The sequence below is a fragment of the Patiria miniata genome, unplaced genomic scaffold (genome assembly GCF_015706575.1).
Source record: "Patiria miniata isolate m_02_andy unplaced genomic scaffold, ASM1570657v1 HiC_scaffold_8, whole genome shotgun sequence".
NCBI classification, from domain to species: Eukaryota; Metazoa; Echinodermata; class Asteroidea; order Valvatida; family Asterinidae; genus Patiria; species Patiria miniata.
This window is the reverse complement of record NW_024037075.1, coordinates 1587712-1791599: the sequence shown is the minus strand read 5'-3', so window position 1 is coordinate 1791599 and position 203888 is coordinate 1587712. Positions and strand designations below refer to the sequence as shown.

The 203888-nt window shown below is 41.0% G+C and overlaps 22 protein-coding genes across 25 annotated transcripts; 7 read left to right on the top strand and 15 right to left on the bottom strand.

Moving 5' to 3' along the window:
* Positions 1-2682: 2682 nt before the first annotated feature.
* On the bottom strand, positions 2683-4076 carry LOC119719816 (octopamine receptor 1-like). Its single transcript, XM_038189309.1, has one exon. The coding sequence runs from the start codon at positions 4067-4069 to the stop codon at positions 2951-2953; it is 1119 nt and encodes a 372-aa protein (XP_038045237.1). The 5' UTR covers positions 4070-4076; the 3' UTR covers positions 2683-2950.
* A 12081-nt stretch (positions 4077-16157) lies between these two features.
* Positions 16158-17222, top strand: LOC119719271 (melanopsin-A-like). Its single transcript, XM_038188655.1, has one exon. The coding sequence runs from the start codon at positions 16158-16160 to the stop codon at positions 17220-17222; it is 1065 nt and encodes a 354-aa protein (XP_038044583.1).
* Positions 17223-23611: 6389 nt separating this feature from the next.
* Positions 23612-24628, top strand: LOC119719641 (alpha-1B adrenergic receptor-like). Its single transcript, XM_038189141.1, has one exon. It carries the CDS (start codon positions 23612-23614, stop codon positions 24626-24628), a length of 1017 nt encoding a protein of 338 aa, XP_038045069.1.
* A 4637-nt stretch (positions 24629-29265) lies between these two features.
* LOC119719640 (melanopsin-A-like) lies at positions 29266-30315 on the bottom strand. The gene has a single exon (XM_038189140.1). The coding sequence runs from the start codon at positions 30313-30315 to the stop codon at positions 29266-29268; it is 1050 nt and encodes a 349-aa protein (XP_038045068.1).
* An 80-nt stretch (positions 30316-30395) lies between these two features.
* Positions 30396-32329, top strand: LOC119719639 (melanopsin-like). Its single transcript, XM_038189139.1, has 2 exons — positions 30396-30447; positions 31680-32329. Exons 1-2 carry the CDS (start codon positions 30396-30398, stop codon positions 32327-32329), a joined length of 702 nt encoding a protein of 233 aa, XP_038045067.1.
* A 6668-nt stretch (positions 32330-38997) lies between these two features.
* LOC119719638 (allatostatin-A receptor-like) lies at positions 38998-40047 on the bottom strand. The gene has a single exon (XM_038189138.1). It carries the CDS (start codon positions 40045-40047, stop codon positions 38998-39000), a length of 1050 nt encoding a protein of 349 aa, XP_038045066.1.
* Positions 40048-43362: 3315 nt separating this feature from the next.
* LOC119719637 (melanopsin-like) lies at positions 43363-44427 on the bottom strand. The gene has a single exon (XM_038189137.1). It carries the CDS (start codon positions 44425-44427, stop codon positions 43363-43365), a length of 1065 nt encoding a protein of 354 aa, XP_038045065.1.
* A 7215-nt stretch (positions 44428-51642) lies between these two features.
* On the bottom strand, positions 51643-53193 carry LOC119719636 (octopamine receptor Oamb-like). The gene has a single exon (XM_038189136.1). It carries the CDS (start codon positions 53191-53193, stop codon positions 52180-52182), a length of 1014 nt encoding a protein of 337 aa, XP_038045064.1. The 3' UTR covers positions 51643-52179.
* A 4893-nt stretch (positions 53194-58086) lies between these two features.
* LOC119719635 (protein trapped in endoderm-1-like) lies at positions 58087-59139 on the bottom strand. Its single transcript, XM_038189135.1, has one exon. The coding sequence runs from the start codon at positions 59137-59139 to the stop codon at positions 58087-58089; it is 1053 nt and encodes a 350-aa protein (XP_038045063.1).
* A 3162-nt stretch (positions 59140-62301) lies between these two features.
* Positions 62302-63588, bottom strand: LOC119719634 (allatostatin-A receptor-like). Its single transcript, XM_038189134.1, has 2 exons — positions 62821-63588; positions 62302-62703 (listed from the first exon to the last, which is right to left on the bottom strand). Exons 1-2 carry the CDS (start codon positions 63397-63399, stop codon positions 62302-62304), a joined length of 981 nt encoding a protein of 326 aa, XP_038045062.1. The 5' UTR covers positions 63400-63588.
* A 3029-nt stretch (positions 63589-66617) lies between these two features.
* On the bottom strand, positions 66618-67942 carry LOC119719200 (melanopsin-A-like). Its single transcript, XM_038188562.1, has one exon. It carries the CDS (start codon positions 67794-67796, stop codon positions 66735-66737), a length of 1062 nt encoding a protein of 353 aa, XP_038044490.1. The 5' UTR covers positions 67797-67942; the 3' UTR covers positions 66618-66734.
* Positions 67943-69358: 1416 nt separating this feature from the next.
* Positions 69359-70745, bottom strand: LOC119719633 (dopamine D2-like receptor). Its single transcript, XM_038189133.1, has one exon. It carries the CDS (start codon positions 70415-70417, stop codon positions 69359-69361), a length of 1059 nt encoding a protein of 352 aa, XP_038045061.1. The 5' UTR covers positions 70418-70745.
* Positions 70746-72433: 1688 nt separating this feature from the next.
* On the bottom strand, positions 72434-73674 carry LOC119719166 (octopamine receptor Oamb-like). Its single transcript, XM_038188507.1, has one exon. It carries the CDS (start codon positions 73541-73543, stop codon positions 72434-72436), a length of 1110 nt encoding a protein of 369 aa, XP_038044435.1. The 5' UTR covers positions 73544-73674.
* Positions 73675-80297: 6623 nt separating this feature from the next.
* LOC119719632 (alpha-1D adrenergic receptor-like) lies at positions 80298-81489 on the bottom strand. Its single transcript, XM_038189131.1, has one exon. It carries the CDS (start codon positions 81487-81489, stop codon positions 80407-80409), a length of 1083 nt encoding a protein of 360 aa, XP_038045059.1. The 3' UTR covers positions 80298-80406.
* Positions 81490-86694: 5205 nt separating this feature from the next.
* LOC119719066 (allatostatin-A receptor-like) lies at positions 86695-88091 on the bottom strand. Its single transcript, XM_038188370.1, has one exon. It carries the CDS (start codon positions 88062-88064, stop codon positions 86943-86945), a length of 1122 nt encoding a protein of 373 aa, XP_038044298.1. The 5' UTR covers positions 88065-88091; the 3' UTR covers positions 86695-86942.
* Positions 88092-94176: 6085 nt separating this feature from the next.
* Positions 94177-95241, top strand: LOC119719631 (5-hydroxytryptamine receptor 4-like). The gene has a single exon (XM_038189130.1). The coding sequence runs from the start codon at positions 94177-94179 to the stop codon at positions 95239-95241; it is 1065 nt and encodes a 354-aa protein (XP_038045058.1).
* A 4273-nt stretch (positions 95242-99514) lies between these two features.
* Positions 99515-103397, top strand: LOC119719167 (E3 ubiquitin-protein ligase MARCHF4-like). The gene is made up of 2 exons (XM_038188508.1): positions 99515-100577; positions 102886-103397. Exons 1-2 carry the CDS (start codon positions 99705-99707, stop codon positions 103378-103380), a joined length of 1368 nt encoding a protein of 455 aa, XP_038044436.1. The 5' UTR covers positions 99515-99704; the 3' UTR covers positions 103381-103397.
* A 1546-nt stretch (positions 103398-104943) lies between these two features.
* On the top strand, positions 104944-139750 carry LOC119719451 (golgin subfamily A member 4-like). 4 transcript variants are annotated; one of them, XM_038188909.1, is made up of 24 exons: positions 104944-105125; positions 107724-107822; positions 108356-108568; positions 109683-109949; positions 111995-112042; positions 113017-113073; positions 113918-114016; positions 114993-115106; positions 115323-115463; positions 116064-116295; positions 119699-119811; positions 119939-120067; positions 120162-120341; positions 120600-125479; positions 125701-125900; positions 126879-127009; positions 128207-128413; positions 128935-129036; positions 130391-130487; positions 131128-131204; positions 131866-131913; positions 132669-132761; positions 138573-138609; positions 139684-139700. In XM_038188909.1, the coding sequence occupies exons 1-23, from the start codon at positions 105039-105041 to the stop codon at positions 138576-138578; spliced, it is 7620 nt and encodes a 2539-aa protein (XP_038044837.1). In that variant the 5' UTR covers positions 104944-105038; the 3' UTR covers positions 138579-138609; positions 139684-139700. The 4 variants fall into 4 exon arrangements, with proteins under 4 accessions (XP_038044837.1, XP_038044835.1, XP_038044836.1 ...); XM_038188907.1 differs by lacking the exon at positions 138573-138609 and having other exon boundaries at positions 139684-139750; XM_038188908.1 differs by lacking the exon at positions 139684-139700 and having other exon boundaries at positions 138573-138888.
* Positions 139751-140897: 1147 nt separating this feature from the next.
* Positions 140898-177566, bottom strand: LOC119719453. Its single transcript, XM_038188913.1, has 4 exons — positions 177217-177566; positions 152801-152925; positions 146408-146688; positions 140898-141368 (listed from the first exon to the last, which is right to left on the bottom strand). The coding sequence occupies exons 1-3, from the start codon at positions 177376-177378 to the stop codon at positions 146523-146525; spliced, it is 453 nt and encodes a 150-aa protein (XP_038044841.1). The 5' UTR covers positions 177379-177566; the 3' UTR covers positions 140898-141368; positions 146408-146522.
* On the top strand, positions 168204-176220 carry LOC119719452 (neurogenic differentiation factor 2-like). Its single transcript, XM_038188912.1, has 2 exons — positions 168204-168418; positions 174477-176220. Exon 2 carries the CDS (start codon positions 174483-174485, stop codon positions 175659-175661), a length of 1179 nt encoding a protein of 392 aa, XP_038044840.1. The 5' UTR covers positions 168204-168418; positions 174477-174482; the 3' UTR covers positions 175662-176220.
* Positions 177567-179026: 1460 nt separating the features above from the next.
* Positions 179027-182916, bottom strand: LOC119719599 (G-protein coupled receptor 54-like). Its single transcript, XM_038189080.1, has 4 exons — positions 182655-182916; positions 182219-182436; positions 180809-180944; positions 179027-180030 (listed from the first exon to the last, which is right to left on the bottom strand). Exons 1-4 carry the CDS (start codon positions 182797-182799, stop codon positions 179351-179353), a joined length of 1179 nt encoding a protein of 392 aa, XP_038045008.1. The 5' UTR covers positions 182800-182916; the 3' UTR covers positions 179027-179350.
* A 3870-nt stretch (positions 182917-186786) lies between these two features.
* LOC119719087 (G-protein coupled receptor 54-like) lies at positions 186787-191546 on the bottom strand. Its single transcript, XM_038188403.1, has 4 exons — positions 191275-191546; positions 190463-190680; positions 189275-189410; positions 186787-189059 (listed from the first exon to the last, which is right to left on the bottom strand). Exons 1-4 carry the CDS (start codon positions 191429-191431, stop codon positions 188389-188391), a joined length of 1182 nt encoding a protein of 393 aa, XP_038044331.1. The 5' UTR covers positions 191432-191546; the 3' UTR covers positions 186787-188388.
* Positions 191547-203888: the final 12342 nt, after the last annotated feature.

Sequence of the window (203888 nt, the reverse complement as noted above, 5' to 3'; positions counted from 1 at the left end):
CAAGGCAGTAAGCCAATCAGCAAACCTCTCTCAGAAATGTTTTTCAATGAGCAAATTGGGGGCTAACTGTTTGACCCAAAACACCCAAACCAAACAGTGCTTTCCTGAAATGACATCACAGAAATAGCGCCATCACTTGTCCGGAAAAGCATGGGCAGTATTTGTGTTCTAAGAAATGCACTTTTCAATAAAACTAACCAAGAAGGGATGTCAAATAGTTTTCGTACACTTAAGAGGAGTAGAAAGTTGTACAAAAACCGTTCATCAGAAAATTCACCGCATGGACCCTCTTAGTCAAACAGGTATCAAACATAAACTCTTGTAATAGTATTCCTCGGTGTCATTTCATAAAAACAAACCACGGGAATCGACGTCAACCATTAGCTTTGGGGAAATTAGCTTTGGGGAAACATGTTTAAATGTCACAACGCAAACAAGGCCGCACAGCGTGCACATCGTTAATGAACTACGTGTTCAGCCATCGATTTAACAATAATGCTCTTGCAGTATGACATTTTTGGTGTTTTGTATTGTGTATAGTATTGCTGTACACGAACATCTAATGCGCATATATAAATTGCTTTCAGCTATTCCAACAAAATGGTACCCTAAGGAGACACTTAATGATAAATTATTTTACTTCGTGGAGACATTGGTCATGAGGGAGACAGTTTAGTGTCTCCCTAATGGTTTAACTTCCATTTCTAAAACAAATTTCATCGTCACAAATTAAATAAAACGATTCCTTCCCTCGAGAAAAGTACATTTAAAAAGTCTGGCGGAGGGAGTATTTACAAATGGGCCTATGACAAGGGTTTTTTGGTGCACAAGTTTATTGGAATGTCTCCCTTCTGTACCATTTTCGGTTGTTTCCAGATGGGCATGTACAAGTGCATTCATTTCCCCAGCTTTTTGATAATCATCTATCCGTTAAGCTGTAGTGAGTAATAAACTATTGAGACTTGTGATTAGCTACGATTCCACTACTATTGAGTGCTAAATTACAAATGTTTAAACACTGCTACTTTTCCTTATTACTGTTAAGAATCTTTAAAACAGCATCAAAATATTAAAACCTTTATAGCCTCCGAGTCACATGACATTTTTTCCTTCTTTCCCCCCCCCCCCCAATTCTTTTAGAAAAGGCAAACATATATTGTCAAAGTAATCGATCTGTATAAATTCCGTTTAAAAAAGATGTAATTAATAGATCGGCATTGAAGGGAAAAATGAGCCACTGAAAGGATCTTAAGTCTGCCACAGGCGAAAACAAGTTGTTTTAAAGAGCTATACTAAACAATATTAACGATCGACCAAATGTTTTTTTTTATTTGTCAAGTGCCACAGTGAATTTTATACGCTACATGTAAAACATACATTATAGGATCGTGACGGCTTGTTCTTTACAGTTTCATAAAAAATAACTCAGCCAATCAATTATTTTCCTTGACAATAACAACGACGATAGTTCCTCAAACGATTCCCATTGTGTTTTGATTGACTCGATTAATCCCGTGGTGATCCTTACAAAAATTGGATAGATTGTTCACGGTTGATCCCTACACGCGAGGTTGAATATAATACATGTAATAACCGTTCCGTTGATTGGAACGGTATCGTTAATCTGGCAACGCGAAAGTCTCAGTGGCAGTCCGTTTGTAAGGCAATGCCCTGCAGTAGCTACCGGAGTCACGTGAAATTGCAAACCCCGAAGCAATTTGTTAAAAATAAACGGTCAACCACGGTCATGGCTACTAGATAAGGGTTGTCCATTTTTCGAATAATTTAGTATTCGATTACTCGAAACTGCGTTTTATCGAATGTTCGGGACAGCCGAAGGCTATGTTGTTTTCCTCGGGAATTTGTAGAGTTATGATTAAGAAGCGATGATTACTTTTTTTGACGAAGATATCGGAATATTTGTGTTTGTTATTCCTGAAAACCTTTTATCACATATTCATAAATAACTAAGACAGTTTACCCATCCATCAGTATTGGTCGAGAGCCCGTCACGTGGCCGGTTTTAAACGGTTGATAAAGACACGGCTGGTTGGTCTTAAACACTTTTCCAGCGTCACATGGAATTTTGACTATGAAATCCGGTCCCAGCACTTTTTTTTGGTTGAACGTTCACCATCCTCACGTAGGCATGCTCAATACTACCAGTGAGTCAGTATTTCATAGCCCTAAATTCACACTACACCGGTACATCGGCACTGTGTGCCACATCACGCAGTACGCGCGACGCTCGCGTCAATCTCCATAGGCCATGTAAGGAGTTGTTTACCAGAGAGCCTTACAGTAGGGGTGTTTTGTTGATCGAAACCGTTGAAAATATAAATCTTTTGACTTGTTTTGATTTTTGCACCTAAAAGTTTTGATTTTTTTACCGAAAAGGTATTTTGAAAGGGAATAAATATTATGTGCTTGGTCAGTAGTAAACACAATGTTTAAACCGGTTGGAGTCTGAATGCTGATAATTACTAATTATCAGCATCCAGACTCCAACCGGTCTTAAACATACGTTTAGTGTTTAAAACCTCCGGAGCACACATTTATTCCCTTGGGGTCATTCTTACCTTATTAAATGTAACAATATCGCAACTGCAATGTGGATGTCCACTTTAAAATATATATCAAGTATTAACCACCTAACATGGAATCCTGTAATAATATCCACTACATCGAAGAACACTTTGATCTATCAAGTTTCTGGCTAAAGATTTTGTGTTTGACATTCTTGCAAGTTATAGAGCACAGCTTTAAAATCGACGTGCGTTAATAATGCAGAATACTCACTAAATGTGCTTGTGCGAGAGGTGAGCTATGGCTCAGTTCAATTTTGATCCATGAATATGTTAATGAGAAAATAGGACAGTTTAAAATACAGTAAATAGACCGCTTTTGGGTCCGCTTTTTCTATTGAAGGAGTCTATTTGGCGGCTGGTGTTCAGAGTTTCTGAGTGTCTTCTGTCGTGTAGCCTGGGTTCACTTGGGAGCTTGAGGGGACTGTTGATTTGTACCGCTGGCTGGACCCACCTCTGGGAATTTTGCGACACCTTATCATGTGCCCGAAAGCCTCTTTGAAATCTGGATGCGAGGTGGCGTAGATGAATGGGTTGACGCAGCTGTTTCCGAACAAGATCATACCTGCCCAGGGGGTAAGACGGTAGGTCCAGTCCGCGGAAACTATGATGGCCGTGAAGTAAGGCGTGAGGCAGAGGATGAACGCCAAGACGATGTACAACAGGTTTTTGGTAACGTCTAGTTGTCTCTTCCACAGCTTTCTTCTCATGGCGCGGTTGGCACCTCCGCCGCTGACTTTCTCCGAGATGGACGGAGCGTCAGCACGTGTCATCTTACGCGATGTCTTGAAGACGTAACAGAAGATGGACGCGTAGCAGACCACGATGACGGTCAGCTGAATCGGGTAGTAGAGCACCGTGATCAGCATGTTGTAGTAGAACGAGTATGGGTTGGACCTGTCCCAGGTACAGGTAGAGTAAAGCTTCTCGTAGCCCAGTTCACCGAAGTCTGTCAGGACAGGCGTCAGGGCAGAGCAGATCGGTATAGTCCAGCAGAAGATGACCATCAGGGCGAGCTTACGGGTGGTGTAAATGCGACGGGTGGTGAAGCGAGACTTGGTGATGCCCACCCAACGGTTGACGGCGATCAGAGCAAGGCTGTTGACACTGCCGCCGAAGGTAATGACGATGACGAATCCTGCCATGGCGCAGATCCATCTCGCGTTCGGTATTGGCCAGTCGTCACCACCCAGGATCGCCACAGCCTGCCACGGCATGAACAGACAAGTCACCATGTCGCAGATGGCTAGATTGACGACAAACACGTTGGTTGTCGTCCGAAGCTTCTTGGACAATGCAACAGCGACGACGACAAAACTGTTACCGACGGCGCCCAGGACGGCAGCGGTGAAAAACACGGACGATATAATTTGTCTCTCGAAGAAATATCGGTAGACGAGAATGTCATTCTCCGAACCTTCGTAGTAATCTGACGAGCTGTCCTCTCCTGAATTGGCCGGTGTACAGTTAGTGAAATTTTCCATTATGTGTGTGTGTTAGATTGAGGTTGATAAAGACAGATTCAATGCAATAAGTATTAAAAGCAAACATTCATTATGAGCAAACATCCATCATGAAGCATTCACAAAGAAGCAATTTTCTGAGGACTGACAGTCAAATCGTCAGTACAACTTGTTGGTCAGTTAAACAAAATCTGTTCCCGCACATCGGATCTCGAAAAGAGAAATCGTTTCCTTTTCCTTTCCGATTTGACTCGGGCGTTTCTTGTATTTTGAAGAAGTTCCTTGTCGACAATACCCCTTCTCTGGCTTTCCTTTTATTTTCTGCAGCTCCTCGCTCGACGAAGATGCATTTCGTTGAAGAGACGATTATAAGTACCACAAATATTTACATGTACCACCGTCTGATCAGTGAAGTATAGCTGCAACAAAATGATAGACATTCACTCGATGCAGCGTGATCTTAAACCTTGAACGTTAAAATCCTCCGTAAGTGTTAAGATTATATAGAAAGGAACTGCGGTGAAAAGATGCTATTCAAATCCTTTTCCGCTTGGACTTGTATCGATGCAATCTTCGCGTGTTGATGAGGAGCACCTCCACCTATTGATGGAGATCATCTGCAAAAATCCCCCAGAAGTGCTTCCTCTTATAAGATTCGTAAGCGATCTGGTCTGCGCACGATGGGCTTGTTGATTTGACGCAGACAGGCGAACGTAATGGGCGACCTTATGATATATTGACGTATCGCAGCACTTATTGCATGATTGTCTCCAAGGTGCTTCAGTGCGCATGCGTTGTAGGTTGCTGGAAGGAAAACTCGAAAATACCACAAATAACGTAGAAATTGCACTCACGGGAAGACTTTTTTACATAGCATGTATAGGTACTGCAAAGAGGCAATTCAGAGCAAGATGATAATGAGCATAGAATCGATACCGACTTCAGTGCCGATTGCGCGTCAACGCCTGTACATGTTGTCTACAAATCTTCACCCATTGGTGAAGATTTGATTAATTACACATGCAAGTCGGGTTTACTCAACTGAACTCATTGTTTATAAAGGTACATACGGCAACCTTGAAGAAGGGGAAGTTGGTATACTGGATTTTAAAGGGAGGTGTTTTCCCTAATAACTGATTGTGAGTAAATCCATTGCTTTGGAAAAATCATAATTTTGCTGAAATAATGCGGGAAAAACACTGGAAACATGGTAAAACTGTCTTTTGATCAGATGTGTGCATCACTAATCACAATCACATTTAAGTGACGGCAGCATTTCACAGAAACCGTGCTCCCGGGTTGGACTTCCTTTTGTTCCTTTTTTTCCCATCATTGACTCAAAAACTGAAGCACCTCTTCAATTGCAAACGTAACGGTGTCCGCGATTATGAAAAGGTGGGATCAGTGAAATAATTTACACTCTTACATCCGACCTTGTGGCGTGTCCTTAATTTCTCTCAATGACTTCCGTATTGATATAAGAGGCGCACTGATCAATATTGCCATCGTAACGGAGATTGGTTACCTAATAATCTATTTTCTGAGTATGGCGATCAAGTATCTGGGAGTATACCAAAAGTATCAAATTTCCCTTGAGTTAATTGCATATGACCCATAACAAGCACAGCAGCTTTGGATCGAGGCTATCAAGAATGAAACCATTTTGATTAAATTTAATCATGCAAATGTATTAGTAATGTTATCACAGCAAAAAAGTACCATAGGAGATATTTTCTAGAAAAATTATCATACAACGGAGAGACACTGGTCGTTATTGAAATATTTTAGAGTCTCCTTATGTTTTAAATACCATTTCTAGAACAACTTTTATTTTCGGAAGGTGGTTGAAAACGATTCCGTCGGTCGAGATTAGCTCAAGTTTGGGCAGTGGGAGTATTTTCAAATGAGGTTATGGGAAATTGTTCTATAATGTCCCCATGAGGTAGCCTTTTTGACAATGTCCCCCTAAGATACCACTTTTTTGGTAATTTCCAAAACTCATGTCAACAAACTTTTATAATTTTGTTTTGAAAGCACGACAACACTTGCCCAGGGACGTTGCTCTGATGAAACGTATCGGAAATTCAACCAAAAAAATTATGAGACATTAGCCATCAGCCTGTCTTTAAAAGCAAGTTTCTCACATCTTCGATATCTGAAACGATCATGCAATGTATTTTTAATACAATGCTTGGAAATACACATTTTTGTCCTATTTAACCTAATTTTCAAGTGGTGGTTCCTTTTAGTTTTTTTATTCTAATGTGAATTTTTTTTTTCAATGAGCAATTTTTTTGGGGTTCATAATTTGAGCACAAAACCCCTAAACTGAAGTGTCTTCTTGAAATGACATCACAGCAATAGCGTCCTCAGTTGTCCGGAAAAGCATGGAAAATGTTGAATGCTTAAAGCAAAGTGCTTTCAATTTAAGAGGAGGAGAACGCTGCACGGAATATGTTCCTCAGAAATACTCATTGCGTGGACCCTTTAATCGTCATTTTACGGTCAGGGATAATCGAGCAGGGAGTGTCCTCAATTTTTAATCACCTTTTGCATGCCCCAAGCAATAGGCAAGAGGATGTGAACCAAACCGTTACGATTACTTCTAGTTGCGGAAAACAGTTCTCGTAAAGATTAAATGTAAACATTAAAGTTGTAGACTGCACAGTGTGATGTACAGTGTGAAAAACCAGCAGAAAACCCAAACAGTGCCCCCTATATTATAATGAATTTCTGCAGGTAACGTTTTCCAAATCTAGGACATGAAAGCCCAATTAATAAGCCTTTCTTTTAGTGAAGGAATCATTCCAATCGCACATGTACTTTTCTAATTGTGGAATTTTGAACACAAACACTGTTTTTTTTAACCTTGTCGACGGATCCCATTGAGGTACGTGATATTTCAGTAAAAATGAAACCATGTCGTATCCTGAAAATACATCAGAGTTATCCCAAAAGTCTCCGGGGTGGCCAAGTAGAAGGCAGGGCAAGACTTTAAACTCTTGACATTGTAAAATATGATATTTTAACATTGGAATCAACATGTTTTGCCAGTTATCATGGTTATGAGAGTGTTCTGATGTATTTGTTTTGGTATATGAATAGTTTTCGTTTTGCTGAAATATCACCTATTACCTCTATTGTGATCCGTGGACAGGGTAAAAAAAAAACGATCTCTGTGTTCAAAACTCCATAACTGGAAAAGTACGTAAGCGATTTGGAATGATTCTTTCACTAACAGAAAGCTTATGAATGGGCTTTCATATCTTAAAGATATGAAAGCCCATTCATATCTTAGATCTGGAAAGCGCTACATACAGAACGTCTTGAAAAAAATTGGGGCACCATTTGAATTTCCCCTTTTTTACTCACCCTGTATTATGTCGTATACGAATTTACACTGCAGAGGAAAACAAATTGATTTCAGTACATGTACATGCATTCAGCCACACACAACGCTGTTCGTATATCATGCAAGGTTCAGAACCTCGTAAATTTAATCAGCTTTTTCTCCGGCAAGATTGAAATACCTGTTGAACAGATATATACAGGATCCGGTACTCGATTTAATTGACGACCTTCGCTGGGTATCAATTTAGACCCGTTTGTTTGCATTTCAAACAAAATCTTAAGGGATTGCGAACGCGCTCAGTAAACCTCCGCGGTGTCCGCGCTATATGACACAGCATCTTGCAGGGAGCGAGGCGAGACCAATTAATTAATTGCGTGCTGCGTTCAATCAGCGCTACAGCATGAATGTAAACTGTACGGCAATAACCTATTAATGAAATATTTTTACTGCATATTTACTGAGTTATTCATTATGTACATTCATTTTCAATAATCACTTCGACATATTGTCACGGGTCGTGAAAAAGGTTACAAAACCTATTTTAAAATCCATTATACCGTGCAATAGGTGAAGCAGTAAATATAAAAAGTAAATAAACCAATTCATTGTTGTTGTTATTGGTTATTTTTTGGTAGCATATGTATTCCAGGCTACTTTAAAATGTTTATAATTCGAATTCACCGTTTCTAATATTCAAATTCGTCCATGACCATTGATTTAGTGCTCTTCCAATGTTAAACATCGTCTTTTGTCAGACAAAAAAATTCAGTTCAAGCAAATTCAAACAATGAGCACACGTTTTCGCGCCGGAATATTGCATTTCGTCTCGTCTACGCCAAACCTTGTTATTCAGAAATAAAATTCGTTTAATTGATATTTATCAGACGAATTCGATCTCTGAATGATGCCATTCAGCAACAGCTTGGACGAACTTGATCTGTAATGACGAATATTCTAAACCTATTGACTAAAGAGTAAAGGACTAAAGATTAAAAAAAAATGGTAAATGAATGAATTGGTTTTCTTAAAGCATGTGACATTTTTCGTGGTCGAAGTTGATTGATAGAGCTGGTGAATTTGAATGGACAATGTTTTAAAATAGTCGGGCAAACCTATATTATATCTCGAGTATTGTGGTTTTTTCCCTTTTTTTATTAAGCTTTCTATGTAGAGGTTTCATGGTGCCACGTCATTAACCCCGACCGTGGGGTCCAATTTGGGTCACTCTATAAATTTGGGGTCCACTTTTTTCCCGTCCCTGTTACATCTGACATCTATGATTGTATAATTCTGACGCACTCCTTAATGCAGTCATCCTCCAAGAGTGATTATGAATAGCAAACTACCTACCCAACAAATAAACAATCATTTGAAGTCATTCTTAATGATGCTTGAATGGCAAATTACAAAGTACCAAGGTAACAGGGACGGGAAAAATGCCACACTTTGGACCCCAAATTTTTAGAAAGACCCATTTAGCAATGATTAACCAACTCCATAGTTCACATGGGGAGCATATACAGCCCAATCCATCCACTTCCAAAGACTTACATGGTTCACCACTTTAGAAATAATCTTTAGTTTGTTTCCCTTTATACTTAATATCTGAATATTCGATTATCCACCGAATATTCACGGAATATTCGAATGACCATTTTGCTAAATAGAATATCCGCAAAATGCGAGCCGTCCCAGGAAGATGACAGAAACATCCTTTTTTGTGGACACTTAATACACATGAATTCAGAGCTTCCGATAGGAAAAAGGCTTATATTAGGCCAAATGTGCTTCTTTTGAAATCAGTCAAATTTGAATTTAAGCCAGTCATCTTGAGAAAAAAAATAGATCGACACGAACTTGATATTCATAAAAACGTTTTTTCCTCGATGTAAATGTTCGAGCAGATCCATTTGATCAAATGTTTAAATAATTGATTACAAATGTATTCGAAAATGCACAACACTATTTTTAACTCATAAATTTTTCATCGCCTTTTTTAATGCCGTGATGATATGTTGTACATCGTTCATTGTTATAATTCTTTTTCATTCCGCCAACAAACGAAACAAGTGCAATTCCAAAATAATTATATATCATAATGTATACTAAAACTGACATTAAATATTCCAAACCGGTCAGGGTAAGCAAATGTTTACTTAAACACTGTTGCCTAAAGCCTGCCTATCCATGCTCGAAATGTCAACACAATATATATATATGATCGTTAACAATCAGCAGTATTTTATTATAATACGCATATCATTGCTTTATAGTGGCATTGAATTATTGAGATTAATAATTCATATTGTATAAGCGAAAGTAGCGCAATTTTGTTCTCTGTGAGCATTGTTTCTCCCTGTTGCCAAACAGAACATATCACGCTTGATTTAACCCATTCTTGCTCTAATTAATGGACCTCGATGATGTTTATTCAGGGTGTAAGACAAACAACATGTTTTGCAAATGAAAGCTCGCCTCCTTCCAAGTACCAATACTATAAAAAACGATTGATTTCAGTACCATCATGCATACAAGTCAAGTCATATATAACCTTACATCATACATCAACAAATGAAGTGGTGTTACGTCATTGATAATTGACGTATGACTAAGACAGCTACAATTGCGTTCATATGAGAGATGCATCTGGATCTAGGAATAATTGGGTGATTCGTAGTTCGTATTGTGTTCGTTGGTTTGTCATCTTTTTAATTATGAAGCCCTATATATTGTTTTCTATGGAACTGAAGTCTCTGGGGTTTCCCGTGTTTGAATTGTAGTTGTTTTGGTTCCATGTCCTTCTACAACAGCGCTTCGGGGCAATTGGCCCCGAAAGGTTTGGTTATTGTGCGAGTTCATTACGACTTAATATTAGTAATATTATTGTGTATAGACTTATTATAGATAGACTTAATGTTTTTAAAACGAGGTATGAGGATGACACCATGCGAAAGAAATGTCTGAAGTACTTTGTGGTGAATCTTTTGCTGATGTCTAAGACATAAAAGATACTATATATTACATACAGAGTGAGTCAGAATGATCTGGAACCAAATTAAAGTAAATATTTAAAATTTGGCAATTGTCAAGACAAGTGCAAATGAGATATATTAGGCCTATATAGGCGGTATCTGGTACATATTTGGTAAAAATTTCATGTATATCATTATACCATTTTGAAAATTTATTGAAATCGCGTGCTAATGTGACTGTATTGTTTGAAATGCAGCACGTCATTACGCGATTTCGATAAATTTGTTGATCCATGGCGGAACCGTGGTCAGAGTTAGCATGTGTTCTTTGGTAGCGCTTTTCTTCAAAATGGTACAGTGAATATACATTAAACTTTCATTAAATATGACCAAAATACCAGCCTAAAACATATTTCATTTTTATGTTTGATAATTGCTACAAATGTTCAATATTTTCCTTAATTTAGTTCCAAATCATTCTGCCTCACCCTGTATAATGCGGATACATGCTCGCAGGAAAATGCTGGTGAATTAAATATTAATGCTTCGTTTTTTCCTTTCTTCCTGTTCGCTTATTTATTTATTTTTTTACTAAACCTACCTAGTTGGATCTAACAATTTCCACATTAAATAGAGTCACATTGCCAATAGTTTGCCGGATTAAATACAAATTTTGTATAAACAAACAATTTTAATACTACATGTACTTATTGATGATGTTTTGAAAAGGTACGGGTAAAAGTCGATGCTGTCCTCTTAACACCTGAGATCGGTCCGGATGTTTGATTACAAAATCCAAATAACTCCAGCTGTTGAAACCGTCTACGTACTTGAAATGGGAAGCGATAGGTTTGATATGCAAACAAGTCGGCGAGACATAGCCCTGGCCAATTGACTGTAGCGTGCGTCGGTATACTACAAAAGCACAGGGTCTGATATACTGACATTTCGCTGTACTAATGCACACACTGATAGTCACGGACTAATCTATTATCTTGCATTTGGTGGGAAGGTTATTCCTACAGTGGCATTATGAATACGTAGTATTAACCTTTGTTATTTCCGAACAGCAATCAATCAATTAGAGAGTCATATAGAACATAGAATGCGAAAATTATACTGCACGTACCTTATATAATACAAAAACTGTAGTTCATTACCATTTCAGCGTGAGATCCAAATAGTGTTCAGTTTGGTATGGGTTCTCGTCACCCATGTTGTGATTGGGGGCCTTGTTTGCAACCCTTTTTTAAAACACAAATTTAGTATTAAGACAGAAGTAAAACTGCATTCGTGAATTAGATTTTCTTCCTCAACAAAGAATTGTAAAAGTTAATTACTGTTTACAGAAATAAAAGTTCTCAATGAGTTGAAGTCAAACCAACATAAATATTTCGGGTTTTTTCTCTTTCCACCTGTTACTCGACTTGTCCCCCGTTTCGATAAGACACCAGCCCGTCTCGTGATTATTCGCAACACGAGTTTCTTGCCAAATGGACTCTCAACCATTCAACCCTCAGAATCAATCATATCCATTTTGCCGATAAAGTGACCATCTAGGGAAACAGAGAGAGAGCGGTGTGTTTGAAAATAAAAAAAAAGACTTCCGCCAGAGAACCAGACTGATGTACTTGCTGCAGAGACTGTGAGAGTCCTTGAATCATGCTGCACTGCGCCTTAATTGCAACCTTCGAGGCACTCCATCATAATACACCTCACTCCAAGGGTTACCGAATTCAATGGACTGATGTCAGATTGGTTGCTGTTCCATTAACTAACTGCACTTCGAAAAACGCTCCTTGAAGTTTGAATGTTTTATTTTTAAGTGGGTGTGATTTTGCTTGAGTATATTGGCATCACTTGGCGTTTGCTCATTTTGAACACGAGGCCATGTTAGGGATTCCATCGCAAGGTCATCCCATGTCAGGTCACAAGTGAATTCACAAGTCCGGTCCTAAGTAGCAGGAGATGAACAGGAATGTCTTCGTCGCAGTTCATTTGAATCCTTGATTTTTAACTTGACATGTGATGACTGTACGACACCGTGTATAATGAGGTGCATTTCCATATAGGGAGTTTAAGTTCAGGGCTAAGATAAAAAGCCCCGTAGTCCAATTTAACTAAAAACCCATTATTCCTGTTTGATGCCCCCCTGACATTAGGCCGAGAACCGCACATGACACATGGAAGAAAGTGCGTATATTCCTTATAAATAATCGTTTCATGCAGGATGTTTCGGTTTGCGAGTAAAACATTAGTTATTGTCCCTTCTCATCTACATTACGTGTTTTTTGCGATTTGGATTATTATTCAATTATCTTGGTTGTAAGCACTGGTGAACCCATGGTGCCAACGGTGGCGATGACCCCCCCCCCCCCCCCCCCCGTCCCCAACTGAAATGACAACGTTGCGTATCCCAAGCCATTAGCTACACATCCGTTTTAGTTTTATATGTGATATTGCATCTGAATATGGCACACGATAATATGAAATTTATATACTTAATACCCTCCTTTTTTGAAGAAAAAAAAATACTCGAGCCCTCTTGGCCACCCGAAATTTGATTCAGGATCCACCCTTAGTCATAAGGCGCACAGCATTTCAAAGTTCTTCATACACCTCTTGTAAACATGCTCTCTAAAAATATCTTCCGCAGAAAAATAATAAGCACATCAGTTTGGACGGGAACGCGTGCATTGTAAGCGTGTTATCATGTTCTCCAGGGGCGGATCCAGGAATTTTTGCAGGAGGTCATCAGCAAAAAAATCTATGTAGACAGGTTTTGTCTCTGGACACTTGGTCTCCGAAAACTTCAATCAGGGCGCTGTTCAAATCCGACGAATATTAACTATATTACAGAATACTGTACAAATATCCCCAACCAATCTGGCTCTAACCGTATTTTTGTGCACAGGAAAACATTATAACCAGGATATATTTTTTTTGGGGGGGGGGTTCGCATTTTTTTAATGAATTTCTATAAAAAAAAGTTTTGACCCCCAACCCTGCCCCCCCCCCCCCCCGATCCGCGCCTGTTCTCCCATGGAGGAATAAATCCATGGTTCTCCCGATTGAAAGGAACTTGTTTTGATATGCGTGATTTTGCATGATTCTTGTGAGGATGCAACGGGCGTCGTAAATGCTATGTCGTGTGGAAGAACAAAAGCTTGTGCCTTACACGCGCAGGGCTGTTCTCGCTATATATCAGGACTCTTGAATACAGATCGATCAACATTGTCCTTGGCGTGTGCATGTGCAATCAAGCTGACCATATGATATCGACCTAATAACTGAGCAGTGTCTCCTTTGCCATTTCCAAAACCTAGCCCCGTCTCCGACCTCGGTTTTAGGCAAAAGTTCCACGATTTCACGCCCGAGACCATCCGAGACGTAGGGGAGTCGGGTTGGCGTAGCGGTGCTTTCCTCGCCTTCCACCGCTGTGGCCCTGGTTCGAATCCTGCCTGGGCCAATGTGGTTTGGGTTTTCTGTCCCTCTTTGATTCAGATGGTTTTCCCCAGAATGTTCTTCTAAGTTTTTCCTCCCAACTCTAAAAACTGAAAAAAAAAACCATTCATTGTCTCGTCTCTACATATTTCTTCAGGCTTGCGAGCTACAGTGCCTAGGGCACTTTTGAGGAATCTTGGTTTCATTACCACAAATAAATAATAAAAAACAATGACGACTATTGCTCATCACGAGTCTTTATAATGTAACATTAAAATAATCTTCAAGCGCAGGCCTTTTTTTGTAAGCGTTTGATTTACTTCAAGCGTAAATTGGTTCTTGTGTCAGAAGCGTAATCCAAAGCCGAAGAGAATCCACGATTTGGAAATTGGACCAGATTTATCGCGATTTGCATGGAAGACCCAACAGAGGGCGCTCACTGCAAATCGTTACTTTGTGGTGGGTGTGTTGTAATATCAGATTGGCAATGTCGTGTGAAATAATTATGATAATACTTCAATGGGGTAGCCAATTGATGGCGCACTTCGATGCCTCTCGGCTGCTCCATGGCCATCTCGGCCTGCCGGTGCCCAAGTCCGACTTCATGCACATAAACCCTTCATGCCCATATCGGCCACCACCGTCCAATATCCACAGTTTTGCATTTTCCTTGTATCGGTGTTGATGTCAAATTTTGGAGGAATTCATGCGATTGCAGTTTGTGTCTTCCACCCTTCTATGAGAATCCGACCATAGACGTAGGCATATAAGCTAAACTATGGTCCCTAACCAAGAGCGTCGTCAGGATTTGTCTCTTTATTTTATTTTAAAAAAAACCTAAAATCGTCATCGGGCATTACTGTCTGGCCTAAGCGTTTTTTTTCGGGGGCACAGATTAAAAACTTAAAATATTACTTTCGTCCCGTGCGCACGGGGGCGAAGGAAATCAGCAGGGCTCCGTTCCGCACCACACAAAAAATAACCGTGTGCTTCGGGGTACCAATCCACCCAAATTTCGGGCCGAATCGCGGTGCTGAATCGCGCCTGGCTTCGTTGTGGCCGAATCACGGGCTGATTCAGCCACTAGGAACCAGAGCCACAATGTAATCTTGTGGAGATCAATATTATACAATGTACCTTATATCATTATATGCCTAGCTTATGATGTTATAAAACAACAAGTAATATCGCAGACGTTTTTGTTAATTACATTTCGTGGTCGTCAAGAACAGAGCAGGCATTCAATTCCCAATTGAAGAAAAAAGGGACAAGAATCCTTTGGCAGTTTTATTCTTAAATTGTTGTAAAAAGAAACTTTGTTGTTAAACATTCATGCAATTTCATTGCGCAGTCTCGTAAACGGGAAACAAAGCCAACGGAAGACAATGACGCTGATCAATTAGGAGTGTCTTTTTTAATTACATCTACACAGGCTTTCGTTTTTTCTGTACATGAAATTTGACGAGGTGTTACGAAATGGCGGGGACATACATTGAAGGTGCGTAATGTCAACAATTTCCGCCGTTGGCCAACTCGACCGAGCAACTGTGATTGCTTTTACCATAATGGTATCATGAAACTGAATCCAAGTGTACGCATTGCCTGTTGGCATTTTCTCGATGAATGTCGACCGAATTGACCAAGAAATGTCTTCACGGTAATCAATCAATTACGAGCAGGGTACAAAAAGATGTCACTTAATAAAGATCTTCCTTGCTCTTCGTTCATTGAAATAGCACATGCGTAGTACCAAAAATAGCCACCATTACTAGCTGATTGGTCTCTCGGTCAAATTGCAATTTAACACCAATTTCATCGGTACTTTGCGATTACGTTCCGCCCTGAGTCTACCGTCCTGATCCCTAGCAATTACAGGGTACACTCTCTCAGGAACGACCCGTGTCTATAAAGGGAGTGCAACAGCAAATCCAGGTTGAAGTTTCCAGACGGCACTGCGACAGCTGCCTTTCATCATTAAACACGAGTTACTTACAGACGGTTTCACTCTGCAATATCTGGTAATCCTGGCGAATATTAAGTGAACCAGCGTCATTCGGCTATATTAAAGTCGTGCAGGTGGCAGGACCTGTGGAACGTGGGGAACACTGAATTCGAGGCAGGTGTTTTAGTGTAAAACAGAATCTTCTTTTGTCCCAGAAAAATTATACTGGAAGACGGTCAAGACTTCTTTTCCGAAGAGGATTGAAGTTTTCACCTCGTTAGAGGTTTGGTACGTTTTTAGATAAAACTTATCGTTCGACGAGTTGAAGTCTGGTTTGTGAAATGCAATTGATCTCATAACTCAACTGATTTTGGACTGAAAGGATACTCGACTCAAAGTATGTCTTCAACCTCGGCACAAGAGATTATGTATAAGAATGATACATCCGACTATGCTGAAGATATAGTTGTTTACGGATATTACTTTGAGAGACAAGTTATATGCGCAGTGCTCATCAGTGGTGGCATCTTCGGAACGATCGGCAACTGCTTCGTCGTCATGGCGGTGAGTTTGTCCAAAAAACTCCAGACAGCCACCAACGTCTTTGTGGTCAATCTGGCCGTTGCCGATGTTATGACATGTCTCATTACACCATGGCAGGCCGTAGCGATCCTGGGAGGGGATGAGTGGCCGATACCGAGGGCGCAATGGGTTTGCACCGTTATTGCCTTCGTAGTTGTTGTCACAATCGGTTGCAGCGTGAACAACCTGGCTCTGATCGCCGTCAACCGTTGGGTGGGCATCACTAAGTCTCGCTTCACCACCCGTCGCATCTACACCGCCCGTAAGCTCGCTTTGATGGTCATCTTCTCCTGGGCTATACCGATCTGCTGCGCCCTGACACCGGTCCTGACGGACCTTGGCGAGCTCGGCTACGAAACGCTTTACAAATCCTGCACCTGGGTTAGATCGAACCCGTACTCATTCTACTACAACATGTTGATCACGGCGATCTACTACCCTATTCAGTTGATTGTAATCATGATCAGCTATTCTTCAATCTTTTGCTATGTCCGAAGGACCTCGCGTAAGATGACACGCGCTGACGCCCCGTCCCTCTCGGGCAAAATCAGCGGTGGAGGAGGCAACCGCGCCATGAGGAGACAGCTGTGGAAGAGACAACTAGACGTCACCAAGAACCTGCTCTACATCGTCTTGGCGTTTCTCATCTGCCTCACGCCTTACTTTGTGTCCATTCTGTCCTCTGCGGCTTGGAGCTACCGTCTTGTTCCTTGGGGAGCCGTCATCTTGTTCTGCAATAGCTGCGCAAACCCTATCATTTACGCAACCTCTCACCCAGGTTTCAAGGAGGCTTTTGGACACATGATCAGGTGTCGGAAGATTCCTGTTGCCAATCCCAGTCAGCGAATAAGGTCAAGTAAGACAGGTGACACACGGGCATAGCGCATAACCCATATGCACAGGTACCGGTATGCAGTGGAAGGCAGGAATATTTGGCAGTCGTGTTTTCTGTCTGTAAATATTAACTGCATTGCAAAAACTGTTTGAGCAATTAACCTCTTGTTTGCTATCAGTTTGTATACATGGTGACAGGGTTCGAAATAAGCGATAGCCCGCTAGTCAAAACAGCGGAGGGTTAGTCAAACTATTCCTTAAGTAGCCCGGCTGGCGAGTCGAAAAAAATTATTGGGATACGGCAAAGATGGAAAAAACAGGAAGAAATAAATCATGAAATTCAGAAAGCAAACCTGTATCGATTTTTGTATAATTTTATCAGCTGTTTTACAGGGTTAAATTATCAGATCTGTTTATTAAAAACACTGACAAAATTGCCTCGGAATTGATGAGAAATTAGTTGGAAATGGGTAAAAATGCATTTTACTTAAGACATATTTGTTTGATAACGTCTGTGTTCATAATCGCGTACTTGTACTTGTGTGAGTTAGAAAATGATAACGACCCAAATATTTAACTACCTACGTCTGATGAGTTTTAGATTTATTCAGGCTCGTTTGGATCACGTTTAGATACAGTTCTTATCAACGGTCATTTTAGATTTGTATGTAAGTGATCGAGTTCCACGAGTCAACACGGAAGTTTCGGAAGTGAGAGGTCAATTTTTGGCACGATATTTCTCTTTCACGTTATGGCATTTTTCAGTTTCAATCAATTCACATGATCAGCTGTAGGAAGATGACACAAGGGCGTAACCCATAGGAACAGGTACGCGGTAAAAGGCAGGACTGTTAGTTGTTTTTTGTCTCTGCATCCTAAGTTTACTGAAAAAACTGTGTTAAGCAATTGAAAAACACTTTTCTTAACACTGTCTTGCTATCAGTTACATCTTTAGAGTACTGATGAGTGGTGTTGAGCGTAACATTTAGTTTCTGTAACAGCATGTATACTATTATTGGATTGCATCACGTTGATAAGAAATATTTAGATACCTTTTTGGAATCAAAAATATTGCAGCGACGTAGCTTTCGATGTCATCGCGACATCTTCATTCAGCGTAGTGACTTAAACCACTCCGGTCACATGACCACCTTTTGGGCGATCACAAACCAGCAGGTCATCGTAGATGGCGGGCAGGTCGTATCCGGTGTCTCTGTTAAGGAATGGCTTTTGTGTCCTGACATTTTCCAAGCTGATGGAGTGTTGGTGATCTTTGATGTGTTCACCGACCGCTGTTAAAGGGGCTAACTTCAGGTTGGAATGTTCACCAACACCCCATCAGCTTGAAAAATGTCTAAGTCATTACCAGGAGGACCAGTTCTGGAAAATGAAAATACGCGAAGCAATCGAAATCAGGACACAAAAACCATCCCGTAACAGAGACACCGGATACGACCCGCCCGCCGTCTACGATGACCTGCTGGTTTGTGAACGACCAAAAGGTGGTCACATGACCAAAGTGGTTTAAGTCACTACGCTGAACGAAGATGTCGCGATGACATCGAAAGCTACGTCGCTGCAATATTTTCGATTACAAAGAGGTATATTTCTTTTCTGTGTACGTGTTCTACAGAACTCCGAGGACAGACGCACAAAAGGAGAACAACAGCTCCTTTAAGTCCTCGGGCCGAGCGTAGGGTCTGTTGTTCAAAGCGGTCCTCTGTAGTAGGTTTGTGTGCTTAGTCCATGGGAGATTGTTATATTACAGGGACAAAGGGAAACACAAAGCATTGTCCTCGGGAGTATAGTACAACAACGTATGTATTTAATGATAGGGTAAAACAAAAACAAAATACATTGGAAAGCGTGATCCAGAGTTTTCCAGACCGGCGGAACTTTTTTGTTTTGACGTGCACGCCGTACCACGGAGGCTTGGCCAACTTTGCATACAGTAGCAAATTAAACAAGGTGTTTGAGATTATATAAATAAAGTGTATTTGATGAAACATTGTCATTAATGTATCAATTAAATTTTCTCTATATAGTTTAATTGTTGCGCTTTTTAGCATAGCGTTCGTTTTTTTAGTGGCTTATTAGATGTTGTAATTCAGGTGGTTTTTTTTGGTACGTGCGTTTTAGAAAATGATCGTTTCGTGTGACTATAATATATTGTGTATATGTGTGAATTGTACCGCATGCCTTTGGAGGGCTGTTGATTAAATAGGACATGCATTGCCCATGGGCTGAATGTTAATTGTATCAAGCATTATAATTAGAATAGACGTGGCACGTCGATAGTACAACGCACTTCAATGTTTGATCTCATTCCTGTGGAACTCAATACATGTATGTATCAACACCAATGACCTGTATCTTCAGGGTGTTCGAACCAGTTGAGCTCAAGGGCGGATCCAGGGGGGGGGGGGGGCAAAGGGGGCCATGGCGCCCCCCCCCCCCCAAAAAAAAACATGACACCGCAATAAAGGCAGGCAATGAGTACACCACCATCTTTTCCTCAAAAAAACATTGGTTAAAGTGGTCAGAAATTGCCTCAGATCGCACCACAGAGCATCTAGAATCCAAAAAAAAAATTCGGGGCCCTGAAGCGGGCCCCGAACCCCACGCCGTAATTGTTTCCCCCAAAAAATTGTGTTCTGGATCCGCCCTTGGTTGAGCTAGCCTTACTTATGCTGGGATGTTTGGGTTCATAAACCCTGCGTCAAAGCATACGAATAATAATCGTTAACATTATAGCGGTGTTTATATAGTTTCTCATTAGGGCGAGTATTGATCGATATAGTCAAGAGAGACGCAATTATTACACAGTGACAACAGGTGCCTCAAAGCTGTATCAACATATTTATCAACGTAGCTCGGTTTTATTTATAATCACGATTCCAAGTTGAAGCATAATTTCAAATACGTACGTAGTATACACCCATCAATTACAATTATTTATAATGTATTGTAAAAAGGTAAAAATAATGTCCAAACAGCATAGAGACATCAAAGATGCGCAGCCATTTTGTTCTTTCACCGCATTTAAGAATGTGTTTAATTATGTTGGTTATTCTCCCAAATTTTCAATAACAAAAAACCCAAGCATCAATACATTTACGGTCACATTGAGATTTAGCACAAGTGACGTGGAAGCAGATGGCAAGTTGAGATTTTGATCTGAGGAACTCAGTCACAGATTTAAGTACGCACTCAGTAAATCTGGGCAACCAGAAATAAGATTGAGCGTATGACAAGTTAGTAGGTCGATTCTGAGTAATGTATATTATCATGTTACTAATGTGTCACTCGTAGCCGAGAATATTCATATTGATATTAACGTGATCATGTGTGTTCAGTGTATTTTTTTTGTGCCGGAATTCGTGCATGTCTGGGGCAATCGTACAGGGTGAGCCCAAAAAAAGCGGAACCCCAAACCCAAAAAATATATTTCATATGTAAAAAATATATGTAGCACCAAAAATAATAATGACTGGAAAGCCAATTTCATAAGCTCCTTTTAGATGAAAAAAAAATACTGAAGTTACTCAATTCGTTTAAAGAATATCAACATTTAAACACAATGACCCTAAAACATGTCTCTTTTGATATCTCAAACTCCAAAAGCGTTTCCATTATGGGGTAGATAAAGTTCTGAAGAGTTCCTTTTGAGGTTTGTTGCTCTTTTGTGTTTTGTACCCCATAAGGAACCATTCAGATGTCCACACAAATGGTGAAGCCAGTGGTTGTTCGTTATTTACCAGTTACATGGGAAACAAATCTGTCTTGAAACGTAGCTTTGGTACCCAAATTTCTCGTTGAAAAATAATAGTCGATTTAGATGGATTGATGGTGAATGTGCGTTCGAAGAGGAATGGGATTAAAATGTCCGGCTTTGTTCATTGGATTAATTTCCTTATCAGATGCTGCACTTTTCCACTGAAATTTAACTGAGAATATTCAGTTGTAGTCGGATTTACTTGTCTTTAAGCTGCCAGTCTTAAATAACTGACGCAGAAAGTCAATTTTAGTTAAATCTTCAGAAGCGATGTCTTCTACTCAGAATACAGCCCTGTTTTGATTGATTCTCAGGATTAAGGTATCCTTTCTTATCGCCCATCCCACTCATCAATTTTCCCTTGAACTTAGCCAAGTAACCGTTATTCCCTAGTTTACGCTTTTCTGGTTATGCTAAATTGTTAATTATTCAATTTGTCAATTTGTCTCTTACTTCTACATTAATTTCTTGTTCCTTGCTTCATTGACATTTAGACCGTTTCTTTTGATTCGTCTTTCATGCTCATGATGTTATAGGTTTCCTCCATGTCCTTTGGTTGTTGTTGATTTATGATTAATGAATAAAAGACACGAATTGAAGATTAATGCAATAAACCACCCGTTAAATGTTTTATGGATTCATTTATAATATAACACGTAAAAACTGAATGGGAATATTTTTACGCGCGTGTTTACTGAAAAAAATAATAATTATGCCTTAAACAAGTGCAAAGGCGCGGTCACACTAGCTCTTTGAATGATATTTTGTGAGGAAAGTATCTGGATTATTTTGAAAAATCAATAATGACAGTGGTAAATTATATTTAAGAGGTGTCACGTGATTGCTTAGGCTTTTGAATAAAATTGCTTTGGGGAAAGCTTGCAGCTTTGCCTTGTTAGTATTCCGCAATTAATGCGCGGCAATTCATCTCCTTATTCAGGTTGTGTGTTTGTTACTTTTAGATCGACTTTTAGCGAAGGGGTTTGCAAGAAGAGCTATGGATACAAAGGTCCCTGGTTCGAATCAACGTCGTGGCTGCTCATTTTCATATACTATTTTCTGCTCTGAATTTATCTTTTAGATAATTTTATTGTAAGGGGAAAGAGAGAACGAGAATCTAAGTGCCTTGAGCAACCCATCTACGATAAAAAAAAATCGCCGGGGAGCGACCCCCGATCCCCCCCCCCCTTCCTACGGGCCCGCAGGCTCTGTCGTTTTGGACGGATATTGCAGTTTTTGCGAAATGTTAAAAATGAGGTGCACCGGTATCAAACAGATCACCTTGTCAGACAAATGTCTTATGAGATTTGTTGCATTTGGATGCTTTCGAAAACTGACCTTCAACCTCGTCAAGATTTCAGAGAGATCGACGTAGATTCTGCTTTGAAGAGATGAAGTGCGACCTCAGCGGTCAACAGTCACAACGAAGCATATTGCACAAATTAATAATCAGCGTGTTTGTCTAAAGTGATCAATATTTGGTCATAATTGCCTTTTCCTTCCTCCCATCCGAACGCTCAATATCACTGCCTAAGAAGAGTCAATTTTACCTGGTTGCTAAGGCAACTTCACCGATAAATCATTGGAAGTTTTTGTGCTGTCAACATTCTGACACGCAATTCAAACACGAGGCGAGACGGCAATTAAAGTCCAACGAAACACGGCTAAGTCATTTTGAATGTATGGGTAAGTATGGTGGGAAAACATGAAACAAGTGACCGCTGTTCAAAGAGGCACTGTAGTCTCGGTCGAAAGGGACCTAGTTAGTTGAGTCCTGTAGCACAGTGCGACCAGAGGTTTTTGATGATTTCTGATAACACCCTGGAAATTTAAGCGGCTGGAACTCATTTTAGGGGAACAGCAAAGCCATTTTTTCGTTTAGTGATACGGCAGAAATAGGAGCGTCCATGCGTGATATTATGGCAACCTTGAATTTCATTTGAAGTGCACTAATTGATCAGCAGACGATATCATTTAGTGGCATCCTATTGAACGTCAGCGCAGGTCGTGATTTCAGAAAGATTGGATGACTTTATAATTAAAAACCCGAACTGGTCGGCTGCATGTTTGCCTCAACTCGTACGTGCGCGGCCTACGGATCTGGTATATATCGCCCTTAATACGCTTCTTCAGGAACGACCGAAGTGGTTTTTAAGTGGGGCGGCCAAATGCCGTCTGTGTAATTTGTTTTTTTCTTTAACACCACGGTCACGTTTGTTGCGAAGCCAATATCGCAATAGGGTATTAGAGTTTTGTTCGTGTTTCGGAAACATTGGACGGACTTACTTGGCGATCGCTTAAGTTCCCCTGTGAATGTAATCTGGAGACCACTAGATACTTAGATCGCTCGCAAATCGTCGAGCAGCCAACCAACGGAATCTAAAGCTCTGTCTCTTCTCTGGTAGGATATTTAATTGACAGTCAGGCGTATCGCATGGTTTGCCATCTTGAGTTCTCGTCCAGATTGACTTGTTGAGTTTTCAGGTACATGTAACTGCTTTCCAGAAGCCAGTTAATTCTATATTGGACGGGTTTTATTATCTCACCACAAGACTAACTCACTACCAGGGAAACTCAATTTTTTGAAGAACCATCCGTCAAGATTAAGGGAAACTCTTATTGGTCTGTTTTCTGGATTGTTAACTGTGTCAACTAAGTCAACATGGCTGCAGATTCAACAAATTCGACAACCTTCGATAACACTGACGTATATTATAGCTACCTACAGCGCCAGATTATAGCCGGTGTCATCGGCCTCGTCTGCATACTCGGCATCGCGGGTAATACCTTGGTCATCCTAGCCGTAGCCCTATCCCGCAAACTTCGCCACACCACCAACTACTTCGTCTTGAACCTGAGCCTGGCCGACCTGCTGACGTGTCTGTTCCTGCCGATGGCTGTGGTGGCGTTGCTCAACGATGTCTGGCCGCTGCCTGATTTTTTGTGCATCGCGACAGGTGCGGTCTTCGTCACCTGTCTGACGTGCAGCGTCAACTGCCTCGCTTGTGTCGCGTTTAACCGTTACATCCTCATCACCAAACCCAAAACCCTGTACCGTCGGCTGTACACGCCTCGGAGGACCATCCTCGCCATCATCTTGGTCTGGTTTGTGCCTCTCTCTGTTGTTATCATCGCAGCCAGCACCAGGTACATCAAGCTGGGATTTGACTCTCAGTTCTCCTGCTGCGCCTGGGTGATCTCCGAGTCGGACCCCGGCTTCTACTTCGTGATGTTCTCCTCATGCTGCCCTCTCCAGTTCGCAGTCCTATCATGGAGTTACGGGAACATCTTCTACCACGTCCGCAAACACGCCAAAGCAGTTGCGCATATGGAGGGAACATCAGGAGAATCTGACACCACCGGAAGTAACGAAAGTCGAGGCAATCCTCCGATCCAGGCAGCACCGAGAAAACAGAGCAGTAAACTCCAAATAGAAGTGACCAAGAATTTGTTCTGTGTTGTCTGCGTATTTCTGATTTGCACAGCTCCATTTGGTATAAGTCTTATTCTCGGTAAGAATGGTCTGCGTCTTTACCCAATCGGGGCTGCTTTACTTTGCTGCAACAGCTGCGTTAACCCGATCATTTATGCGGCAAAACACCCGCAATTCAGACTGGTTTTCAAGTCCATACTCCTCTGCCGATTTTCTGACATTCCAGAGAGGGTACGCTTTTGTTGATTATCTTGATATCGAGTATTTGCATTATAATTCCTTTTCTTTCCGCTGTCATTTAACCATGTACATGTATATTTCCATAATGTTGTCCGCATTTTAACTGGGATTTATGGAAAGTGGTTTCCAACAAGTTCTCTGCAGCATGATGTAGCAAAAGATTAGTTCTATTTTTATTATTGAAAAAAAAATGCAATCACATCGAAGACTAAAAGTAGTTTCTTTGGTATTATAATGCAAAGGTGGGGCCTACTATATACCTTTCCAGAAGGTTGTGTTGAGTTTTGGCACCGTTATTGAACCATGGTTTGAGTCGCTGCGGAAATCAGCGTCTGTTTTCTTCTTTTGATGTATTATAGAGACCTAATTTTCAAAACAAAGTATGTGTGAATATAGCTTCATTATGATAATTACACTTCTTCATTGCATTGTTTTGTAACATTTGTTATATCATGGCCACTTGTCCAGTCTGCAAAAATAACTGAATACTTCATATACACTGCATTTCTTATAAATGAACCTCATATACACTGCACCGCATATAAAATGCGCGCGAGTGCACGCCTCTGTAGGGCTTGCCCACGCACTCGCGACAGAGAACTGCAACAGGTCAGTCTAATGTCTGGTATGAACGCTTGCAGTTTATATCAAAGGTTACACCGCAGTGGTTTAATTTATTCTCGCACAGTATTTTTTTGACTTAATGACACGATATTATAACAAAACATGTGTTGACTGCTGTGATGTTGGATATGTCGTTTTTTTTACCCCCGCGTAGTAAAAACAGCATATTCCCATCAGCAGTCACCGGGGGTTAAATGTTATCCCACATAGCACAATACAGGGTGAGTCAGAAAAAGCGAAACCCAAATGTCGGGACTTCTGTTTTAGTGAAGTTCTGCATGTAGCACTTCCAACATCTAGGATATATAAGCCCAATTCATAAGCCTTCTTTTAGTACAAGAATCATTCAAATCACTCATGTACTTTTGACGTTACGGAATTTTAAACTCAACCACCATTTTAAAGTTCTGTCCACGGATCACAATTACGGTGTGCGTTCTTTCAGCAAAACGAAACAATTCACACACATCCCTATGTGATTTGTATTTCGGTTTTGCTGAAAGCACACTCACCTTCTGTTGATCCGTGGACAGAACTGTAAAACGATGGTTGTGTTTAAAATTACGTACCTTCAAAAGTACAAGAGTGATTTGAATTATTCTTGTACTAAATTAAAGCTTATGAATTGGGCTTTCATATCCTAGATTTAGGAAGTGCAACATGCAGAACTTCACTAAAACAATGGTCCCGACATTTGGGTTTCGTGTTTTTTTTACTCACCCTGTATAGGTCTAGTATGCATTCGTTTGATAACATAAATTGTTAGTAGGACGCGCGAGAAAACAATGAATGCCAGAGCTCGACTGTTGAGGGAGCTGCAAAACATAAACGTGCACAAACACGTAATACAAAAAAAACCCTGCATAACCATTGGGTGTAATGCAAATGATTTATGACAGAATGACATGACTTGAACAAAAGGTGGCGCAATGCTTCCAGCGATATGGCTAGTCTTTTGTACCGTGAGTGTAGAATTATTACGTGGGAGTAAAGATGGCGCCATCTATAGTATTTCCGCAATATCGGAGTACTTTGTATAGGGAGGGTGATGCTCTGCAAATGGGTATTGTCATGGAAACCGTAGAAAACTCCTCATTATTGTTACCTATTGTTGAAAATGTCCTTCTGAAAGATCAAACCGATATTTCATGCTGGAATAATTTATGAGCATCGATATAAACGATTAACCGTTGAGCCAACTCGCTCCATGTTATGGCTGTATCATCCGATGCATGATATGAATAATGAAGGACGTTGAATCATTTACTAAACGCAGAAAATAAAAAATATATATAAAAAGTAAAATTTATCGTGTTTTTTTTTCAGAGCCACAGCTCATCAACATTTGTCGATTGTATGCCCTCAAATAAATCAGCCTGGATTCGCAACTTGTATACTTTAAGGATTCATTTGAAGATTCTATTAAATAGATCCCAGATTTATTACTTTTTTCAGCTTTGCTAAAAATGTTTGTTTTGTACGACAATTTCTCCCTAAGGCCCAAGCGTATTTATGTAAGGAGAAATAAGCAAGAGTATAATAGCTTAACCTAAATACCACAAGCACAGTTCAGTTCTAGTTAGTATAATTTTGCATTGACAACAGTGGGTTGTGCATTCAAAGAAACAGATGGCTCCTTAGTGTTTGTAATTCAACGTGTATATTTGTTTTAAATACAACTATTTAAACAATGCAGATTATCCTTTACATGATATTACTACAAATTTAACAATTTAGCAAAACGTTAACAAAGTCTAAATTGGATATACAATCACACTTGCTATCAGAACCTAAATTTGCAAAAAAAGTAAATGTTTTCCTGGCAAAAACAGGCTTCCAGCCAATTTGTCATGTTATGAACATTGCTTAAACAAATGAGTTTGCCGAACAATTTTTGCAGTGAATTATTTTGAAACTCAACTGCTCACTGACTTGTTTTCCAGCGCTTGGTGTCACGGCTGCAATACTAACTCCTACATTCTCATAAAATTGTCCGTACAGTTTTACAAACTCAAAAAAAATGCGCATTCAGCTTTTGTAAATTTATGCACTTTGAAAAACGTCAAAATCGTTGAACTGTCAGGTGACAAAAAAAAGGACGAAACGCATTACCTAGGATGCTTTAAGAATGCGCATTAACACATTTAATGCGACGTCATGTGACAGGATAGAATCATCATGACATCACTTCATTTGTTTGTCTATGTACATACCGAGTACCGTCCGAATCGGGCATATAGTCATGCAGGAATCGGCCTTTGTATAATTCACATTAACGTACGTCAATAACAAATGATGAAGTCATCAAAACATCACTTCAATTTTTAATTTTTGACACGTCATGCAGAAATCGGCCTTTGTATATTTCACATTTAACGTACGTCAAATAACAAATGATGAAGTCATTAAGACATCACTTCAATTTTTAATTTCTGACGCGTCCCTGTCTGTGTGCAGTTTAAACCGAATTGGAACATTAGTTCTTTAGAAATAATCTACTTTAATGTCACATCACTTGACGTGATGACGTAATCATTGCTTAACTTCAATTTCTATCTATAACACGACTACGTCTATGTACATACCAAGTTTCAACCCAGCCAGACATGTGGGTTCTTTGTTAGATATAGGACTTTTAAATGTATACCCATAAGATGTCGTCACATGACTCGTGATGACGTCGTCATGACGTCTATCTTTGCGGACCGTCTATTTACTGGGGTCTTTTCTTGTGGTAAGGTTGATGAACATCTAAATCAAAGTTAAATTTTAATGCCAGAAACATTTTGAACAAAGTCTGTGGGATATGTATAGAGCAAAAAGAAATAGAAGATGAAAGAAAATCAGAACCAAAACAAAGCTCTTCTGCTACTTGCGGAAAAACCAAAAAAAGTTGATGGATACCAGGAATAACGAATTCTTGTGTGCGCGACAGACTATTTACAAGTTGTTTTTTTACCACAAGACTTCCAGTATACTAAACAGGGTGAGAAAAAAAGAAAGGGGCCGAATTGGAAAAAAATGTTAAAAGAATATGTGACTCGCTCCATTTCATAAAGATAGCATAGGAATAAAGTACATGTTATTGACTAGTAACTGTGAAATTGATGTAATTTGCGTACTCTATTCCCATGTTATATTTATCTTTATAAACAAAGATCACACAATTCAGCTGTCCACCACTGATCCCTTACCGATGAATACATGTACCCATTAAATGCAGTGAAACATGGACGATTTCCCACCCCCAAGAATAAAAGAAAACTTGCAAGGGAAAACAGACAAATCTGGCACCAAAATTTCAGGGGGGGGGGGAAGGTTCACCTGTTCCTCATATTCAAAATATGATTTTCGTTTTTGAACATGCGTAACTTTTAAAACCATTAATCATTTTCAGTATTCCTTTTGTTCCCGATAACTGAAGGTACGTGCTCTTTTAAGACATGCTTCGTTGGTGTTTTAAATTTGATTGTTTTTGAGAAACAGAAAATGAATCCATGTCATTTTCTTCTTGACTCACCCTGCAGTGCTGCGGTCACCTTTAAGGCATACAGTAACGTTATTTTACATTTTTATCAATGTGTAAGCATAGAACAACAACAAGTACTTTGAATCTAGCTTTATTTACATTTACTCACCCCTAGTCTGAGTATCACCCGTTGTCGAACGGAGCCCCCTCTTATATATGTAAGCATCCGAATTTTACGATCCCTCGCGCCAGCCAATTGGAGTCGACATGACATTATTTTATTTTAAAATCTGGACTGAGCTGTTGATTGGTCAATTTGGATGCCATGTTTTTGTGATACAACAACGGGCATAGAGATCTTATTAACCCCGACGTTGTCTTTCAATACGGGTTACCGAAGGCCCGATATATAGAAGGCGCCCGTTGAATGGGCAGAATCTCGAGCTCAAGACGCAGTCTAGCTGCATAATTAATTGCCGAATCTGCTCACATATCATATAACCGTGCTGTGCAAGGGGATACTTTTTAGACTAGGCCCCACATACATAAGTCACATTCTGTTTTCTTCGTATTCAGGGCATTCCCGGTTGGAAGAGGTGCTGATGGTGTAAACTGTACTGGCTCTCAGACTTGGATCATTTTGAGGGATTGGCCGAAACCTTATCAGGTGCCTGATAACAACTTTGAAGACTGGGTGCGAGGTTGCGTAAATTATGGGGTTGATGCTGCTGTTGCTGTACAAAACGACGGCAAACCAGGGCACGAGCTTGTAGGTTGATTCCGAAGAGAGCATTAGTGAAACGGCTGCTGGCGTGAAGCAAAGAAGGAAGGCCAAAACGACGTAAAGCAAGTTCTTGGTGACGTTAAGTTGTCTCCTAGAGATTCGTTTTCTCGTCGCTCTGTTTCTTCCTGTGGCTGCCATCGTCTCTTGTGACGTCTTACGGACGTAGCAGAAAATGAAAATGTAACAGATAGTAATAGTAATTAGTTGTGTAAGGTAGTAGATTCCTGCGGTTAACAGACGATGGGTTCTGGTGTACGGATTTGATCGGACCCAAGTGCAGGATTTGGACAGCTTTTCGTAGCCCATTTCACCAAAGTCTGTCAGGACAGGCGTCAGGGCGCAGCCGAGCGGTATAGCCCAGGAGAAGATGACCATCAGGGCGAGCTTGCGGGCGGTGTAGATGCGACGGGTGGTGAAGCGAGACTTGGTGATGGCCACCCAACGGTTGATTGCGATCAGAGCTAGGTTGTTCATGCTGCATCCGATTGTGACCAAGATGACGAAGGCAGCAGCAGTACACACCCATGGTGCCCGCGGTATTAGCCACTCGTCCCCTCCCAGGACCGCAACAGCCTGCCAGGGCAGAAAGAGGCAGGTCAGTACGTCAGCGACGGCCAAATTGACGACGAAGACGTTTGTTACCGTCTGGAGTTTCTTGGATAAACCAACGGCGATGATGACTAAGCTGTTGCCAACTGTGCCAAGAATGACAACAGTGATTACAATTGCCACAAAAATCTGTCTCTCGTAGAAATGTTCAAAGACCAGAATTTCTGGTTCACCCTCAACCACTGGACTTGACGTTGTATTATTCATTTTAGTGTGACAGTTATCACAATGTCAAAAAGAATCCTTCTGAATAGTCATTGGGTTGCAAGTTCAATAGAGTTGTCGTTATGACACCATTCTCTGTCTCCGGTATCACTAACCAGCAGCGTGCAGTTCTGTGTACTGTACCGTATAGCGCAGTTTTCTCACATCACGATTCAAAAGCAATTATGGTAATGATGGTCATAATGGTATGACTTCAAACCGGGTCCAAATGAACATGATTCATACGCACTTTGTTGATGTGAGCCCTGTATAGCATTAATACCGTGAACTGTCAACTTTCTTGGTGACGTCAGGTTGTCTCTTTGATGTAACCGTTGATGTGTTTCCTTGTGTAGCGGCCATCGTCTTTTGTGACGTCTTATGGACGTAGCAGAAAATGGAAATGTATTTGATACGGATAGTTATTAGTTGTGTTGGGTTGTAGATTTTTGCTGTTAACAGACGGTGGTTTAATTGGCCCATCGGCATTTGCAAGTTAGCCACGCCCCTTAGACAACCCTATGGAGTTTTGTACGTTAACTTTTGTTTGTATCAGATTTTACGCGTTCCGCGTCCAATTGTCTATCATGTAATTGGACAATATTTCACAAGCTGCGTTGACGCGATTCTACCGCGATAGATTAGTTTTATTCTCCTTACTTTACGTTGTGGGATGGTCTGTTTAGGCCTGCACTTATGGTATTACAAATGATGGTCCACGCCAGTTTGTGTTCTAGTTTAATACATTTTTGTGCTATGATTGTGTTATCGTCGGACCCTTTGCCATTACACACCATCCTCTCAAGCTTGATGGAACATACAATTAGTTTAATTTCTTTTATAAAAAAACAGAAAAAAAACCAGTTACATGGGATCGCGGAGAAAGTAGCTCTTTTCAGATTATAATTTAATAGCTGCGTATTTTTAAACCTTTCCTAATTGCCGCCACTTGTCATTTGACTCACCCTGCAGTGCTGCGGTCACCTTTAAGGCATACAGTAACTAGTAGGGGGGCCAATGTGCAGATTTGGGTTCCCGTCGAAATTTCATGTTAATTTTTGGCAACCATTATAAATGTAATCTTATGAGTCCTGAGAACAAGAAAATTGATGTTGCCATTTTTTCCATTGACCTTTAGTGACCTTGACCTGAGGTCAAAGTTCATGGGTCATTTTCACCTAAAATTTGCCTTTCGGAAGGGTTTGCAAAGATTTCCCAGGCAATTGAGCACATATTGTATTTGGTTGAGAGTTTCTCCATAATAATAAATGTTATTATTAATGTATTTATGGGTTTTCCTGAAGAAAACATGGGAAAATGTCACTTTTGCCCGAAAAGGGCTGGGTTGTTTTGACCATCTCACGCAGATTCCACCCGTCGCATCTACACCGCCCGTAAGCTCACTCTGATGGTCATCTTCTCCTGGGCTATACCGCTCGTTTGCGCCCTGACGCCTGTCCTGACAGACTTTGGTGAAATGGGCTACGAAAAGCTGTTCAAATCCTGCACTTGGGTCCGATCAAATCCGTACACCAGAACCCATCGTATGTTAACTGCAGGAATCTACTACCTTACACAACTAATTACTATTACTATCTGTTACATTTCCATTTTCTGCTACGTCCGTAAGACGTCACAAGAGACGATGGCAGCCACAGGAAGAATCAGAGCAACGAGAAAACGAATCTCTAGGAGACAACTTAACGTCACCAAGAACTTGCTTCACGTCGTTTTGGCATTTCTTCTTTGCTTCACGCCAGCAGCCGTTTCACTAATGCTCTCTTCGGAATCCACCTACAAGCTCGTGCCCTGGTTTGCCGTCGTTTTGTACAGCAACAGCAGCGTCAATCCCATAATTTACGCAACCTCGCACCCAGACTTCAAAGTTGTTATCAGGCACCTGATAAGGTTTCGGCCAATCCCTCAAAGTGATCCAAGTCTGAGAGCCAGGACAGTTTACACCATCAGCACCTCTTCCAACCGGGAATGCCCTGAATACGAAGAAGACAGAATGTGACTTATGCATGTGGGGCCTAGTCTAAAGAGTATCCCCTTGCACAGCACGGTTATATGATATGTGAGCAGATTCGGCAATTAATTATGCAGCTAGACTGCGTCTTAAGCTCGAGATTCTGCCCATTTAACGGGCGCCTTCTATATATCGGGCCTTCAGTAACCCGTATTGAAAGCCAATGTCGGGGTTAATAAGATCTCTATGCCAGTTGTTGTATCACAAAAACATGGCATCCAAATTGACCAATCAACAGCTTAGTCCAGATTTAAAAAAAATAATGTCATGTCGACTCCAATTATCAGCTAGCGCGAGGGATCGTACAGTTCTGACGCTTACATATATAAGAGGGGGCTCCGTTGGACTACGTGTGATACTCAGAATAGGGGCGAGTAAATGTAAATAAAGCTAGATTCAAAGTACTTGTTATTTTTCTATGCTGACACATTGATAAAAATGTAAAATAACGTTTAGTGGGGGGCCAATGTACTTCCGTTGGCATGTCATGTTAATTTATGGCAACCATTATAAATGTAATCTTATGAGTCCTGAGAACAAGAAAATTGATGTTGCCATTTTTTCCATTGACCTTTAGTGACCTTGACCTGAGGTCAAAGTTCATGGGTCATTTTCACCTAAAATTTGCCTTTCGGAAGGGTTTGCGAAGATTTTCGAGGCAAGTGAGCACATATTGTATTTGGTTGAGAGTTTCTCCATAATAATAAATGTTATTATTAATGTATTTATGGGTTTTCCTGAAGAAAACATGGGAAAATGTCACTTTTGCCCGAAAAGGGCTGGGTTGTTTTGACCATCTCACGCAGATTCCGGCCCCTCCCCCATGACCTCGGCCATCGAGTGACGAAAAATTATGAAACTTGGTACATGCATAGAACAACATAACATGAACAAACCCAAGAAATTTCATGACTATGGGTTAAAGGGTTTTGGAATTACGGCTAATTAATTATTCATAAGCACGTATGGTAATTCAATTGTGTACACTACGTATATGGGGAAATTCAGTTTTGACGGAGGGTAGCGCCAAAAATATTTCGCTGCGCGGCAACCTGTGGTTCGAATTTTGTTTTTGGTATCAAAAGATGTGCAAGACTCGAGGCTAAAAAGTCAGGACAGCTCAGGCCGTGAAATAAATAATTTTTTTAAAGAGTATCGCGGAAAAAGTTGAAAGAGGGAAAATCCGCCCCCCCCCCCCTTTAGGGCCTAAATATGACCAACCCTTTAGTGCCTGGCATCTAAATATGAAATGTTGTAAAGTGTCCTCTGCAGTACCACACTCACACAGGGTGTTTGTCGGTTGAGGAAAATCCCCACTTCTTTTGGTTCGAGCCACTCCAGAGCGGAGGTGATTTAAGCACCTCCAGGTCTTCCATCCTGCATTGGATCCTGCAGGTAAGGCTTCTGCAGGCTTGATTGGCATCTCATGTAGTGGGGGAGACGCCACCAGTCTGGTCAACCCAGGAGGCACACACTTGGGTCTTAATAGCAGGGTTGATCGCTTTCAGGTGACTCACAGTGAAGCACTGCTGTGACTGGTCAAGAACATCGGTCAACGTCTTCCCTTGGGGGACCGTTCCTTTGAAGACGTACTCTACTCTGCCTTTGAATACTACAAAGAAACGATGGTTCTTCAATAGAACACCAATAAACTGGATAAGGGTCAGGTCTGATGTCATGTCCAGGATCTTCTGAAGGAGTCAGCAAGGGTTAACACTGTCAAAAGCAGCTGTAAGATCAACAAAGACAGCGCCGGTGATATATTTTTTTCTGATGGAAGCAGTCCTTAATGTACTGAGTGAGGTTTAGAAGCTGTCCCGTTGTAGATTTGCCGGGACGGAAGCCTGCCTGCCTGTTCCTGTATCAGTTGTTTCTCAATGAAGAGGCAAGAAGGTTGAGGAGGAAATATTCCAGCAACTTGAATGTGTGACTTTGGGACGATAAGTTTTGACATGCATTGGGTCTTTTCCGGGTTTTAGGAGGGCGATGACCTCCGACTTTTGCCACACTTTAGGTATTGTTTGTGTGGCGAGGCAGGTGTTGATGAGCTGGAGTAACCAATTTGAGGCGTTTGGTCCAAGATGTTTCAGTTCTTTGGTGAAAATGTTATCCAGTTTGGTTGATTTCCTGTTCTTTATTTATGCCAGTCGCAAGTTCATTAGCAGAGAAGGATTTGATGAAGCCAATAAGGTCGATGGCGGGGTCTTTCTGGCGGAGCTTGGCTTTCGGTCGCTTATCAGGAGAACGTGGCACTTTACCATTTAAATAGCAGTTGTTGTGGGCTATTTGGTTGGCGGTGATGTTACAATGCTGTTCACTTGGCTGAGCTTTTTTTTAATATTATACTCCAGGCTTGGAGGCCATATTGGCTTCTTGGCCATATTGGTGGTTACCACAAGGGTTTGCCACAAGCTTTGAAGCTGTTCTGATATGGCTGTTATTAATTCCTCCCCAGATGAGATGGTATCGACAGCAAGAGAGTCGTTTTCATACATGCGTCTCTATTTCCTGTAAAGTTCAGCACTACGGGATGCTGCTAGGCCTGGGATGTAATCAGTGCGGCAGCCCGTAGGGATGTTCTTGCACCACCACATCAACAAACCGGTGTCATAGTATTCAGGGGTTGGATCAATGTCAGCTAGATGGTGTTTGAGCTCATTGGTGAAGCCTTCACAGTTGGCCTTACTAAGTTGAAACAGCGGTGGAATGGAATTGTTGCAAAGAGACAGCAGCAGTCACTTTGATTCCAATAGGGCGATGTCGAGTCTTTGTAATGGGGTCAAGGACCATCTTGTTGCTAAGTGAGGCGATGTTGTGGCTCACAAGGGCTAGAGCAGGGTTGAAACTTTATCTCCAGCCGCCACTATGGAAAAACTTTGACAGTTTCGCATTGTGCATGCATGCAACTGTAAACTCAACAAAAAAGAGGAAATTCCTAAATTCAGAAGACTTTGTACAGTGATTTTAAATTTTGAATGGCAGAAATGAGAATGAAAAAAGAGGAAATCAGCTGATCCGAGGAAAAGTTGCATGCCTGATTGTGAATAAGGCTCAGTTGACTTGCTTCGGCCAGCGATTCAAAAGCGTCGACGTCTGTGCTGGAATGATAGCCAATGATGCTGCTGTGGCTATTAAATCGCCGATAATTATGCGTGGCTTGGGCTGTTTTGTGGATTGTGGCGGTGGCATTAGGATGGAAGACCTGGAGGTGCTTAAATCACCTCCGCTCTGGAGTGGCTCGCACCAAAAGCACCATGAAGAAGTGGGGATTTTCCTCAACCGACAAACACCCTGTGTGAATGCGGTACTGCAGAGGACACTTTACAACATTTCATATTAAGATGCCAGGCCCTAAAGGGTTGGTCATATTTTGGCCCTAAAAGGGGGCAGATTTCCCCCCCCCCCTTTCAACTTTTTCCGCAATACTCTTGAAAAGTTATTTATTTCGCGGCCTGAGCTGTCCTGACTTTTTAGCCTCGAGTCTTGCACATCTTTTGATACCAAAAACATAAAATTCGAAACACAGGTTGCCGCGCAGCGAAATATTTTCGGCGCTACCCTCCGTCAAAACTGAATTTCCCCATATACGTAGTGTACACATTTGAATTACCATATGTGCTTATGAATAATTAATTGGCCGTAATTCCAAAACCCTTTGACCCATAGTCATGAAATTTCTTGGGTTTGTTCATGTTAAGTTGTTCTATGCATGTACCAAGTTTCATAATTTTTCGTCACTCGATGGCCGAGGTCATGGGGGGGGGGCGGAATCTGCGTGAGATGGTCAAAACAACCCGGCCCTTTTCGGGCAAAAGTGACATTTTCCCATGTTTTCTTCAGGAAAACCCATAAATACATTAATAATAAAATTTATTATAACGGAGAAACTCTCAACCAAATACAATGTGTGCTCACTTGCCTGGAAAATCTTCGCAAACCCTTCCGAAAGGCAAATTTTAGGTGAAAATGACCCATGAACTTTGACCTCAGGTCAAGGTCACTAAAGGTCAATGGAAAAAATGGCAACATCAATTTTCTTGTTCTCAGGACTCATAAGATTACATTTATAATGGTTGCCATAAATTCACATGACATGCCAACGGAAGTACATTGGCCCCCCCACTAGCAGGTGAAAGTTGCGTTTTTTACATATTGCTGATACTTGATCGCTCATGGATAGATGGCAGTCGAGGATTACACCTAGATTTCTGCACTTGGAGGATGACTGAATTACAGTTTCACCAATGACGATGCGGTAATACTGTGAGTAATCGTTTTGGCTGACAAAGTGTGCAATTGAGAGTTTTTTGGTGGGGTATGCCTGAGATCAAAATCACTTGTGAAATGCGATCAAAACCTCGGTTTGCTCCATAATTATACTCCCCCGATCAGTCGGCACTATTTTGGAGCTATACGGCACTATTTTGGAGCTATTTTACGGCGGGAAAAAAGACTGTTAATAGTGATAGTAGAAACATTTATTCAATGTTGCCATTTCCACACAATAAAATGTTACAATGCCGTGTAAACATTATTATACAGAATAAAATGCAATGAATTATGTAATTGTGTATTTACGCTTACTTGAACAGAATGCTTGTAAAATGAGGATTTTGTTTTAAAATTAATATTTAATTATGGTTTTCCCAGTTACTTCAACAATTGTATAATATAGCATTCCTTGGAAAGATACTTTAATTTCGTTCCAGAACGTCGTTGGGCTCCATTGTTTATTCCGAATTCGAATGTAATTCCTATTATGTCTCCAGTGTAATTCGCAAATATAATATAAAGCATTCAGATTCGTCCACGTTTCGGGAAATTCGTCTAATGTGGAGATAGGTGTTGAATTAAAAAAACATGCTTTATTATTTTTTTAATTTGTTATTCGTAGTTTCGTTTCCTTTCGTTTCCTTTCGTACTTTCGTTTCGTTTCGTTTAGGTATATGTTCTGATACCTTTATATTTGCGGGCCGCGTTCCTGTACTTCTGTCAGAAGTCAGCACAGTTAATCAAAAGACATCGTCGGCAATGTTTTTTTTTAGTTTTTTTATTTTCGTCTTTAAATCTCTTCGTACATTTCTGTTCCTGAATATATTGTAGTAAATTTTGTAATAAATTGTGTGTAGGGCCTACCTATATTTCCTATGAATCAAGTAAAATTAATACAATAAATTAATGCAAAATTATATTGAGCATTATTTTCTCTCGCCCATTGTTGAAAGTCTCGAACGAGACGATGATGGATCCATAATTTTACCTGATTTCAGTGTTTCTTTTTTTCTCAAAGAGAGAAAATTTATTTTGTCTGACAAGTCTTGCTTTCTGGTAGTAGGCCCTACTTTCAAACCTGTGAAATCATTGGCTGTTCTTGACTAAACTAATCACTCTCGCAAAACACAGCATTGTTAATATTGTTTGTAAAAAATAATGAGGAAGTTTGAGGGGAACAAAAACAATGACTATACCGGTACATGTTTTTGAACATTTTGAAATAGGCCTATATACCTTTTGTCCGGAACAGCAATGTGTTTACAATCTATCCAGTTCCCTTTCCCACACAGTTCCTGAATAAATTAACCTCGAAAAAAATACACTTTTTTGTAAATTTCAGTTGCCAGTAGGCACTGAGAGCTATGGGTTTTTAGTATCTGCGCAAATTCACATTTTCAAGAACTTGTATTCTAATAAACTGTTATGTTGAGAAATTGACTCCTACTTTTTTCACTTTAGTCATGAAATTTCTTGGGTTTGTTCATGTTATGTTGTTCTATGCATGTACCAAGTTTCATAATTTTTCGTCACTCGATGGCCGAGGTCATGGGGGGGGGGCGGAATCTGCGTGAGATGGTCAAAACAACCCAGCCCTTTTCGGGCAAAAGTGACATTTTCCCATGTTTTCTTCAGGAAAACCCATAAATACATTAATAATAAAATTTATTATTATGGAGAAACTCTCAACCAAATACAATATGTGCTCACTTGCCTCGAAAATCTTCGCAAACCCTTCCGAAAGGCAAATTTTAGGTGAAAATGACCCATGAACTTTGACCTCAGGTCAAGGTCACTAAAGGTCAATGGAAAAAATGGCAACATCAATTTTCTTGTTCTCAGGACTCATAAGATTACATTTATAATGGTTGCCATAAATTAACATGACATGCCAACGGAAGTACATTGGCCCCCCACTAAACGTTATTTTACATTTTTATCAATGTGTCAGCATAGAAAAATAACAAGTACTTTGAATCTAGCTTTATTTACATTTACTCGCCCCTATTCTGAGTATCACACGTAGTCCAACGGAGCCCCCTCTTATATATGTAAGCGTCAGAACTGTACGATCCCTCGCGCTAGCTGATAATTGGAGTCGACATGACATTATTTTTTTTAAATCTGGACTAAGCTGTTGATTGGTCAATTTGGATGCCATGTTTTTGTGATACAACAACTGGCATAGAGATCTTATTAACCCCGACATTGGCTTTCAATACGGGTTACTGAAGGCCCGATATATAGAAGGCGCCCGTTAAATGGGCAGAATCTCGAGCTTAAGACGCAGTCTAGCTGCATAATTAATTGCCGAATCTGCTCACATATCATATAACCGTGCTGTGCAAGGGGATACTCTTTAGACTAGGCCCCACATGCATAAGTCACATTCTGTCTTCTTCGTATTCAGGGCATTCCCGGTTGGAAGGGGTGCTGATGGTGTAAACTGTCCTGGCTCTCAGACTTGGATCACTTTGAGGGATTGGCCGAAACCTTATCAGGTGCCTCATAACAACTTTGAAGTCTGGGTGCGAGGTTGCGTAAATTATGGGATTGACGCTGCTGTTGCTGTACAAAACGACGGCAAACCAGGGCACGAGCTTGTAGGTGGATTCCGAAGAGAGCATTAGTGAAACGGCTGCTGGCGTGAAGCAAAGAAGAAATGCCAAAACGACGTGAAGCAAGTTCTTAGTGACGTTAAGTTGTCTCCTAGAGATTCGTTTTCTCGTTGCTCTGATTCTTCCTGTGGCTGCCATCGTCTCTTGTGACGTCTTACGGACGTAGCAGAAAATGGAAATGTAACAGATAGTAATAGTAATTAGTTGTGTAAGGTAGTAGATTCCTGCAGTTAACATACGATGGGTTCTGGTGTACGGATTTGATCGGACCCAAGTGCAGAATTTGAACAGCTTTTCGTAGCCCATTTCACCAAAGTCTGTCAGGACAGGCGTCAGGGCGCAAACGAGCGGTATAGCCCAGGAGAAGATGACCATCAGAGTGAGCTTACGGGCGGTGTAGATGCGACGGGTGGTGGAGCGAGACTTGGTGATGCCCACCCAACGGTTGACGGCGATCAGAGCCAGGTTGTTCATGCTGCATCCGATTGTGACCAAAATGACGAAGGCAGCAGCAGTACACACCCATGGTGCCCGCGGTATGGGCCACTCGTCCCCTCCCAGGACCGCCACAGCCTGCCAGGGCAGAAAGAGGCAGGTCAGTACGTCTGCAACGGCCAAATTGACGACGAAGACGTTTGTGACCGTCTGGAGTTTCTTGGATAAACCAACGGCGATGATGACGAAGCTGTTACCAACTGTGCCAAGGATGACAACAGTGATGACAATTGCCACAAAAATCTGTCTCTCGTAGAAATGTTCAAAGACCAGAATTTCTGGTTCACTTTCTACCACTGGACTAGACGTTGTATTATTCATTTTAGTGTGAGGAACTAAATTAACTCACAAGTAAAAGTTGACAATGTCTTTACCAAGCGACAGTTATCATAATGTCAAAAAGAATCCTTCTGAATAGTCATTGGGTTGCAAGTTCAATAGAGTTGTCGTTATGGCACCATTCTCTGTCTCCGGTATCACTAACCAGCAGCGTGCAGTTCTGTGTACTGTACCGTATAGCGCAGTTTTCTCACACCACGATTCGAAAGAATTTATGGTAAATGATGGTCATAATGGTATGACTTCAAACCGGGTCCAAATGAACATGATTCATACGCACTTTGTTGACGTGCGCCCTGTATAGCATTAATACCGTGAGCTGCCAACTTTAATGTAATACAATTATTATGAAATATATACGGGTAACTTTATCTTAATAACTGGTTGACAAATATGTGAATGACCAATAGAATTTTTCATGAGAGACAATAATGGTCGTTTTGACTGATTTCAATCGAAAGTTGGCAATTGAAAAGTTGCGCGAAGCCAAGAATGAACGCCAATACGACGTACATCAATTTCTTGGTGACGTCAGGTTGTCTCTTTCATGTAACCGTTGATGTGTTTCCTTGTGTAGCGGCCATCGTCTTTGGTGACGTCTTATGGACGTAGCAGAAAATGGAAATGTATTTGACACTAATAGTTATTAGTTGTGTTGGGTTGTGGATTTTTGCTGTTAACAGACGGTGGTTCAATTGGCCCATCGCCAATTGCAAGTTAGCCACGCCCCTTAGAAAACCCTATGGAGTTTTGTACGTTAACTTTTGTTTGTATCAGATGTTGCGCGTTCCGCGTCCAGTTGTCTATCATGTAATTGGACAATATTTCACAAGCTGCGTTGATGCGATTCTACCGCGATAGGTTAATTTTCTTTCTCCTTACTTTACGTTGTGGGATGGTCTGTTTAGGCCTGCACTGATGGTATTACAACTGATGGTCCACGCCAGTTTGTGTTCTAGTTTAATACATTTTTGGGCTATGTTTGTGTCATCGTCGGAGCCTTTGCCATTACACACCATCCTCTGACGCTTGATGGAACATACCATTAGTTTAAGTTCTTTTATTAAAAAAAGAAAAAACAGTTACATGGGATCGCGGAGAAATTAGTTCTTTTCAGAGTATAATTTAAAAGCTGCGTATTTTTATACCTTTCCGAATCGCCGCCACTTGTCATTTGATGTGCGATAATTTAAACACAGTACATGCATACGCATTTTCCAAGCAAGCGTGAAGTATGGCTTCATTATGATAATTATATCACCTTTAAATTCCACATGACTCAGTGCAGGCTCAGTCTGTTTGTGCTGAAAAACATTTACTGTAGGGCATGCATGAAAATGATTAATAAAAGGACGGTTGAGGGCGCTACGAACAATTAATGAACTGCAGAAAACGTGACACAGCAGACTGTTAACCCGTTGGGTGTAATGCCAACGAAATGACTTGTACAATAGGTGGCGCTTTGCTACGAGCAATATCTCTAGTCTGTTGTACCGTGAGGGTAGAATTATCACGTGGGCGTATTGATTGCGGCATCTATAATTTTTCCCCCGGAATATTGGATTGCATGTATTTTGTACAGGCTATGTGGTATTCTGCTAACGGATTTTGTCATGGAAACCGTACAGAACTCCTCATTATGGTTACCTTTTGTTGAACATGTCCTCCTTAAAGATCAAACCGATATCCATGCTTGAATGTATTCATGAGCTTCGGCATCAATGTTGAACCGTTCAGCAAATTCGCTCGTTCATTATTGCTATATAAGCGGATGCAGGAATAATGAAAGACGTCTATAAATCTTTTTTTTTGTAATTCAGAGAACATATAAAACAAGAAAACTTTAAATGTGGTCTTTAGAGCGACAGCCCATCCCACCTTTTTCGGTTGTGTGACTTAGATCCGCAACGTGTATACTATCAGGATTAATTTGAAGATTATGTCATATAGATCCAAGATTTTGTTTTTCAGCTTTGTTGAAATGCTTTGTACTCTTTTGTCTCCAAGGCTTAAAAGTGTTTCTGTACGGAGAAGTGTGTATACAAGTGTGTATACATTTTGCATTGAGCACAATGGCTTCTTAACATATATTTTCCTATTTCTTAAAAAAAAAAGGCTCCTTAACACCACGTATGGCAACTTTGAGGTATACATTCAGAGAAACAGAGGGCTCTTTTGTGTTTGTAATTCAACGTGTACTTATATTATACACACATCCAAATAAGCAATGCAGATTGTCATGTACATGATATTACTACAAATTTGTTTAACAAATTAATAAAACGTTTAAGTCTAGGCTGGATACAACATCACACTTGCATTTCAGTGACAAGATCGGGGACTACTTTAATGGACGTGCTATCAGCTGAGAACAGAGATGTTCCAAGAACAAAAATATTTGCTTAAAAGTTTCATAGTATGTACATTGCTTGTTACCGATTCTCTGCTTAACACATGAGTTTACCGAGCATTACTTGCAGCGTATTTTATGAAATTGTACCAAACTGGTCATTGACCTATTTTCAGCGCTTGGTGTTACAATTGCTATATTAACTCCTACATTCTCATTATTTTTCCGCACAGTTTACAAACTCCTACAAAATGCACGGTCAGCTTTTGTAAATGTAACACACTTTGAAAAACGTCAAAATCGTTCAACTGTCGAGTGACATAAACGAGGGAAATGCACTACCCGGGAGGCATGGCAGTAATTATAAACTTCCATGAACTGATAACTTGGTAAACGATTGCTCGCTCAACTTGTCTGGACGTAAATCGTGAATGTTAATGATTGTGCCACAAATGTTAAAATTAGTGTCTGCCTTGCGAACTGTGTTGATAATTCTAAAGAATTTCAATAGAAACTAGAGGCCTGTGTGTCTGTCTGATGACAGCTCTTTTCCGCGGAGTTTCAATGAGCTTATGGTTATACTTCGAAAACAGTAACACGTGCATTTATGTAAAAAAAAAATTGCAAAGGCGTATTGGAAAGAATTGTGTTGTTTGTTCCATGTGAAAATCCATTACAAATCACATGATGACGTCATTGTGTGCACGTTAGACTATTTACAAGTTGTTGTTTTACCACGATAAGGGCAGTATACTATGATGCTGCGGTTCCCTTTAAGGCATACGTAACGCTATTTGTACAATTTTGTAAATATGTGAGCATAGAAAAGTACCAAATCCTTTGATTTTAGCTTTATAAGTGCTACCCAACCATTAAATCCTGTAACACTTACGCCCCTCTAACCCCCCCCCCAAAAAAAACCCACCAAAAGTAGGTCTATGGATTAATTACATGCTGTGGTCTTCGTTCTCTGGGCATTCCTGGTTAGTAGGGGTGCTAATGGCGTATACTGCTGCCCTGGCTCTCGGACTTGGATCACTTTGGGGTATTGTTCGACATCTTCGCCGACACATCAGGTGCCCGATGACCTCTTTGAAGTCTGGGTGCGAGGTTGCGTAAATGACGGGGTTGACGCTGCTGTTGCAGTACACCATGGCGACAGCCCAAGGCGCGAATTTGTAGATCCACTCGGCATCCGTTATTGTTAGGGCAACGAAACATGGCGTAAAGCAAAGAATGAACGCCAGGACGACGTACACCAAGTTCTTGGTGACGTCAAGTTGCCTTTTAGAGATCCTCATCCTCGTCGCTAGGTTTCCTCGTGTCGCCTCCATCGTCTCGTGTGACGTCTTACGGACGTAAAAGAAAATGGAAATGTAACTGATGGTGATCGTTATCAGCTGTGTTGGGTAGTAGATTCCTGCAATAAGCATACGGTAAGTATTAGTGTACGGATTTAATCTTACCCAGGAACATAGTTTGTACAGCTTTTCGTAGCCAAGTTCACCAAAGTCCGTTAAAACCGGCGTCAGGGCACAGCCGAGCGGTATAGCCCAGGAGAAGATGACCATCAGAGCGAGTTTACGGGCGGTGTAGATGCGACGGGTGGTGAAGCGAGACTTGGTGATGCCCACCCAACGGTTGACGGCGATCAGTGCTAGGTTGTTCAGGCTGCATCCGGTTGTGAAGACAGATATGAAGGAAGCAGCAGTGCAAACCCATCTCGCCCCAGATATTGGCCAGTCATCTCCTCCCAGGATCGCCACAGCCTGCCAGGGCAGGAAGAAGCAATTCAGTACGTCAGCGACGGCCAAATTGACCACAAAGACGTTGGTGGTCGTCCGGAGTTTCTTGGATAAAGCAACAGCGATGATGACTAAGCTGTTACCAACTGTGCCAAGAGTGACAACAGTGATGACAATTGCTGCAAAAATCTGTCTTTCGTAGAAAAGTTCAAAGACAAGAATTTTTGGTTCATTTTCTACCACTGGACTTGACGTTGTATTATTCATTTTAGTGTGACAGTTATCATAATGTCAAAAAGAATCCTTCTGAATAGACATTGGGTTGCAAGTTCAATAGAGTTGTCGTTATGGCACCATTCTCTGTCTTCGGTATCAATAACCAGCAGCGTGCAGTTCTGTGTACTTGTACCGTATAGCGCAGTTTTCTCACATCACGATTCAAAAGCAATTATGGTAATGATGGTCATAATGGTATGACTTCAAACCGGGTCCAAATGAACATGATTCATACGCACTTTGTTGATGTGCGCCCTATATAGCATTAATACCGTGAACTGTCAACTTAAATGTATTACAATTATTATAAAACATATACGGTTAATTTTATCTTAATAACTGGTTGACAAAATATGTGAATGACCAATAGAATTTTTCATGAGGGACAATAATGGTCGTTTTGACTGATTTCAATTGAAAGTTGGCAATTGAAAAGTTGCGTGAAGCCAAGAATGAACGCCAATACGACGTACATCAATTTCTTGGTGACGTCAGGTTGTCTCTTTCGTGTAACCGTTGATGTGTTTCCTTGTGTAGCGGCCATCGTCGTTTGTGACGTCTTATGGACGTAGCAGAAAATGGAAATTTATTTGATACTAATAGTTATTAGTTGTGTTGGGTTGTGGATTTTTGCTGTTAACAGACGGTGGTTCAATTGGCCAATCGACGTTTGCGAGTTAGCCACGCCCCTTAGACAACCGTATGGAGTTTTTTACGTTAACGTTTGTTTGTATCAGATTGTGCGCGTTCCGCGTCCAGTTGTCTATCATGTAATTGGACAATATTTCACAAGCTGCGTTGACGCGATTCTTCTGCGATAATTTTCTTTCTCCTTACTTTACGTTGTGGGATGGTCTGTTTAGGCCTGTACTGATGGTATTACAACTGATGGTCCACGCCAGTTTGTGTTCTAGTTTAAAACATTGTTGTGCTATGTTTGTGTCATCGTCGGAGCTTTTGCCATTACACACCATCCTCTGACGCTTGATGGAACATACCATTAGTTTAAGTTCTTTTATTAAAAAAAGAAAAAACAGTTACATGGGATCGCGGAGGAATTAGTTCTTTTCAGAGTATAATTTAAAAGCTGCGTGTTTTTATACCTTTCCGAATCGCCGCCACTTGTCATTTGATGTGCGATATTTTACACACAGTACATGCATACGCATTTTCCAAGCAAGCGTGAAGTATGGCTTCATTATGATAATTATATCACCTTTAAATTCCACATCACTCAGTGCAGGCTCAGTCTGTTTGTGTTTAAAAACATTTACTAGGGCATGCGTGAAAATGATAAATAAAAGGGCGGTTGAGGGCGCTACGAACAATTAATGAACTGCAGAAAACGTGACACAGCAGACTGTTAACCCGTTGGGTGTAATGCCAACGAAATGACTTGTACAATAGGTGGCGCTTTGCTACGAGCAATATCTCTAGTCTGTTGTACCTCGAGGGTAGAATTATCACGTGGGCGTATTGATCGCGGCATCTATAATTTTTCCCCCGGAATATTGGATTGCATGTATTTTGTACAGGCTATGTGGTATTCTGCTAACGGATTTTGTCATGGAAACCGTACAAAACTCCTAATTATGGTTACCTTTATTGAACATGTCCTCATTGAAGATCAAACCGATATCCATGCTTGAATGTATTCATGAGCTTCGGCATAAATGTTGAACCGTTCAGCGAATTCACTCATTCATTATGGCTGTATAAGCGGATGCATGAATAATGAAAGACGTCTATAAATCATTTTTTTTTTGTAATTCAGAGAACATGTAAAATAAGACAACTTTAAATGTGGTCTTTAGAGCGACAGCCCATCCCACCTTTTTCGGTTGTGTGACTTAGATCCGCAACGTGTATACTATCAGGATTAATTTGAAGATTATGTCATAGATCCAAGATTTTGTTTTTCAGCTTTGTTGAATTGCTTTGTACTCTTTTGTCTCTAAGGCTGAAAAGTGTTTCTGTACGGAGAAGTAGGCAAGAGTAAAATGGCTTAACCTAATTACCACAAACACATTCAGTTCTAGTGTGTATACATTTTGCATTGAGCACAGTGGCTTCGTAACACCATGCATGGCAACTTTGAGGTATACATTCAGAGAAACAGAGGTCTCTTTTGTGTTTGTAATTCAACGTGTATTTATATTGTATCCAAATAAGCAACGCAGATTGTCATGTACATGATATTACTACAAATTTGTTTAACAAATTAAGAAAACGTTTAAGTCTAGGCTGGATGCAACATCACACTTGCATTTCAGTGACAAGATCGGGGACTGCTTTAATGGACGTGCTATCAGCTGAGAACAGAAATGTTCCAAGAACAAAAATATTTGCTTAAAAGTTCAATATGTACATTGTTTGTTTTTGGTTCTCTGCTTAACACATGAGTTTACCGAGCATTACTTGCAGCGTATTTTATGAAATTGGACCAAACTGGTCATTGACCTATTTTCAGCGCTTTATTAACTGCTACATTCTCATTATTTTTCCGCACAGTTTACAAACTCCTACAAAATGCACGGTCAGCGTTTGTAAATGTAACACACTTTGAAAAACGTCAAAATCGTTCAACTGTCGAGTGACATAAACGAGGGAAATGCACTACCCGGGAGGCATGGCAGTAATTATAAACTTCCATGAACTGATAACTTGGTAAACGATTGCTCGCTCAACTTGTCTGGACGTAAATCGTGAATGTTAATGATTGTGCCACAAATGTTAAACAGTGATGACAATTGCTGCAAAAATCTGTCTTTTTGGTTCATTTTCTACCACTGGACATGAAGTATTATTCATTTTAGTGTGAGGAATTGAGTTAACTTATAAGCAAACGTTTTCAGTGTGTCTACACAAAACCACGCTCACTGTAATTTCAAGAACAATCCTTTCAAATAGATCGTGTTTTACAACATCATTGTCTGGTACAGTCCTTCTGCCGGTTTCATCAACTGGCACGCCGTTTGTGTGTACCCGTACCGTAGCTGTTTCCTGTCACAGCGATTCAAAAGCAATTGTGGTAACTATGGTTATAATGTGTGATTTAAGAGCGGGTCGAACTAAATAGGATTGAAAACGCGGTTTGTTAAATAGCGCCCTCTATTACATTAGTGAAGTCGTAATGCGATGTTTTAAGTTAATAATGTAATATGATTATTATCAAATATCTACGTGCAATTTTATCATAATAATGTGTTGGCAAATATGTGAATGGTTAACCCAATTGTCCATGAGGCATAATAATGGTAATTTAAACTTAATTCAATTGAAAACTTGACAACTCCACTTTTGTCCTTTTAAGACCAGTCACAGATAGACAAAAACAAGCATGGCTATGAGCTGTCTTAGGCCCAGGTTGAACGTCGTTAGATTTGTTTGATGTAAAAAATCGAAAAGTGATAACATCCCGTTTTATCGGTGTTTGTATTTCTGTTCGTAGGAGATTTTTTTCATTTCGCTCGTGCTGAGCGTTTCTAATTGTCTTTTAACAGGAAGACTTTTCGTTCTTGTCGGTAAAATGATTTAACGGCCGGCGAAAGAGGGCCCCATGATATGCGCCACAAAGTGAAAGATATAGTCCATCCTGTTCACCTGAAACAGCGCCCGCTGGTGTCGGATTATATTCAGCCCTCCCCTCCCCGGCCATTGTGATCTATGGGCAATATTATTGTCAAATCTTTAAACAAAGACAAATTAAGCAACACTTAATGATATTTATGGACGCCTGGTTATTCTGTTTAGTGCACCACAACCCAACAGGAGTTGTGAGCTGTTCCTAGCTCATATTAAGGAATTACAGTGAAACAAAGCGGAAAGCGGTATCCCATTTAAGTACAGGGTTACATAGTCTTGAAAATGCAAATCATAAGTACAATGGATAAAGCACTGAAGCCTGTACACCCAAGACATACGGAGAGACGTTTAATGCATCATTGATAGTTTTGCCTGCAACATGGCTGCAGCCATTTTGTGATTGACAGAATCAAATGTTGCCCGCCACCGCCCCACCGTCCAATCACAAAAGTTGTTACATTCAGCATCACCCGGGGGTAGGAGTTCTTAAAGAAGTTGTGGAATGCTCGAAGGCATTTCCGTCATTTTTCGGGTATATGTAGCCTAAGGTGTGATGAAATAAAAACGACTATTGTTTCTGTCATGAAATGAGTACAAAAGTTACTTTTGAGAGCTGTTTTTCAGGTCCAGTTTCGACCCGAACGTGCAACTGTGTAAAAGTCGTCGTTGCGGGCAGCAAACAAAACACAGTAAATCTTGACGTAATAAACAGGACTCGTGTATGCTACTGTGCATCGGGACATCGGGAAATGTCTTCGAGCATTCCACATCCTCTTTAAGCAGATATAAAGGTGGAGATTTATAACAAGTAGCAAAGTAGGGAGATGAAAAAATAAGGTAGATAAAGGTTAATTAATCAAGTTGCATTAAGTATGAGATTAAAGTGAATGATGGATAAAGGTGAACTAAAATATAATGAATACAACTAAAGACAATAATTAAATTAAACCGTTATGGTAGTTGACAAAGCATAACGTCAACACAGGTCTTTGACAATTAAAATTGTCATCCGATATTTTCGAACTATCGAGATGATGGTAAACTAAAGACACTTGACCAATCAACAGAGGGAAGTAATCTTATGAATCAGATTAAATGATATAATTAGTCCATGTATTAAAAAAGCTAAATCAAAAAATGTCATAACTGTAATTTATTAATATAGTAAATTTAAGTAGTACTTTAACAATTATAATTTAAAAACTGCGTCTGCTTATACCTTTTAGAATTGCCGCCACTTGTCATTTGATGTACGACATTGTACACACAATACATTCATTCACATTTTACAAGGAAGTGTTAATAGCTCATGATAATAATTATATCACACTTCCATTCCACATGACTCAGTGCAGGCTCAGTCTGTATTCGTTTAATAACACATTTTACTAGGGCACGCGACAAAATAATAAATCAGAGGACGGTTGAATGCGCTTCGAAATTAATAAAGTGCAAAAAAACGTGATTCAGGAGACTCTTAACCCAATGATGCACATTAATGACAGAGTCATACTGACTTGAACAAAAGGTGGCGCAATGCTTAGAGCAATATCTCTGGTCTGTTGTACCATGAGTGTAGAATGATCACGTGGGCGTATAGATCGCGCATCTGTAATATATCCGGAATATTGGATTACATGTATTTTGTTCAGGCTAATTAATATTCTGCAAACGGATATTTTCATGGAAACCGTAGAAAACTCCTCATTATAGTAACCTATTGTTGAACGTGTCCACCTAAACGATAGAACCGATATTTTACGCTTGGATTTATGAGCGTCGGCATAAATGTTGAACCGTTTAGCGAATTCGCTCATTCATATGGCTTTATAAGCGGATGCATGAATAATGAAAGACATTTGAAGCATTTTTGTTTTGTTTTATATACGTCATCTTTAGTGAGGGTAGCTCCGATCAGTGCAGGGCACTGCTTTCCATGGAGGCCCTCAATATGAGAAATATGAGACCCATTATGTAGCACCTTTAAGGGTTACAAGGTGATGCGGCACATATTGCAGCCACTGCCAGAAACACCGGGGCAAACCCCTTTCTCTTAGCGATAAGTGTTACTGGGGTCTTTTACGTGCATTACACAACACACGGGACCTACGGCTTTAATGGTTAAGTAATAATGGTTAAGTGCCTTGCTCAAGGGCACAAGTGTCCGGGCCCGGGCTCGAACCCACGCCACTGTTGCCTCTGAAACACCAGAGCATGAGTCCGGTGTTCTTAACCGCTAGGCCATGACACTCCAGTGGAGTGTAATTCAGATAACATATAATTCAGAGAACGTATACAATAAGATATTAAAATTTCTTTTAAGAGCGACAGCCTACCCCACCATTTAGATTGAATGACCTGGATCCGCAATTTGTATACTTGTAGGATTCATTTGAAGATTCTGTGATATTTATATTCAAGATTTTGGGTTTTCCGGTTTTTTTGAAATGTACTCTTTTGTCCCTAAGGCTGACATGTGTTTATGTACGGAGAAGTAAGCATGAGTATAATGGCTTAACCTAATTACCACAAACACATTCAGGTCTAGTGTGTATACATTTTGCGTTGAGCACAATGGCTTCGTAACGCCATGTATGGCAACTTTGAGGTATACATTCAAAAAAACAAAGGGCTCTTTTGTGTTTGTAACTCATGTGTATTTATATTTAAACACAACTTAGTAAGCAATGTAGATTGTCACGTACATGTTATTACTACAAATTTTACAAATTAAGAAAACGTTAACAAAGTCTTGGCTGGATTTAATAAACACACTCGCATATCAATTACAGGATCAGAGACCCCTTCAACATAATTTGAAAAGAAAAAAATATATTTCCCTTCGAAAAACAGGCTTCTGGTTAGTGCGATGTAACAAGATTAGTTGTTACCGATTCTTCGCTCATTTTCTTAACGCATGAATACCGAGCCACATTTGCAGTGTATTTTCGGAAATCGGACCGAACTACTTGTTTTCCAGCGCTGGGTGTTACACCTGCAGTTATACTAACTCCATTATACATTCTCACTACTTTTCCGTACAGTTTACAAACTCTTACAAAATTCGCAGTCAGCTTTTGTAAATGTAGGCCCTACGCACTTTAGAAAAGTCAAAATCGTTGAACTGTTTAAAAGTAACATGAAAGAGGGAAATGCATTACCCAGGAGCCGCTAGTAATTATAAATGTCGATGGACTGGTAGCTTGGTAAACGATTGCTCGCTTGAAGGGAATACAACATTTGCAAACATCAAAAAACAAGTCAGTGTAACAATAATATTTGTTATAAAATAATAACCCCCAATTTCTGAAAATTACAGCAAAAGCAAATGTTGTATATTACCTTTAACTTGTCTGAACGAAAACGTTATATTTAAGATCGTGCCACACAATTTAAAATTAATGTCTACCATGCAAACTGTACAATGTATAGATTCATTACACACAGACCATGCTCAATTGTACAAAAAATAATAATAATCAGGGCTTGTAATACCCAATGAAACATATTGTGCCTCGCCAATCATTACCAATAATACGACCATTCCCAATTATATTCATAAATTGCTCAGAATGGTAGCCTCCAAAGAGTGAAATATTACAGTAACACCGAACCCATTTAATCACTTGAATGCTCAAAACATAAACCCGAATGTATAGAGACTCCATTTACAAACAATAAAGAGTTCAATCCTGACGAAACGTGGCAGCACTCCAAGCACCCCATAATATGGCGGAACGGAACATGGCGTGAAGAGAATGAACGCCAAGACGATGAACAACAAGTTCTCTGTGACACCTAGTTGTCTCTGAGATATCCTCATACTCATATACTCATGTCGCTGTGTTTCCTCGAATTGCCTCCATCGTCTCTTGTGACGTGTTCCGGTCGTACAAGAAATGGAAAAGAATGAATTGATGGTAATAGTAATCACATGTACTGTGTAGTAGATTCCTGCAATTAACAGACTGATAGTTTCAGTGTACAGCTGAGAGGTATAGCCCATGAGAAGACTTTAAAAAAAGTACAGGGAAAAGACCGTGGTTACAACCGATTTTTTTTGTCATTGAAGGAATCCACTTGGCGGTTGGTGTTCAGAGTTTCTGGGTGTGTTTTCTGTCGTGTAGCCTTGGTTCACTTGAGAGCTACTGTTTATTTTTACTGCTGGCTTGATCTACTTCTGAGGCTTTTGCGACACCTTACCATGTGCCCGAAAGCCTCTTTGAAATCTGGATGCGAGGTTGCGTAGATGAAGGGGTTGACGCAGCTGTTGCAGAACAAAATGACACCAGCCCAGGGGGTAAGACGGTAGGTCCAATCCGCAGAGAAAATGATGGCCGTGAAGTAAGGCGTTAGGCAGAGGATGAACGCCATGACGATGTACAACAGGTTTTTGGTGACGTCTAGTTGTCTCTTCCACAGCTTTCTTCTCATGGCGCGGTTGGTACCTCCGCCGCTGACTTTCTCCGCGATGGACGGAGCGTCAGCGCGTGTCATCTTACGCGATGTCTTGAAGACGTAACAGAAGATGGACGCGTAGCAGACCATGATGACGGTCAGCTGCATCGGGTAGTAGATGGCTGCGATAAATATGTTGTAGTGGAACGAGTACGGGTTTGATCTGTCCCACGTGCAGCTGGAGTAAAGCTTCTCGTAGCCCAGTTCGCCTAAGTCTGTCAGGACAGGCGTTAGGGCGCAGCCGAGCGGTATAGCCCAGGAGAAGATGACCATCAGAGCGAGCTTACGGACGGTGTAGATGCGACAGGTGGTGAAGCGAGACTTGGTGATGCCCACCCAACGGTTGACGGCAATTAGAGCCAGGCTGTTGATGCTGCATCCGATTGTGACCAACACGACAAAGGAAGCAGCAGTGCAAATCCATGGTGCCCGCGGTATGGGCCACTCGTCCCCTTCCAGGACCGCAACAGCCTGCCAGGGCAGAAAGAGGCAGGTCAGTACGTCTGCAACGGCCAAATTGACGACGAAGACGTTGGTGGTCGTCCGGAGTTTCTTGGATAAACCAACAGCGATGATGACGAAGCTGTTACCAACTGTGCCAAGGATGACAACAGTGATGACAATTGCCACAACAATCTGTCTCTCGTAAAACTGTTCAAAGACACGAATTTCTGGTTCACTTTGTACCACTTGACTTGACGTTGTATTATTCATTTTAGTGTGAGGGAACTAAGTTGACAATGTCTTTACCAAGCGACAGTTATCATAATGTCAAAAAGAATCCTTCTGAATAGACATTGGGTTGCAAGTTCAAGAGTTGTTGTTATGACACCATTCTCTGTCTCCGGTATCAATAACCGGCGGCCTATAGTTCTGAGTACCCGTACCATATAGCGCAGTTTTCTCACACCACGATTCAAAAGCAATTATGGTAATGATGGTCATAATGGTGTGACTTTAAACCGGGTCCAAAATGAATATGATTCATACGCACTTTGTTGACGTGCGCCCTGTATAGCATTAATACCGTGAACTGTCAACTTTAATGTAATACAATTATTATGACATAAATACGGGTAACTTTAACTTAATAACTGGTTGACAAATATGTGAATGACCAATAGAATTTTTCATGAGAGACAATAATGGTTGTTTTGAATGATTTCAATTGAAAGTTGGCAATTGAAAAGTTGCGTGAAGCCAAGAATGAACGCCAATACGACGTACATCAATTTTTTTTGTGACGTCAGGTTGTTTCTTTCATGTAACCGTTGCTGTGTTTCCGTGTGTAGCGGCCATCGTCTCTGATGGACGTAGCAGAAAATGGAAATGTATTTCATACTGATAGTTATTAGTTGTGTTGGGTTGTAGATTCTTGCTGTTAACAGACGGTGGTTCTAGTGTATGGATTGGATCTTGGTCAGGTGCAGGATTTGTACAGCTTTTCTGCAATTTCTCCAGTTCACATTGATATCATGGAGTATTGGGAATCCTCTACCACGTCCCTAAACACGCCGAAGCAGTTGCGCGTATATGGAGGGAACATCAGGAGAATCAGACACTACCAAAGTAACGAAAGTCGAGGCAATCCTCCGATCAAGGCAGCACCTAAAAAACAAAACAGTAAACTGTTTTGTAACTTTTGTTATCGGCAATGCATTTCCATCCAGGATCGCCACAGCCTGCAAGGTCAAGAAAAAGCATGTGAGTACATCTGAAACGACCAAATTGACCACGAACACGTTGGTGGTGGTCTGAAGTTTCTTTGGTGAACCAACGGCGATGGTAACGAAGCTGTTACCAATTGTGCAAAAAATGGCCACTGACAGAAGGCAGTAACTAATTGGTGTGCTGACTAGCGCCCTCTTGTGATTTATATTAATCAAGGCCTTACTACCAGTCAGCATGTAGGGTGCCCTCAATCAGATCCTCAGTTTCCAGTCACATTTTAACCGAAAGTTCCGTTCCAGCATTTTCCAATCTAAAATTGACCCGTTTTCCAATTAAAACAAAACCACGATGACTAAAATTCCATCCCAAGCTATCCTTAAATCATGATTTTAAGTAGTAAGTATATTATTTCTGATTTTTGATGAGGACTTTTCTGCAGTGGTTTTGTAGCTGTTTTGATTACCCATTTGGAGTTCATTTTGTGTACAATTATAAATACATGTACATGTATATAGTGTAAGGGCCAGTTTTACCCACTCAGTATACGGTTAAAGTGCTATTGGTTATATTAAAGCCATATGCATTGCACTAGTGATTAAAGTGTTGAAGCTAGACACCCAATACGTTTGTTTCAGCTTATTGTTTATGTGATTATTGATACTTTTAGGACACGTAGGCCCATGACAATGTACATGTAGATGACACGATCTCTCTTATTCTTTATTATATGTAATTAGGACACAAGACACACATTTGTATGGGTCCACTAAGAATTACCATTTCTTTCTTTCATTATTTTATTCTTATTGAGAACCACGGGAAATCTCACGAGATAAACCGAACTGGCCGGAATAGCTGGCAGTGGTGCAATTGGTCCACTTTCATCCCACCGGTTTACATGATTCAATAAACATTCTGCTTGGCTTAAACCGTTTATCTGAACTCCCTCACGTCTTTTTCGGCGACAGTGATGAGAATTGCTACCACAATCTGGCTGCCATAACCATTGTCATCGACCTTCGAAAATGACGAAGAATTATTCATGTTAATATATCGTAATGCAAAAAAATTGTTGTCAGTGTTTCCTCACCAGGCAACTTAATGTCAAAAAGAATCTGCTGTTCTCAGAAAGTTTTGCTTCTGCAACATGCTACCGTACATAGATTTCAATTGTGCGGTTTGAGAACAAGACGCGTTGCCGTAATGATTCCGTTAGCTGGTAGCTCTGCCTCAGGTTTCAAGCTGCTCATCTACCTATTTTCCAGATCTTGGTGTTATAATTGCAATAAAATAACTCCCACACCGCAGGTATTTTCCCATACAATTTGCTTCTGCAAAAACACTAGTCACCTATTATCTTGTTTGGTATACCAGCAGAATTGCGTTAAGCTTTGTAAATTGAACACACGCACTTGAACAGTTTAAAAAAATTTAGCTGTCAAGTGACATAAACGAGGGAAATTAATTTTTCAGGGTGCGTGCAAGTAATTATAAACATAAATAGACTGATGACTCGGTAAACGATTGATCGCCTAACATGGCTGTGCGGCAAGCGTGAATAATTATTATATTATTTATGTGGCATTAAAACAAACAAATATACAGCATGGTTCAATACAAATAAAAAACACATCAGCCAGCGGGAAATTCCCGGAATTAAAAAAGATAATTCAATGACTGTGACCATATTGTCTTTGCTAGCCAATACCAGTGGCTACAAAACAAATATTTTATACAATATAATAATAATAATGATTTAGTGGGGGTTTAAAAAATAATGAAATAAATAGAAAAACGCGTTTTAAGTTGGTCCTTTTTCGTTTAATAATTTGAAACGTAAAGATGCATAGAATATGTAATAATTAGGTATGAGAGGAAAGAAAAGATTGTTATCTTCCTAAATTTAGCAAACTGTACGAAAAATAGGTGATTATGTTTGCAGAATTAATCAATTAAGAGAATTGGCTGTTCGTGAAAACGAAAAAACGACCAATTAGCAAATTCGCCCCTATGGCTGTGAAATTCGCCCTTTCTTGAAATCGCTAGAATCAGTATGCGCAGATTTCGCCCTACTGCGCGTGCGCCTTAAAGTTCGCCCCTTCGTGAAAACGCTTCATTGCACGCACGTCATTGTTTTACGATGTATTTATTTACTGAAAATTCATTACAACGATTGAGTGCTCAGGCGGTTTCGGGCAATATACAGGGAGGAATGGGCAGGGCGGTCGTATTTACACTAGCTAAATAAGAGAATTTATTGCGATTTTGCAAAAAAAAAACTCATATAGTTTATCTAAATTTGCTGTTGGTGACATTACAACCGGTATTACACAGACTCTTACCGCATCTTATAACATTTCATTTGTTGTCTCTTGCTAACTGTGACCCGTTTTCACGGAAATTCGCCCCTTCGTGAAACGCAAAACGGCACTTGAGCAAAATTCGCCCATTCGTTAATTAGGTTAATTGGGATTCTGATTAATTTTTGATAACATTGATATTATTTATTAAGGAAATAAAAAAGTACTTTGCTGGTTTTATACAAGTCCGTTTAAGACCGGCTGGGAGTGGACGCTGATAATAACCCGAGCGAAGGCGAGGCATTTTATTGGCAACCAGATCCTCAGCCGGTCTTAAACAAACTTTTTCTGTCAAAAAGTCAATACAAGTCAAAAAATAATATAAATTTCCACCGATTTTGTTAAAAGCAAATTACTTTATGTTTTTGAAACACCACTGAGACTCGTAGGTAGAACTGCACATCCCTAAGTGAGGATTGTGAACGTTCAACCAATAAAAGGGTACAAGGGACCAGATTTCATGGGAGTCTAAATGTTATGAGTCACTGGAAAAGTGTTTAAAACCAGCCAGCCGGTGTTTTATCAACCATTTAAGCCCGGCCATGTGATAGGCTCTCGACCAATAGGAATGCGTAAAAGCTGTCTTAGGTATTTACGATTCAGCATTAATGAAAAACCTAAGACAGTTAGGTTTTGCCCTTGAAAACTGTATTGTGTATGGAAACATTACACACAGTCCATGCTCACTGTCTTGTAAACAACATCAGGGCTTGTAATACACAATGAAACATGCTGATCATTACCAATAATGCCACCAATTCCCATTTAGTTACCTAAAGTGTTAAGATAGCAGCCTCCAGAGATTGACATATTGGGTAAGTCCAAGAAACGAGTCCCCTTTTTTGTCCCATACGTAACGCCATGTATTTTTAATGAAGTAATCATCGCCAAGACTAATAACTTAAAAAAATTGGTATTCTCCTTGTAGATGCCCAACAGTAGAATAAACAAACTACTGATATCCATGAATATCTTAGAGGGTTTAAAGTGTGGTTACTTATGGGACAGAGCGTGCGCGAATTTATTGAACTTGCCCCTTTATAATAACGCTGAATAATGTCTAATCACTTAAATGCTCAAAGATGAAAACGACTGCCCAGCTACTCCATATATAAAATATAAATTTCAGTCCTAACGATACAGAAAAAACCATAGGCGTGCCAGGAATCACGAATTCTTGTGCGCATGATAGGTTATTTACAGAATGATCTTTTATAATAGGTGCAGTATACTGTTGCTATGGTTACCTTTAAGGCATCGGACAGTAACGCTTTTTTTGTAAACATGAAAGCATAGAACAAATTACCAATCCCTTGAATCTAGCTTGATGAACGCCACCAAACTTTAAATCCTATATCATTTACGCTTCCCCCTACAGAAATAAGATAACATGGACCGTTTACAGGACTGATAATACATTTTAAGCACAATGTCAATTGGATTCCTTGCACATTGTAATGCCTTCATAAGCTGATCATGCAAACTGGCTTCTTGTTGAGGAAACATTCACAAGCTTGAGCCGTCTGACATCGGTCTATCCAGCTTGTGCTGGTACAAAAGACGGTCTATGCGTGAATCACATTCTGTGGTCTTCGTGCTCTTGGCATTCCTGGTTGGTAGAGGCGCTGATGGTGTATTCTGCTGCTCTTATCCTCTGACTTGGATCATCTTGGGGGGTTTGCCGATACCTTATCAGGTGACCGATAAGTTGTTTGAAGTCTGGGTGAGAGGTTGCGTATATGATGGGGTTGACGCTGCTGTTGCTGAACAAAATGGTAGCACTCCAGATCTCGAATTTGTAGATCCATTTTGGGGAGATTATAAATGAAACGAAGCGGGGCGTGAAGCAAATAATAAACGCCAAGACGACAAGCACCAAGTTCTTGGTGACGTCAAGTTGTCTCTTAAAGATTCGTATTCTCGTCGCTTCGTTTCCTTGTGTCGATATCATCGTCTCTTGTGACGTCTTACGAACGTAGTTAAAAATGGAAATGTAACTGACAGTGATAACAATCAGTTGTGTTGGGTAGTAGATTCCTGCAGTTACCAGACTGTGGGTTCTAGTGTACGGATTTGATAAAAGCCATGTGCAGGATTTGTACAGCTTTTCGAAGCCCAGTTCACCAAAGTCTGTCATAACAGGCGTCAGGCCGCAAACGAGCGGTATAGCCCAGGAGAAGATGACCATCAGAGCGAGCTTACGGGCGGTGTAGATGCGACGGGTGGTGAAGCGAGACTTGGTGATGCCCACCCAACGGTTGACTGCGATCAGAGCTAGGTTGTTCATGCTGCATCCGATTGTGACCAAGATGACGAAGGCAGTAGCAGTGCAAACCCATGGTGCCCGCGGTATCGGCCAGTCATCTCCTCCCAGGACCGCCACAGCCTGCCAGGGCAGGACGAAGCAGGTCAGTAGGTCAGCGACGGCCAAATTGACAACAAAGACGTTGGTGGTCGTTCGGAGTTTCTTGGATAAACCAACAGCGACGATGACGAAGCTGTTACCAATTGTGCCAAGAATGAACACAGTGATGACAATTGCCGCAAAAATCTGTCTCTCGTAGAAATGTTCGAAGACAAGAATTTCTGGTTCACTTTCTACCACTGGACTTGACGTTGTATTATTCATTTTAGTGTGAGGAACCAAATTAACTCACACGTAAAAGTTGACGATGTCTTTACCAAGCGACAGTTATCATAATGTCAAAAAGAATCCTTCTGAATAGACATTGGGTTGCAAGTTCAAGAGTTGTTGTTATGGCACCATTCTCTGTCTCCGGTATCACTAACCAGCAGCGTGCAGTTCTGTGTACTGTACCGTATAGCGCAGTTTTCTCACATCACGACTCAAAAGCAATTATGGTAATGATGGTCATAATGGTATGACTTCAAACCGGGTCCAAATGAACATGATTCATACGCACTTTGTTGATGTGCGCCCTATATAGCATTAATACCGTGAACTGTCAACTTAAATGTAATACAATTATTATAAAACATATACGGGTAATTTTATCTTAATAACTGGTTGACAAATATGTGAATGACCAATAGAATTTTTAATAATAATGGTCGTTTTGGCTTATTTCAATTGAAAGTTGGCAATTGGAAAGTTGCGTGAAGCCAAGAATGAACGCCAATACGACGTACATCAATTTCTTGGTGACGTCAGGTTGTCTCTTTCATGTAACCGTTGATGTGTTTCCTTGTGTAGCGGCCATCGTCTTTTGTGACATCTTACAAACGTAAACGAACCAACGGCGAATGTAACGAAGCTGTTACCAATTGTGCAAAAAAATGGCCACTGACAGAAGGCAGTAACTATTGGTTGTGCTGACTAGCGCCCTCTTGTGATTTATATTAATCAAGGCCTTACTACCAGTCAGCATGTAGGGTGCCCTCAATCAGATCCTCAGTTTCCAGTCACATTTTAACCGAAAGTTCCGTTCCAGCATTTTCCAATCTAAAATTGACCCGTTTTCCAATTAAAACAAACCACGATGACTAAAATTCCATCCCAAGCTATCATGATTTTAAGTAGTAAGTATATTATTTCTGATTTTTGATGAGGACTTTTCTGCAGTGATTTCGTAGCTGTTTTGATTACCCGTTTTGAGTTCATTTTGTGTACAATTATAAATACATGTACATGTATATAGTGTAAGGGCCCGTTTTACCCACTCAGTATACGGTTAAAGTGCTATTGTTTATATTAAAGCCATGTTCATTGTACTAGTGATTAAAGTGTTGAAGCTAGACACCCAATACGTTTGTTTCAGCTTATTGTTTATGTGATTATTGATACATGGACACGTAGGCCCATGACAATGTACATGTAGATCACATGATCCCTCTTATTCTTTATTATATGTAATTAGGACACAAGACACACATTTGTATGGGTCCACTAAGAATTACCATTTATTTCTTTCATTATTTTATTCTAGAACCACGGGAAATCTCACGAGATAAACCGAACTGGCCGGAATAGCTGGCAGTGGTGCAATTGGTCCACTTTCATCCCACCGGTTTACATGATTTAATAAACATTCTGCTTGGCTTAAACCGGTTTATCTGAACTCCCTCACGTATTTTTCAGCGACAGTGATGAGAATTGCTACCACAATCTGGCTGCCATAACCATTGTCATCGACCTTCGAAAATGACGAAGAATTATTCATGTTTATAAATCGCAATGCAAAAAAAAGTTGTTATTGTTTCCTCACCAGGCAACTTAATTTCACGAAGAATCTGCTGTTCTCAGAAAATTTTGCTTCTGCAACATGCCACCGTACATAGATTTCAATTGTGTGGTTTGAGAACAAGACGCGTTGTCGTAATGATTCCGTTAGGCCAAAAAAAAAAGTCTCCGGTTTCTGGTATGCGCGCGCGTCGCCGTAACCATGCGCGTCGGCAAAATGAAAAAGTTTTTTTTCAATGAAAGATGATGTCTCAAAACCGCCAAACTCACTGGTTTGACTAAAATCCTGCTGCTGCACAATTTTAACGTGTTTTTAGATGGGGTTACGATCGAGAATAAGCTTTACGTGGCCTCTCTGGACTCCCATATATTTGCACTAAGTTTAGTCGGGCACCATTTGCAGTCATCAGCCGACATTTGAAGCAAAAAAATCAGGTAAAAAAAAAAAAAAAGCTGCGTCACCGCACCGCTTTTGGGGCAAGCTCCATACCAGAAACCGGAGACTTCTTTTTGGCCTAAGCTGGTAGCTCTGGCTCGGGTTTAAAGCTGTTTATTTACCTATTTTCCAGATCTTGGTGTTATAATTGCAATAAAATAACTCCCACACCGCAGGTATTTTCCCATACAATTTGCTTCTGCGAAAACACTTGTCACCTATTATCTTGTTTGGTATACCAGCAGAATTGCGTTTAGCTTTGTAAATTGAACACACGCACTTGAACAATGTCCAAATTGTTTAGCTGTCAAGTGACATAAACGAGGGGAATGAATTTTTTCAGGGTGTGTGCCAGTAAATATAGACATAAATAGACTGATGACTCAGTAACCAATTGCGCGCTTAACATGGCTGTGTGGTTAGAGTGAATTATTATTAATATTATTTATGCTGCATTAATAGAAAAATATATATATGCAGCATGGTACAATACAATTAAAACACACATCAGCCAGCGGCAAATTCCAGGAATTGAAAAATATAACTTAATAACTGTGACCATATGGCCTTCACTTCCAATACCAGTGGCTACAAAACAAATATATTATACAATATGTTCACAAAATAATATTAATAATTAAGTGGGGGAAACAAGAATTTAAAAATAAATAAATAAATAAATTAAATAAATGTTAATGAAATGATTGTACCACACAAATTAAAATGTATTTCTTTACACAATACCTCAAGCTTGAAATCATACTTCTAAATTCCACCAATTGTAAATTTGAAATATAATATACAAATACTAAGTGTCACAGCTGTGTTTGACTATCACATCCAAAATAGCTAATGAAAAAATACGGAGTTAATCCACATGGGCCAAATACCAGTAAAGATGTATCTGAATTGAATCTACCCAAGATTCACCAACCGTCTCCAACATCACCAAAATATGCGAGTACAAAACTTTTTAAACTAAAATCAAAATCTCAAATTCCTTTCCAATTCCACAAATATGACAGAATTATCACGTATCCGCAACACCACAAATCCTTTGAATCCACCTTTACCAGTGCTACCGAAAAATTGAACCCTCTAACATTTACGTCCCCACCCCATCCAAAAAAAAGACAAGTCCATCTATCAATAAATCACATTCTGTGGTCTTCGTTCTCTGGGCATTCCTGGTTGGCAGGGGAGCTGATGGCGTATACTGCTGCCCTGGCTCTCGGACTTGGATCACTTTGGGGTATTGTCCGACATCTTTGCCGACACATCAGGTGCCCGATGACCTCTTTGAAGTCTGGGTGCGAGGTTGCGTAAATGACGGGGTTGACGCTGCTGTTGCAGAACATCGTGGCGACAGCCCAAGGCGCGACTTTGTAGATCCACTCGAGATCCGAGATTGTTATGGCAACAAAACATGGCGTGTAGCAAAAAATGAACGCCAAGACGACGTACGCACAGTTCTTGGTGACGTCCACTTGCCTCTTAGAGATTCTCAACCTCGTTGATGTGTTTCCTCGTGTTGCTTCTATGGTCTCTTGTGACGTCTTACGGACGTAGCAGAAAATTGAAATGTAACTGATTATGATAGTAATCACTTGTATTGGGTAGTAGATTTCTGCAATTAGCATACGATAAGTATTAGTGTACGGATTTGATCTTACCCATATGCATAAGTTGTACAGCTTTTCGTAGCCAAGTTCACCAAAGTCTGTTAAGACCGGCGTCAGGGCGCAGCCGAGCGGTATAGCCCAGGAAACGATGACCATCAGAGCGAGCTTACGGGCGGTGTAGATGCGACGGGTGGTGGAGCGGGACTTGGTGATGCCCACCCAACGGTTGATTGCGATCAGAGCCAGGTTGTTCATGCTGCATCCGATTGTGACCAAAATGACAAAGGAAGCAGCAGTGCAAGCAAATCGCGCCCTCGGTATCGGCCAGTCATCGCCTCCCACGATCGCCACAGCCTGCCAGGGTAGGAAGAGGCAGGTCAGTACGTCAGCTACGGCTAAATTGACCACAAAGACGTTGGTGGTGGTCCGTAGTTTCTTGGATAAAGCAACAACGATGATAACGAAACTGTTACCAATTGTGCCCAAAATTGCCACAGTAATGATAATTGCCGCCACAATCCGGATGTCATAACCTGTTTCTTCTGCCTCTGAAAATGACGAAGACTTATTCATGTTTATATATCGAAACGCAACAAAACTTGTAAGTGTTTCTTCATCAGGCACCGTCATTTCAAGAAGAATCTGCTGTACTCAGAAGATCTTGCCTTTGCAACATGCTACCGTACATAGATTTCAATTGTGCGGTTTGAGAACAAGACGTGTACGCGTGTTGCCGTTATAAGTCCGTTTGCTGGTAGCTAGCTCTGCCACGGGTTTCATCAACCAGTCAGATATTGGTACCTGTAACGTTGCATATATTCCAACAGTGCAATTACTTCTCTTAAACAACGGTTCAAAAGTGTTTATTAGCGGGTGGCATTGTAGCAGAATACGCATTAAGCAAAACAGAGACTATACCTTGAACAGCGCCACCATATATTTTACATGTAACGTCCTGTCTAACTTTAAAGGGCATTACGTCCCGGAACGAGCCCAGTTGGGCTACAAAACGTGTTTTAAGCGACATTATAATAATTTGAAAGAGCATTTAAAAGTAGGATATTAACTTCCACACAACCATTCCTTTAAACACTGGGCGTTTTGTGTTATTCTTGCGAGAACCATGCTAGAACGAGTTTCTGGGGTCACAATTTTGTCCCCCCCCCCCAAAAAAAAAAATTGGGCTGTTGAGTACTAGTTGTGAATCAAGCCGCACGGTATCGCATTATGCGGACGTTTGAGAAATAACGTTTTGTTTAGTGGTGCTGTGTGTATTCGATATTTACACACAGAACGTGTATGATGTAGATATATGTTGAAAGAAACGTATATGTATGTCAAAAAACGTCCGACGCGTTCGGTGTTAACTACGGGGTCAGGTTTCGTCTGTTCTCGGGAATGGTAAGACATTAGGTTAGTTTCCTTTAAACCAGGCCTTTTAAATAAGATAAGAAAGCTAAACAATCCTTTCATTGCATCTGATGAAGAGGTTGAAAGCTTATACACACTTTAACTCTAGTTAGTCATTTAAAGTGCTACCTTACTTTGATATTTAATCAAAACATGACTTTTGGGGAGATTTCAGGGTATAATGCTCGTTTAACAGCGCTCGCTAAAGTATCACATGATGTCAATCTTCTTCCACCCCTCCCCACCTGACTTGTCGTAAGCCTATGCCAAAATAAGTCTCATCCCGGTGACCCATACAAATTGGAATGGTGGCACCGGTGTAATATGAAATTTTTACCCATGAAATCTGGTCTCTTTTGCCTTTACACGTGACTGCAACCCTCATACGTGATCAGTCACCGTCCTTATTATCTTCAGTTGAGCATGCGCAGTACAACCAATGAGTCCGTAGTTCATAGGGCCCATATTTCACACACCACCGGTACAAGCTCGCACCGGTCGCACTGGTAATTATACTCCTTAACCGGAGACTGTTACACCAGAAGAAACTGTTAATTGTCTCTTTATTTATTAATCGATTTCCCACTGGCGTGCAATGATTCGCCAACGAGTAAACGAGTTTTGTCTCAGCCCGAATTCGAAGATATAAAATTCGTCACCGACACCACGAACTGACACTCACGCGTTAGTGGTTGTCAGTTCGTGAAAACCACGTAATCAACTATTTTTGTTGTCACGAACGGACACGCAAGCATGTTGCACCAATACAATTAGGAGAAAATAAAAAACATTTTGAAAGGTTTGACACGAATTTAATCCATCCGTATAGGCCTACTCGTGTGCTAACACAAAATTGTTTTAAAAACTTTTTAACTGGTGAAATTAAGATCAGTGTCAGTTCTTGAAAACGAAAATGTTTGGGGGGTGGGCGCATGCCGTGCCGCGCTGTGCCGGGTGTCAGTTGGTGAAAACGAAAATAACGCGGTTCTGCAAAATACGAGCGCGTGCCAGGAACTCACGCGCAACTGATTGTCAGTTTGTGGTGTCGGTGATGAATGGACCGATCCAGTAAGCCTCACCCACTGCGCACTGGGCAACCAATGCCACACTGCATTTTCCTGCCGCGCGCACCATACACGCGTGCACGCATGTCGGACTTTTGTGCACGCACGTCGGACATAAATCACGACTGTGATTGGTCAGAATACCATGGGGCGGTGCTAACTGGATCGGTCCATTGACGACTAATACACCTGCTCGACAATAGACAAACGACAATGAAAACAAAAGGTGATCATTTGAAATAACTTTACGAGCAGCCTTTTGTACCCAAGGTTTTACCCTTTTGTCTCAACACAAAATGTACTTTATTTTTTTGTCTTTTGTTACATGCATTATTTACACCAAAGAGGTCTTTGTTCTGTTGAGTTCCAGGTTATTCTACGCGTCAGTCATTTCATGCAGTCTGTCTAACAGGTTTAATACTCTTTTAATACTCTAAAAATATCTTAATTGTATTGAGCATCATGTAGCAACAATTCGGCTCATGAGTTTTAATTAAAAGTTATTATACTGAGTAGGCTATATTACAGTGTTTATAAAAAAACAGTTTATACTTCTGTGAAGGGCAAAACACATATTGAATTATTATTTTAATTAAGTGTCTAAGTCGTGACGGATACCCGTCTGGATTGTTGCTCTAAAAACAAAGATGTGTGGCGAATTGTTTTGATTTTGTATGATAAGATACAATACAATACAAGATGTATCCTGTTTGAATATAAGGTTATACACTTAAATCATGTTTGTATATAAAGTCATACTTATATTGACCTTTTTAAGGTCATACTTAAATTGACCTTTTTCGAGATCAAACTTAGCCTTAGGCACAGATCTAACAGGAAATTGTTTTTTACGCTATGAGTTGTCCAACAGTATTAAAGGGAATGTACATCATTTGCTTTTGCTGTAATTTTCAGAAATGAACTATTTGAGGGGTTAGTATAATAGATCAAATATTGTTTAACCGACATGTTTGAAGTTTTGTGTTCGAAAATGCTTGAAAAACCAAGAAAAACAAAAATGTTTAAGTAGTCTGGTTCCTTGACTCCACTAAAGATAAAATGGATCAATTTATAGTTGTCGGAAAATTGTAAGGTAAGGGAACCAGTCTAGCTGGCCTGCATCCGTTCATGAACATGTAACCAACATCAAACAAAATTTGGACTGAAAAAAAATGTATAATTTGGAGCAGTAGTTGAAAAATAGTTAGGTTTTTCCAACGGTGGTCGGCCGACCACCGTTGGAAATGTATACAAAAATACCGTTTTCTTGAAAATGACTTGACACCAGGTGTTATAATTTTACAGGATGTTTAAGACTGTCATTTACCAACATCCTAGTAAGGTATTTCGTAAAAACTTGGTAGTTTTATTTTTCGATGTTTGCAAATGTTGTATTTTCCCTATAATGTGAACCTCCAGTGCAGCCAGAACTCCTGCCTTGGGTTGAAAACCCATAGAGCGTGCAGAGCCGATGGCCCATACATATCACAATCACACACGATGATGGTTGGTGACTGAGTATTCTTGGTTCACAGAGGAACCAGTGAACGTGAGTGTATTTGTCCTGGACCTGTTACCTTGGCCGCTGTGGGGGATTTTCCGACACCTAATGAGGTATCCGAAAATCTCTTTGAAATCCGGGTGCGAGGTTGCGTAAATTATGGGGTTGGCGCTGCTGTTACACAACACAATGGTGGCACCCCAGGGAACGAGTCGGTAACTCCAATCGGCAGAGGCTACGAGAGAAATGAAATAGGGCGTGAAGCAGAAAACGAACGCCAAGACGACGTAAATCAAGTTCTTGGTGACTTCGAGTTGTCTCTTTGATACCTTCTTCTTAGTTGCCTTGTCTCCTCGTACTGCTTCAATCGTCGCACGTGAGGTCTTACGGACGTAGTAGAAAATGGACAGGTAACTTGCGGTTATCAAACAGAGTTGTATTGGGTAGTACACTGCCGCAATAATCAGATTGTAAGTTTCTGTGTGGGGATTCGATCTTACCCAGGTGCAGGATTTGTACAGCACTTCGTAGCCAAGTTCACCGATGTCTGTCAAGACTGGTGTCAAAGCGCAGGCGAGCGGTATGGTCCAGGAGAAGATGACCATCAGAGCGAGCTTACGGGCGGTGTAGATGCGATGGGTAGTGGAGCGAGACTTGGTGATGCCCACCCAACGGTTGACTGCGATTAGAGCGAGATTGTTTACGCTGCACCCGATTGTGACGACAACTACGAAGGCGGCGGCGGTGCAAACCCATGTCGCTCTCGGTATCGGCCAGCCATCCCCTCCCAGGATCGCCACGGCCTGCCACGGTGTGAAGAGACACGTCGCGACATCAGCAACGGCTAAATTGACCACAAAGACGTTGGTGGTCGTCCTGAGTTTCTTGGATAAACCGACGGCGATGATGACGAAGCAGTTGCCTATCGTACCAAGAACTGCAACTGTGATAAGAATTGCCGCCAAAAGTTGGCGCTCATAAAAATATCCGTAAACAACAATCCCCGCAGCATCTTCCACATCTGGAGATGAGGCGATATTCATTTTTTTCATTACAAAAACTGGACCCAGAGGAAAAAGTCAAGAGGACATCAATGTCGCGACATCTTTACAGTGTCCGTCCGTGACTTTACGAATGAATAATCCATCGGTATGTCGAAGAAGATATCTTCCAGAGAGTAGAGAGCTTATTGGGAACATCCTTCTGCACAGAGTCCTTCATTCAAATTGAGAAGAGTCACTCGCCACACGTCATTCTCTTGGCTACTGTTACTTCAGGATTAACCTACCAGTTACGAATTTTTACATCAAAACAAATACTCTCAATTTATACCTGAAGCATTTGACCACAAACACTTGACTCATCAGTCAGCACGTTCAAAGCGTGTTCCGTTTCCACGGTTCACTCCATTACTATGCCTTCCTGTCATTAAGTTCGTTGACATGTTAGTTTTGATGGTGCTTTCGTATGTGGTGCAACCTCGCACAGTCTATGGAAATCAGATAATATTAATAATATTACACCAACGTGAAGGCTAACACGTATATATAATGTACCATTGCATTATGATGACTGTTTCCCATTGTGTTTATATGAGGATGTGCTTCAGTTGCAAGAGGAAACAAACGTTTCCGGATAACCTCCATGTCCGTGACGTATCGATGTTTCGATTCTATCAATTTTGTTTGAATGCTGTGGTTCAGTGGTATGATGCGTAGGATTCGAGGTTTTTGTGGTTAATTCTGGCACTGAATCGTGGGTCCATGTTCAGCAGTGGGTTGTACTTTGTGTTCTTGGGCAGGATACTTTACAAATATACTTCAATTTCCTTTATATCAGTGGGTGTCTCAGAGAGTAATGATGTACCGTAATTATCAACTGAGTGCATGACTCCATTTTTGCCCAAGGGATTAAAGTTTAATGTTTGGGTTGACGCGCTATGTATACTGTAAGTGATGGTTTTGCTGAAACATCTTTCTATATTGTAAACTTTGAAGTACATTTTTAGAGACGGCAGTGAACTTAGGACGGGTTAAACATAACACTTTTACCAGCTTGTAAATTTCTGAGGCAAAGGGAATTTGTGTAGTAGATTTGAAGGCATGCCAATTGGAATCAGAATGCTAGCCCATACAGACGCATCCAGGTATAACACTAGGATGATGCCAGTTTCACCAGTATACAACGTTTGATGCCAGTACAAGAGCCATGGGGATTTGGTGCCATACATATCTTTATTGTTTCCTCAAGACGTTTGCATCACGCGTCACAGTGGAGCAAATAAACGCCAAAGTGTCTTTATTGTGACTAGTAAAATTGCGATTGGTATCCCACTGTATCCTGCTACACTTCTGAGTACAGCTATTCTCAGCTTGAATTATGGTGGTTTTTTTTCAAGTTTGACTCTTTCAAATCAAAGTTTACCACAGTTTTTGATATTGTACACAGTCAACACTTATCGAAACCTATTAAGGTTTCAAGTTCAATTTGTATAAATACTGTATAATACAAACAACAAAGTCTGTGTTCGATAATAAAACAAAAAAGCTAGGGGACTCCCTGTTGGCTTGTAAATACGAAAGTTATGTTCTTCAGAATCATCCGGGATCCGGGATCATGCATCAGAGCCCGTGTTTGTTGGGGATATTGGCCGCTTAAATGAACCGCTTCTGGGAATCCTCCGATACCTTATCACGTGACTGAAAACCCTTTTGAAGTCTGGGTGCGAGGTTGCGTAAATGATGGGGTTCACGAAACTGTTGCAGAACAAGATGGCGCCCGCCCAGGGCGTCAAGCGGTAGCTCCAGTCGGTATACACCACGATGGCCACAAAGTATGGCGTGAGACATACCATGAACGCTAATATGATGTACAGTAAGTTCTTTGTAACGCCTAGTTGCCTCTTCCATAAGTTCCGTCGCATCCTTTCATCGCCTATTTCATGCGAGTCTGATGAAACGACTACTTCGACCATTCTGTGAGTTGTTCTACGGACGTAACAGAATATTGACATGTAACTGAAAATGATCACGGTAGTTTGAATTGGATAGCAGACTACTGTGAGTAGAATGTTGTAATAGGCAGAATATGTGTTCGAGATATCCCAGGTGCAAGTGGCGTACAGCTTCTCGTAGCCCAGTTCGCCAAAGTCTGTCAGGACCGGCGTTAGGGCGCAGCCGAGTGGTATGGCCCAGGAGAAGATGACCATCAGAGCGAGCTTACGGGCGGTGTAGATGCGACGGGTGGTGACGCGAGACTTGGTGATGCCCACCCAACGGTTGACGGCGATCAGAGCCAGGCTGTTGATGCTGCATCCGAAGGTGACAACGACGACGAAGCCCGCCATGGCACACACCCACGGCGCCCCCGGGATGGGCCACGCATTCCCTCCCAGGATCGCCACAACCTGCCACGGCATAAAAACGCAGGTCAAGACATCAGCAACAGCCAAATTGACCACAAAGACATTAGTTATTGTCCGAAGCTTCTTGGTCCAAGCGACAGCAAGGATGACGAAACTGTTACCAACGGTGCCCAAGATGGCGATGGTGATAAAAATGGCAGCAAGAATCTGCCTCTCGATGAATGACTGATACACAACCCTTCCTGCATCAGATTCGACAGTGCAATTACCAAAGCATGTCCCCTCAGTAGTTGTTGACTCATTATGCATTCTGTATAGCGAGGAATCTTCTAACAAATATTGTACCGCTGAAATACTAAAGATTCAGCTTTAAAGCTCTTCCTTTACAAACTCACTCGATTTCAAACTATCAGTTATCTTTCCGTAGCCCATGTCCCGTACGCTGAGTAAGTCAAGTGTCAGAAGCAAACTTTTTTTTCTAATCAAGGCTCGCCTCCTGTCTGTTCATATCACAAACAATACAGTCTGTGCAGTTGTGCACGTATTCCACTACTACGGCTTTATAACTGCATATATCTTATATTTATGCTGTTATTATTCTTCTCTAGCTCAACGGAAACCAAGGATGCATAGTGCAGGAAATGGTACCTTAAATTAGTTCCTTTTATGATTTAGTTCCTTGTATAACTGCAGTATGATAACTATATGTGAGTCTACATGACTTTCCCACACAGAAGGCCAGTACTACAATGGCATGCATATATATCTATATATATAACTGCATACATAATTTGGTATTGTCACAAAGCGCGATTGGAGTTTTTCTTTCGCTTCAGTTGTGTACAATCGCCTCCGGCGTTTTTAAAACCTCAGGGTTTTTTTCTGCGACCTCGACTTCATGCCTGGCTTCATAATCAATAAGAAGCCTATCATTTACGTACCCAAGGGAAATTCTGGCATCATATCGCAGCATTATATGTTCCTGAGATAGAACGTAGATCCATCCATGACTCTCCTGAGCCATATGTAAATGTTTAAATATTTATCGAATTTTCATTCTTAATTAGCTAATCATGGAAAAAACTTTGCGTGTTATTTTTTGCTGGAAAAAATACTGTTGTAATCAATTTTATGCATTGTTCAGAGAAAAAAGGGTTGCACGGCAGACATTTTACCAGCTTTCCCAGAAGGAGTCACACCAAGTCAACCACGGCGACCCCGGTATGGACCACGCTTCCCCTCTATATTGCACTCTAATTGGCTGAAAGAGTAAATCAAATCAACATGTTCAAATTGTCATGATGTTGATCATAGGAGTAACTAACGAATCCGATTCCTATTTTGCAATGATATGTTGAGGTTTGTGCTGTAGCGTAGAAAACTACATGTGTACTTTCAAACAATGAATTACTCATTAAAAATGCATAAGCTTGATCATCAAATAATATATTTTATTTCTCCTCACGAATTTTCACTTTGTTTGTTTTTTTTACGAAAAAAAACCTGCTTGAGCCGCGTCATTGTTGGGCTGCAGATAATCCAAATTGTGTACAGAAATAATTCAATAACTAAACGTCGGTGGAATACTTTTGTTCGAAAGTGAATAACTTTTATATCGCTAGGAAAACTGCAACTGATTTTTTTTTTGAGGTGAAACTCGAAACAGCACGGGAAATCATGTTAAAGGGAAGATACAACATTTGCAAACATCAAAAAACGAAATGATCAAATTATCACGCAATACCTTACTGAATTGTTAGGGAATGACAGTCTAAAGCATCCTGTAAAATCGTGGCTCCTGATGTGCTGACATTTTCAAGAAAAACTGTATTTTTCCAACGCTGGTCGGCCGACCAGCGTTGGAAAAAACTAACTTTTTCCAAAAACTGCTCCTAGCTTTTCATATTTAGCTATTCCGCATTTTCTTTGCAATTGATTACACACCTGTGAATGGGTACAAGCCTGCTAGACTGATTCTTTGACCTTACAATTCCCCAAAGTCTACAAATTGCTCTGTTTCATCTTAAGTTGGGTCAGGTAACCAGACTACAAGAACATGATTGGTTTTCTATGTTTTTCCTGCACTTACAAGCCCAAAACATGAAACAAGTCAGTTTAAAAATATTTGCTATAATATACTTATCCTCCAAATTCATTTATTTCTGAAAACTGCAGCAACAGCAAATGTTGCACATTACCTCTGTTATAAGGCACTATACGCGGATCATTGGGCTTCGTTAACAAAATGCAAATTTGTACAAGCACAATCCGTAGGTTTTTGGAGTTGTTCTTCACAATGCATTGGTTTTAGCCTACCAGCCAGCCTTAGAATGGTGTTGTGTACTTCTCGGTGTGTGATGTATGTATATCAGGCACATCAGTGCTCGCTGTCGCGGCACATCTGATCTGATAACTCGCTCCGCTAATGGGAATCTTTTTGCATCTAACCATGTACCCGAAAGCCTCTTTGAAAACAGGGTGCGAGGTTGCGTAGATGAAGGGGTTGACGCAGCTGTTGCAGAACAAGATTGCTCCTGCCCAGGGCACCAGTTGACGGCTCCAGTCGCTGGTAAAGATGATGGTCACGAAGTAAGGCGTGAGGCAGAACACGAAAACTAAGACGATGTAGAGCAGGTTCTTGGTGACGTCTACTTGTCTCTTCCACAGCATTCTCCTCATGGCGCGGTTAGCTCCTTGACCGCAGACTTCATCCGAGTTTGTCGGGGCGTCTGCTCGAGTCATCCTGCGTGATGTCTTGCGGACGTAACAGAATATCGAGGTGTAGCACACGGTTATCAGAATCAGCTGGATGGGGTAGTACATCGCGCTGATGAACATGCTGTAGTAGACAGATTTTTCTATGACCCAAGTACAGGTGGAGTAAAGCTTCTCGTAGCCCAGTTCGCCTAAGTCTGTCAGGACAGGCGTTAGGGCGCAGCCGAGCGGTATAGCCCAGGAGAAGATGACCATCAGGGCGAGCTTACGGGCGGTGTAGATGCGACGGATGGTTAAGCGAGACTTGGTGATGCCCACCCAACGGTTGACGGCGATCAGAGCCAGGCTGTTGATGCTGCATCCGAAAGTGACGACGATGACGAAGCCTCCCATGGCACAGAGCCACGGTGCCTCCGGGATGGGCCACGCATTCCCTCCCAGGATCGCCACAACCTGCCACGGCATGAAAACACAGGTCAAGACATCGGCAACGGCCAAATTGACCACAAAGACATTAGTTACCGTCCGAAGCTTCTTGGTCCAAGCGACAGCAACGATGACGAAACTGTTACCAACGGTGCCCAAGATGGCGACGGTGATTAAAATGGCTGCAAGAATCTGTCTCTGGGTGAATGACTGAAAGATTCCCATTCCTGCATCAGATTCGACTGTGCAATTATCAAACCACGTGCCCTCTGTAGTTGTTGACCCGTTATGCATTCTGTGTAGCGAGGAATCTTCTTACAAAATTTGTACCGCTGAAATACTAAAGATTCTGCTTTTTATAAAGCTCCTTCTATACAACTTAACTGTCGGTTATCGTTCCCATGTCCCGCACGCTGAAAAAGTCAAGTGTCCAAAGCAAACTTTTTCTCTAATCAAGCTTCACCTGCCTGTATGTTATCAAAATTTGAACAAACAATGAAGTATGTGCTGCTGTTGTGAACGTGTTCAGCCACTACGGGTATTATTACTGCACGTTTCTGATTTATACTGTTATTCTTCCTCAGTATATACGCATTCGTGGAAACAAAAGATATGCAGGAAATGTGCTTTCCGTTATTGTGTTTTAGTCACTGGTGCCAGAATTGGTCAGATCATATAATAACGATGTATGTTAGTCTAAATGACTTTCCCACACCATAGGTTGATACTAAAATAGCATGCAAACTGTTTACAGACACCTGCTTCCATAATTGTTGTCACAAAGCGCTATTGGAGTCTCTCTTTCGCTCCTACGCGTTTAAAGACCATTTCAGGAATTTTTGAAACCTGGACCTCATTCCTGGCTTCATAAAATCAATAATTGATTTACTTACAAAGGTTTAAATAGTTCCAAGTAGGCTAACTTGTAAAGTCCTCTAATGAACGTTTAAATACTTATTGCCCTTCCTGACGTTCTCCTTATTTGGGAATAGGAATTTTGAACAAGTGAAATGTATGTGCTTAGTTGAGTGTTAGTTGTGCAGAGCGGAATTCCAGACGGTCAATCCATGCACATGTCGTCCTGAGAGAAGGATCGACGTAGAGCGCTGTTCTTTCTTCGTTCTTTGCAGTTCCTGAGTTCAGCCACATTACTTATCTTCATTTACATCCATTGCCACTACTTTGCTACCATAACGAAACCTCGCCCAGCTGTATCTGGCTTCTGACGGCCCCTGTTCGTACAGAAGTACCTTTCGGTGAGCTCAATTTCAAAACCAATTTTATAAAGTAATGTTGTATGTTTTAGTGACGGTATTTGAATATTTTCAGTATGAAAGTTGCTGAGAATAGGTGTCTCCAGTATTGTATTTTTGTGGCTTATTAAAATCCTCATTGCTTTATGCTAAATAAGCTCAACTCTTAAGTTTGATTATTTTTATGTAATACAAGCTGTAGATAATGTTCTTCGAAAAATTAACAAATGTTCACACGCGCTCGTATTTATATCAGTGTCATTGATAATTTATTTCAGTAATCCATATCTGTAGCCATTTTGCTGTGCTAGCTGTTACTTGAGCCGGTACCCACCAGTTACTAACTCTCTGGCAGGTACGCGATTGTTAATTGTTCATATTGCAGAAAAGTAACTATGATGGGCATGACAAGGAAAAATGGTGGTGCAGCCATAATTGAAAAATGATAAACAAACCCCACTTTTCTTGACAATGACAGCATACCAGGTGCCATGATTTCTTACGATGTTGAGACTATCATTCACTTACAGTCAAGTAAGCTATACTTCATGATAATTGGTAGTTCGGGTTTTTTTTATGTTTGCAAACGTTGTGCAATATCTTTGACATTGCATTGCCAATTAAAAACAAAAATTATAACAAAACTAGGAAGTGCCAAATTCTGTTATGGCTTCAGAGGCGTAGCAAGGTCATTCTTAGTGGGGGTAAGAAGGTCGTGAAAAGGGCACTCTCACATTTGCGCTAAAAGGTAGACAGGGTCTCTTCTACGGACACATGGCCTCCGTAAATTTAAATGGGGGACTATCTTTCAATGGGGGCACTGTTCAAACCGGACGATCATTCACACTTTATCATACTACTAAGTGCGCTTTTCAGTGCGCTTTTTTTAGAAATTCGAAGAAAGGCACTCTTAAAAGGCAGCAGGTTAAAAATGGAACTTGTTCTAAACAAAAGGGCACTTGTTTAAAAAAGAAAAATGAATTCAGCACCCACACGATACAAAGGTATAGCGAGCAAAACGTAGCCGACTGCTAAGACGGCAGGTGATTAGATTATCGCGTACATATGACAAGTGACCGCTACATTGTTTCTCAAAAATTGACAAGTAAATTCCGAACTTGAAAAGCCCCAGAGTGAAGGACGACCGTAAGAGCATTTTAATCCGATAGTTGAATACAATGAAGTTGATGTACATGTAAATCCTGTCAGTTCCTCACATCTGAAGAATCCATGGGATAGACGAACGTAATGCTATATGCCCAACATAACATCATTCATTTACCAACATTGTTTCGGAATAATCGCAAGGACATTATTTCTTTCATGCGTGAATTTACTTAACACGTGCCTTCGCATGGTTATTCACTGTAAAAATGCAGACCATTATTAACAAGTTGGCACATAAAATATGTGTACATGCAGAAGAAAAACAATTGCATCGGATCAAACCAGAAAGATACTTTGAACTCCTGAAAGTTTGTGTTATATAACGTAACTATTGTGGACTGGTTAGCTACGGCTTATACAATTTAGAATATAATTTTCAAAAGCTTAGCAGCCTACATAGTTAAAATAATTATTCCTTTTGTTACAATAGGGCGACTTTCCCAAAGACTTGTGCGCAAACCTAAACTGTCACCTAACCCATGTTTGCCTTATCCTTTTTCCCACAACATTCAGTAATTTTACTAATTAGACCACGAGGAATCGATCTAGATGGTTTGCGGCAGCAAAATTCCTTGTCCTAAGGGTCGTAACCACAAAAGGGCAACAGTTATAGGCCTACGGTCGCCTTAATATGGTGTGTCTCCCTATTGTGAACGCAGTTAGCAAAATCTGTCGCCATAGCATACAGCGGAATAACTTGAATAATAACAAAACTTGTATTAATAAAGCGCACGTGCTCGCTGGGCCAATGAAGCATTCCAAACATAATCTCAGCTGCTTAGAGAGTATACAGCTCTCGATGCAGCCAATTCGTTGCAAAGTAGCTTAACTGGATCGCGATAACCACCTCTGCCCTCACTGGTACCCATTTACTCCTGATGGGTCGAGGAGTTGAGTTCCCAAGCGCCTTGCACAAGGACACACACATCATAAGCTGCAAAATTACCCGTAGAACGCGAGTACGATGCTTCAGATAACGCGGCCAAGACACTCCACTCTAAGAAGGATTCTTTGTGTCGTACGTGAAGCCTCTGTTTAAATTTCGTGATTCCATGCAAAGAGCGCATCACTGCTACCACGGGGCCCCTTTAATGACAAAACTCATACATATCGTCCCAATTGCTTGAATAATCCATTTATCATACATATTTATTAACGTTTAGTTGTGGGTATCATTAAATGCAGTACACAATGTTCACGTAAAATTTAGCTTCAAACTACACGGTCCAATATGTAAAGCGCTAACTATAAAGTATCGTTCAAACAATCGTTGGGAAAGTGACATACGTATACTGCAAAAACTGCGGTGCTAAACGAACACCATTGGTATCTAAATGGGATCATCTGGTGTTAAATTTTACTGGTGTTGTCCTTCATGGATACCGAATGGTGTTAAATTAACACAATAGTTTTTGCAGTGACGGTGCCTTTGAAATTGAGCTCACTCCCTCGATAGTAAAGGCAGATGCGATGGATAGATTTTTCATCACGTATGTTTTATAAACACTGAACATACCTTATACCAGACTGACTCAAAAACTCAAAATGCAAAGCCAGGCCGTTTGAACCTCATGCAATAAAACTGCTACTTCATGTTCTCCTGTAAAGTAACTCGCGGGTAATGTTGATTTTTCATTAAATCGACGGCGTATTATGAGCGAAATCACCTTGGAAGCACTGCCAGCTTATGTCTCGCAGGGATTCGCCATTCAATTCGCCTACAATGTTTTAGGCCTTGTGTAATAATTATATGATACTTTCTCGTTCTGGTGCATTCATTATCATATTCGTAATCTCTTTTTTTTTTAAATTCCGGAGGTCTTCACAAGCCAACACCCAAAAAAAAACCCGAAAAAAACACCTGCCCTTTTCCCCAAGAAAATCCTGGCAATTATATTTACGTTCTCGAATTAAACTTCACTTTGTGGCCAACGAACTCTCATGATCATTAGGAGACAATCTGCTAGTCGTTAAAGCGAGCGCTTGATTAAAAGTCAAGCCTGCAGAATTCTCGTTAATTATCAATGAATAACCATTGCATCAAGCCCAAAAAAAGTCTTCGGTTTCTGGTATGGAGCTTGCTTCAAAAGTTGTGCGGCGACGCGGTTTTTTCCCCTTTTTTTTCCTCCTTCGATTGTCGGCTGATGACTGCAAATGGTGCCCGATTAAATTTAGCGCAAAATATATGGGAGCCCAGAGAGGCCACATAAAGCTTATACTCGATCGTTACCCCCTTCTATAAACACAGGTTAAAATTGTGCAGCAGCAGGATTCCAGTCAAACCAGTGAGGTTGGCGGTTTTGAGACATCATTACATTGAAAACAAAACTTTTTCATTTTGCCGACGTGCATGGCTACGGCGACGCGCGCGCATACCAGAAACCGGAGCCTTTGTTGGTCTTACCAATGGCATTTTGTCGCTGTGACCGACTCGTTTTTGTCTGGTTCCAAGTCATCAAATGTCACAGCACGCTCTCCTGAACCCGTCACACACAAAAATGAAATTCATCGCCATAAAGCTCTATGTTGAGCTTAGTAACTTGCTATGCAGATTCTACTGCTGAAAGCAAAACAAATGCAGCATTAAAACGTACAAGTCCAAACACTGTATTACACTATAAAATGCCCTTGGTCTGATTGAGCGGGAATATGAGTTCTATTTGACTTAATACTTTTCAGGGTAAAACAATGCCGCTATTCTGGGTCAATAGACACTCAGTTTGCAAAATGACAGGTTTTGGGCCCAAGTCATCAGAAAATGACACAACAAAGAGTCCTTTTGACCCGAAAAGGCGTCATTTTCGACCCAAAGTAATGTACTGTATGAGACCAAGTAGGGTTCTTTTCGTTTTAAACCTTTTCATCAGCACGGTATTGACCTTTCTATCGCCGACGCGAAATTGGCACATTTTGCCAACCACGGGTTGCCAAACTGTGGAAGGTCTAACACTGGATGGTCTAGCACTTTCAAAAGCTAGGATATGAAAGCTCAATTCATCAGCTTGCTTTCAGTACAAGAATCATTCAAATCACTCATATTCTTTTCAAGTTACGGTTTTTTTAACACAACCACCGTTTTAAAGTTCTGTCCACGGATCACAGCAAGTGTTCTTTCAGCAAAACGAAAACAAATCACATAGGGATGTGTGTGAATAGTTTTCGTTTTGCCAGTGATTTTAGGCACACTTTTTGTGTGATCCGTGGACAGAACTTTAAAACGGTGTAAGTGATTTGAATGATTCTTGTACTAAAGGAAAGCTTATGAATTGGGCTTTCATACCCTAGATTTTGAAAGTGCTACATGCAGAACTTCACTTAAGCAATGGTCCCGACATTTGGGTTTCGTATTTTTGACTCGTATAAACGGTAGACGTGTCCTATCCAATAGAAAGTCGTGTCAAACAATAAGAACCTCCCATTGGGGCTCCATCCAATCGTTGGCCAGATGGCGGCCATTATACGTTTTGCTTTTCTATAACTAATGGCAAGATTATGTTACATATGCAGCATTATTTATTTATTCAAATTTCGGGGGAGGATGCAATAAACCTCAGACAGTTCGTAGAGTTTCAGTTCAAAATTGATTATTATACAGTAATGGGCCTATTTCAAAAATCAATATACATTTACCAAACTGTAACTTGTGTTTTTGAAATGAAAACTAGATCGGTGAAGCCGACATGGCTCGCTGCCAGAATTTAAATAGGACATGAATAAAGAAACACAGATAGACACGTGTAAATAATATATATACAGTGTTATGCAGTGTACGGTGCAAATTTTGCAATACAGCGATTCGTAGGTATACCATCAATACAGTTATGTCGCTTAGCGACGTGTCTGTCGTATAAGCAAAGAACAAATGCTTACACACTATACCACATTAGTTTATTGAACTATGCTAGTCAATAAGTACATAAATTGTACCAACAGTAACCTCAGCCTATAGGTTCGAGATTAACATATAATTTCGTATCATAGCTTTGCTTTCAATTGTTCTTGATTCTTGATTGTTGAATCTTTGTAATAGGATCCAACTGATTAAACTCTCGCCTGCATGATTCAGAACACATCCTTTCTTTCCCTCTCTGTTTCCATTTTGGTGGATATAGTACATCAAATTAAGTCGTTTAATTCGTCATGTTTGATTGTAGCAGTAAAAAACGAATCTGGTTCCATTTTTCAGTGATATTTTAATATTTGAGCTTAATTTGACGTACAAAGCTAAAACTACTCATTAAAGATGCGTGCATATGCTCTTCACGAAAAATTCTCCCAACGAATTTTCAGTAGGGTTATTTATTACGAAGTCAAATGTCAATTTTTCCCCGATCTTGGGCATTTGCAACCCCCTGAAAATGAGCTTTTCCAGTTAACACTCGAAAAAAAAACACGGGGAGTGCATCTTTAATATGTACGTTACAAGGCTGTTAAAAGTGGCCGAGTTTGTTTCTGCCTTCAGGGGACGTTGAACAAATGAGGACAATATAGGGTCCACAATTCCCGAAGGTCCCCAATTTGGCGATGTGTACTCGACATAATGGGAGGCCTTCATAGAAAGTTAGTACAAACAAAAGAGGGACAATAGGGGGTCCCCGATTGCAGGCAAATACACACTTGTATATGCATGGATCATTAGGCTTCCTCAATATAATGTAGATTTCTACAAGCACAATAAGTAGGTGTTTTTGTAAGGTGTTCTTCACAATGGATTGGCCAGCCTGAGAAGGGTGTTGTTTACTTCTTGGTCTCTGCTGTATTTGCACCAGGCAGATCAGTGCTCGCTGTTGGACTAGATTTGATGCGGGGAATCTTTTGGCATCTGACCATGTACCCGAAAGCCTCTTTGAAAACAGGGTGCGAGGTTGCGTAGATGAAAGGATTGACGCAGCTGTTGCAGAACATGATTCCTCCTGCCCAGGGCACCAGCTGACGGCTCCAGTCGCTGCTGAAGATGATGGTCACGAAGTAAGGTGTGAGACACACGACGAAAGCCAAGACGATGTAGAGCAGGTTCTTGGTGACGTCTACTTGTCTCTTCCACAGCTTTCTCCTCATGGCACGGTTAGCTCCACCACTGACTTCTTCCGAGATGGACGGGGCGCCTGCTCGAGTCATCCTGCGTGCTGACTTGCAGACGTAACAGAATATCGAAGAGTAGCACACGGTTATCAGAATCAGCTGGATGGGGTAATACATAGCAGTAATGAACATGCTGTAGTAGACAGATTCTTCTATTACCCAAGTGCAGCTGGAGTAAAGCTTCTCGTAGCCCAGTTCGCCGAAGTCTGTAAGGACAGGCGTTAGGGCGCAGCCGAGCGGTATAGCCCAGGAGAAGATGACCATCAGAGCGAGCTTACGGGCGGTGTAGATGCGACGGGTGGTGAAGCGAGACTTGGTGATGCCCACCCAACGGTTGACGGCGATCAGAGCCAGGCTGTTGATGCTACAACCAAAAGTGACGACGATGACGAAGCCTCCCATGGCACAGAGCCACGGCGCCCCCGGGATGGGCCACGCATCCCCTCCCAGAAATGCCACAGTCTGCCACGGAATAAACAGCGAAGTCAGGATATCCGCTACCGCCAAGTTGACCACAAAGACATTAGTCGTCGTCCGGAGTTTCTTAGACAGAGCGACGGCCGCGACAACGAAGCAGTTACCAACTGTTCCAAGGATGGCACCTGTAAGAAACATTCCTGCCAAAGCCTGCCTCTCGAAGAAATACTGGAATATCTGATTCCCTTCAGAGTCTCCTTCTGTACTATAAGCGCTCCAAGTGACCTCAACCAAAGAAGCATTTTCGGTGGCATTTTCCATTTTCAAGCTGATTACCTTTACTTTGTAAAGACAAAACTAATTACTGCCTTAGATAGTGAAGCGAGATGATATCAAATAGACACTGCAAAACTTGTCAATTTTTGTTCCGAGTTAATCGTTCTGTAGCACTCAACTCAAAAATAATCGCTTCCACCTTTTGGATATTTGCGTTCTTCTGGAGTATGTCAGAAATTGTGTACCACTTTTGACGCTGCACTGTTGAACATACGATTAAAAAGGAGCGATGTGTGCCGACGTCGGTGTGTGATGTAGTCGTCGCGCGCATCGGCTTTTAAACGCATTGCTCTCTCAAGTGAAATAAACAAAAAAACCGCGACGACCTCTACTGACTTACGGCTGTCATATCGCTAGCGCCATGTCATCAGCTACGCGTACGTTTCGTAACAAAAAAAAAACATAACGAAAACTGAGAGAACTACAAACTTGCCGATGATATCAATTCAGTTGGATTTACTAAGAGAAAAAAAATCAAAAAATCCTTGGCCAAATGTAACCGACTGTCACTTATCCGCGTAAGTAATTGACATGAAGTTATTTTGCCCGAAGTATTTCTTCTTGTAACACTTTACATCGATTGTAATCTTCTACAGATCGCATGAAGCCTTCGTCGTAATGGGTTGCGCCTGCGCAGTCTCTCAGTAGACCTTACATCAATCGATGAGATATCTATTTACTTAACTTACCATTACTTTGTCTCATACTTTTTCTCCTACTGTGGCGAATGGAAACTGACGCTGGATGGTGAACTAATATAAATATGTTCGGTTGAGCGACCGGGGCGAATTAGAACATACTTCTTTTCTTCACGGTGTACGGGCACGTTAATGCAGGTCCTTTCAGGAGTGACGTAACCATGCAAATACTTTGCATGGAATTGAGGTGTGGCACGGTAGGCCACTCACTTCACGTTGGTAAGGCACAGGCCCCGCATCGTTCTACAAATCTTCTCTCGATATACCAGACACGGCTCTCACGTCCTGAAGAGTTATAAATTAACGAGTATATAATGTCCTCCGAAGAAAATAGGCTGTAAATTTATGTAAGGTAGACATTCTGACACATGTTTGTGTTTTTTCTCGTAATTATATACAGAGAAGCAAGAGAGATTATTCATGCACTGGAAGGGAGAGTAGAGGATGACAGCAATCTGGTGGAAGCAGGTATTAAGGATAGAATCAGCTGTACGCTGTTATGTACATAATGTTTGAGCAAATTGCGTCTTAAACGCAGCTCACTTTGGTGTGTGTGCAGAAATACACGAAAACAGGTCTGATTGTGGCAAGGTCTTTAATTTCACAAAGGTGTGAAAATTTATGTTGTGAAGGATATCTAGTTAGAAGTTTGGAAATTATGCTATAAAATACATTAGCTGTATACTGTTATATGTAAAGATGTTGAGCATGCATGCGTTTATACACTGAAAAATTGCCTGGGTTAATTGTACCAAAGAAAGGGTGAAAACTGGAACTACCCAAACTTGGGTTATTCTATAACCAATTGTTTGGGTTAGAATTTCTGCTAAATTCAACCAAAACTTGTGGTCATTCAAGACCAAATTTAATTTGGTTGAATTTAACATAAATTAAAACCCAAACAATTGGTTATAGAACAACCCAAGTTTGGGTAGTTCCAGTTTTCACCCTTTCTTTGGTAAATTAACCCAGGCAATTTTTCGGTGTACGCATCTCACAGAGTGTGCCGAAATACACCAACACAACCGCAAATTGGAGTACATTTTGTGTAGTTCTTGTTGTTAACGTGTGTGATAGTGAAGAAGCAGCAATAATTAGTATAAATGCACCTGTACTTCATCCACCACGCGCCCCCGTTGATACCATCTCTATCACGGGTCATATTAATTGTTGTTCCTTCCACAAAGCCTACTGTGGTTCCCGTCTGGTTTGAGTGATTATTGGCACTCCGTGTTCATCATCCATTCATTTTACACATTAATTAATGTACTTGCACGTATCATTCAGTGCGTTTACACAATGTTCACGCCCAGTCACATCAAAGTTATTTAGTCAAAAAGAAATTCAGTATGTTAACGTCCAACCAAGTGCGGTCATGTACAGGGTGACTAACCCAGAAACATTTCCTTTTTTTTCCAAAAACTTGATCTGTGAATTTTATGGTTTGGATATCAGATTAAGGCTGAGAGTTTTTTCTTTCAAATACCGAACAAATCATTGAAAACAGCACTTTAGGTTACTGAGAAAAAGCTAATAATATGTAAAAGCAGTGTTTTTTTAATCCTTTCCAATGGTGCTTCAAACAGCTTTCATTTGAACAATTTCATTAATATTTTGACATATGTATGATGCTGAAAAGGTTTAAAATGGGACTAAAAAGGATAACATACCTGTTCAGATGGAAAATAAAAGATATCTCCATCAATATCATTTGTACTCTTGTCATATTCTTGTTTGTAAGGATTAGGACACAAGCACTACATGCAGTTCATGCACTTTCGTCAAATATGCATACAATGTACAGTGTAAATCCCTTAACTGTGGTAATGCCATTGGAATGGACCAAAAAGGAGTTGTGCTATATAATTGGCATTTTGCTCAGCAACCCAATGTGCTATTTTCATTATCTTTTTTCAGTATTTGAAAGAAAAAACTCAGCTTTAACACGATATCCTAAAACATTAAAATTCACGATCACGTTTGTGGAAAAAAGGCAAATGTTTGAGGGTTGCTCTTTTTTTTGGGGGGGGGGGGGGGGGTTAGGGTTACCCTGTATTGTGTTTGTAACGCCCTAACGGTAACATCTTCCAAACAATGGTTGTGACTTGTGAATTTGCCACAACCATAATTATGACGTTGCCCTCTACCGATGCCATAGTTACATTTTCATTACGTATATGTTCTTTATAAACTGAACATGCCGTACCTGAACTCAAACTGCAAAGACAGGATGTTTGAGCCTCATGTGGTTAAAATGGTATTGCCTTGTTCTCCCGTATGGCAGCTTGCAGACAATTCCGGAAATTTGTATTAAATCACCGGCTTTGAAATCGCACAATTATCTCGGAAACACTGCCCGTTCGTGTTCCGCGGGGATTCGTCATTCAATTCACCTACAAGCTTTTAGGCCTTGGGTAATTAAAACAAAATAGTACCATTCAGTTCCTAATTTGTAATCTTTTTTTCAATTCCGCGGGTCTTCGGAAGTAATGAGCTCCATCGAACAGCAACATAATCACCCGCTCTTTTCCCGCGGAAATTCCTGGCAATTCAGTTTCTCGAATTAAAGTTCATTTTATTCCCACATCGAACTCTTACGGGAGCAGATGATTGATTGGGAACTATGCCTGCTAGTCATTAAGGCAAGCGCTTGTTAACAGTTCATGGCCGTAGAATTCTCGTTAATTAGCAATAACCATTCCATAACCCACGGCACTTGCCGCGGTAGCCGACTTGTTTTGTCTGGCTCCCAGACGCCAGTGTCACAGCACGCGTTCCTGAACCCGTCCCCCCCCCCCAAAAAAAAATGAAATTCATCGCTCTAAAGCTAACAGAGTGGGTCCAAAAAAAACCCGAAATCCAAATGTCAGGACCATTGTTTTAGTGAAGTTCTGCATGTAGCACTTTCAAAATCTATATGAATGCCTAACACATAAGCTTTCTTTAGTACAAGAATCTTTCAAATCATTTATGTACTTTTCAATTAACGGAGTTTTAAACACAACCGCCGTTTTCAAATTCTGTCCACGGATCACAAAAAGGTGCGCGTTGTTTCAGCAAAACGAAAACAATTCACACACAAAAAAAATACAATTTGTTTTCGTTTTGTTGAAAGAACACTGAACTTTTTAGTGATCCGTGGACAGAACTTTAAAACGGCGGTTGTGTTTAAAATTCCCTAACTTGAAAAGTACATGAGTGATTTAAATGATTCTTGTACTAAAAGAAAGCTTATGAATTGGGCTGCCATATCCTACATTTTGAAAGTGCTACATGCAGAATTTCACTAAAACAATTGTCCCGACATTTGGATCTCGTATTTTCTTTTGACTCGCCCTGTATTTGAGCTTCGTCAGTGACTATCGAACTACTACCGATGAAAGCAAAACAAAGGAGCAAGCACAACCTTCAAGTCGGGATAACAGTTATATTTTCCAGTTCTTTTTTTTATGTTTGGCTTTTCAGCATAGTTGCGGAAAGCTTTTCTTTTAGTTCTGATTGTTTTTCTTTCTTCCCTTGTCTTTTTCTTCTACCCAAAATGCCATAGACTTTGTACATGATTTTTGTAACATCCACTTTTGGCATATATCTTTGTCATACATCATTCAAAGTTAACATAGGCATAGTCCTTATAGCATAGATATGTCTCCGAGTCGAAGAGTGACGTCATGATGACGTTATAATCGATTACGTGACGTCATCTTAAAAGTGCATAATATCTACAGAGCACATTAACTTACAACTCGAAAACTAAAACAGCTTTTTCACAGCGTGTCGTTTTTCTATTGCACAGTGGTTATTTTGGAGCGTAAATTTACACATAAATATCTAGACTCTAACAGCCATATTAATATAAAACATTTCCCAAACCTCCCACAAGAAATTGGACGAAGTATGTGGAAATTGTCGTTTAAAATCGTTCTTACTTCTTTTACTTTGCGACGTGTGTGGCTCCCATCTCAGAGTTAAGGTGTTTTTACACACTGTATCAAATTTATTTTATTGAACGTTGATAGTATTTCAATCTGTATTAAGAGTCGATAGTTCTTTTGTTGTACAACCTCAGCCTCTTGGTTCTTGATTGACGAATAATATCTTATTCATAGCTTTGAATTTTATTGTTCTATATTTCTTGATTGTTGAATCTTTGTAACGGGAACCAACTAAATAAATCGCCTCAACTCTCTCCCTCTCTCTCCTGGTTGAGTACATCAAATCAACATGTTCAATTTGTCATGATGTTTCATTTTAAGAGTATCAAACGAATCCGATTCCTATTTTTCAGTGATATGTTAATGTTTGTGCTTTAGCGTAGAAAACTACTTTCAAACAATAATTACTCATTTTCGGTGCATACCCATGCTATTCAAACAAAATATTTGTCCTTACGAATTTCGTCTTTGTTCGTGAGCCGCATTTTTGTCGGGCCGCAAATAATCCAAATTCTGTACAGAAATAGTTCAATAACTAAACGTCGTTGTAATACTTTTGTTCGAAAAAGAATAATTTGTATATGGCAAATTGCAATTGGAAAAAAATATCAATTTTGTTTTCCGGGTGAAACTTGAAATAGCACGGGAAATGTATCTTTACTGTATATGGTACCTCTTAAAAGGCGCTGCGCGGATCATTAGACTTCCTCAATATAATGCAAATGTGTACAAGAACATGTAGGTTTTTAAGTTGTTCTTCACCCATGCAGTGGTTTTTGCCTACCGGCTAGCCTTAGAAGCGTGTTGTTTACTTCTTGGTCTGTGCAGTATCTGCACCAGGCACATCAGTGTTCGTTGTCGCGGCATATCTGGTCTGATGACTCGCTCCGCTAGTGGGAATCTTTTGGCATCTGACCATGTACCCGAAAGCCTCTTTGAAAACTGGGTGCGAGGTGGCGTAGATGAAGGGGTTGACACAGCTGTTGCAGAACAAGATTGCTGCTGCCCAGGGCACCAACTGACGGCTCCAGTCGCTGCTGAAGACGATGGTCACGAAGTAAGGCGTGAGACAGAGGACAAAAGCCAAGACGATGTAGAGCAGGTTCTTGGTGACGTCTACTTGTCTCTTCCACAGCTTTCTCCTCATTGCGCGGTTAGCTCCTTGACCGCAGACTTCTTCGGAGATGGACGGGGCGTTTGCTCGAGTCATCCTGCGTGATGTCTTGCAGACGTAACAGAATATCGAGGTGTAGCACACAGTTATCAGAATCAGCTGGATGGGGTAGTACATCGCGCTTATGAATATGCTGTAGTAGACAGATTCTTCTATAACCCAAGTGCAGCTGGAGTAAAGCTTCTCGTAGCCCAGTTCGCCAAAGTCTGTCAGGACAGGCAACAAGGCGCAGCCGAGCGGTATAGCCCAGGAGAAGATGACCATCAGAGCGAGCTTACGGGCGGTGTAGATGCGACGGGTGGTGACGCGAGACTTGGTGATACCCACCCAACGGTTGACGGCGATCAGAGCCAGGCTGTTGATGCTGCATCCGAAGGTGACGACGATGACGAAAGCCGCCATGGCGCACACCCACGACGCCCCCGGGATGGGCCACTCCTCCCCGCCCAGTAATCCCACGGCCTGCCACGGAACAAACAGCGAAGTCAGGATATCCGCTACCGCCAAGTTGACCACAAAGACATTTGTGGTCGTCCGGAGTTTCTTTGACAATACGACAGCCGCGACAACGAAGCAGTTACCAACTGTTCCGAGGATGCCACCGGTAATAATCATTCCCGCCAAAGCCTGCCTCACGGAGAAATACTGATATATTTGATTTCCTTCATCGTCACCTTCTGCACTGTAAGCGCTCCAAGTGTCTTCCTCAACCGATGAAACATTTTCGGTGGTATTTTCCATTTTCAAGCTGATCATCTTTTTTAAGTTCAAAGGTAATTACTGTCTTATATACCAGGTAGACGCAGCAACACTTGCAAAAATGTGTTCTACATTAAGCGTTTCTACCTGTTGTACTGTGTTCTCCTTGAGTATGTCAGAATTGTATGTAGCTTCGTCGTGGCACTGTCCGTGTGTGAAGTACTCGTGGCGCGCATCTGCTTTTTTAACGCACAACTCTTTCAAGTGAAATGACAGTACCCGTGACGGCCTCCACTTACGGCTGTCATATCGCTGGTGCCCTGTCATACACGTACGTTTCGTACTCCCCCCCCCCCAAAAAAAAGAGAGAACTACAAACTTCCCATTACGTCATTACAGTAGGATTGTACTGAGGAGAAATATCCAATCATCCTTGGCGAAATGAAACTGCTGTCACTTATACCCGAACGGATGACATGAAGTTATTTTGCCCGAAGTATTTCTTCTTGTAACACTTTACATCGATTGTAATCTTCAACAGATCGCATGAAGCCTTCGTCGTAATGGGCTGCGCCTGCGCAGTCTCTCAGCAGACGTAACATCAATTGATGAGATATCGATTTACTTAACTTACCGTTAAAAATATGCCTCCTACTATTGAGTTGGGTTGAGTTTCTATTGTCCATCAAACGTTGTCGAGTGTGACAAATGGAAACTGACGCTGGATGGTGAACTCCAGCAGCAATAAGCAGTATTACTTTAATGCGCCTGTATTATATCCACCACCAACACCTCTTCATACCATCTCCACCAACATATTAATTACCTTGTCCCCTCCACAAAGCCTATTGTAATTACTTGTCTGGCTTGAGTGATAATGCGACAACACGCCTCACATAAAATTGTATTCGTTTTTGTCCTCATTACGACAACCGTCACCACAGTCAAGGTCATTCAAACTGTATCCATAATGTGACTTGTATGGAAGTAGAACATTTGTAGAGATGCAGTTACAAGTTGATCAAAACCTTTGCATGGGGTTCTTCTCAGGCCCATCGCAAAGAGGGGGGGGGGCCTGGTGGGGCCCGGCCCCCCTTGGCGACCAATTGGCCCCCCCCCCCATCGGCAAAAGCCATACATGTGTATTTTAGTATTTTTATGATAGTGGGCCCCTCTAGTTGGCACTATGCCCCCCCCCCCCGACGATCAAGGCTGGCGACTGACCTGGTTCTTCTGTCAAAATACTTAATAATAAACACATGTTAATTAATTCATATAGTGCATTAAAGGTAAAGCCTTTGTAATGGGTCCTTCTGTCTTCTTGTTCTTGACAATAACATATGTTAATTTGTGCATATTGTGCATTTAAAGGGGCACAAGGTCCTGAAATCCTCGAAAATTGTATGTTTTAGATTGTTTACTTAGCCTATTTCAGACATCTGGTTGAAAGGAAACCAACCCAATGTCTTACCGTTCCCAAGAAAAGACGGAAAAGACCGCTTGTTCACATTGGACACGACGGAGCACGAATACGTTTTTCGTGTCGCTCTCAGGTTACGATATACACGTTGTGTGTCTCAGGGAAAACGGTGACTAATCACCAATGCAAAACTAGTGGTTTCTTCAACGTCCGCAAAAGACAAAAGATTCCGGCGAATGAAATCACATCTAGCATACAAACAGCTCGAATTTATGGGATGGCAAAAGTGGACCCCAAAATTCGTTCTCGCACGCATAATTCAGGAATTACACGAAAACGCCCAGTTTTGAAAGGATAGTTGTGTGGATGTTTATATCCCACTTTTAAATGTTATTTCCGATTGAAATCATTTCGTTCAAAGCGCGTTTTGTAGCCCAATTGGGCTGTTCCAGGACCTAGTGTCCCTTTAAGGTAAAGCTTCGCTCGGGTGCATATGTCACAATACTTAATAACATGTCACTTTTATTTATGTTGTACATTCAAGGTGATATATGTCCCCCTTGCTAAAATTATGCGTTTCGTTGTTTGAGGGTGGAAATTGTGATAATGATTTTGAGTCGACCAATAATTATTGATTGCAATACTTAAAACCGAACCAATTTTAGAGTCAAAATCTTTACTTTCTGAGTTACAATGTAACGCCAGCAAGGGTCAATGTGCGATGAAATTATGGTTCTTATGACTTATTCTCGGGGGGGGGGGTGGTTGTATCACTATTCGTATAATTATTTCATGTTAACTTTAAATACCTAGCTTACCTATTTAGACTGTCTTCAACCATGTGAAACAAAGCCTTTTGGGGGTTGCTTCTTCGCCTCTAGTGCACATCAAGACTCGCCTGAACTATTGTCAGACCGCAAAAAATAGTATAACTAGAATTTTGGAAGGAAAAAAAATCAAGAGCTAAACGAGGGCAGTTTTCAATGCGTTCGATATCTCATTCAAAATAGTAAATTTTGTGTTGCTATAGAAATGCAAATTGCAATTACCCGGGAAAAGCAGCTAGTGTGCTTTTAATACAAACAAGTACAAGGTAAAATTATTGAGCTTGCTCTGTGTTTTTAAGCCTAACGAGTCGGGTTACCAGACGGAAAGTCAGCGGTATATACACGCACCACACTGCTAAGTGCAACTTGTCACTCGTGCGTGTATCGCGCGATCGACCTTAACCTGGACGCACGCGTTTTATCAGATGAACTTTAGGGTCCGCCTAATATAATTTTCACGAAAATTGTGTAACATTATCGGTTTCCTGATCAAATGCCAGGCTGCCAGAGGATTTTATTTGTTTTTTGTTTTTTCCATTTTCTGGTACGTTGGTAAACGCTTGCTCTAACGGACAAAGTGTTTACGTACTTTGACCTGCTTATCCAACAGGCAAATATTGCTTCAAATTCCAATCTTATGCAATATGAATTATTTAAACATGATTCAACAATAGTGTAAAACAAACTTTAAAACCGATTTAACTGACACTAAAAAAAGTATCAATCATTAAATTTCCTAAGTGAAAAGGTTGGCATGGAAAGTTACGCTTGAAAATAATAATGATTCTTCAAAATCGCTTAAAAAGAGAATAATAATAATCATAATGCTGTGCTTATACAAAGGTCTCAAAGCGCTTCACAGATATTACCCCTGCTCATCAGGCCATGGGACCAGTTTTTGCAGCAGCTCGAGATCAGCGCATTTTGGTCTCTACCGTCACAGGTACCCATTTATATACCTGAATGGAGAGAGGCAATTGTAGTAAAGTGTCTTGCCCAAGATCACAAGGCCATATGTTCCCTGTCAGGGTTCGAACTCCTCTACCATGTTCGGCACGTGCGTAGAACACCCTAACCATTGGACCACAACGCAAGAATGGTATGACACTTCAGCCACAGAAGGCAATGACCTTTAGATGCACAGCATGGGGAAAAAAAACTTGGAATATATCGTTCTAGTTTGAGATGAGCAAAACGATCACAAAGAAATTTAGTCCAAAATGCTTCCTTCAAAATCGTAAAGTAAGGAAAAAATAACCTTCGTCAGTCTATTAAGCTTGTCAGTCCCCAGGGTAATTTTCATACACAGGATACACAAAAAAACAGTCTAAAGTCTACATCCGGACGGTCTTACACGCTCTTCAAGCAAACTAGATACCTGAACGCTAAAAATGTCACTGCCTACATCTTCATGATACTTGTGATGGATTGGAAAGGATAAGAGGGATTACGATTCCGGCTGCCGCGGATAAGGCTTGGCCGGCTCCTCAATTCTGTTCTTATGCCATATAAGTACCAAGCGACCAATTCCATGTAGCTTTTGATTGCAGAAATTTGACCCTACTCGTAAACATTTGCTCAACGGTATCAGGTTACGCGTGGCGTGGGGTGAATTTGATTGTTCTCGGATTTGTGCTTACCACAAATAGTCTTGGCATTAGTGACATAACCTCGCATGGCACCTGGAGTGGGCCCACGTTGCACTTTAAGCGTGTCAACGAACTGTACAACATCTTGTAGACGACTGTGGTTGGCTCCGTGCGAAGTCTGGTTCCCAGACCAAACGATTCTGACTATTCAGAATAAACTATGTTAGCCCGTGTCCGAATCAACTGGCTGCGGCCGGGAGTAACACACACGTCTATGGGAAGTGGCTGTAGCCACAAGCCAGTGGCTTCCATAGGTGAACGTGTTATTTCCAGCCGCAGCCACAACTTTCGGACACGGCCTTAGGTCAAGTAGGCGCCACGGCACGGACGGTGACCAAATGTCCGAAAGTATTTGATTAGGTTTCTGTTGTCACTCGGACGTGCTCGCGATAGCTCGGGCGTTTCCGTGTGTAAAATAGCTGGGCCCAATTTCATAGAGCTGCTTAACAGCCGACTTTGTGTTAACAGAGCCTCCATCTATTTCACAGGGACGTTAAGCAGTAAGCACAGCAAAAGCACGCTTAACCCCAGAAGAAAACTTTGCTTAAATCAGTGACGTAACAATAGAAATCTCCATGCACGCACAACCGTTAGCATGAAATAGTGCTTAAGCAGCTGCATGATTTTCTGCTATATTAAGCACAACTTTTCTGCTTACTGTTAAGCAATGCTATGAAATTGGGCCCTGTTGTTTAATATAAATCGTATTTCAGTTTTATTTCACAAAATCGAAGTGCAAGTGCATGTCATAATTAAATTCAATGCATAACGTAATGTCCGGTCTGTATTATTGTTCTATTCTTGAATGTGGCGGTTACCTGACCTACACAATCTATTTGTGAGACGTCAGGATCGTCTGGTCAAGGAACCCGTGTCACTCGAACCAAAAAAATGTGTCACATGTTCTGAGCCAACGAAATACAAGGTCTACAACGCTCTTGATTACGCTTTGAAGTCGTGACGTCACTCAGTGGTCAACTCGACGTAACTCTTTGGTTAGCGTTCACGCGTTGACTGTCGGCGGCTCATGTGAACTCCGTGTTGCGATTTTACGGCGTAAACCCAAGATATATAATCGGCATAAAAATTCCTTCGGGATTTTGATATGTACTAGTGAGTAGTGTAGTGACAACCATCTGCAGAGAACTAATCTCCTCTTCTTTAGTAAAGTAAAGTGGCTATTTATGAATATACAAAACGTAGGCCTATTTGTAAATGTGTCGCCTGGAAAAGAGCGTGAACCGTAGTTGTCCAGAAAGCCAGCCTTGACTGGAGAGAAAGTGACGTCACACTTCGACAGCGTATCGGCAATGTATGCGAGCGAGCTTATTGAACTTGCGTGTGCTAATTGGCCTTAAATTGCTGTCATTTTCTCAATTACATCCAGCTCTTCCTCTCTCCTCATAGAGCAAACAGAAAAAAAATCCTGGATTCCGGTTGACCTTTCAAGCAAACACTCTCTGATTGATTGCCTGTCACCTGAAACACTTATTGCAACCTGTTGGCCATTTTATCGTTAATTGATGCTGATGCCCCCAGCGATACTTTATCATGATCATGCTACTTTAAGTGAGGGACGTCACGAGTATAGGCTAACGGAGGGTCGTGCGTGCGCCGCACCTGTCGAGGTAACAGGCATCGATGTATAACCGTGGTTCTGGCACGGAGAACACGGTCCGTGGTACGAAGATCAGCCTACATTGTATGAAAAAAAACTCTGTACTGCACTTTGAGTGCCTGGCTTGATGCACGGACCATGAAAAGATCGCAAGTCCGTGAGTGATTTTGTATCCACTCTAATTGAGTTTGTGATCAAACGGATGATAGTCTGCCGTGAGATGTCCAGCCTATCTTGCCTTCAAGAGGCTCGCCGTGAGAGTGCCGTTATCGGGATAAGATATCATCACAGTGACTCTATTGGTGTGGTCACGGACCAAATTTAACCAAATGGGTCCGCTGATGTGAAATTGGGGCGTCTTTATTGTTGCAGTATATTGAACACCGAAACGTACGTGCTTCGATGTCTCTGCGCATTGTGTGTATTGTTTTGTTCATCGTGCGTGCTAGCTATGATTGGATGAGATGAGCAACACACTACAGTAAAACAAACTGCATGACAGATGTTTTCTCGTGGCTTTACAAGTGGCTATTCTGCGATTCCGTTTGTAGACGTGAGATAGATATGCCTATCGTGTTACTGTGATCCTGATGGTCGCCGTTGGATATCTGCTCAATTTGGTCTTGCGTTAAGCTGCACCTTACCGTTACACAGGATGACTTCGGATTGTAACGTCACCCTGGACCAACAACCTGCACCGAGTGACGATTTCACAAACCAGGTGTATTTTAGTTACGCGCAGAGGCAGGTGATCGCAGCGGTCCTTGCACTAGTCTCTACCGTGGGACTCTTCGGTAACTCCTTGGTTATTATTGCTGTTGTCCTCTCCAAGCGTCTTCACCGTACGACCAACCTCTTCGTCCTGAACCTGGGCCTGACGGACTTGCTTACTTGTGCCTTCCTCCCCGTGCAGTCCGTGGCAGTCCTGAGCGAGTGTGTCTCGCCTTTGCTGGGCACCGTCTGCGCCTTTGTTGGGTTCCTGAGTGTCACCTGCTTGTCCTGCAGCATCAACAATCTCCTGTGCATCGCTCTCAATCGCTTCTTCCTCATCATCAAGGATCGCAGCACCTATCGTCGGATCTACCGGCTCCGTAACGCCGTCCTCATGATGCTAGCCACCTGGCTGATACCCATCGCCACTGTAGCGATCCCGGCCTTGACCGGGTATATCACCCTCGGTTTTGACCCCAAGGATTCCTCCTGTTCATGGGTTGCCTCCAAGTCCAGCCCCAACTACAGCTACGTCATCTTCGGTACCTGCATCCCGCTCCAGTTCACCCTCATCATCTGGAGCTACACTCGGGTCTTCAGTTTCATCCGAAGACACACCAAATCAGTGGCCCACTTAGAGAAAGCTGCCAAGCCACGACCGACGACCCTCCACGTATCCGAGGTGAGCAGCCGAGACGAAACGAAGGAGGAACCCCTGCCCCGGCGCTGTCAGCCTTTCAAGCTCCAGTATGAGGTCACCAAGAACCTTTTCCTGGTCTTAGTGCTCTTCATGATTTGCGTGACCCCCTTCGGAGTTTCCCTTGCCCTCGCGGCCTTGGACATCTCCGGTACCGGCAGGGCGTTACCTTTCACCGCTACGTTATTGACTATCAACAGTTGCCTCAATCCGATCATATATGCCTTAAAGCACCCTCATTTTCAAATTGTTTTTCGGTGTATCCTGAGAGGACAGTTTTCAAAGATACCCGATCGAATCAAGTTTCCGTAAGAGTTTTGCGACGAAAAGTACTGTTTTGTTTTCTTTTTTTTCTTGTCATGTTAAGTTCTTTGTTACAGTTTTAGTAAAACCACAATTGTTTTATCAAGCTTGTAAACAGCGCCTATAGAATTTCGTCGGTGAAGGGCAAAAACTAAGTGTCGAAATTTACAACTCTTCATTAAGTTATCGATATTGTTGTAAACTTCATCAAGGTTAAAGCATTATCAGAATCGAACCGGCCAGCCAACCCCCGCAAGATTACTGATGGAGTCCTACAGACGTCATTAGTGTAGGCAGAGAGGCGTGGGTTCGACCCCCCCCCCCCCCCCCTTCCAAGCAAGCTTTTGAATTTTCCTCAAATGCTTCAGTCTCTGGCAACACAAATGAAAAGGACAAGCCAACATTGGACATTTTCGAAATTGAATTATTTCGTGCACGCAAAGGTGAAACTTGACACACTTTAACTAAAAAGGCATGTATATTGTATTTTGTTTATTCTTTTGAGACGCGCGCATCATTAACGGTTTTTAAATTGTTGCAGTGGCTTTCCTATCTTGAACACAGGTGTCAGTAATGAGTTACCTTTGTGCAATATTTCACAGAAACTGAAAGCTCTGTATTATGTTCATGTCAAATCCTTATGATAATGGCTGTAAATTAGATTAGTGGCACCTTCAGTAAACAAAAAATAAAATATTAGCATAAGGCAGCATTAATATTAACTCGATTCCTTTGAGCAGACTCCACGTCCATTATTGACCACCACTGGAACGCGAATACAAATCACACTTTTTTCGGGGGAAGGGGGGGGGCTAATCATCCTGGTTGAGCCGAAGGCATGCAAAGGCGCCTTAGGCTTCCGCCATACGATCCATGTATGACCACGGAGCACAGCCAGAGACCGAAAGTGTTGATTTTTCGGAGGGTGGAAAACCGGAGAGCCCAGGGGAAACCCCCGTGGCAAAGGAGAGAATCAACGAACAACACTACTCGCATTATGGTCCGAGCCGGGAATCAAACCCGGGCCACGGTGGTGAGAGGCCAGCACCTGAAGCACTAGCCACCCATAATCGTCAATTTTACCCTTATTATGAACTTGAAATCTAGTTGATCCAAAAACGTAAATTGCGAACAATTGTAACGTATGTTGATAACTGATGAAAAGGTTGAGGGGACTGCTCTTCTCTATGTATACACGTTATCCTATTGTGTCCCTGATGGTTTGATAATTATTGTCCACGCCATATTGGAGAGTGGTATTGTGTACAAAAGGAGTGATTGCCATCGTGTAGGCGTTTGTTGAAGGATGTTGAAATGACAGTTGATAGAACTCTAATTCCAAGCTGGTAAATCAGTGACGAGGATATCGAACATCTACAAAGTGAAGACAAATCCAATTAAATGTTAGTGACAGGAGTTTCCGCATAAAAGTGTACTTTTCTGTTCCAGGGATTTTGACTTTGAAGTTACAAAGTGTCAACTTTGCCTTACGAAGAGTTTTCCCCCTAATTACAAAGAAACTAGTGTTTTGCGGTTGTAGTGCAGATCATGTTAAATCATTTGACGATACCCCTATAGAAAAATGAAATCGGCACCGAGCTTGATATTAAGGTTATACAGGCTGGGGTAGGTTTTTTTTATAAACGATATTCACATTCTCGCTTAGAAGTCAAAATGTGCGATCCTGCCTTTTCCAAATGGTTTGGCTAATCAGTTACTTATTAATTAAACACAACTCAATTACCCTGTTTTATCAAATAGGCTTAACGATCAACGCTTTGGCATTTTGTAGCACACGCGCCTAGACGTAAGTGATATAATATAACTTGATACTGGGAATTCACAGGCCTGTAAAGCCTTATCAGTAGTTTCGTTTTGTCGTCCTCTGCATTAATTAAAGGAGATTAAACAATAGCATCGCAGGTAAAGTGAACTGCTGTCCGTGTGAAACACAGACGACGACGTACGGGACTGTCTGGCTAATGGCTAAGCACACAGTACCGGCGCAGGTGATCAATCACTTGGGGTTTTGGAGACAGAGAGAAAACTCTGGTTTGCGAGCTGGGAAAAGAACATTGCACTGCTAAGTTAACAAACTGTTTTACTGATTGAAATAATCTGTCTTCTGGAGTACGGAGTCTTCGTAATTCGGATGCTACTACTTTTAGGTTTCAGACTGATGGATAGTTTGCATCGATGTACCAACCCAGGAAAATAATCGAGACCATCCATGCGATAATCAATTATATTGGCTAACTTCCAACATGTCTTAAGTTATTTAGCCCAGTGCATTGTAGCTGCACATTTTATTGAAATTATTGTCCCAGAATTAATCTGGACCCAAATTAAAGAAAATATTATAAATGTGTAGCAATTATCAAAACAAGTGCAAATGAGATATGGACATAATTGGTGAAAGTTTCATGTATATCCAATGTACCATTTTGAAGAAAAGCGCTAGCAAAGAATTCACGCTTAAAAAAACCACTCTGACCACGATTCTATGGTTAAACAAATTTATTGAAATCGCGTACTGATGGGAATCAGTGTAATAACAAATAAAAACCTAGTCATGGTGACTGACTCACTTGAAGTTATTGACACATTTTTAAAAAAAAAAGGCAAAACCAATTCTGTGTGCAGACTGGAAAATGAGGCACTTCAGTGAAAACGGCATGACTCCTCACCACAGCCACTAATTTGAAAAATTATAAATTCCTGACGTGGAAGACTAGGTAATAACCATTTATATGAAACACTCAGTTTTTGTTCTTAATATACTCTTATTTGCCACCAAAACCAAGGTGAACTTGGGTCGAGATCATTCTGACTCATCCTGTACAATCATGCAGCCTTCACCAGTTTTATGCCCTTCCAGTCGTGTACTCTTTGGGCCCGTTTTCCAGCAAATTAAAAACTACGGTAAATCTTTCAACTGCATTTATCCGCAGATGCCACTGCCTAACAAAATGTCAATTTAACCGTTACAGACCAAAGGGAAAAATTAGAGACAGATATACAGGGTCCATAATTATTTTTTTGTGGTTCCAGTTTGGTTTTTTTGGGGGAGCTGCTTTAGCTTTCCAACAAACCTCTTTTCATTTCTAGAGTTACAGTTCATTTCTTGGGATTTGATTTTTAATGCAGTTACTCTTCCAGCACCAATCTTCCCAGAAATTACACTTCCCAGTTTACACTTCTTGTTACTCCGGCGACTTCTGTCGGACATTAGTGATGGCCTTCCGAGATCGTCTTTCTGTCATGCAGCTATGAATTTCCGTTGGTTGTAGCTTGGTGTCTTGGCACAGTGTATCACCATATGTGGTCATTGGTCGTCCCACGTTTTGCTTCCGTTGGGTTGGCTGCCAGAGAATCAAGCTGGCCCCTGCAAACCGGAGCCGTCTTCTACTGTTGTTACTTCCCAACAAACCTTTTAATTTGACACGATAATCTGTTAGCTTATTAGATTCTTACTTTGTATCTCCTGCATTTCTTAAACTGTCTTGTCAACCAAAGCTCCCTACATTTTAAACCCCAACACAAATACGCCCTACCCGACTGTGATCGGTTAAATCAGCTTGTCAGTTATAATCATATGAGGTATAGGCCTGCATGTCTATTACAAGGCGTTATAGTCCTTAAAATTTGAAATTAAGGTTAAATGTTAGTAGTGTATGCTTTCTGTGTCAAAAACGGGTACCATTTACACAATTGCAAGATATCGCTGTCACAATTTACGTTCTGTTTTTATTGTGATGGGGAATAGCCGATAATAGCCAAAATGTAAAATTGTGCTGCCTGTTGGTGTGTGAACCAGCCTGCTGACGCTTGCTTGACTTGCAGAGAAATATAGGGCCTTTCTTTTTGTATTACTGTTTCAGACTTACCTCAGAAATCACATACGCCATTGTGTTTTCACTCCTTTAACTGCTTACAATCTCGGTAAAAATAGGCGAAGATTACGTCAGCAGAAAAATCATGTACTCCGGAACCCCGTGACATTGGCACAGACACGCGCGTCTTTCCACGGCGCGTCACAATGACAAACTACAACCATAGTCTTTTTATTCTGTATCTATGGTTGGTAGTAACCGAAATGCGCAAGACGCACCTGGACTCTCCTACATAGATACAGAACTTGTTGAGTTCTATTTATGGATTTCCAATCAAGCTAAAGTGCGTTTTAGTCGCGGGCTAGCTCACGCTGTTTGGTGGAAGCTTCTAATAGAAGTGCGTATCCAGAAAGTTCGCGAAAAAGCACGCGGAGGTGTCTTAGCTTTCCTGCTAAGGTTAGGGCGCGGCCGGTTTATTCAAAGGACTCCTATTTATTTAGCAAAAATCATTTAACGGTTAAGTATGAGGTACTTCTTCCAACATGGTAGCTGATTTGCCTGAGCGAGTTCAGTATCGGTTTCAACATACGATGGACTTAAATTTCTTAGTTGCGTCGTACAAAGTTTTGTTTGAGTTTGATGGACAACCAAAAGTTGGTTGCCAAACCGGCTGAGCGCGAAGCGAGTGCTAAAATGGAGACCTCATCTCACACGCCACTTTTGGCAGAAGGAAGTGATGGGTCCACACCAACAGCGGATGATACATTGTTTGAGGTTCAGTACGATGCCAGCGACAGTGGACATCCACCAATTCAGTCGACAGTTGGCTCTATCCACAAGCTCCCTTCAGCAAGTCAGTCGGAACAACGCGAACCAGCCGGCGCCCCACTGGCCACGATTTCGTTCAACGAAGGCTCCACGGAATCGATCAACATCGGAGGCCAAACCACGGAACAAGTCACCCTTTGCATGTGCTGCGAAGGTGGCGACGACCATGACCCTTGCAGGGCCGCAGCTGCCCAATCCGACGGCACCTGGAATAGAACTGGACGGTTCCAAAATGGCGCAGCAGCTTCTGCCGGTGCGACCGCCGGGAGTCCACCCGATCGACCAAGCCTAGGTTTGGAGGCCAGCCAATCCCTACCCGCGATTCTCGTTGTTTCTGACCACACCACCCGACATTCCCACCAAGCCCCGTCTACCAATGAAGCCAGATGCCAACCAAGCTCCGCGCACCAGCCCGCCGGTCAATCCTCGTCCGTCAGACACCCTCGAGTCACCGGTATCGTCAGCGATTCCATGCTGAGCCTACCGACCGGCGACATCTGTCGTATCTGCCACACCGGTCGACGTCACGAGCCCTTGCTGGGACCCTGTCTCTGTGCCGGGTCGATGAGATACACCCATCAGAGGTGCCTGACTACCTGGTTAGCCCAGAGCGGGCGATCTCGCTGCGAGCTCTGCGGCTACAAGTTCAAGACCAAGATGGTTGGATCTCGGAACATATTCCAGGTATTCAAACATTGAACGGTTTCTTTTGGTACAGGGTTACTCTAGGGAAACAGCTGGCTAGACCAACTCGTAGCAAATGTTACTAAATTCTACGGGACAAAATCTACGAAGCATAACGTTAGATGGACCTAGGCCTAGCGGCCAGGTGGACTCCCTTACCTCCCTACGTTACGGAATGTCGTTACCTGGACTAGACCTAGGCCTACTATCTGACTAGTATAAGCCGATTAAGGCTGTCTGTACTCAATTTAGGCTACCGGCTGTGCTAAGCTCTCACAAAATATTGTTCGGCTCTGCCCATGCGACGTGGGCATCATAGAAATTTAAGGGGAAATTACACACAAGTGTGAACTCGGCTCAACAATAAAACGTCCGAAATAAGTTATAAGCCTAGGCCTATACGCGTAAAAGTAGGCTGGTTTCAAAGCCCAGTTGAGAACCAAGAACCAATAAGTCGATTTAGTTATATAAGTTTATCATAGTCTGAGACTAAACTGAACTACATGTAGTTTCCTAATCGAATCTGACAGCGCTTCAGTGAACGTGAGTTCCTTTGCACTCATAAACCTGCATGGCGTGGTGTCCTGACGCCGACTTATACCATAAATAAGATATCGATTGGTTTTTAGATTGGATTTTACGTTACAATTTATCAAATGAGGGGAAATAAGGCCGCGTCCGAACTACTTAGCAATGGCTTGAAATTACACACAAGTCTACGGAAGCGACTGCTACCACGTCCATCCATTTTGACTCGACCTCCTAGTCACGTCAAGATCCCTAGAGGATGTTTCAGGAGGAAACTAACCAAGTATCAAGTCGGTAAGTCCATAGACTCGTGTGTAATTACAAGCCGTAGCCAAGTAATCTGGGCACGGCCTTAGAAGGATTTGCTGGCTGTCCTGTCGGCATCGCGCGCACCGGCGTGACATCACAGCTGCCATGATCTATCATTGTAAGCGTGGCATAGTGTTTTTGCTCTCACAAAAATGTCCCACTCGTGTTGGCTACAGAAATATTGTTGATCTCATCCAATCAATCTAAACCGATAGAAATGTTGTCATTTGTTTGCTCTCCGGCCAGTCTACGAGAGATCAACTACCCATCCATTTTGTCTGAACAATCACGCTGCTCCGTCATAATCAGAAATCTATCTTTTTATGTAGGCCCGCTGCTACTAAACATGATAGCCGCAGTGCAAACGTGGGTCCAGTCATGCACAAACAACGTGGGTGGAAATTATTAACCAAAACTCGAATTCTACTCACGCTTTTCCTGATTCACGATCGCTCTGGCTGGCGTAGACTGTACTCGTGCCGATATCAAAGTTACAATGTTTATGTCCGCTCACATTCCTCATAAATGCGCTCGACTGTCATACGATAATGCCATAGGCCACTGTTGAGGTTTATTAAACCGTGTTTCGATAATGACAGATTCGTGCTTTTCTATGTTTTGGAGAATTTGTTTGTTTGCTTTTTTTTCTCTTAGCTACTTCCTTGGTAACGTGAAGCATGCGCGTATTGCGTCATTGTTGGTCTGTGACGTCGCTGTGCGAGATGCGTCCACAACGCATATTAAAATGTGAACTTGTCTCCTGTCCCTTCAGTATCCTTTGTGTTTATAATTTTTCAGGGTGGAGGGGAGCCAGTCTATAGCTGCTCTTGGACGAAAATCATGCATAAACGCGAAGCAACATTCCCGTCGTCAATTTACATCGTGTTTCACATTCTCAAATTAGCTGTAACGGGTCGCACCCTGCCGAATCTACCGCTATACCAGAACTGTACGGTTAGCTAAGGGTAGCGTGTGATGTAGATTTGCCAAAGTTTGTGGTGCATTGATGGCGCCTTAATTCGCGCGGTATCCTCTATTAAACAACACAACATTTACATCGCTACAAGACTGTGTTGTTAAAACCCATGAATACCAGATTGTTTATTTTTGCTCAGTTGTGACGTTGCTGATTTTGCATACTCGGCTTGTCCACAGAGATTTACATGCATATCCAGTCTCCTGACGATGACTAGAGCAGGCTAGTCGAAACGTTGAGACCAAAGACAAGTTCTTTTAGAACTTAAAGCTGGACTGTTCTTATCAGAACAGAAACTACTTAGCGAAAGTGGATAATAAGCAGGACAAGTTCTTTTCAGAACTAAATATCAACAGAGCAGTAGTTATTACCACATAGTGTTACCGCAAACCGAAACGATACATCATCTTGAATCTTATGCAGCCCCTCCTTATCTATTTAGTGACCGAGGTAAACCAATTCTCCTTTGGATTGTCTGCTTTGTTTCTGTTCCAGTGGAAGGTTCTCCAGCTGAACGTGGTTGACAAGCTTCATCTGACCGTCTTCTTGCTGTCTCTAGTCCTCTTCGCCGGCACCACGGCCTACATCGGCTGGACTGCCTTCAAGTCGGACCTCATGTCCTCGGCGGACCCCACCTCGTTGGCGGCGCAGATCCTCCTACCGGTCTACTGCAGCCTGAGCTTCGTCTCGCTGGGACTGCTGATGTACGAGACTAAGAACACGTGTCTGCGGCTGGCCCGGCGATGGAGGGCGCTCAACATGGGCCTGCGAGTCTTGGAGCGCGAGTCTGACGACGGAGGTGATGCTGGTGGCGTTGTTTGCACGTCGGGACCGGACGGGTTGGAACGGCTCATGGAAGCGGGGACCGAGGGTACGGGTAGAACCACCGGGAGGGTGAGAGCAGCGAGTGAGAGCCAGACGGAACGGACGAGGGTGGACGGTGTTCCCAGTGATTGGAGCGTGTGGTCCGAGCCACGCCAGGCCTGTTGATGACAGATGCCGAACGCTAAAGACAGGAATTTGGAATACTTGCTGTGCTCTGAAATAAAAGCGGGAAGACGATATCCATACCACTTATAGTAGAGGCACGGAACTGTTATGGATGAGAACACAACCAATTTTATAGAAAAAAGAGAGAAAAATTAGAAGAAGATCGGAATACTACGCTGAGAAGTTTAAAACAGCTGACCAGTTACATAACTTCTGGGTTTTAGTTTGCAGAGCAAACCAGCAGGCTGATTAGCTTGAGTTGCATTGAAACTACTTTTCAACTTGATCACTTTTGTTTAGAGGGCAACTCATCCAGCGAGAGTAAAGCTTGTTTGGCTTGCCCGGTCTCGTTAAAAGATTGCTTTTAAAGTTAAACATGTTACGTTAGTTAAAGATTAGGCCTACATGCTTCGTGATGCTGACTTAAATGAGAACAGTGATTCTCCTTGCTAATTCTCAGTGTAGGCCTACCTGAAACTACATATTATAATCGTGCATGTTTATGTTGCTGTTGTCGTTTAGTATTTCACTCTTTTTATTTTATATTTTTTGTTCTCTTAATTTATTAATCTAAAATAAATTTGTTTCAGCAAAAAAAAAATGTGTTTCAACCAAAAAAAGCAAGAATTTTACATTTGGGGGGGGGGGAGGTGGTGAGAATTTTAACGACCATGCGCAGTCATTGTAAGTTCAGGACGGGTGTGATGAATAATTCATATATTTTGCTTCATTCACCTACGGGAAAAAAATCCTCCCGCCTCCGCCCCGCCCCGGCCATTTTGCCTTCTCTAAAACTTTTATATGTCTGTGCCTATAGCGCGTGCATGTTGCGCCGCGCCCTCTATTGAAAAAAAACCCATAGTATTAAACCCGCCGCGTGGTGCATTTTGTCTCCATTCGAGAAAACAAAGACAAAAAAGTGTAGTGGGAAAAAGTGTTTGGGAAAAATGTACTTGTAAAAAAAAAGGGGGAAACAAAGGAACTTCTTTGGAATTTCTTGGATTATTGCTCGAAAAGGAGTGTGACTTTTGTTTCCATGAACATTGCTTTCATTCGGATTAAATTTTTAACGTTTAAAACAGTAAATTGTTCCGATCTCATTTTCTTTCTTGTTGGACGAATTCGCATGAAAATATACTCCTGTGTGTGATACATCATGAAGAATTATTGGACTGAATTTCAATTAAATACAATCAGTAAATCGTGACTTATCACCCGAACCATAGGGTGATTTTGTCACGTACGATGAGTAAGTTGTTTCGGTCATATTATTTTTGTTGTTTGACGAGTTCTCGTGAAATTATACTGGCGGTCGGGGCACATTATAAACAGTTATTCGACGAAATATTGAGTTGATACATTCAGTATTTCTTGAGAAATTGCCCGAACCATGAGTGTCTTTTTTTTACGCAATACTAGTGAGGCATCCGTGTTGAATTGTAGTTGGAGCCCAAGCCAAAGCTGAGACGAAGCCGGAGTTTAAAAACCATCTCACCGGTGCAAAAAAATAATAATAAATATTGTATTGCGCCCTCAGGTGACGTAATGTTCCTTCCACGTGTCCTGAGCATGCGCACAGTTCCGGTTCACAAAAATAATGGCCACCTTCACTGGGTGAGCAGACTTCCCCAAATAAGTAACACAAAATCCACAGAAAAATGTTCAAAAACCTGAAAAAGAAGATTGCAGAGGATGTGGCCAAGTCGCCATTGAAGCCCACTCAAGCCAGTAAGGACGGAGAGCAGGTTTGTTGTTTTTTCGTGTTGGTTTTGACTACACAAACGCTGAACACGAAGTTGTGGGAGTGAATGCAAATGTTTGCAGTGCAAATGAATGGGCCGTGTGGCAAGTGAAAATGGAGGTGCAATATCGCAGTTAGTTCACACGCCCACATTTTTTTACATGGAGGATATTTTGAATTTGGGAAAATGTAGTATCCAGTTCAGTGGTTGTTCACAAAGTCTATGGAGAGTCAAGAATATTTTCTTACAAAATTGGGGGAAATGTTTCTCAGTCCCAGATGTCTTTTCAACAACATTTGCAATGTCATTGTCAATGACCATGATGACTGACCTTCAAAGACAATCATGACAATGAGAATGCTGAAAAAAAGGGGAGCAACTATAGAATGCAGGGCCACGCCGGAGCAAGGGTTTTTTATTTTGCTTGGAGGCGTGGATGGAGGCCGGCGATGTGAGGATAGGAGTAATACTATATGCAAACTAGCTGGAGTTACCCAGCCCTGAGTTTTATCATTGGGTTGTCTATTAGGGCTGGAGCGAATATTTCTCGTAACTTGTAGTATAGGCAAAATTTTTTGGAAAATGTTCAATTTTGTCCCCGTTACCAGGTTACACACTAATTGCAACTGCAACTCACCCCAAACTTGCCTGGAATAACCATTACACAGGTCCTTGAAGTAAAAAACGATCCACGATGAAGATTCAGCCTTCAATTGCAGTGAAAACAGGAGGAATAACCGCTAACTTGACAACCTTGCTGGATTGGCCAGGACCGCAATTGGTTTGTGCACAAAAAAAATTGTGTACAATGAATGGCGGTCGATTAACAGGCACAGACATGACAGAGAGCGATCGCTGTCAACTACTCGTTTTTGCCGGCTGCGCTGGCTGTTGGCATGACGTCACGCGGAAGCGTAACACCCGATGACTGTTTCATGCACTATTGGTTGCGGTTCCAGTACCAAAGCTGTGATGCGAGTGGTAAACCTTATTAGTGCATGAAACAGTCATCGGGTGTTACGCTTCCACGTGACGTCATGCGCCAACAGCCAGCGCAGCCGGCAAAAACGAGTAGTTGACAGCGATCGCTCTCTGTCATGTCTGTGCCTGTTAATCGACCGCCATTCATTGTACACAATTTTTTTTTTGCACAAACCAATTGCGGTCCTGGCCAATCCAGCAAGGTTGTCAAGTTAGCGGTTATTCCTCCTGTTTTCACTGCAATTGTAGGCTGAATCTTCATCGTGGATCGTTTTTTACTTCAAGGACCTGTGTAATGGTTATTCCAGGCAAGTTTGGGGTGAGTTGCAGTTGCAATTAGTGTGTAACCTGGTAACGGGGACAAAATTGAACATTTTCTAAAAAAATTTGCCAATACTACAAGTTACGAGAAAAATTCCCTCCAGCCCTAATAGACAACCCAATGATAAAACTCAGGGCTGGGTAACTCCAGCTATATGCAAACCTGCAAAAAGTGCTAAGTACAGCGAATGCACTTTGTCTTCTCATCAATGATCAGAATCGGAAGGTAGGGCGCTTGTACGTCGGGGCACTACGTGGAGCCTCATAGTTCTAGGAGTACTCGAATTGGACTTCTGAATTTGTATTAATATTTATTTTATTTGATTTTGATCAGGCAAGGGAAAGAAGGTAGTATCCAGACACAGCTTCTTTGTACAAAGTCTACATATGGAGAGTCAAGTGCATTTTCAAAGTATTTTCTAACAAAACTGGAAATGTTTCCAAGTCCCATAATATTATTTATTTATTTTTTTACATTTTTGCAATAACTGATCCTCATTGAAATAATATATGACGGAAAAAAAATTGGCGTCAGGATGCAACATTCTTTCCCAGGCATATACTTATGAGTTCATTCAACATGTCTATTGTCATGAATGTAGCTTTTCTTCCTTTCTTGAGGGGCTGTGCACGTACAAAATGTATGGGGTTAATAATAGATTGGGGCGGAGTGATGTCATCCGATGAAAACATCTTGCATGTCCGCTCCCACCTACACGTACATGTATGCAAATGTTTTAACAAAATAGGAGTTAGAGCAACCATTTTTTGTCAATTAATATTTTGGGTCACCTTGGTCATGCTTACATAATCCACAAACATGTGTTTGCAGTTGTTTCCACAATTGGATATTTTTATATGTCTGAACATAATGATGACTGGTGATTGAGGTTATAAAATAAAACAAAGTCCATATGGGCATATTTCAAGTATTTGTGACGAAAAGAAAATGGTCACAGGATGTGCTGTATTCTTTCACATGTTTCTTGTACATGAATTAACCCTCCTGCTGTTTTAAAAGGTCACATATGGTCAAAATTTCCTTCCTCTCCCCCTGGCAAACCAATGGGTCACTTGATCAATATTGACCCAAGTAATAACAAGGCTCAGAATGCACGTTTTCTATAGAAGGGTTAACTAATAGGAAATACTGTAGGTCTAACACCCTTTGGCCGTCCAAATTATACTTGATCTTTCCATTGGTGTAGCTTTTCTTTCCAACAGTTGTATTCCTTCATGGGGCATAACATGAATTTCCAACTGCAGTATTCAATAATTTAAGTGATCTGCTTCTTACAGGGAGGTGCTTCCAAGCAACCTGGTGCTGCCGCATCACCAGGCAATCCTACTACCGAGAGAAACCCACCAAGAGACTCACTCAACTCGCGCAGGCCGCAGGTAATGCGAACACAGTCAAAAAACGCTTCAGTTCACAATCACTGTGTATATTTTTCTCACAAATTGTCAGCTTATGTGACAGCTTTTTACCTATCAATTCGGTCTCCCCCCCCCCCCCCCCCCCCCCCCCCCCCCCCCCCCCCCGCAACCTGCACTTCTGTCAGGTTTTAATAATATTTTTAAGACCTTATTTCATTGTGAAGATTTTGATTTTAATTTAATTACCTGGCGGCCATCTTGGGGGGAAAAAAAAATATGCCCTTATCCTTCTCTTTTTGAATAAGCCCGGACGATCAACTGTTTTGTTTTGTATTTTACTTGGCCTTATTTGAGATTTGTTAAACACATGAACAAGACAACATTATTCTAAATGTGAAAATGGACAAACTATCTGTTCGTCGCAGAATAACACTGTGTAGTAGCACTCTCTTATAGTTCAGAAACTAAATGTTGTTTTCATTTTAACTTTCCTGTTGATTAAAATCTTGTATCAGTTTAAAAATAATATCTTTTATATTCGCTTTTACCGGTAGGTAACCCCAGTAAAATCTAAACCAGAACCCAGGCCAGAACCCAAGCCAGAACCCCACCCACAAGATGCCGCAGACGGTGACAAACAGGCAGAGAACGGTGAGGGTCGGGGAGGCCCTTCCCCTGAGGACAGCCCCAGTATGTCCTCGGCCCCGGAGGCTGAGCAGGCCGCAGCTATGCAGAGTCAGCAGGACCAAGCTGCTGAAATCACAAAGGTGGGTGTCGTCACAAGGAGACGAATTTCAGAAATAATGATGGTTTGTGGTTTGGTGACTTCTATGCAGGTCCGAATCCCGGTCATGGTCTCAAAACCTTTGGAAGTTGTAGATTTCATGTGTCATCCAAAAGCAAACTCTTTTCGCACAGCAGTATACTTTGAGCAAACTGGACAGTCAATAAGACAACCAATGTATGACCGGACACAAGTTTGGAACAAGGATATCCAGAAACCTGTTGCTGAACATTTCAATTCACCAGGCCACTCACTAAGCCAGTTCAGAGTAGTTGTACCCCAACAGATGGAATTCAAATCAAGGGAGGACGGGGATACTGCAGAACAAAAGATTTTTCATAGACTAGACTGTATTCAATGAGGCCATAAAAGGATCATGGCTTTTTGTCACACTACACCATTGATAATTGATCGATCACTACCCTCTGTTTTGACTGTACATGTAGCTATGAAAGCTTATGTACACTTTCACTCGTTAGTCATTTAAAATGCTACCTTACTTTTCCATTTTACTCTTTTTGGAAATTTTCAACAACAAAAAAATACAAAGGGAAACTGACTAGGTGCATTAAAGTATTTTTTCAAGTTGAGTAAAGAAATTGACTGAAGCGGGGTTTGAACCTGTGACCACCAGGTTGCTTTTCCCGTGCTCTACCAACTGAGCTATCCAGCCCTATGTTGGAAATCAACGTCGCTTGTTGAGTTTGTATAGCATAGTGTCAATACAGAAATATGATACCGAGAGTGTTAATTTCACAAAAGTAAATAGATCAGATTACTTGTTTTATCCAAATGTTGCGTGTTTAAAAAATGATACTACACATTGTTCTGTCAGAAATGTTGTGTAGTGTCATGTATGGTGTCACTCCACAGAAAACTAGTGTCATTTGCTGGAAAGCAAACCTTTTACAACCACTAATAGCATTTGATCATTCCCCAAATCTGCCGTCTAACCATTTTCTGGCTACAAAAATCGCATTCTACAGAATTGTCTATTGTATTGTCGGTTTTGATAAAAACTTGGATTTTCTGCTAAAAAAATCAACTTACGTTCAGTAATCACCAAAAAACTAACCGAATGATGTTCGTCTGTTTAGGAGAACACCACCCCTCTCCTGAGCACGCCCACCAAGACCCCACCCCAGCCCTCCACCCATCCAGCAGCTGCCACCCCTGTCCCCGAGAGCCCCCTCTTCCCCCAGTACCAGACCCCAGTCAAGAGTACCTACCAGGCCCCCTCGGACACGGAGAGCGAGATGGACGAGCCCGTGGTCAGCCTGGATGCCTTCAGCAAGGAGGAGTTGTTCCAGAAGTTCAGGAAGGTGGAGCGAAGCCTGGCTAAGTACAAGGGCAAATTCTCTGAGGTCAGTTTATTTCAGGCTTATTTTTTGATAAACGGGGGCCAAGAACTTGTTTTCTCTTAAAAGCACTTATTCATAAATGCCTAGGACAGTTTACCCATTCCTATTGGTCAAAAACCTGTCACGTGGGTAGTTAAAACGGCTGATGAAACACTGGCTAATTTTAACCACTTTGATCCTCAATTCAATTCAATTCAATTCAATTCAATTTATTATTAACCATCATGATTAAAAACATGAAAATCAACACCCCGTGTGTTCAAAACAATTTATCAAAACAGCTTACAATCACACTCAAACACAATATGAATACAAACAAGTACACCATTATACAGTCTGATTTAAAATGATAAATCATCTTTTAAAAGTGATAATTAATTAAATAAAATCTAATTATTATATTAATTATTATCCTGTGCCACATTGCGCGGTACACACCACGCTGGTCAATTTCCATATAAGGTCATTCTTAGCACTTCACCTGTGAGGCACATACCATAGACATTGCCAGATGGGTGTTTCACAAAACACGAGGTGAATTGTTGAACAAAATTGTTGGAAATGAGTGGATTTTTGGCTTATTATGCCCCGCGGCGAAGCCGAAAGGGCATACTGTTTCCGCCTTGTCCTTCCGTGGGTGGGTGGGTGTGTGGGTGTGTGTGTGGGTGGGTGGGTGTGTGGGTGTGTGTGTCCGGACAAATCTTGTCAGCGCGATAACTTGAGAAATACTTTACATATGAACTTCAAATTTGGTTTGTGAATTGTCCTTGGTAATCCTAAGAAGCCTTTTGCATTTGGGGCCGAAAGGTCAAGGGTCAAGGTCACAGTGGCTGAAACAATAGAAATTTTGTCAGCGCGATAACTTGAGAAATACTTTACATATGAACTTCAAATTTGGTTTGTGGATTGTCCTTGGCAATTCTAAGAAGCCTTTTGCATTTGGGGCCAAAAGGTCAAGGGTCAAGGTCACAGTGGCTGAAACAATAGAAATTTTGTCAGCGCGATAACTTGAGAAATACTTTACATATGAACTTCAAATTTGGTTTGTGGATTGTCCTTGGTAATCCTAAGAAGCCTTTTGCATTTGGGGCCGAAAGGTCAAGGGTCAAGGTCACAGTGGCTGAAACAATAGAAATTTTGTCAGCGCGATAACTTGAGAAATACTTTACATATGAACTTCAAATTTGGTTTGTGGATTGTCCTTGGCAATTCTAAGAAGCCTTTTGCATTTGGGGCCAAAAGGTCAAGGGTCAAGGTCACAGTGGCTGAAACAATAGAAATTTTGTCAGCGCGATAACTTGAGAAATACTTTACATATGAATTTCAAATTTGGTTCGTGGATTGTCCTTGGCAATCCTAAGAAGCCTATCGCATTGGGGGTCAAAAGGTCAAGGGTCAAGGTCACAGTGGCTAAAACAATAGAAATCTTGTATTTATTCTGAGATCATAGGGATTAGGGATTAATTCATATAAAACCTACAGAAGACACTAATGCTGTCAATGAACGTTCCATTTGACCAAGGTACATGTAAGTTGATGTTAGAGTGGTGTTATGTCATGGAAACAGTCACGGTTGCGGGGCATTTGTGTTTGTAAACACACCTGACTTGTTTTGACTTTGTAACTGAAAGGTATTTATGAATGATAATAAATACATGTATGTGCTTGACTGGTATTATTAAAACAAGTAGTGGTTCAGCTGCAGCCATTATCGGCAACCAGGCCCAAAAACTGGTTTTAAACATACAACCGGCAAAGCAGAAATATATTTCCTTATTCAGGTAGTGATTTGATTTTTCTTGTGCTTGTTTGTTTTTTGTTATTTAACTCTAAAATTCCCAGATGTTAGAAAATTCTTAAAGATCATTTGGAATATTTTGCAAGATGTGGAATATACATGTACAGCCTAGTCTTTATTTTTTTTTTCAGGGCACATAAAAGAAGGTACCTAGCAAAGTAAGCTTTTAAGTTCAAGTTACAAGTTCCATAGTTGAATTTTCATGAGATAATAATTAATGCGGTTTTTTGGGGTGTGTTTTTGCTTTCAGCTGATCAGAGCGTACAAAGATTTGCAAAAGGATAATGACAAAGTCAAGGTATGCTAATTATAATTGTATTTTTAGGTCAAAATAAATTAATTCATTATGCAGTAATCTGGTTCTCCCAATTCAACTTATTCCTCCCCAGCATTTCCCTGTTCATTTCGTTCATGTTATTTCCGTACATACATATAACCCCTCTTTGGTATCACTGGGGCCGATTTCACGAAATGCTAAGACGTGTCTCGGGAAGGGTAACTCGTCTTAGTATCGGTTTCACCAATTTTAAGATGCTTTGGACATATCCTTCCTTAGCAACGCAGCTGAACTCGTCTTAACTTAATTTATAATCAGTCTTAGGGTTGTCTTATCTCATGAACAGTGTGTTAATATTTTTATATCGTCTGGACATCATTGCAATGTCTTCTCGTTTAAGATGAGTGTCGGCCTAGAGCTATAGTTTCGAAGAAGAAAACCGCTGTAGAAATAGATTTGAAAAGATTAGTGACACGTGGGTAGTTTGAATAAAACAGCTTAGTTGCACAAAATGTAATTATACGTCAGTACACTTTTTGAAATAAAGTACTTTGGGTTCTCGAAATAGAGTGATGAACCGGGGAGCAAGACGTTTAGTCATAAGGGTATTAATGACTGTATCGTGTCTTATGTAGACCTTGTTTGCGTGTGAAATTTAATGAGTAGAGACATTTTACAGGTGAAAGTTTGTGTTCTATGCACGCGCTCTGGAAATTTGTGTTGTGCGTTTCTTTTCAACAACTGTTTTGTCAAGCGTTAAAAACAAACATTAAAAGGCCATCAAATTGGTAATTTTGATGCATCTTGCTTAAGATGCGTTTAGTGAAATCACTCTTAGGACACGTCTTAGCTAGGATCCATCTTAGAGTAGGGACTCGTCTTGAGTCCTAAGATGAGTCGTAAGATAAGACGAGTTTCTGGAAATCGGCCCCTGGACTACTACATGTTCATTCCTGAACCTCTCATTCCATTTTTGCCTTGCCTTATTTCCCCAGACCATCATGGCACAGAGTCAAGACAAAGCGCTGCGCAGAATCTCAGAACTCAAGGAGGTAACCTGCTTTTATCATCTCATTATCATTCAGACTTCCTGTCCAGAACCTAACCTTCTCACTCCTAGATCCTTCAGAGGTACGGCCCCGTCATTGTTGCCTAACGTGGGGCTTCAAGCCTTGTGAAAATGCATTGGTTTTCTGCAGCACAGTGGAAGATTTTAACGCTGTCCACTTCTGAATAATTTAGTCTTCGATTATTCACAACCTGCGTTTCACTGGAAATTTGATTATTTTAAACTGTCTGATCAAGTTGTACGCCAGCTGCAACTGCGTGCCACATTGGTCAAAAGTTGCACGTAAAGCACGCCAGTTAAAATGTGTATGCGGTGATTGATATTACAGTAAGTGTATTAAAAGAGTAAAGGGCTTTAATCTGCTAAAAGGATGGGAACAACGAACCATCGTCGACAAAAAAAAATTGGCATCTGACAATAAAGCACCGCAGCTTTACGATTAAAACAACATCACAATCTTGCTTATTTTTTTGGTTTTTTATCCTCATGTATTCAAACCGGCAAAAAGCTATTCAAATATTTGGTATATTTGCCATATTCGGGACAGCCCTAGAAGATTTTAGGGGACTATTGGAGTGATGAAAAAAAATCCCGAGAGAGTTAACCCAGTCTCTGTACCGCCTGAAACTGCCCTGGAACAGCACCTGTTACTCACTGTAGCCCCCTGAAACCACCTGAGTACTGTATGGTTTCATTGATTCTTCAGTGAATAAACACAATGTAATACAATGTAGTACAGGCGCTAATGGGTGAAGGAATGCAAGTGTACATGTATTGCACGAAACTTGATTTATTGATTTCAACTAATTTTGTGTTTTTCATTCCAGGCTGCAGATCTGGATCGTCAAGCCAAGACTCATCTGGTGGAGTCTTTCAAGATGCAGTTGGATGAGAAGGACGAGATCATCGGGGTTTTACAAACTCAGGTACGGTGAAATTATAAATTATCTATTATCTGTTAACCCTAACCCTGCCATACGCAACAGCGCATCAGGTGGAAAAGAACTGGTGCACTTTGATGCATTCAGCTACCAACACCAGTGCATGAATGGCCAGCTCTGAAACAATGAGAGCTAAGTCCCATTGAACAATGCCACAGTTGTATCCTGCTGCAGTTGGTGACCACAGACTCTGAGGCAGTTTGGCCTTGAGACTTTTGGCCTGATGGATCTTGCTACACTGGGCAGGCTTGTCACTTAGTCAAGTGTTGCATGTTGCCGTGTTTTGCAGGGTTTCTAGCCAAAATACCCTGGAGGGTTAGGGTTTAAGTATATATAGGGAAGATTTTTTGAGGGATGGGGGTAGCTGGCATGACCTCAATCCTCTCCCACCCTGCTAAAATTCGGTATTTCCTCAAAATATTCCCTTTTTGTTTTAAATAATGCCATTCAATAAATAAAATCAAACTTAACTTTGCAGATATTTCCCCCAACTTTTCAATTTATGTTTCCTGAAATGTAAGCAAACTTAACAACTTTCCTCTGCATCTCACATGATGGCCCCTGAATTTTCAGTCTGGGGCGTGCCTGATGTAGCAACACAGTAAGGGCTCTTCTGAATTCATACCCGGAACGAGTTCTGGACAAGTTGCGGGTGGAATTGTTCAATTTGTCCAGAAGAAGCTCGGCATTTGCCCCAGACATGTTCCGGGGAACCTAACTTTAACAACTGCTTGACTCACTGATACTGATAACTTCATCGCAAAAAGATTGTGGGGAAGTTGTTCAGAATACTGCAACTTGTACTTGATACAATATTTGCAACTTGTCCGGAACTCGTCCCAGATATGAATCGAGACGGGCCTTAACTCCACAGATCAACTTTGAGTGTGCGTCTACATGAACCCAATGTTAGCGAGTTGCGCATGCCAGATCTTGACCCTTATCTTATTCCACTGTTCAGGTTGGCCTACTGAAGAAAGGCGTCGTGCCTGATGAGTTCAAACCAAGTGAAGAAGCAACTGATGGGTCCGGAGAGGCTTCCTCAGCTGAGACCGTCAACGCACTCAAAGAAAAGGTGACAGTAACATTTTCCCGATTTAGTTGTGTTGTCACACGCATATGTGTTTTTCTCTAAAGCAACACTCAACAGTTTTGTGTGCCTAATTAATGCGTCGGGCTTGATTTAGATGTGCCCAAATCAGAGCACTCACAATTGAACATTTTACTGTAAGACAAGTAAGAGTTCCATATGTGGCCTTCAACTTTAACCCTTCATCTTTCCCCTTTCCAGGTGAAGAGGCTAGAGGGGCTGCTGACCAAGTGCAAAGACACAATCCGCAACAACAAAGAGAAGTCAGCCGGCTTGCTGACGGAGAAAGACAACTTGAAGAAGCAACTGGAGGAGAATGCCAAGGAGTTGGAACAACTCAAGGTGTGAACTTTTTTGGTTTTAGGATTTGTGACTCGTGATCAGAGGGTCAGCTGTTCAAATCCAGCTGCTGGTCATATTTTGTGTCCTTGGGCAAGCCACTTTACCTCCACTTGCCTCTCTCCACCCAGGATTATGGGTACTGGCATTAGCTGGGAAGTAACCTGCAATGGACTGGCATCCCATCCAGGGGGAATAGAATTATTTTCAGTCATTTCATGCCTCTGAAACCAGAGATAAACGCTGGCCTGATGGGCCATATTGGCCCGTGACAGATGTTACTTTTTAAGTACTGCGACAGAGTATCAGAATAATTCTCCCCAAAGGTTTTTATAAATTTTGGGTGGTTAGAATAGTAGAAATGTTTCTTTAAGAGTAAAGAGATACAATCATCTTGCTCTTCTTTTGTGTGAAAGGAAATGCCCCCTTAATTTACATGTATACAGTTCATTTGTCAAGCTACTCAATAAATTTTGTTTTTGGACATTGGCATTCAGTTCAGTGGAAACCAATAACAACCATTTTTTCCCAGTGTACTTCTGACATTTTTGCATCCAAACCAGATTTTTCAAAAATACCATATTTTTTTTCTCGGTCACTCAGGAGCGACAGTCAGCCGAACAGGTCAAGTTCTCGGAGCAAGTGAGCCAGGCCAAGTCTCTCCTAGACCAGGCCGGGGAGGAGAAGGCCCTAGCCATCGCAGAGACCAAACAACACATGCACGGGGAGCTGGAGAAGAGCCAGGCAGAAGGGGCGGAGCATAGGGAGAAGGCCAGGGAGGCGGGGCATGAGAGAGACGACTTGAGACAGAAGCTGGGCGAGACTGAGAAAACAGGTAGTTGTATATCGATTGTTGTTCAATACTTATATCATAAATGACAAGTATTACAAAAACTGCAAACGGTGATTTAGTTGGAAAATTTGTCCTGACAAAGATGACCTAGCACAACCGATTTTGAGTTGTCACATTCACTTAGAAGTATTGAATGTGACCAAACGATGTAAATGGTCATTAAATATCCAATTCCCATTGTTATTTAATTCTGCCTTAAGGCCTATTTACACATACACGACTTTGTCATGCCACAATGTCACATGCTTTTATAAATACGCTGAAATCAATGAACATGTTTTCATGTATGCGACAAATCATGCGATTTATCACACAATTTTTTTTACATACAATTTGTAGTGATTTTTTTGCGCGACACAAAATTTTGCATGTCCCGCGTTTTGATAAATACGCAGAAATCAATGAGCATGTTTTCATGGGCGACAAAGTCACGTGACTTATTTTCGCACAAATTTTGTAATACAATTTGTAGTCATTTTAAAATGTTGCATGTCGCGCGTTTTGATAAATACGCAGAAATCAATGAGCATGTTTTCATGTACGCGACAAAGGCACGTGACTTATTATCGCACAAATTTTGTAAGACAATTTGTAGTCATTTTTACGCGGCACAAAATGTTGCATATATGTATTTTACCTGGAACCTGTGCCTGAACTGATTGCTTGTAAAAGATGGACAAAAAACTGTGTGAAATATCGCATATTTGTGGACAAATGCATGAATCTGAGACATTGCGGCGTGAAAAAGTTGCATATCGCATATGTGTAAATAAGCCCTATTGGATATTTGGGCATTAGGGATGCTCTCAAAATATGGAATATTCCTTCAGTAATCACGGCAATTTCACACCTGGAATGTCACCATGTATCAGATGTACGTCGGCAGTGGCTTTTCCTTGTGAGTGTGCATGCATACAACATTTTCATTCAGCTGGCGTTCCTGGACTGTACAGTGAGAAAGTTTGCATTCCTGAGATGAACAGGGAGTGTTATGGCATTTGATCAAATTCCATGATATTTGAGTTGCTAGATCATGTAAGAAACTTATGGCTTTATTGATCAGTTCAGTTAATGTGTTGGGGCCACTCAGGCATTATTGAAGGCATCATTGGTCTGAGATAAGGCGATTATAACGGGTACAGACTAGGAAAGACACCACAAAACCAAAGTATGAGATTCTGAGGTCTTGAAATATGCCCTAAACCAAGTTTCACAAACATAGATGAATAAATCTCACAACGAATTTCTCCTCATCAGGCCTGACTCCCTCCCCATCTCCATCCCCCTCCCCGATTGGACGGGAACACTTTTTCCCCTCCGAATCCGGCCAATCAGCAGCCGCGTACAAAGCCAGACACCTGCAACAAATCAGAGAGGCTAGGAGGACAGGTTAGGACCCTCTAGCTTGCTCAACTTTATTGCAAGGTGGTCCTGTCTATCCCTCATTGGTAGCTTTCCTTGTGCACTCTTTTGGCTACATGTTTATATTCTTCATTTTTTATGCAGCAGTTAAGGGGCCATGAAGTGAATCTTTCTAAGGAACATATTCTGTGCAACTTTCTACTCCTCTTCAATGTATGAAAACTGTTTGACATCCTTTTTGGTTAATTTTATTGAAAAGTGCACTTTTATGACACATTTTTAAAATGCTTTTCCGGACAACTGAGAGCGCTGTTTCTGTGATGTCATTTCAGGGAGACACTGTTCAGCTTCGGGGTTTTCTGTACAAATTGTGATCCCAAAGTCTGCTCATTGAAAATGTTTGTCACAAAATTTTGCTCATTGGCTTACTGCCATGTACTGAACGCAACAACGAATCACCACAGAAAAGAAAATTTACGACAGCGAAATATCCAAAACTCTGGCAACTTTTGGTGCTGAAATACCAGTCATGAGGTTTCTGCCTGAAGTGACATCACACTTTTCCTCATGAATAAAGAAATTTGCATTAGCATCAAACCAAAACAAAAAGTACCTAAATACTCTTGAAAATGGCAAAACAAAAATTGAAAATCGGGTTTCATGGGACACAAACGTGTATTTTCAATAATTGCATTAACACAGTTGCCTTTAATGGCCTTTTAAAACGGAATGAAATGGGTTTCCCTTCTTCTTTGAAATCAAAAACAAAATTTGGAAAACTTGAAAATTCAAGCGATTGCAGTCAACACCTGTATGTGAATTGGCATGACCAGCTCTACATTTTATTTAGTTTTGTTGGAAGGTCCTGTCTGTTTCCCCATATTGCTGGCAAAGCTCTGCAGGATTTTGTAATTTTACCCCCCCCCACCCCCCAAAAAATACCTATCGATGTTTCCTTTCTGCATCGCAATATATTGACAGTTTAAGCATTGTTTTCAATAAACACAAGGCTTTTTTTTTTTTTTTTTTCCTTCACTTCTCAGCATTGTACCATCTAGAAATATGACACCCAACCACGTCTTTTTGCCATGCTGATTAACAAAACAAATCTCATGTAAGGCAGCTCAAAACCCTGTCATGCAGTTTCACATTACAAGCGCAAACTGGACGTGCAACACCACACACCATATCATTCATTGCACGCAGCAGAAAGAAAACATTCATTTTTTTTTTCTCTTTGTGCAGTTTTACAAAGCTTTTAAAAAAAAAAAATTGAATTTTCATGGCGAACGTTTTTCAGTAATAGCCCCGTTTTGTCTCTGGTCGGGATTGCATGCGGCAATGTATGTTTTGAGTGATATTTGTTTGGTTACTAGGGTGAAAGATTTGGGTTCACTGTTATTAAGGATAAATACATGTTCCTAATTTGCCTCAGGAAAAAAATACATGTTTGGGACTGTGTATAAATGGTGATGTTTGCACATGTAATTTGAAATTCTCACCATATACTCATAGATACTTTATTTGCAAGAAGTTCCCAAATTCCTGAAAACTCCAATTCTGAGAAAAATAATAGAAATGTGTGGGAATTCCCATACATTTTGATAACCATTTTGATCCCCGGTATTAAGAAACAAGAAAAACAATAACGAAGTACTGCAAAAGTCCTTGTGTAGACATGTCCTCTGTGTGCATGAACTACATACACTCTGAGAACCGACAGACAATTGGAGAACAACAGATCCTTTGTTGACATCAATCGTTCATCGATTGTCAAAAACGGTCCTCGATCCTGTGTTTATGTGCTGGAGAGTGTTATAATACGGGGACAAAGGAAAAGACAATGGCTTGTCCTCGGGAGTTATGTAAAACAGGACTGTTTGCTCCTGCACAAAACAAAACAAAAACCAACCATTACTTGTTATAGATACAACATTTCACACACTTCTATATTTGGTAAGGCATAAAATTATATTTCATTTATTTATTTATTGATGTTGTTGTTGTTGTTTATTTCTTCCAGTTCTTGAGTTGCGGCAGCAGCTGGAAACAACTGAAAAACGAGGCGAGGAAGAAAAGCAGAACCTTGCCCAGGAGCTGTCCAGAGGCAAACAAGCAGTCATCTCGCTCATGCAGGTATGCTAGCTGTTCCTATGGATAACTGACCTAAAATTTGCCAAGAGATACCATTATCAAAGGTCTTGGAAGATTTAAGGTATGGTCTGAAAGTATACTTTAAAATAATGTTTATCTTTTCTTTTAGGAAGAGAAAGAGACAGTAAAGAAAGATTTAGAGAAGATGAAGGAGGATGCGATAGCTGAGAGGAACAGCCACTGGGAGGGCATCTTGAAGCAGAAACAGCAGGAGCATGAGAATGCCCTGGCAACCAAGGTAGGTCCAAGACAGAAATTCAGGTACCGCTTCCAGTCCTGAAGAAACCTGAAGTACATATTGTCTAATTTTAACTTGTCTTGTTCAATCAAAGGAGAAAGATCTCCAGATGGCCATGAAGCTGAGAGACGAAGAGCAGAAGAAGATTCTCAAGGAGCGAGAGCAAGAGATGATGATGGCCATCGAGGAGAGAGAACTGCAAAAGATGGCTGCCGTGAGCGCTCAGGACAGCCAGAAGGATGAGCTTCAACGCACCATCGATGCCATGACCACGGTAAGGCAACCGTTTCAAATTCAAACAGTCCGGAGCAAAATTGATGTAAAGTCTGTGACAAGCAAATATGGCGAGTTATTGAAACCTAATCCTAGATGAGGATTTACTAAAGAACAATCCCCAAATAATTTATGTTCAGTAACACAGTGTGGACTTACCTAAAATTGAAGTGAAACATCATGGTATACTGTGTGTTGGGTTTGACTGATTTCCTGTTAATCCAATCATTGAAACTTTTCATCTCTTCACATTTCACAGGAAAAGCTTGAGATGGAGGGCAACTTACAGCAGTTGAAAGACAAGCTTGAGACTGACAAAACGGGAGCTCGTAACAAGATAGAAGACATAGTGAAGCGCAGCCGCACAGCCATAGCTAACAATAAAGAGAAACACGAGAAGGCCATGGAAGACCTGAAGGCAGCCCATCAGGAGGAACTCTCCACAAGGATCGAGGAGATGAAGCAGGAACAGCGGTCGTACATTGATGAGATGAAGCGAACACAGGAGGAGGTCTTGGAGACAACCAATAAGGATGCCGACGCTCGTTACAACGCCAAAGTGGATGAGCTGAATCAGAACCATCAGAAGATTGTCCAAGAGAAGATTGACCAGTTGCAGAAGCTGGCGGCAAAGGCTTCCGAGATGAAGCAGCGGATCCAAGAGCTGACTGGTGAAATGCAGAAAAAGAATGAGACGATAGTGTCCTTGGAGGAGAAGGTCAAGATGGAGGAATCTGCCAGGACAGAGGATGTTGGAGAACAGCTTAGAAAGCTTGAAGAATCCTGTGCGCAAGCAGAAGACCTGAAGCGAGTGAGTTCTGAACTTCAGGATCGCTTGGATCAGAAGGTCAAGGAAGCTGAAACTCGGATTGCAGAATTGGATGAGCAGATGAAGGCTGCAGCCGAAGTTCATCTCAAAGAGCTTAGGGATAAGGAAAATGAAATCCAGAAGTGTCTCTCTGAAATGGATGAGCTGAGGCATCAGAATGATGCTCTGAACAGAGACATGGAAGCTAAGGCCAAAGAGCATGAGAACAAGATTGCCGAGTTTGAACAGAAGATGCAATTCCAGCAGGATAACCATGAAAAGGAGTTGATGAGAAGGTTAGAAGCGTTGGAAATCCAGAAGCAGAGCTCAGCTGATGAGTTTGCCAGCCAGCTTAGCAACAAGCTTACTGAGGCTAACAGCACTGTAGCTGAACAAGAGAAGACAATCCAGGACCTGCAGCTGAAAGAGAAGGAGTTACAGAACTCTTTGGAAGCTCTTCAACTCAAACTTGATGGAGATCTGGCCGCAGTTAACGAAAGCTTGCAGTTAGAAAGACAGAAACACTCTGAACAGTTAGGCAGAATAAATACAGCCTTACAAGAAGTGAACTCTCACAATGAAAAGTATTCAGAGGAAATCCAAGCTCTAAGGAAAAGCCTGGAAGAGAAAGACACCCTCTCCTCAGATCTCCAAGATCAACTTTCTGCCATCCAAGAGGAGAAGGCAAGACTAGACAGTGAATATGCTGAAAGTACTCAGAAACTTCAAGCAGAACTTGACGCCAAGGTTTCCAGAGTTGCTGAACTTGAAAACCAAGTTTCAGAAATACAAGAACATGCAGAAACTAGGCAGCATGAGCACGAGGAGGCCAACAACAAACTTGAATCTCTACTAAATGAAAGACTATCACAACTCAAAAGTAAAGAGGACGAAGAAGAGAGATTAGTATCCCTTTATAAGGAAAAGGAGAACCTGTGTGAGTCGCTTGAACTGCAACTAACTGATAATGAAAACAAACATAAAGAAACAGTTGCACAACTTGAATCAAGTTTCCAAGAGAGGTTACAGGAGGAGAGGGCCAACCACGAGAAGGATTTGGAGAGGAGGTTGGAGTCGGTTGAGATTCAGAAACAGAGTTCAGTTGATGAGCTAACAGGAAAACTCGGAGAGCAGCTCGCCGAAGCTCATGATGAGATAAGTCAGAGAGAAAAGGTCATACAGGATCTCAAGTCTAGCTCTGCTTCCCTCCAGCAAAGTCTGGATGAGCTCAGAAATGACCATGAAGCCGCAACGGTCAGGTTGCAGGCAAAGGAAGCAGAGTTGGAGACCCTCCGAACAGAGAAGGACAGTCAGCTGGAGGAATCCAAAAGCAAAGAAGCAGATTTGTCAACATCCTTGGATGCCTTGAGAAAGGAGTTCGATCAGAAGTCAGAGGAGTTGCAAAGGGTGGAGTCAGATCTCCAATCAGAAATTGCAAAGCTGGAGGATACCCATACCAAAGAACATGCCCAGTTCTCTGAAGAAAGGGATGCCCTGAGAATTGAACTTGATGGCTTGAACTCTCGATTCGAAAGCAAAGAAATTGAACTACAGGAGTTGCAGAAGTCATATGAAAATCTCAGTGAAGAAGAAGGAAGGCTTAAAGAGCAGTTGGCTAGCATGGCAAAGCTTGAAGTTGAGATTCAACAGAAGTCTGGGCAGTCTGAGGCTCTTGGCAGCAAACTTGAGCAGCAGGAAAGGCAGCTAGGGAGCCTTCGACAAGACCTTGAAGAAAAGTCCATCCAGCTTACAGAAAAGGATAACAGTTTGAGAGAGTTGAGGGAATTGGAGTCTGTCTTGACAGCAAAAGTAGCAGGACTCCAAATAGAGCTGGCGCAGATAAAATCTGAAGCGTCTGAGAGGGCAGAACTTACATCCAAGCAAGAGGAAAGGCTGAAAGAATTGCAAGACGCTGAAACTTCTCTCAAAGCAGAGATTGAGAGCAAAACCCAGGCCCAAGAATCTCTTTCTCTTGAGCTTCAAAACAGAAATTCAGAACTGCAGAATGTTGTTAAGGAACACAGTGACCAAATAGAGAAGATTTCAGAGACTCACAAGACCCAAATGTCTGAATTAAGGAATCAGGCAAAATCAAAGATAACCACTGTCAAAAAGCATTACGAGGACCTGCAAGAGAAAAACAAAGAAAAGTTGGCTGAGTTTAAAGCAGCTCAAGAAGAGAAGACCAAACACTTGCAAGAGGAGTTTGAAGAAAGTAGAAAGGCTCTGAAAGAGAAAGCAGAGTCTGACCGATTAGAGCTCAGCAACCAGCATTCAGAGAAAGTTTCTCTCCTGGAATCCAAGATACTATCTCTTCAGGAAACCATGCACGAACTCCAGGAAGAGAATGAGAAAAAGATGTCAGCCATCACAAAGAATCACCAAGAAGAGGTAGAGAGACTGAGCAAGGATGCTGAAGAGAAACTTGGTCAGAGAGAAGCTGATTTCCAGAGTCAGCTGTCAGATTTGGTCAAAGAGAAGGAAGTAGGCTCCGAGGACCTGATGTCAAAGCTGCAAGCAACACAACAAGAGCAGATTGAGCGTCTCACGCAAGAGCATCAAGAAACACTGAAGAGGGACAAGGAAACTCACAAAAAGCAGATGATTGAGTTCCGCGACCAAGCCAAGGCCAAGATCTCTTCCCTCAAGTCCCAGATGGAGGAGCTCAAACAGGAAAAGGAACAGATGAGCCAGGAACATCAAAAACAAGTCACAGAGACTCTTCAACGATCCTCAAGTGATTACTCAGCCGAGATACAGAACCTAAAGAAGATTCACACCGAAGAACTTGAAAGCTCTGCTAAGAAATACGCAGAGAGGGTTGAAGAGTTGGAACAAGCGGCCAAGAGAAGAGAGGATGGATTTAAACAAGAGTTGGATGACACTTTGCAGAGATTGGAGAAGGAAAAGTCTGCAGAGATTGAAAACTTGAGAGAAAACAATTCTTCTTTGCAGAAGGAGCACCAAGAGAGCCTTGCCCTGGAGGAGAAGAAAACAACAGAGCTCATCGAGAAGCTAGAAAAGTGCCACAAGGAGGAGTTGGAGAAGAAAGATAAGGAGCTGAAGGCCAACATGGAGCAGCTGGAGCAACAGCACTTTGAGATGGTAGAGGTGATGCAGAAGCAGTTTGAGGGGTCGACTCGGCAAGAGGGATCCAAGTATGAGCAGCAGATCGAGCAGATGGAGATGGAGCACCAGCAGAAGATCGACGAGTTGATTGATAACGACTTGGAGATGCAGGTCAAGGTGAAGGCAGCGGAAGAGCAGATTGCACTCATGGAGAAACAAACACAGGACCTGTTGGCACTCCACAAGGAGAAGTCGACTGCGCTGGAAACTGAGATCACCTCCTTGATGGCCAATTATGATTCCGAGAGACAGAAGCTGACAGATGAGCTTCAGGACACCAAGAGGAAATTGGAGGAAGAGAGGGAGAACTTATCTTCACAGAGTGACAGCAAGAACAAAGATCTTGAGAGGATTGATGAATTGGTGCAGCTTTGTGGTCAGAAGGACAACAGGATCAGCGAAGTTGAAGAGGAGTTGAAACAGGAAATGGAGAAAGTGAAAGAGGTTGAACATTTAAGATCATCTGCTGAAAGTTCCAAGGGTGAGACATTGGGTAAGATATCTGAACTGGAACAGTTGTGTTCAACCAAAGATGATAAGATCTCACAGTTGATGGAGGAATTAAAGAAGGAAACGGCCAAGGTTGCCGAGGAGCAACAAGCGAGACTATCACTGGAAAATGACTCCAAGAAAATGGAGTCGGAGAGGATAAAGGAACTAGAAGAACTTTGTCACACCAAGGACAACCGTATCGCAGAGATGGAAGAAACAGTGAAGCAAGAAATTGAGAAGGCAAAAGAGGAAACCAAGCAGAGAGTTGCAGATCTAAAGAAGAAGGCCGAGGGAAGACTGGGAGAGATTAAGAAACAGTACCGTGATGATCTGGACACCAGAAAGAAGCAATTCGATGCCATCGAAGAGCGATGCAGGACGCTAACCAACGAGCTGTCTACCGCTAAATCTTCCCAACTTGAAGAAGTCGCAGCCCTGGAAGAGCAGATCAACACCTTAAAAGCAGCTCATGAACTGGAGGTCTTAACACTCCAGCAAGAGTTAACGCAGGAACGCGAGAAGATCCAAGTTTCAAGTGCGCAACCCGTGGAGGAAACCATCATGGTAGCCAGGGAGGGGATGCTAGGAGCTGCTCCTCCCTCTGGTGATGGCGATAAAGTTGACAAGGATGCAAGGAGGAGAGAGAAAGAACTAGAAGAGAAACTGAGGAAAACCAGCGAGAAATTGGAGCAAGAAATTGACTTACTTAAGTGAGTAGTTAAACTTTTCAACCCTTGAAAGTTTTACCATTTTCAATGTTGGTCGCATCCAAGTATATATTGTATGGAGAGTCATCAGAATTGAAAATCAGAAATGCGGCATGATGTCCGAAACTGTGCATTCACTACATGATTTTAAAACAAATTAGAAAATAACCTTTCGAACTGATTCCTGCAAAAATATCGCAATGTTCATTCAACTTCCTTCGCAGGCAAGAGCACAAGATTGAATTGGACAAGCTCACCACAGACAGCGAGAAGAGACTGACAAGCCTCCAGAGGGAGTGTGACAAGAAGCTGGAAGAGCAGGGGCTTGAGCATCACTCCAAGATCAAGCAGATGGTCAGGGAGATGACGACCAAGATGGCGACCAAGGAGCAGGAGACGGAGAAGGCACTCCACGAAGCCATCTGTGAGTGCTTGTCTCTCATCACACTGTCAGTCTGTCTATTTCGTGTCTTGATATATAAATCATTTCAAAGTCTTTATTCAGGAATTATTCGCTTAAAGGGAATGTACAAACATCAAAAAACAAAACTACCAAATTATTATGAAATAGCTCACTGGACTTTTGGTGAATGGCAGTTTTAAGCACATGTAAAATCATGGCACCTAGTGTGCTGTCATTTTCAAGAAAAGAGGTATTTTTGTATCAATTTCAAATGATGGTCAGCCCACCATCGTTGGAAAATAAAACAGCCTTTTTTCAAATACTGCCCCGAATTTACCAAGTTTAGTTAATCCGTATTTTTTTTGCAATCGGTTACACATCTGTGAACGGGTGCAACCAAGCTAGTCTGGTTCCCTGACCTGACAATTCCACGACGTCTATAAATTGCTCTGTTCGTCTGAAGTAGGGTCAGGGAACCAGACTGCAAGAACAGCATTTTTTTCTTGGTTTTCCAGCTTCTGTGAACACAAAACTTTATAAAACAAGTCTGTTTAACAATATTTGCTATGAAATACTCGCCCCTAAATCCATCCATTTCTGAAATTACAGCAAAAGCAAATGTTGTATATTATAAGTTATCCAACGAGCGCGTGTGGAACACGAAATAATGTAATGCGTCTGTGTCCCACATACCAATATTGGACGCAGACGCACTACATTTTTCGTGTTCCACGAGCGCGAGCATGATAACGAATTTATCTTCCAGCAAACTTGACGCACAGTTAAGATGGAACGCGTACACAACGCATCTTAGAAAAGCGTAATACGCGGAGTGCGGTATGGACCGAGGCCGTGCTACAGGGTTATATGTAGCACGGCTTGTTGCCATGGATTCACCAATCAGGATCGAGGATTCAAGTTTACTTGAAGATAATACCTTTAGTTCCAAAGTAACCATTACCAATGTATTGTGATAACTGTAATTGTTATTTCGTCCAGATAAAGGTCAGAATGTTGAGCAGCGGATCGAGAAGGAGCATAGGGGGATGGTCAAGGAGCTGCAACGAGAGATTGACGAGCAGGGAAGAGAGTTAGAGTGCATCAATGATAGACATAAAGAGGAAATTGCTGTAAGTTTCACAACTACATGTACAGGGAGAAAGCTTCTGGAAAGTTCTAAAACCCTAACATAACTCCACCCATCAAACCCCAACAGCATGCATTGTTGGAATCTGTCAGGATGGGTACAGTACCCCTTAAACTGACAGTCTTTTACATTGGGTTGGCACACCTCCAGAAACTAAGTCAGAAATATGTGTGCACAGTTTCCCATATGGTGTTGGAATTTGCCAGGATGGGTATGGTTCCTAGTAAATCATGCTAGGGAGTTAGGGTTAAGTTCTCAACATTGAGCGGCACAAATGCTTCCAATTGTCTTGAAGTGTGTGCTAAAACTGAGATTGCAAAATGAATTATTTGAGGTAGATAATTATAACATGTCTGTAATTGATGATTAATTACTATTCACATACGTGAGGCATTGTGGGAAGATGAGACAGAACTTGGAACAGGCCATATTCGAGAAAAATGAAAAACAACGAATGGGGTGAATTTTTTTTTTTTTTTTTTTTTTCAATTTTCAGATTTATTGATATTTATAACCTTTGAGATGTCTACCGCCTATTTATTGTAAGGAAATAGTATAAAATTGTGGTACAAAAGTGTTTTTTAAGGAAAACCAATTTGCATCTTTCATTTGCACGACTACAAAACCTGCAACTTCAAAGGCCTTTCTCTCAGTATTTTACTTTTTGACATACCGATAAGTGCAGACTTTTAACAGCCTTAACTTGTCCAGTGAATGTCGGCTTGAAGTGCAACAAACAGTATTGTAAAGCCTGTTAGATACTCCATGTGTGTGCTAATGCGAAGCAAATTTGACGTTATGAAACATTCGCTGCGAAATTTGCCCGAGCTGAGATATGTTTAACTTTTATGAATTCGCAGTGCGAATACTTGCCATGACATCACAAAGTCACGTTCACTTTGGCTTTTGCGCCGAGTATGAACGGGGCTTCAGGAGAATTTTATTCTCCTTCCTAATACATGTAAACCCTCATTTCGACCAATGCCAAGTTGTGTCTCATTTTGCAGGAAGGCCTCACATTTTAGACTGTTTCGTTATTTTTTCCAATCTTATTTTCGTTGGGGAGAACTTGAATTGATTCCAAATGTAATCACGATTCTTGGATAGAATCAGAATCAATTCCAAAAATGTTGGAGTCACCCAAGCCTATCTGTCACTCTCTTTACATGTTGTAACACAGGAATGTCGCGAGCAGATCAAGCAGGTCAAGCAGACGTACGAGGCGCGCATCGGCCAGCTGAACGTGGACCACAAGGCCCAGCTGAACGAGATTGAGTTCCGTCTGGAGCACCAGGAATCCACCCATCAGAACGAGCTGTCGGACCTGGAGGCGAAGCTCAGGAAGGAGTTTGCCGCTTACCAGAAGTCGCTCAGCGCTGGCAAGCAGGTCAGTGGGTCTTTGTCTGTTGGTCACTGCCATCAGGTCAGGTACTGAAAGTGCTAAGTCTGAGATATTTGTCAATTAAATCATGCCTACTATATTTGATACGAGTCAAATAAATACACCACTATGCCTTCTTAGATGAGGGTACAGTGTCTTGATCCCGAATAGTTTGGGCATTGCTTTACTTCAAGAAATGTTGTCAAATTTTGAAACATGCTCCATACTCCTGTGTCGCATAGATGTACCTTTACTTGAGCCCTGCAAATTGTTTTTTTAGTGGATTATAATTGCCATACACCCTCTAGAAACTTGGTCCATATTGCATTTGGTCTATTTTATCAATCATGTCTGGTCAACTTGACTGTGGATAACAAATTTGTTTCATGTACAAAAGTAGGAACTAATTTTTTATTAAATTGAATCAAGATTTGAACAAGATTTGGATGGGAGGGACCTTTTGTGCTACACACTTTTAGTGTTCAAGACATTTTTTAAGATGAAAGGTGTTGACAATTTCTCCACAGGGAGGCAACGAGATGGGCTCTGTGGAGTCCTTAGATCCCCTCTTAGCTAGTCCTGAAAACTTGAATCCTGAGGAGCTGAATCAAAACAATATCATGTTGAAGGTACTAAGCACCGCGGTAGTCACCTCTTGTCCTTGCAAGAGATTACTTTCTCACCCTAACTATGCTCAATCCTCCACACTTACTGTGCAATTAAAACAGGGCTTAGAGTAGTTATTAATGGTAGAGTTTCATGCTAACTCATTTTGGTACTAGGGCTGCCCATTTTGAATAATATGGTATTTGATTATTCAAACTGTAGGCCTATTCGATTATTCAAATATTCGAACCAACCAGCTGCAACTTGGTGTCGCACTGGTCAAAAGGTGCAGGCGAGGCGCGTCATTGAAAATTTGCATGCGGCGATCTATTTTATTGGCCGCTGGAATATTTTGTAGTATTTCATAATTTGTTTGTCAACTCAAAGACTTGAACCTGCTGAAAGGATGGTTGCAATGAACCGCAGACAAAAAAGTCGCACTTGACAATAAAACACTGCCACTTAATGATTAAAATAACATCACAGTTGTGGATGTACGCTTGTATTTTTTTTTTTTTTTTTTTTTTTTTTATTCGAACCAGCAAAAACACTATTCGAAGGTTCATTCGATGATCGAATATTTTTATATTCCGAACAGCGCTAGGTTTTGTACTGTAGAGCTTGTAGTTAATGATTTGGAGAAAAGATTGGTACTGCAGAATTTCATCATACAGTTAGCCTAGAAGCTTTCTTCACGGTTTGGGTGCTATTTCTGTTGCCAGTCCAACCAAAAACACTGCGGGCAATCTTGAACTTGTGTTGAAGGGCTTCATCTTTGCTGTCCTTCCATCTTTGCATTTTCCTTTACTGCTCGACTTGATGCTTTTTTGGGACATGTTTCTTTCCGATTTGTTAACCAATAATGCTGGGTTGAAGTTTTTCTAACCAGTTTGCTGCTCATTAAACTTACAATGAACTTGATATCATTTTCATGGCATATTATATTTTTACATGGAAATTGTTTGTGTTGTTGGTTTTTAAATCTGAGAAAATTGGTGTGCCGTTGCAGCCATGTCGTTTACTCTCTTTGAAGCTTTGAATAATTCTGTTCATGACTTGAAATTGTTTTATCCCTTACCTTCCCAAATCCTCCCAAATCCTCATAGTTCCATGAGGAATATTAGCTCAAAGTTGTTCTTTAAAATTGGTCCAGTGTCGGCCATTCGACTGCCTGTTCTTTATATTATTTTTGAAGCCGACAAGTCCAGATCGGCTGTCAGTTAATAGGCTGGTGCACGTTTAACATTTTGAAATCAAAAATTTGAATATTTGATGAAGTCCAAGTTGGAAAAAATCCAATACTGAATTATTTGAAAAACTACCCCGCTGTCTGTCCCGCCAATTTTCAATCAATAATGTGTCATTTTTTCCTTCTAGGCTGAGGTTCAACAACAGAGGGCTCACCTGGCTCAGCTCCAGCTGCGAGAGAGGCAGCTGCTGGATGAAAACAGCGCCCTCAGGGGGTCAGAACCAGGTAACCTAAACTGTTCTTGCACCCTGCACCCATAAACGTTTGTGTGGAACAGACTGATACGGGCTCCGTGCACAAGTACCCCCTCAACGGTCAGAAAGGGAGAGTTGGGGAAGACTACTGGGAAAGACATTGGAATGCATTGCTGACGACGCCTGACGTGAATGTGCACATCGCTTTGTGCACATTTGAAATAAAATTTGTTGTGCGCACGTCACGCAATATGTGCATGAACCAGGACATGTCCTTTCCCCTAGGCTATCGAAGTGGTTAAAAAAGCTCCCTCTCTTGTTTGCGCACTGAGCCCATTGAACCGCTTTTTGTGCAACATTTCCTAGTCACGTTCTGAGCAGTGAATGTGTGATTGTCAGGCATACATTGTCTTAAATGTTAAAAACATTTATGATATTGCAGGAACTAATTTTGTGGAGTCTTGAAATGAGAAAGTCACAATGTGAGAAAGAAATTGCAGTGTAGTATGTTGCGGTAAAAAATGTCTCCCAGAGGAAAGTCAAGATTGATACATTTCTTCAAGACCAGCATACATATTTGTAGCAATCCCAAAGACTTTTCGTTTTCCTTATTTGTTTGGATAATTATCATTCAAGTAGTGTAAACATTTTTAATGTTTATTACCGGACAGGGTCGCCAGTGGCATCACCCAACAGTACACCCAGCAAACACAAGACCATCACGTTGACAGAACCTACGCAAATTGAGGTAAGACCAAATTTGTTCCGGTATATACCTCATGGACTGTTTAGTTTATCTATCTTTTTATCAGTCTTTTTGTTTTCAGTCTGTTGTGTTCAACTGTTTACCCCTTGTTCCATTTTATTGAAATTGTGTTCAGGAATTCCTGACCATTGGTGTTTATTGTAAATCATTTGTTTTAAACTATACTTTTTTTGTGGATTATATTGTGTATTTTGTACTTTTTGATAATGTCACCTTTTGTATTTTATATCTTGTATTTTACAAAAAAAATATGATTATTCTATCTGTAAATCATGTACAATTTGGCCTTTTTGGAAATGACAGCTTTTAATAAACCAAAAACAACAATAATAGTAATTTAAATGTCACTTTTTGTATTTTATATCTTGTATTTTTCAAAAACAAAAATATGATAATTCCATATGTAAATCATTACAATTTGGCCTTTTTGGACATAAAGGTTTTTAATAAACCAATAATAATAGTAATTTAAATACTCATAGTTTTGTTACCAATTATGTATTTTGTACGACGCCATTACGAGCCATCGTTAACTCATACATGTACATCATGATACCATTTTCACAGCTTTATTTATTTCTTTTACAAGATTCATTTATGATTAAGGCGGACATTTAAACGTTATTATGTTCCTTTCTTGCAGTATTTGAAGAATGTGCTGTACCAGTACATGATGGGCCGAGAAACGAAGGTAGGCAAAGAATTCTGTCCCATTATTAGCAGTTTTATTTTGTGGCACATGATGATCAAAAAAATTATAAAAATGTCTGAACTTGTAAACAGCATACTGGCTTTAAGCAAACTGCAACGATAGGCGATTTGTTACAGAAACATGATTGCCGCAGGTTGTACAGAATCAAGTCCTGGACATTTTGCTGTTAAGTGTTAAGATTTCCTGAGATGAAACCAAGCGAAAATAACTTGTTCCATAAGTCAGGGTTCGAAATTAGCGGTAGCCCGCTAGCCAAATGCTAGTCAAAACAGCGGCGGGCTGGTGAAACTATTCCTTAAGTAGCCCGGCTGGTGAGTCAAAAAATTACTGGGACATGGCAAAGATGAAAGGACAGGAAGAAATAAATCATTAAATTTAGAAAGAAAACCTCATTAATTTGTGTCTCGTTTTTTCAACTGTTTTAAAAGGTTAAATTATTAGATCTGTTTATATTTAAAAACGCTGTCAAAATTGCCTCGGAATTGAGCCTGAAAATGCGCCATTTTTGTATTTGAGCTAAAAAAAAAAATGCAGGCTATTGAAAATGCCTGCGGGTTAGTTAAGAGTCTGTTCCAGTAGCCCGGCTGGCTAGTGGACAAAAAAGTTAAGGTCGAACCCTGTAAGTCATCAAGGAAGGTTTAGGTTTTTATACCTTACCACTTGCAGAAGTCATTATTTACTTTCACTCCTTGGAAAGTTTAAGTAAAATTATCTTAAAACTTTTGTTGTTGCAGACTATGGCCAAGGTGATAGCAGCCGTCGTAAAGTTCTCTAAAGAGCAGACGGACGACATAGTAGCACACGAAGAAAAGAAGAACACCAACTTGGTAAGAAGATGATTCTTTTTTCAAGATGGTTGTGTTGAAGTGCGGATTGATGTAACGACAGAAACAAGCCAACAGAGGGGGCTGTTACGAAGTTTGACAAACCTCGCCTGAGTACACAGGAAGAATTATTCATTTCAAGATAATTGCATTTTTAATACATTTTCTCGATAAATGATCATGACATACCTTTTGTAAGTGCGTGAAAAGTCATTTTCAACACTCCATGGCGCGATTTTGCATTTTGAAAAAAAAAAAATTATTTAAAAGGAAGATAATTGCTGTACGAGGCTGTACTAAGCAGCCTTTTTTTCTAAAATTTTACATGGTTTTCAGATTTATTTTCCTGACTGGTTTGATCTTCATCTTCACCCATTAGCACATGTTCTACATTGTATTACATTCATGTTGATGCATTGATGAATTTGTAACAGAATTGAGAACATTAGGCATTAGGGGGAGTCACAGGCAAATTGTTGACAAGAAGCACAAGAATTAATTTATAACATCACTTTAGAGCGCCCTCTGTTGGCAGATTCCACTCATTCAAAATGGAAGCCACTATTTTTTTCATCAATTGACTCTCGAGGTTTAGTTGTAAAATAACCATTACCCATTGTTGACATTCTCATACCCAACCCACTCATAACCCCATCCTAATCTTAACTTTGCTGATGGAATTTACGTCTCTTTCAACTTGTTTCATTGATTTTTTTTTTAATTCATTCATTCGATGTCATGAAAGGGTTTTGTTTGAACTGCACCTGCAATCTCATGTACTGCACAAATTATTTTGTATTTTTTTTCATTTATTGAGCGTTTAATTTTGGCGGGCTGCAAAGCAGATGCGATATCGAGCCTATGTAATACCAATTTCTGTTTGTCCGTCTATCTGTCTGTCAGTCTGTCCAGCTGTCCGCGTTCATATTAAAATGTTACATTTTGTGCTTGGAGGTAATTTATATATTTATATAAAAAAAGTGAAACAATGTGTTTTCAGTTCTACAACCTACAGTTACATTCATTGCCTTGCAATGTACGTTTTTGTGATGTTATTTTATGTGGAATTTTAATTTAAGAAATGATTTAGCTTTTGCATTGTTTTATATGTAAATTATATGATATTTATTTACAAACAAATACCTTTGGGGAAGCTTTTTTTTTTTCGTGAAATCACCATCCATCCTCAACCCTACCCATCCCCTTGTGCCCATTAAAAGAATATTTTTTGTCGTAAATTTATGTCAGAGAGGAGGGGGATATATGCAGGGGTGGGACTTTTGTGAAATAAATATATTTAACTATTAGAATGTCTATTAGAAATATACTGTATATTCCCCCTCCCCCCCCCCCCCCAACACCCCCTTGCTATTAAGCCATGGTGGCTCGGCCATTTTATTTTGTCCATAATTCAAACTCGGGTATTATTATAAACATTGAGTGTAGTTCTCTGTAAGTACTTGATTTTTTGCATGAAAAAATATGAGGTAGCTGTTAAGTACAACTATTTATTTTATTGTAATCAAGTTCCAATAAATCAGTACATGAACATTGTGTTTTAGTCTGAATTTATTCTGTCGGTTGATTTTTGATTTATAAATTCCACGAATATTCAAAATATTGGGCCCTACAGATTATTTCATTACATTTATTTTGCATCAAAAGCTGTCTTGGGAATGTCTGGGGAAAAGTAATTTTTTTTACCCAATTTTTATTTAAAATAAATTTTAAAAAATGGCTAGCTTCTTTCATGAGACCCTTGTGACTGTTAAAATAATAATAATAAAGGGTTCTTATATAGCGCTTTAAATCAAGTAAAGAAGAATATACTGAATAAATACACGTCAGTGCTGCACTCAACCCAGAAATTTACATATTGGTATCCTCATGTTTATCTATTTTGCATATATGAATATTCATGTACAGATGGCTTATGGGTAATTTTTTGAATTGCGTCATCCTAAGGTTTATATATAACGTCCGAAGAAATTTTATCAAGAGCCAGTTAGCTCAGTAGGATGCGCCTCAGGATCCGAACCGGGATGTCCCGGTTCAGGTCCTGGGCCGTCCTGAGGAGCTTTTAGACTTTTTTTAAAATATATACTAAGTTTTCTGACAAAATTGTGCATGGGTGGGACTTGAACCGGGAACCCTTGGGTATGTAGCCTTACACTCTTACCACTACACCACCGGGTTTTTCTTAAAAAAGTAAGGTTTCCGGTAATTAAAACCCTTAGGTTGTTCTGACTTAGTCTCCAGAGAGAGTTGGAAGCTGAGGGGTAGAGGCCTTGGGTCTGGGGTAGGAACTTTGGACTTAGGTTTTGGCTGATCAACTCACTGGGAATTTTTTTCGCTGGATGGTTGATACTTATACTTTATACTTAAAATATTTAGCTGGATGGTTGATACTTATACTTTGTACTTATACTCAATCATATTCATATTCCAAGGGAAGTATTAAGCCTTGATATTTAGCTTTAATGGAAATTGACTTAATTGCTTCCAAGACTATATATCTTCTTTACAAGATTGGACTTAGAAAGTAAATTAAAAGACAAACAAATAAGAACAAGAGTGCAATAATGCTAACATGTATAACTTGTCATACCATGGTTTTTGGAATTTAATTCAGCATTTTTGTTGACATAAAACAGTAGTAAAAAATATACATCAATGTACAAACTTACAGTACACTGCAACGTAATGTAACAATCTGTTCAAATTTTACCATGAAAATGCAAATTATACCGACTTTCTCTGAAATATTTCTACTGGACAGTTTTAGCTCAGTTAATAATAATAATAACAATAAGTGAATTTTTTTGAACATTTTGCAAACTCTATTAGAGAGCGAAATTACATCAAAATTTGTGAATACAATTGATACATACTAGGAATTAAATAGGAATTTAACCTAAAACACCAAAAATACACTTTACTTATATATACTGATGACAAGCAGTAACTAAATGAAATACTCTAAAAAAAAAAATTACAGCTACGTTTAAAGAGACACACAAAGAGTAACTTGTTGTAAAATAATTTGGAATTGATTATGAATAAATATTCACTAACAACAGATTTTTTGAAAATATGAAAGTAATGTAACATAACCGTCAGGTTAACAACAAATAACTTCACAATTTTTTTTAAACCAGTTTTCCCGGCATGTTATGTTCGTAATTGTCCTACAATTTTGTTACAATTAATTACCCTGAATAAGAATTTGTTCTAAATTTCACAATCTTCAAAATAAGGCGATAGCAACTATTTCATTGGGTTTATCTTGCATCCGAAAAGCATTTTGTGGTTATTTGGAGAAAAGTTAAAGTTGAACTAAATTTGATTAAAAATACAAGGTTAACCCCTTACGTTATTTTTGTAATTTTGCCAAAAATAATATTTTCTTATAGATTCAACAAATGTTTAAAATGAGGGCCTATACGTAAACTGCAATTATGTCAAAATATTACTTGTGGTTCAAAGCAATTTTCAATGCAATACATGTTCCAGTTTCTGTTACCAAACTCACAGTTTTACTACAATAGAGCAAATTTAACCGTCTTTCTTTTAAAAATGTTTTACGATACCAACAATTTGTTAGACAGTAACTCTGTTTATGTACCAATTAGTTGGGGTGAACGAATATAAATTCACATTCTCAAACGACACTTTTTAAATATTTATAGGTAAATATATATAGGTAGAATACACCTCTGGTTATATAATGGAACAACACATTTTCTTAGAATTTTCAGGCAAAAGTTGCTGGCGTGTTCATTTCTAGTAATATTGTCTTGGGTTAACTAACCCTTACTTTTTTTCTAATTTTTTGGCCAAAAAGGGGTTCTGTTATAATTTCCATTAGTATTCAAAATAAGGGCCTAAGAACTATTTCAATAGGTTTATCTTGAATAAGAATGACTTTTTGAGTTATTTGCTAAAAAGTTCATTTTGACACGATTCAATTCAAAAAGCAAGTTCAACCCCTTACAACTTTTTTAAAGTTTAGGCCAAAACGAATTTTATATCAAAAATCCTATAAATCTTCAAAATGATGTCCAAAAATCACCTTAATTGGTTTATCTTGAATAAAATGGACTTTTGACGTGATTTGCGGGAAATTTTTTTTTCATAAAATTCAATAACAAAAAATGCAAAGGTAACCCCTTTACCATTTTTTTTCAATTTTTGGCCGAAATGGATGTTATTAGATTTCATAAATCTTCAAAATAAGGGCCTAAAACAATTTTAAGTTTATATTTAATAAAGGTAATTTATTTTCTTAATTGCAGAAAAGTTCATCTTTTGACCCAATTCAATAACAAAATGGAAGGTCAACTAATCCCATTCCATTTTTTAATTTTTTGGGGAAAATGATTTTTTTTGTTCAAAGTCCAAAATCATTCAAAACAAGGGCCCTTAAAACTATTCCAATTGATTAAACTTGAATAAAATAGACCTTTAGTTATTTGCAAAAAAAAGTTAATTTTCAACCCAATTCAATAACAAATGCAAGGTTAACCCCTTATAATCTTTTTTTTCAAAAAATAAGTTTTAGCAAAAAAGTATTCAAAATGTGCAGGTTATAAATATTTCAGAAAGTTTGCCTTGCACCAATAGCAATGAAGTTGTTGCTTTGGAAAAAGAAACTTTTGTTTTGGTTGACGCGATTTATTATTTTTTTAAAAAAATGTATTTGCTATGTGCATGTGTAACTTTTTTTTATAAGTTTGGCTGCAAGGCACATCCGTTTTTTAATTTCAGTCTGTTTGACTTCTGTTATCCATGTTCTAGTTCCTCAACATGCCAGTGTGACGCAGGCACACAAGATGGTTCATAATAAAGGGTAGGCCCTGGACCATGTATAAATTGGCTGTTAAAAAAAAAGTCTTGTTTGCAAGTGGTGTTTTCCCAGAAAATTGTGTTTGTGTTTCCATCCTTTCCCCTTTTCTGTTGCACATAGCCAAAGTATGTTCTAAACACGTCATGGTGAAATCATTTTACCAGCTAATTCTTATTGGACTGTCTGTTACACTTGACTATTTTTATTTATTTTTTCCAAAATGGCTGCCGTTACTGCTTTTTCAGTATAACTTGTAAAGTCCATAAAAACAATTTATGCATTTCGACTTTAGTAACAGTTCCATAAAGTTCAAATTTTGATAGCAGTTTGCCAAAGCTGTAATTAAAACTAAAATGATAAAATCTCTGTGACTTTCACAACTGCGGGATTTGGAAACTTATCTTTTTTCTTCTCTATTTCACTTCCTTTGTCCTATTAACCCCTTTCTCCTCAACTCACAAAACCCTCCTCTCTATTTTTTGTCATTGACCACGCCCACTGACCACGCCCATTGACCACACCCATCTCCACTTCCTGTAGCCGCCTAATAGCTTGCTAGTAGGCGAGCGTCTGTGTCATTATGACATGTAAGTCATCTTTGAGACTCGCGGTCGGTGTCGATGTTCAAATTTTTACTTTTGGATGTTGTTATTAACGCCAATGTGAAAGCTCCATTTATTGCTGTTTTGTGACATTTGGTTTTGATTTTTTGGCAATATGTGGACATCTGTTTTTCTTTTGAAGAAAGAAACATCATTTTGCCATAACTGAACAAGTAAACCAGCTGTTTGACCAAGTACGAGTTTTTCAACTTTGTTACATAGCAAGTGCATACAAATTGGCTGGCTGTGTAAAAAACAATTGTTTCTTCAGTTGAACATTGATTAAACTCCCTCTCTTTTTTTTTTTTTTTAGTTTTGATAACATTACTGAACTTTTCTTTGTATTCCTGCTTGCTTGGTCTTTAGGAGTGACGATCCGTTGCCCCAGCCCCAACTTTTTATGGTAGTGTGTTTACTTTTCCTTTTTATTTGTCATGGTTCATGAGATTGCATCAAGTATGTGCATTATCCCATCACGACTTCCATTTCGTTCTAAAATTAAAAATGTACAATTCAAGTATTTTTGATTTGGATTTTGTTTAAAAATATAATTTCCATTTGCCTGCTTTATTTTTTTTTCTTTAAACTAAGCTTGGCTGATTTTTTTTCTTTTTTCTTTTCTTCGGCTTTTGGGGTCCTGTCCTGAAATATTCACTTTTGCCACAAAATGTTGACGAATTGGTTGACATTTCTACACTAGATTTTGTACTTAAAGGCGTGTAGGAACATTTGCAATTACCCGGAAAAGTGCAAACCGATTTGATGACAAAAATCTTAGCTCAAAAAGGACTGATCAAAATGCCCTGTGAAACGATTCCTCTTGAAAAGGTTTCACTCGAAAGAAAACGATCATTGAAGTTGGCTTAGGCATGCGTGTATTTGCTATGGATTCCAGTTACAAAACCCTCAAATTGTGCATACGTTTTCTGTTTTGTCATAATGTAAAGTATCAGCTGAGTTGAAGCTTTAACAAGTTAGTTGTTATGCGCCTTTCTTAAGATTTTGAGCAATTTTCAAACGGAAAAAAAATGCACAAAAAGCAAATGTTCCCACATACATGTTATTGTGTTACAGATTTCATAGCAGTCCCATAATTAGGGTTTTGTTAGCTCGCAAAATTAAATGTTTGTATCGCTGATAAATTCACAGTCCATCCGTGATTGTCCGCTTTTAACAGCGCCCCCTGTCAGAAGACGGTGCATCTTCTGATAGGGGGCACTGTTAAAGGCGGACAATCATAGACACTTTCAGACAATAGGTGGCGCTCTTCATCTCAGCAAAACTGCCACCAGACACACAATTTTTTCAACAGGCCGATAAGCGTTTCGATTTTGCTTTTAACATCTTTAACCTGTTACAATCTGCCACTGTGCACCCCCTGGTTACGCCACTGCTTTCTAGTATTATAATTCCAAATTTAAATGTTCCTTATTAAATTAAATGCTTTCATGGTTTGTTTGTTTTTTTCTATCTACAGGGACGCCTCATGTCCCCCTGATGACAAATGGAACGATTCTACTCTGGACAGTGAGGGCGGTATCACCGAAAACTTCCACGCAACCCAACAATGCAATATTTACCGACAAGAATCCCCAGGATGCAACTCTCTCCAGAAGTTCCCGCCGGACTTCACGTCCCGGCCCAACCCCCGACCCCTGCCCAGTATCCCATCATGCAATTCGCTTCCCGAGTGCTCGGAATCGCCCTCGGGGCCCGAGCAGACCGAGACTAGCTCAATGACTGACTACCTCGACGTGGACTCGCTGCACGACTACATGGGCATCGGGTCGTCTGGTCCCTGTTCGGACGACGAGGATGCGAGTGTCTCCAACCGGCTCGGCCGGAAACCCCTTCCGAATATGAAGAGGGTAGAAGTGTCATCGCAGCTGACGACGTATCTGTTCGGCAAGTACTGTGGAGAAGAATTAGGTAAAGAAACAAGCGTTTAGTATTCATTTAATAGCTGGTAACAATCGTCACGAATGGCGCCATTTTAGGGCAACTTTGTGAAGGAAATACTTTGTCAGATTGATGCGCCAATACTAAGTATATTATAACTGCCCAGGAATTATGCTTCACAAATTTGAAAGTGTCTGGCTTTTTCATCTCTCCATTTCGATAAGGAACCAAGAAGACTCGTGATTTGAATTATCCATAAACAGAAATCAATTTCAGTACTATTGAAAGTATTGCAATAGTAAAAGTCTGTAGCAGAATCTCCATTGTTCCTGCTGACTGTCTTTATTATAATCCAGAGTGATACAGATTGAAAGGAAGATTGGACTTGAACAAAAATTGTAAAAAAAAAAGTAACCTTGATCCTTTGGTACGCTTTTGAGTGTTAAGTAAAAATGATTACAAAAAAAAATTGCAAGAGAAATAATTGCTTGTGAAACTTGTTGCCAAACTGTCGTACTAGTGTATCTAAGCTCAAAAAGAAAAAAAAATATTCAAGTGTGCCTTGCGAAGTATAAAAGCAAAAATCAAAGGTATTCAGGGCTTCGTGTTCTTCGGATGTTTATAGTGGAAAAAGTGAAAAAGTTGGCATCATTGTATTTGAATGTTTGAAACGATTGTAGTATCCAGAGGCCACTTCTTGGTTGTGTACATAAAGAGTTGAGTGAATTTTGAAAGTATTTCCCAACAAAATTGGAAATGTTTCTCAGTCCCAGACTCATGCCTTTTCAACATTTTTTGCAATGACTGACCTTCGTTGAGATAATACGTGTATATGACGGAAAAAGTGGCGTCAGGATGCGACATTCTTGCCATGGGATATACGGAACATCAACAGGAGACATTTACATGTATCAATGTGCAAATGTGTATTTACTCTGCGGGTGATGGCAAAAAAAAAGTCGCAAATGTTTTTCATCAATACTCAATATTTTGTCTATGACTCTGTGCACGAATTATAGAGGGCGCAATCCGACCACTTTAGGCCCAGTGGGCCGGAGAGACACGCTGCGTGTGCATACTGGTTCACACTGGCTTGCTATATGCATGACTAATGTGCTATAAAAACTGAACAAACCTGTGGTTTGTGCGTGAGCGTCGGGCGTTGTTGGCAATGCGGTTGACTGTCTCTCCCAGTGGTCTCCCCCAACTCTCCCTTTGTTACCGTTGAGGGGGTACTTGTGCACGAAACCCACGTATGTATTCCTGTAAAAAAAAAAAATCATAATGTCGCATTAGTTTATTAGGGACTAAACAGTAATACCAGGCATTCAGCTTTTCTTCGGATCCGCTGATTTCCTTGTTTTTTGACTTCTCATGAATGCCATTACAAATTGGAAAATACAGTACAAGTCTTGTGTGGTTTGGAGTTTCCTCCTTTTTTTCTTAATGTCCAGTTGCATGCCGGTAATACAGGTATATCTCGGATTTAACATACAATCTTTGTTCGTTACAACAATTACATACAAGTGGTTTTCTTCATTTTGGCATCCTGTGTAGACTTGTGCATTTTCAGATTTTAATTCAGTTTTTAAAACCTTGTAATGGTTTGTGTCTGTTACAGAAATCTGAACACTCTGCTTCGCAATGAACTAAGTTGCCAAAATTCTCAGTGACTGTACATAGCCTACCTCCTAAAGTTGAAAAAAAACCTGTGTTATTTGTCACGGTTTGGCCGGTTATCATTGATGAACTACATGTACTTGATATTATTAGTGGCAGGCATAAAATTCAAAATCAAGACATTGTTTTCAGTCTTATAATCATATCAGAATAAAACCAGGGGTGCTCTGGGTTTTTTTTAACAGCCTCGAACGTTAGACTCACCAACAAGGGACAAAAGAGGGCGCTCACACTATAATTTGGAACACTTTTTGGAAAGTCAATGTTTTATTCTTGGCCATATGGATGTGATATTCAGGGGATTATATTTTTTTGAAAGCAGTGGTATTGGTACTTGAAGTTTACATGTAGCAGGAAAAAAAACTGGCTGACTGATTTACATTCCATCATTTGCTTCCTTAGAAATTGAAATTTGAACATTAAGTTCGTCTTGGAGCACAATTTATTTTTAAAATTTTTTGTCTGGTAAGTTAGTGACTTTTGCCGTAATAAAAGGACACGCTAGGAATTTTATTGAAGTTTCCTTGGAAATAATTAGTTTAGGATGTTCATTTGCTATAGACCTTTTGCACTGCGGCCATCTTTGGGGTCTGTGCTTTTGTTCCACAGGGATATGCATAAATACACCTCTTGTGTACTCATTGTTAATGAATTAACATAGCAAAACACACCTCAAATATGGCCACGAAATGCAATCGATCTATTGGGGAAAATGTTTCTCCAAAATATTTTTTTTTTTTTTTTTTTTCTAATATAATTATCAATAAACAAGTCTTCCTATGTGGTTACATTGTACAAATAAAAAAAAAAAAAGATGGATTTATTGGCATATGAATAATTGTGAATATTTTGCCGGACTCTTGCGCTTTTTCTGGTTTTTCTTAGGTGGGTCTATACAGGAAATTGCCGTAGTATTGCTAGAAAAGTTGACAGTAATTCTTGAAGCACTACCTTTCCCGCATCAGCCCTGCGGCTGTTTCATGTACAATGTGTTAGGTTGCCATTTTTACAAGCATTGGTTCATTGTTAATGTATTGCACAGATATTTCCTTTGATCTAATGCAAGGTATTAGTATTCATAATTTGTTTATAGAATTATCTTCTAGTTGAATAACAATGCCATAAATTGTGAATTATAACTTCGAAATGTGTTTTAATCAGTTACTTCTGTTGATTGAAACGAATTTGGTGTCAAAATTTGTTGATTGTAATGTGGACTTATACGTGCGGTTTAATATTTTCCAGTCAAAGATTTTTTTTATGTTATGAGATCTGGTAAAAATGTTGATTTTATTAGCAGAATCTATGATAAATTTTATTAAGCACTAGGTTTGATTATGTTCTGAAGTCTCGGACAATGTCGCTCTTCAAAGACCATTAATCGTTTCTGAAATTGTTTAAAAGCTCAAGGTGAATATATCTGAATCATTCAATTAACCGATCATACATGGTAATTTGTACATACTGCTACTTTTGTTACACTTTATTTAAATTAAGGATTCAAGTTCATTGTATAATAATCGATAGAAGTGGAAACTGAAAAGTACAATGTACATCTTGTTGAGTTTTTATAACATCAAAGTTTATTATTAAGCTATGCCTTGTTAGTTTAGTCCATATCAGATCAAAATTATTCGCGATTATATTGTTTCAGTGCTGCTCATGGAAACTGTTAGTAATTGTACTTTCTGGCTTCGTAGAAACCACGTCTTTATTAATTGGGAAGATAGCAATCGGAGCTGATCTATAAAAGATTTTTTTTTTCGAAATAAAGTTAATGATTTTTTTTTTTAATTCTGTGGAATTTTCGGACGTTGAAATTGATACTTTTTGTATAGTTCCATAATGTAAAATAGTATCTCAAGCACGCACTTATGCTGCGGTGGTATTGTGGTATAGTTGAACTAGTCTAAGCACTTAAGCGGTCTCTGTTATCATCGGGCGCATAATTTAAACGGAATAAAAGCGAGATATAAATGTGAACAAGAAATTTCTGTTTTGTTTTCCACCTTTTTTCTCTTAAATGTGCAGCCTGTTGTACCTTAAAATGCATTGTGTATATCTGCACATTATTTATCATGCACGTTTCAGAAAGTGTCTTCTTTTTTCAACCAAAACGAACAAAAAATGGAGTTTTGGGCAAAATATTTTAAATTTTTGGACTGAATTCGATCAAAACTTGTCGATGTATTATTTTTTAATTGACACAATTCCGGAAAATAATTGGCAAAATGTTCTACGGACCCCTGACATCTTCCCTGCAAGTAAGTTTTCCTGTAAATTCCGGACGCATTACAATGTATATATTTCGTATGTAACCCATTTTGTTCAGATAACTTTTAGGGATGTGTCTTAGGGACCCTTGAGTTTCTGTACAGCACTTTTCCAAAAATTACATCTTTTGGCTGATGTGATATAGCATTTACATTTGGCATACAGTGAATGTTAATTTTCGGGGCTATACCATTTGTTTTGTTATCAAACACGTTTAATCTAACTTCATCCAATCACTTATCGAAGAACAAGTGTATCGAGCAATGTCCACCATACATCGCGATGCCAATAAACCCACCGCCCCCCACAAAAAGTGTGACAGATGTGCGGTCCGCGAGCGCCGGTTGACTCGGAGCGTGTGGCGGGCGGCAGCCCCGCCAGAGATTCGCCTCTATGAGCCCCCGTAACCTTCACTTCATTGCCCGCTCCATAAACTATGCATTAGCCCGGTCCGCTCCATTGTGTACGCACGACCACAACCGCCGCGCAACCCAAATTACGGACCAGCTCATTTGCATATTCATATATTTACCGCGTTTTTTTCCTGGTCATTACAGCTCAGCAGATTTTAAAGATTGGAGTGTAGCTATACGCGCTACAAACAATTAAGCCCAAAGCATTGATTTTTTTGGCCGCTCAAGAAAATTGATCACGAAAATGAAGACGCGCGTATTTTTGTCCCGCCACTGAAAACGTGACATATGGGGTTAATGGGCGATGCGAAGAGACTTTTTTCTCCCTCTCCAGATTGCATGTCGATGTATATACATTAATATTTTCATAGCCCATTTTCCTCGAGTTTTTTCCGGAAGCGAACGAGGAGATGTCTATTTTCTCGTCGGGAGCCCCGAATTTTTTGACAGATGGGACGAAGGAGAAGGAGACTTACAGGCATCCTCCCTCCATCGGGGGGCATGGTTTACCCTCCCGATTAATGGACATTTCTCAGTCTCCCAAAGTGTAAAATGTTCTCCAAGGCATTCGAACTGGTAAAATGAAACACGTTTTTTTTTTTTTTCATTAGTTGATTTTTTTTTGTGGACCGATTTCCCCCTTTTCATTAAAGAGGGTAGGATTTCGCTAAGTGGCCAAATCGCACACCAGGCAAACGTTAACTATTTTTTAACCGTGTTTTGCAATTGTGATTATTTTCCATTTTTTTGGCCAAGGCCCGCTATCTTCCCCGCAGCATATTTCTTTTCTCCCCCTTTGTTTTGTCGCGCGAATCTATCAAAGACCCCCACAATGGAATATACGGCGGGCTAATTTCCGGGGGAGCCATTTGCCATATGGGGTCCCCGGTCCCCTGACGCCGAAAACCTGAAAAACTTATTTGATTTTTGTGGAAATTTCCATGTACATTGTTTAGTTTTTTTCCGCACTGTGTGATTTCATTTATGCTGGACTATATTGTATACAAACAATTGCTGTTCGTATTCTATATTCTTGTTATGACGTCATAATTAAATATTCATAATCCAAGTGTTGAATGGAAACAGGACCAAATAAGGAAGCCGAATTTGAATAATTAAGCGTCAATTGGAACCATACACTCTAAAAATAAAAACAACATTTATTCAGATTTGACTAGAAACCAGTTAAATTTGACTAGCCATTCAGGGTCAGCTGGGTGCAACTGAAAATCAGTCAATCTGACTAGATTTTTCCAGTCAGTATTATTGACTATAGGAAAAACAGTTATGCAAATAACTAAAATTGGAGTCAAATCCATCTACTTTTTCTATCCATATATGAGACTTTCCATGTTTAACTAAATTCCTAGTAAAATTTCAATAACTAGGAAAACCAATCAATATTTTGACTAAGTTGTTTTTAGAGTGTATGACGTCAACTTGAATATTCATGATGCAAGCCTTATTTGTATTGAACGCGACTGGGACGGAGAGGCTAATTTGAATAATTTAGCGCTAATCGGAACCTTTGATCTATACTATCGACTTTGGTATTTTTTTCTACTGGCCAAGGGGCAGTGGAGTGTGAAGTCTAAATCCTTGGATTATCTTGGATAATTTTGCAAGTGGCTTTTATTATTTTTGGTTTGAATTATTTACTACCATGGCCTTTGTGTGATTTTCCCATTAATATCAGTACATATTTATATCATTATTTTATGCTTTGTGACACAGAAGCTAGGTCTAGCCACACTAAGCATTTTACTTAGTGAAGAAAATAGCCGAGATTTGTCTCACTCTCAAGCACTATAATAACATCTGTAAATATATGGACCTAACCTGCTTTTGCTATTAGCCAAAAAGAGGTTGCGATTGCTGCTTGGGCGACTGTCTCTAATTCTCTTTGACTAGTCTCCATATCAGTAGCACACTCACCTGTAACCGCACTGTGCTTGACATGAGAAGCATCCGGCCCATCGTAAGAGCATCTCGGCTTGATAGCCTCCTCTCCAGCCGGCCACTCGAGGATGAAATGGACTCGTTCACAGCACTACCCGTGCGGCGTTGTGACTACCCTCCTTTCTGTGGACGTGTGTAAGCCTATCTTCAGCGCAGTGTTGACATCCTTTGCAGTTGTGTCAATGCCACTGCGGTCACTTCCCAACTGTTGCCATGATTCCGCTCGGGTTGGAAGCTTGGAACAGATTTCCTGACATCTGCCAAGTGCGAAACAAAAGATTGTATCCATTATCTGATAAATGGATAGTCTAGAATCAATTTACAGTATACACTGCATCTGCTAAGCTCAATAGACGGCCTAAACAGGGCAGGGTTAAATGGGTAAAAAAAAAAAAGTCACGGTTCTATGAAAGGCGTTATTTCATACAATTCACGTTAATATCACAAACCATATAAAGCTCGAGCACAAGAAAACTATCGCGTCTAGTTCGGAGGTTTTACGACTGCCGCCACGCAATTGTCTTTGTTTCTTGTACCCCTCCTCTGCGACCATAAACTCCTCCCAACCCCAAACCCCAACCCCATAAAGTTAAACCTCTTTTGTCGTCCATCAAAAATATATGGAAACATCCCACTCACAAGGCCGACGTATACGAAAGATGACTTGAAACGGAATTCAATTTGTGCCTCAACTTTAAGCCCTAAGCCGTCAAATTACACGTTTTGTTACTCGGATATCTAATCAGGTAGGTATACAAATACAAAATGTGCAAAGGGTGCGTTTTATTTTCCTTCAATTTAGTCGCACTTTTTGCGCGATGAAGTTTTCTCCATTACTCGTATTTTTTGGAGCTCTACCGATACTAAGATTAATGGGTTCCCAAATCTTCTTAAAGCGGATATACTTCGCGGGACATCTCAGGCAGAAAATCCCGCATCTTTCCGCCCGCGGGCGGTTCAAAAAGTTCATCTCACCTCTGGGCAGAAAACAACGAAAAACGTACAAGGACGGGGCGATAAGAGCGGGGAAAGTACAGACACTTTCGGCCGTAGTGCGTACGAAAATCACGGCGCTTGCCTTCCAAAGGCACCACGCTGCAAATCGGCTTAACGGCGCTAAAGACCACGGGCCGATTTTACAGAAGCCCCGAGGGCAGAATACGTGTTTCTTTCTTAGCACATCATGTCATTTTTTGTAGCTTGATATATACTGACTTAGTGGTAAGCAGTTTACATGATTTCTTACATAAGCAAAATGCTAAGAAGATTGTTCCCCGGGCAAAATATTTTTTGAGGTCAAAATTGAGATGTTCTCTTATTAGAGGTCCGCAGGCACGTCGTGTAATGGTGTGGTGACTGAAGATTAGAAATATGAAGTTACGAACCTTAATTTAATTTTCATTTTACGACCACTTACAAGATGAAAAGGCATTGGTGCATAGCATGACAGTGTTGTGACTAATGTCTATTAATCTATAGTCATGTCGTAATCTTGTGCGGATGCAGCGCCTGTGTGTGACATAAGTACAGGGCCAGGCTGAACAAAAGAGCTTATCAAAATCTTGCCGATACTGAATTTATTGCAAAGAAAACTGAGATTGATCGAACTCGACTCGTGATCTAGAGATCGGAAGAAGAATTGTTGCGTTGTGTCCCGGTCACGACTCAAGCTGTAGTCAAGATCACGACCGCCGTTCAGTTATTAGCGTACCTGCGCTAAAATAGACGGTGCGTCAAACGAGAAATAGGCCTAGACATGTGATCTTTAATTAATCAAAACATAATAATTTGGAGCAAATTCCCCAACATGTTTGGTCAAAAGCAGTACAAATCTTGATACTTTGGCTGGTATACCTGTTTTTGCTCAGCTGTATTTTCTTTGCTTCGCATACTGTCCCCATGAATTTGAGAAATAATGAGGCTCAGCCACTAAAATGCATGATCCAGAATTCGACCATACGGAATAAGTATCACTGAAGTTTTCACCGACACAAAACTCGTTATCACCAACATGCCTATCATTTTCAGTCTGCGAAAGCTATTGAGCTTATTAATTTTAAATGGTGGGTCGGTATGTTTCTATGCATCCTGAACCATTGATATGGATTGCAATTGTTTCATATTTAAGCGCAAAGAGGAAAAGTTACCAAACTCTGACCGGTCATTGCATTGTCATCAGGCATACAGATACAAACGGCCACTCAACCACTCCAGGAATAAATTAGGGATGACACAGAAACCTTGGTAATGACATCGGATCTTACAACAATTTTCCCTCGACATATATACAAACTGGGAAAGTTGAACTGTTTTTTTCAATCCGTGTATTTTTTTTGCTAAGTTCCAGACGAAGCCTATAGTTTCCTCTGTATACCTTTCCCCTGACTGACTGACTGACTGACTCCCCCTGTGACTTGGACTGGATGTAGGCTGTTGAAGACAACCGGGGAGTGCTATCATATAGGATTACCCCCTATCGCCAATGAATTGGCTAAATCCAGCTCAGTATGTAGACCAGATGCATGAAAAGACTTCCAGTGAATAGCCATTCGGAATCAACTGAAAATAAATTATGTGCGCTCTAAATATTAGTCTCGTCTTGGACCAGCTTTACTGTAGGATGGCCTACCAATTTTGACAATTTTCTCTGACCGTGTAGGAATCCCAAACATTTCCACTCTTTCAGCACGCAAGGCAATCTTGGGGTCATTATTCCCTAGTGAACCGGTATCATCCCGTGACCTTTGACCCGATGGCGTCATTGCCTCATCATCGCCTCAGCAACAGAGGGGCCACCGGTGACCTCGATTAACCATGGTGCCCCGTCGCCGCCTGAGGGCGTGTAGTGTGAATAATTTGTATTGGGCTGTGAATCGAAGCCACATAGCTTTGTCATGCGGTGTTTCACGCCGGTACGGCCTCATATCTCTCGTTCTCGAACTCTAAACGTTTATGACACCATTTTTTTTTTGTAAATACAATGTCCAACTTGCAGCTGAACAGTTTGGGGCAAAACCTCACGATTTTCTCAGTGAAAAAAATCGAATTGTATTCTGAAGAAAAGTGGTGAACTATGTCATACACTGTGCTTTGTGACAGTTATGTTATGTGACAAATAAATACATAAAAATATAATTTTAAAAAAAATTTGAAACGATTTCATAAATACAGAACTCCCCAGGGCCCTTAGTTACTCGTACCATTTTTTTTGGTGAAACACATCCAAGAAACTATCCGTGACAACCGCAGTGCAGTTCATGAGATATGTGATTTTCTTTAGATGGAACGTAGTCTGATGTGCATCGGTGTTAACCCTAATCCTGCTGAATCCATCAGGATCCAACTATATCATATACCTGATGGAGCCTGTTGGATTGAGCAGTAAACCCCTTGGCCTTGTGTACATTCCTGATGCAAAATGTTGGATTCAGCAGGCAACTGAACCGCATTATAACGCCATGTTGGACCCCGTTGGATCCAGCAGACAACTGAAAATAAGGCACAGTGGATTGAGCAGGAAACTCCGGTAGGACTCTGTTGGATTTAGCAGGCTAGTCCTGAGGAACTACAAGGGGGCTAGGGTTTTAAAGCACTTTACAACCTTATTGGATAATGGTAGAATAATTATTTCCATATCTTCAAAAATATATTTTCATGAGAAAAAAAAGCTGCACGTGCGTACCAGTAAACGAAATAATTGAGTTTTCGCTTGAAATGTGAATCGACTTTTTTTTTCGGAATGTTTCCGGAAACCTGCCGCTGTTATTTTGATACGTTGACTTCAGTTCTGCACGACAAACTTTAAGTAGAAACTGATTAATGGTTCACCGTGCCTTCATAAATTACAACGTGGGGCACACGGGGAGTATCTTGTTGATGTTCCAAACACCACAACAGATGGACAAACCCAATTTAATAGTGAATTACTTAAACACAATAACATTTTGTCGCCGTAGAACAATAAACAATTCTTCTGCATTGGTAGGCGCACGTAGGCACTATAATATAAGATGACTGTTCATTTGTAATACGATCGAAGGGACGGGCCATTGATATGGCTATAATATCTTCATCATCATATATCTGAATTACGAGCAACTGACATGTCGTGCGGTGTCAGAATTAATCAATTGGCCGGCCGGGGAATTTAATAACCAAATCTCCAAGTGGCTGTCGTGTTCATTTACTTTCATATTTATGTCAGTACGGATCTTCTTTTACCTTCTACGGCTATTGTATTATGGGCCTAGCTTGAGTGAAATAGGTACGGACGGGCAAATAGAAAAAGGTGGATACTGAATCAAAATCCTCCCAGGCTCACCGAGGCAACAATTCGTAACATTCAACCATTTTTGGCACGCTATCAATTCTATCACGGGCAATGTTGTAGTCAAGTCCATCTGAGGTCCCCACAAGTCCCTGAAGTCCATCACAGTCAAGTCCATCACAAGTCCATCAAAAGTCCATCACAAGTCCATCGCAAGTCCATCACAAGTCCATTACAAGTCCATCACAACTCCATCGCAACTCCATCACAAGTTTCTGACAAGTCCATCACAACTCCATCACAAGTCCATCACAAGTCCATGACAAGTCCTTCAGTCTCGACTCAAGTCACTATCTATTCAAAGGAACTGTAACAAATTTAAGTATTCCTTTGTCATCGTTCATCCCGTTACTTCTGACGCACTTATGAAAGAACTTGTGACTGCACTTGTGAAAGGAGTTGTGATTGGACTCGACAACGCTGATCACTGAGGCCCCCTTCAATGGCGAAAGCATTGTGCTAGCTATTGTTCAGATAGTCCGTAATAGGGCAATCGCTTGGAACAAAAGCATGCACACGGTTTCTCCATTAAAGGGGGCCTTGTGCGTCGCGTGTGCAGTGATCACGCGCCCGGATTTGTCTACACAAAACCGGCACCACATTTTCACTTTACTCAGTCTTGTCGCAAAGACACTGAGAACGTAGAAAGTAATATGTGTCGGCTTTATAACAACAACATTCTCTGTTCAAGCAATGTAGGAATTTGAAGGGTTAGCCTATAGGAAAACCATCGTGCACACATCGATCCAAAATAAAGCAATTTAATAGAACACCATCAGGGTCACACTAGTACTGTTGAAAACAACAAGTAGCGGGCAGACGAGCCTAATCTGCCTAATTACCCTCAATCTCCTTGTGAGAAGACAAACAGGAGAACGATGCCTCCTTTTCTTGCTTCCAATCACTTCATTTTTCCATTTCCAATCCAATTAGCCCTGAGGATACCTTTTTGACGAAGGGGGACAAAAAATCTCGGCCGAAGCGAGAGGAAAAATCTGACATTCGAATTCTGGCCAATTATTTGCCTAATTACTCGTGATCTCCGTTCTCGGGATTTCTTCGTCATCTTCTCGCCCCCAATTTTCCCATCTTCGCTCGCGCCTGAGACAAATTCTCCACCAATTGATAGTGGAAGGAGACGCGTGCGAATGCTTGTCAAGACGCAAAAGTCTAGCATCAGAATCAGTTAGATCCGTCTTTGAATGCATGAGACAGGTGTTTCGGAAGTGTGGACGTTTCGCACATGTACGACTTGAAAGACCAGATTGACAATAAGAGAAAGCATCAACATAAAAATCCTCGTTACTCAGAAGGCAAGGTCAAATATGCAAGTACTGGGTAACACTGAAAACGGAAGCTTACAACCCAGTTTCAGGACGAATCGAGATGTTTGATGGAGAATATCCTATATCTCTCAATAAATCCGCTGATTATTATGGAACAACTTAATTCTGAACGAATTTAAGAAATGGACGTTGATTAAAACTCGAGTTCTGCATGTTTTTCGTTACGAAATAGCATTTGGTACGAGAAAAATGACAAAGAAAGATACTTTAAACGTATGGAGCGAAAAAGACTTACAGAACAATTCATTACAAATTATAACAAATGGCACCATTATACATGTATTAGGTAACAGGTAGAGATGAAGACGCAGTCTGAGAGCTCTCAACACCATCTTTACAATTCTTGTTGGGCAAGTTTCATTGTTTCAATTCTTCATGTTACAGTAAAGGAACACAACAATTAACAGATGTTCTGGTGATGGGCTGTAAAACTGCCTGAAAGGACTCTTTCCCACCCGTATATTCCCTAATCTTAACCTGCTAAACACAGAGGATGAAGTCATTACACTTAAAGCCATCCAAAGTTGGATGCCGGAGCAACTACTTGATGCTAACGATTTGCTCGACATCATGAAGGGATAGGTGTTCAGTCAGAAGGTTGACAACCGACAGACAGACAGACCAACAGACATGACAACACCACAAACACCACCCAGAAAAGAACATGAATGACACGTGTACGCAATAATAACCTACCTGGTATCATCGGTCAAAACTTCCCAAGTTCCAAGTTTCAGAAACACCAACAAGTTCAATCGAAACAACTCGGTATTTTCTTCGCTGGTACCCGGGGGAGCCACACGGACTGGTAAACTCATCATCTGTAACATGATAAGGAGATATTGGCCGTGAGATTAACAACCTCAATTTTTAGTTCAGAGGGAAAAGGGGAAACACCGCCCTTTCTCCGGAACAGGTTCAGCGAAAGTTAATAACGGCGGGTGAGGAGGTTAGCTACTCCGGAAAATAAGAGGTCAGGGGTCAAATTAATCTGGGGTTTATTTAGGGTTGGTATCGCGAGACTGAGAGACATATAATGCGAAGTATGATAGGAATGAAAATGCGGTGGGATACTGATTGAAACGACATGTTTCGGATCTCATCCAATTTTTTCTCCATAAATCGACTTGGAAATCTTTGACTTTTGAGATTAAAAAAAAATGCAACACCGTATACGTTCAAGACAAAATAGAAAGTATATTATTGCAACTACATGTATAATTGAGGTGCAGTGATGGTGTTTCCTAGGGATACCTATGGGTGGTGTACATGCTTAACCAACTCTATTCACATGTCAAAGCCAGACGGTGCATCAGTGAGATGTGTACAAATAGGACGGTAGGCAGGCCATTTTGGGACACGTAAAGTCAATTTTTTTTAAGCCGAGGTAGGGCTAATGCAAGTCTAACTTACAAGTGAAAGTCAGTGAGTCAGTCAATGAGGTACATAGAGGGCCCGAGCAACAAAAAACCTTCAAGATGGCTGCTGTTTTCAAAGGGTCTATACTTTCTTGAAAACGTGAGGCACAAACGTCGAGGAAGGTATTAGCTCTCTGCTGAAAAAGATCCAAACTCGTCTCATCAAAAATCTAAATATAATTGCATTATTGTCCTAATCACGACTGTAATACCCTGCTAATCTCTTCTCCAAATCCTTTGTCGGCGGCCAGGAGATAAGGAGCCCTACTAATCCCTTTGTTGGGCCAACAACAAAAAAAACCTCGTGCATCCCATGATCACCATAAATTGATAATCTTTCTCCCCGAAACTGTTATGAGCAACTCGGCGCTGCACGCGTGCGCTATGCTCAAACGGGGATTAAAGACGAACACGGGCAACTTAATTAGGCTCATTAAACCGGTGTATGCGTATAGAAACTGGCTTGTGCTTAGGTAGTTAGCAGATTCTAAGTTTTTAAAATGGTAATGATGAGACATCGCTGATGTCTCGGAAATCAAAAGCAAGGTCCTCTTTTATTTTGCCATGATTAATTGCCAAACTCATTATTTTGTCACAAAAGGCAGTTGGGTGGGAAAACAGAATCCTGTGCCGAAGACGGAGGTTTGGGATTTTTCCCTTGGGAGAACCTCCTAACGGAGTTAATTATGTGACGATCCGGCAGAAGATAAATGAAGAAACAGAGATGTAGACTAAACTATCTCAGTGCGTCGATGGTATAAAGAGGCAGGAAGAGTGTTGGTATAGAGTTGGGCGGAGCCCAGGGACGTTTGAGGCTGATCGAAAAAAAGGGAAGCACATGCATCCGAATATCGCAGGTGTATGGTGGTACATAAGTGAGAGCCATCTGCCACAATTACGGAGCGTCCTTGCGAGATACCGCAAAATATTATGAACATACTTCCTGACGCAGTGTTTTGTGAAACTTCATGGGGTCACTTTTATTCGGTCTTTTTTTTTCTCAATTAAACGAAGGGTGGCGAGGGAAAGCAGGGAAATATAAACCCAGATGCTGGGTTTATATTTTTATTTTTATTTTGGTTTGTTTCCCTCATATATATGTTTTATTTACAGCATTTCTCGGAATTCACACTTAAATGTCTGACAAGTTGTAGGCCTATTGGAAAGTAGAAGATGGAAACGCGAGATATTTTAAATAAACTTAACATTTAAAGTTCACAGTTCCAATACTGGGTTTATGGTCGTATGGCGGTGTAAGTAGCTCTTAAAGGGGCTTTTTATTTCATACAAAGTAAATCCCCGATTTTGTTTATAAATCTGTCTTTATAGTATATACATATATTTAGTTTGATTATTTTGATTGTCTTTTGTTTATTTTTAATTAGTTTATTTAATAACGAATGGCCGTCAGATGTGTCAGCACGACAAAATACCTTTTTCAGATCAGTCAAACAAACTACCAAAATGGTTCACAGCATTGAGGCGTTATGTGAGCCACTTGGATTTTTCTGTATACTTTTTATATCTTGTCTCAATGTTTGATATGGCAGGGTATACTGGCTTGAGTTGTTTTTTGAATCGCATTCGTGACGTCATCGGTCATCCGTTACACTCTATTTTCTGGCCACTGTGCGGATCCGGTCGACACCTTTAATTGAACGAGAAGAGTCTGTGAGTTATCAAACCGGGATGGTAGAGTAAATCGACGGTGGTTCGCACGGGCCGTGCGCGCGCTGTGACAGATGTGCGCCACGCGCCGGCCAGCCGCACCCCCCCCCCCTTCACCCCCACGGAAAGCCTCAACCTTCTTGATGTTTTCTCAAGTAACAAAAGGACAGTCTTGTTGGGTTATGGGATCTGTATAGTGTAAGGGGCCATCTTCTTGGGTCCGCTTGTGATTGTCTGTTTGTTTGCGCGCTTGATTGATTGCACATGTTTGCTTGAGTGCTGTATGCTTGGCCTTCTTGTTGACTTGTTTGTTTGTGCCTATGTTTGATTGGATTTATATTTGCTGTTTCGTATCTTTTCAGAACAACTTTGCCATTCCTTGATGGTTTCTTTCAGGTTGCGTATGAAGGTTTGCACTCCGGTTGTTGTTGTGGGTTTTGTTTTGTTTTGTTTTGTTTTTTTTTTTTTTTTTTGGGGGGGGGGGTTCGTGTTGTTGTTGTTGTTGGGGGGGTGTTTGGGGGGGGCCTTTTTTAGCTTGCCTACTTGCTCACTCGAATTTCATTTAATTGGTATTTGCGCGTTTAAATGGTTTCCTGTCAGTTTGCAAACGTGTGTGCGTTCGTACCGTACCGTTTGGGTGTATTTTGGTTCATAATGTTAGGGTTTTTGAGGTGGGGTGCTACCTGTTTGCTTTACTTTTTTACTGCTTTTTAATCTGTCTCGGCAGGCCTATTTCTGTCTGTTGGTGTCTTCATTCATTTGCTTACTTTCTCTCGAAGTTCCCGTCTTCCTTGCGTAATTGTCCGTCTTCCTTGCCTTTTTTTTCAATTGCGTTTTGGTCTCTTTGTTCGTACACGTTGTTTTTTTGTGCATGGTTAAAGTGTGCTTGATGATCGGCTAACTTGGTCTGACATTGTTTGATGTTGGCAAAATGATCTAGAGGGCAGGGGCGGATCCTGGTTTCTGCACGATTTTCTTCTTTTTTTTGTAGCCCAAGAAGGGAGTTTAGACCCCTAAATCCCCGTTGATCCGCCACTGGCGAGACTCTCGGAACAGGGATAGAATATGAAAGACAATGAAAATTTGAAATGATGTTATTATATGCAATAGTACAACAATATATTCAAAGCCCTTGAGCCTCGATCAGAGCTGGGAAATAGCCCAAAGCCCCACAAGTAATTACATCTTTGTTTCCCGGTGCGATATTAAATATGACATTCATAAGGTTGTCATCTGTCAGGGAATGTCAAAGAGAATGATATACGACGCACACCTGTTGTGAACACGGGGAGAGCCGGGGATATTAAAGAAACGGGATACCTCGGTGATCGGTGATCAACGGACACGCGCGAGTGCCCGTTGTATGTCCAGAGCCAAGCGAGACGGACACGGGGGTGAGGCGAGCGTGACGACGGCGGGGCCTGGGACGAGGTGCACGGTGAGATGGAGGGACTCCGTTGGGGATTGATGGGTATGGTTCTCTGGGGCTTGGGCTAGTCTTGGAGATTTGATATGATTCTGTGAGTTGAGGATTATGACATCTCGGAATTGATTGTGATGATTGTGAACAGATATTGCGAAGGACGGATTGATGGGGCTGGATGTGGACCCAGCAAACAGGAACAAGCAATTACAGCATGCGAAATTGGGAACAGGAGGACACATTATCAGACAATAAATAGATTACAATAGTTGTCCGAAATGTGTTCACCATTCGTGGCGGCCAACAACCACCTAAATTGCAGACTTCAAAGATAACAAAGAAGCCACAATTGGTAACAGGAGTGAAAAGAGTGGAACATGGAAGCAAACTAATTGGAGAGAAATAAGGAAAGTACGGGTGGTCAAAAAATGAAGGAAGTGGGGTTGGAACCCTCGACCCTAGATCACCCTTTTAGCTCTCAACCTCCTGAACAATGAGCATTCTAGGAATTGAACATTAGGAATCAACAATAAGAAGGAAAGAAGTTCATAACATTCTAGATCTTCAATTAATGAAAGAGAAGACCTCTCACTCGTTACCACTTTGCTACTGAGTGCCCCCTCCTGTCTTGACTTAGACCCGCCCTCAAGGTGGACGAAACTAAGACAAAGACCTAGCTAGGGGCAATTATTGCGCAAGGAGTCGTGACGAATGGAAACGCACGCGCAGGTTCTCAGATGACCTAATTTGAAACCAAAACCAGAGACAGCTACAGAAGAGGGATCCATCTTCCCTCCGCGACAGACACTCTCCAGAAACACAAATAAACAAGAAGAAACACAGCCTCAAAAAATCATAACAAACGAGAGGGGTTCGGTATCGGATAGATGCATGGCCCGTCATCACATAGGCTGCTGGGCTTTTTTATTGAGGACAATATGAGCCCGGAACCAACATGATGACAAACATATGTAACTGCATTAGGCGTTGAGGATTATAGACGTATCTCACCGTTTTTTTCTTGGTTGTTCATCCAACTATACTTTAGGACGCAGCCTCAGAACTTCAGGTGCCACAGGGTGATTTCCCAATATCTTAACTTCACAGCAACTGTATCTTTGTCAAATGGTCCATGCTACATCTCGCCCGGTGAATCATCGGAGAGCAAGTAGTCAAGGGCCCTCCCCAGACTGCTCCCGGACATACAGATTTTCATCCCACGCGAAATAGCGTCGAAGGTTACATTGACTCCTCGAAATTCGTGTCTGCTTCCAAATTTTGCTTGCATCTCCTAAAAGTCTCAGGTCAGATTCGGGTCATACTCGACCCCCATCCGTGTCAGAATCGACAATTCTCAGAGTCACTTTTCCGGGTCATTTGACACGGAGAAGTGTCGTTTTGATACCCACCCCCTCCCCAAAAAAGTCCTTTTGACCCGGAAAAGTATCAGGTCAAATCTGACCTGTAGTCTGGATCGAATGTGCCCTCAACTTTTAAGAGTGCAACTACTAAGGTTATAGATTCTTCGATTTGGGACTGTGCTTACTCCGTCTTATAGAGAAAACTTCATTTGGTGTACAAAATAGCAATTGGCGTACAACAATGTATTCATCTCCTCCATTTGCTGTTAATGTTAAGAACAACAAAACAGCTGGTTTAAGATTAGCAACAAAGGTTTCGTGTGATCTTTAGGACTTGGAACTCAAAAATGATGCACATCCAATATCAAATATCAAGTCAGAAAGACAATTTTGATAGCAACAGACAAGGTACCATTAAGAAAAAACCTGAAAGTCACTTGTAGGCCTATATAAAGCAACTCCAAGAGCCAAATTATAAATAAATCAATATAACTTTATACACGCCAAGCCAATTAGACAGCCACCTTTTGAAACTCACAAACATTCAATAAAATCGAACGCAAATCCCACCCGTCCATAAACAGTTGATTTCCTTCCCATGAGAGTCAAATTCCCAAGGCCCTTCCTAAGCGGTGCCTGGGCGCCCCCGCAGACAGGGGTCCGAGTCGCCCGCCACGGGTGCGCTGTAAAACTTTACTACTATTTGGGTTTACGGGCCTCCGCGCCACGTGGCAGGGGCGCGCCGTCGTACCCGTCAATTTATCCGTCAACAGGTTTGCGGGCACCCGGTGAAACTTTTTTTTTTAGCCGTGGCGAAGATGGATGACATTTGTAGCAAATGTTACGGTGGACTCGTAAATCCTGCGGATTAGGTTTGGTGATTCGTTTTGGTTTCTGAGACACATCAAGTGGGTCGACACTATATCTTTCTATAATTTAAATCGTAAAAAGTTGGAGGGCTGCAGTTTCGATTCTGGCTTAAAGAAACTTTCTGAAGTGGAGTTTATTTGGAATGTTTTTATTTTACCTTTTCTTTTTACTACTTCAAGACGTGTCCTTATCGTATCACGTTATTCACTTGACAAGCAAGTTGCTTTTTGTCCGTAGTTTGAATTAAAGAGGCTATCACACTTTATAGTCATTAAAGTCATTTTTCATAAAATTAATTCTAATTATTTATGACTTTATTGTGTAACTTATAGAGACTTAAGTGACATAAAGAGGCCTTAATTTCAATAAACTTGATTAAATACTTATAGATGGGCGCGGACATCCGGGAATTTTGTCCATTGGCTTATCTAGCTCCCAGACCTATGTTCTTGAAACTCAATGGTTCTTGAGTCTGGAGTGCTGAATGGTAACACATAGCAACCGATGAAAACTGGGGAGTAAAATGAATAGATGTTTTTCATCGGATGACGTCACTCTGCCTCGATCAAGTAGGATCTATAAAATCTCAACCCTATTTTAAATCTATTTATAAATAATGCGAAGCTAGCAATTAAAAACAAACTTTAATTGCGCGTTTTGCACTATCGGTTGCAGGACAATGCCATTTTTGTGAGGCTGGCCGAAAATTAACGGCTCTCCCGCCATGATTATCCTGTTTGCTTGACTTTTAACTTGTTTGTTTACCGTCTGCGCACTCGCGCCTCGTTTGCTAAATTAGCTGTATCGCTTTAAAAACTCGCTGCGGTGAAGAAAAAAAACGTCACAGGGCCGCTAATCGTCTCTTTCCATCGCAGTCGCGTGCCACACTCGTTAAAACTATTTGCCAGTGATAAGGCCCCGATTTCGGAGTCATAAAAATCCTCGAGTTGATTAGGATAATGATTTCAGAACAAAATTAAATCCCGGTTATTTTGCAACAAAGCTTAATTATACGCCAGAGAGATTGGAAAAATGTATTTGTTGCTTGATAACGCCAAACCACAGGCGACGACTAGTCTTCTTTGATTTACATTGTTTCAGATTTTAAGGCACTATACAGACAAAGGACTTGATACTGATATGAATGATATGAATCTGTTCAACTTCTTTCAGGGATTTACTGTGATATCGTTTGGGCTACTCAGGCAATGCGTTTGTCCTTGGAAGACTGTTGTAGTGTTTGGAAATAAAACTTGTTTTGTTTTAGAAATTAAAACAATTAGGGCCTAAGGAGGTTCTTTTAAAGCTTGGATATCTTTAATTTGCGGTTAAACAGATCGTTATAGAACATCTTTGGTCGTTCTCTGACAATGATCTTTTCATTGAACACTGTTAATGATTACCTCATACGTTTCTTGTTCAAAATTTAAATGTATCTTTCTGCTTTAGAAAATACTGTGTCTTGTTATCTATACCTTAGTGATCCCTATAAGCGTTGACTACAATACAGACAGGACTACATTACAATCAACAACATCCTCTGGTCTTTCACCACTTCGCCCTACACAAGGTATATTTGAACGAAACTCTAATGCATAGGGCCTAAAGAAATACACATCCATTTTCTCTTCGTGCATTTTTGTTGTTTCCAATAATAACACCACTCAACATCCAAAGAAGAATGCTCAAAACCTAACCTGTTGAAGTTACAGCTCAGTGGATGTTACATTTGTTATAGAGAAAACAGTGAAAAACCATGCACAACCTTTGATCACGAAACACGATTTCGTCTATCACACCCTATATTTCCAAAAATCAGTCGATTGACTGATCGTTGGAAATCGCCTACATTTCTTGTGTTTTTTCCCTATAAAATGACAGCAAACAAGCCAGACGGAATATGTCACGGGGTGTTTAGCAATAAAGTACGATCTTTAATCCATGTAAGCTTCTTTAATAATTCGGGAGGTTACTTTTGGGATGAATGCAAATGATCCTTTAGATGCCTTTAAAGTCACTGCAAACAAGAAGTGCATTAACATTTAAACAAATCGACGAATAGTGTATTCGCCTTTCGCTGCTTCCGCTCGCGCCACTCCAACGTTCGAAATCTGACAAAAAACGGCAACACTAAACGCTTTTCTCGCACACCCACCCTTCACTTTTCTCGGCAAGATAAAGAACAATCCCAGGCTACCGCCATCTCACCAACACCGATTCGTTTCTTCCTAAGAGGGAGATTTTTCACCATCTACTGGGGCAGAAACGATACGTTAATCATGTGGACGGCCGGATGAAAGGGATTGTCCGTGGCACGGAGCGGAGGAGGATTCTCGACCAGCGAGTGAAATTCGGCGAGTTTTAAGTGCTGTTGGGAGTGATTAAGCGAGGGCTTCGCCGCGCGCGTGATGCGTGCGCCAAGTGGCGAGGCGCGCGGCACTCGAAATGGTGGAGACGAAATCCGTTCCCGTAAAACAGATCACGGAAACGGGGAAAAGTAAAACAAATGTACTAAACAAAGATAGTTCTTATCAGTTGGTGCGACACATCGACTTATATCTTTCAGTTCATATGAAACAAAACCACAGTTTTTGTTATCGGGATCCAGGCAGATCCAGAAATACACATGTAGTTTTTCAGGGAAAAGAATGAGCAACATTTCACATAACTACCTTGTATTTGTTCTTGAAACGCTAAAGATGGTGTGATTATACCGCAACCACCAACGCTCCAAACTTATTTTTGTATAGAATCATCGGGGGAAAAAATAAACATACAATGCGTAGAAATAACTCATGAAAGTTTGATATAAAAATTAGTATCGGCAGAGTAGGCACAACATGGAGTAAAAGATGTGGGCACGGAACTCCAACATCCTTTGTGGATCACATCAAAAAAATTAATGAATGTCTAATAAACTTCTTTATTGTTATGCAAAACATAAATTGGGCCAAGCCCCACCTCTCTCCTACAGGAAGTAGAATCCATTTATTAGGACTACTAACCTGATTTCTACAAATTCATTACCGAATTCGCTACTGCTTACGACACTATTTTAGCCTGTCTAATCTCGTACAATCTCTCCGTCTCGATCTCACGCCTCTCCCGGTGAGACCAAAAGAAAAGAGGATTTTTTTTCTCTCTGTTATAATTCCCCGTATCAATTTCACAAGTGGTTGTCCCTTATCAATTTAATACGTGCCTTTCCCCGCCCTCCGTCATGTTTATTCGGTCTGAGCCGCTGCTAACGGCGAGACGAAAAAGTCCCAGAAGAATTCCGCGACGAAAAAAAAAGCCCAACTTTTTTTTCCAGGTCGGGTATCAAAAAGCAGCGACGGCAAAGTGGTGCGCGCACGGAGATTAAGCTGCCGATGTTCTGTAGGTTTTCTCCTGCCAAAATTTTAATGTCAAAACAGGAGTGAGATGAAAAAAACTCGGTCTGAGGACTGTTTGTGAAGCCATTTTCGCGCGACAAATGTCTTTCCGCGCTTCAGGTAAAAAGCCCTCGGATGGGACACAGGAGAAGAAAATTACCATCGCTTGCCAGGAACAAAACCCTGAAATGTTTGTGTTAGACCGCTGATGTATTGTTTGTGTCACCTCGTACTGTAAATATTTATTTTGGATATTAGTAGATGAGATACTGTAGGTCTTGGGACTTTTCATCAGACAAGAAGATCCTGTATAATGGTGTATTTTCTTTTCAAAATTCTAGCATAATGCAAAACACTCGTGTAATATTTTTGAAATAGCGGACTAATTGTATAACTGAGTATTTTTTAATTCTCCATTTTCTTTCTCATCGATTGAGAACAAATGGCGAGTGGTCAATAAAAACTGAAGTGGGAAATAACTTACGTTGAGTAGCATGGTTATATCTGTAATATATTAACTCCCTGTTCGATTCTAAACATTCAATGTGGAGTATAGTTAAGCGGGAATACAAATATACCCCTGGTGATCAGTAATATTTTAGTGTGACTCTATTCTATCTTCCTTACAGCTTTCACTATTGACCAGTGGCCAGAACTGAACGCCTTTGACAGGGTTACAACCACACCTTGTTGCGACACCAATGCTTCCACAGTGTAAAGTTCTGACCTAATTATTCAACACCAACAGGTCTAACTGCATTGCCAATCATTCCCAGAATAAACCATTCCTGTGTTCAATGACTTAAGACCAATCTTTATAAACCAAAATAGCATTTTATACTAACTAGAAACACATTAGCCAGACACTATTTGATTGGAACCCAGGCGATGGTGTGTATAGGGACCGTTTACCGCTTTTTGCTAATAGCTCGTTTTCAGTGTCCAGGGGAAAGCGCGCCAGTGCTTGCTCTCTGAAGTCACGATGTCAAGTAAATTGGAATTCCGCGGCTGCTTGGCAACGGCCGTGGAGGTGAAATTGAGCCTTTAGGTGGCCGTGTCGGCGCGGTCTACCATCGCAATTGGGTCGTTACCGGGAACGGATTAATTAATGAGCATTCAGTCGGCCGCCATCTTTGATTTTTTTTTATATACGTGCATAACTCTATTGGGATCAGAACGAGGCACTTGTCCGGAGTAAGCCGGTGCTTAGGCCTATTTATGGGTTTTTTTTCTCTATTTCTCATAATTATCATTGGTCATTTAAATTTAACAAGACTATAATGTAAACATGGAAAACAGGGTGACGCCATCTTTGTTTTCATACACGCCTTGATTTCAGAGCTCGAAACGAGACTGGTGAATTAATGAATTAATGGTGTTGGTGACCCGTATTTCACCGTTTGTCGTAGTTTGTGTGGAAGTAAAGTTTAGGTATAATGCTTTGGTAAACGAAAAACTTGAAGACTAAATGAAACTTGAAGACTAAATGGTACGAATTACTGACATCGAGACAGATAGGTCTATGCACACTGTGTATGACTCTAAGGCTAATGTAAGAATAGGCCTCTTAAACATTTTGTTTTTATAAGCTACCAATGCACAAAACAATAATTCACAAAGCGAGTTAAACTGCACCAAATGTGCTTTGACAGATTTCACTTATGGCAGTTACTATCAACAGAAATCATCACAAAAGATAATCGTTAAACCCCCCTGGCCTTTGTTGTTAATTTTCCAAAAAAAGTATCCACTGTTTTATCCCTTTATGTCGCAGAACACAAACAAGCACCCCACGAGTCTTATATTAGCGATTTTAGGCCAATATTCGCCCATTTCTATCAACACATGAAACAAAAAGTCAAGCGTCGGTGTGTTATTCTAGGAGCTTCCCCCCGGTTTATACAACGAGTTTTTACGGTACGGCAGATGCGCACCAAGCCAAGCGTAACAGACCCCGGAGTGCCTAGCGAGCCGGGCCCGCCGAGTTTATACCGTGGTCTGCGCGCCAGCCCCGGCGAAGGGCAGACAGACGCGGTCCACATGGGACCCGGTATCGCCGCACCGCTAATGACTTGACGCCCTTCGTTCATTCGCAGGATTTCTGGTGGAATCGTTGCCGATGACGGAAAAAGAGACAGAGAGGTTACAGATAAAAAAAAAAACCTAAAAACTATAATATCCAAAACCCGTGGCCATATAATAGACACAGAGGATTTTCTAGCCGGAGACCATCATTATATATACCGTCACTTTTATGATGTTTGCCTAGAGGGGGAAGAAGAGGGACTAGCGAGTGAGGGAACGAGTTGATGGGGAGCTTTTCCCGACTCGCACCTGAGACCCAACCACTTAAGGTCGGCTTCTGGCTGGCAGCGCGCTAACAAAGACCTGGGGTACTCTAGGGGATTGCGTTTCTTTTCCCCCTCGCGCTGTGAGGAGAGAGGCTCGCGTATGGAGGAGGATGATGATGAGACTACTCACGGAGACCGAAGAGAGCGATCCCGGCCGGCGAGCCCGACCGTCTTGGTTTTATTGGATTTCTTGGGGATTGCTCTGCGATTAGGGACAATTTAGGTCCGAGCACGGATCACGACGCGGGCTGGGAGGGCCAGTGGAGTCCACGCTGTCAACAGCCTCTTCAGAGCAATTCAATAAAGTCAAAACACGATGAATTAGTGCTCGCACTGTATCCTCCATACATTGTGTTTATCCTTGTATTTGCAGTATCCTTAAATGTTTTCAATATTAAAGAGCATATTGAATTGTCAGTTGTGTACAACTGATGTGTACTGTTTCCGTTTCTCAAACTTTTTTTCTAAAAATGCATCAATGCAATACACTACTCTGCCAAGGACTAGTGAAAAAAAACATATCCCACTTAACAAGTTATACAGTCAAGGCACATGTCTTTAACAGTACAAACCTATGAGGAGTGAAGCAACATACGACAGAAAAGATACTTCATACTCAATGACAGATTCAAACGGACCAATAAGAAGCTTTCTTATTGACATTTCTACAAAGAAGCACGAAGCAGCGAAATAAAATGGATATTTTCCAAAATGCACTCAACAAAATCTACACAAAGAATAAGACCCTTGGGAATTGAAAGCAAGCGAGAATCAAAAAGTTGGTTTAATATTTTAAGCGTCAGTGCATCAAACAACGTTTTTTTTCTTCACATTGATGCGATCTCTCTAATCGAACTACCTCCTCGCGCGCTGATGATATTCTTACACGTGTAGTGTGATAAGTAATCACATTTTGCCGCCGACAGAAAAAAAAAATCCGCGCGTTCACTTTTAGAAATTGCTGGAATCGGATTAGCGGGGCGGTAATAAGGACGCTGAGAACGGCCCGAAAATCTCTGGCTGTAATGCGCGCCGTTTCGCGGGGAATTGAATTAGGTAATTTGGGCTGAAATGAGAGTCGTGACGGACCTCGCCTATCGGATCAGCATCGCTTTTTGCGCCGGCTAAAGACAATTACCCAGCCCCCGCCCACCAGGGAGCGCAAAATCCTGAGTTTTGAACTAAAGTGAGGAACTAGAACACTCGCTTACGAATCATGTATCCTTTTGATGATTCATTCCGTAAACCTTTGTTTCCCCACGCATTTTTGTCTTCGTGAAATACTATTTTTAGACACAGGTTTTCTATGCTGTATATTTAGATGTTATCTGTAAGAATTTAGATTAAATGCGTACAGTTGTTCTTACGGAGAAACAAAATGATATGTAACACCCCCCGTAATAGACTACATGTACATGTAGGCTGATTGGCTTTTGGGATAGACGGCATACTATTTTGCAACAGATCAGATGCTGACAGGATAAGAGATAAAGTATACACTGTGTTAAAATGTTGTTCATTCCGCACAAAGAGGTCTTGACCATTGAGCCGAGCATTTGTGTCTATAATATAGCTGCACTGCACTCTAAAAAGTCCCTGGTCAGATTTGACCCGGATCCGAGATCTATTCGGCCTCGGATGCTTTTCCAGGTCAAAATAACACTTTCCAGAGTCAAAATGACACTTTTCGGGTCACAATGACACTTTTCCGGGTCAAAATGACACTTTTTCGGGTCTCAATGACACTTTTCTGAATCAGTGTCCTGGTCACTTTGACCCGAAAACCTTGGCTGAAGTGTCATGTTGACCCAGAAAAGTGTCATTTTGACCGAGAGTAGTGTCATTTTGATCCCGACAAGTGTCATTTTGATCCTGAAAAGTGTCATTTGACCCTGAAAAGCATCAGGCCAAATAGCCTACCTGGATTCCGGGTCAAATCGTACTTCTGTCCACACATGTGTACTTCTCTGCAGAATAACTGTTTTCTTTACGAAGACAGAATTAATATGCATTAAAATACATGTGTATGAACATCGTTAAAAATTAAGTGTGAAAAGTGCAATCAGATGGTTTTTCCTTACTCTCAATGTTGCCCGAGCACTGCACTCCAAACCATTAACCGTATTATCTGGTTGTACACCTACAATGCACTGCCCTCTCAGAAAAAAAGAACCCATTTTTTTTTACTTGATCCACCCACGATTAAGAATCACTTGCATGATTGTCTGATGGTAATGGAGCTGGCATCACTTCAATCTTTATTAATAATAATATCATCGTTAGGTAGTGATCCTGACATTCATTACGCGTTACCAGTTATCAGTCCACCTGTCGCCGGATTTCCCAGGATATCCCTGGGTGTATAGCGCGCTTACATGCAGAGGTTTTCCGGACAGATTGTGGCAAATTGACCAAAATTGGAGCCAAATTGGTCCAATTCGAGACTTGAGCGAGATCAGGGCATTGTCTGGCCGCGCACCTACGCCCAGCTAATGACCCCCTCGTTAATCAATTACATCCAAGGTCCGGGGTGATGCGCTCTGGGGAGTGCTTTGGTATTAACCCTAATCACTCTGACCTTGAAAGTGGGAGAAATCTCTTTTCCCATCGATGTCCGAGTGTCTAAACGTCAGACAAGTTCAATGCTGCGTCAAACCACAAAGCCATTTGATAGCACTACCAATGACACTCGCTTCGGAATACAATGTACTCACGGAACAGTTTTGTGTTTTAAAGTTACATCAGAGTCAGCGTTAATTTTTTTGTGGAGTTCATATTGGGAGATAAATGAAAAAAAAACATAAGCATCTTATGTTTTGAAAGTAAATAAATCCTAAACGTAAAAACTATTGGGACAAAAAAAATTCACTTATGCTTTAAAATAAAACTGCAAAATTGTAGGGACATTTTTAGGGATTATTTTTTAAGAGCATTGATTTTTTTACTCAAACTAATCAATAACGCTGGATCTTTGTTACACTTTCGGAGGCGATAGATGTCAACTTTGTATTTTCTAGAAACTTTATCTTTTTTTCTTAATTAAACTTCTTTTCGTCCAATTAACTTTATTTAGGCCTAATCGACTTAAGTCTACATCAATTCTCTGCGGAAAAAAAATAATTGAGGATTTTTTTAAAAGCGATAAACGCCATGTATTTCTGTAATTGAGGAGTAATCATGGTTTAAACGCATGCGATTAATTCCTCGTACAAAGTAAATATCGATATGAAAGTAGAGTAGGCCTTACTTGGAAAATTAATCACTCAAAAAAGATTCCCCAAACCTCCCACATTTTAATACATTACATTTTCATCGTAGTTTGGTATACGTCGGTGAGGCTTGACATGCGAAACAATGCTATAATATTAATAATGCCGATTTGAAGTGTTTACGCAGATATAACCGCCAAGTCTTCTACTCGACTGGGCGCTGTAGGGGGACTGGAGAAAAACCACTCATTTCGAGCACAACTGGACAGATGGGCTGCAAGTGGTATACGACGCCCGCTCTACTCCAAGAAAAAAAAATGACCTAACTACGTACATACGAACAGATGATATCCACACTGCGCATGCTCTGAACGCGGAGCGATCCAGTTTCTGATTGGTTCACTGCACTGGTTTCGATCGGTATAATGAGATCACGTGTCCAAATGGCATGCGCGCACTGGCGTGTGGTGTATTTAGACAGCGAAGTTTCCGCGCTGTGTCATTTTGTTTTGGTGCTTCAGTTCGGGACAGCCGGCGTTTATAATTTGACTGCTTTCCCGGTCTGAAAGTTGAGTTTATTTCGTTGGTTCTTTATTGATGGACTTATATTGAAAACGCCTCCTTCTTGCATTCGATATTGGTGAGTACGAGTTTCGTTTTCTTTTTCAAGTTCTTTTCAAAATGACAGCTCATGTGGCTAAGAAGGTGTATTAATATTAGCTATTTTTGTTGTTGTTACAACTATTTTGTTTTAATGAAAAATTAATGTTTGAAAGTATCATAAAACTCTTTTTTTTAGGCACGTTTTAAGAAAACGCTGGTGTGTGTTGTTTTTAGTGAACTGATTACAATGAGAATGTGTGTTTGTCTGCAAACTTTTCCATTAATTATCTAAACAATTAATTATTATTATTATGAAGCAGTTATTATTATTCGACAACGTTGCTTATATTCTTAAAGTTAAATACAGTAAAGTCTGAAATTAAGACTGATAAAGTCCCTGGGGTATTTACTGAAAATGATATCACTTAATGCTTCGAAGAGGAAATTATGGACCTAAACAATGAGTTTACGTACAAAGAAAACGGTTTCTAATATGTGTCTATATTTATGTTATATTTTATATTGATGCTATCAATTTTTGTCTTGCAAATGTTGTGCTATTATTTTGTATGCATAAATTGCGCATGAAGTGCGAATGTCGTGTGGCTTACAGGGTTTTTTTGACAAAACATCTGTGACGTTATCAGTTTACATGTGAGCGTGACGAGGACGAACTTGTATGCGGCGGGTGTTTTTTATATTTTTCCTGGAAAGAACATTAATGTGAAATGCAGAAACATGACCATGACCATAAATCTTAATTGCTTTCCTATGCATATGGGTTAAGAATTCACGCGATATACAAAGGGATAAAAACTATAATTACTGTTTGTTCTGATCCTTGTCTAACCATTCGCACCGACTGCAATCTTCATATTGGTTGATAAACATGAAGACGGCTATTTCAAATTAAAATGTTTTAGTTCTAGTCAACATCTTTATTTTAACATTATACTGATCCTTGTCAGCCTCCCTTTGGTGAATATCTGTCCCAATTATTTTTCGATCAAAGACCATAATATATTCAAAACCCTCCGCAATGTCCACTGCCCTCGATAACCAACAATCGACGACACATTTAAGTCTAAATATTGTCCGCTGTGATTTTTTTTATTTTAATTTGAAATAACGAGCATATGGTATTAAACATCTTTTTTTCCCTAAGTCTACGCGTCGCTTACATTTTCTCTAATGATGAAATTATGTAATTGTATGGTTTTTATCTTATCATGCAGTACGACTTTGTAATTTGAAATAAAATATGGATAATTATTATCAATTATATACTACTGAGTCTCTATAGCAACGTAACTCTACAATCGTAAAAAAAAAAACCGCTACAGATGGCTTCGGTTGTACTAATTCTACTTGAGCATACAGAAAACAAAAAGGAAATTTCATTCAACAAAAGATACTTGTCACATAATATCCGTGTACGATTTGCACACGTGCCTTGAGAAAAAGTCAGTTCACAATAACAATGTGTACAATGTACTTTCATTCTGTATATAAGTAATACAATTTTATCGGAACCAAGGGGAAAATCAGGCTCTGGAACGTCGCAGTTACGATGTCAAATGATTGAGTAACGCGATTAGAAATGTCATTCAAGTCATGTTTTCCCATAACTCACCTGTTCGCAATTACAAGTCATGTTATTGAACACTAGAAACGCAATGTACAATAATGATTCTCATATGTGACCGGATTTGTAAAGTAATTGAATTCCAGATAAAAATAGGTTAAAACCTGTAAAAATGGGAGAAGGATGAATAACCAGACACTGACAAAATTCCTGTAAAAAGGATACACGGTTCACGGAATATGTGAGTCAAACCCCATAGGCTTAGCATTAATATTATTATATCATAATTAAACCGCCTTTTTCTTGATAGTGAGAGCGATGGGGAGTGAGGTCATATAAAATACCGCACATCAGGTGACTAACACGATCGGTTACCGAGTTAACCGTGATGGAACCAGAACTCTTTCACATTCCCGCCCGCAAATTACTGATATCCCTGCTCTACCAAGTTTCTTGTTATTGTCATCTTATTAGTCATCCACACGCAAAAGCTCGCCCGATCGGACAATATATCACCCGGTGTATCGCGTTAAGGATCCCGCCAAAAATATATATTATCGTCCGCCAAGCCGCGATGCCGCGTCCGCGAAATTTAAGCAGTAAGTAAAACCGTAACAGGCCATGCGTCAGTGCGCGGAGCGCGATCTCCGGTTACTTGTTATTGCTGCGTAACGCACGAGTGGTCATCATCTCAATTATCTTGTCTCTTGCTGGGAAGCAAAAATTGGCTTTCTGGTGTGTTTTTTCTTCCTGTCATTGGTGTTGTGGTTTGAGATCGAGGCTGAGCATAACCGGGGAATCCTCAAGTCAGTCACGAGTGAGGTCTTTACGGCTCAGCCGCTGGGGAGTCGTACGGGACACCGGGCAGTCGAGGGGACGGGGTTGGCTCTGCGTTTTCGCGTGTTGCGAGCAACCGTAAAAAGTCTTATTTAACAAGGGAGATAATTAGGCAGGGGTCCCGCGGGAGCCCTTTCTTTCTGGGCGGGAATTATTCCGAAATAGGGAAGAAGTGTCACATTTTGGCTCCGGCGTTGCCATGCGCAATCAATCACATCACAATGAGTCATTTTTCGGAGGCAGAGGTATTGTTCAGGGGGCATGACTCACGACAAAGACAAAGGAATGATGCAGGAGATTTTTTTGGTAAACCTCGATGGAATTTATTTCATTTTTCTTTATTAACTTTTTTAATTGGGTTGAAATGTTCATTGGATTAATGAGTGTGTTTCTTCGTGTAATAAGAACATACATGTACACTTAAGAACAATACAACCGGGGTTGTTTCATCGTGTGACGATTGTGACGTTTAAGAATAGTGATGTGGGTTCCCGATGCATTCAATATGGAGCAAAATGATTGCCGATTGGGATGCGTCTCTTTAAGTTCAATTTGTCTATCTTCTTGTTAATCATCATGTTTGACGCCGTAATTTAATCTGTGAGATATTAGTTGGTATTGTTTCTCTATTGTGTCGTTATATACATGAGCAATGTTGCATGTCAATTCGCAAAAATTTCCTTTGTAAAAAGTGTACATCTCCCTGTTGAAGCAAGCCTTATCTTCAACTTTAGGCCAAAATCTGCGGTAACGCGATAGGATTTAGGTCTCTTATTGCGACTGGTGCGCAGAGGTGTGTAAATGCACTGAACACCTCAAACCAGAACCTCAGCACCTCGCGCCTAACAAAGGAACAATAATTCAAGGTGTAGTTAAACTGAAACCTGAAATAAATTACTACACATACCAGACGCACAGCCAAACACTCACAGCCCCAGATCGAGGCTTCCATTCTGCTTCGCCATCCATTAATACTTCCTCAATACCAAATCACCTCTCATTGTTTATCGCCTCCCATCCGCCCAACACCCTCCAGCGCCGGTAACCAATTTGCCCTTCCTCTGTCAACTACCACCCCTATATCCCCTCTCTCTCTCCCCTCTCTATCTCGCCTCGGTGCTTCAAACAAGACTCTCCTGGACGAGTGGCCCGGTGTTACCGGTTGACACTTCCGATCGTTTTCGCCGCGTGTCCTTCAATTCAATCACCGTTTGTCCCTCCATTTCCGAGGCTCTTGTCAGGCTCGTTCGATAATAATTAACCGGCTTACGAGTGGTGGTTGACTGTAAAAACTCTGGCTGTCGCCGGGACCAAATTGCGACGAGAGTTGATTAGGTCGAGATTAATGACTCTAGTAGGTTTTTCCCCCTCTACTCGGGTAGATGGAGTAATTATGAATATGAAGGCAAAATTGATACTTCTAAGTGTGAAGTTATGGATGGAAAACTCATTAGTCTGCTATATCTAGATGCATTTTCAGTTACTAAAAAGATTAAAGAATAAAAATGCCTGTCTAAACAAAGAAAAAGCCGAGAAGTGAATTAAAGCACAATTTATTTCAGTGTCTGACAGAATTATGATCCTTGACCTTTAACCCTAACAGTCCCGGATCGTCCAATTTTGGGCAGCAAGGCCTTTTAATGACCAAAATGAACTGCTTTTTTCCAAACACCTAACATCAGGGTTGAACCATGGGCTGGAATTAGAGAGAATTTGACAATATCCAGATGCTCATATTACCAATAATAATGACTGTGTGCAAAGAAAGCCTTGCTTTGTATAGAATCAAATCATATTCACTCCACTCTGCCAATTGCTTGTCGCTATATTACCATCCTTTGTTCTTTATGGACTATATCAGAACAACCTCTATTAATTACCGGCGATTGAAAAAAATGCAACCGCCCTCAAAGGCTCTGTGGTCAGAGATAATGTCTCCAATCTCACAACAGAGGTCCAACTGGAACAAAACCTCCATGGACAAACATTACCTTCCTAGACATAACCAGACTTCACTGTCCTAATTAGCGCCAAAAAGACGCGAGTTATCTCACCCGGGCAACCGCCGACACAACAACCTGGCAACCTTGTCTCATCTCCTCTTCGCCTCCATCCTCCGCAACAGGCAAGGCATCAATTAGCCTACATGTATTATGCCTTCCTTTATCGTCTTCCTTATCATCACCTTTGTCCTCCCGTCTTGACTTACCGTCCCCAACCACCAAGCAGCCATCTTCTCGAGGAAACAAACCTCGTGGTGTAATGGGCCACGAGCCCGTATAAATCGCACCCGGAATGGCCCTATTAGCGAGGTGAGATGACAGATGGAGAGACGACGGGGTATAATGAGGAGGATAACGGTGATGCGGCAGGGATGCAGCTACAACATTTACAAGATAAGCCATCTTTTGTTCGAAGCTACACCCGAAACAAAACACTCAAAGAGGCTCTTTTTAGCACAAATACACCAAGCCTAAAATTCTACTCCTCGTGTATGTACAGAAACTGTATAGCTAACGCTGCTGGTACGTTTGGGAAATATCGTAATTCATATGATTTGGTGTCTGATGATATTTTTTCCAGTGATCAATTACTGTGGAAAAAAAATAAAAAATAAGATCCGAGCCAATAGGCCTCCACCCATATAGCAACACACCTCCTACATTAAACACTCTTGTCATATTGAACAGATACACAGTCAAACTTGACTCCCAGCTGATCTTAAAGAGTGTTAACCATTTGCAATTAAAAAAATCAGACGGAAATGGGGGAAATCTGTTTCTAAAATTGGAATTTAGTGCAAAGCTAAAAAGGTCACTTGCTTTTCGGAGAGACCAAACCTCCGGTCACTTCTCAGTTCAGCATTATGACTATGTTGTTTCAAGAAAGCAAACCTTGCCGTCCACTGATCATCAACAAAAATGGATATCACAAAACATTGTGCGCCGACACTTGTGTGGAACTAATCAAATTTTACAGATTTCTTTGCCGTTCCGTGCGATGGAAATTTGTTTTTATTTTGGTTCATCTGATATCGATATCTGGTTAACCCAGACTGGTTTCCAAACCATGGCGCCTTGGCTTGGGACGAGGAGCTCATAATCTCCGGTGATACCGAACCTCAATAATGGTGACACCGAGGCTTAGTCCTTAATTAGTCGTAATGACGCGCGAGTGGTTATCGATGGCGCGTGGCGTGTTACGTAATCAGGGAACGCAGAAAGATTGACTGTTAAGAGGATTAATATTGACGGCAGCGCCTGCAATCTATAACAAAATATCTGAGATGAAAATCACGAGTTTATAATAGAACTACAACAAGGTCAACAGAGATAATTCTGCTAAAATAAAATTAAAAATCACACCTTCTAACTTCTACGATCTATTTTAGGTCAATGTAGTCCGTAAGCAGTTTGCAACAGCGTTTTAATTCTCGTTAATCATCAACTGAATACAGTCTATCAAATATGTGGAAAGGAATCATTATTATGACTCTCTAACCGCCTTTTATCACATCGGCAATCAAAATGATTAGATACGTCACAAGAGCCAAAATCAGGCAGAAGATTGCTAGTTACATTATACTTTCAACTGATGGATAATACACCTGTTGGTGTTATTATGACCTCAGCTTAATTAATTGACCGTTTCCTTTTCTATATTTATTTTACAGCCTTGTATGAACGCCATGCCAACACTGACAACCAGTAAGCCTTTACGAGACCAGCAAGTGACATCATCTTTCGCAGAAACCCTGGGCACTGTGCTACTCCAAGATGAAATGGGAACACGTCACGAGGATATCGATGACGTCACCGATGACGTCCACAACTGCAATTTAGAGTCCTCATCATCGTCGTCTTCGTCGTCGTCAACCAAAGGCAAGACGTCCAGATCGAGAAAACGTCAAAAGGGCCTCGACGAGAACGGAGAGAAGCCGCCACCGAAGAAACGCGGGCCGAAGAAGAAGAAGATGACCAAAGCCCGGGTGCAGAAATTCAAACAGCGGCGCGTAAAAGCCAACACCAGGGAACGGAACCGAATGCACGGGCTCAACGACGCGCTCGACCACCTGCGGACAGTGGTCCCTTGCTACTCGAAAACCCAAAAGTTGTCCAAGATTGAGACTCTCCGATTGGCCAAGAATTACATCACTGCCCTGGCGGACATTCTGCGGACTGGCTCCGTTCCGGACACCGTGTCCTTCGCGCAGACGCTATCCAAGGGACTCTCGCAACCCACCACGAATCTCGTAGCGGGCGCTATGCAACTCAACCCGCGCACCTTGCTTCCCGAGGAGAACCGGAACAATTACGGCATCTGGCCCAAGAGGGCGCCCTACGAGTCGTCCTACTTCGAGCCCAACGATTGCGGCTTCGCCGATCACGTCGGAAACGCAGCCGTAGACGAAAACTACAACACGGCCAACTTTTCCGGTGCAGACATCACGAGACTCCAGCAGGATGACAGCAACATGTACGGGGATATGTCAAATGGCTACGGCCGCCATTTTGAAAATATGGCCGTCAACAACGCCCCTCTTCCGAGAAATGCAAATTACCACTGTCAGTACACCACCCACCAAAACCACCACCACGTGCAGCAACAGCACCCCCAAACCAGAATGGACTGTGCCACTGAACCAATGCCGGACGATCTTTTCACTACAATTGGATATACGTCACAGAATACCCGGATGTACAGTTATGGAGGTCAAGTTGGGGCTTCTGGAAGTGGGGGACAGGGGGGCAACATGGGTAATATCTACTCCCCTGGCGGGGATCACTACGTATCGTCAACAATTTGCGACAAGGATTTGGATGTACTTGGGTGTGGAAACAATCTTTTTCACGGATAAATATTTATGAATCTGTAGACAATAACATACCCAGCCGACACATTATTGTTGTGTTATAACGGTTTGGGCTAGTGAACCGATAATTTGTCTTCAATACTTCCTAACGAAAATCACAAGACATAATTGTCGGATTTTTAAAAGAAGGTTATACTCAGTTTTTTTTTTTCAGATTTAAAATTTCACTTTTGTGGTTTCGTGACCGTCACAAAATTAACCAAATTCCACAGTTGGAAATTAAATCGCATTAAAAATTGAAAGTAACCTCGATTTCCCTCTTATTTTTTCACCTTCCTTTGTCATATTGTTTTACTCACATCACCCCTGCGAATCAAGTTTTAGCCTTGTACTATCAATATTCCCCGAAACGACGGGGCACTACCTCACGGTGAATACAAATAGCGCCCTCAATATAATAATGATTCTTCCCCCCTCCCCTTCAACTTCCTTGCGGTCTTTTAAACTCTTCTGGGAAAGATTTCCGTATACGAAGTTCACTAAGTTTCCTCTGTATTGACTAACAATCCCCCAGATAGCAATTTCATGTCATCAAAGTCAATTTGAGCAGTGAGAAAATACAAGCATTTTCTTAGAAAACACTTTTTTCACAATTTTTCAGTCCAATCTCATAGGGTTTGTACACAGGGTGTTGAGTGAACTTCGTATATGGAAATCTTTCCCTCTTCTGAATTTATTCCACATAAACGTGGTCCCGTGTATTTCTTCATTGTAAATAACTATTTTTAGAGACAAGATACGATATTTTGTACATATTTTCCACATCTACGCCGACATTCCGGGATTTTTGCATTAAAGTAACCGCCGACAAATCAAGGCTTGAATTTCAAGACGAGTCATTTTTTTTCTACAATTCAAAGATTGATAGTGATTCAAAATATTTTGTTATTTTACCAACCGCCTTTATCAATAAAAAGTGCAATATTTTACAGTACACGTATTTATCCGAGAAAAGGGACAATAAAACAATCCTTGATTTGGAACGGAAAGCTTAACATTGATTTTGTTTTTCTATACTTATGTTGATTAGGTGTTAAGACGAAATACAGCGGTGTCCTCATTTACTCAAGTGTGTATTTTTTACGATTTTATGACTTATTTTAAAGGAGCCTAGGTGGAAATTTGCCGACCAAAATGGTCAGTTTAGTAAACTTTTAGTGTTTTCAAACTGGTAGCCTAGGTTTAATCTGCTTTATCAATTTGCTTACTTAATTTGAGATGCCGAATTCAGGACGAAGAAAAGGCCCTGCGCGTATTCAACCCTCTTCAGTGTAAAACTATGAAGGCCGGTAATACTGTAGTATCCAGACCCCACTTCTTGGTTGTGTACAAAGTCTATGGAGAGTCGAGTGTATTTTCAAAGTATTTTCTAACAAAATCAAAAATGTTTCTCAGTCCCAGATTCATGCCTTTTCAAAATGTTTGCAACGACTGACCTTCATTGAGATAATATATGATAAAAAGTGGCGTCATGATGCAATATTCTATCCAACTTCTCCCTAGTTATACCATGGATACGTCCCAGACTAAGCTTACTTACCGCACCACCACGAGGATGTTCCGGGGCGTACACGGGCGACTTCGTCGAGACTTCACGGTGCATCAACGTGGCGAAACCCTGTGGTTGTTGACTTGTCGTTCTCGTCAAAATCACGCTATGCAGTTGTCCCACACTCAAAGTTGTTAAACGACATATTATCATTCCAAACGACACTGTTCGTGGTAGTTGCTGCTGTCTTTGAACGTTGAAAAACGTTGAAAAAAGTGAGTCCTAAGTCCAAAATTAACTTTGTTTCTGACGTGCTTTTGTCAACATCTTTAGTCGTCTTGACCCCGTTTTGACACAATGGCCGCCGTTTTTCAAAGTCTCACCATGGTCTCACACAGTTCGGACAACGGCGCGCGTGCCGAAAAGGATTTGCTTTGTTATGCAAATTAAGCGCGCGTGTGCGGCTGGCGTTTCTAAGGAAGGAATTTACAGTGTTCCAGCAGTTCACCAGAAAAAAACTTAATTCGGTTCATAACTTATGGTGGCCGCAAAAGAACCTAACACACTGTAGGAGCCTTGGATATTTTAACTTGTCTACACTGTTTAATTATTTTTTTGGGGGGGGGGGTTAAGAAAAGGGTTTGAGTTTTAGGAGGGTGGCAACGATTTACAAAGAAATCGTTTCAAAGAGTTTTAAACAGAAAGAAGAAATGATATTATTTTTTTCAAAACTATTCAGTTGATAATTATGTACACAAAAGTTTTGGGAATATGGAAAAATGCGTTGTGAAAAATATATTATAATTATTTTCCGGCGAAATTTTCATTTTGCTCATTTTTTTTATTGAAGTCTCATTTTATTTACAAAATGTCAAGTTCGTTTTTACATAAACAACAATGTTTACAATATTTAATGTGGTGTGAAACCATACACATCAGCCTCACTGCAACCTGTTCACATTTACAAAACGAGTGGTCGTGTTTACAATGAAGAACTGAAAGCGTGAAAATTCTTTACAAATTTATCAACATTAAATATTACAAAATCTTATTTACATGAACAAGGAAGACTAACCGCCACATCTTTTTCAGAGTAAAATAAAAACGTGATTTAAGGCACACTGATAGGGTTTTCATATAAGATCTTGTTTTAGTCAATAATGGAGACAAACAATACGAAATTTAAAACCTTTTGGGACGATTTCGACAACCTCCGCTTTTTTCATAGATTACGTTCAAATAATTATGACAGAACATCTGGTTTTAAAGCTGGGCATTCCCCCCTCCCCCCATCGATTTTTTTTTTTTAACGCCCCACCCCATCCCCGCGATTCTCCAGAAATGTGAATGTTTCCATAATAATGTCTTCCTTGTTGAAGGTATAGACCATCCGGGCACACTGTCATATCTACCATTGAGGCCCCCTTCAATGGCGAAAACAGTGTGCTAGCTAGTGTTCAGATTGTCCGTCATGAGGCAATATAGCTTTGCGCAATAGCGTGTGCAATGGTTTCTCCATTAAAGGGGCCTCATGAGTGTACAGTGGGGCTGACATTACATTACACTAGGGGCTGCTCTTCAGGACATAGGCCTACATGTATATCAATATGTATGTATAATATACTGGCATCAAACAGGCGCATTTTAAAAGCTTTTGTTCTTCGTTTCATTACTTTTCAGTGCTATTGAATACATTTTGGTCGTTGGGATGTTGAAAAATTACCTCAAAATCAACAGTTTTTTCTCATCACGAAAAAGTGGGGGATGATTTAATAGCCCAACCACCCCCCCCCTCCCCCTAGTCAAAAAGTATGGGGGATATATATCCCCCCCCCCCCCCGGGATTCACGCCCCGGCAGTGATCGCACGCCTGGATTTGTCGATTTACCAAGATGAACCACGTGTTTCGCAAAGTGCGCCCTCATGGATCTAGAAACACGTGTAAGATTTTACTATTGCTTAATTGCTGTTCAATTTGCTTTTTCGAGGCATGGCAGACACAATAGAAGGGCGCTGTTTGATTTTGTATTTAGCCAAACCAAACAGCGCCCCCTACGTGTCTGCCATACTTCAAATAGGCCAGTAGTCAAAGTCTCCCGAGCCACAAGCAGTTTATATACATGTAGTAACGAATGGTCCATGAAATACAATTCAACCAGCGTAAAGGGAATGTTTGGGGCGTGGTTTAGTTTTCAGTTCCCTTGGCACTCGCTCGTGAGCTCAAGTTGCTCATCTCCGTGGTGTTGCTAATAGCTCCGGCTGCTTTGGAGCTCGAGGGAGCCACTATGGATCCCGCTTGGGACCCCATCGTCGCCCCACGACAATCCCGCTGCTTTCCCGCTTGCTTGAAGCAGCACGGGAACGCCTTCCGGAAACAATTCCGAAAGTTCTCCCCGAGGAAGGCGTAGATGAACGGATTGACGCACGAGCTGGTGTAGCTCATCACGTGGCCCACGGTTTTGAAATAAAACGTCCCGTCGCTGAAGGGGAAGTCCGGATCCAAGCGGCGCCACATGTTGACGACGTGGATCGGAAACCAGCAGACGGCAAAAACTACCACCACAGCCAACACCATCCAGGTGATTTTCCGTTTCTGCCGCAGTTGTCGCTCAGCGTTGACCGCGCTGGCCGGGCCGCTCATGGGTTCATTGGGCACCACGCGCTGCCACAAGTGGCGGAGCATGGTGCTGTAGCAGATGGCGATCGCGATCAGAGGGAGGGAGAACACTAGAACGAATGACAGCACCACGAAGCACTGCTCCCAGGTTGTGCTTGGCCACTGTTCTATACAGTAGGGCTCTACCCCCTGGTCGAGGTATCCGATGTCCAAGAAGACCAAGAGCGGTGTGTAGAGAATTAGAGCGACTGCAAAAAAAGGGGGGTGGTTAATATAATCGTCGAGTCCTTGAACGCTTGGTGGCGGTATATGAACAGGCTTGTCATTCCCGTTAAGGGTGCAATCCAGTAAATTGGCCCCCAATAAAAACGGTCCGCCGAGCTCATGAATAAAAGTTATACCTTTAAATTATTCTATATTAGAGAGTTCTGAGAGCCATGGAATTGGGGGATTGAAGACATACGGCACTGTACCTCTGGCCTGGACTTGGGGATTCCAATAATGAACATGTCGGATACAATTGGGTCCGAAAGTGGCACTATTTAGCCATGTTGTTATGGAGGGATCCTTTTTCAAAATGACAGCTTTTCCAGTTTTGGAAATATCATTTGATCCTCATTGGCCAACGCACCAAATTGAAAGGAAAATGAAAGACGACATGTTGATTATCATTTTTCAGTGAAGCCTGAATACCTGTGAGAGTTTTGAGTAATAGTATTTTTTAAAGATTTTTTTTAGGGATTACCACTGGTGACTGTGGAAATGAATTGCCTGGGTTGCACCCTTTACAGCATAACCAATGCCAAATACAATAGGAAACAGTTTATGTGTCTGCTGCCACCATGCGGTTTAGACCGACCAATTTTCTCACTGATATGCACCATCAGATGTAAATAACATGAATTCGAAAGAAATAAAAGCTTCGGAGTAAATTTGTACACATTTTCTTCAGCAGTTGATGTGCTTTTCCAATGATCATGACTCCACTGAGGACTGGGTATGCTTTCTCGATAGGAAGAGACTTACACAGCCAAATGGAGACACTGATGATTACAGCAGTCTGAAGGGTACGGGTCCTCAATGACTTGAGAGGCATGACGATGGCTTGGAAACGGTCAACACTCATGGCCATCAGCAGAAAGCATGTTGCTTGCGCAGTCACCTGTAATATGATCATTGAGCTGTTATTTTCGATTTCGTTTTTTTTTTTGAGTTGAGGAATAAAGTATGTCTGTTAATTGAACGATATCGAAACCATGGAAAATTTCCACCGGGCATGCTATCACTTCAATGGGAGACTTTTGAGACGTTGGTGGCAGCGAATACACCTGTCCTTTTCCATTGCCGAGCGTGTTGATCATGCGCGCTTCAGCTTAAACATGACGTTAACATTTGAACAGGACCGGTGTGTCTGCTGCCACCAACGTCTCAAAAGTTAGTCTATGTAATAAACCATGGCGGAGGCATGGTCTATAACAAGTGAGCAGATTTGCTGATTAATAATTATGCAAGACAACCGTATCTTGACCTCTAGATTTTGACCAATCAGCGGACCCTTTCTATGTCGGCTCTTCGGTCATTCACCCGTTGTCGCGTCATAGACATAGATAAAACAAACAGACAGAGACACAGCAACAAAGGCTGTGGTCACGCACTCTGTATTATGTTTAATACGCGATACCACCCGGCTGTAGTTGTATTACTAAACACTGCATTCGAATTGACCAATCAAACTTTAAGTCCTGATTTGGGAGTAAAATGACGTCACGATTTAGTAAAGTCGACTCCGATTGGCTGAGGCGCGAGATCGCATAAATCTGCATGCTTTGATATACATGTATCAGACGTTAGAAAGGAGTCTTGGCTCCGTGGATAACGGGTGATACTCAGTCTACTCAAAAGTCTCCCATTGCAGAGGCCCCATTTTTGACGAAATCATCGTGACAGCTATTTTTCAGTTGATCTGTAGTTTGGCACAACAGCTTGTAGAGTGCTTTCACCAATGAATGAATGAAGGGGGCGTATTGTGTGTACATTGATCACGTGCCCGGGCAAACAGGCATAACTGCGCCCTCTTGCGACGCATTGGTGAAAATAATCGCATCCTTCAGGCAACCAGGTTGTTTCTATGTAGTATATTGAATATCCTCTTGCATATCAAGGGCGAGCAGATACGGCGATTAATTATGTGAAACAAGACTGCGGCTTGAACTCGAGTTTCTGACCATTCAGCGATCGCCTTCTATATTGGTCTTCGGTTACCCATTGTCAAAATAGACATCTAATAAACCCTAGTTACGATATCTATAAGCAAGTTCGGTTAGCTAATTAGAGTCGACTAGACCATAGTCAATCTAGATGTCACTCGAACGCTGCGTGGTCTGACTAGCTACTGGAATTATAGATCCGTGACCATTGGCCTTTGACCATGCATACCATTTGCAAATAGAAGACGATCTTGCACATGAACCTGCCGAATAAGAAAGCCGACCCTGTGTACTGGGCTGCCGTAGGGGGCGCGCAGATTGACAGGAACAAGATGTCTGCCGTGGCCAGATTCACTATGTAGTAGTTGGTGACCGTCCGCTTACTCGCCTTGATAATAACATATATGACGAGCGTGTTACCAACGACGCCGACCAATATCAGAATACCTGGAGGAAACAGACACACACAAACAACGAAATGATGGATTAAAAACACTTTTATTATGATTATGACAATTTTCGACTCAAAAGCCTTTGTTGTTTCAGTTAATAAATGAAAAGACTGTTATTTTTCCCCAGGAAGGAAAACCTGCATTTTTAGTATGTGGTTAGGGCCTTCGTGCAAAGACACTGTTCGTCACAAATGCAAATAATTATGGACTTACTGAAAATAACTGGCATGAGCCACGAGAGGTAGGTTAAGTCAGCAGTACCGTCGCCCTCTGACGACGAGTTATCAGATGAAGTCTGCGTGTCGCTGTTGTCTACCGCAGACGTGACGAGGCCATACGACACCATTGCGGTTGTCATCTTTCCCGCCAAAAGTGTCAACTGGGAAGGGTAGCTGCCGAGGTAGAGGCCAATTGCAGAAAAAGGACCAATCGCGAATGGACGCTCAAGTCGTTAGTGTAGAAGATAACCCAGGGGTTGAGCTGTGGAGAGTTGAAGATAAAAACATCAAAAGAATGCTTGTCCTTACTTTAAAAAAAAAAATGTTTGATCGAAACCCAACTAGATAAGTATAAGAGTAAAACATAAATTGTGTTTACCTAGTGAATGACTATTCTCAAGTTATTGAATTAAGGATTTTTCATTTGACATTTTTAATCACTCAATGTTACCAATATGTCCCCTGATTATTAAAAATCAAGTTACAAATGCACTTTTTTTTAACGTTACATGATTCATGCCCAACCTTCTTATTTGCTCCAAAATGAGAAATCTATTTTGAGTCAACTATGTTGACAAAACAATACTCAAGGCTTGTTCGTCACATTACCGACGCGTGCGTTATCTCCTGACAACTGATTTCCCACCGTCTGCATTCTGTTAATATTTGAAGAAAAAAAATTCAATTTATCCTTTATCAGATTACCACATCTTTGGTTCGTCATAAAGAGCAGACCGACTGTGAACTATGCGTGATCTTGTGTGCGTTTCACGGCTTAAGTTTTCGCAGTGCACGCACGAAGTCCAATGCAGACGAAATCTATTACCCGTGACCGCCTCTCCAAAGGGGAAAAAAGGCGGGAAACGGGAAAGAATAACATCGATCTTGTTTGATTTGTTGGTCAGGCACGATTAAGAAGTGTAACCGACCATTTTATCACAATCGCCCGGTCAAATTTGTCGGAACCCCCTTGCGTGAAGTGGTTATATTGGTGTACTCTGCAGGTAATTGTATCGCCAAAACACCGTGAGCGGGGTTAATTCAACCAATGTTTGAGTTGAATATTTGAAATTGCTTTTCTTCCAATTTTCACCACAGTTTTAACAAACGAGGTAACTTTCTACTTCTTTATTGTAGGGGCGTCGATAATAAACAATCCACTACAGGGTGAGTCAAAAAGAAATATACTATTACAAATATTTGTAAAAAAAAATATGTGGCTCGCTCCATTATATAAAATAACATGGGGATAAAGTACATATTATTGACCAGAAACCGTCTAAAGGTAATTTTAGTAAAAATATGCACAACTTTTCATATGGATCAGTTTCAGTAATTGGTTTTTTTTTCTTCAAATGAGTGGACGAACATGCTCGATTATGCTTCGTTGGTGTGTCAAATTTAATTGCTTTTTAAGGGAAAAAATCATAAATCCAGGACAGTTTCCTTTTGTCTCACCCTGTATATTAACCACTCGGAATATCTGCACCTATTATAATGTGACTTGATACACTATTCCAATCGATACTAATATTACTAACGCAAAGAAAGTGTTCCAGCGATGTGAAGTATGCATCGGCCACTCGTCATGACCAGTGTACCGAGAACACTTTTTTTTATCCACTCGCAGACGGACCGATAAATTAAACATTTCGAGATAACTTGGCATCAGAGGAATCCTAGACGCTCGAAGAAACATACACTCGTCGCGAATAATCAACCTTTGTGTATGCATGACAAGTTCACCGTGTGTCTAGAGGAAGAAAATAGTGCATTTACCCGATGACAGCAAAAGCCTTCATGATCAAAGTAAAAATGCGAATATTTGTCTTTTTCCTCAACACAGAGGAATCATGTAACCACGACAGACGAATTGAACAACAGGCACTTGAAACAACAAATGTATGAAAGCGTTTTTGAGCTCTTGCCTATGCTCTGTAAAACACAACTTGGGAGTGGTTTACAGATGGTCATGCTTAAAGGGAAGATACAACATTTGCAAACATCACAAAACGAAATGATCAAATTATCATGAAATACCTTACTGGTTTGTTAGGGAATGACAGTCTAAAGCATCATGTGAAATCGTGGCTCCTGGTGTGCTATCATTCTCAAGAAAAATGGTATTTTTTCAACGCTGGTCGGCCGACCAGCGTTGGAAAAAACTGGCTTTTTTCAAAACCTGCTTCTAATTTTTCATTATTAGTTATTCACTGTTTTCTTTGCAATTGATTGCACACCTGTGAAGGGGTACAAGCCTGCTAGACTGATTCTCTGACTTTACAATTCCCAAAAGTCTATAAATTGCTCCGTTTCATCTTAAGTGGGGTCGGGGAACCAGACTACAAGAACAGGATTGGTTTATTTGGTGTTTCCAACATCTACAAGCCCAAAACGTGAAACAAGTCATTTTAACAATATTGCTATAACATACTAATCCTCCAAACCCATTTATTTCTGAAAATTGCAGCAAAAGCAAATGTTGTACATTCCCTTTAAGTCACTAATGCTTAGCTAAAAAGAGAAGAAAGACAATATAATCAGAGAAGAACTACGTTCTTCTGGTATACCGGAGACATTACGTGGCAAAGCTGCTAGTTCACAAGAGTGCAAGACTGAACACTAAAATGGGGAAAAGGAATATTATGATATATCAAGAGGATGGGAACACGTGTACTTTGAAAGGCAATTTGGAAAACGACTTATGGAAAATCAGGACCAAAAAAAGAGGGCACACGAGAGAATACAATGAATTCAGTGCTGATACAAACATGTTTGTGGGTCATGCTGAAACAACTACCAAAAACATCGAAGCAAGGAATAAAGACAAGTTAATGTAATAAAGAAATGTGTTCGATATTTAAAGGACAATATGCATGCGCTAAGTGAAGTATCCATTGTGATCCAAAGTGTTTCATTTATTTTGCCAGGTTCTGCAGAGGAAACGGCATTGATGTACAACTTAAGAAATAAGGCTTTCGAAGTCGTGCATCAAAGCAATTCTCACTGCTAACCATTCTCGCAACTTATGACGTCACTAATTCAAACGGTGACAAAAATAACAGTGACAAAGGACAGTGATGGTGCGTGGGCAATAAAAACCAAGAATAAAAGTGGTTGACCGAAATAAAACTGAAGGAAAACACAAAGAGTGGCTGATGTTAATACCAATAATGTACGACAATGAATATCACAAGTGGCCCCGGCATATGCATAAAAAAAACACGCTACGACACCTCATCACCAACACCAAAGAAGAAGAAGTGAAACAAAATACAACTGAAAAAAAAAACATTAAATAAAAAAGCAGCATCATATCGAACCAATGACGAAAACTAACGCGTAAACTTACCAAATATTCACTCCAGTATGCATTATGAGAGGTTTATGGTAATTGGAGGAAACAATTCAAAGGAAACTGCAACTCGTATGTGATGCTGTGAAAGAGGATGGTGGCATCACAAAGTCATGTTAACAGACGTATACATTGACGCGCAACACGAATGTAACAAATGGAGAAAAACACACTGACAAATTGATTAAAAATAGCGTCTTCTTCAGATTATTTATTAACACTGCAGCTTCGACAGAAATCACATTTTATGGCTTTTGTTCATCAAGACTTCTGAATATCAGATGCTGAACTGCTGTCTCGGGATAAAATGAAAGGTTTTGTAGAAAACAAGAAAATAATGAAAATACTTGATAAATTTTGCCAAGCAAATGGAAATAGATGGAATGATAGCCGTCATTAAAAAGTCTCAATAAGGCCAAAAAAAAAAATAAGTCGGTCTCTGGTCAGCGCGCGCGTCGATCTTTTTTTTTCCAAAATGTTCCGCGGTAGCTCCAACAGCGCCCTCTATTTCCGCACCTCCTCAATTTTTTTTACCAAAGAGCACCAAGGAATGGGAAATTGCACCAAGGCAAATGATCGAAAGCACCAAGGCAAATTATGGAGGACACCAATGTACTTGAGGACACCAAACAAGCAAAATAGTACCTACCTTGTCTGTACAATCCGAGCTTGAAGAAAAAAAAAGAAAAAAAAAAAAAAAAAGCCGCGTGGCCGCGTCAATTCCGGAACTTTGGTCTGACCAGAGACCGAATATTTTTTTTTTTTTGGCCTAACAGTGGGGACGGCAAATAGCATTGGAAAGATGAACAGTTGAAAAGGAAAGTGGACACAAGTTATGTGGAAATCGTATTTCACTCGTTGTTGTGCGCATTATACTTGCTGACCAAACTTGATTAGCCCAAAAAGAAATCGATTGAAAATGTTCTCTTCTTGTGATAAGCTTATGCACATACTTCGGAACTCGTTACTTAGCACGTTCAGTTTTGGTAAGCCGATTTTCGGGTTAGCAGTAATTTTCTGTATAATCAGGGATTGCATGCAATGTTTGCGTTACTCAAATACTTTTCGGATGGTTAAAATTGGCAGTAGTTAACGCAAAATTGTTAAAATACCAATCTTTACAAATATGTTATTTCAAGAATGCTATCTATAACTACTGTGCGTGTTTGCTTGAACGGGGATATTTTTACAGGAATTAGAAAAGCGATTACAAATACCAAACAAAAAAAGTGACTTTTGTGTTTTTTCACTACTCATACAGTGTATAAGCAAACCTCATCAGTGTTTATAAGGCTTTGTTAAAATGTGATAAAAATAGCACATTATCGTGGCAGATATACACAATAACTGCTAACACACATTGACAGATTTTCCAAAAATAGTACGTGCCCTCGTAAAAATGCAACAAGGGAAACAAGTTATTTAGGCAAACATTTGTAACTATATCAATGAATATTATCTGCCCGGTAACAAAACGTCTCTCCCATAAAAACAAGCTGTGGTGATCAGTAATGTTATTTTAATGGCCGAATAACCTCGTCTAGGTAGAGGGCGCACTCCATACTGATGATTACCTAAAGACGGACAAAGAGGGCGCACTCTTATGTAATCAATGTTCCTTTATGGTTCTCATAGGTACGGTGACGTCCTCGATATGCCGATGTCCGACAACTGCATTGAAAGAAACAAACATTAATTTTGTTTGTATTTTGATTTTTAAAGTGAAGGTTTTGCATGCCGTGGATAAAGAAGGAAGCGTACCAAAGCAAAGGGGCGAGGATAATGGGTTCTATGGCTAGCTTTCTACATATAGGCAAGCCTCAAAATAATTGTGTTCACGTTAAGCACAAGTTTATATTGGCGTTAGAACAGATTTCACTTCTATTTACAAAGCAGCACCATGCAGAAGTGGGGTTCAACCGTCATGGACCCATCGAATGTGACTGCGCAGAGGCACCCCAAACTATGGAGCACCTCCTAAACTTCCCCCTCCGTATAGCCATGCAAACCAGAGGATCTCAAGGATTTCAACCCGTGCCAGAACCTGTGTTATGCAGTGGCTAGGAAATTGTAGCGACATGACAACAACAACCACCATCCAATTTGGCCCTATTAGTTGTGGGCTTCATTTCCATGTAATGTGAAAATGCAAATCAATGCTGTTAATGTTGGACACTTTGCTGACGTGCACATATTCCACAGTTTTGAAAAGGTAAAGACAGCAAATAAAAAGCGATCAAAAATAACTGTACTCGATTCATTCTGAAACTTTAAATCAAAGAGCATGGAATGTCAGTGAATAAGCTTAAATCTTCACTTTAACGTTCACAGCTGGACAAATAAAGCGCCCCTCTAGATGCTATTCATGGGTCATCTATACGTCTGTTCGTGAAGGCATGCTGGACATTTGAGTGACATTGCCCGCCCTGGTGGTGCTCGGACCTGCCACAGACGATGAACCCTGGGTGCCACCTGTCGCCCCTCCCCGCCCGTTGCCGTGCCGATCCCCGCCGGCCTTCTTGAAGCAACGATGGAACGCCTTCCGGAAGCTTTTCCTGAAGTTCTCTCCGAGAAAGGCGTAGATGAAGGGGTTGGCGCACGAGTTGGCGTAGCTCAGCACAAAGCCGGCCGTTCGGAGGTGCAAGGTGGTGTCCGTGCGCTTGAAGGTGGGGCCGAAATACTCCCAGAGGGAGTAGAACTGTGTGGGGAACCAGCACACAGCGAAGACTATGACCACAGTCAAGACCATCCAGGTGATCTTGCGCTTCTGCCGTAGGTTGCGCTCGGCGTTGGCAGCGTTGGCCGGGCCGCTTATGGCGTCCGAAGGCGCCACCCGCTGCCACAGGTGGCGCAACATGGCAGAGTAGCAGACGGCGATCACCGTCAGGGGGAGTGCGTACGGAAACAAGAATGTCATGACCTTGTACACGTCGCTGACAGTCTGGCTTGGCCAATTGATAAGGCAGTAGGGGTTGACAGCACCGCCCCAATTGATGTATTGGATCTCGAAGTAAAGTGGATATGGAATGTACAGCAGAAAAGCAGCTGAGGAGAAAAATGAGAAAAATTATGGCAATTTTAAAGTTAGTTTGTTTCTGCCATTATTACAAGATTCTTTTCCAGTCAATACTTTTTACAGAGTTTTAAAACTTGAGCTTACAAATATATACGGCAGTATTAGATCAAGCAATTAATAATCGCGTACGTTATTTCTACGTGTATTGTCCTTATTACAGGTATAAGATACACAAACAACTTACAAAGCCATATAAAGAGGCTTGTGATGACGGCCGTCTGCAAGGTGCGGGTTTTCAGGGACTTAAGGGGTCTGACAATGGCCTGGAAGCGGTCCATGCTCATAGCTGCCAGTAGGCAACACGTCGAGTGCGAGGTGACCTGGGAATTACCAAAAAAAAGACACCTTAAGTTTCTCTCTTTTGGGGGGTAAAACTTAGCATTATAAAAATGATTATGGAAAATGAAGGGACCAAAACCTTATGGAATGAGTGCGCCCTCTTGTGACTTCTGGTCATCGACCCATTAATGATTAATATATCGCAGTAGAATCACATCAATACTGCTTGTCAACTATTTAATAGAGTTGTCTAAGGGGTGTGGCCAAATCACAAACGGCGATAGGTCAATTGGCAAACACCGCCCTATCCAAGTGCCCTGTCTTTACTATGCCTCTTACATTATTCACAAGCGAGAGCAGAGTTCTAACAGGGGTCAATTCACCATCTCATGTCATCCGACTTTCACACGGGCTATCCGCGTGATAGCCTAATGCGCTTGCGTAATGAATAGTAACCGTGCAATAGTCTGCTGCGCTTGCATGTTACGATGTTCGCGCGTGCCACTACCCGTGCACATGCGCGAACATCGACCTAACAAGCCACATAAAATGATGGCGGCAAATGTAAAGGAGCATTTTGCCAAAATTACTGTAGCGTAGCTCGACGAAATTATGGTGCATGTAGGCCTATGAGGTATAGTAAAACAAAATAACATGGAGTGTATGTCGGTGCGGTGGATAGTCGATATACTAGCTCACCTCGGCATTGGAAGTCGTCAAACTAGCTATCTCGGCTTCGCTTTGGGAGCTGGTTTGTCTACCGATATCTTGGGAGCTAGTTTTGTTTTACAAGTGATACTTCCGTAAGTTCCGTGTGCGCACGGAATGCAGCGCGTTGATTTGGCAGCAAGCTACGAAATAGGCATATTTCTGAGCGAGTGAGGGCAATGTGACGACAATAATTGAATACAAGGATGTTGACGTACATTTACACGCTAGTATAACTCCTAAATTTCACAACTCTTAACTTATGGAGAGGAGTTGGGTTCAATGAATGCGAGTGTCTACCGCTTGTTCCCAGCAAAGTACATCAGTACAGCGCCTCATTCTTTTAAAATATGTCATTTTTGGAACAAACAAAAAAGATCTTTACGTATTGCATGTACAAAACGATTTTGCACATGAACCCGCCGAAGTGGAAGCCAGTGGCAGAATAGTCTTCGGCCGTCTTGGGCGCGCAGAAGACCAGAAACAAGATGTCGGCAACAGCCAGATTGAAGATGTAGTAGTTGGTGACGGTACGCTGGCTGGCTCGTACGATGACGAAGATGACCAGTAAGTTACCAACCACTCCAACGAGTACCATTATTCCTGGCGGGAAGAAAGACATAACAATTAGGTTCGACGACAGTATCACGGGCGCCGTTTGAAATAAATATTTTCTGCAGATTGAGGCGAATCGGTTGCTATATACACTCAATACAAAATCACCCAAACCACCAGTCCATCATAACTCACATTGTCCCAAGTTAAGTCATAAGCTATTCTTATGACAAAGGCATTCCTTATCGTGGCGTGAGCTCGACTATACAACACTGGTATACAAACACAATTTTAAACATTTTAGCAAAAAGAATTGCTGAAAGCTGTACAACGTGTTGACAACATGCACACGGGTTCACTAACATTCACGTTGTATATTCTACCATTCACGGCGTATACATGTACATCACAAGCTCTATAAGGTATCAAGCTAACATGCAGAACACCTACACCCTTCGGCAAAAGAACTCAAGAATTGAAGTGGCTGTTTCTGATTCTAAGCTCCAAAAATCACACCCCGCCTAAAAATTCCAATGGACTGTTATACAAACCAAAGAATTTAGATTTTAGGATTTCTCTTCAACGGAAAGCTGAACATTTTACTGTTCAACCCCGGAAACAACGTCAGAACATCGAACTTACCAAGAATGACCGGCATGAGCCATACGGGGTAGGGGAACAGACTGGCTGAACCCCCGCCACCCCCACCTGATGACGGCTCGGTCGTGTTCAACTCCTCGGTGTAGTTCTCCATCGTAGTCAGTTCGAGGAGCAGGCCCGATACCACCGTGGTCGTCATCTTGTTTTTTATCCCCGCCAAATTGTCAGACGTAATTGAGATTGACGCCCGAACGCGAAGACGGCCCAATCGCGAACGGACACCACATGCAAAGGTGTCGGGAGATCGGAGCGGTCAATCTTTAGAAAGGTAAAAAATAACTTTACGTTTAGACTGAATTGTAGCACACTCATTAAGTGTGCACTCTGCATGTCAAGAACAGAGATCACTTGGTAAAAACCATGCAAGATAAGGCTGCTGCCGTTTATAAAGTACACGAGGCATATACATTCACAAGGTGGACGTTTAATCAGGCAGACCTATTTTCCTACGCGGGTTGGGTTTGATCTATTCAATGTTCCATTAGCCATGGAATGAAAAACGCCATCTCGCATTGCCAAGCGTGGAGCCGTAACATGCGTCGCATGCTCACATCGCGTGTACCAGACCCTCCGTCACAACATGCAATACATCTTCATTAGCTTTTCAATTCGCGCGTGATTCAACAGTAACAAACCAAAACTGAAGAACATTACACGCAAATTTCTGCGCGTGATCCTCCGATGACCAGCACTTATGAGCCACAAAAAAAACCTTGACTTTTCCGGTTATAATATTTGAACAATTTGTGATTCTTTAGATCAAAATGAAAATTTTTAAGGTCAATATAGCATGCTCGATTAGAGACTCGTATACGGTAAGACTTCCCTTGAAAAGCAGGGTAACTACACGATCGGCATGCAACAGCCTTGCAGCGAGCCAAAAAAACTGGGGCGCCGGATTCTGATCCGAATTGGGTGAATGTCAAATTAATGATCGTCCCACACGCAAATTATGGCAAGTCGGTGGTGGGGAGTCGCTGTACTTTTCGCAGATAGGGGTGGGTTCCGAAGGTTGGTATTTTTAAGCGAAAGAGGGCGCTACAACGACCAAGTTGTGGGTACCATGCACAACCTTTTTTAATTTTTTAAAGATTTCGTAAATTGACTTCCATCTAAAAATTGAAGGTTGTTACAAAATGTATTTTTGCTTTATTAACAATTGTAAACGTATCTAATCTTGGATTCACGTATCTTGGATTCACGTCACTAATCTTGGATTCACGTATGTGAATCCCAAAACAGCGCCCCCTCGCCACCTCGCCCCCCCCCCGCCCCCCATTCGCTCAAAAAAATAAGGCTCATTCGTGAATAGACCTTTCTTCTGTTTGTAATGCAATGCAATGACACGTACGATCGCGAACGTGTGCACGCGTGTTTGTAATCCAAGATGGCCGGGGAAAAAAACGAATTGGTGTCATCAAATATCACCATACTGCCGTTTCATTGTAAGACCAAAACAATCCTCGGTATTTTTGGTGGTGTTTTCTTTATACCTCCGTAATGAATTTGCTGAATTATGCAAAAGATCCAGCCCTCCGACTCAGCACAAGATCATTTCACCTGAGGGCTATAACGTGATCCGCACAAACACCAAAACAAGTTGACGTTACTTGCAGCATAATGAGGACCTTTTTTGGTTGACGGGCCGGTGTCGGGTTTTACCGGGCGCCGTCGGCGGAGAGACTCCGGCCACATCGGTGGAGCTCGAGAGCTCGCTGCCGGAAAATCCTCCGCGTGGCCACGGTGTTGGATGAACCCTTCTAGTTCGAGCCGTCGATCAGACGGGTGTGCATTGACCAATTAGATCGCGACTCTCTGTTCAGGTGACCACGGCAGCTGGGTCAAACTCGGTCATAAAATGCACAAGAGCCAAAGGGGGCGGGGCTTATGGCCAACTCCGGGAGGGACCATTGAGACGCATACGATGGTACTTCGACTTTCAACTTTGAAATGGAATCTGGCACTTTCTGGGCGGCCAGTGACCGAAAGGTACGGTTGCAGTGTAAGTTGTAAATAATAATGCACTGGTTTCAATTCTTATTCTTAGAATTAAATTCATCCAAAGATTGAGATGTTCAGGAAAACCCCTTGCGTGTGAAACAAGTGACATTTTAACTGTATGAAAGAATCTATATCAATTGCCACAGTAGAGACAGAACAACAATCCTGTGTTTTTCTTCTTTAAGATGTTTTTATTAACGACATACATTTCGTGAACTAGTTTACTGTAGGCCTACGTCACTTCTTGTTACAATCTCTGCTACACTTTTTTTATCACCAATGGCAAGATTGTCTACATTTTGTACTCCTCTATGAAAAAAAAAGAAAATCACGATGCAGACATTTCAAAGTGTTTGATACGTCGAGATTACATTGTGCACATCTTACTTCTAGGCCTGCGAGCAAGACTGCCCGGAACCTGCCACGTGCTTGACATCTTGATTTGTTCCCATTCAAGTCGATCTTCCTAAGCGGAGGGTTCGTCACGTTTGTCCCCGTTCGGATCTCTCTTTCATGATACCCGCGGTCTGCCGGCCCGGGGATATTTTCACGTCGTGCGCACGAGCGAGTGATCAACGGGGCTCGAGTGAATTCCTGACAGCAAAAGCCACGCGCTTACCAGGGACAGTTTTCAGAATGTGACTGACGCAACAGCCGCAAGGTAATGCAGCAGCCGTCGGGTGTAGAACAAACCACCGTCTCTTTACAATCTCCATCAATTATACACCACGCGTGAAAGCGCGTCCCATATGAACGACTTGTTAACAGGCTAATCGGTCGCTGCTCTTAACGTTTCGCTATGAGCTTGGTCACCACCGTTCAAAATGTAGGCCTTGCGCGATCCCCCTGGAATGCTGGCTTTATTTATGCAGTCAGTATAGTCAGCACACTTTTCAGTGTAGCTAACCAAAATCAACAATAACATCATTTGACCCCTAGATGACCTTTGACCTCAAATGTCTGAAGTCATCTTAAGTCCCCCTACTCAAAGACTATTGTCACCAAGTTTGGTTGAGAGTGAAGTCTGATTTTTCATATGACATCACTTTTTAGTTGAACTAACCAAAAACAACTATGGCCTCATTAAATGAACCCTAGATGACCTGTGACCTCAAAATATGTCTGAAGACATCTGAAGTCCCCCTACCCAAAGATTGTTGTCACCAAGTTTGGTTGAGATTGAAGTCTGACATTTCATATGACAGCACTAAACAGTTATATATGACTTATATATGAAGTTATATATATGAAGTTATATATGAAGCTTTGCATGGCGGATGAGATAACATAGAAAGATTACGGGTAACACCATGTGGAAAGTAATCTCTTCTTGGAAGAAGTGCGGTTCTGAAAAGAACCGGTTGGTTGCGTGTAGAAAACTCGACGTTTTGGACAGTGTGCTCTGTCCGTCACTCACCCTCCTGAGGACGGACAGAGCACATTGTCCGAAACGTCGAGTACTTGACTAAACAGTTAACCTAACCAAAATGGAACACAGGGACACACGGACACACAGAAGGAAAACACTGTCGCAATATCTCCCATTCTAGGCTTAAAAGCCAGGGGCTAAAAAGTCGTTTAGGTAATCTCCATGGATATCCCCAACCCTGCACCTGAACCTCTCCAGCCGTAGGCTGTTTCCTGCAATTAAGACTTAATCACCAGGAAACGGCACAGTGGCAGAAAAACTGAGGACACACTTTATCGCAGTTATCAGCTGTACATAGCGTGCGCTATCAAACCGTTCCGTTTGCCATTTCGGCCACTGTTAACCTTTGGTAATTCATTGTAATGGGCCCTGCCGGCGCTCCCCACAGATTACGAAGCCTGTGTACGGCGGTCATACTCTACCAAAAACTGCTTTTTAACTCAATTTGGTAGCGCTTCTCAAACATACCAAATTGCAGGAAAATTCAATTAGAATTTTCCCGCGAGAGAATAATACAGTAGACTGTGGTATTTCTCTTACAATTAGCGCACGGTGCTGTGTACTTTAACATTACCTATTTTTCCTCTCATATTAGAAATTATATCGTGCAGAGAATATGTAAATGGGTCAATCTACAAATTTGAGGTCCCTTTTTTCTGTCCACTTTTTCTCTGTCCTTGGTGCGTCTGACATCTATGATTTTATAATGATGCATTCATTAATGCACTTAATCAAACTCCTAGCAGGAGATAAAGGCTTAAGTGGGCAAGACATCAAAACTTGTAAAATGGATAGAGTGGTTTGGAGAGCTATCACTGTAGTCTGACCTTCAGAGTCGCCATGATGATGATGATTCATTAATGCAGTCATCCTCCAAGAGTTATTATGAAAAGTAAACTACCCACCCAACAAATTAAAGTTCGTTCTTTTAGTGATACTTGAATGGCAATTACAAAGTAGCAAGGTAACAGGGACAAGAAACATGTTTCACTTTGGACCCTAAATTAATAGAGCGACCCATTTTGATTGTCAGTGGGAAAACGAATGTTATTTCTCCTGTATTGCCTTGTTTTATTCGAGGTCGTCTCCTGTATCACCCTTTACCAAAAGAAAACGGCGACCTAAATGGGAAGTCGGGCACAGGCCTGACGGTGCAAGATAAACAAGGCCAACCATCATGTAAATAGAGCATTCATAAGTAAGGGCAGTTTACCCAGTCCTATTGGTCGAGAGCCCGTCAAGTGGCTGGTTTTAAACGGTTGATAAAGACCGGCTGGCAAGTTTGAAACACTTTTCCAGTGTCACATAAAATTTGGACTCCTATCAAAATCCGGTGCCAGTACTGACCGTTTGGTTAGTTGAACTTTCACAATCCTCACGTATGTGTATGCGCAGTACTACCAGCAAGTCAGTATTTCATAGTTGTAAGTTCACGCTTCACCGGCACAGCTGGGTTATAAGCCACATCACGCAGTACGCGCGACGCGCGCGTCAATCTCCATATAAGGAGTTGTTTACGATTTCTCACGGGAAGGCCATACCATAGCATGGCTAGAGAGGTGTTTCGAAAAACATGAAGTAAAATTGCTAAACAAAATCGTTGAAAATTTAGAATTTGTGACTTGTTTTGACTTTTGGACCGAAAGGTTTTGATTTTTTGACCGAAAGGGTATTCATGAATAGGAATAAATATGTGCTTGGCCGGTAGTAAACACTGTGTTTAAGACCAGTTGAAGTCTGGATGCTGATAATTACCTTCGCCTACGGCTCGGGGAATTATCGGCATCCCGACTCCAACCGGTCTTATTCATAGTGTTTAAAACCGGCCAAGCACACATCTATTCCCTTAATAATACTTTTTTTTAAATTAATTCACACTGTCGAAATACAATGTCATCAATTTCCATCTCCTTCCGTAGATAACGGTACACATTCTGCCAATAACACTGATTTGATGTGAAATTAGAAAAAAAACGCCAAACCTACACAAGAACCGATCTCCCCCAAAACCGCCAAGAATCATCGATTCAAATATTTGCAGTCCTCAATAGGATGGATTTGTTTTCTTTTTCCATTTTGAATTTCTTAGAACGACGGTTTTATATCCACATCCTTCGATCTGTTTTGATTTATAAAGGGCGGACATATCCATCAAAGAGGCTTAAACGTATCTGATAGTTCAGGCGTATAAAGCTTGTGTATAGAAATCCATTTTTCACAAGGTTTTTTAAAACTGAAATAAAACCATTGAGAACGACAACCCTGACTCTTTAGAGAAAGTAAATCCGTAACAAATTAACGTGGCTGCGATGTAGACTAATGCTTTTAAGTGCATCTTCTGTATACAAGTCGCTGTGTCTGTAAGAAGGGAGAAAATCCACTTCAATGTCACAACATGTTATCCTTCCTGCTGCGGAAGGAAGGTCAATATTGACGCTGCCTACGCAAAACCCAAGGACGAATTAACGATATCAAATCATCGGAGTTATTCTAATCTGGGGAGTATATTTTTTTTATTGTCCTGTTCTCTGCGTTCAAGGTAACGGATCACTTAAACCCCAGCAAAGGGGAATTGATCGTCGGAAGACACGGGATATTTGGAGAAAGCCCCAGTCGAATAAAATCGCTCGGAAATGCTGTGGAACTCTTTCATGCGGCAGGCTCAGGAGAAACTAGAATACAAAATCGGGACTCATAACAGAATTTATGCATTCTTATAGCTCTGCGTGGCGCATTGGCACTCGGGAAATATCTACTAAAAGGTTTGTTATTGAACGAATCATAAAGGGGAAGACGCATCCCCACCAGAAGCCAATTTCAAATAGTAGGTGCTTGAGTATAAACGCCACTGCCTACGCAAACCCAAGTACGAATTAACGATATCAAATCATCGGAATTATTCCAATCTGGGGAGACTATTTTTTTTTACTAATCTCTGCGTTCAAGGTAACGGATCACTTAAACCTCGGCAAATGGGAATTGATCGTCGGAAGTCACGGGACATTTGGAGAAAGCCCCAGTCGAGTAACATTGCCCGGAAATGCTTTAAAATTCTGTCATGCAGCAGGCTCAGGAGAAATTTGAATACAGAATCGGGACTCTTAACATAATTTATGTATTCTGATAGCTCTGCGAGGCGCACTGGCACTCGGGGAATATCTACTAAAAGGTTCGTTATTGAACGATTCATAAACGGGGAAGACCCATCCCCACCAGAAGCCAATTTCAAATATCAGGTGCTTGAGTATAAACGGCACTTCCACACCATCGCTGTCAACTGGTTAACGAATAATTTGGTAACTCTAATGGCGGGTAACGTCATTAAAGCAAATTTCCTAGGAATTAAAAAAAAACAAGGGTAAAACTGGACGCTTTACATCAATAATAAATAGTGTAGGGAAAGTGTTCCATTTGAAATGACTCGTTCACAAGCTACCTGTTATATACTTTTAGATTTTTTTAGACGCTTGGTGGCAGCAAACATACTCGCCCTTCGACTTGTTCTTGATGTTGTTTACAAAGTAATTTGCTTGACAAACGTGGGAAAGCAAGGGAAATTGGCAGGGCACGAGTTCATCCCTGGTATATCACATGAAACAAAAGAAGAAATAGCATAACAACTGGTTTTACCAACAACTGCTCTTCGATAGGCCTATATCAGATACAGCAAAAGACGGAAAAGCACAACTCACTAACTTTGATTAACCTTTAAGCATTACTACCATTCTTCCGACGCTGATTGGTTCTCGCTCATAGCGAAGGCGGCAACACTTGACCAAAATTTCTTTAATCACGAAGTAACGCAAACGCTAAAATCACCGAGCCCCGTTTGGTTTTTTTTCTGACAAAAGGTTCGCCAAACTACACCTTTCTTCGCCCAAGCACAACGCATGATTAAATTACCTGCCTAGCATCGGTGTTATTTCTTTCGGGGCGAAACAATTACGAACAAATTAATAGATTGATTTTTGCGCAAACTAAACATGACACCGATTACCGTTGCTCGGGAGAATTGGCACGCGTGATATTTCGTCGCTTCGGAAGACCGCTCGCGCAGGTCTGCCCAGTGTATTGATATACTTCGTGTTTTTAATACTGAATTTTTAACGAGATAATTGGCATGTCAGTTCTTATAACAATATTTGAATAGATCCATTTCCTGCTTCAGTAACCCATTTTTCAAACTGTTAGGAAAAAAGTCCATTTCGTGCCGAAGATGGAGATGTGTAATATTGAATGTGCGGTTCCAAATACTAATTTACAGGAAGCGGGAAATTAAGAAATAAAAATATAATTATGCTCTGCCAAAAATGTAGGTCTGTGTAAAATTTGCTCTGAAAAGACAAGTTCCCACAAAAAAATATCACTATCTACAACAAACGTGAATAGGCCATAGCATTAAATTATAAAAGTGGTGAATAATTAGTTATATCTCAAACGTTTACCTAATATTGTATAATCTGACGCAAGTTTAAAAGGATTGATATTGTGTGTGTTTGATTTTTTGTATGGAAATTTTAATAATCATATTCCCGTGCAACTGGCGATCCAAAGAAGATAATACATTAACCAAATTGGTAACTAGGCGTCTGAAAAGGCTTCCAAGGCCAGATCTCGTATAAAACATACACACACGTGGATGATACTGCATTATTTTTTTAATAGAAAGCGTCATTTCCACTGCCCATTATTGTCTTCGTTTATGAATTCTGCATGGATGAGCCCCGAGGAACAATGGATCCAATTTCGGGCGCGCGCATTACCGCCCGTCAACGGCAATTTATCAAAATGGCAACAGTTTAGGTTTCTGCCATAATTGTGTGAATACGATTGATATGCTCCTGTTCTGTGGTGGTTTTTATTACCCTGTGGGTATCGCTAAATTGGTATAGTGTTTTCCTCCGACGCCGTGCGTGGATTTTTTCAAGAGATAATGTTACCGTGGCTTTGAAATTTACGTATTCAATTTCCGAAACCGTTATGAAAGGAAGGGGCATTGTTGCGCCACATCTAATGCGATTAATGCTTTGTGGCGAATCACGCGCCCGTTTTTCACTAAACGCAAAAAAACCCATTAAGTGTAAACATGATGTGATGCATAAATAAAGTATATAGACCAATGAATGTTGCCTGATTTCACGGGCAATTTGGTGATGGGAAGGGGTCGCATAGCATTATTGTGAGTCTAACTGCATGCGTATACCTTCGACTCCTAAACACAATCATAGCGTCAACCTAGGTTCGGGGGGGGGGGGGGTTTCTGTGAAGCATGAAATGTAGCTGTCATGCTTCGTAAATGCTTTGGTCACGAAGGGTCTCAATTTGAACATTCTTTCAACATTTGAGACACGCACAAACACACCGACAGTCAAAATTAGCACGTGCTTCAATTTCCGACCAAGTTCAGGACTGTTGAAAAGCACAATCGGTGAAGCAACGGCTAGGTGATATTAACATTTAGACAACCCATTTTCAGGTTTTCTGAATCAGAATTGCTGGTAGGGAGTCAGGTTGGCGCAGTGATTACTTGCCTCGCCTTCCACCGCTATGGCCCGAGTTCGATTCCTGCCCTGGCCACATGTGGATTGGGTTTTCAGTCCCTACCTGATTTAGTGGGTTTTACCCAGAATATGCTTCTGGGCTTTTCCTCCCACCTCTAAAACTGTAATTTCTTTTCATTGTCTTCTCTCTACAGGTTTCTTCAGGCTTGCGAGCTAAAGTGCCTGTGGCACTTTTGAGGAATCCTTGGTTTCATTACCAGAAAGAACTAAAATATAATCAAAAATACAATATGCACGTGTACTGCAAAAGTAAAAACGGTACAAGATTGTTCAATCCCCCGGATATTATGGAACAGCATCAATATATAACTAAAGAAATATTACACTCTACCTACAAAGTCACGTTCACGTAGTCTATGGCAAACACAACCACATCCATTTCAACAGTGTTGGAGTGAAGATCTTAGCTTAACCCAATCCAGTCAGATCTGAACCAACCCTGCAGTGCTCGTGGCTGTTGACGCCTGCAAGTGTTTTGACATTTACTATTTCTACAAAATGCAGCGGACCCCAAAGAAGACTCCCAGTCCTAGATGAAAATCAACGCTGGCAGGTAATTGCTCTTCAACCGTACACTTCAATAATACTAGAGCGGGAATCCAGCAATTTCATTTGAAAAAAAAAATCAATTGCCAATAACTCACCAACAGTTATTAACAGACATTTCATAAATTAAAAAAGAAGATGTACCTTCGATCTTATTCTGAAAGAGTGAAGAACGCATGTCTTTTTTTTCTGTAGAAAAGCAATCATCTTTCTGTACAGCGGCGCGTTTACGGTTGTTCATGCTCGTGAAGCGTGATTACAACCGAAGCGGAAAGCTAGCACGTCTGAGCGAACAAGCTAATGTTTGCGTTTGTTAAAATGAACAAGCTTCATTTTTTTTCAGGAAACAAGTTACACTTTTGCCTTTCTTAATAACTCCTGGTGTTCACAAGCATGACTAAACATGTACACTAAGAATGTACACGGTGGCACCAATAGTCCTTGCGGGTAAAAACAACTGTTAATATATAACAAGCAAATATATCAATAGTTACAGCTTACCTGAACACTACCGGGATATGGATTTTTCCGTAACCAGATAGGCTGGCGTCTACGTGTGAATTGTACCGAGAGACAAATATTGTTGGAAACGTCGAGCTGGAGAAACCTATTTTGAAATGCCAGCCGAGCCGGTCGAACCGGAGCACTAAATCTGCGAACGCTGAATATGTCACGAACACGTTTTCTGCGTGGATGATCCCCCGCGCATGCGCGTACTCAGACGTGCGCAGATTCCTCGGCAGTCAATCAAGGCGCAGTCACGTGGCTTCTGGGCGCGTGGCGCAGAGCACTTTCTTTTTCTTTTGTCGTCTGAAGCAAACTGTGCCGACAGGTGGTAAGGGGATCTCATGTAACTGGAAATGTAATCGGAGGTTTTGCCTGGGGATATACGGACAAAATGGGGCAGACATAAATTCCCTTGATCGAAAACTTCCAGACGACCTACATTTTGCTACATTGGGGTGGGATAGGTCAGTGGTCTCGGAACTTTATAATACGAAACCAATACTCAATAGGAAATTTTATTTTCATGAAACCTTGGTTTTGTTTTTTGTCAAATTTTATATCTTATGTAACATTTTTAATAAACATATAAGAACCAATATCAACATTATAAAGTAGTATAAGAAAAAAATATTAGGAATAGAATACAGCTGATTGTAAAATAATGGTGATTTTCCATAAGAAACATAGATGCCTATGCTCCGAATGAGGACGATTGCAAGGAATACGGGCTTTCCAATTAAAACTGCTGAGCCATCATGGCCAATAATAAAAATATAAAAAAAACCAACGTCCATATATCAAGTCCCCATTTTTATTTATCAACAAGCTCTGTCACTAATGTAAGCAGGTGGATGCCGGACTAACAGACAGAGATCGTGTAACCACATCGACAAGTGATGAACAAGCAAACTAACAACTTTTACGGAACTTCGCCTTTCTCGCAGCAGGCCTATACACGTACCATTTGGGATAATCTGTGCCAAGACACCAAGTCTGATTTCTGAAACTTTTACTGATGATTAACCTATATGGATCAAGTGTTTAGTTAGTATTGATATACACTTTTGGTCCGGACGATTTTTGGTTTCATCCAATTATTTTTTGACTTATCAGGTGCATGTCTTAGTTATTAAGTTAAGTTGCCTTTATTGTTCGATCAATGTCGAGACAACTTCGAATGAGCGAGGGTGTATGTGCGATTCCGCACGTACTTCAGGATTTTATCCATGTTGATTGGTCTCCGGTCTGTAAGCCGCTCAAAATTACACTAGCGATTGAAATCGCATTTTGTTTCGAAAAAGACCTTGATGTGCGTTCCCAGACTGCTCAAAAACACGACGATGCAATCAGAAGCAACGGTTATGATATACGTCACCAAATACCTAAAGGTATTTGACTCGACTTCAAAATATGTTTACCACGGAAAGGTTCAACATCTTTTATTCCCTTCTAAGTAACTCCGATCTCCCTCAAGGCAGCGGAGTCAGTGACCGTCAGTGAATAGTGGTCACTGAGGTGGAATGACCTTCAAGCGAAGCGCTTCAAATTTTGCCCGTGTCAATCTTCCAATTTCAAAAAGGGCGGAGTTCTGCATTAAAACGGAATACTGTGTTTTTGTAGGGTGCAACGATTACACTGCTTCCGACTACACGACTGAAAATCATATCATAAGTTGATATCAATTGCATGTACTGAACTGCAACCAATAAAACGCCGTGTTGTTGTTATTCATCTAATATCGATTGCGGGTGAATTTTATTTGACAGGTCCGAAGCTTTTAGAAGGTCCGATGATGACCATTTAATGAAAATATCTGTGCTAGGCGGCAAGATGGGATGTCGCTTGTCACTTCAACCTAATTGGTGTGACCAGTGAAGTGGCAGGGGTGGACGGTCTTATCAGAAAGGGAAGGGAGGCGAGCACGAAAAAGATGACCAAGTGGTTTTATCATTTTATTAGTCGTGTCGTCTTCTTTAGCAATTGGAGTTTCGCTGGTTCACACGCTCAAATTCATATAACATTAGATGAAGGAGTAATGCCTAATGGCTACCAGGGAAGGTCACAAAAGGTCATATACACTACACGTGTGTCACCGCTGGAGGGAAGATATCATCTAGAGGGACAAATTTTTATATAAATGATTCAAATTCAATTTCAAATCTATCACTTTTGAAACGCACTAATGAAAGACCTGAAGCTTTTTGCATGATGGGATCAACATTCTTGCAAACAAAATGAGAGAAAATATTTCTCAACACTTGACTATAAACAAAGCAAATAACAAGGAAGCACAGCAACCGCCCCTTCTTTGGTGCTTGCATTCAACCTGCACGGGACCGTAGGTTTAAATTTTAAAATCTTCATATCTTCACAGATCTTCAAACTCTCATATCGTCAAACCTTCAAACTCTCATATCTACAATCTGCAAACCCTTAAATCTTCAAATCTCCAAACCTTTAAATCGCCAAATCTTCCGAAATTCAGATCTCGAATCTTAAATCTCCAAATATCTCAATCCTAAACACATTACTTTGTTGCACCAAGGAGTCCA

What these genes read in the sequence shown, in the direction of transcription:
- LOC119719632 (XM_038189131.1), bottom strand. Translation starts at nt 81,489, where the DNA reads ATGGAAAATGCCACCGAAAATGCTTCTTTGGTTGAGGTCACTTGGAGC.
- LOC119719639 (XM_038189139.1), top strand. Translation starts at nt 30,396, where the DNA reads ATGACACCATTCTCTGTCTCCGGTATCACTAACCAGCAGCGTGCAGTT. An exon ending in CCAGCAGCGTGCAGTTCTGT is followed by an intron (nt 30,448 to 31,679) that starts GTACTGTACCGT and finishes CATCTCACGCAG; the next exon opens with ATTCCACCCGTCGCATCTAC.
- LOC119719633 (XM_038189133.1), bottom strand. Translation starts at nt 70,417, where the DNA reads ATGCATAATGAGTCAACAACTACTGAGGGGACATGCTTTGGTAATTGC.
- LOC119719451 (XM_038188907.1), top strand. Translation starts at nt 105,039, where the DNA reads ATGTTCAAAAACCTGAAAAAGAAGATTGCAGAGGATGTGGCCAAGTCG. An exon ending in AGGATAATGACAAAGTCAAG is followed by an intron (nt 112,043 to 113,016) that starts GTATGCTAATTA and finishes TTATTTCCCCAG; the next exon opens with ACCATCATGGCACAGAGTCA. An exon ending in TGATGGGCCGAGAAACGAAG is followed by an intron (nt 131,914 to 132,668) that starts GTAGGCAAAGAA and finishes TTGTTGTTGCAG; the next exon opens with ACTATGGCCAAGGTGATAGC.
- LOC119719640 (XM_038189140.1), bottom strand. Translation starts at nt 30,315, where the DNA reads ATGAATAATACAACGTCAAGTCCAGTGGTTGAGGGTGAACCAGAAATT.
- LOC119719167 (XM_038188508.1), top strand. Translation starts at nt 99,705, where the DNA reads ATGGACAACCAAAAGTTGGTTGCCAAACCGGCTGAGCGCGAAGCGAGT. An exon ending in GATCTCGGAACATATTCCAG is followed by an intron (nt 100,578 to 102,885) that starts GTATTCAAACAT and finishes TTTCTGTTCCAG; the next exon opens with TGGAAGGTTCTCCAGCTGAA.
- LOC119719635 (XM_038189135.1), bottom strand. Translation starts at nt 59,139, where the DNA reads ATGAATAATACAACGTCAAGTCCAGTGGTAGAAAGTGAACCAGAAATT.
- LOC119719453 (XM_038188913.1), bottom strand. Translation starts at nt 177,378, where the DNA reads ATGATAATATGTCGTTTAACAACTTTGAGTGTGGGACAACTGCATAGC. An exon ending in AACATCCTCGTGGTGGTGCG is followed by an intron (nt 152,926 to 177,216) that starts GTAAGTAAGCTT and finishes ATCATGTTACAG; the next exon opens with ATGATGAGTTTACCAGTCCG. An exon ending in GTTTTGACCGATGATACCAG is followed by an intron (nt 146,689 to 152,800) that starts GTAGGTTATTAT and finishes CGCACTTGGCAG; the next exon opens with ATGTCAGGAAATCTGTTCCA.
- LOC119719637 (XM_038189137.1), bottom strand. Translation starts at nt 44,427, where the DNA reads ATGAATAATACAACGTCAAGTCCAGTGGTAGAAAATGAACCAAAAATT.
- LOC119719599 (XM_038189080.1), bottom strand. Translation starts at nt 182,799, where the DNA reads ATGACAACCGCAATGGTGTCGTATGGCCTCGTCACGTCTGCGGTAGAC. An exon ending in GCTCATGCCAGTTATTTTCA is followed by an intron (nt 182,437 to 182,654) that starts GTAAGTCCATAA and finishes TGTTTCCTCCAG; the next exon opens with GTATTCTGATATTGGTCGGC. An exon ending in CAGTGTCTCCATTTGGCTGT is followed by an intron (nt 180,031 to 180,808) that starts GTAAGTCTCTTC and finishes CTTTTTTTGCAG; the next exon opens with TCGCTCTAATTCTCTACACA.
- LOC119719271 (XM_038188655.1), top strand. Translation starts at nt 16,158, where the DNA reads ATGTCTTCAACCTCGGCACAAGAGATTATGTATAAGAATGATACATCC.
- LOC119719200 (XM_038188562.1), bottom strand. Translation starts at nt 67,796, where the DNA reads ATGAAAAAAATGAATATCGCCTCATCTCCAGATGTGGAAGATGCTGCG.
- LOC119719087 (XM_038188403.1), bottom strand. Translation starts at nt 191,431, where the DNA reads ATGACGACCACGGTGGTATCGGGCCTGCTCCTCGAACTGACTACGATG. An exon ending in GCTCATGCCGGTCATTCTTG is followed by an intron (nt 190,681 to 191,274) that starts GTAAGTTCGATG and finishes TCTTCCCGCCAG; the next exon opens with GAATAATGGTACTCGTTGGA. An exon ending in TCGTTTTGTACATGCAATAC is followed by an intron (nt 189,411 to 190,462) that starts GTAAAGATCTTT and finishes GGTAATTCCCAG; the next exon opens with GTCACCTCGCACTCGACGTG.
- LOC119719066 (XM_038188370.1), bottom strand. Translation starts at nt 88,064, where the DNA reads ATGATCAGCTTGAAAATGGAAAATACCACCGAAAATGTTTCATCGGTT.
- LOC119719452 (XM_038188912.1), top strand. Translation starts at nt 174,483, where the DNA reads ATGAACGCCATGCCAACACTGACAACCAGTAAGCCTTTACGAGACCAG.
- LOC119719636 (XM_038189136.1), bottom strand. Translation starts at nt 53,193, where the DNA reads ATGAATAATACAACGTCAAGTCAAGTGGTACAAAGTGAACCAGAAATT.
- LOC119719631 (XM_038189130.1), top strand. Translation starts at nt 94,177, where the DNA reads ATGACTTCGGATTGTAACGTCACCCTGGACCAACAACCTGCACCGAGT.
- LOC119719638 (XM_038189138.1), bottom strand. Translation starts at nt 40,047, where the DNA reads ATGAATAATACAACGTCTAGTCCAGTGGTAGAAAGTGAACCAGAAATT.
- LOC119719166 (XM_038188507.1), bottom strand. Translation starts at nt 73,543, where the DNA reads ATGCATAACGGGTCAACAACTACAGAGGGCACGTGGTTTGATAATTGC.
- LOC119719641 (XM_038189141.1), top strand. Translation starts at nt 23,612, where the DNA reads ATGGCTGCAGATTCAACAAATTCGACAACCTTCGATAACACTGACGTA.
- LOC119719816 (XM_038189309.1), bottom strand. Translation starts at nt 4,069, where the DNA reads ATGGAAAATTTCACTAACTGTACACCGGCCAATTCAGGAGAGGACAGC.
- LOC119719634 (XM_038189134.1), bottom strand. Translation starts at nt 63,399, where the DNA reads ATGACGGTGCCTGATGAAGAAACACTTACAAGTTTTGTTGCGTTTCGA. An exon ending in TGTACAACTTATGCATATGG is followed by an intron (nt 62,704 to 62,820) that starts GTAAGATCAAAT and finishes TACGTCCGTAAG; the next exon opens with ACGTCACAAGAGACCATAGA.